This window comes from Emydura macquarii, unplaced genomic scaffold (genome assembly GCF_026122565.2).
Source record: "Emydura macquarii macquarii isolate MOO-44397 ecotype Brisbane River unplaced genomic scaffold, CSIRO-AGI_Emac_v2 contig_554, whole genome shotgun sequence".
Lineage (NCBI taxonomy): Eukaryota > Metazoa > Chordata > Testudines > Chelidae > Emydura > Emydura macquarii.
In genome coordinates, this window is record NW_027130691.1 from 16,044,455 (window position 1) to 16,288,247 (window position 243,793).

Here is a 243,793-nt window from a genome sequence, read left to right on the forward strand (position 1 = left end):
TAATTATTAGCAACAGCATTTATAGCATCATCTGTGGATTTCAAAGCACTTTACAAAGGTGGGTAAATATCATTATCCCCCATTTAAGGTTGGCTAACTGAGATGTAGAGTGGTTAAATGACTTGCCAAGATCTCACATATTGAGTCAGTGGCACAACTGGGAATAGAAACCACAACTCTTGATTTCCATTCCTATCTCCAATACGTTCCATCTAGCTGTAGGCCTCTGTAAAAGGGTATTATGCAATCACTCAACAGCCTAACACTCTTGCTTTTTCTGTTGAAGCTTTGACTTTCACTGATCTATTTATGGAAAGCTGAAGGCATTACTTTAAACTATAGATTAGTGTCAGCATCTTTTTTCCATAAAGATTTTAATTACAGTTCTTAAACAATACATTATCTGGGGTTTTTTTTGAACTATAGAAACTCCCTTTGAGAGATCAGAGCTTACACAAAGGCAAAAAATAATTTAAATAAAAAGACAAGTTATAGAAAATGCAAAAGAAAAAAAAAAAGTCAGTAACTTTACTAGCGGAGTCACTTACAACCTCAAAGAACATAAATTCAGACTTAAAAGCTGCCATTCTATTCTAAATCCACTCTGTTGAGCCTTGGTATTACAGTGTACATTGACTGCCCACTGATTTTAAAGGTCCTGTAATATATAGGGACAAGAAGAGTATTTCATCTTTAGCTCTGACCTTGCTTGCCATTATGAGTTTAAGTCAATTTTCAACATTAATATACAGAAAACTACATTACATTTATCTATTGTTCCTCATACTTCTATTTCAGCTTTTCAAGAGTTCTGGTGCAGTCACTAACTTTACTGGGTTTTTTGTTGTTGTTTATATACAAGAACAGGGTCAGTGACTCCATTTTTTCTGAAAATACCACTTGGGGTTTCCAAACAGGCTCCAACACCTCAAGTACCCAACCCTCTCACAAGCTGCTGTTTTTTTATGGTAAGAATTGTGTGTACCTAATTCTGCTTCTGTTGCAGCTCTCATTGGAGTAATTGGAGGATGGTCCCCTGCATCATGGCCTTTTCTTGGACGATTAATACCTTCTGACAGCAATGCCTTTACCTACACGAAATGGAAAGGAGAAAGCAGAAACAAGCTAGTAACGCATCAAGTCTCTCTACAGACTAATCTGTTATTCAGATCAAATCCATAAGAACACAAACCACAGAAAACGAATACAGTTACAAATCTGTATATGGATTACATAGGTCTATTGACCATTAAGAGATGCTTGTGCTATTTGAGAGCATGGATTTCTTGATACCGTTTTTCCCAGAACACTGGTCAAGAAAGAACTTCTAGAGCATTTCAAATTTTGCTTCATATACTTACTGTTTCTGCCCAATAAGGGTTATTAGTCTGCTGTCTCAAAGATCCTTTCAAGTCAAAGTTTTCTGGATAGTGGGTTGTTTCTGTTCGAGGGTAGCTAATATAACCCTGAGTATAAAGTCGTTCCGCTATTTGCATAGTATGCTGTGGACCCATTCCTGTGGGGGGGAAGATAAATCAGAGCTATGCAGATTTAATCTCTGCCATAGCAAACATTTCCCCATGACAGGTCTTAAATGCACTACTACAGTGTGTTTATTTTCATGACCAGAATCTGCTACTTACCGACATTTCACTTTTGACATATTCTCTAAATGGTATAATTTCTGCTCTGCTACCTCAATGATCTTATATTACACTGCAACCAGTAGTCAGCTACCTGCAATGCTAATAACACTTTTTCTAAATGTTCATTTATTTCTTTAAATGAGTCAAAATCCAACACATTTTGTCTTGAGAACAATTTGAAAACAAACATTTATGTCTCCACATTATCAACATACCCAAAGCAGCGCTGGCAACTCGTAACATTTCTACCGTGTTCAGTGCCAATGGTCTCTGCTTTGCTTTCTCCTTCTTACTCACAGATTCTACCTTAAAAAACAGAACAGCATTTCCCCAGTAAGTTCTGATGATGCTTAAGTTCATGATACCAGCATGAGTTTCATAATTCATCTAAAAGCACTACACAGGCTTATATTATCTATTTTGTTTTATTCTCTGGGATAGTGCCCTCAGTCCCATAATATATTTTATTTCAAGGACATCTGATTTGGGGAAGTTTTAGTAAAGGTTGAAAACCTGGCCATAAGGCCTCTTTGTGCCACAGGCCAGTTTAGCCATAAGGTTGGGGGATGGGGAGAAGTAGTTTAGTGCCGTCTTTACCTCCCACCCCATCAGCTTCATGTCACTTCAATGTAGTTGACAATTCAGTCCTTAATCCAAGTATCAGTTCTAACTATAATAATCCACATTTTTAAAAGGCTTCATCCACATTCTTGGAACCCTGCTGGGTTTAAAGTACGTAAATGCAAATGTACTGTCAAACAAATATGGTATAAAACGGAACCGGCAGTTAATTGGCTATACTGACTATACCATACATAGAGCTTCTGATTTTAGGTTTTAACCAATAAACACCCATCATACAACACCCCCCCTCCAAACCTCCCACAGGTGTTGATCCAATAAATACTGGAAAAACACCAGAAATTACTTGTATTGAAGGACTTGTCTACACAGTAATGCGGATTACTGGGGTGCGATTTCTTAAACGCTTTAACATACTGGACATTAATAATTAGTCCACATAGATTCTGCTGGTACACATGAAAGGTTCCTGTGCACTTTAACATAGTGCTGTTTGAAGCAATGCTACGTTAAAAATTGCACTAGGACACATTTACAAAGTATATACAAACAAAGCCTTGAAAACCCCTGATTTTTGGACACTTACATAAAATGAAAAAATTGCTAAAAATCAAACCCTAAAAAATAGAATCCCTAACCATACATACAGCCAAGCATTTAACTGCAGGAACACTGCTACATAAGTCATAAATCAGAATTTAATTACATGTCCCCTGGGAAATAAGAAATCTATTCAGCAAGGACTAAGCAGTATTTCTCAGTGGGTTTAGTAATACAGACTTCTTTAGCAATACTCAGACCATGAGTGATGTCAGCTCCCAAAGTCAATGTTATTTTTATTTGTATTATCAGAGCCCCTAGGAGTCCCACCCTGGACAAGGAATTGTGCTAGGCACCATTGGAAAGGGGCTTCCATTGAGAAGACTACATGCCTGTAACACTAACATAATGTGAATCACAATCATAGATCTCTCTTATTCTGCATGTATGCTAAACAGAACTAAAACCAAGACAAAAATGACATTTTATTGACTACCTTTTTTCTATTTCAGAATTAAAAGTGCTAATATAGCAAAAAAATATTACTTAATACTCAAGCTGACTTTACTTGTACTTAATACTGTTCTTACCTTTGCTTCTCTTGCAGTCTTTGTTATGTTTAAGAACATTTGAGCAATCTCCCGATCGAACATTCTCACTCTATCCCACTCCAAAGTAAGAGAACTTTCTTTTTCATGGTTCACCTACAAAGAAAAAATAAATCTAACTTTTTTGTATTTAAGTCCAGGCTAATACACTCAAGCATTATTAACTTCCAAGTATGGTCTAAAGCCCCTGTTTCCATGGACTTCTGAGAAAGTTGTGGATTCTTAGGGCTAGGGTTGCAGATGGGCTAATTGGAGATTTGGGATCTGGTTGATAAGTTTCATTATTCTTGCAGAGTAGTCAAATAACTGAAATATTGAACTGCAGATTTAAAGTTCCTTAGTGATTGATGAATGTTTTAAATGACATGGGATAGGCAACAGATAAATCAAAATAGTTTGTAAATATAGATAACTATTCCATTTGTAATTATCTTAGACAGGGATAAAATCCTGGTCATAAGAATAAGCAACAACCATCATCTCAGTAAAGATGCTAATAAACTTAGGCTCTTGGAAAACAGCGATCAACATTTGATACGGACATTCAGGAGAAGCGTATAATGCTGGACTGGTAAAGGAAACAAGAACTGACACACACTAGTTTTCATCTTTTCATTTTAAAATATAGCCGTCTATTAGCTTTTTATCATGCTGTTCCTATTTGTTTAAAGAAGTCAATGCACACACAAAAATAACTGCCATTTTGGTTAGTTCTCAGAGGTTCCACACCAGTAAGGCTAGTGAAACTGGTGTGTGCTGCCAAAGTATTCAGAGGACCCATCTGACAATCAGCACACTGAGTGTTACACTGATTCTAAACTCCCAGACTTAGTACTGGCTGTGTTTGGCAGGCTAATTAAATCATGTATTGCATATAACTAGAGAATTAGTGCAGTTACTAACTTTTCTGAAGCACCCATTCAGAGTAATCATTCTGGCTGAAACTAAAGTTAGACTGCTAAAATTCAAGAAGGCTGATAAAGTGCTTCTATACCCAGTTCAATTTAAAGCTGACATCTTTGAATCTGTTCCATAAAGAGTGATTACATGCATATAAAATGAATGAAAATCCATCAGTTCTTTAGACTGTAAATTATAGGCAATCTGAATTCTAGAGAACTGTTACAAGTTTATGAGTAAATGCATGGAGACAAAATAAAAATTAATTGTACTGATAAAATGTACACTAAATTTCACATACAGAAACAAATCAGACATCTATGAATGACATACCTTGGCTTGCAGTACCCAGTAAGTTTCAGGTTTGAAAGACTGAATTTTATCATGCCTTTCTACACAGAATCCAAGCGTCGGGGTCTGACAAGGCCCAAAGGAGATGAGTGAGCTGTCTAAATTGCCATATTTCCCCTGAAAATATTTAGTCTGAAATCTAAGAGAAAATATTGACAAAAATTGTTTAATAACATTTGCATGTTAATAAATTCTATTCTCTTCAAAGCAGAAAGTTCCATAAACTTTCCTGAATACATATCTATGATCTAATTAATCATTCAGACCTTAGATTATTTTTTCAAGAGTCGCCAAAATCTTAATCGTCAATATAATGAATAATAATAATCTTTCCACATAGGATCCTGCTACCTCTTGAAGAAATTGGGAAGAGGGATCTAGATAGAAGTCGGGATGTACAACATTTTTAGAGCCTGGTTCAGGAAGACTCCTTAGCTAGTGAACATATCTATCAGAATTGCAATGGACAATCAGTGGCTCTCTTTCATAACTGAATTAACGAATTTCACAAAAAAGTGAAAATGATAAAGAAAATTCAGATTTAAGTATTAATTAAAAAAAACTATTTGTATGTAAAAACTAGGTAAATAACTATCAGCACAAGAACAATCCACACTGTTACCTTGTAAATGCACAGCCAATTCGCAGATCCAGCTCCTGGCGGGCATCCACTGACAGAGCCTCATTGCGATTGGGTTCTCCCAGGCAATTCATGGCATTGCAGATGTCTGTGTCAGTAATGGAACTGAACTTTGCTCTGTAAACTGTCCTTTCAGTGCCACGAGGTTTATTCATAACAGGAAGAACAGCATCAAGAACCTAAGGGAAACAGAAGCATGTGTTAACAGTCATATAAGGGCAAAAAAGTTTTAGAATCTATGCATCTCTATAACAAAGATTAGACAGAATAGCAGCCACTTTCTTCCCACCAATGAGATTTCATGATTATCCATTAATGCGCTGGCAAGAGCTGTATTGCCCATATACACTTTAGAAGCACATTAAGGAATAAGCACATCATGAGCACCTGTTTACTAGACAATGGCAGCTGGTGAAAGTGAAGCAATATTACTAGACAAGTGCAAAAACTCCATGGGATTTTGCTTGGCAGAGTTCACAGCATCACCTTGCAAAAGTTTACTAGCTTCAACCTGAATTAACTTTTTAAGGCCTCAAAGACAATTCAGTCTTTATGACAGAGCTAAATAAAGCTTCAGGTGAACAATTAATTTTAATTAAACCATTGAATAAAACATAGTAAAATCCACTAATGTAGTGTTAATCACAGATGTGGGATGGGTACAGGAGTAAGGCTGTACAAAGCGACACATTATATCCTTTTGTGGAAAAATTGTTAATTTTAATTCTATACCTGTTGTGCACAGAATCCAAAACTCTCGTGCACTTCAAGGTGGCCTCTACAAGCTAAAATTTCTACCTTCCCAAATAATAGAGCACTGTGGTGGCAGAGTTTTTATAAAGACAATAAAACAACTATTCCAGCTCTGAGATGTAGAAGGACCTTCATCACAGATAAACAAAAGTTAAAAGATATATGATTTTCAATTAGAGCCCTAGAGGTTGAAAATCCATGAGTAATTATTCACCAAGTTATTCCATACCTTAAAAATCTATTAAGTCTAATTTGTGAAGCCTTTAGTACATATCTACAAACTAGTAAAATGCCTGATAACACCATGTATAGTAAACCTGTTATACTTATAAAATAAACAGCAGGATCTTATTCAGGGGGTAAGGCAGTATGCTGTGTTATTATGAATATAGGAAGTATTTGAAAAAGCAATTGCCTAAAACACTGTTCTACACACACACACTTCTACACTCACACTTCTGCAGGAGGGATATAATTACCAGGCTTTGTGTTGCTCGAGCTAAATCACTGGACAGGTGACTCAGACACGAGGATGGAGCCAGGCTCTGTCGGTCGCGACACGATGCTCCTTGGGGTTTGCAGAACGAGCCCAAAGTCCAGGTTTCTTCACCCCATTTTTATACTTATTTTCATTTGGGTCTATGGATTTTGTCATGTTAGATTGTCTCCTTGTTTGATGTAATTGTTAATTACATTTGATATAGCAAGTGTGACAACTTTTTCTTTTTTTTTTTTTTGTTCTTGGGTGTTAACCCCGGAAAACAGGGGAGTTATCTTATGGTTTTATAATAAAGTAGGAATGGAAATCTTACCTCAAAACAGATATTTTCCCCCTCCTTATCACAATCCAACCACAAAACAATGTAGTCACAACCTCTTCCTTCCACCTATAAAAGAAATTAAAGCTTTCCAACAATCGAAAAGCAACTATCTTCTATTTCTAACTCTTTCAATGTTAATATAGTTCCAGAGGGGTAGCTGTATTAGTCTGCTTTCAGCAAAACAACAAGAGTTCTGTGACTCCTTAAAGACTAACAAATTTATTTGGGCATAAACTTTCATGGGCACAAACTCACTTCGACAGAAGCAACCACTCCACCACTGCACACCTAATCAGAAGATAGGTGTGTTAAGACTGCATTTGTGGGGAGGGATAAATAAAGAACATAACTAGTTTTAATAAACAGCTCACTTTCCAGTGTTTGGGTATGCTATGAATAAAGTGAATTGTGTGCTTGGTTTTCTTAGTGTCAGAAGTAACACATCAAGGGTCAAATTCTGAAGGAAATGGTAAAATTGAATTCAATGGGGCAAGGGTTTAGCACTAACCAAATAGCCATTCATAACACTAAAAGAGAGCAGGACTGGTGGACTAACAAAGAGCTGCCTCTTGTAGGGGGAGATTGAGGCTGGGGCTACACCATAGCTTGCATCGGTATATGTTATGTTGCTCAGGAGTGTGAATAAGCCCCCCGGTTGAGCGACATATGTTACACTAACCTAAGCGCTAGTGTGGTCAGCGCTATGTCAGCGGGAGAGCTTCTCCTGCTGACATAGCTACTGCCACTCACGGGGGCTGGAGCAATTAAGTCTTATTAATTAAGTCCGAGTAATTAAGAAACTATGGGGCAGCATCTAAGCAGGGTGCTGTCTGTGAAGTAATGGATCCCCTCTAGGACAGAAGGCACGCCAAGAAACTGTTCAGAGGAAACACCTAACTTGGATTAGGAAAGGGAATTTAGCTAATACACGCGGGTAAAGCCTGACATTGCATCTTTGTATTTATTTTCTGTGTAACTTATACATGTTTGCTTTTCCTTACTATTTCTCATCTTTGAATCTATGATTTTTCTATTCAATAAACTTTTTGTTTATTTCTACCTCAAGCAGGTCTCTGTTGTGCAAATTACATGGAGAGTATGTGGCAAAGTGAACTGACAATTGGGGCAGGTTTTACGCCTTCGGAGGTGACAAACCAGAAGGGAAAAGTCCAAGTGTCTAGTAGTTAAGAACCTGAGTAGAAAGATTTTGGGGGACTCAGGAATAGATGGGATTGTTGAGGTCACCCTGCACAAAGTAACTAATCTGGTGGAAGCCAGGGTGGGAAAACGCTTGTAGGCTGGCTACTAGTGTCAGAGCGCTGAACCATAATAGCATAGCATTAAGACATCCAAAGTTACAAGGCAGGTTGTAAAAAGCCACCTGAATTTCTGGGGGCAAAGCTGGAGGACACAGAATCATAGAAGATTAGAGATGGAAGGGACCTCAGTAGGTCATCTAGTCCAACCCCCTGCTCAAAGCAGGACTAACCTCAGCTAAACCATCCCAGCCAGGGCTTTGTCAAGCTGCAGCTTAAAAACCTCCAAAGATGGAGATTCCACCACCTCCCTAGGTAACCTATTCCAGTGCTTCACCACCCTCCTAGTGAAATTTTTTTTCCTAATATCCAATCTAGACCTTTCCCACTGAAACTTGAGATCATTTTTCCTTGTTCTGTCATCTACTACCATGGAGAACAGCCTAGCTCCATCCTCCCCGGAACCTCCTTTCAAGTAGCTAAAGGCTGCTATCAAATCCCCCCTCATTCTTCTCTTTTGCAGACTAAACAAGCCTAGTTCCCTCAGCCTCTCCTAAGTCTTGTGCTCCAGCCCCCTAATCATTTTTGTTGCCCTCCACTGGACTCTCTCCAACTTGCCCACATCCTTTTTGTAGTGGGGGGCCCAAAACTGGACACAATACTCCAAATGCAGCCTCACCGATGCCGAATAGAGGGGAATAATCACTTCCCTCGATCAGCTGGCAATACTCCTACTAATGCAGCCCAATATGCTATTAGCCTTCTTGGCAACCAGGGCACACTGCTGACTCATATCCAGCTTCTTATCCACTGTAACCCCCAAGTCCTTTTCTGCAGAACTGCTGCCTAGTCTGTCAGTCCCCAGTCTGTAGCTGTGCATGGGATTCTTCCATCCTAAGTGCAGGACTCTGCACTTGTCCTTATTGAACCTCATCAGATTTCTTTTGGCCCAATCCTCCAATTTGTCTAGGTACTTCTGTATCCTATCTACCACTCCCCCTAGCTTAGTGTCATCTGCAAACTTCCTGAGGGTGCAATCTACCCCATCCTCAAGATCATTAATGAAGATGTTGAGCAAAACTGGTCCAAAGACCGACGCCTGGGGCACTCCGCTTGTTACCAGCTGCCAACTAGACATCGAGCCATTGATCACTACCCGTTGAGTCCGATTATCTAGCTAGCCCTCTATCCGTTTACAGTCCATTTATCCAATCCATACTACTTTAACCTGCTGATAAGAATACTGTGAGAGACTGTATCAAAAGTTTGCTAAAGTCAAGGTATATCACGTCCACCGCTACATGTTATAGTGCTGTAAAGGACATGGTACCCCTTCCAAAATCATCCTCAAAAGGAGAAGGAAATCAAGTGGGTGGGGAAGAGATTAAGTTCCCACTATTAAAATAAAGCACCATAGAACCTCACTAATTTACACTAACGGACGAGAGACAAACACTCTGCTAGATATGGAATTTTGTTAATTAACTGGCAGTGAACAGCCGAAAAAACTAGTGTAATGTATCACAAAATGTTGTTTTAATTTTTTATTCTTCACAATATACTAGTAAATCTTTTGTAGAACATTTGGAAAAAAGAAATTTTAGTCATATGAGACCACATAGAACTCTCTGCTATCAAATCTTTACTGATACCGAGGACAAACTGTGACTTAGTGCTAACTCTAGGGTGTAAGGGTTAGCAAATTTCTATTCCAATTGGTTTAATAAACAAGGGGAGGAAACAAATGTGAAAGAAAAAAGTGGATTGCGTGTTAAAATATTTACAGTTCAAGCCTCAACCCTGCTACACCTTAAGATAATTAGTGGTGGGAAGAACACATCTTTCATTCCCAAAGGACGAAAACTATGCTAATGGGCCTCTAGAAATGAGGATGAGGAGAAATGTGAAAGATGATACTGGTAGTCTCTGGAATAAAAGTGTAAGGGAACGAACAGCAGTGGCCTTGGACTCATAGATTCCAGGGCAAGAAGCCATTGTGACCATCAGGTTTGACCTCATGTATAACATAGGCCATAAAACTTCCCAAAACAATTTCTTACAGCATATCTTAAAAAACAAAACAAAACATCCGATTTTGATTTAAAAATTGTCACAGTGATGGAGAATTCACCATGACACTTGGTAAACTGTTCCAATGGTTAAATTACCCTCACTGTTAAAAATGTACATCTTATTTCCAATCTGAATTTGTCTAGGTTCAACTTCCAGCCAATGGATCACGTTATACCTTTTTCCATAAATATTTGTTCCCCATGTAGGTACTCACAGATGGTAATCGAGTCACCCCTTAACCTTCTCTTTGTTAAGATAAATAGCCTGAGCTCCCTGACTCTATCCTATAAGGCCTGTTTTCTAATCCCTTAATCATTCTTGTGGCTCTCCCCTGAACCCTCTCCCATTTACCAATATCCTTCTTGAACTGTGGACACCACAACTGGATACTCCAGCAGCAATCGCACTAGTGCCAAGTAAAAAACTAAGATAATCTTTCTACTTCTGCTTGTTATGGCGTCCAAAGATTGCATTAGCCCTTTGGCCACACCATCTCACTGGGAGCTCATGTTGAGCTGATTATGCACAATGATCCCCAAATCCTTTTCAGATTTACTGTTTCCCAGGACAGAATCCCCACATCGTGTATCTAAGGCCTACATTCTTTGTTCCTAGATGCACATATTTACATTTAGCCATGCTTGGAGAGAATACACTAACCATTTTAAAAAACGTTTAAAATATCCCCAAACAGCTTTAATATATATCTCATAACAAAGAGTACCTGTAAAAATTTCACCATGGTCAATTTGGGATTAGCTTCTTTCTTTTCTGTAGGGGCTTTGCTAAAAAGTTCTGCTGGATCCACTTTGTCCCAATTGTTATATTTTCCTGAAATGGGAAAGAAGATTAACTGGAGTTCTAAATACAATAAATAAAACATGTATTGTACAAAACATATGACTTCCAAAGACCATCATGGCATGCTGTCTACAGAAATGGCGTTCTTTAGGGAAGTTCAGGCTTTTGTACTCCTCCACTAGATATCATAATGGCCTCTAACTGTGATTTGTACTGAGATCAGTCATATTTTAAAGGGACATCAACTAAAAACACAAAACAAATTTCCCTCAGAGATGTAACACATTACTAGAACTGAAAAATTAGAGGAGAAAAAAAGCTACTTTTCTCTATTTCTGCAATTGACTCACTTTGAACATTTGACAGTCCTTCATGCACTGTGAATTTCATTGTTTCTCCAGTATAGTCAGTTGGGCCTCATTACGCTTGTTTCATTTGTTTTCCATATCTCAGTCATTGTTGGCTGTAATTTTTAGCACTTACATAGTACTGTACATCTTCAAAGCACTATGAAAACTATTTAATCCTCATATCATCTGTGAGGTAGTTAAGTATTTGTAACCCATCCGTGCCTACGGTAGCCCACCTGAAAATGCTGAGGTCAGGGAAGGCTGCAAAAAAGAGAGCAGATTCTCCCAAACTGGTGGCTAACACTGCAGCTAGATTCACCAAACAGTGCTCCTAATTTCCCACACTGGTTATCAAGAAGCTACAACAAGAAATACACAGCCCCCTTTATTGCATTTCAGTCTCTGCCTCCCAATGAGCAACTGGGTCCAGTAAAGAGATAAGTTATTTAAACGCTATTCCCTTTACCAAAATGTTCTCCTGATCCCCAAAGGGTAAGCCACATTGCCAAATCAATATAAATTTGGATCTTACACAAATTACCATGCTGCCAGCCAATCTTTTAGTAACTAAACTAAAGGTTTATTATAAAAGGAAAGAAACAGATGAGAAGATGTATAATGATTTTAAAAAATCAGTTATATATAAATGACTTCAAAGTCCATATATATTAGATTCTTAGCAGAATTGTGGAGTTTGCAGGCTTTTACAGTTCCTCTGGTGTACATCCAGTACCTGGATGGATCTCAGTCCTTTGTTTCACAGCTTCAGTTGTAGATGAATTGATCCCGAGGTAGGAAGCAGGAATGAAGACAAGAGGGAGATGGTGCAGCTGCCTTTTATGCCCCTTTGTCATGCGGCTTTTCCCAAACACAGCCATACAGCAGAGGGCATGGAAAAAAACTCAGAATCCCCTGTCCACAGGTATGTTCCATGTACTGGTGACAAACTGCAGCCCTGGCTTCTCCCCCTGGGTTCATTGTATAAGTGAGGACCCTCGATGAGTCATCAGTGCTGACACTAATCTGCCTGGGGAGGGAGGGGGTGTAACCCAGTAGCACAACACAGGTTTTTGAATACAGATATATCACACATATCCTTAATTTACAATGCAAATATGACACATACACAAATAATATTATCATACTTAGCAAATTATAACATTTCCAATGGTACCTAACATGGCATGATAAGAATCATTGCAATTTTGTCATATTGGTATTAAATAATATTATAAATGGTCACCCCTAATCCAGACAGTGTCACAGTATTATCTTCATTTTACAGCTGGAGAAACAGTAACAAAGTTATGGCTCAGTTAACTTTGCATGAGTGTTTTGGGTTGTTGTTATTTTTAAACAGTTGCACAAACTGCTCAAATTCAAAACAAACAGATAGACAATACCTATGAAATCCAGAGTCATCACATGACCACACACAGATGTCATCTTGAAGTGGACACTCTGTCCTACAAATGATCCAGTGTACTCATGCACAGAGCATGCTCCATTCAGCCCTTTATGAGAAGACATGTTTCCTGTTACAATAAAAATAATAAATATTAACAGGCACTAAAATACTGAAAATAAGCTTGTTTCTTGCCTCATTAAATTCTCTCCTTCTTCTGTATCTCAACTCAGATTTCCCTGAAAACCTTTTCCACTCTCTGAACAAGTTTCTCTCCCGCCAACTCCCACCTCTGGATCTTTATTAACGTATCACTTTATATTTGGAACAGCCTTCCATTTAACATACCACAACCTTCCTTCCTCTCCTCTTTCAAATAAATCCTTCTGAAAGCTCAACTTGTCCTGTGAATCAATACAAGTATAATGAACACACTCTGTGTATGATCTCTGCTGCTCATGCCTTGAAGCCAGAAAAACCTCAGAGCAAGAGACCTGCTATTTATTTGGTATCTCTCAACAAATGTACACCTCAATGAACAGTAAAAACACTATGTTAAATAACAGAAACAGACTTATCACAGAAGCTGCTACTTAATTTTTCAGTTTTATGAGTGTCAGAGGGTATGAGCAAATGGAATGATTTAGGTGAGCTCTATGACAACCTTTTAAATACTGAGTGCTACCCTGTGTTCTCAAGATCAGTTGCCTGCAGCCAACAGCCCAGATTAATATTGGGGGGGAAAGCTGCCAAAAAGCATCCAAATTAGCTGTCCAGGGTTTTTTTAGCTCTCAATTTCCCTGCAGCCTGTAGTCTTTGTAACATTTAGCACAATTAGTAAACTGGTTCACTTCCAACCAAAGCCTTACAGTTATATGTTCTAATGGAGTTAGTGTCTACAATACAAACATACTGTGTGTAAGAAAGAGGAAAAAAAAGTCTGAAGAGATCAGCAAATTTTCTGCTTTACCTCTTGAGAGGATCTTGGCTATAGACTGAGCCAGAGAAGGCTTCTCTGCAACCATAAACACTGTCTTCATTTTCAGTTGAGGCGTTCAAAGGGCTTCAGGCCTTAATCATGGAATTTTGGCCTATCAGAGCATAAACTGTGTTATCCTTCGGACTAAAAAGAGAAAAAAATAGCTCAAAATTAAATGAAATCATTTATGGAAAAAATGGTTTACAAAAGTGTGCCAACCACACACATTTTTTCCTGTTCCTAATCATCATTTTCAAATAGCTATTCCTTTCCTCTAGCATAGTAAAGTCTTTAAGTGCTGTGGTGTCAGCATTTCCATGGCAAAGTATTACATGCAGAGGTTTACAGCTTAGCTGTAAGAATTCACTCCAGAATGAAAGCTGCCACCGTTTTACAACCAACTCCTCTGGGGGCTTCAGACACTTTTAAGCAACTGGAAAAAATAGAAATTTCCACTTTCAGAAGCATAACTTAAAATCCCTGTGGTTCTTTTCCCCCACCCATCAAATGCAGCTCTCCAGGATGGATGATCCATAATGGGAACTAGTGTCCTTAGACAATGTTGTTTTTCCAGATACAAAAAAAACCTCAAGTAGATCTCTCATTCCCCATCCTCCTCTCTCACCGTCCCACCTTACCTAAGACACAGTCCGACTCCCACAGCTGGGGGTTGATCTAATCTGAAACTCCTGAGTGATGCCAGATTTTTCCCTGTGCTAATTTCACAGGAAACCGATTTAACTTCATTGTAAAGCGGCTGTCGCAGTCCCTGGAGGGCAGCGGAGGCGGCGATCCCACCCCTGCGGTGACACCGGGGCCCTCCCAGCCGCTGTCACTGGGGACCTGTGCCCGCCCAGGGCCCGATCCCGCCTACGGGATCCCGTCCAGGGACCGCTGTGCCCAGCCCCATCTCACCGCAGGAGCGGGGCCCTACCACGGCCTGCGCCGCGCGGAGGGCAGCCCCCACTCGGGGCACCGGCTGCCGGACCCCCTCCTTGCTGGGCCCAGCAGCGCCCGGCCGCTCCGGCGGGAACACGACCCGAAGGCGGCGTGTTCCTCTGCCCCCTCCAGGCACGGGGCCCTCGGTGCTCGACGGGCCGAGTCCCGCCGGGGAAGTACCCAGGTGTCCCCCCCCAGGGGCGCGGTACGCTCACCGGCACCACGGCCTCCAGTCCGTACGTCGCCATTGACACCGCTTCCACTGCCGGGTCACGGCAGGCAGCGCCGGAACAACAAGGCGCGGGGGACGCGCGCATCTTCCGACCCGCGGGAGACGGACTCCGCCGCTCGAGGAGGGAGAGGCGCGCGCGCGCCGCCTTGCCCTCAGGGAGGTGCGCTGCCCCCCTTGGCCCCGCCCTGAGATGCTTTCCCGCCATTGGCCTCATCCCCCTCAAGTGGGGGAGTTGCTCTGTCCTCCTCCAGATGCTCTCTGCCCATTGGCCCCGCCCCCTCCAATAGGGAGAGATCGGCTCCTCTCTGCCCACTCCCCCCTTCCCCTCCGACGGGGACACCCGGTACTACCCCTCTCAGAGAGATGCGCTTCTGCCCCACTGAGAGCCTTAACCACTCTCCTCCCTCTGGCCCTCAGTGGCTGGGGCTATTTCTGCTCAGGCTGGCTCAGCTCCACTGGGGTGAGCAACGCTGGGTACCCCCGTGCTGCTGTGGTTCCTCATAGACTCATAAAATATTAGAGGCGGAAGGGACCTCAGGAGGTCATCAAGTCCAACCCCCTGCTCAGAGCAGGACTAATCTCAGCCAAATCATCCCAGCCAGGGCTTTGTCAAGCCGCAGCTTAAAAACCTCCAAAAATGGAGATTCCACCACCTCCCTAGGTAACCCATTCCAGTGCTTCATCACCCTCCTAATGAAAAACTTTTTCCTAATATCCAACCTAGACCTCTCCCACTGCAACTCGAATTTAAGTTAAACCAGTGCAACTTCTGTGTTTAGACAAGTTTTTCATCCTTCATTCACTTACTTCATGGTTCCTTGGCTTAGGCATTACAGTCTCTCACTGTTTCTGACTTTGGAAATGTAAAGGAACAAAGATGGAGTATTAAGAACTACTTTATTTCCTCCCACATAATGAATTAGATTGAAATGGCTTTTATCTCGGAAAGTCAAGCTATTGGCAAGATCACTAAGGCTTGAATAAATATTTAAATATTAATCAAATTTTGATTGCTCACTTGCAGCTTATTTACAAATGAGGCCTGACTTAGAAATGCACTTTTCCAACTGCACTACTCTCTGCTGAGAGGAGACAGTGAATTCTGGGCCAGATCCTGGAACTGGTTAGGTTAGATTTCTTGTTGGAGGTAGGAATGGAATACTTTCCCCACACCACAGAGAGGCAGCAGAGCCATTCCACCTCTGCTGTGGAGTTGGAAGGCTCTGCTCTCCCACTGAGGGTGACAGAGGGTTGGCGGGGGTTGGTTAATGGATCGTGTATTACATATCAACTTCCACACTCCAAGGTGCCCATGTGCGCCGCAGTGGAGGAAACTCCTAGAAAGTACAGCCCAAAGAATAAGTTTTGCAAATCCTTTGTGCAGTATCCCAGTAGGCCCCTACCCCTATCCCTGCACAATGGAATTACATACTTTCCACTGCTTATTGGACCTTCTGTGCCAGGAGGTGCTCAGATATCACAATGATGAGTGCAGCACACAAACTTAAACAGAATAGAGTGGGAAGCAGCGGGGACAGAATACCTTTCTATACACATTCTCTGTGTAGAAATAGAGTAAATAGGAATGAATCACTTTGTTTGACTGATATGGAAGTAAGTTTTGTTGACTGACGAATGAAGTTACCTGTAAAAGAAAAATCAAAATGAACAAAAAGTTCTTAATTCTTTGGCTGCTCTGAAGTTGGGACATGTTAAAGCCAATGCATTCTGCTGTTTCAAACTGTATATCCTCAGACATCTGGAGAACATCTGGAATAATCAGGATGCAAGTTAAAACAGTCTTCAGATATGTCAAATACATATTTTTCAATTTCCTGTGGTAAAAAAACAACAATTTTAATGACCAATTTTACACAAAATTGTGACACATCCTTAGCTATAAAAGTACAGTTGCATTTCTCCAATTTGTGGCTGAAAGACCCTGGGTCTGATCCTTGGCCCAGCTCTGGTCACTCTGTGTGTGCAGCTCTGATGGTGCCAGGGGTTGTACAGCTGGCTTATCTGGCCTCATGAGGCCTGGAGGAATCCCATTTTAGCACAGAGTTGACGTAGCCTACTGCATGCCAACCTTTCTATCCCAGCATGTGGGGTGTGTCAGAGGTGCTGGCAATTCTCCTTTGGATTGTTTATAGCTGGGTACAAATTAAACCAGCTTTGAGGCTGCTCTAATTTGCAGAGGGGTCAAAATACTAGATTTGGGGAGCCACAAAAATGGCAGACAGCCACCTTTCCCCCTTCCTCAGGTACTAAACTATGCTCAGCTAGATCTGAGAATTGGGCCCCTTACACTAAAGAACACTTACTAGTGCTTTAAATATATATTGTTTACTCAAGAACAGCATCTCTTCTTCTGCCAGCTCAAAGTTGTGGTAAAACAGTCTTACACAGCATACGGAGGATTTCTCCCAGCATAGGGGGATCCTTGGCAAATGCCAAGCTAGCATAGTGATGTGGAGGGAGGCAGGTGGAGTCAGGCATTCCTACTTCCCTGTTATCCTAGCTGCTGGGATACCCTGTACGAGCCTTAGGTAACCCTGGGGCTGCTCTAAGTTGCACTTGAACTGGAGGAACCCACATACACACATCCTGAATTGTGTTGAGTGCCCTTCCAGCAGCAGCTTAGGCTCTGGGGAGCAGTGTTCTAAATTTTAAATAGCATTGACATGTCAGTTAAAGACTTGAGTAGCACTGGCTAAGTTAGTTTGTAATGGCCCAAGCACAATTCTGTCTCATTTCAAGCACACGTTGACAAGACACACACATTGACTATGCATCTAAGTCATACATGTGCCTGGAGGAATCCCAGTTTAGCACAGAGTTGATGTAGCTCATAGACATAATCTGTGGACCCCCAGGGGTCCGCGGATCACAGGTTGGAAACCACTGCACTAGACAAACAGCTCCAGATATTTAGCTGTACTGGAGTAGGTCTAACATATTCCACCCACTAGAGGGCAGTGACACTGTAACATATTTGTTGTCCAGCTCAACCAGTTCTGGATTCTGGTAGCAGGAGGCAGTGGATTACAACTTGGAATGGGAATCTTGGAAACTCCTTTTAGGTCAACAGCAGGAGCGGGCAAACTGGGAATAATACTTCACAGAGACACACATTTTACAGCATTGTTCTTACTTTCTTCAGTGTGACACTAGGTAACAGTGGGCCTGGCTCCTGGACATTGCAAATTCACATTGTTCCCAGTTACATCACCTCTCACATGGAAAGCCAAACTGCGGCCCATGCACTCTTTATGACAGGCAGAACTCTCCGCTGCCAAATGCCTGACAGACCCTCAGAGTGAGCTGTGGGGAAAGGGTTGGAGTTCCAGAGCCCTAGCCCTTTTACAAAGGTTACTTCTTGTTGCGTCACAGGATTCTTACCGTGTCAGACATACTAGCCAGTATGTGATAAATTCTGTTGAATGAGATTGGTGCAGGAGGAAAGGGGCTCTGTCCATCTTTGTTCTGATGCTGAGCCCCACCACAATTCTGGGGGAGTGTTCAGACCATGAGGAAAAGGGGCTCACTCCTCCTCACAAGTTAAAAGCCAGTCAGCAGATGAAGTCATGATGAAGTGGGACTACAACTCTCATCTCAGTTACCCAGCTCCCATAAGTAACCTTTGTACTGGGTGCAATTTTTAGCCCAAAACTAACTTGATCTTTTCCCCCTCAACCCTTTCAACTGGTTCTTGTCTCTTCAGTCTCTCTCTGGGGCAGCTGAAAGCCATAAAAAATGCCACTATATAGCAGTCTGATTGGGGTGCTATAAAAAAAGGAAGCAGTCCCTTCCCACTCTTCGTGTCAGAGGGAGACAAGTTTCATTCCTAGTTTAAATATTTAGCATATTTTTTTCCACACAGAATTGCACAAGACACTCATCTGCCTTACTCCTAATTATTTAATCTGTAGTGCTAGAACTTTGGATAAGTACTTAAACTGAATTAAATCATCAGCTCATTGATGCTGATTGTCTTTATTATCAGTTTTTAGCTACACCAAGCTTCCTATTCTTGGTTATTTCAAAGACTAAAACCCTCCTGGTAGGTGAAACATCTGTCTCATCTTTCTAACTGTTATTGAGAGGCAGATTATCTAGTGGTTAAAGCATTACTGTGTGGACTCCTGTGTTCTAGTCCCAGTGGTACCAACAAGTCACTGTGTATCTTTGGTCACTCAACCTTTTTGTGCATCCTATGCTCTCATCTGTAAGATGGGGTATTATTGCTTCTCTACCTCACAGGAATGTTTAGAGGATTAATGTTTGTAAAGCACATTGAGATTGTCAGATGGAAGAAGATATAGAAGGATGATGATGATTGATAACTTTGCTCCCTGTGCCAGAAACACTGGACTCATTCTTGACTTCAAATTTACTTTTCCCTGTTTGTTTCCAAACACAGTTGAAAAGATGGCCATGAAATTAACACATATTGACCGCAGGGGCAGGCAGGCAGAAACACATCTGGAAGGAAGCTACAGAAATTTAAAAGAAGGAAAATGCAGGTCAAATTGTTAACATAAAACTTTATAAAACTAAGTAAGAACTGTGCAGCCACAAAAAAGTGCTTGGAACTCTGAGTATGAAATCTGTATACTTGCATTTGTTTCTTCAGAATGAGTGGGCAGAATCCCATTGTATAGATACAAACAAGATCCACTGAAATGGATTTTGCTGGAGGGCCATGGGTATGATAAAAATTATAGTCAGGTTTCATTCTACAAAATAAAAAAAACTTTGAATAGTGATTGTCATGCTCAGACAAGGACAAGGACAGCATATTATTAGTTGTTAGGAACCTCCCCCTCCAAAGCTAACAGGATATTAAACTTGATGGATCTTGATTGTACTTTTCTCTCACGTTTTTAGCCCCTTATCCAGGGGAAGAGAAAAAGTTAATAAACTTCTATGCCAGACGCTGACCCAGTGTTTCTTCTGAAGAATAAAAAAAACCTACACACAAGTTTTGCCTCCCATCCCTCCCTTGGCTTTAAGCTTGTCTCTCATTCTAGGACCTGGCTAGATGTCATCCTTAAAATGACTGTGCTTCTCCTGTGCTCCTCAGCCATACTTCTATTAGCTCTTCCCTTGATTATTGCAAACCCTTTCTTTTATGGTATTTCTATATCCAGCTCTAAGTTTCAGGGGATCCAATGTACTGCAGCTAAACTGCTCCCTCATCCCATCAAGGGCCATATCACCTCCATCTTCCACCACATCTGCTGGGATCATCCAGGTGGAAGGGATGGCTCAGTGGCCAAAGCATCAGACTTGAAATTCTTAGACTGCTTACAATCACAGTATCAAATTTGAGCAGGATTTTCTCATCCTTTCATCTTTCTTAGGAAGGTACTGTGAGATCTATGTAGTTTATGCTGAGTGGCTGTTTTGAATGAAACCTTAAAAACTGAGGTCCTATCAGTTCTGCATAAACATTACATATTCCATGGTACTTTTCATAAGAGTAAGGTGTTTTGTTGCCTCTTTAGTCAAAATCCACCTCCAGCCATGTTATGCTAGCTATTGCACTCCACCCCAGTGCTGGCTATATTTCAGTGGTGCTGTGTATAGCTTATCAAGTGCTCAGAAATCATTCGGAAAGGAAGGTACTCCACTATCTAGCAAAGTATAACTATCTCAGAATTCAATTCACAATTATCCTCCTGATTTTCCAAACTCTCCCTGGATCAGACGCACCCTTCTTTTATGACTTCGTATACCGATACTTCCTCTGCTCCTCAGTCCTTACCCTATGACTCAACCTGGTCCAAGAGTTGTAATTTCACTTAGGTGGCCTCTCCCTTTGAGCCACTTTCTTCAAATATTATTAAACTTCTTTGCTGTAAGCCACAGTAGACATTCATCTCCAACCCTCACCCCTCTCCCCACCTTTAGAGCGTCCTTCTATTCCAAGTGTAACTAGTGTGCAACAATTTACTTCTTTACTGCTTTGACAATGTAGTTTTCTACATGTGGCTCCAGTGGTTCTCAAGCAGTGGTCTATGCAGCTGCTTGTGTCACAAGAGGGCAACACCCATCAAGCTGCAGGCAGTGATCTTCTTGCTAATAGTAGCCCAATCCATTTCTACCACTGCCAGATACATTTTTGACCCAATGAACCAAGATACAAGCCTCTCTCTCTTGCCTGTGCAGCTGCTTTAAATGTTATTTCTTTGCCAGGTGTTTTTATAGGTGTAAACTGAATTGTGATCCTATTTGTGGTCAACACAAAAATGGTGTTGGAGGTTGGACTGTATCTGTCAAGTGGCAATGGTGACGAATCACAGAAAGGATTGCTTTCTTCCAACACTGAAGAAAAAACTTTCTTAGAATAAGGAAAAGCAATATTATCCCAATAGTTACTGGCCCTGATCCTTCTTGGCCTTGCATCCTATGTAATCATTGGCTAGTGCACAGTGGATGTAAAATCCTGCCAGATGAGAGTGGCAGTGTTTCACACCCTCCTTGCACAAGTATAAATGACTACACAGGATGCCGGGCAATAGATGGAGAATCAGACCCACCATCTTTCTCAGAGTCTCTTTTACTGCAAAGCTCTTGCTAGAACCTTTGCCAGCCACTCCTAACTGGTTTCTTGGTAGAGTTTTAAAGCAACAGTACATACCATCATAGTAAACGTCCAACTGCGACCAAAACACTGGAACAAATTAATTTTACAAATTGCCTGATTCCTTCTCTCTCAATATTACATTTGCATGACAATCATTTTTGTCCCTTTTTCAAAAAATGAAATCCATCTCCGACGTAGCCCTGTAAAGCACCCAGCCACATGGATATATCCTGCATAAACAATCATGGGCCTGATTTTGGGAGGTGCTGAGCACCTGCACCTTTGCTGGACTTCACAGGGAGTTGTAGCCATTCAGCACCTCTGAAAACCAGGCTCTGTTATAACTATTTCATTAGAAGAATAATGAAAATTTTCATTTGGTCTGACTTCAATGCAAAACAGTAATTACTGAACTTCATCTGGTTGGCATGGACAGTACAACCTACATAGATATTATCTTCAATGAATTTGTTAGCACAGCAATAACATCAATCAGTGATTATTTTTAGGTAGGGAAGCAGCTTGACAGATTCTTTCAAAGGAGAATTAGGTTCCTAATTATCTGCAACTTTGTATTTTTCAAAATCATTATAGCCATTATGGGATATTGCTTGTCTTCGAGATGGCTTTTCTCTGCTCCATTTGTGTTTTCCCACATTCTTTGACATTTCTTTTGACAGAAACTTTTTGGTAAACCAAGCTGTGGTCCTAAACTGAGCAAGAGATGAACTTTTTTACCCTCTAGAGGGTCATAAACACAATGTAATTTGAAGCGTTGTATGTTCTGAGACTGAAAACTGTTGAAAAATATATTAAATTATGGGACAGACCAGAGAGACCTGTAGGAATTTTTTTAAATGGCCTGAAAGATGAGATTATGGGTTGGAAAAGCGGGAATTGTGGGAATTTCACCCCACACTCCCATAATCCCTTGGGAGGAGCACTGTTATTCCACTATACACTGCAAAAAGTCTCACAAGACTGTGCACTGGACATGCACGGAGATGCCTATCTACAGTGCAATGTGTCTTTTGCCAGTACAACCACTCACTGTGAATACACGCTGTACCAGGAAAGGCAACCAAGCCTGAATGAGCTCTAGTGAAATTGCAATGTCAGCTGCTGTAATAGCACATATGCTACCTGTAAAACTTTCTAACATACATGTGGCCTGAAATTAGTTAAAATCTAACACTTGACGAGAAAGCCATGGCATCTGCTAGCCTTTGGTAAGTGTGTCTATGTCATACAGAAGCAAATATCACTTACATGCAACTGTGATTTTCTGGTCTTACCAATCATTCCTAGCTCATTTATGGGTTGTTGTTTATTACAGTCACTTAGCAAGAGTAGCTACGACAATGAAATGGTTAACAAAACAGAGAGCTTTGTTTGTTGGCAGAGCTGTGTGACTGCTCCTGTCAGGTATTTTGAAATTTCATTCCAATTTGCAATTTGATAGGTTAAGGTATTTAAATGCATGGGCTGCTGCCATCATTTTGCCATCTGAGATATGTGCTGGGGTATGTAAGGGGAGGGACATGGAGAGTGTGAGCAGGAGGTTTGATGAGCCGGAGGGTAAATGCAGTATTTAACATGTTTATTAGTTCTTCAAACTGTTGCATGAACATGGGTCTGAAATAAAAAAAACAATTAGCAACCTGAATCACTTTCAAGGTGATGATCTTAGGTCATTTTTCCATACCTTTCAAAATAGCCTTTCATACTTGTACAGAATGCTGTTGAAAATATGATTTGAAAGAAGGTTTCTTTCTTTCTTTTTTGCATTTTCAGCAGCAGTTGGTAAGGTGAGAGAAGGGTTAACTGAACAAGAGAAGTACGAATTCTGAAGACACTTTCAGATACCTGGGGTACCTTCGACTTCACAATTTTGACCTCTGACTCCTGAAGTTTATCAGCAAGTTCACTAATCAGGGGTGTTTAATGGAACAGCCACATGGATTCTTGGAATTCTTGAAACGTTATGACCCTGTCAGTTGTATGAAGACTAAAAGTCTCTTGCTTTTGAACTCACTATAGTTTGCACTGCTTTAGAAGCCTTTGATAAATACTTGCTGGTTCCTTACCTAGCTGTTCTCATGTGCCTTTGGTCATCATTCCAGCAAAAGGGTTTTATTTTGTGGGCATGCATCACCTAACATGAATCAAATCAATATTTTCTCAACTACAGAAGGGGAAACGTGTGTCACATTTATGAAATCTAGTAGATTCCAGATTTATTTTTCTGTTATGTGGGGCCCCTTTATGCTCACTGTCAATCTCTAAAGACCAGTAAAACACAAATGCCAAATATGTTTTCCACAAAAAACAACACTGCTTAAGAACTTTTAATGCAAATATGCAAGGTTATCACTGGATACACTACACGGCTCGTGCTCAGAGAGAGCTCTTTCCAGTTGGCTCATGCTGAAGAGTTTCAAACAAAAAATTCAGGGTATAGTTACGATTAGGGAGCCACAAACTAGACTGGATGAAACAAGTGACCTGAACTTTGCCCAGGACTCAGGTGGATTCTCAGCTAAACTTGCTGAAGTTTGAAGAAGTGGAGCTAACTTGGTTTTAAATTTATTAGATAAATAAATAGATAAATAAATCCCCAAATCACAGAAGCTAGAGATGGAAAAAGACCTCATCTTGTCCATCAGGACTAAGAACATGCTGAACTTTAGGTACATTCTTAAGTCCAGTTGCAGTCAATGGGAGTTAAGCATGTGCTAATGTGCTTTGCTGAATAGGGATGGACTGCTGATTTGGGGCCTCAGACAGTGCAGAGTGTTACTCCTGATTCTTAGAAGTGGGTAAAAACTGAAGAAAAAAAAATAGACTATTCACCTGAATTCTGAATGTCAGCCTGTGTTCATTCTCCTTGTTTTTACCTCCTGCAAAAATCCAAACAAATGAATTCACTGGCAAGGGTGTTCACTGCAACAATCAATTTCATTATTATTTGCTATTCACTAAGTGGTGACTATGCAAAAATATTGTATGGGTCTTTGCACCAGTATGAGTCATGAGTCTTTGCCCTAGTACAGTGACTCTAAGAGTTACACTCACCTAGGGTAGATGTTTCAAAAGTGCTTAACTAACTAACTAACCAACCCCTTTTCTCAAAAGCAACTTTGGCAGGTATGAGCATAATGGGACAGAGGCTCCTCAGTCACTTAGGCACTATCGAAACATTTACTCCCAGTTCAGGACAGTAACATGTGACCAAATTGTTTAATTCAAACAGCTTGACTTTTGAGTACCAAATATTTGTAATAAATTGTGACCAACCTACAGCCCAAGCCTTATTAACAGAGATCATTCGGGGAATGAATTTGAGAAAAATGTGATCAGTTTGACGACAACATATAAACAAGAAAAAGAGGCTAAATAAAGAGCCTAATAAATTGCATGTTATAAATGACTCTCCCAGCTCCACCTGCTGAATTTTCATGAATGTTGTGACTGATTAAGTTTTAAATTGCATAGTGGACTTCCACTTTATCCCCTGAGAGTCTTATTCCTCAGTGTAACAATCCTCACTATAAGGAGAGGTTTCCTGAAGTTCACCCCAATTTTCCTTTACCAAATTTCATTTAATTACTCAGAGTTATAGTCCCTTGTGCCAGCTTATAGAACTGCTCTTTCTCTTTGAAGTTTATATGCTTCAGATACCGGGAGGTAACTATTAGATTCCACTGCTTAGCCATGCTATAACATATTTAGTTCAAGATGGATGACAATAAGAGCCTGATGACCCTGTGTCAGTGTCTTTTTTTCACACTTTCAGACAGATACCCTTTCCTCCTTCAGTAAATTTACCTCCCGCTCCACCCTCACACTAACAACAAACAGAAATATCCTAAAAATCAAGGGACATGAAATGAAATACATGCTGACACCAAACATGCTGTTTTTGAGAAGAAAAAAAAAGAGAGAGAGAGCAAGCGAGAGAGAAGTAACAGGACTTTATGAAATGAACGGTTTCTGAGCAGACAGCAGCAGCGGCAACTCTGTGACTGAAGCTCAGCTCTGCCTTGCAGAGCCCTGACCCCCCTCATTGCAAGACGCAGGCAGGCCAAACCATAGGCGTCATATCCACAGCTCAACCAACACAGCCCAGAAAAACACTGTCTGGCATTTTGGAAGCCTCCATCTCTTTCATTCCTACCCAGTCATTATTTTCAGGCACGTTGGTGCCTAATCCCATATCCTGCCTTAAGGACGCCCTTTGCCCTGTATTTCACTACTACAAATAAAACAGTTTAAGGGTCCCATACAAATAAGCTTTGTCCTGAATTTATTATACCATTGTCTTTTATTTCCTTGAAACATAGGTGGTCAGTTTAAGAGTGAAACGTAGCTGAAGAGACTATGTTGCTCTCGAAAGAAATTCCTCAAGACAAACCCCTTCCCCCCTCCCAATTCTCTCCCCACATACCACTAAGGACAAAACCCTGAGAGAATAGATAGGCCTTGCAGTGAACCCTGAAGGTTCACAAACTTAACCAATGGGGGAAGTGAATTCCAGAGATGAAGGCCACCTACAGAGAATGCAGCCCACCAGCATTTCAAGTCTGAGAACTGCTAGCAAGTGCATCTCAGGTAATCTCTCTTAAGGCGGCGACCTACCATATCCTGGTTTTACACTGATGTAACTCTATTGACTTCAGTGGAGTTACTGCTTATAACTGATTCTAGGCCCTTGCATTGGAACGTAGGGCTCTTCCACTCCAGGGTGACTAGATGTCCTGATTTTATAGGGACAGTCCCAATATTCAGGGCTTTTTCTTATATAGGCGCCAATCCCCCCCGGCCCTTTGTCCCGATTTTTCACACTTGCTATCCGGTCATCCTATTCCACTTTGTCAGGGGCTTGATCACGGGATAGACATCCCAAGTCACTCTGAGCTTGGATCAGGTGTGTTCAATTAGCTACAGCCTAAGCATATAAGGCCTTGTCTACTCCAGTATCTAAAACTCTTCCACTGTTTCCCTACCACTGGTGCAGCTCCACCAATGGCAGTACTGGCGAGTGCTAATATAGCCAGGGCATAGATGGATGCTGGTGTTTTAATTGTTGTGTTGCAGTGAAGCAGTAGTCACTGGAGTTACTAAGGCTGAGGCCTGTGTTTTGTGGTTGTCATATGAGCTAACCTTAAAGGCAAAGCCCACCGTCAAATTCGGACCATAGCCAGTGTGTGCAGAGCAGGGAGAATGCCTCCTGCTTAGAGCTCTGCTCTTCAATCAAGACTATGGTTGCTAATAAAGTCATGGCCCAAACTCCACAGGGCTTTGTAGAGTGAAATACGGTCACTGATATAACTTGTATCAAAGTAAAACAGGAAGAAACCGTTACATCACAGGAAATGCATAGAAATGGCAACCACAAACTGCAGGTGAGACAGCACCACTGAAAATTTTAAAGACTGGCTTCTGTCTCACATCACACAGCAGTGAGTCAACACAACACCCTGCTATTCCAAACTCTCCCTCTGCCCATTTACCAATAAAAACAACCCATGCCAGCTTAGTCCTGCCCACCAGCCAATCAGCACAGCCTGACAACAATGAATACATTTATATAACCAGATGGTTAAAAATAAAACTTTACAAATGAAATACCAAATAAATCACATAAGCCATGGAGCTGGGAGCGGGCAGTGTGATGTGAAATGTTAACACAGGCTAATAATGACCTACCAAGCCACACTTGAGAGTTTTTAAAGGTAATGGCTAACTTGTGAAATGATTGCTCCTATCACAGTTTTCTTTCAGCTAATGCACACTGGCTGCTCGTAGGAAGTGCTGGATCCAGCTTTGTGACCTTAGCTCCATTTTCTTCCTTTGAGCATTTCAGGGTTACATGACCCCATCCTTGTAGTATTTGAGCCCCTTGCAATTGTTAATGTGGTTACCTTCACAACATCCCCAGGGCTGAGCCACAGAGAAACTAAGGCCCAGATCTTCAATGCTATTTAGGTACTGAAATCAATGGAAGTTAGGCATCTAAACACTTTGAGGATCTGGGCCACAGAAACTAAGTGACTTGCCAGGGGTCACACATGGGAAGTCCACTGCAGTGCAGGGAACTGAACTTGGGTTTCCCGACCCACCAGCTGGCACCCTAGCTGCTAGACCATCCTTTTTCTCAATCTTTCTTCTCATTAAAAGTGAACTCTATTCACAAAATTTGAGCCATACATTGAAAGTTCAGTCATGTTAGGAAAGTTGGAGGGGTTTTATTCTCCCCTCCCCTGCTCTTTTTTATTTTTTGTCATGGGAGGGATGATGACGGGAGTTATTTAAGACTGGAAAACACTTGAAGTCTACCAGCCACTCTGAGACTGGAACCTGTTCAGTTCCCAAGAATGTTAATGGTTTAAGACTATAGGGCAAATTGCTCATTAAAGGTGAAGCCAGTGAAACGTTAATGGGTTCATATCCCTGTTAAGGCGGCAGGATACTTCAGCTGCTGGTGAAAGTTTAATCATCCGAGCTTAAGTGAACAGTTTAGCTAAAGTGAACAGTTGGTTTCATGCTTCACTTACTGAAACATTCTAAGCAGCAAGACTCCCATTTGGCTCTGTGTGTTGGAAACAGCTAATTCTTTATGCATTTGTCATTTGTATCTGCTGGCCGGATTCTGATGTGCACTATTGAATGTAAGATGTTCTTGTAGGAACTTTACCTTGCATTGGATTACATCAGTGAACTTTAGCCACAGAATGAGGTGTTCAATAAACAGCACAGGCTTATTGGGAGTGCAAAGTTCTCTGGGAGTTCCCAAAATGGAGTGGAGTCCAGACACTGCCCAAAGACTACTTGCTAGGAGATTCAGAGCACTTCAATACATAGTCTGCTTGCCAGAGATCTTGTGGTACATCACAGAAGTGTCTCTTGCTGTTCTCCTGGGCCAAGAACGTATTTTTCACTGTGTTGTGGTATATTTAATATTAGCGTTAGGCTTTCCTTTATGTATGTATGTAGTGCTTGTTCTGCATGGGTTTTATACATTGTTCTTTTGACATTATTCCCATTGTATATAAATAAATTGAGCTTTTGATGCATATTACTCTAAAGGGCCAATACATATTGCTAGAGGGTGTAAAGAAGGGGATTAAATGAGCCTAAGTTGTTCTGCCCCTGTATCATATTACATTTCAACAGATGCCTAAGAGAGATCAGGGAGTTCTGTTGGCTCTGGATAGTTACAATCATAACAGAATGGTGGGGTCATTATAATTATTATGAAAGCCCTCTTAAGAGCCCCTTGATGTACACAGATTTTGCATCTGTGGGAAAAATGTAATGACAGCAGAGTTGTCGTGTAGGATATCATAAGATGTTCATCAGATATCATTTTAGGATCCCCTGTGTTGATTTGAATGAAGTTATGATAAAGCTGGAAGTTGATGATTTGAGGCAGAAAGTGGTGGGGGAAAACAAAGTAGTGAAGTGTATATAAACTTGGACTTCATAGATTGCTAATGAATATGGAACGCAGAAAGGTTGTGGCACCAAAAAGGGAGTTGAAGGACTGAATCTGAGTGATAGCATGGACAGTGTGGTTGAGGAGTAGTGTATTATGGTAGAAGAGTTCAGTCCACCCAACTAAGGAGTAGTTGGCCAGCAAGGAGCAAAGCCATAACAGTGAGATTAAGAAAGATGAGATGAAAGGAGGTACCAATGTCAGATGAGAGTTCCCTAAACAGTTTCACTACAACGAAAGGGTAATAAAAGATTCTGGAAGGTTTTTTGGAGAGGGGGGGTTGATATGAAAAAAAATTGACCTTCCCCTCCTCCATGATATTCCTAAGAAATGGAGCAGGAGAGCCAGAAGCACTGGGTTGGGTATTCCACACCAGAGCAGATTCTCCTTTTGCCTCACAAACTTACCACTGTCTTTACTAACGTCATTCTGACCTTGTTACAGTCTGAGGACCTGGCACCCTATTCAAACGGCGACACTGTGAATGAGTTCCACTTTAGCAGACTGAAACATTTCCAGACCTCACATCCACCCAACTTCTGCAGCAGGTCTAATAGTGAGTATGGTGGTTACTGAGCTACCAGAGAAAGAGATTTACATATGAGCATCCACAGCTCTGTTGAAGTGGATAGGAATGGTAGCTGTTAATCACCTCTGAAAACCAGGCCATTTTTATTTAGGTGCCTAATTAGAGATTTAGGTTCATAACTTGAAACTCATACGTTTGAACATTTGGGCCAATTAATATAATAATTGCTAGTTTATTTCCTGCTGAAACAGGCAGTAAATCAGCAAATTTTAGAGAGTAGCCCGAATACATTGGAAGGATTATTGCTGTACCCAGAGGATGATGGGATGCCTAATACAGTTACAATACCATTAAGGGCTTTTAGTGGACCAATATGGTTGTCCTATTAATTATTTATTATTATTATTATTATTTGGGTTAGGTAGCACCCGTGATGTGCCAGGCACTTTTCAAACATAAAAAGAAGTAGGCCCCTTGCCCTGAGAATCTGCAGTGAACAATAGAAAACTGGTCTTGACTGGCTTTTTGTGTTGTGGTTAAATCCTTACCACCACTCATAGGAAAAGATCTATGTGTTTGAGTCTCAAACGGTGACTCTTGGGTTATGATTCCTGCTTGAGGCCCTGTCAAATGTATCTTAATTTGTTAACAGTTTTGCTCCATTAGGCTGACTCTGCTAAAAGGCTATAAAAAGTAATAGTCCATTTGTGAGTTGACTGCTATTAGCTACAAGTGTTAATTCATGCGCAAAAACTATAGGGCTATATACATTCAGCTAGTAATGAAGTGGAGGAGATTACATAGCTGGTAAGGAAATTATTCCCATTGTAGATTCGATGGGTATTCATCTGTAAACTGTTGCCCTCCCTGCTTTAAGAAAAAAAAGTGATAACTTCTTGTTTTTAATCACACTCTGTCAGTTCTTCTAATTGCTTCACAAACAACATCACAGGAGTGGTTAATTGGGCCCTTCAGCTTTTCCATCATAACGGTGTTACGGCTTTGCAAAAGAGAACAAATTTCAATCCCCGGCAAAAGCTAAAATTAAAAAAAGAATAAAAATCCTATGTGTGTGTGTGTGCATGTGTGTGTGTGCATGTGAGGAACAAAAGAAGGTTTCTGAGATGTGTTCATGGAAAGGTTGCATTCCTTTTTCTTATGTGAATCTGTGTCTGTGTGGGAGAGGCATCATTAAAAAGACAACATTTATGTTTTGACACAATTTAATAATTAAGGGAGGGCTCTGCATGAACACTCCACGTGATGGAAGTGTAGGGGAGACATGATTGCACTTGTAAAACATCAAACTAGCATGTACAGAATGCTGCCACTGGCCTTTTCACACACACTTAGGAAAAAGGTGTAACCCATCAGGGACCTTTCCTCAGTCTACTCCACTGGCTGGACACAATTTCTTCTTCTAGACAAAAAGATGATGAAGAATACTTAGCCGTTCTAGAGTGGCTCTCAGAGGGTTTGTTTTTAAATGGCTGTGCTGCTCTGTGTTTATGTTAGAGAAGGTAAGGTCAAAGAAGTGTGCCTTGCACATGAAGCTTCCCAAAGCAGTGCCCTGCACATACAATTATCTCTCTGGAGGGGAGAAGGGAGGACAAGAGAGAGAACAAACCCCAGGGGGCAGATGTTAGCCACTTTGGTTAATGCACATCTGGGTGGTACTCCGGTACCACGTGATGAAGGCACTGTAGGAGCTTAGTTACAACAGAATAGAATAATGTATGCGATCATGAATAAACAGTGCATTTTAGTGGTGATAAGGCTTGTGATGGCCCTTAGTTCCTGTGGGAGCTTGTTCCACGGGCTCAGACCAGCCCCAGAGAAAGCTCTGTTTCCTACCCAGAGGAGTTTTATCCTTACGGTGGAACAAGCCCACGTGACATTATTACTGACAAACAACAAGGAAATCAACAAGGCAGAACCATGTTGGTTTATACTCCCGAAGAAACAATGAAAATAAATCAGTACCAGCCAGTGAGAAAGGGATAAAACCAGTGGGGAAAGAAATATTTTCATCCCTTCTGGGTATTGTAAACACTGGAAAGTAAAAACTAAACAACAAAAATTCCAGTATATTCTAAAAAGGAACTTGATTTTTTTTAAAAGCTAATGGAATTTCAAGAGATCACATCTGCTAAAATGGCCATTATTGCTATTAATTATTTTTATTGTGGTAGCACCTAGGAGCCCTAATGACATACCAGGTCCCTGTGGTGCTAGGCACTGTACAAACATAGAAGACAAAAATTGTCCTTACCCCAAAGAGCTTACAATTTACCTTCCAGCATTCTATGTCACTACATGCAGTCTATCCCCAAATTCTCAGTAGAAGAATTTACGTAAGATGTTGATCAAGATTAAAGAGTCATGATGACAGGTTTCAACTATCCGACTGCTTGGTGGAAAGAATACATCGAGCCATATGCAGGGGTGATGGAACAATTTTTATGGTGGGGGTGCTGAAAGCCATGAAACCAAACTATAAACCCTGTATATAATGGAAACCACTTCAAGCACCCTCTACATGGCAGCACCCTCCACACCCCTAGTTCCAGCACCTATGGCCATATGTCTGTGGCTATTTAACTATTGTCAAATATCAGGAGTTAAAAAAGGGAATCTGAAAAGAGAGCAATTTAAAAATAGATATTACATTTTGGAAACATCCTGACAAACTGCAACCTGAAAAAGTCACCACATTTTGCACTAGGTTTTTTTCTAGGAACTACACGGAGCTAAATTAGGATTCCCTGGAATTGGGGATAGGGCACAAAGAGCTCTATCTCTGCAATACACTTTCTCAGGCACAGGTATAATCTGCCTCTCTGCACTGGAGAGTGCAAGTGCGGTTGCCTAGAATTACCAGCATGTTGGCATGACCCCACCCCTCCCATTCACCAGGATGGTTACATGGAGAAGGGTTCTTTACCCATATTTGGGAGGTGCCTTTTCCCGTATTTGCACAGGGTTTACAAAGGTATGACTTTCAATATTACCTCCAGGCACATTTTCTTCATTGTGTATTTCTTTCCTCTACCCTGCTCAATTCTGACTCATAAATGAGTCTTTGATGTTATGGATATTTATTATTGGAGAGGACGTATTTCCAGGAAACTGATGAGACTGTAATACTTGCGTGAATGAATGCAAGGCAAACACAACAACTGGTCTTAGTGCCTCCTCTTCTTGTGACGAAAAGAAACTTAGACTCCTCATTTTTTTTAATATACATGACTTTGCAGGAGTGAACAAAATATGAGCAGTTGGACCTCGGTGTCTCATCATTGCTTCAACATAAACCTCTTGAAGCAGTTTCTTAAATATACTGAATAACTGCAAAAAGATTAAGGCCCCAATCCAGCCAAGCACTTGGCAATGTGCATAACTTTAAACACACAAGTAAGCCCATTGACTTCATTCCCCAAGACTCTTGAGAAACGTTTTCAGCTTTAATGAGAAATGTGGCTGTAGAGTTGTAGCACTGAGAGCAATTTTTACTTGTGTTTAAGTCACAGAACAGACACAGCTGGAGACTTAGAGGTGAACAATGGGAAAGCAAGAGAGACTACAAATGAGTTAGTGAAAACAGGATTGAAGTGAGAGTAAATGGAGTAAAGTATGGTGAGTATAAGAAGGGAAAATATTACAATACTTCGGGTCATTCTGGGTGAAACCAAATAGCAAAAGGCACTGGAAAAACGCAGCTGATAAAGGGGAACTATTAAAAAAAATTAAATATTTTCCCAAGGGATGTGTAGGCCATGTAACTACAAACAAATAAAAGGCCCTGACAGGAATAAAGACTAATGTGGGTGAACAAGATGTGCAAAAAGGTACTGACATCCAGGTTAAGGAAGAGGCATCTCTGAGGGCTGGAAAGGTTTCAGAAGCAAAAAGGAATGTAAAAGCAGGACAAAGGCAGAGGACGGAAAGGAGAATGTAGATGTTTCAATGAAGATGTTAACAAATCATGAGACTCAAGAGGCCAGTGAAAATCACTCTGGTGTATCTTGGAGATAGCGCGGGGGAATAGCTTACTGTAGCAGTTCTTGCACTAAGACCACTGGCCACTTCTGGCCCACAGAAGGCTGGAGCTTCATGTGGTGCTGTAGGTTTTCTTTGCTGCTGGCGACTTCTGCTGCCCAGGCTCTTCTTGGAAACGTATAAAAATTGCTGGAGAAAAAGGAGAAGGAGTAAGCCTAGCTGCTTCCACTGGCAGCTCCTGCTATGTAAGAGAAGGAGAGGAAAGAGGTCCACCAGTGAGACTGGAGCTGCCAAGGGAGAATGAACAAAGTCACCGGGCAGCATTGCTGGGTGGGGGAACAGAAGACCAAGTCATTCCCTCAGTAAGGTCTTCACACACACTGAGCTATTTCTTCTCCAGACTGTGAAGGAAGAGTGAGAGAAGTTACTCAATGGAGCAAGTGAGCAGGGAAGTACATGCAAGGGGAGAGGAAGCCCAGTCAAGATGAAAACATATGCAGGGGTAAAGGAAGGAAGAAGGGTACCAGGTGGCAGAGAAGTATGTGCATTGAAGTCAAGGGAGCTATACTCATTTACACCAGGGGCGGCTCTACCCCACAAATCTTCCCTAGGATCACTTTTCCATCTAAGCAATTGCAGTAGTTGCCACAGGGATGTAACAGGATTTTGAATGGGAGGGAGTTTGGGTCCATGCCATCACACCCGGGAGGGGCATGTGTTCCAAGAACAATCTCTCTGTTCAGATGTGGTTCAGACTATGATTTTTAAAAGTGAATCAGATATTGGTATAGGATGACCAGATGTTCCAATAATATGGGGACCGTCCTGATATTCGGGACTTTGTCTTATATAGGCAACTATACATCACCTCCTCTTCCCCTCCCCCCCTCCGAAAACAAAAGTGTCCCAATTTTTCATACTTTCTATCTGATCACCCTATAACTGATGAATCCCCGTAGTACAGTAGATGCAGGTTAGGATGGAAAGAGATTGCTGGAAGAGAGTTATGGGACAAATTATGGGACTTGTTCATAATGGGACAAGTTTGATTCACTCTGTATATTAGTGACCTAAAAGGAAGAAGAAACGTAGCAAGGTGATAAAATCTGTTGAGGATAAAAGTTTTGAGTGTAGGGAAAAGAGAAGAAGTCAATGCTGATTAATCTTTGGAGATGTACAACTGAGGTCCCACTCGCTTGTGGCCATTAGAGAGTCCCTGACATTTTTCCTTAGGAGAAGGGGTATTCAATCCACTGTCTCAGCCCAATTCCAATCCATATTGGAAGCACCTTCTGCTTACTTAATGAAATCTGCATGGCAGTATCAGTTGAGTATGGTATTCTACACTTCCTGTCCTGAATTGTTGAGTAGTGAAGCTGTGTACAGTTAGGTAGTTTCTGCATTCTGCTCCAGAGGCAGCTGCATTTCCATATCAGGAGGGAGAAGCAATGCTTATAAGATTCTGAGATGTTTGTGAAGCATGTTGCGTTCTTCTGGTGACAAGGATGACAATAAAACTTCAGAATTACTTAAGAAGATGGGGCATGCAGGCAGCCATTTGTGCAGTGGAATGTAAAGAAAGCAAAACTAGGTAATGGCCTTAGGGAGAAAAAATAGATAAATAAGAGAAGGAATCATACACTCAAGAATCATAAGCTACATTACTTGGCATAGGACAAAAATCTAATGGGAGCTTAAAGCTTCAAAACCTGCCAATGCTTAGAAGCAGAAGATAGCATGTACAATTTTAGATTGTATAAGGAGAAATGTTTATAAACCCAATGGATGTTATTTTGACACCACCTAGGGGAATACCGAAACCGTCTTGCAAATACTGTATGCAGTTTTTCTTGATCTCCCAACAAGGGCACCTGACTGGTCAACTCCCTGGTTTGTTGTCATTTTCCTGAACTTTAAGAGGGTGTTATTTAATTATGTTTTAATCTTATTTTAAAGTGTATCTACTATATCATGTGGATTGCCTCTTCAGGAAGGTGCTTCATAATGTAATTATGTTATTGGTAGCAATGGAAGAAATGGCAATATTAGAGTATCAACAGAAATGACTATGCTGTTTTAGAAAAGAGATGGGAAATGAAAGAAAGGAGGGGGGCAATCAGCTGATGTGTCAAACCTACATATACAGATAATGAATTAGAGAGAGGCTGCAAGGGCACCAGTGCTATTGAGACACTACAGATAAAAGTAAGGAAGACAAAATCAAGCTCATTTTAGTCTGAGTGTGTTATAGAGCTAATCAAGATGAGAAGGACAGTTCATTGCTTGGAGGAGGGGAACACATGGTAAAAAATCCCAAATGAGTCAGTGCTCCTGGTTTCAGTCATCCATGGATTTGATGGGAATAATTTGCAGGGCAGCATAAAGTCTTCAGAAATGTTTTCAAAACGTGCAGAATGCCATTTATTGACTCAAAAAGTAAAAATAGAGTGAGCAGAGGGGATGCAGTCCTAGATCTGATGCTCACAGATAAGGAAGGAATAAACCTAATGGGAACAGGAGGCTCAATAATAGAAGGCTAGGCAAACAACCATGTCTACTGAGGTGGTCATTGTTTCAGCAATAGTTCTGTTGGCTAAACCTTTGTTTTATTGTTCCATGTGAGTGTGTGCATGCATCTCTTAATAGCTCGCGGCTTGTCATTTATAAATTTCAGATCTACAACTCTTTCATGATCCTGCTTCCCCTGCACCATGAGGTGCACTTGATGTGTTACAAATGGCACTCCAAGCTCTCTCACACAGAAACAGCCAGCCATGCCAACAAAAGAGGCAAACATCCAACAGCAAGCAGACTGAAAGACCATTCAACCAGGAGTTAGATCTGGACAGTAGAAATGAAAGTGCATCAAATTCACTATGCCACTTAGGGCCAGACTTTCAAAAGAGCTCAGCTCCCATTCAGGCACAAAAATAAGTAGCCAGATTTCCAAAAGCGTTCAGTGCGCCAGGTGTACATTGGCTGCTGAGAGCTTATGAGAGGCTGGCCAAAAATGTCACAACGGGAGTTGTTGGGTGCAGAGTACTTTCAACAGCCCGGCCCTTATTTAGGTGCCTAAATGGGAACTGAGCTCTTTTGAAAATCTGGCCCAAATTGTGAGTGCTGAGCGCTTGGAAATCTGGCACTTAGATACTTCACTTTGTAAGCTCGCAGAAGCTCATGGAATATTTTGCGCGTTATGTAGTGAATGGTCAGAAAGTGCATCCTATCCAGACACAGAGAATATCAAAGTACTAACGAGCACAATAAGCAGTGGAAGATCCTGGACATATTTCCATAAAACATATAGCCCTTTTGTAGGAAATGATATAATGTCCATGTAACTGATTAATCCTCTAGCACATTTAGGAAAAATTAATGGTCCACTGCTAGTCTTTTGTAGACAATGTGTTATCTTAACCTGCATGGCTTGTCATAATATATTCAAGGCGATACATGATGATGGTGGAATCTGTTATCCATTCAAAAGGTGTTGAGCACCAGCTTGTGTAATGTCTGAGGCCTGATTCTTTGGCTAAGCAACAGCAGCAGCCATATTAGGAGAGACAGCAGCCATGAGCTAAGTTGCAGATAGTCACATTCTACATTCCAGACAGTGGCGTACCGAGTGGGGGAAGGGTGGGCCAGGGCCCCGGGCACTGGTCTGGGCAGAGGCACGAGGCCGGGCCCTTCACGATGCGCAGGGGGCAGGGTCGGGCGCACAGGAGGCTGAGGGGCAGCTGGACAAAGCCCAGGGGCAGGTGGCAGGGTGGGGAGCTGTAGGTGACCAGGAGGAGCTCCATCCCTTCGCTACCCCGTAGGCTGGGGGATGAGGTTGCCCTGCCCGGTAGGGGGAGCCAGTGCCAGGTTGCAGGGCTGGAGCTGGAGAGGTGGGCGCTGCGCAGTGGGTAAGTGCAGGAGGATATAAGCAGCATGTTTCCCCCCCCACAGCTACAAACCCCCCCCTCCGAGGCAGCTGGGGGGCAGCGCTGTCTTGTGGGAGCCGGGGACCCCTTCTGCCCTGTGCAAGGAGTGCGTGAGGCTGGGGGGGGGCCGTGTGAGGCCTAGGGAGGTGGGGTGCAAATGCAGGCTTGGCCCCCGGGCACTGGAGACCCTCGGTACACCACTGATTCCAGATAAATTACATCAAACAATGTTATATGGGGTTATTAAGAAGGCATTCTTGTCCTTAATAGTTCCTACCACCACCAGATAAAGAAGCAGATCTTAAGACGTTTAATGAAAACTTTGTTTGATAGCATTCTCTCTGGCAAGGAATCAGTTGTAGTTGTAGTTGTAAAATCTACAGCTCCTTATTGGTTTTGTCTTTATGGTTCTCACCTCCCTACTGTTTATCTGAATGATTTCTGTCTGGTTCTTTGATTGCTTCTGTCTGTTGCATAACTAATTGTGCAATATTTAAATCAACTCAGGTGGTCAGGTCTGACTGGTTAAAGAACTGTTTCACAATGGTCTAGGATTGGTGTTTTGTAATACTTTAGTTTAAAAAGATTGGTTAAGGCAGTTAAGCAGGACCCAAGTTTTAACTATATAAACTGAGGTCCAAAAGAAGTTTGGAACCTAACTCCAGAACAAAGTCCAACATCAAAGCTCCCAGACCTCCATATCCTGTCCACCACCTTGTGCGGCTGGAGCTCCCAGATGATCTAATCCTGATTGGCCACCAGGAGAAGTTTGTCTGCCTTATTGAAAATGGTGAGCATTGTAAGCTTAACATGTGCATTCTGTTTTGGTAATTCTTAATAAATAGTTAATAAGGATATTACTGCGTAAGGTTCCTTCATTGGTAAAAGACCTCACAAACCCGCAGCAGTTTACACCTGGAACCCTACGAATTGGGAAAGGGTGGATACTTAAATTCCAGGTTATGCCCCGAGCCCTATAGACTGTGATTGGGTGACCCTGAGTCCTGTGAATTGGGCAAGGTAGGTGCCTTTCCCCCGGAGCCCTACAGATTGGGAAAGGGTGGGGGTGCCTTAACTGAGTTATGCATTGAGCCCTGCGGATTGGAGTAAAGGTGGGGTGCCCTAGTGTGCAGGTAACATTTGTCAGAAGATTTTTTTTTCTTCAGTTTTGCTCCTTCTTAGTTTTTGAAGCCTGGAAGTTATAGAACAAAGTTCATGTTAAAGGCTACCACTAATATTATCATGCTGCTTTAGTGCTGAAGCAATCAAATATGTGAAAAACTATATTCCCTGATCCATTGCACCACATTTTTATTCTAAACATTGGGAAAGCACTCACATCCTGGAGAGAAAAATGTTTGCAGCTGACCAATATTTAACTGAAAAGTGTGATTTCCTCAAAAGCAGCTTGATGCGGCTTCCAGTCTTGAGGTTCCCTAATGCAATGATGTCTGATTCTGAACTCATTTACTCTGTAAATTAACACCTTATACCAAGGTAATTTCATTAGCTTTAACTGAGTTACTCCAGATTTACATTAGTGTGAGTGAGATCAGAATCAAGCTCCCCACTTCTGATTCTGCAATTTAATTCTCATTTCATGGGAATGGGAGTTTTTTGTAATAAAAACAGAGACAGGTAGAATTACTTTGATTCTCTAAGCAAATTCAAGATGGTGCATTTTTGTAGAAAAGGATCTGGTTTGCATTCAGTCCTTAGGCATTGTCCTCTTGTTGAAATAAACCTGATACTTTCTAATACTGCCTTTGCATGCAAAATGCAAAATCTAGGGACATTAGGTGCTGCAACATTCCTCTTTCCATTAGCTAAAGAGATTCCTATAACTATTCCACTTAATTTTTTTGTAAAGAGTTCAAGCTGCAGTGCAAAAGATTCTATGCTCTCATCTGCTGGATACTAACTTTGCCAAAGAAAACTTTTCCCGTTTTCATGGCACATTTTCCCTATGCACTGATACTTTCAGGAATATGATTAAAAGTCAATGATAAATCTTAGCACAAGCTGTTGTGACAAAAAAGTTGTTCTCAGTACCGTTTATCAGATTCTAGGATTGTTGAATCAGATTATTAGATGTCTGAAGAAAGTAGTGTAGACAGAATATGATCTTGTTGCCATTGAAACCAATGGGGAAAACTCACTGGACCTTAATGGTACAGAATTAAGCTCTCACTGAAGTAAAACAACTGATTGCTAAAATGTTCCCCAGATCTAGACAACCTTGAACTTTGAGGTGTTCCTGGATCCAGATCTGTATTTTGTGCCTTGATCTCATTGCTATGGTTTAATTAATGAAAGGAATTCAGGGTTGCATTCTGAATACAGGGATATAGCACATGGAGATGAGCATATCCTCCTCAGAACCATAAGGTCAGAGACAGTTAGCCATATATGGGTCAGATTCTGCCACACATGATCATTGACATTATTTTTCAGGTAAGTTACTACTACAGTGTAAGAGTGACAGAACAGGACCAAAGTGTTTGGCTTTTTTGTTCTTGCTGGTCACTGAAGGTGAGCTTTTCAAAGTCACCTAGGAAACTTGTACACCGATTGCCCATTAACTTTCATATTTTGGAATCAAGAATTTTAATACTTTGGAAATATTAATTTTTAATTTTGAAATAAAACAGCCAATTCCCTTAGGCAGATTTGACAATGTCTTTCCCTTGCTTTTAAGTCCTCTTCTCTGGATGAAATCTCCCTTCATAGACACAAGCCCTATCGATTTTCGATTTTAAACAGGTAAGTTTAAAAATAGAAGTGTAATGCAAAACACTTGATTTGCTTTTTCTTTCACGGAATTCAGCATGGCAACGCAGCAGTTCTGAGGTGTGTCTGAGATATACAGCTGGGGGAACAGCAGAGAAAGGGACTGGTGATATTTTTTAGAGTGAACACAGTAAGGTTGATCTGCGTTTACTGGTGGGAACACATTATTAATCATTTGTGAATATTTACCCAACCACTAGGCTATTCCTGAAAATGTTCATGAGTCCTGCCATACGAATTTTGGCACTAATGATGATTTATCTGGAAATCTGTTCTGGAAAGGTGTTATTCGATAGTCATCATTCATCATGCTTCTCTTTAAAAATTTTCATCCAATCAGAAGCCAGAACACTACCATGTAACACCAATAGGGCTCTACATGGATCTGACTGAACGATCACCTGGATAATTGCGACAATGAACCCAACTCTCCTGATCCTATAAACTTTTTGATATAACCAAACTGCCCAACACGCAAAACCTCTCGTTGGTAAAACAATAGAGTGCATCAAGGGACAGTTCTAATAAGGGACCCTTTTTCTGAAGCCACCACCTTATAGTGTCTTCAGAATTTCCAGTATACATTTTGTTTGGCCTTTAGTTACAGATACACTTTTACCAGGCAAGTGATTCTTGCTGGTCCCTTGGAGTCCTGCCTTGTAAGGTTCACTGCATTTTTTTTTAAGGCTTTAAAGGAAATTTACTATAGAGAGAAAAGGAAAATTCAGTGACAGAAAGGTAAAGAACAAGGCTTAGGGTGAAGATTTTAAACTGCCATACTCTCAGACTTTTCTTCAACCTCTCTCTCCAATAAAGTGGATGAGATCTTAGGGCTGGTCTACAGTACAGAGTTTTGTCGACAAAAGTCAGCTTTTCTCGATGAAACAGTGGAGGTGTACACACTGAAATGCTCCTCCCAGAGATATAACTCCCCTGCTATGCTGACATAATAAAACCTCCTGAACGAAAGATGTAGGGCTTATGTCGGTGTAATTAGGGTGATGCAATGTCGGTGTAGACACTGTGTTCCTTACATCAACTGTTGGCTGTCATTCTTGTCAATTTCACAGTTCCGTCGGACCTGTGCCCCGCTGAGAACTGGGGGAGAAGCCCGGGGTGGCTGGAACATAACATATACCAAAGTGCTTCTCTTATTGATTGGCCATATGAATGCCTAGCCCCAGGTAGATATTGTGCTGATTCCAGAGCCAGCATCAGTCTTTTCAAACCTCAGCTCCTGCATGGAAAACACAAGTCAAAATGGTGCAGCCCTGAAGCCACAGATATCTGGAGCTCTTCTCCTTAAAGTGGGAGGAGTTGCAGTTTCATGGAACTTTCCCCCCAACCATGCAAAGCCTCAGTATCAACAATGAGCTAGAATGCAAATGTCGGGGCTTCTGCACAGAGGGTCGGCCTGCCTCTTTGTATTGGTCTTGCGGGACCTCCTCCCATGTGGAGCCATTCAATGCCATCCCCGATGGTTGCACAGGGGAGGAGTCTCTGGGGCAGCCAATGCTGCGATTGTTGTTTAATTACTTTTTTCCACTTATAAAATAGGTTTTTAGGTGCAATGATGATAAACAATGATATCTAACAAACATCATTCTTCACGTCCAGATGGAGGGACTCTCAGATCGAGCATTCCACATAATCTCTGCTTCTGGGGTAGGATACGAGGAGCGAGGAAATGAGCAGGAACCAAACAAACAGGCTTTATACATAAAAACAACACGCATTGCACCTACCAGAAATGAAACGACAGCCAATGCAGTCTATGGAACACAGCTGTAACAAGTTCTGTTCACTAGCCGCTGTTGCATAGACTAGCCACGGTAGCTTCACCTATTTAAGTCCATCCCTATTCAGGACAGCCTTAAGCACATGCCTAACTTTAAGCACGTGCATAAGTGCTCTCCTGAATAAACAGACTTTCCTGAATCAGGGCCTAGCTGAAGTTTGGTCTTCCGGGCTAGTCCCAAGTTGAGCACCTTGCACTGATCCTATCTGGAGGTGACAAAGCCATCGATGACTATGGTGAGATCACCACATCCACAAGGGAAGAGTCAAATCTACAGGCCAAACAAATGTAGAAATAAAGAATCCTTGGCCACAGCTGCTGTGTGAACATGCAGAGGCAACTGAGTGTTCAATAAATCCTCAAGGTTGCAAACTAGAGTAACAGGAAGGGGTGGGCATTGCCCCTGAGCCAGTAACATCTCCACTGTTTCTTCTGGTTACTTCTTCCTAATCAGCCAGAATCACCTGGCTTTTCTGTGTTGAGTTTCAGCTGTGTAGCTCTCATCCAAGCCGCAATCCATGCACTCTTTGGGTATCTTAGCACAGACAAAGTTGAGTGTCATCAGCATACTGCATCACAACACCTCCCTCATCAGCCCCACATACGCCCTGAACAGGAGAGGTGATAATATAACTCCATGTTCTCGTCTGTGAATGAGTCCTAGGGAAAGATGAGCAATCACCCAAAGCCCCCTGGTTCCTCAAAGAGAAAAGAACACAGCTGCTAAAGCACAATTTTGGCTATCCCAGACAGGGCACACAGCTGTGTCAACACCTTGTGGTCAATGGTATCAAAGGCAACTTATTTGCTCTAACAAAATCAGCATGGGTACTTGATCGTCATCCATCTCCAAAAGGAGATCAGCGACCGATATGACCAGTGCAGTCCCCTGGGCCTAAAATCAAACTAAAACAGGTCAAGAAAATCTGAGATGCTAGGTATTGCCAGAGTTGCCTCAACATATTCATAATCTTCCTCCACAGTAGGAAGCAGAACCTGTGCAAGGATTTCCACTCAGAAATCCTCAGAGGTCTGAAAGGAGCATGTCATGGAGGTGGAATGCTGCTGATTCCCAGATCCAGGCACTCCCCCATAATTTGCCCATCACAACCCAAGACCAAGAAGCTCATGTAAAAGGGATTCTTCATTCTTGCAAAGAAATAGTTCTCTACATGTTCATGGCCTTTTCTGACCCATTTTGTTCTTTCCTGCAAAGTATGTAGCCCATGGTCTCTGGGATGGAAAATGCCCCACTGTCTCAGTCATTTGGAGACGTCTAGTTTATTACCCAGAATAGAGATGCTAAAATATTGCACAGCCTGGGCCTCACAGCATCACAAATTCTGAATGTCAGGGGAAGGAAGACACAAAGAGCTCCAAGACCCCCCAGTCTGGCTTTCTATAGACCTCAACATAGCAAATTTAAATGGGCCTCTTTTAGCCCGTGGCTGTTCCTATAATTTAAATGCTTTAACCTTAAAAGGCAGCATTCAGGAGTCATGGTACTCAAGTGTTAAAGCTAATTTGGGGGATGTTTTTGCAAAGGGGTAGGAGGCTTAAGGGACACTCACCTTCGGGAACTGATATTTTGTTTCAGCACAAGTCATATGTGATGCTAGTACCTACAGCAGAACCTTCCCAGGCCACCTCAGAACACCAATTTCCTCATTCGTGTGCTGAAGGGATCCACAGATTAAAAGCAAAGGGGATTTGAGGCTTGTTTTTCAGTGGGGCTGAGTGCCTGTTAATCCCATGACTTTTGATAGGAAAGGTGGGTGCTCAGTGTCCCTGGAGAAGGTGATTGCTTGTCTTTACCAGCTATCTTCTTTGCATTTGTTTCTAAAAGTGAATTCAGGCTTGTGAAAGGTACTGACCAGGCAACACTGCGGTGGGTGAGTGAAATCCTGGCACACAGGAGACACAGGACAGCCAGGAGGTCTTTTCCCCTCCCCTCCTGCTATCCTCTTCAACCACTAGTTCAATCTTTCCTCCTCCAGCCCAGAGGCTCCCCTTCTGCTCTACACTTCTGCCCTGTAACCCCAGCCTTATTTCTTATCTCCATTCCCTTATGCCCTCCCCTTTCACCTGACCTCCGTTTCCTTTATCATTGACCATTTTCACTCCTGTCCCTGTGCCGACAGACGTGCTCTTGTATCTCCCATTTTGGAAAAAGCGTTCCCCTGATTCTGCCTGCCTCTCATCTCCCTTCTCCCCCCATCTCCAAACTCACAGGCCATGTTGTCCTCTCACCCTGGGCATCTCTGCTGGCAATGTCAACAATAGGGCCAATTGTAATGATGGCTTGTGCTGAACAGATGCCTGTCCACTAGGAACTGGATGAAGACCACTAGTTCTTTGCATACAATTGCCGTTAAAACGGTTACAGTGGGAGTATGCAAGTAATTACCATTATGCTGGGGGATGCACTGTATTCCTCACTTAACACTAATGAGGTAAAATCAGTTTAACAGCAATCACTGTAGAACAGAATAGCCACCAGATAAGGAAGGACTCACTCAGCCTGCTCTAGATTTGACCTAGGGGCACACAAGTGAGTGGCTCTATACGCCATTAATTCCCCTGAGCCATGTTATGGAGTAAAAGTAACTACTTAAATCAGGGGTGGGGAACCTCTTTTCTGTCAAGGGCCTGATGGTGGCCCTGGCGGCGGGGGAGAATTCGGCGGCGGGGGGGGGAATTCGGCGGCAGCGCGGTTTCACGGCGGCGGCGGGGTTCCGTGGGGGGCGTGGGGCAGTGCCCGCCGCCGAAGTCCCCCGCCGCCGAAAAGGGGCAAACGGCGGCAGGGTTTCGGTGGCGGGCCACTGTGAAACCGCGCCGCCGCCGAATTCCCCACCGCCGCAGGGCCAGACCAAATGATCTCGCGGGCCTTATACATTCCCACCCCTGACTTAAATCAAATGGCTTTTCAGTGATTTTGTGACCATCTATCACTGGGCGTGTAACTCAGAGTATGAAACTACAGCACAATGTGTTCATCCCCATGCTGTACCACAGGGCTTCAATGAGCCAGCCAATACGCTCATTCCAAGATTTTGGCTGGACTCTTTTCTAAGAATTAGACAAGAGTAGTGTAGGCTATACACACATACATTTATACCTGTACAAAACTACTGTAACTAACCAATCAGCAAAGTTGCCTACCATCTCTCATTTTGCGTATGATATTTTTGCATTTTGCATCTCACTGTCTTCATTATCAACTATAATTATCAAGCCAATGTCTCTGGGGACAGGAGGGTCAAGACAGCAGATTAATTTAACTGGACGACAACACCTGTGTTAGTTCACAGATTCAGTTATAGGTGGGCAGAGCCTCCAGCCATGTCCCTAAAGAAATATACCGCCATGCACTCCTTGTTAGTTGGCATAGGAGAGTAGGACCTCCAGGCCCACCATTGGCTCTCAGCTGACATACAGTCCACTAGCCAGACAAGCAAAATACATGAGGTTTGACATCTATGAACAACTTCTGCAAGGAAATAAAAGGTAGATGAAATGCATTTAAAAAGAACAGCTTTGGATCTTGAGTTCCAGATTAGCTGGGACCAGTATTTATGTGCATCTCAAAGTCGCTGTCAAACACCAGTGTCATCCCTGACTGTCATTCACAAGAGCGGACTCTATACTGAATAGACAAAATGTTCGAGATGACAGCAAACGTTATAGTTTTCAGGTCCCAGCAAGACCCATGGTGAGAAGCAAATGGGATAAAGAAACAAGTCTCCAGATAGCAGTGTAACCACCTTCACAAGTTCATTTACTGCTTGTAGTTCTGCACTGGGAGGTTATCAACTAGTTTGGATGTATTTTCAAATGGAAATCTTTTGAGTGTTTTTACATAGCTTATTGTTAAACAGGCTTCATCATCCCTAAATTGCTGTTTCCTTCTCTCTCTCTTGCTGGTTAAATCTAGGCTGAGATTTGATTGCAGTAGGATAGAGGTATGTTAGGAAATTTGATGCAGAGGACAAGAAAACAAAAATCAGAGGTATTCAGCCTGAAAAGAGGCTTTGTCCAAGGTATAATTCTTGTGTGTTTAAGGACAGAGTAATAGATTTGGAAGGATAAGTCATATATCTTAGGATTTTCTTCCCTGCCCCCTTTGATTGATTAATTCCAGTCTCTTCAGATCTTTGCCTGTTCCCACAAACCTGGAATCTCAGGATTGTTTGATTAAGTCATGGTTACCATGACAATAAAACTGCCTCTGGCCAGTTTGACCTTTGACTGGATTCAATTCACTGAAGGATGGACAGAGACTATAGAAAAAGCTTTATCTTCAGGTCCACTACTGCTTAAAACTGGCTATTTCATATCTGCAATAAATGATTTTGTCTACCCTTTTAAAATATAAATAAGGCTGGAACTCTATATGGAACCTTGATGAGATTTTGATAGTCAATTTCTCAGTTAATACCACATCATATAAAATAAATGCAATCAGAAGGCAGGTTGTTTTGGGTTTTGGTTACAAAAATTATGTTTTTAGCACATTTTAAACAAAAGCCAAACTCATGCTGCACATATGAAAGAGCCTCTCACAATTGTGACTTTATAGATATATTTTAAATCGCTTCAGATTTAAAGGACTCCTTTCTTCTAATCCTGCTCCACCCCCCGAGCTTCATTCTGTGTTGCTGATGCTCATGTAGATAATTGTTCTTTTTCAAATACTTTCATTGTAAATCCATTTTGGGAGAGGGGGAGGGGGAGAAAGGTGGAAGGGGCAGTGATTTCAAAATTAAACCTGCTATGTGATTTGTAATGGGACTGACAGAATGACAGCAGAGTGGCCGTTGCAAGGCAACTCATGCATGCAGGATTTCCAAGATCCCTGGTGAGTGAGTATGCTGCTCTTGTGTGTGGTATACACCATGTGTACTGTTCTTCTGGCTGCTTTGCTCACTGCACTGCAACCCTATGCAGAGGACAGAAACAGTTTTACTAGTCCACACTAGAACCAAAGCCAGTTAGAAAGGGACTTCGCTCCTCAATGTTGTCATCCTGTGCAATCTGGCTTGATGGTGGAGGTGGTCTGCTTCCCAAAATGGAGTGGATCAACAACATGGCAGTGGAAGGATGAGTGAATCAAGAGATTAAACCATTTGGAAAATGTGGATGTAAATGTACACAACCGCACAGCTCACCACCACTGATATGGAAACCAGAATCCCATCATAAGTTTGTTCAGTCAGGGTAATTAACAAACCAAGAACATAATATAAAGCCAAATAAATGGGAGAAAAATAAATGCCAACCACTCTAAAGCAAAATGGAAAAGTGGGTCAGGTTGAGGTAATATTTAGGTTGGTTTTACTTGGGTAAAAAATGTATGTAGTTTAAACGATGCAGCAAAATTGAGATCTGGAGATAAACTTCTCCAATGTTCAGACCCAGGGTTTTGGTTTGGACTCATCTCCCTTTTATTTTCAAGGATTTTTTCTTCTTCTACTTGCTTAGGCCTCTGTTGAATTCTGAAGTCATGTGCAGTATTTCAGCCTGAACGTTTGTTTGCCCATAAATGGCCCATTGGACCTATAAGGGTTTTGCTTTCCATCCCACCCTCTTGGGAATGAGTGGTGCCATGTGCCAGCATTCGGCAGAATACTGACATTGTTACATCATTTTGGTTCCCAAGGCACCTAAAGCTAGCAAGTTGGATGGGGTTTTTGGTTTGTTTTTGTTTTTTAAGGCAGCTGAGATTTTAATGGGCAAAATGACAAGAAGACTGTAAAAGGAAATGAAAATGTAGAAGAAAGCCTCCCTCTTCTAGTGCAAGCGGTCACACTTTTAAGAGAAGATAAACAGTAACATTTTCAAAAGCACCTAGATGGTTAGGAGCCTAAATCACATTGACTTTCAATGTGATTTGGGCTCCTAAGGTCCTACATCACTTGAAAATGGCTTACGGCTTTTGAAAACTGTACCTGAAGTCATCTGTGTCTATAGATAAAACCTTACAGAAGTGTGGGTGGTGATTTTGCCATTTGACTAGATATCCTCAGTGTAGCCGTTCACTAGCCCCATTTACCATCTAGAGCAGCAAGACTGGAAAGCATTATTAATGTAGAATTAGACTGTTTCATCTCCGTCTTCTCCCTCCCCTCATTCTTTTGATGCTGAGTGCTTCCAGTTGTGCCCCTACAATCTGTAAACTCTTGACAGTATTTTGCATTTCCCCGCAGTCTCTTTCTTTCTTTCTCTGTGAGACTTCACCAGCCTATTAGTGTTAGAATGTGAGTGTTTATTAAATCCAGATATCTATTTATCTATTGGTCTATCTTTATGCAGTTCATATACGGGTATGTCTGCAGAAGCAAAGTCCTGAGTATAATGTTCCATTAGAGTGAAATGTTTACATAAAGGAAACTGAGGAGTTTAGCTATTATAAACCTGGAGACTGTCAGTTTAGTTACAAGAATGTCATATACAGTCTGTGGTAAGCCTTAAATTGAGACCCTCTCCTTTTATATCTTTCCTTTCCGTCTTCACTTGTAGCCAGCCAGAGTTGTATCATAGGCTGGTTCAAATGTGATGGGAATAGTTAGTGAACATTGTGGTTATTGACAAGACACTGACTTTGGTATTTGTGTGTGGGTGTCTATAAGCCAAGTAGTATGTTGACTAAGCTGGCATCTATCCTTTAACTTTGTAAAAAAACAAACAAACCATCAAGACCCCAACTCCAATTATGCCCAGCTCCAAAATAAATCCATACACAGCCACAGAATTTTTGTTTTTCATATTGGAACTGAAATCTATACAAAGGTGAATGTCCCCTGGTCTCAGGCCATCCAATGGTCATCCAGGACTTAAGATACTGTCCTGACAAATGTACAGTACTTGCCTATCTATTTATATCAGCCTCTTTAGTGCAGTTACCCTCCCAACCCCCAGAGAATTGGGACTTGCCCAGAATCACACAGGAAGTCTATGGAGGGACAGGAAATTAACTTGTTCTCATAAATCCCAGGCTAGTGCTCTAACTACTGGATAATCCTTCCTCTCTAACCTCAGCCTACCTTTATCCAGTGTCTCCACTGACTCCTGCTGACAGCATCCAAACAGCCATTTTGGCAGAGGGGGAGATTAAATTCCTTGGATGGGTCTAGGGGATACCATCCCTTGGAAAAGCGATTTGAATATTATACTTCCATTTGGTGCTGTCTGGTGCATTCTAAAGGGATAAAAATGTTTTTCAGAAGAATCTTTATGACTTGTGGGTAAAAGTAATTGCTGGCTGGGATGGTTACAGCAGACTTCAGAGAAGAGACGAATTGTTCTAAAGTCAGGTGATTCCTACCCTCTCCTGCTCAATGCCAACCCTGCCTACTGAAATCCACTAGGAACAATCAAGGGGCATGTGAGAGAGACACAATTCATGACAACATTTCTGGAGAATTTCTGCAGCAAACTTGTGGATGCTGCATTCCATTGCCTGCCCAGAGCTTTCCTCCTCTTGGAAAATGGATGTTGTAATATTGCATGGTAATGATCGTAACATTAAGCACTCAGTGTGGACGAGCTGTGGTTATCCCTAGGGTAGCTCTTGGCTTAATCACAGGCAACTGACATGATTTTAAACACGAATGCTACGTCATGTTTAGCAGTTACGTTAGTTAATGTGTGTAATAAAGAGATACCTTTTCCCAAGTCTCCCATTGGCAAGGCTAGCGGATCACATGAAGGCTGTCAGCCCTCTGAGACTGATAGCGATGTTTGTACATGTGCATACTGGGCGCCCAATCCTCTTCTCACTTACACTGGTGGAAAATTGATGTAGCGCTAATGAGTTCAGTTAGGTTATTCCTAATTTATATCCCTGAAAAAACAGAATCAGACCGCATGCATCTAAGACCATTTTAAATCTCTGGAGAAAAAGCCTCTAATTACACCTTGTCTCTCCATCTCTGAGCCCCAACTGTAACAGTCTCACAAATTTTTCCCTGTATCCCTTCTAGCCCCTTCCAATAGCAAGCAAAACTTAGGACCCAAAGCAAAAAAACCCCCCAAGGAATACGGTTTGGAGGTTATATAGGCTCCGCTCTATTTCGGGTAGGGATAACTGCGATCAGGGAGGGCTGATCCCACAGGGTGGAGTGAATGAAGGCAGGACTGAAACCCTTCTCCATTGCTCTTCTCCTTGCTCACTGCTTTCAAATTGCTTGGACTGGGATGTTATTCCCTTTTGAAACAGAACAACAAAGGAAGGACTCCTCCATCTGCTCCTTCACCTCCAGATTTACATCAAAGATGCACCCACTCCTCTTCCCCACCCACATGTTTCTATCTCCCTCAGATATTAATGAAAAGGTAGCTATACCCAAACAAAAGGAAAGAATATCTGAAGCTTTATTCTCTTTGGTATTTTTTCCTGAATCCTCTTCTTCCCCCCTTTATTAATGTGTTAATCTCATCCCGCTGGACTCATGGGTTATATTCCAGCACTTGTACCAACTGCCTTGGAACAAGTCATTTGAAGCCAAATTCACCAGAGCATGTACGTCTTTCCCATGTGCAATGTCCCCTAAATGCACACTAGCAAGGAATATTGCACATTTTTCCATATTTGAACATTAAGCTTCATGTGCCTCCTCTGTAAAGTATACTTCTTTTCTGTGGCATAAATCCCTAGGACACTAGCAATAATAAAAGAAGGGACATGAGCACCTTTGTTTCTGAAGTGTCCATGCTCTTTGCACAGTATTGTATTCTCTGCCCGATCTCTTTTTTTCGGATGGGGAAAAAGCTGTAACATTTTACTCAACATTTTTATTTAAAACATTATCTGAATTTTTCATTTACCATAAACTTGGTTTTTTTTTTTCAGTAAACCAAACACACTGATAACCGTTGCAACCATGTTTTTGATAAAAATGTTGATTAAAAAATTGAAAAACCCATAAAAATTGTTCTGTTTCAGAATTAAACAACTTCAACATTTCAGTTTTTTATGTGAAAGTGCTTTTTCATTTTCTGACTTACTGTAATTCTCTGGCACCTCTTCGCTTTGCAAATGGAGACCCCCAAAAGGACATTTTGGTTCTGGCTATGTTCCTCTACTACAGCACGTGACAAATAAAGGAGAAGTAGGAACCAGCAAGAATGGTTGTTACTTATTCCCCAACTCAGGCAACAGACTTGGGTTCTTTCCATTCAACATTCCATGCACTCAGATGGGCTCATCCAGTTTTTGGTAAATGATTTTCCTTCCAAAAATGAACAGCTGAGTTATGTGCTGTGCCTTGGGGCTTGAATATCTTTCACTGATATTTTTCCCTGTGCTTGTACGTCCATGTTGCCCATGCCTTACCACCATCCAGCCATTGCATCTCCTATTCCTCTTCAGAGACTGGATAAAACCAGAGCCTCTTTACCCAAAAGCAATCAAACAAAACAAACACCCTTCCCTAAACTCTAGTGGTTCAGATAAACTGAATGTGGGATTAAACTTCCTCTAGTTTTTCTCTGAAAAACATAACTGATGAGATTTTGCAAAACCAGAGCACAGCCGCCTCAGCCCTTTTCAACTTCTTTTCCAATATATTCCCCCCTCTGCAGATCTTAACCTTATTACTAGTTTTTGAAGCATGAAGATCACCATTCAGAAATGTTTTAAATTACTTTTGTGTCCAGGCCAAGGAAAGTGCCAGCGGTGCTGGGTACAGAGTGGTCAGTTTAATTCACTTGTTTTTGAACTGGTTCCTCACTAATCTAAATTGCCTCCTAATCGCCTGCATCCCTGTGGAAAAGTCAAGATTGGAGATTCATATTGCCAAAACTTGTTCTTTCTCCTACCCCTTGCACAGGAAGTCTTGTGGAAATCTTATTGTGATCAATAATTTTTGAAAGGCTCCTGTAGAAAATTTTGCACATCTTCCGATCCTAACCCCATTCCCAGGAATTGTGCTTTGAGAGCTGCACAGGAAAGGTGATATACATGTGCAAAGTATTATTGTCCTTATTCACTCACGTTGTCAATTAAGCCTTCAGTGCAAGTGAGCAAAGGAACATGGTTTCACTTGGACTGGTTTCCTTCATTTTCCTCGACAGCAGAGTCCAGACTCAGATTGCCTTTGTCTTTTGTTTGACTAGAAATCATGGTTCCTTCAAAGCTTTATTTCCTGTATTCCAGGAAACTTCTTTTTAAGGAAGGAAGAACGCTTTATTATTAAGTACTGCAGCATCTGAACTAATCTTCTATTCTCCTATAGTGTGAGTGATGTCATTGGAAGCTGAAACTTCTGAGGCACATATTACTAAATCCCATTACAACTTTCAGGTAATACCCTGTCAAGGTTAGTCAAAGAGCAATCCACTAACAACCTTTTAAATGTATCAGAGTCATACTCTGTACTGCTGCAACATCTTCCATCCAAGTCTCCTATTCTCTTCTAACCAGGTGCTTCTCTCATGACCATCACTGTGGTATCTGATACCTGCCCGAAGTACACTAAGCATCAGTATCTGTATCTCACAGCACCTTAATTTCAAAAGTGGAAGGGGCTGAGGTGACTTGATCTCATGGATTTGTAGTGTTCTCCCTGATGGCTGACATGCTTAACATGAACCTGGCTTCCCTAACCCTCGTGCTACACTGTTATTAACCAACCACAGTTCAGCATTTTTCTTTAATTTCCCCTAAGATTACAACCAGGACAAGTTTGCTGTTGCTTCAGAACAATGTTTCTCCGATTACAACCTATGCTGACAATTATAGTGATTTAAAACCAAACTAATTGTGAAGTACTTTGATCATGCTTAGCACAACTTGTGGTTTGTAGACTGAAAATAGTTGAAAGGAACCTTTAGAATCACAATTTCCCTTTAATATAAATTTTATGTTGATATATAATGTATGATTTTAATGTTAAAATTAACCTGGTGATTCCTCCACTCCACTCCCTCCAATTCTGCTTCTTATTTGAATATTGCTGCTAGGCTGATTTTTTTTCCTTTTAGATTAAGATTTCATATTCCATTTGTTTTAGCTTAAACCCTGCTTTCCTTATGTATTTGCTTTTAGTGAGAAGAACATTCTAAAATTATTTAGTCATTGATTTTAGCTCCAAACTGGAACATTATTCTTTTTTGTTAAATGTAAACAGAGCTGTTGACAGTACAAGTTATTTTCTTACAGAAGCAGTATTAAAGATGGCATTTGACCTGCCACAGGAGAGATTACAGCAGAGTTGAAGCAGTAGAAATGACATGCTACCGTGAGTATTTGTTCAAATATCATAAAAGACCTAGCAATTTTACTGAATCATTCATCCCATTGGCTCAATTTTTGTTAAAAACAGACAAATAGTCTTGCCATTACTCATATTATTTTTTATATTCATATGACAATTTCTGTTGTGGCCATTTGTTTTTGCAAATAACAACAAAAGACATGGGCTGGTTGCAGTAAAATATTCTCTGAATAACTGATTCTAATAAAGTGTTGCACTTTTGTATACATTCTGAGTGTGCATTGATTTGTTTAGAATGCTCCTAAAGTCAAACTGGCAGGGAAACATGTCTTGGGACTTTGAGTGAACTTATTTTTAATTTCTCCCTTTTATATTCCCCAATTTCTGTCCTTTCCTAGAACAATCCTGCATCCAGAGCTACTCAGGGCTTTTACCGTCTCTGATCCAATGTGCTTATTTTAAGTTTTATTTCAGGTATGAGTGGCTGGTTCAAAGGGAGGTGCACATGTTGGCCCCATCCAAGATCTGGCGCCTCTCTGCCTGGGAAACCTGAGAGTTTCTGTCCTTGCTTATGAACCGTGACATCTGTGCATTCCATGGGTGCTGACCCTTTGGGTCAGAGGTCACTCCAAGGTCAAGCAGTTTCCTCTTTCACCACCAATAGAGACCTTGACTAGAGGTAAATTATGTTGCAGTTTAAGGAAATAATTTGAAACACTCTTGTAATTATAATAAATTTTGCTGTTTACATTTTAATCTTCAACCCTTTCACCCTCTGGTCTCTTGTTTAAAAAAAAAAGAGGGGGAATTATATATTTAACAGAAAAACTCCTGCCATGATGGACATTGGAATAAATAGCTTGAGTTCCAGTACACAACTATTCCTGTGTCTGCATCTCTCTTCAGGATGAGTATGCATTTTTGTAAGTGTAAGGTCTACTTAATCTTCAGATAAGTATGTTCATGCACTATGTTGGAGGTATAATATAGTGTAAGGAATGCTGCATGATTCCTAGAACTCCATGTTGATCAACTGTAACGTTACATGGGCAAAATCCTGGGAATTTTATTCATCTATAATTCCAGTTGACAGTGGGAGTTTGTAGTCAAATAGGACTTCAGGGTTTGGCCTGTGCTTTGCAAAAGGCAGCAGTTACACTGAACTTATTGTCTAACTAATCATTGTCTCCTTCTGCTCGTGAACCTGAAGGAGATGAGAAGAACTTTCATACAGAAGAAGAGGCTCCAGTACATTGGATTGGAAAACAAAAATCCTGTTAACTGACAGCTACATTTCCTTACTCTATTTGCAAATTAAGCAATTTGTTTTTGCACAAGGGTTGCTCTCCTACAGCCCAATTTCTCCTTTTATCTGTTGCACAATGCCATCATAAAGCTGAATTTGTGGCAACATGCTAATTACTATGGCAGAAGGCTGTGATTACATAAATAAATACAGGATCAATCACTGCAGGATCAAAGCAGAAGAAGGAAAAGGATGTTCTTATAAATAAAGCACAGGACTGGCAGCTAGAAAATCTGGGTTCTGTTCTTAACTCTGCTACAGATATGCTGGGTGAACTCGAACAGTCTTGCTGGGCATCAGTTCCTCCATCTTTAAAGTGGGAATTAAATGACCTAGAACCCCTATTAGGGGTGTTAGGAGGCTGCTACACTTGAAGGATTGTGCTTGTATGCAACACAAGCTAGTCAATAGAGGCGATACAACCAAGGGGATAGACATGGAAGTGTTCCATTACTGGCTCTCTTACTGACTTGCTAGTGCAAGTAACTTAACCTCTCTGTGCCTTAATTTTGCCATCTGTAAAACGGGGATAACACTTACCTGCCTTTGTCAAGTGCTTTGAGATTTATAGCTGGACGTTGCTCTTTTTGTTCTAATGAGGATTATTGTATTAGTGCAAATGTGCTCGCGGAAACTTGGATCAGGGCTACTGAGGAAGGGCCATCTCTTCAGGAACAGGAATGGGGAAAACTGAACATGAGCCAAGGGTACCCACCAGCAGGTAGGAAGGAAAATCCAGCAAGACACTGTAAGGCTGCAGCTTGGCTCTGCCAAAACTTAAAGGACCATGCCTTCCCCAGCCCAGAAAGGCATGCTGGGGAAAAATGTCCTATAAGAAGGCATTTCTGTAGTGGGGAGGTTAATAGGAAGAGGCAGTTACTAAGGAAGGTTCTCTTGGGGAAATGGATTGTGGCTACATGGACTCTCACCTAGTGTCAAGTGTTATTGAAGTGTAAAGTATTACCAGGATGAGCCATGATGCTAGTTCCTTATTAAAACACAACCATGGGAGTAACAGCAAAGGGAATGTAGAAAAATACAGGCTAGGTCTAATTTTCTGGTCTAAATCTGCTTGTTTCCAAGTCTGCTTCATTGTGAAAATCCTTCTTTGAGGGGAAATCCAACCCTCTGTCATCGGTGCAACCATGTGTAGGTTGCCTGGGAGAATGAAAGGGAGGCCTCAGCATCTGCCTCTCCTGAGGATGGTTGGCTCAGTGCAGCTGTATGGCCAGAGTCATCTCCCTTCTGGTCCTACTCAACCTTCGTTCCAAAAAAAAAAAAAAAAAGAGGTGCCCCATTGTCCTCTGCTGAAACCCTGCCCTGCACTGAGGTGAATGAGGAAGAGGGTGGGAGTGAGCATCTTCTGCCCCAGAAGAAGTTGTGGAGGGAGGTGGGGAATGGCCAGAAGATTTCTCTTTAGTATTTAATGCTAGGAGAGAGCAGACCAGATGAGGGCTACAGGATCAGGTCAGGCATTCTCCCCATTCTCACCTTCTGGCTTCATGCCCCTCCTCCAAACCTGCATCTCAAGGTTTTACAAAAATAATCCCATCACCAGCAAACATTGGTGGTGGTGTCAGGCAGCAACCAACCTAAGGGCCAGAGTCTTCCACTGGATGCACCCTGGAACTTTCATTTAAGTCAATGGGAGAAACACACTTATATCAACAGGTCAAAGTTGGCCCTTTAGGGTCTCAGCCAATGTTTAGTACTTGAAATCTCTGTCCTACTCCAAAGCAGAGACTTGAAATGGACTGAAGTTGCAGAGGCTGGATAGGAATTGGAAGTTTGCCAAAGTTCAAATCTGGGCTTTGATTAGAGGTCGTCTCTTGTAGAGATGTGCCCTCTTATTGTGTCCCAGGGAGCTAACACAATTTAATGGCTTAAGCCTATATCCATTTGAAGTCATCTGCAGAACTCCCATTGAGTCCAAATGGGATCAAGCTATAAATCTGTGATGAAACAGGCAAATGAGAAATTAACCAGCGACTTCCATGTTCAAATGTTGGAAAACATTGGTCCTCCTTGGCTTCCTAAAACTATTACAAATAAACTGTGCCTGGAGTAGTTCATTAATGTTGTTGAAGCAGATCCTTTAAGAGTATTACACTGGAAAGTGGATGATACACTGGGAACTTCTTAACTTTTTTTTTTTTTTGGTCTTAGTTGATGGTTAACTGCGACTGCCCATCTGTTCAAATACCAGATTTGATTTAATTTACAACTGTTATAAATGAGTGTGAAACAATCTACATCTTTCATTTTCATCCCCTGCTCTATTGCTGAGAGACATGTAAAAATAATCACTGTGTCTTACTACAAGGGGCACCACAGGATGGGCTAGAGATGGATTAGATGAACTTTTGGGATTCCCCATCTCTAGTCTCTATGGTTAGATTGGTACCGTGTTTCAAACAGCAGAGCAGACTGGCCACTCCGATGATCTGGTATGGCCATTCCTGCATGCCTGGTATGGTGGGAGAGCTCAAAACTCATTTAGTTAGTGGGCTCCCTTGGGTGTTCTCGAGCAGCAGCAAGTAACGATAATTAGGACCAAATTCTCCTGTCGGAGAACGCACATCAGCACTAATCCAGAGTGGCTGCCCAATGGAGTTACACTGGGTGGATGAACGCCAGTGTAAATGAGGGTAGAATCTGGCTGTTAGATTGCAATACAATATTTTATTTTCTAACTTTCAAGAGGGGGTGGAAAAAATGGAAAGCCAGGAAAAGGGAAATGAAAAACTATCACTAAAAAGACTGATCCTGCCCTTGTCCAATCCAAAGATGCCCCTGAATCCTTTTTCGCCCTCTTCCCTGAAGAACTCCTGTGTCACAGTGGGCCATGGTTACAATTCTAAGGCCACGTTTCCCTGGGAACTTAACCACAGTGTCATGCCTACCCCTATTAGCACATGATACTGCAGGACTGTGCTGCTCTTAGTAGACTATTCTCGCTTTAAAGCCCCTCCGCCCTTTCTCTCTGGGGCTAGATACTGTGCATATTATAGTGATGTTTTTCCTGTAACGAGAGGGAAGGTATAAAACAAAGCCATGAAGTCTGGGCTCAGGAGACAATGGCATAAAAGAGTGTGTTAAGCATTAGGCCTATTATCAGTCTCACTGTCAAATACTTAGACAGTAAAGTATTTTTAAGAGGCTACACAAACTGCCAGTCCTCTTGCTTCTCTTCCACACATGGCCCCCATGGTTTAACCAGGACAGAGGACAGTTGATGTGACTCAGGTGTGCAGGGCTGGTTCCCATACAGAAATGCATAGCAGACTGTAAGCTGGGTCGCCCTGCCCCTCTCTGGTTGGAAAGGCTGAGTGTAAAGTGTAAAGACCACACAAACATGGCCAAAAAGCAGAAGCAGAGCCCTGGTGGTGTCACCGCCCTGCCCCTGAGCCTGGAGATGCTCCACCCCATTAATATACGTCACACAATGGAGCTCAGCAGGTGAGAGTGGCAGGCTGGAGTGAGGGGCAGAACCAAAGGGCAGCTATTCTGGGCAGCAGCATCTTTAAGAAATGAGCAAATGTTCCACTGGAAAATCCATGGGAGCTAATAGTGCTTGGAGAAACGTTAATTCTCACTCCATGGTTCCCACCCATCTCTGAGCAGGGCAGTGTGTAAGCGCAGCTAATCAGTTCCCAGGCTAGCTGTTGCACCAGGGGAAAGACAAGCCAAAAGAATGCTTAGAGAAGCTTGCCTATGCTGATCTCCCATTATCCAGGAGGCTGGATCCTGGCTTCCGACGGACACATGAGCTCTGCACAGATAGGAAGAGGCAAGCCAAGGCCCTCTTCACATGGCCACTGTCTCCTTGCTCCCTGACAGGAGAATGCCTTGGGAATTCTTTCCTTTTCCCCCCTAAGGGGTGATTCAGACCCTTATCCTCAACTGAATTCCTTGAAGGTGATCAAACTGGTCTGGCTAAATCCATTCTTCCCATTCATCTCCTCTTGCCCTCTTTAATTTTGATCCTATTCCCACAATTTATCTATATGCCTTTGTCTGACACTGTATGTGGTTATTCTTTACAGAGCATTTTGTCACTGTGAGAATACAGATTTGATCTAATTTATTCCAGATACCTCCCACTTCTTCAAATTGCAACATTAGCTGTTGGAATATTTGGATGGAAATTCAAGCCTTGATAGTTAATATAAAGCTCAGCTGGTGCTCTGGTAAGTTCATACACGGCAGAGGATGATTCTCTGCGGACGAGGAAATGGAGCAGCAAACCAGCAAGTCTTTCTCAGCTCTGATTTCTAAAATTCTATCCTGCTCACATGACAAGTGAAACATGCCCTGTGCTGCTGGTGTGTAGCATTGACCCTGGTTGCCAATAAAAAAAGAAATGGATGAGTTGCGATGAACACCCGGTGGCCTGAGCTTCAAAGTAGACTCAGCAATAACCACGGCAGACTGGTGACAACTCAGGAGAAGGAAAGAGGCAGCCCAGGCTGAAGTCTTGTCTTGAGGCCCAAAGGAGCCTAGCTGGACATCTTATGTTCTATTCTGCCTTATAGAATTATACACGAAGCCATGCTGATTCCAAATGGCCAGCGGAGCGTTTAGTTAAGGACACTAGCAAATATTAAAAGAAGGTGCATGAGCAACTCTGGTTCTGAAGTGTCCATACTCTTTGTACAATATTGTATTTCTCTGCCTGATCTCTTATTTTGCCAGACTAGTACTCTTCTTCTGCACAAACACAGATTATTTTGACAGATTATTCTTTCCCCACCTCTCTGCAGGACATCGCAGTTCAGAATGATCCGTTTACTTCATCCACTCAGATTATCCATTTCTCTGCTTCTGACCTGCAGTCTGAGCCTGCCCTTTTTTCATTCTAGATTCACATCAAATTACTGTTGAATACTGCGGTGGAGAGAGTTGTCTTTCTTTCTCTCATGGCATTATCAGGAACTGAGTTTCATTGTGCTTGATAGTCAGGAAAGAGGGGACTTGCACATTTTGATAGGGACCAGAGAAATTGGGGGCAAACTATTGAAGGCTGGTGGAGAAAAAGGGTTTTAAATTTAGATCACATGCTCTTCAGGGCATGGACTGTCTCTTACTGCGTATATGTACAGTACCTAACACAAAAGGGCTCCTGATCACAGCAGATGCCTGTGGACTCTACTTTAATGTGAATAATAGAATGCTCAACAGGGCAGATTTTTATACAAATGCCCTGTTTAGTCAATGGAATAATTCCGAATGCTAGGAGAGCTTTCTGCACAGAGAAGAAATAGTTATATATTCTCCCCAGCTCACTATTTATTTTATAAGTGTCCTGCATGCAGTGAAAGGAACAATCTTTCATACCCTCTGCCCTACTGAAAGGCAAATTGTGTGTGTCGAACAGTTTCAGAAAGTTAATGGCAAAGTGCACATTACTAGCCCAGCAGTGAAAGCATTTGTAAACATCATCATCATCATCATCATCAAAGAGAACTCAAGCTGCAGAGGCTGTTTTTCGCCTTGTGAGTTCGTGTCTGTAAATGACTAATTGGTAAAGTTTTATCTGCAGAAGGTGGTTGGCAGTGGAAGATATTTACAAGAAAGAAAAGCAGGAAATAATTCATCTTCAGAAGCAAATCTAGTCTGAGGTGGTTGTAAATTGGAATGGGATTTAAAGATGGCTTCATTTCCTTTACAAAATAATGTTATGGGTCTGATCCTTGTTTATATTATGGTCCTTTTACACACCCAGAACAGTGTAATTGTACAAATGAGAATCAGGCCCTATCTCTCTGGTATAAAGAATCGCAAATAGGACATAGACATCTTTTTGGACACTATCTTTGAGTCCATTTGTTACAATTATTATTGATTTGTCCAAACCAGATAAGTTACAGTACATTGAAACAAACAACTGTACAATGCAAAGCAACATGTGTTTTATTATTTCACAAGTAACACAGCGTTTCCCCCACTCCAAAAAAAATTAATTTTAGTTAAAAAAAAACAAGCAACAACTTGGTGTTCTAGGCTGGGTGTAAAGTTTTCCTTTAGGCTATGAAATTGTTAAAAACATTTCAAATGAGCCTGACATTTGGTCTTCACTGCAGGAAACATTGCTCTACCTATCTGGAATAGCTTTTATCAAGAAAATAGTGCTCACTACCTCTGCTGAAAAACCAAGAGGTGACTCTTTTAAATAGTTATATAACCTTTAAAAAGTACACAAAACAAAAGAAAAACAAGGATGTTGGAATCCCCGTTAGTTAAATGACCTCCTAGGCTTTCATAGGGCTATGGATGTATTTAACTAATAGGAAACATCACCCAGTCTGATGCCTGTCTTGGAAGCAAAATAGGGATAATTTAGTATCAGGAGTGATTAATGTCATTTACTTACCCATTTTGTTATAGCTGTTACTGAATTTAAAATGCTACTCACAAATTAAACATTTTACAACCGTTTTGCTCCTAATTGGTTGCAGATCACAGATTTCCTTTAAACGTAAAGGCTGTTTAGGTGGTGGGGCTTGAAATACACATTGTTTTTTTACAATCACTTTTGAAGTTTTGAGAATTTGTTTAATCCTGATGCATTTCAGTTAAATGAGACCAAGGTATAAAATCTCTTTATATGATTCTGTTGTTTCAAACTGTGGTTTTAATGCATGATATTCTTTATTATTCTGATTCAGACTTGGCCATATATGATACATGTTGTCCAGGTCATTATTTAGACCAGAATGGATAATTATGAGCTGAGTGAAAACGCATTTCCATTCACACACTGAGTCTGAGGATTTGGGGGCTTGGGGTGTTTTTCCCCCCCAATACACCTTAACAATAGATTTAATTCAAATACAGATAATAGAGTACAAGAGCGTATATCCTTGTGTGGTTGTGAACAATATGAATGGCTGTGGACAAGCAGAGAAAAGTTAACATTCTATTTTCTAGTCTGTTCCACCAGGGTGAAAACCAATAAAATTTCACTAGAGACCAGTAAGGTGTGAAAGTGAGACTAGTGAGTAGTGAAACTGACACAAGGTGTGCTCAGAGTCAGTTAACAGCAGTAGGTAAAGATTATATTGTATCTGACTCAAATCAGATTAGACAAAGCTAACCTGTCTATTCAGATGAAATCCTAATAGTTTGTTTTAATGACTTGCAAGATGATTTATAAACAAAACAACTAATGTACAAATATGTCCCATCCTTTCACCTAAATCTTTACATGTGACTAGGTAAGACAGACTCAGATGTAGCAAAGTAACTTCCAAAGCTTCCAGCATCACTTCTGATTCCTGAAATTTTTAATTATTGACTGGGATTCTTGATTTTTCTTGAAGATTTTTGTTATTGTTCATAAATAAACCATTGCTTCCACTGAAGCTTAGGTCAAAAGCACATTGATTAAACCAGCTGCCTTCTAACAAGAAGTGCAAGTTGTCCTTTTTATTAGTAATATTAAGTCAGTCAAACATTCAGAAGACAGAGTACAATTAAGGGTTTTTTTCCTACAAAAACTTACCAGTTAGTATTATCAAAAAACAGCAGTCTGGTTGGTCATATCACTTACCAGAAGATACTTACCTGTCTAATGAACTTTTTCATTACCTAAATCCATTGAACATCTACCATCAATTCTGAGAAGGAACCTTTGGTGGTTCTGTCACTTACTGCACTTTACTGCCTTCATTTCCACTTGAGATTCATTATTGTCTTCTTACAGAAAACTTTGCCATCTCTCTGATAATGTTCAGTCATTTTCTTGGAGTGTGTGTTACCTTAAAGCCTTTTGAGAATATATTATCTTCGTTTATTTCAAAATTAGAATATTTGTTCTGTGAGCATCCAGATATTGTTTACTTAAAAGGTTCTTTTAAGGTTAGCTTGGGAGATACATTTGGATATTTTATGATGGACTAAACTCAGCTCATTACTCGGAGTCAACCTAGACTCTTGCTATTCTCTGACTAGCTAATCAACACTAATTATGATAGTTACTAAATTCACCTGGTAAAATAGACGAAATTTTTGAGAAATAATATTTTTGAAAATATCTTGAAAGGAAATTGTAATCTGATCAATTTTAACAGATTGCAACTACTAGCTAATCCCATCTCCACCGATAGAAAATGCTACTGTCCTACAAAGAGATTATTTATAATAAACTTTATGTATATTTGCTTTGGGTCTAGCTAAAGCCAAAATCCTAATAGTTTAGAGCTCTCGGTGAAGAATTAGTTCTATCTCTGTGTGTGTTTCAGATAAAGGTTTAACAATTAACATAAAGACGCTCTAGGTCTTAGATAAATGTTTCTAACTACAGATTGGTACCTTCAAATAGGACTTTGCTGTCTTTAGGTGTATACAACACCAATATGTAATTGCTATTTATTTCTCATTGACATGAAATGAATAAATATATTGCCCAAGCATGATAAAGGTCTAAAAGTGTTGCTTGAAATATTTAATATCTTTTGAACCTTTAGCACATGCTACTTCCTTGTGGTTAAATACACAATGTATTTGAAGTCTTGACCAAGGGAATTCGGTAATTAAGAAAATTATTACTCAGAGTTTGTTAATACATTTGTTTCTATTCTACAATAGAACCAACATCAGATTGTTTAAGTAGTCTGGCATCTTTCATTGTAAATGATGAGAAATACTAGATCATAATGAAATGTAGGTGCTCTGCTATGTTAACCAGAGGGATCCGAAGACTGGATATTGACTAAAAAGTGGTATTTGAAATATAATTGCCCCACTGGTCTAAGGTTGACTTGAACAATTAGCATCCAGCTTCAGAGTAAATAATTAAACAAAATATCAATAGCAATTTGTTTAGATTTGTAAGAAGAACAAACCACACAAGAACTAAAGGTGATGGGAAATTAATTCTGAAACAAACTTTTGAGTAAACAGTGCTTGTAAGAAAATATCATTGTTACAACTGAGCAATATTGGGGTTAAAGTTAAGCTAGAAAATATTTATTGAAGCTACAGGTTAAAAACAATGTCATATTGGTTAACAAATGAAACCAATTTTCAGTTCATTCCTAGAACTTAATTCTGTAGTGTTGTTGAATAAATTTGTGTTAAGTAATGTTAAGTAAATTGTGAACACATCTTTCCACTGTTTCCAATTTTTGAAATTATAATCCATAAAATTGTAGAAATAAAAGAGTATAGTGCAACACACTCACCCATTTTATCCCAATGAATTATTAATTTGGACTACACAAGTCTTGTGTATTAAGCCATTTGTTCAATAATCAACTCAAACCATAAGTTATATAGTGCGTTTTATTAGGTCAGCTATTTTTATGCATGTAAAATTCATTTGCATATCATGATTTTTTTTTAAATCAGTATTATAAAAAAAGGGGAAAGATTATATTTAATTTTTAGTACAGTAACAAAAATCTGTGTTATTAGACACAGAGACATTATATAGCACTTAAGTTATATACACAAACATAAAAACAGTCTGTCTGTTTAGCACATAGTTATTTTATAGATAACTTAAGAAGGGGAAACCTTTACAATTACTTATTTTGATATTAAATTCTTAACTCAGAAGGGAGGTGTGTCCCTTAGATACATTCCACACAATACCCTGCTGATTTTTCCCATTTGGTTAGGACTAAAAGAATTATATTATTTGTCAACTGTGCTATGTGAGTAAAGAGATATTTTTTCCAGTGAGTTTTCTTGAATGTCAAACAGATCAGTGTATTAAAATGACTGTGAGATAAGCATATTAAAACTTGCAAACGACTGAAGTTAGAAAATTGTTTGTTAATCTCAGTTCTGGAATCCAATGAACTAGGATTTCTTTTTCCACACTGTCTGGACTGTTGATCCTAAAAATCTGTTTTTGAAAAATTACAGAGGAAAGATTTCATGGGGAAGGAGGAAATAATTAAATCCTACATTTTGTTGTGATCAAATTTTGTAGATTGTGTTTATTTAATAAAATAACCTGAATGTTTCCCATTGACACTAAAACAAAGAATGAGATCCGGAAGCACTTTGAAGTGTGTGTTTTGTTGCTGTAGTACTCTCCTAAAAATGCTTGAATCTTTTAGAACAAACTGTGTTCTCTCCCTGGCCATCTGAAAGTTCATTTTTACTGTTTGCTATGGCAAAATGACCCTTTTAGCTTTGTTTCAGAAACAGTTCAAAGTTTAAATTCACACCAATATGAAAAAACATCTCCTTGTCATTTTAGGTAGGGGGCTTATTTGTAAATCTTCTGTGTGAAAAAGTTATAAATCTATAATAGCAAAAGAATAAAATTATTTTAAATATACTTCCTTAGAAAAGTTATTTGTGTTTAAAACGTTTATTACTACTAAAAAAAAGTGGACTTTCTAAATGCAAAGTATTGGAAATCTTTTTACTATGTAGTCTGACTAGCTTAAAAGTAACTTCTGTATTAACATTAATTAATCAGAAGTGTTAGGATTATTCTGCTTTAAATAAAAAACATTAAGTAAAATTATGGAACATTTTAAAATACGATTTAAAATAAAATATCCAAAAATTAAAGAGAATCTATTATTTTCTTTTAATTTAAATAGTGAATGTTATATATAAAAGAAATGCATTTAAAAATTATTATATGAAGTAACTTCTTTATTTACAGTACCTACTTAAATTATCTCATTCAGAATAGATTGCTCTTGAAAAAAAACCCACCTATTCCTGATACACAATTAAACTGTTAAACTAATTCCAAACAAATATAACTCACTGACAACACAGATTTTAGACAAGAAGTGCAATTACACCAGTAAATATCAAACTATTTTATTGTTCAAGCCAATGTGAAATTTGAGAAATCTACTAGATTTCTCGACCAGTTATTGCATTAACATGGGGATATTTTTAGATAGTTGACATAAAGTATTGCTGATGAAACGGTTTCTGAACTTCTTCAGGCTTTGTGTTGGTTTTTTTTTTTTTTTTTTTTTTTAATTCCAGATTGAAATGAAGCTTCAACATATGGCTGTAAAGTATTTGTTCCTCAAAGTGGCCACTAAGAAATGCTTGCATTCTAATGAGAGAACGTGGCTAATTCACTTTTATGCCCCCATACCAAACCTCTGCAGTATTTCTGTAAGCTAACCTTTATCCCCTTTCTGGATTTGTATTGGTCTCTGCTAGAAAGCAAGTCAGCTGTAATTACTTACAGGTGAGTTATTCCATACTAATGAAATAGCTCTATGAAAACGATGTTATTGAATTGAAATGTAGATGGCAGAAACACATTGATTTATTTTGCGTGTTTTTAAATGCTTAACAATCACTTCTACTTCCTCCAATAGGAAAGAAATTAGCAACTAGCAGAGAAAAAAGTTATCATGAAGTCCATGAACACTATTTTAGGATTTTTTTAAATAAATAGATTTGGAAGAATAAAAAATAAACTCATGTTAAGAGTTTCCTTGTAAAAGCTTATCCCTTCTCCTTTGCAAAACAGTTGACTGTTTGACACAAAAACGCCAAGCCTCACAACAACTAGCTTACCTTTTAAACTAGTTGAGAAATGAATTTGTTTACTTTGTTGTGCTTTTTTTAAAGTGTGGGTAACTCCACCCATAATTCTGCAACTCCCCCCCACCAGCAATTTCTTTTTAACCTTTTAAGCACTGCTAATGATTCCAGGGTCTCTCTGACAAGAGATGTCCCAGCCACATACATTTTTATTGACCACAACCAAAATAAAACACATACAACCACTGGCTTCCTCCAACCTGAGCCCATTGAAAATATGACCCCAACAGCTGTCAAAATAGATGTTGTTTCAAACCCTGTCCAAAGCTGCATTGACCATGTGTTTGGTAAACACCAACATACAGCACCCAGAGATTGTGTGTGTTTGTTTTTGGAGGAGGGGGTACAGATTTTGTTTTGTTTTTTATAACACCCATACAGAGTTTTGGCTATTGATTTTCGGGCACATGAAAGGGCTTTTTTACAGGCCTTCCCTGTGGAAGAGAGAAGCAGTAAAAGGTGATGCATTGCCACCCACTCCGAAGGAATGCTATGCATGCAATTAGGAGCAAACTCCCAGCTAGGGGGTTAGAATTCAAAGCAAGGCAAAGGCTCCCCACCTCCCACAAACAACAAATCCATTAAAACTACCAAAGCCATCAATACTAATCAATGTGTGCAGGGGCCATTAACCATTTCACTACTCAGGACCTTTTTCCTTCCAAGTGACAGCCCCTTCGCCTCCACACACAAATGGCTGCGTTTCCCCGAATAAGTAGATATTTGTTCACTGTTTTTACACATGCACACAAGCACACACACACACCGGATGTGCACTCAGAGCGTTGCAGTCAGTCTCATGAAATGCCATTAAGTGAAACTAACTTCAAAAGGGCTGGCAAGGATGGCCAGCAGAGAAAAGACATCCTTTCAAAACACTGGGTTCATGCTGATGGCTGTTCAGAGTGCAGCCTGCTCACAGCGTTTTGCCTCGCACCAGGCAGACAACCTAAAGCTGGACTTTAAAGGAGAAGAATCTGAAAGAGCAAACGAATCTGTAGCAGTGAAGTGGTTAATCAATACCAGGGCTGCAGGCAGAAGGAGGGGCAGGGTGGGAGGAGGATTTTAAAAAAATGCAGAAAGGAAGGAAATGGAGGGAGTGAGAATTAGACTCACTATAAAACCTCCTCATTCTGATTTACTAAAAAAAAAAAAAAAAAAAAAGGAGGGGGGATTTGAGCCAGCAAGCCCAATAACCCCCTTTCCTGGGGAGTGGGTGTTTATTAGGGATTGTCCTGTGCATGTGGGTAACTATTAGTTCCATGGATCCTTGGGGATCTGGGGGGGAAAGCCACTTGCATGTAAAATACATGGAATTAAACTGATTTTTGTATTAGTTTTGCCTCTGCTCGTTTCCCCACTTTCTTCATTTTCCCCTTCCACTCCCTCATTCATAACTTGCATTTAATAACTGTTTCTCTCATTCATCACACACCCCCTTCTCCAACCTTTCCCTAGACACTGTCAAAAACTGAACACAAGAGCCTGCTTTATAGAGGTTTGATCAGAAAAGATTTGGGATCTTTAGGGTAATTGCATTTGGTTACATGCAATACATTTTTAACCTATTGATTGGCTGCATTAATGGAAACATGAATGGTGTTTTTGGCCTTCTTTTAGATTTGAGATGGTCTTTGTAGTTAATTTTTTATTTCATTTTATTATTTTTTGAAGAAAGAGACTAGGTGATTTCTCTGATTTGCCTATTTTTGTTCTGCAGATGGAAGAAGATTGTACATTTTTATCATATTATAATAATTTCTCCATCTAAATAAACATATCTGTGTGGGGGTGAGTTGGAGCATATTTTAAATTTTTAAAAATAGTTTCTGACAGCTTTTAAATTGCTGAAACATTTCAGTCATTTTTGTCATGAATAGTTCTTTTGTTTTTTACTTTTCTAAAACTCCCTTTAACCAGCTGCATTTTCAAATGTATATATATATATTGGAATTGAAAAAATAATAATTAAAGGGCACCTTGAATTTGCAGTGATACACACAGTGTGATTTTAAGTTATTTTATCCTATCACATCTGAATAAGAGACCATTCAAACAACACCTTTTGTAAACTCCTTGGTTTTGTATTTTTTTTAAATGGGGATGAAGAAGAGTTATACATTTTAATGGTAGACAGTCAGGATAATTCAAATTAATAGTTAAATAAGGGGTTGACTTGAAGAAAGATCACATTAGTGTAGAAAAATCTGTGTCAGTGTGTTAAAAGTGAGGAATGTGAAGGTTTAGAGAGAATACCAGCAATGCTTTGGTTTCACTCTCCAAAGGCTATGTCAAATAGTGACAATTATTTTTTTAAAACTGAGGCAAACCAAACCTCAAATCTGTTTGAGTTTAAACATTATTACTCAATGCTGCTCTGTGAACATTTTATGGATCTATTTGTTCCTGTCCCCCACTAAGTTTTATCAATTCCTTTTGAATCTAACTTCACATTTGTGTTCACAGGAGTGTTTGTAGCTAGTGAGCTGGGAATAAAAGCAAAACACAAAATCAGATCTAGTTTTCCTAATTTATTAATCTTCCACCAGGAGGGATTTTAAAGTTAATTCATAACAGTCTTTGTAAATACTTTGGAAACTTTCTTAAATAATTGCTGCCTCCAAGTTTTCTCTTTGTGGCTCAAACACACACACACACACACTCACAAAACACATGTATGATCTAGGTCTAATTAGGAAGGGTTTATATGATTTTGTACATGTGTTTTCACACACATGCTAACTCTGAAATGTGTTACTGTGCAGTTTGTGTGGGGCTATTTTAACACTGCAGATGGGAGAATATTACTAAGAAAATGGTAAATGAGGGTGTTAAGAAGCTGATTCAAATTAAAAAAGCATTATTGCAGCAGGGGTCTGGTTAGAAAATAGCCATGCCTGTCTGCCACAGATTTAAAAACTTTCACCACACAAGGCCTTGAACCGAGCCAGATATAGTTTAAGCAAATTCATTGGAGACTCCACCCACCCCTAGTGACATCAGATAGAGTTACACCGAAAAAAACCACCCCACCATCTGAGGGCAAAAATCAGCTTTGTTTCCCTCCCCTTGACGTTAAAAATATATATATATATATTTAATTTTTTCCCCAGGTTTAAAATTTTTTCAAAGAATCCTGGTTTAAAACAAAACAAAACAACAAAAACTCCCTGGTTAAGCCTCTGTGTCCAAAGAGGAGAGGCAAAACAACATTGCCTTTAGCGTGTAAAAAACATCCCAAAAACAAAACAAAAGCCACACAATCCTGAAACAGAGAAATCCTGTAGTGTACTAGAGCAAGTCTTTTTAGCAGATCAGGGAAGAGCACAGTTGTAATAGCTTTGGCAGACAATTACATACCAAGGACTGGAAGGGAAGGGTGGGTAGTGGACATTTTTATGAACTTTATTTACAATTTGGTCAAAATTAAATTGATAAACATGTTCTGGATTTGCTGTAAAGTTACACATTTTTAATGTAAACACCCAAGGCAGTTACCTTTCTTCATGATCTGTCATTTCCTGTATAGTCATAATAATATATTAGTTAAATGTATGGCAGTGGATTTTACATATGAGAAAGACTCTATACTATGTATACGAAGTATACTATGCATATATAGTAAATTGGTACAAAGCATTTTGTTTAAAAGCTTGGGAAATTACCATGCTAAAAGAAAAAAACATACTTCAAGACAAAGCTGGCAAGGCAATACAAGTTGAAAGGTTTGCGGATGACTCAATGTGGGGCAGAAAGCTTCCATGTTTAACAGATTTGAGGTGGAGGTTGGGAGGGAATGTAATAATGGAGACCCAGGTCACCAAAAGATCTACAAAAATAATCTTACTCTTACCTGCTTATGATCTTTATTTAACTTTGGTTAGTGCAATTGAAAACATTTATCAATGTAGTCTAAGGAGAACTTCCGGGGAGTTCCAAATTAAAGCTGTATTCAGAAAGGAATGATCTGTATGGTATATAGGGGTGCTCACCTTTCCTCCAGGAAGCTCATCTTTCTTTTGCTGCAAGATATGTACTTTTGTCCAACAGCAAAGTGCCAGCCCCACAAAAAAGTGATATAATTAGTGCTGGTACCTACTGCAAACTCAGATCTCTAAGAGAAACCATTGCAGCTTTTCAAATATCTACCATTTTGAAGACAGAAAAACATTTTCTAACAGACAGAAGAATCCCTCTTGAATCCCCCCTGGCCCTTTTGAATTCACGCCCTGCCTTACATCAAACGGTTTTTTGCTGATTAACTGCACAATCAGGTCCCTGCAGATCAGGGGAAGAATGGAGAAGAGAAAAGCAACCTCTTTTCCAGAGAACAATACCATTATTTCAGCTCCATTGGACAGGAATGTGTGATTTCACAGCCCACTGCCTCTCTCTCACATCTCCAAAAACACTGCCAGAGATCCACTGCTCAAAAGTCCCCACCCAATTTAATCAAAATCTAGCATTTATAACTATGTCAATACTGGAGGGGGGGAGGGGGTCATAGTTTATTTTTTTAAAATCAGTTCAAGAAAACATACAATTAAAGTTTAGTTCTAAAAAGCCTAGTTAGTATTCACAGTTTTGGGTAGATTTCTAGTTGACACACAAAAGATAGATTTTGGATGAAGTTTGGGTTAGGGCAATTAACAAATAAAAAAATATTTTTGTATAAAACTGTTCAACTTTCTGGGCAGTACTATAATTTTTGCAAACACAATGTGCCCCTCATTCATTTAATACAATCTGAACAAATAAGAATAACTTTTAAAGACCAGCTTTTAAAAAAAATAAAAGAAAAAAGAAAAGGCTGCATCGATTCCTCAAGATTTACCTTACTATTCTTTTGCAGCTAAATTGTCTCCTTTGTGTGTGAAACAAAATATTTTCATTGCACAAACATATAGTGAAATGAATTGTTGAATTACAGTTTGCACAAGGTCACTATTTATTTTAAAGACTAAAATAATTGAACAAACATGTTTTTATTCGTTAATAATATTCCAGTAAACTTTAAAAAAAATTACCAAGACATTTCTGTATCAGGGTTCTGTATTAGGAAACATCCCACCACTTTTGTTTATACATTTTTAAAAAGATTCACGTGGTGCACGATTTGCAGTGTAAGAAAAATATTAGAATACTTTCCCTTCTCAAACTTTGGTATAACTTGTTCTCAGATATGTTGCATTATATATAGTTTACAAAAGCAAAAGCTCTTGTCATGAAACTGTACTGAAGTGACCTGATGTGTTTTAGTCACTAACAGTTAAATCCCTTGTTTTGTTCGGTCCCATGTTAAGTGTGTATCCCGTACTGAGTGTGTGAAAAAAACATGGCAATCGACTTTGTTACTTACTAGTTTGATACAGGGGGAGAAAGAGAGAGCGAGAGAATCTTACGGGAGGCATATACAAAGTTCTCTCCCCCCCGCCAGAAATAAGTAAGTAATATAATAATAATAATAAAAGTTTAGCGATTTGTTTAAATAAGTAGAGGTTAGTTTTCTGCTTCTAGGAAAGAGGTCAAAATTTAAAAACAAAAATGTAGAAAATAGTTACAATGTTTTGGGCAAAGCAGAAAAACACTGACCACACCTCTCAGATAGGAGCCAAGTGGGGATCAGTTTGTCTCCCCAACACCACCACCACTACCAAACAAAGGAGAGCGGGGGAAATAATATTTGTTCAGGTTTCCCCTCTATTCGCCTTTGATTTATCTGTTTACAACCAGGACCCCCTCAGTTGAAAAAAAAAATCAATGAAAATGTAGTTGGAGAAAAGGCGGGCAAAGTACAGAAAAAAAATTTGTGAATGGAAGAATGTGTTTGTGCATTCATTGTTAAAATAAAGAGTATACCGTGACGTGAGCTCCCGGATGCCAATGGGAGAGAGGATAATATTTTTAAATATCCTCCCCAGGAGCCAATGGGAGAGGCGGTGGCAAAGACTAGCGCAGGGATGGGCCAATGGGGAGGGAGGTATGCTAATGAGGAATTGGTCAGGCAGGAGCTGAATGTCAACTAGTCAAAGATGGAGGCTGGAGCTGGAAGGCCATGAGGTTTGTACTGGAGGATTTTCCCAATTTTTTATTGATTAGGAACTGAAGCTGAGATGCAGCCAGCTCTGCCCCGGCCCGTGGAGCCCAGCCCCCAGGAGCTGGGGGGGCAGAGCCGGACAATCCCTGCTGCCTCTTTGGCTCTTCTTTTGACAACTTTTTCCCTTCTTGGTGAGAGGATCTGTCCCTCCCTTGGCCAGGTACCATTCATGGGACCGGGGGGTCCTCGCGCCCTCTCCCCCTCTCCCCTCTGGCTGCTAGTGAGTAGCATCCGGGTGATTGGGCGGAAATGGCGGGAGCTCAGGGCTAAAAGGGGGAGGTGCAGGGGGGGACGCGGAGGGATTTAAACCAGGCTGAACGGGGGGCGAGCGGGATGGGTCGTTCGTAGGGGCCGGGAGGCTGCCGCCGCCGCGGGAGGGGAGCCGGGGAGACGCGGGGCGCTGAGCGCGTGTGCCAGGCAGCAGCGGGGAGGCCCGGGGAGCTCCCACGCAGAGCGGCTGGCAGGGAGAAGCCAGCCCCGGGCTTCGCTTCTCCTCCTCCGAGCGGAATTGTTGGGGAGGGAAGCCGGGCTGCCGGGGGGTCGGGGGCGACGGCAGGAGCGGGGAAAGGCGCTGGAGGGGGGGCGGGTCAGTGGGGGGGGGTTAGCCAAGTCCGGCTTTCTTCTCCTGCCCTGCGAGAGCTGGACGCGCTGCCCTCGGGGCGAGACCCGTTTTCGGACTCGCTGCCTCGGCTTGGCGAGGGGCCGCGGGGCCCGAGCGCTCCCGCGGGGGGCGATGCTGGGGGCCGGGGTCGGGGCCGAAGGAGGTCGCGGCATTTTCACACCCTGTGGCCATGGGCAGGACACGGGGGGGTGTGCGCGCGCACTGCTGCGCTGGGCTCGGTCCGGCTTTGTGTGGGGGTGTGTGTGTGTGTGGGTGGGTGTGTGTGGAGGGGAGAAGTGAAGTGAAGTGAAGTTGTTGCTCGCTGGTGGTGTGGTTCGTTTGGTCTTTTGATGGTGCAGGCGCTGGAAGGGATTAAAATGGATTAAACCGTTTAAAACACGCAGGAGCAGGCCCCAGACAGGCCAGGGAACTAGCCCTAAAACTTCCGCTCGGCAGGAGTAAAGCATAAAGTAGCTCCTTTTATCCACTCGAAGTGAAGGAGAGGTGGGGGCGCGCTGGCTGGTTAACGTGCAGCAGTGCGGGATAAGTTTTGTGCGAGACGCTTTCTGGAAAGCTAGTCTGAAAAGTCACTAGTGAGTGAGGAGCTGATTTGCCCCCCCCAGCATTTCACCCATGCAAACGCTGCTGAGAAATGGAGTGTGATCCCACGGATCAAATCCTTTTTGCCGGAGTAGACTCCGTTCCCTCGCCTCCCTCTCTGCCCAGCGCCACAGTTAATCGCTGAGGATTGTGCTCGGTTCTCTCTGGCTGTTGCTAGCTGGTGTGGTGCTGTGAAGCTTTGAGCTAGCTTGGAGAAAACGATTCCGACTTTTAACTTTGGGGAGGGGAAAAATTTCTGCTGAGGAATCCTCTCTTGGAAATTCATCTCTTCCTCCCCCCACCTTAAAAAAACAAAATAAGCCACATACTATCTCCAACCAGGATTTAGATTTAAATCTCGTAAAACTAATGCCTTGCTTAAATAGTCCAGAGTTTTTGCAATAAACCAGGGTGTGCAGCCCAAAGTATTTCTTTGACATTCTTGCACTTTGCCCCAATTCCATTCAGCTTCCCTCCAGTGTGTGGTCTTCGAGCTGTGTAAGGAAACCTCGTCCCCTAGAATACAAACCCAGGTCTATGGAATTTAAAAACCTTCCTAAAGTTCAAGCATATTCTTTCTTCTTACCTCCCCTTTTTTCTTTTAAACATCTCCAGACTGATCCACAGATTGGGTTAAGCAATAAACTTTGTGCAAAAACATTAATGATAATGCAAAATAAAATAATTCAGTAACGATTCGGATTGAAATGGCTTTTTGGCAGTTCACATCCAGTTGGCTTTCTGCTAACTACTCTTACAAAGTAAACCTCACTCAGAGCACTTTTAACTCAGGAAAACTCTCCATGACTTTAATCAGTTTCTGTTTTGTCTTAATCTTGATTGCACTGTGTCTGAAAAGTTGTTTAGATTTTTTTGGTATTGTTTAAAATTTTAAACCTAAGTATTAGTTTTATAATTTTGCCAATCAATGATCATTATTTAACAAGCAGTTAGTTTGATTTTTTTTTTTAAATGGAAGTAGTTTAAGGAAACAAAAAGATAAACAAACAGTTTTAAACCAAAAGACTAACAAGTTGATTTTTAAATGTTATCTAAAATTTGGAATGTCTGATTTGTAATGATTAATTGCTATTTTCTCCTTACTATCAATATGTTTTTGAAAAGAAAAAAGTTTCAGTACTTTTGTTTTATTATGTAAGTGCATGATTTTGCAAAGTTCTCACTTTTTGATGGCAGTTATTATAATGCTTATTTAGTAAAATGTTTGTTTAAAACAGCAAAACCTTACTTGGCATTTAAAAAATAAATTAATCCAATACATGTTTGCTACTATTTCAAAGTATTTAACAAGTATCAAACATTTCAGCTAGTGATTCAGAAAAAAATGGTAAAAGCGATTCATTTTCTCCTACATCTTGTATTTAATATAAAGCTTCATATAATTTACTATACATATTTTTGTAATATGTTGACGCCAAAATATAAGGGGGGGTAGGGACCCTGGTCTTTCCCTTCCTACAATATAATACGGCACCTTTCTCATTAAAAAATATAAAATAAAATAAAATAACCTAAGAAGTTGAGTTAAATTCTGGAACTTTTGCTGAAGTTAATGCAAGGTAAAATTGTGAAATATCAAAAAATTAATTTAGAAGAATGATGTTGAATCATTGTGCTGTTGAAGATACTCCTGTTGAATGTAACATATCTGTTTTAGAGTAAATTGTGCACAGAAGGCAATCTCTTCGAGAAGTTACTGATTTATCATTTGTATTGGAAAGCCTCTGAAATATACTGTTGTCCAGAGCCCTTTTTCTGTTGTACTACTGGCAATTATGATGAGCAGTGCAATATTAAAAGGGCATTGGCTGGCAGAAACATGACCCCCTTTAACAGCCCACCCTCTTCAGAGTGGGCAGACAACCCTAAAATAGATGCCTCCTCCAGTATATTTATGCACGTGTGTGAGATGAGATTTTATGTATGTGAGTGTGTTATTAAATAAGGGGAGAGATTGTGGATTGTAAATTCTTACATGTTTCTATATATACGATACATAAGGATTTAAATGTCATGTTTACAACACAAACTCCAAAAATTTGTGAGTTTTCAAGGCATCACACTACCTGTTTTGTTTACTAGTATCTTGAGTGATTCATTGTTCCACCTAGCGTATACCTTGGAATTTTATAACCATTTGGGGGATTTTTTTCTTTGTATTATATTTTTCCCATATGTTTAAGGTAGTCACCAACCTTCTAAGTCTAATGTAATGCTGTTATTTTGCATGTGTGATTCTGTGATGTTTATATTGGGATTATTTTGTATGGTGGAAAACACAGAAAAATATACATGTGAGATTGTAACACCCACAAATACACACTTTGTATATGTCTTATCAGACTGATGTTTAGGAATTCTGTAACATTTTCTATAAACACATTAAAAATCTCTGTATTTATACCATTATATACACACCTCAGCCCTTCACCCCCCATGTTTTATAGTCTGTGTTGTTCAGCCATCATGAAAAGTACAGCACAATCTGGCGAACTTTTAAAATTCATTATGGACGAGTAGCACCTATTGAACATTTATTTTAAACTGTGTATGTGAGATTAATTTACTGTGCAATTTGCCTTTTATGGAGACAAATACGCTGTTGGGGATGTTGAATGTTATGCCTATCCTTTTATTTCCCCTGTTTTAAACAAATCTCTTTAAAGTGCACTGGAAATGGCTATAGTGGGTATATAGCGAAAGACATGAGTGGATTAAGGAGCCATGTTTAACACTGGTCTGTTTGTTTTTGGTTTTAATTAACTTTGTTGTTGTTGTTTTACCTTGTCTAATTACGATCTCAAATAAACTTAAGCCGTGCAGAGTTTTATTGGGGCTAACATAAAAACCTTATTGTGATCAACAATCTAATGTAAAGTCCCTTACAAAAGGATGCAGGGACAGCTGTGCACAATGTGACAGTGGCTGCTGGTATCGCTGGCTCTGACAATGTTGCACTACTGTCTGCACAAATAAAGCAGTGCAATAATATTGTCAAAGCATTTGGTTCCAGTCTTAATACATCCTTATGATCAGTTACTATTGCACACCCAGTCTCTTTTGTGGAACTTTGTGTAGTTATTTAAACGTGTCTTAATAGGCAACTATCCTTCTGCTATGAATTTTTTTCCTATGGTTGTCTGAGCCTTAAGATGCCAAGATCGTTTAAAACCAGACCCAAAAAATATACATAGCTTTTTTTCTTAGTTTATATGGAAATTCCTTGATTTTGTGACTGCTTCAGTGTGCCAAATGGATTTCTTCTCCTCCCACTGGTGTGTGTTTGTGTGTTCAAGTTGTACAATAAAAAGATGGCCTACTCAAATTTAAAAGCCCTCTTGTCCTCCTTTAGAACAATCACCTTTATTAAAAATCCCCATCAGGTTTTGATCCTTTCTTTGCTTCTGGTTTCAAATCAAAGTTATATGAAGCTAAGAATGTTGTTGTTTGTGGAATTCAGTGGCTTTTGTATCTAGTCACAGGCTATTTAATTTCTTGCTTCCTCCTTCATATATTTTTCAAGTTGCATTGTTTTTCTTTGGTTTTAGAGGAATTACTATTTAGATTAAAATAATAATGGTATGTTCATTTACTCTCCGCCCCCCCCCCCAAAAAAAAAAAAGGGGGGCATGAAACAATAGAGTTCTGAAAGGCATGATCCTGAATTCCTGAATAGCAAAAGTGGAATGAATCCGGGTGACGCATTGGTGAGGCATACTTGGTAACAGTAAATTGCGTTAAGAATTGATCTTTAAATAACAATATGTTGTCTACCGTCACTCACTCGAACTGTTGGAGGCAGATGTGGAATTTTCACTTGCAGCTGCTGAGAAAGCAGCGTTTTGGGGGAGGGGCAGTAGAGTGGACCTTTTTGCTGGGGCCAAGGGCTGTTACCTGGGGAGACGGGGAAGAGAAGAAGGAAAGCTGTAATGCTAGAACCAAATCTATGGAAAGGAGCATTTGGGATTGGAATGCACATCCAAACCCAGCCCAGGGTGTGCGCGTGAGCGAAGCATGGGAGGCAGAAAATGGAGTACCACTTCCTCAGGGCTGAATCCCGTTTCAGAGGGAGCAGAGGAAGCAGTGTCCACATTAATGCACTCCACTTCTTTAATAATACACCTTGCAGTGCCAATATTTAGGGTGAGGGGTTAGGAAAGCTTCTTCCCCCTCCACATCCAGAGGAGGGTGGGAGTAGGGGTGGGAGGGGGAGAGGGCCTAAGCCTTCCAGTTTGAACCAGAAGGCAAAGGGATGGCTGAAAAGAAATCAGGCAGCTGATGCAGTATGTTTCACATACCTAAGAGGAGGTAACATGAGCCTTTTTGGCTCCCTTTCGCCTAGGTTTTTTTTTTTTTAAATGCATCTCTGTGCCCTATGGCACGTTTGCCATTTTTGTGTGTGAAGAAACAGGAGGGGCTGTTTGGTTTGGGGTCCCCCCCCCCGTATTTGATTAATCAGAGCTGGGAGAGATTAAAACCTGAAAAGGCTGCGTTTGTTGGCATGACCATACTCCAGATTACATAACTGGGAGCACAGGAGTAACAGCTCCTTGACCTCAGTGTAATAATAAAGAGGAATCCCTTTCCTGTTGGGGGTGGAGAGGGGAGGGGAGGATGAAAATCATCCCATTGCAGGGAAGCACCTCGATGCTGGGTGGAGGCACAGCCCCATGGAGGAGCCCAACAGTAAATGAAAATAAGCTTTGGTGAAGGCCGTGAGGGGCTGGGGTGCAGAGACATAAGATGGCCTCGCCCTCATGGCAGCCTGGCTTGTTATCCAGCCTGCCCGTCCTTTCATTATTTTTTTTAAATTAATTAGACAAGTTGTAAAATATAGCAAATGTGCTTGAAGATGTCCCCTGGGGGGCTTTTGGGTTTGGGTGTGAAACTTGCTGGAGGAGGCAGGGGGAGGAGGATTTGCTTTTTAAAGATACCTAGGGCAATAACTTTGTTACACCCTACGCTCCAGCCCTGTTTCCTCCAAGAGGCTGTCGTGAAGGCGCAGGCAGCGTAAACCTAGTCATGCTGTAGAATCAGTGAGACGATTAATTCCGGCCATGGGATAGTGGTTGATCTATAAAGTTACTCCTAAGCCAGCTAAAGGCAGAACTCAAAAGGGGGCAGGGGGCCTTTCTTAGGAAGGAGGGGGCCTCTCTGCAGCTTTTGAGCTGGAGATAGAGATTATACATTCCAAACCCTCCCTTACAAGTTTTTTGTTTTGTTTTTTTTAAAACCCTGCCTGGCTCAGGAATTTAACAGTAAAAGGGGAGGGAGAAGAAAATGGAAGAAAGAAAAAGGAGGATTCAGAAGTAAAGGCCCCTGCAGGAGTCCCTATTTGTGCAAGGGAAACCATTTGCACGTGTCTGTGTGTGCGTCTGTCTGTGTGTGGAGACTCCAGGGCTTGTCTCCAGTTAGGCAGTGGAGGGGGAGGGGGTATTTTGTGGAATGCAGGGAATCAGGTCGGGTTGAGGGGGGAGGGAAGAGGCTTTGGGAGAGCTTCCATCCTGTTGTTGCATAAACTTGTTAAAAGAACCCCTCCTCGATGAAGGCAGCCTACAGCGGGTATTAGTGTGCTGCAAGAGGCCAGACCTGTGCCCTGGCTACACAACACAACCAATTGGAACAGAAAGTGAAATCAGATGGTTTAGGTTTTCAGAGGGATTTTTTTTTTTTTTTTTCCAGAGGGACTTTTGAGTCATTGCATTTAGTACCAGATTCATGTTAAGGTCACTCATTCTCTCGCTTTTACTTGGGTGGTTTGGGTGAGAGACATAGCCAGCCAGGGACAGAAGGCCCAGATTATCTGCATAAACAGTTCCTGGCGTGCATGGGGCAGCGCAGGGGGAACGAGCCCCCCTCTCAGGGCAAACACATTTTGCTAGTTGCTCAGATCACTGCTCAGAGCATGGAGGAGTGAAGTCTGCAAGGGGACCTACCCCATTTGGGGGGGAGGGAATGCACTGTCTGATGTGTGCCCAGGGTAGTGGAATTTTACAATGGCTTGAGTACCCCACAGCCACTCCCCCCGTTTCATCAGACCTCCGGGTACTTTTAAGGCATTTTGTTTGCTTTGCTATATTTACTGGCTCAGCACTTTGCAGTAGCTAGGACTTAGACCTATTTTGCTCCTGCATTTAGTACCATGGTGCCATTTTTTCCCCCCCATCAGACCGCGGAGTGCTGGTAAACACCCTACAGAAAAGCCATACTGTGGGGTTACAAAGTCTAGGCTGTTTAAGAAGCGCTGTCATTCCTTTTAATGGAGCTCACTGACGCAGCTCTGGCTTCTGCCAGCCAAGGAAATGCGACTGCTGAGAAAAGGGTTATTGAAACCCACAAACTAAATATTTTAAGCAAGAATCAAATAGCAGGACGTTCTGGAGTGTAATCCCCTCCGATTTCAGGAGAAAGGGAAGGTATTGATAAGTGGCTGTGGGTGACAGAATTCCCCTGAGCTCCATTGAAATCTATGTGGGCAGCTAGTGTTTTCAGAGAGGATTTACAAGTTCTTATTTTCCGGAGTCCCTTGCACACCTAGACAGGTTGACTCTTGTATGGAGGCAAGAAACCCCTTTTTATCTGGAAGGATTTGTACTAACTTGTTCCTTAGGCTTAAGAAGCCAGGGATGGAATGCTAAGAATTTTCTCTTTCAAAAAGAAAAAAGAATTAAAAAGGCAAAAACACTTCCCCGTCTTAAAACAATGATTTTAAAAAAAAAAAAATAGGAAAACTCTTAAATCAAGTCTCAACATCCAGCTGTTGCCACAGCATTTGGCTTGACCTTTGGTAATAATGTCAATTCCTTTTCAGAAAACATACTGTAGAATTTCATGCATGCATAGATATTGCACGATGGCTTTTTGAAACTGTCTAGCTCCCACAGTTCTTGTAATACCTATAAGTAGGGAAGCATGAGGAGTTGGTTACCTGGCCATAGTTTGCGAGGTAGCAGCTGGTTTGAAAACAAAAATCTGCCTCTGAAGTGGCACCTTAATCAGCAAGAAAGGAAAAGAGGAAGACAGAAAAGCTAGTGAAGGGGGGTTGAAATAGCTTCCTAAACTAAACCAGAGTGTCCAAGGTATGAGCTAATAAGTAATCAGGAGGCCTCTGGGAGCCAGTTCACTACTTTATTTAGTCCTGAGCTTCATAATAGGGTCAGTTTAGTCTATTCTGTCGGTTAATATCAGGAATGGGTGGCTGAGTTAAAAATATTGCAGTGACTCCAGCACAACCATGCATGTTAAAACCCCAAACAAGTCTCCTTTATTAAGCAGCATTTAAAGCGTTATTTCCATACTAGTCCTGGTGACATTTCCATTTAGTTTCTATAAATGTGATTAAAGGCGAAAGAGTTTTCTAAACATATCCACAGAGACACTCAGCCTCGTGGTGTATAAATAGAATGCATTTCATAATCTCATGTTTAAACATTTATTTTAAAATAACCCCCATATACATTCCAGGGCAGCATTCCTGCAAAGGGGAAGGGATCAACACAGGGTTTGCATATTGTTTGCAAACGGCACGATTATAGGATGTTGATTCAATCTTATTTTTCTCTCCTGTAAGACAGGGTGGGTGGGGAGGTCCAACACAAAACACACCCCCAGCGACCCTGGAGTTCACTTGCAGTGTTGGACATAAGAAAATTCTTGACACATAAGTGCAAACCTAGCGGCATAAACACAGTGACATAACTGTGCATTTTCCTAGAACTTAAGCTATGGTTGAAATTCATAACTGTCCCTCTCTCCCCTGCCAGCTGCAGCTTTTATAATATCACAGATCAAAGATTATAGAGATTGTCAAATGGTGTTTTTATTTCCTGGATTGCTGTGGCAATAGTAACGTCACCTGAAGTGTGTTAACTGTAACTTTAAGCTATAAACTCACCAGTGGGAACAGTTCTTTGGGCCATTAGAGAGGTTAAAAGGATGTGGGTTGTTTTAGTTCTATTTGAAATAACATCCAGACAGAAGGAGGAGAAAAGTTTGGTCAATGTGAATGAAATAGAGAACAAAATGAAGTTATTGGACTAGAATAGATGGAAAAGGTAAGGCTGAGCATAGCTGTCTCTTTTTAAATGTCAATCTAACTAAAGATCTGGTTATCCGAGATTGTTGAAAAGCAGGATTAACAGAAAATAATTTACCAGGATAAGGAAAAATACCTAAGTTTGGTAAAACCATTCTGATCATTTTACAACAACTTTCTGTGACCATGGCGTTTTAATTACTGTGAGCAAAGGTTAATACAATAAATAATGAAGAAAAAGATTCCCATCTGCCTCCAACTAACACCTGAGAGAGGGTGTGTGGGAAGGGAAGTAAAAACAACTCAATCTGCCCTATCAGTCCATTTTCAAACAAATAAACAATGTAGCCTCTGCGCTGGTCCCACTTTTGGGATAGTGTCCTTGGTTTTCAGTTTCTCTTAGCCAGCGAGCCATCATAAAAAGGGATAGAGGGCTGTCTCACACCAGAGTGCCAAACACCCGGAGTCTCTAATGGCCAAGACCAGATCAATGTGGAATGCATAAATTAGCCAGGAATCCATGAATTAGGGGATTGTCTCTTCATTCCCCTCTTATTTAATCCGCTGGAAAGCAGACTGAGGAAAGAGAAGCTTAAAGTGTCAAAATCGTGAATTGGTTTGGGATGGCCTGAGAATAAGGTTTCCTTCCTCTTCACCCTAGATTCTCAAGTGTTACTAGATGACTAGTATAGTGGGGCAGGTTTATTTAATAGCTCAGCTCTAGTAAAGCAGGTTGACTTAGCAGAGCAGCTCTGAATTTGGAGAAGATGGAGAGGTGTCCTGGCTCTTTGATGAGATTTATTCATGCGGTCACCACCGTGTTGAACACACACAACGCGTTGAGAACACCAATGTGTTGAGAACAGCCACTGCTGTCTACAGAACCTTCCTGCCCTTTCAGTTACGCATGGAACATGCTGAAACATTCTCAGGGAAACCTCAGCTCGGATATTACAATGTTATTTGTGTATATTATTCTAAGGACTGAGCTATAGAGCCACCTATGCAGACCTTGTTTTGCTTTCTAATTTCTGTTGTGTGTTTAATGCTGTTGTTCCCAATGCAGGATTCAGGCCAGCATTTTAAAATTTCTCCATGTAGGCAGTAAAACCTTAGAAAGGAAGTTCTACAAGGACCTGAAGCATGTTACTATAGTTATATTTTGAACCTATCTCGTAATAAAATTAATAGTAGACCTTCCCAACTACATCTGAGACAGCTAATTGATCTGGTGTTTTAAACAAGGAGAGAAAATCTGGATTTAGAAAGATTATGCCCCTCCCTGGAGGGGGAAGGGGGGGGGGAGGAAATCTGGGTAAAATCCACCCTAGAACTAAATATTTATTATTTGGGGACAGGGAAAAAAGAAGTGAGCAGCTATTCATAATTCTGTTTTCTCAAACAGTCAAAGAAGTTTGTCTCACACTCACCTTTCTTATTCTCCCTTTTAGGGTGAATGATTGTTTATAGGGATGCTCTATTTTCTAACTTTTTACCCCTTCCACATTTACAGACCTGTAATGGAGATCCAGTCACCTGCTGCAGGAAGCACAATCCAGCTTCCTAACCCTAAGGAAGAGACCCTATCAATATTGCCTCTGCTTTTGTGATCAGGGTAGTAGTGCAATATTGCTTATAGGGTCTTTTCTTTGGAGGGTATTCTTCACAGGAGAGAGGAAAGCAGCATGCTGGTCAAGCTGAGGCAAAAGTTTATGTAAATTATTAACATTGTGCAGAGAAGCTATTGTGAACGTAAATGCGCCTGTGACAAATAATTGTGCATAGATGCTAATGCAGTGACTCAAGTTGTGAGTAATTGGTATATTTTTGATATAGGCGGGGTACTGAAACAGCCTGGTATTACAAGCACGAACAGTTGTACTTGATTGAAACTGGAGTAACCCAGCCTGTCTAGATTTTAAAATAGTATGGGATAGGAGCGGTTTGAAGGGTGCAGATTTTACATACTGACATAAAGACCAGTTGAGAAATGGAAGGATATACTTAACCACGTTTGCTGTTTGTATTCCTGCCCTCAGTCTGAAAACCAGGATTTTATATTGCACCTGAAGCTATAATCCCCGTAACCTTCAAAACAAATCTAATTGAACTGATTAGCAAATTAAGTTTGATCCAATAGCGCCTGGTCACATAAGCAGCAGTTTATGGGGCTGTGATTTATATTATACTACGGGTAAATAACTGACTGTGTGGTTCATGTAGATTGCCCCAGCCCCTCTGTCTAATTGTTGTTTGAAGGCTGGGTCCTCAGAACACGTGGGCAATGGCTTTGTACTGTTATCTGATTAATAAAAAGGTCCTTTCTGCGAGCTGTATGCTAAGATATGTGGGAAAGTGGTGGGAGAGAGGGGTGTTAAGTCTCTTATTCCTCTTTGTAAATTATCAGCTGAAGGAGGAGGGGTTGACAGAAGCCTGAAATGACTGAGTGGGTGGCCTGTAGCAGTATTTTCAGGTGGTCCCCTCACTCTCTTGTGGGACCTTTGAGGCCCAGGAAAAGGGTGTAGGGGGAGGGGACTTCAGACTGGATTAGAAAACAGCAAAGCAGCCCTTGGCCAGAGGGATTTCTAATCAATTCCCTCCAGCAGCAGGACAGGAGCCGCCTTGGAAACGCGGTACCACTCCTTACAACCGCAGCTCATGGCTGAGCCTTCTCTGCAATGTGATAACAGTAACTCTGATGCACTCCTCAGGGCTGTGCGTCAGTGACCTGGAGAAGCCAGGCTGGGTTTAGGAGTGGGGAGTTTTTAAAATGGGGGGGAAGGGGGTTACCCACTATAGATGAGCCACTCACTTGTTTCACGGTTGATTCTATTTGCTGCCCTTTCTTTAAATCCCATGCTCCCATTTTCCAGGGTGGAAAGCATCTTGTGTCATTACAAAAACAAAGAAATCGCCCCCTTCTTGTTCCAAGCCTGAGCCACGGCCTGCACTGGGAACCACCAGGCAGGCTGCCACTCTTTCCCTGTTGCACTACTGTCAGACTTGTAGCTAGCAGTGCAATAATGAAAGGGCGTCAGTCTACTGGGGACCAGCCTTCCTTCAGTGACAGCCTGCAGGGGAGGGGTCTGGATCAACAGGCCTGAGGCCCCTCTGCTAAGAATTAGGTCGCTCTCGCCTCCTCCACAACCTTAAAAAGAGGCCTTTTATTGTGTAACTTTGTTTTCAGCCATAAAGCAGCTGAGATCTGGGAAAATGAATCTGTTTCTGCTCATTCTCCCTGGCTGGCTGGAGGGGAAAGGTGAGCTGAGCAGAGAGCTAGGCAGGCACTGAAATCGTACATGCCTGGAGAGTGAACAGAAAAGAAGACACCTCAGCACACTCGGTATCAATGGTGAGAGGAAGCGCAGGCTTTTGAGAGAAACCCAGAATCCTAGATGTCTGAACTACAGGGGGAGGAGGACAGGGAGTGGTTAATGTACAGATCCAAAAATAAAGTCATTTCACCCATTTCTTTTTCCGCCTTTTTTTTGTGGTCAGTTTTATTTCATCTTGCCGGAAATTTACCAATATTCAGCAGCATGAGGTGGATTTAAAAAAAAACAAAACAAAACAAAAAAGCGCCACAAAACAAAACAAAAAAAGCCGCCCAACTTTTCTTTCTTCAACGCTTCTCGGGTTGTTATGGTTCAAGTTGTCAGAGGGATGAGGAGAGATACTGGAGTCAACAGAAAAACAAAAATCTTCCTTCCTGTGAAGCATGGAAACACAGAGTTGATCCTACCACATGCCACCTTCCATCAATCGAGTGGAGGGGCTAAGGGATCAGGACAGGCAGAAGTAGTGAAGGGGGAGGCAGTGAGAGGAAAGAGGTAGGGGGAACAGGGTAGTGGGTATAAGTGAGAAAGGGGGTGCTGGGGGGAAGTTACCAACTGAACTAGATCAGCACAGCCCTAGCTACATCTGTGAGCTGGGCTGGGCAGTGCAGGAAATAGCCCTGTGATGATTGGTGGCTATGGTGAAATGAATGCTTTGGGAGGGGGTGAGGGGAGTGGGGAAAAGAGCTGAAAAGGGTATTTCTGTTAGTGAAGGACCTTTCCATGCTGGCCTATTGAACCTGCACTTCTCTCGGGAATGATTTCTGCTCCAGCAGGACTTTTTGCAGAGGAAAAATTAGCGCAGAAGCAGGCTGGCTGTGCAGGAGGGATGCAATCTAATCCTAATGAAAAGGCTTTTACAGTCCCTGATCCATTTCCTATTTCTTTGGGATACTCTGTGTCTCTCTCATGCGCACACACACAGGGATCCTTCCCTGCAGTCTCTCCCTCCCTAGCTTCACCTTCAGGCTTTGCACACATACAAAATGGCTGCAGGCAGCATGTGGGTGGGCATGGATCGGGCAGGAAGCTGCTTTTTTTTTTTTCTTCTTTCCCACCCTGCCTGCCCAGGAAGGCCCTTCTGCTTCTCCTTGCCGGGGTATTGCGCTCTGCATAACTGGGTGGAATCGAGGGTCTCCCAAGTGTCAGCTATGTGCAGAATGGGGGCTGGGGAGGGGAAGGACCAGTTTGCATGAGAAGGGGACCTGCTGGGCCCCAGTGTTTATTTTTTTGCTGACCTTCTGGGGATATGGTCAGTGAGAGCTGTGACAGCTGCTGGAAGCGGCAGGGGCTTTGAAGATTGCAGGGGTTGTGACCTGGAGGCCCCTTTCCTCTCTCAGTCCCAGGAGCTGCGGAGTCAATCAGGGAGAAGGGGAGGTGAAGCAGGGGCTGCTCTTTAGCCATTTTTCAATCCGTGAATGAAACAGGAAAGGACAAATGCAAGAAGAAAGAGGAGCAATTACTTCCACTATGGTGAATTGCTGAGAAGGGGAATTTCTCTCCAGCCAAGGCTTAAAACAGTGATTAAAAAACACCCGCTCCCAGCCCCCAGCACTGTGGCCTGCTCTGAATTAAGGGCTATTGCAAGTTGATATTGGTAAATAAGAACAGACTTTTGATTTTCCCCTTACAAACTGTTCTCGACCACAGAGATACAGCTGCCTGCCATTTCCACCCTGACCCCAAGCTCTGGTCCTTGTAGGGGAGCCTCGCCCATCCCCCACCTACCCCTTCCAGTTCAACTTCTCCACGGCCCCTTTCCCAAGGGGGTTCACGCCGAAACTTCTTTCCCTTTGCAAAATGGCGCTGCACTGCGTGGACTGGTCCACGACAAAGTGTCATAAATAGCGACAGCAGCACTACCCTTGCCAAAATAAATGAACAAAGAACATTTGGTGATGCTGGATCCTTGATTTTTTTTAAATGGTGTTTGTTCACTGGGGAATTTGCACCATTTGGCAGTCTGCCACGGGGCTCCCACCCCTTACCTTGAATTGGGGAGGCTCCTCTAGGCCTGGCAAGCCATATTTCATTTTTTTAAATTATTTTTTATTTCGAGATGACATGGGCTATGCGTCTTTCCTTTTAGGCTAGTAATCAGAACAGCAAACAGGGTGACTGCTTTCAGCTGACCACGACACAACAGAGGCAAGGAAAGCAAACAGCAGGCTTTTCAGTTAAGTGACCTCTGTGTAAACTAAGTCCTGTGTTGGTTACATAATGCCATTTGGGGTTTGGGTTTTTACACATTCTTTTCTGCTAAATATTTCTATGAGATGTGTTTTAAAGTGATCAACATAAATCCAGCCACAGCTTTAAAGGAAGACTCCCGTGATTAGGTCTCATACCCCTACATAGCTCATAGGCCATTTACTAAAACCCATGCACAATAAAAATGTCCTTCTAGGAATATCTGTCAGTGTTATCAACTGTGGTGGATCTCAGTGAAGGCTGCCATTTTTCCTGCTACTTCCCAGCAGGAAGGCCCGGCTGCTGCCTTTCAGGGCCGCTCCTGCCATTGATCCACATGCAGAACTCCCATGGATTTGACCCAGTGTGGAACGAAGGCAGGATATGAGCTAGCAATTGGTGACAAGAAGTGCTAATGAAGCAGATGAGTGCATGAGGGGCTGCAGCCCATCCCAGCTGCAAGTTACATTTGATTACTTACTAGAAAACAAGGTTGAAGAAATACAAAGCATTGTTCATATTAACGAGACCCTCCTGTTCCTTTTGCATCTCCCCCTACCCCTCCACTTGAAACCCATCCCTCGGTCACTTCCATTCTGTCTTCAGTCACATCCCTCCTTAAAACGCACGCTCCACTTCCAACTGGAGTCCCCCCAGAGGAAGCAGCATGGTTAGCAAAACTGCAGACTGCTCTGAGATTTGACCCCTACTCTCAATCCACCCCCACCCATATGTCATCAGGAGCCCAATTCAGAAAGTGCACATCTCCCAGGGACTTCAATAGAGTCCTCCTTTGTGTGGAAAGCTTATGCAACTAAGGCTTGCCTCTATCTTCCATATCCTTGTATCAAATCCATTGCTGTAGTATGTGTGCGGGTGACCAGCTGAAGGTAAAAAGCTCAAAGCAGCACACCTTTTAAATAGAGGCTCCTTTCTATGCTGGGCTAACAGGGAAGGCTGCAGAGAACAAGGATCTGCCCTTTGAAACCCCAGCAGAACTAGGGCTGGGTAGGTGTTGTGTCAACAGATTTGTTGAATTAAGAATTTAAGTTCCTTGGGGCATAGATTTCTTCCATGTTCTGCAGAGCACCAAGTAGGCTGCACTCAAACCACATCATCACAAACCAAACTAGTAAAAGCCTACTTGCTCACTAACCTCGGGGTGAGCATTTTTTAAATTAAATTAGTAAAGTATCAATAGATTTTTTTTCCTTTAGAATCATAGGACATAGCTAGATCTGTAAGGTATAAATTGGCCTACACCACAGCTAGTAAGACAAGCCCACTGTCACAGATCATAGCGCAAGACAAAAACTGACAATTTCTTGTTCTTTTAGTACTTACTACTTTCATTATATTAAGAATTTTAAAATACTGGTGATCAGGTCCTCTCTCATCCTCTGTGCAAGCTATCGTGATAAAACTTGGCGGGAGTTTTCCATTAAAAACACCTCCCAAACTTTTCAGAAAAGAAGTCTAACTAAAGGGACCATCCTTGGGAGCTTTTACTGATGGAAGGGGCTAAGAGGTGGCAGAAAAATAAAAAGGAACAGGGATCCCTCAGTAGCTGGGTCTAGAAGTTATACTGGAGGCCACCTTTGTACAACAAGTGTTATGGAGTTCTACGTAAGAGTGGTTAACAAAATTCCCTGGAAGTCTTTTACTTAAAAGTGTGAACTCTATTAAAGGGGGAAGAGATTCTCACCTTCAGAGCCCCAAATACACTTAATCTGAATAGTTTATATTTAGAATTAGGAATAAACAAGCTGTCAGTGCTAGTGTCTCCCAGTTATTTCAGGCTCTCTGGTCAACCTTTTCTCAGAAACAATCCAAATCAAACATGCCATTAGAGAAGGGGAATGGTTAAGAAAGAAGTGGGAGAATCAGACTTTGGGCTGAAAGGGGGAACCTACACAGTTTCTCACTCATGCCCAGATCCAGTTATGGGAACATCCTTAAGAGTCAGGACCAGCTGAGCAACTAATCCACCAAAGGAGGAAGGTAATTTGCACATGGCAAAGCGATTCTCCTGACTGATAGGCACCCCATGGCCATGATAAGATCCTGCCAAGCAGCAGCAGCAGCAGAATAATTTAGGACAGGACAGCTGGGCTGGCTGCAGGTCTCCAGCCAGGCCATGGAAATCACTTCCCTACTCCCTTGGCAAGAAGATGGTGCTTTATTGGGGGTAGCTTGAATGAAGAGATGCACTTTCCTGGAGGACTGGGCAATGGCGTTCACACTTAAACCTACATGTCAGAGGAAGTTTCTTGCGTTCTTTCCCTAATGTGGTCTTGAGTTTCTGAATCACCAAGCTGCAAGTCACCTGAACAGATTATGAGCAGAATGTAATCCAGAAGTCACAAATCTGCATCTGATCCTTTGCCAGGATCTTTTGAAGTGCTGTTAGTGTCAGCGTCTCATCATTGTGGATATGCAACGAATGGGTCACAGCAGTCACTGCTTCGGACGGTTGTTAGTAAAGCCACCATTGATTTCTGTGGATCTTCAGAGTAGTGGCCCTTGGTGTCTGATCTGAAACATCTTTTGTTTCAAATTGTGGGGAGGGGTCCTTTCACATTGACTGCCTCGGGTTCACGCCCCTTCCCCAGAGCAGTAGAAACAGTACAGACACAATACTGTCAGAATAGTTATCAAGAGGCGAGTCCCTTCAACCAATTCCACCGAGTTTATCCCTTTTTAGTGTTGATACAGCATATCCTGACAGTGGAAGGGTAGGAGGTTAGAAGAGGTGGAACAGCATCAGAAGTTTTATTCAAAAAAGACACCCATTTTTAGGCTAAGGAAATACTCTTTTGATAAGTCCCGGTGTGCAATATAAAATAGAGGGGAAGTGGTACCCAACAGGAGAAAATATTTTGTCCAGTGAATATTGCTCAACCTATTTTCATGCCCTCTGTTTCCCATACTTTGGTTTAAAATTAACCCGAAACCCATAAATACATAGATTTTTCCTTGATCTGCGGAAACAAATTTAAAAAAATAATCTATTGATGCTTGACAGTCTAGAAATAACTCAGAATTATTCCTTACAGAATCTACTGTTTCTCTCATGTTCTTTCCAGGAACTCTCTTGATGGTAAAGTACTGGGTACTAGACAGGTAACTGTGAGAGGGCAGCAGGTTCAGACGTCAGCAGCTCTTTTCCTACCATTTTAGGTTTCACCACACACATTCCACAAACAAATCAGTGCAATAGACAGATGTTAATGTGCAAGAGAAATGCTCTTTTGGATCTCTTCACATGAACCAAAGCAATCCTACTATTGTTCTTCTCCCAATAGAGGGGGTGGGTAGGACAATGAATAAAATACATGGCCTAGAATCCTGGTCCCATTAAACTGAATGGAAAAAATGCAGGCGGGCCAGGATTTACACTTTGTGAATAAACTCATTATCCGCATGTGTACATTTTCTTGATCATTTCATCCCTGCTGTATGTTGAGCTATGTAGATTTATCCTCCGTTTAGAGTCCAGAGAGTGGGGTTGGGAAGGGAGGGGGCTGGTGAAGGGAGACACAAAACACAAACCAACCAACCTAGTGATGCTAAATCCTTAGTCTTGAGATTCCAATTAGAGATCAGAGCTCAGTTGTGCAAGGTGCTGTACACACACACACACACACACACACACACACAGGTCCTTGCCCTGGAGACTTTAAGGCTGTGTCCACATTAGAAAATGGAACTGTTGCTAACTGAGCCAATAGGATAGCTTCAGTGTTAAATACTAATCATTCAGATACTTTGGTATGTGACCAGGTGTCCAAATAGCTATGTGAGATGGGCATCACTTAGGAGTGACAAGCAGCACACAAAAAAGATCCAAGGGGCCAATGTTACAAGACTGAAGAGCATCAGCACTGTGCTAGGCAGAATCCACAGAACCCAGCCTTGCTAATAGCCAAGAGTGCTACTGGAATGCATGGAGGCCACATGCACGGCTAACGCATGTTACATGCATGCTAGGGAGACAACATAGTTTTTAGCACACCCAGTTTCTCTAGTGTAGGCAAAGCCTAGTAGTTTTTTAAATGGACAGGCAGCCTATGAGAGATGGGACCCTCTCCTGTCTCCATATGCATCTTTTGTGATTCCAGAACTCCTGTCCAGTCTCCCCTCTTGCCATGAGAAAGGCTTCTTCCTTTACAGCAACTCCCATCTGTGGTCTTGTCTACATTAGGCACCCCTCAAATTTCCCATCTTTGCTACCACCAGTGTGAGTTCTGGTATAGAGAGGGCATGGGTGCCTGCCAACATTTTAACCACAATATCTACCAGTTCTAAGTAGACTTAGATGATATGGAGGTCAAACAGCCAGCCACTGATCTACACTAGAGCTTCCACTCTCACTATCACCTGGGGAGCAGCACAGGTAGGAAATAAAAGCTAGTGTAAGCAGCTGGAGTGTGTTTTCCTGGCCTTCCTTGAACACATTTCTTTTTGTACCATTTTTTAATTCCCAATAGTTAGATTGTGTCCCAGACATCATAAAAACAGAGCCTGCTTCTTAAACAAGACTGTTCGGGTCAAGGATTTTCTGCTTCCTCAAAACTCACACAAGTAGTTACAGGTAAGAAACATAAGATACTAAAGCAAAACAGTCCAGAGACAGAAAGCAGCCCCCTCCCACCCTGCCTCGATCCCCTAGTGCCCTGGGTGGGATCCTGTTATTGTCTTGCTCAGCTATTGCTGTACCCTGAGGGGAAAGGACTTTTTTGCAGGGTACTGACACCCAGGTTGAGAATGCATAATCTAAGGATTCCTCACTGACAGGTAATAAAAGTTATAAGCCATGGAGACATCACTTCTGAGCATGCTCAGTAAGACCTGGTAAGATTTTTTTTTTTTTTTTTTAAGCCTAATGAAGCAATGTTCCCTTGTGATATTATAATGCACATTTTCCCTGAGCAAAGGCTGAGTAGGCCCAGAGGCTGCTGCTCTCAAGTTGCTGCTGGGACTTTCTGCACAAAGGAGACTGTTTCAGCACGTCGTTAACATTAAAAAAAAAATTCTGCCACAATTCAATGCCCTCGCACCAGGAACTGGAGAAAATAGTGGGCATTAAAATATTATCTGTCTATATCTTTCTCCCCTGGGATTTTAGGGCCTGTGTTACCTTTCCCTGCAGTGTACAATGGTTTAGAAAGATTTTTAAAATGAAAGTTTAGAAATTTCATTGCTAAAAAGGTACAAGGCAGCAGTGCATCTATTAATGGCTGCAATACAGCTTTACAAAAAAATGGTCGCCAGCTAAACAATAGCTTCCTTTCCGTCCGCATTCCATTGGTGGTGCACATTTGATAGCAAAAGAGTAACATATGAAAGGTACCACTTTAGCGAGACAGGAAGAGACGTTGCTATGAATGTGCAGCTTCTCTGAGTTAATGCTGCCGTACCCTCCTTAGCTTCCACAGTTCCTTGTTTTTATTTTAGTGCAACATTAAGATTGCCCAGCTAAACCCCCCCAATATTCACTCACATAGGGAAGACATGATTGTGTAGTATTCACGAGTTTGGATTTTGCACATCCACAAGTGAAGCCACAACGTAATTATAGGGATCATCCCAAAACAAGTGCTGATAAACCTTTGTACTACATTACACCTGCATAAATTTAGTATATGCTACATTAAAGAACTATTTCACAAATGTTTTAAAGTTTTAAAAAAAATTGTATTGGGACTATTTCTTGTACACTTCCTCAAGTGATGCCAGGTGCATTACTTAGCATGAGGCCAACTGTACAGGCTATAGAAGAACACCCCCACCCCCTCCAAAGTTTTCTAAAATGGCTTTTCTACACGATTTAACTCAGGACATTCTGGGACTAGAAGTGATCTCTGTTGGGGTGGATCCGGGAGAGCTGCAAGTTCCTCAGTAATATAAATGTCTCAATTCTCTTGTAGTTCCTGAATCTGTTTATCGTATAAGATGAGAGATCATAGGTGGATACGCTGTATGCTCTTTGGTGCAGGGACCAACTTTTTGCTATAAGTTTGTGTAGCACCTAGCACAAGAGGGCTCAGAGCTCTAGGTGCTACCATAACATTAATGATAATAAAGCTCCTTTTCTAGCCCTGTATGATCATGAGACATGAAACTATTATTTATTTGTAATACCATAGTGCCTAGAAACTCCATTGATGGCCTAGGAACCCCATGTGGTAGGCACTGAATAAACAGTGCAAGAAGACTGTTCCTGCCCCAGGGCGTTTACAATTTCAGAATAAGATAAAAGACAAAAGATGGATACAGACAAATAGATGGAGGAGTCCAAGGAACCCATGAGACAATACAATACTGGTCAGCAGGATAGCTTTAAAGTTGTTATTGGTCATCCCACTGTTTAAGGACAGAATACTTAAATTTGGGGAAAAAATCCACATTTAGAAGGAAGGGATGAAACATTGTGGTGGCAAACTGGTGTACAGATAAATGATGGTTGTTTGAAACATTCCAAATCTCTGAACAGTTATCAGTAGCCCCAGAGTAGCTGGATTAGTTGGCAGGCGAGGTGGTCAAAGGTGCTGTGTTCCATAGCTGTGTAATTCATACAAGGTAGTGTAGCTTTTATTGGTTATGGTATTGAATAATATTGATAACCCCTTTTAAACTTTAGTATCAGAGAAGAGTCCAATCTCCATGGCTACTCCAGTATTTAAAGCATTAGGGCTAACACCACCATGTGTGCTAGCATCATTGCTGGAGACTTGGAATATGTGAGGAACAAGCACATTTGATCATATGTACTTTTATTAGGTGTCTTTTCACCTATTAGTTGGTGTTTTCCTATAACTGTCACATAAATCGCAATGGTTAGAAAAAAAATTAAAATCTGTCCAGCACTAGTATTTCCATATGAAACCCTGAAGAAGAGTGCAGGTGGCCGGCTCCTATTGAGGGTCAGGAAATGATGACCTCCAGGAAGCGGTGACCTCCAGCCATCTGCCAGGCCTTATTTATAATAAGGTACACATATGCCCAAAGTTCATTAATATGCATGAGGGGTTCAACCCTCTGATGTCCATCTTTGGGAGTGTCACTCATATTATTAGAAACGCTTCATCTGATAGGCTGCTTGGCTAGATTTTAAAAAAGTTAACATTTACACCATCACATTATCACCATAGTAACACCACCTTACAGAAGTCTCTAATATTTCACCCCAGCTACCAACACTCATCTTGTGGTGTTTACTGATCTCAGAGTATCCTCCAAACTCAGCAGTTATTTTTCAAGACATCAGCATACAGACAGACATAAGCTCAACAGCTTTAACAAATTTACTTGTGCTGGCTTAGCTTTATAATATTAAAAAACAACGAGAGTCCTGGAGCACCTTAAAGACTAACATATTTCTGCAGGCATAAGCTTTCGTGGGCTGCAGCCCATTTTGTCAGATGCATGATGATGAAGCTACAGGACTCTTGTTTTTGCTGCATACAGACTAACACGGCTACCCCTCTGGAACTTTATAATATTGCTAACAATCTAACTTCTAAAGCCTCATAGCGGCTAAACTAGTATCTTTCAGGCATCAGCCTCTAGGTTTCTTGCATTTCAGCTTTAAACCTTACGCTCTTATTTTCCTGTTACCTATCAGGTGCTAGTGTCTTATATCCAGCTCTTATAATGAATAATAGATTAATTTATTAGTTGCAAGCTACAGTGGAATGGTACAAAGTTCTCATTGATACTTGCTTGGAATGCCCTGCCTAACTCACATCACTTACAGGCCATGGGACTGATGCACAGAAACGCCTGCTCACTGTGTAGCCCACAAAGAACACTTAAACCTCTTGACTAGCAGTAACTGCCTGGTCTACACTACAGGGTTACGTTGACACCAGCTGCCTTGTGTGGACCTAGCTGTGGAAGTATCTCCACGTTATTTGTCTCCATCTGAGGTAAGTGCCTCTCTCTGCTGTTAGTAACCTGCCTCCCTGAGCGACAGGTCAATGGAATTAGGTCTCTGCTGGGTCAGTGTAGACACTGCCTTGCTTATACATCAACTGCTAGTGGCTTTCAGGAGCCATCCCGCAACGCCCTGCCTGGCAGTAGGATCCATACACCCGGACACAAGGAGCCAATTGTGCAGGCGCAGGCCATATCATAACTGTGGTGACTGTCCGCCCACCTAAGTTCAGTCCGCACGGTTTTGCCATGTGGGCATAGCCTAGAGACTTCCAGTTTCCTGTCCCAGCACCTCCCAGCAGCTGGGAGCCCTCTGGTCAGCCCAGCCTTCTGGGAAGGCCTCCGAAGACTCAGCTGGCTGCCTAGGGGGAAGAGGAGCAAGGCTGGGTTTCCTCCCCAGAGGTAACCAGCCTAGTGGTGAGCGAAGCCGGAGCAGCTCAGCCTCCAGATCCTCCAGCATCTGCCTCCCGGAGTGGGGGCTTCTCTGCCCAGCGGGGAACCCTCGGCTCCCCACCGATCAGTGCTGGGCGCTCATGAGAAGGGGGCGGGGGTATTTCGCCGTCTGAAGAGCAGTTAAGGCCCCTGATTGCTGTCGAGGCACGAAAGGCTCCCCCCGGCCCAGGGAGCGGTGCAAGGACGGACAGATGCCCCTCGCACACGCCTGCACGTGCCCAGCCACGAGACGGGGATCGGGACCCTTTTACTCTCTCCATCCCCCACCCCCCATCCCGGTATTTGGACGGGGCCGCAGGCGGAGGCAGCCCGGCGTGTGCCTCAAGCCGCGAGGGTGAACGCTCGGGGAGGAGCGGACTGAGCAGGAGGGAGGGGGGCGGCCGGGCCGGGCCGGGTGCAGCAGATGCAAATGGAGCAGATCGTGGGAGCCGCCGCCGCCGCCAGACGCGGCCGCCGAGCGAGGCGAAGGAGGATATCGCGGGAGGGTGGGTCCCGTGCAAGCCCTCTCCCCAGCAGGCCGGGGGCAGGCGGAAGCACAGGGCTGATGCCGAGGGAGGGAGCCGGGAGGCAGGTCCCCCCGCACTGGAGGGACCGGCGGCTTTGCAGAAGGCGAGCAACACTCCCTTCCCCCGCTGCCTGCAGCCTCGCCGCTCGCTCGGACCTGTCCGGTCCAGTCCCGAGCCGGGCGCTCCCCGTCCCCACGCGGCGCGGCTGGCGGGGCCCGAGGCTGAGCGGGGCAGCGGCGCAGACACACAACCCGCCGTGCGATGCCCTAGCGCAGCGGCCGCCCGGCTGGAGGCGGACGGACTGCTTTGCACGCAGCTTCCCAGGGCTGGAGAACGTGCCCGGTGGATGGTGCCCGCCCGCCCCCGGAGAGGGGAGAGCGACACTGCCGGGGCTGGAGCTGTCGGGCAGCAGGGCCCAGTGCAGCTAGGGAAGAGGAGCGTGCCTGTAAGTATGACCGCGCTCGCTGGCCCGGATCCTGCCTTGGCCGGAGCCAGGCTGCAGAGTTCAGCTCGTGTTTCGGTGAAACCCCACGTGCAGGCGAGGTGCAGGAGGTGACCAGGGAGCTGCTTTCATCTCTCATTAAGCCTGGGCCTGCAGCATTTTTCCGGTAACCCCTTTGTGTATTCCGCCCACCCCCCAATACAATTAGAACCCAGCTTGCATGTTAATACAGGGGGAATGGCTGTACGTCAGTCCGCTTTAAGCAGATCGACTCCAGTTGGGGCTGGGTCCTGTGGAAAGCCAGTAAACAGAAAGCAACGCATTAGGCGGTTGCCGTCTGCACCAGTGTTTTAAACCTTCCTTTTAAATAGCGGAGTAGTGGATCATTTGGCAGGGTCTGTCCACCCACCCACCCAGACACGGCCCTGCTAGAGGTGTTCCAGTGGCCGATCGCCTTGGCAGTTGTAGGACAAGGGAAAAGCGTGTTAGTCGTTTCCCCGCCGAATCTGTGTTGCCAGATCTGCACCATTCCCCTGCAGTTCTGCACACAAGCAGCTTTTCATTGCCCGGAGGCGTGACAACCGCTCCACGCGGAAAGGAAGAAGAGCAGCGCTAGCTAGTGGCCGTGATAGAAATTGCCACGCGTTCCTGTCTCCAGTACCCTGGAGTGCGGCTTATTCTCCCCGCTAAACATCTACCGCAACACCTTAAAAACACCAAACAAAACCCCACAGTTGCAACAGTTTAGGGCTTTAGTGCCCACTTAATACGAAGCTTGCTCCCCTCCATCTTCTTGCGAACCTAGGACAGAAGTTGGAGTTCAATCCTGGCTCCTCCCTCTAAGCCGGGAGGATTTGTCTATGAGAGGAGGCACAGGTGGGGGTCAGGGCAGAGGTTTGGGGCGTGCATGTTATTACAAAATATGGTGACTGCCTGGGCATCAAAATGTTGGCCATAAAAACATAGTTAAGGTGTATAAAATGGTACAGGTCGTGTTCCCCGCAATGGGCCGCAAAGAAGACAACTGCCAGTGCTGCATCCTTCATATTTGCCAGGAATGGAGGCAAATCAAAACAAAACTGGAGCAGGCACTGAACCGAATAAACACATCCTATGCCCTGCTCTAGGGGAGCTGCCAGACAGGAAGTTCCAAAAGGGTAAGCCCTCCACTACAGAGCTGTGCTGTCAGTTCTGCAGCATACAATTCCAGGAACCAAAACCAGGAGGATTCCTGTTCATCTCCATTTACCATGACAGGGTGCAAAGCAAGAGGGGATCCCATGCCCAGCAATATTTGCACTAACTGCAGAAATTAACTGTCAGGTGTTGAGTGGCAGGGAGTTGTTTGCTGCTGCACAGAACATGGGTGCTCATTCATTCTGGGCCCATTTTAGAGGGTCACTTCCACAATGAGCCTGAATTGCATTGTATTGACAGATACTCATGATGCTTTGTTTGCAACAATATTTTATATCTATAAGATATACTTATTAATCTCTAGGCATATTAGAGACCATCATTCCCTTTATGAACAAAGGCACACTTATTAATCAACCCCCTTCAGAAAAAAGGAGGCTAGATAAACATATGCCTTGGAAGGTGTCCTGCAGGTCAAACTTGGGCCCCACTTAGGTAAGCTTGAGGATCCTCCGCCACTGCCAACGCTCTGTTCCAAGGCATACAAATTTGACACCTGCATGTTGGTTGAAATACAACAGAATCATACCTCAACCATTGAGCAAACTTTAAACTGGCATCGGCTATTGATAAATTTGGAGCGTGTTACATTAGCCTGAAAGTGCCAGATGGCTCTCCACACCTCCATGGCATTCTGCTATGCCAAGATCTTATGTGAATGAATATTTTTTGTAAAGGTTTAGAAGGATCTGAAACCTCAGAAAACAGGAGTTTAAATTAACAGTAAGCAAGGATGGCATGAAGACGCAAAATGCTACTTTCTATCTAACTTTTATTTTGGAAGTTTCCATGAGTAGCATTTAGATGGGAGGCTCGAGAGAACCATTGCCAGAAACAAAATTCTGGAGAGTGTAGGTCTAATTAGTATTTTCCTTTCCATCTTCTGCTTCGCCATTGCTGTCTCTGTTATTTCCCCTTGCTATTTAGACACAAAGATTTTAAGGTCCGCAGGGACCATCACAATAATCTAGTCTGACCTCTTGCACATTGAGATTCTGTGGTCAACCACCCCCTTCTGTAATAGACCCCTAACCTCTGGCTGAGTTACTGAAGTCATAAAATATTAGGGTTGGAAGGGACCTCAGGAGGTCATCTAGTCCAACCCCCTGATCAAAGCAGGACTGGCCCCAACTAAATCATCCCAGTCAGGGACTTGTTAAGCCGCACCTTAAAAACCTCTAAGGATGGAGATTCCATCACTTTCACTAGGAGGGTGGTGAAGCACTTGAATGGGTTCCCTAGGGAAGAGTTTTTCCTAATATCCAACCTAGACCTCCTCCATTGCAACTTGAAACCATTGCTCCTAGTTGTCATCTACTATCACTGAGAATAGCCTAGCTCCATCCTCCCTGGAACCCCCTTTCAGGTAATTAAAGGCTACTATCAAATTCCCGCCCCCCCCCCCCATTCTTCTCAAATCATGATTTAAAGACTTCAAGTTACAGAGAATCCACGATTTACACTAGCTGAAACCTGCAAGTGACCCATGCTTCATGCCACAGAAGAAGGCAAAACCCCCTCAGGGTCTCTGCCAATCTGACCCCAGGGGAAAATTCCTTCCGGACCCCAAATATGATGATCAGTTAGACCTGGAACATGTGGGTCTAACATTTGGAAGAGAGTTCTCCATAGTAACTCACTCCTCCCCATCTGGCATCCCATCACCGGCCAGTGGAGATATTTGCTGCTGGCAGTTGCAGATCACCTACATGCCATCGTAGGCAGTCCCATCATACCATCCCCTCCATAAAACTAATCAAGCGGAGTCGAAGTCAGTTAGGTTTTTTGCCCTCACTGCTCCCCTTGGAAGGCTCTTCCAGAACTTCACTCCTCTGATGGTTAGAAACCATCTAATTTCAAAACAAACTTGTTGACGAACAAGAACAAATGTATATAAATTGGCCATTTACAGTTTTATGCTTAGTATATATTTAAATTACTACTATGTCCCTACAAAAAACGGTGAACCACATCTTCTTGCCCTTACAAAACCGCACTGAAATCATGTTAGGATGTGGCTTCTGGAGGTGTTATCCTTTCTGCAGGATAAAAGGGTGTTAGCTATAAATTATCAGGGTCTCTCTAAAGAATTGTTGTAAATATGGGAACAATAGAATGTGCTTGGGAATGTATTAATTTATCAGACTGTCATTTCCCCAGATCGGTGTATTTGTTATATTGATTTTTACTGCACTTTAAGACCTAAAGTCTGTCTTTCATAATGACAAAGATATGTGCACAGTAAATGCTATACACCTTTAGGGATGCTCACATTGCCCTATGGCCCCAGAGCAGCCCCAAGTTGGTAGGTTGGACCTTCTGTTCCTTCCCCAGGGAGGCAAACTCCATCTCTGCTTTCCTCTCTATGGAAGAATTCAAGGGAAACTGCATGAAGGGAACCTTGTAGGCAGGGTGGATAAAAATCAATTTTTTTTTTTTTTTATTAAACTAAAAAGGTTTTTATTTAGATCGGATTTTTGATTAAAATCAATAAAATACTACATTTTTCTCTTGTTTAAAAAATTTAACCGTTATAATTAAATCTCATCACAAACATGCTAAACCTACACTTACAGCCCAGGGGAAATTTGCCAGTTTAAGCCTTAATGGGTGGAGCAATGTACACAATGATCCAGTAATATGTGCCTGTGTGACAACAGAAGATGGGGCTGCATCTCTTTCAGAAACAATAGATTCATGGGGATATGCCCACACAACAGAATATTTAAAAGAGGCGGCAGTGAAAGCTGTAATAAGCTGTGAACAAAAATTCAACTCTCACACGCACAGTTTTGTCACAGACAATGCTGCAAACGTGGCAAAGATGAGGAGGTACTTAGAAGAAGAAATGGAAGGATGCTCCTTAACAACCTATGGCTGCCGTGCCCATTTAAATGTATTTTTTAGCCAAAGACTTAAGTATGTCTTCTCCAGGAATAAAAAGAAAATGTTGTTGAAGTCGCAAAATGGTTGTAACAGAAGTATTTTTGCATCAGCTTCACTGAAGAGAGCAGGAGGATCCAAACTAATTCTCCCTCAAGATGGAATTCTGTGGTTGATGGTTTTGAACAATTTATTAAGAACTGGTCTATTATCATAAAACTTTGTGAAGAAAACCGTGATAAAATAGATGGAAGTATCTCATCCAAAGTAGCTAATATTGGATTAAAGAGGAATGTAGAGGATATGGTCAGTATACTGAAGCCTATATCCATAGCCTTAAACAAACTTCAAAGAAATTGTTAGTGCATTGCTGATGCTGTCAAAATTTGGAAGGCCTTTCAAGAGACATTGAAGAAAGAAATACCTCACCAGAAAGTTAAATTGTAAGCAATAAAGAAGCAAATGAATCAAGCACTAACTCCATCTCATTTTCTTGTGAACATTCTTGATCCCAGATATAAAGGTAGATGCCTAGCTTCTGAAGATGATGATGCTGCCATGGCCTGGGCATCTCAAGAATCACTCCTCAATTATGCCAATCATAATAAATTTCAGGCTGGAGCGGAACCATTTAAACAGTACATGTTTACTGATGATGTTTTGAACAAAGTCACTCCCTTGAATTGGTGGAAATCATTAGCCAGGCACCTTGAAACAGAGTTCAGTCAGTTGCTAAGCCAACTTTTCACAGCAGTAGCTTCCTCTGCAGGCACAGAGAGAATATTTTCATTGTTTGGTTTTATTCACTCAAAGCTAAGAAATCAACTGGGAGTTGAAAAAGCAGGAAAACTAGTATTTCTGTTTGTCTATGAATAAAAATGACAGTGGGAGTGGAGAAGGGGAGAGCTCGTTGTAGAAGTTTTAAGGACAGTGTACATTTAGTGTTGTGATGACTTGTCTGTTAGTGTTAATACAATTTGAAAAATTAAAAAAAAAAGGGGGGGGGGGAGTTTATGAACAGCTGTCAACCGGCAACTCAGGAGACTGCTGCAATTGTAAATGTGAAACATTTATGTAACATTTAAGATTTAGTTTAATACAATACAAGTGTTATTGTGTTGATGTGTGTGATTTAGTTCTTATTCCTAATGTACTGCTGCTGTATCTGCAGCTTGACACAGGTAATGAGTATTATGTACGATTTCTAAATTAATAAAAATCAAGTTTCTAAAAAAAAGTTACACAATATACTCGCCTAGATGTTGTAAAATGCTGTATTGAGTTGTAAATTAACATGTTTTAGGGTCAGATTTGCACCATTGTTTAAGAAATATGTGAAGTAGTAGTGGAAAACGTGATGATTTAAATCAACAATTTTCTCTTGGTGATTTAAATTGCCTTGATTTAAAGCAATCCATCCTGTTTGTAGGTGAATATTTCCTTGGAGGAGCATGATTTCATCCTAAGCTTTTATCATTGAGTTTTATCACAGTACAGATTGTAAAAATTGAGTAAAGCATCTTATGTTGTAGCTCCAAGCATGTGGGGTCCTGAGAGCACCATGATGCAAAAGTTACACGTTGAATCATTTTTATTAACACAAACATTTTTGAACAGTGATCCAGAGATAGGTTAGAGTTATAGAGTAGGAAGTTATGCTTGAACAGAAGACAAATTCAAAAGGTAAGAAATAGAAAGCAAGAACCAGAAGAGAAAAAATAATCAGGGAACCCTGCATTCCTTAACCCCTGACAGGCTCATGGCTAATTCCCCAGCTGCCAGTAGGGAACCCAGCCAAAAAACACCGAAAAACCACACCAACAAAAAAAAAAACCCAAAAAAACAAAAATCCAACAAATGTGCCAGTCAAGGAATCAGACACCTAACAAGATGCTGTTGCTGTTGGAAAAAGATATTCTACAGCTTGGCTTCTGTTCAGGACAGCTGTCCAACATGGTCCATCTGCGGTTACAGCTGTTGATTCCATTGCTGAAGGAGAGGAGCAGGCAGAAGACAGACTAGGGGGTTTCCACAGTACTAATAGTGTCAGAAATACTGCCAAGTCAGCATTGCAATTACAGGTTTGTACTTTTTTTAGATTGCTCATTTAAAATGAGCTTCCCTCTCCTAGTCAGTAAATGGTTAAATATAGTGGGTGAAAAAAAGCAATGGTTCAGGAATGATACCTCTGCTCTGACATCCAGAATAGAGATTCAAGGACTGATAGCATCTGATGTTTTAAAGAAGCCAACATGTACTGAAAGGGGACCAATAAGGTGGTCAGTCACGAATGATGAGAGCGCTATAGCTCCTGATGTGGCAAACCTACACACATTGATCAGTTACACAGCATTGTAAAGTTGAAAGGGAAAGAAAAAGATTGCATTTCCATACACGTTTACACCTAAAAAATTAAAACCAGGACATCAACTATTTGATATAGGATGTATTTCAGACTGAACTACACGTGTATGGAATTATTTCAGTTTTAAGCAGAGACTGAGTTTGACTGTAAAACAATCAGTTGAAATTATAAACAAGTGGTTGTCAGTAGGAACAGTTGAAGTATTTAATAAAAAGTTCTCCCAAATTCTGTTTCCCAAAAGTTTTTTCAATCCAATATTCTGAACAGAATTAAAATGCCACTATTTCTCATCCAAAGCTTCCCTATTTACAGTAGTGCAGTTCTCAATGTTCTTTATGCACCTTTCCCAGTTATTTATACTAAAGTCACAGGCCCTAATAGTTTATGATATAAGCTTACATGCAGAGATTAGTTCTCTTCAGTGACAAGTATTATAAAACATTTTGGTGCTCTAAGAAAACAAATAGGAACCAACTAAAGAGTATTCTCAACTCTCACAATTTTCATCACATCCTGGAGTCAGGCAAGTACATGAGAATCTCAGCTCCCCTCTCCCCTAAATTGCCAGTCTTCATGGGTATGGAGAAAAATGTGAATGTTAAAGGCTGCAAAGGTGAATAAAAAGTGCCCCAAATTAATTTTCTAAAAATCTCATTATTTTAAAGCCAATCTCATGATTTTTTAAAAAATACTTGGCATTGAGGGTAGTGAAGAATAATTCTGTAAATATCTACTTTCTCCAAGGGATTCCACATATACAGGAAAGCATGCCATCACTCTTACAAGCTATCAGCTTCTACAACTGCAGCACCTGGTATCTCATATGCATTCAAGGCTTTTGAAACTGGTCTTTAGTAAATGGATTTGGGCCTGTGCTAGACCTTGATAATCCAAGTCTGGGTGTATTTTACAGGTAGGTCAATCTACAAGACTTTCAGCAGTATGGCTGCAGGTATGAGAAGAAATGAAGGATAAATCCATTATGACAACTATTCCTGTTTGGATGAAAAGATTATTGAAGCATTTAAATGACTTCATCAACTCATTTTGAATCAGAATAAAAACCCCAATGAATCTCATGTTTCCAGATGTCTTGACAAATGAAGAAATTAGACATCGGGGGGGGGTCAAAAGATTTGTTCATGAGTGTTACACTTGTTATATGGAGCCTTTAGAAAATTTCAGTATTGCATCAGAGAAAGAAGTGTGCCTACTACAAGAATGATGGAGAAGGGCTTTAGAATGAGGGAAGTAAGTGTCTGAATTCACATTTATTAAATCACAGATTTTTTTTTTTAAATCCGTTTAAATTTGTATTATCTTCAAAAACAAATAATGGAATACAAGGGAGGATAATAGACCCCTTGTTTTACTAGGTTTTTGCCTGGAAATCAATTTCTCTTACATATAAGAAATAGCTCTCAGTGTGGATTTTTGAGTCTCATCCAAATGCAGAAAGACTACTATACACACACACAGAACAATTGTTTATAAAAATAATTACATAAGGATTTTTGTTAAACCCACAAACTGGAAATGAATAGTTACATGATATGCCACAGTTTCACGATCAAGGAAATGATGAGTGTATTTAAGGTGTTCTAAACATGGAAGTCATAAAGATAGAAAATAGGTGCAACAGGGAGACTGACTAGACAATCTAATAAGTGTTTTCTCACTCTATTGTTACTGATTCTCTGAACGTCCAAGGCAAACTGGTATTGTATATGGCTCCAATCCTACAGACCCATGCCAGTAGTTTTACACATCTGAATAGCCTCATTTAACTGACCGCAAAGTTGCAGGATTGGGGCTCTGAAGTGTTTTAAAGCCAATTCAAATCTTAGTTAACACGAGAAGGAAAAATAAGTCTACAGAAGGCATCATGACTTGCATCCTCCCTAACCAAATAACCTCTTTCTAGAAACAGCAATTTCAACAACAGGGAAGGATACGCTTGTTGTGGAAGTCAAGCTTTCCCGCAAAACAGAAGATCAACTTTCTGAGGGACAAGCACTTCATACATTGACTCTGTTAAAGACTCAAGTGTTGCAGGGAACAAGGAGTCATAGGGTAGGTCTCCTGGGTACTTTTGTAGGCTTTTAGCCTACATACACAGAAACAAAAGTACTTGAATATATATAACCCTACTCTCAATTTTCCTTTCTCATCCGTGCTTCCAGTCTAGCTTGGACTCATTGTACCACTAGAGGCATAAGGGCAAGGAAAGAGGGCCAAGTCCAGTAAGCTCCTACTCAGTTATGGTAACAATACGGCTAAATGCCCAGGCCCAGCACATGGAAGAGAGATGACAGAAATATGAACAGTTAGGGGGATTAATCCACTAGGGAACCAGGCCGTTTGTGTCTAAAGGCAGCATGTTCTGCCCCTCTTCTCCAGCCAACTCAAAATCTTCCACAGGACAGTGAATGTGTGTCTCTAACTCTCCCCCCCCACCTCCGGGTTTGTACCTAAAGATCCTTGGCTCCTGGCAACAGTACAGATAGTTAGCATTACATCTTATCTAGCATGTGCTGCCACTCCTGTTGGAAGTTATTTATAATGCTGGCTTCAGGGGAACGGTCTTTCATAGAACAGAGAAAGAGAGAAGCAGCTTATATTGCAGCATTTAGAAGAAACATTTTTGTAGTGATAAGTTCACATCTATCATTTATTGATCTTCATTTTAACAAACTGAGCATTAGCAAAATGAGTTCAGCTGAGCTATAATACAAACACTAATTCCTGGGTCTGATCCAATTCATGGAACTCAGTGGAAAGACTCATTTTAGTAGCAGCTAGCACCTAGTTCTTGTACATTTGCTAAAACATTTGGCTACTAGTTAACTGATTACTTCAAAAATAAAAAGCCAGTAAGAGTCTGTGTATGCACCCAGTCTCCAGGTTAAGCATTTACAACTTCTGAATAGCAATATTTAGTGAATTTCTACAACAACAGAAAACTGTCTCACTCACCTTTTCGTAAGCAGGAAAGGCAAATAAGTGCTGCAAAACAGTTTAGCTACAGAAGAATTCTTGCACAGGTTATACTAATAGCAAACAACTCTCACTCGTTTAATTAAAAAAAAAAAAAAAAAAAAGCCTGAAGCCACTCAGTGGGGCTCGATAGCATAACTGATCACAGGATATTAAGTACTCATCACCACGTTTAACTGCAATTGGCTGTGTTTGAGCATGCTTCAAATTTGTAACAGTTGTGACAGTAGCAGTATAGGGAGCAAACATAATAGCCCACATCAGTTTCCTGTTTCAGTAATTGATAGTTCAGTGATTCCAATTGTAATTAAACCATCTATTCATGGGGTCAAATGCTCCTAATTTTGTTACCTTTCACCCACTCTGCTGTGCTGAGCAAAATGGGGGCAATTTTTGTTTAAAGCAAATAGAGCAAGCACCTTATATAACAATTTGCATCTTAAAATATTGTACTTTACAAACATTACTTAACCCTCACCGCATCCCATTGTGAGAGGTGAGATCTTTTTCAGCAGTACTACCATCTAGTCAGTTATTTCCTATTTTGTAGTTGTGCATTTGATTTTTCCTTCCTATGTGACGTAGTTTGCACTTATTTTTATTGAATTTCATCTTGTTGAATTCAGACCAATTCTTCATTTTGTCATGGTTGTTTTGAATTCTAATCCTGTTCTCCAAAGTGCTTGCAACCTCTTCCAGGTTGGTGTCATCTACAGATTTTTAAGCATACTCTCCACTCCATTATAGAAATAATCAGTGAAAATATTGAATAGTACCAGACCCAGGACTGACCCTGCAGGACGCCACTAGATACATCCCCCCGGTCTGACAGCAAACCATTGATAACTACTCTTTGAGTACAGTCTTTCAATCAGTTGTGCACACACCTTATAGTGATTTTATTTAGACTGCATTTCCCTAGTCTGCTTCTTTTTCAAAAGTACAGTAGCTGAGGTTTGCTCTCTGTTCTGAATCTGAGCAAACACAAACACATAGCCCTATTCTTAATTCATCTGGTTTCTCATATTGATCTTTCCAAGTGAGTACAAAAACTAAATAAATACAATTAAAAAATTAAAGTTCAAACACAATTACTCCTTCAGACTATATAAAGAAATTTGTTTAATGAATAGTAGAATTCTATAAATAGTAACTTCTGTAACAATTCTCAGAAACAATCTTACCACTTTAGTAATAGCAGTACCACTATCAAAATGTAAATTCTTTAGGAAAAAAAAAAAAAAAATCACATGTAGAGTGAAAATTAACTGTCTCCTTACCCCAACATACACAATATTTACATTTTCCAATGGGGTGTTTCTAAATGCAGATACAGCACACATTGAAACCTGTTACAAACATTAGAAGCAATTTTCAAGTGAACTGCAAATATTTTTCCAGAAGATTGGATTGTTGATTCCATCCCAGCTACATGATGCCATGTTTGAGAAATATTTTCCACATTCTAGATCTATTTCATCTTGTTATTTAGTAATGTTCTTTTACTAAACAGTAGAGACTAGTTTCCAAAATTTTAATTATAATTGCAAAAGGAATACAAAATATACATTTGCATTATATTTGGGATTGATCAGAGAGGCTTTATTTCAAATCTGTCACCTCCTTTTGGATTGGATAGAAGGGAGGAAAGTAATAAGCAAAGGGAATTACAGTGAAAACTAATGGAAACACAAGCCTTTTCCACCAATTAAACTAGAAAATTCAAACAGTACTTTGCCAAACAAATTTTACTATGTGATCCAGGAAACTGCAGTTCCCCACAGAAGTGTTGCATTTTTAGAACATCCTTATCTCTTCAGTTGTACAGAGAGTCAGTGACAGACAAGACAGTATTTACAAGAGACCAAGGATCTGCAGCTCCTACTGATGGATTAACAGATATATTAAAGTCCTTTAACCATTCATAGCTCATCGTGTTTTGCAGGGTCCAGGCTGGGTTTAATGAAAACTCCTTCCATTGCCATCCAGTAGTTATGATGATTAGGAGAAGGCATACCATGAACTTCCCGTTGTCCTCTAATTGGGTGGCCATACTGTTCTCCCGTTATTGAAAGGAATACATCAGTTCCTATGTGCTTGAAACGCACTGCATCCTCCCGCTCCCAGTGTGTCCCACTGCACTGCACGGTCCATATATCCAGGTCATCTCCTTCACCATCATCACCAAAGGCACTTACTTCCTGAATTAGAAATAAGAGAACAACAATGATACTTTCACAAAGACACCAATCACTCAGCCAGCAGAGAGCTTGTAAAGACAAGGGTGGGTGGGAAACAAAAAATGATGTTGTATTGCCTATGTGGCAATGGATATAACCCAGATGGGATAATTTTCCCCCTCTATAGTCTAGAGGTAAAATGACAAAAATGAAAGATATTATGAACAAAAATAAAACAAGGGAAATTGTAAGCATGGGCCAATCCTTTGGAGAAAAAATGTTTAAGAACAAAATACTTCTCAGACTCAGAGCTCCCCTTCCTTCCACCCAGCAAGATCTAGTGTCATGAAAATTTAATTTTGCAGTATGGTATCCATCAGGTCTTTAAGTCTTATGAAACATTTCCTCTCAGTCATTTATTTTATTACTATTTTTATGGCAGTAGCAACTAGAGATCCCAACCAAGATCAGGACCCCATTGTGTGAGGTACTATACAAACACACAATAACGAGACAGACTCTTCTCAAAGAGCTTAGAATCTAAGTAGACAAGACAAAGGGTGAGAGGCCATGTGACTTGACAAGGTCACACAGTAGGTCTGTGACCAAGTCAAAATAGAATCCAGATCTCATGTATCCCAATCTAACGCCCTATCCACCATACCATGCTGCCTCTCAGGAAGGGAGACTCCAGTGATTACTTATGAAAATTCCCAACGGCTAAAAAAGAATACTTTAAGAACTATTTTCAAGTTTTGTAGAAGTACTTGCTGAATGATAAGGGAGGAAGCTGGTAGGGCTAAGAAGGGGAAACATTGATCTTTAGAGAAGTACAAAGATGAAGAGTGTAAGTGTGACTGTGGATGCAAAGGGTTCCTTTGATAGGGATGGGGCAGAGAGTAAAATGAGGATAGAGTGAGACTTATCTACACAACAGCTGAGAGGCTGCTTCCTAGCATGGATAGACAGACATGCGGTAGCTTTACTCAACCTAGTGCACTAAAAATAGCAGCATGGCCACAGAGCAGCGTAGGTCATGCTTGGACTATCTGTCTGAATACAATTCTGCCTGACCCCTGTGTACATACTTGGACAGGTAGCCCAAGCCACTGCAGCCACAGTGCTATTTTTAATGTACTAGCTTGAGTTGCAGAAAGGGACCTGGGGGTAACGGTGGATAAAAAGCTGGATATGAGTCAGCGGTGTGCCCTGGTTGTCAAGAAGGCTAATGGCATATTGGGCTGCATTAGGAGGGGCATTGCCAGCAGGTCACAGGAAGTGATTATTCCCCTCTATTCAGCATTGGTGAGGCCACATTTGGAGTATTGTGTCTAGTTTTGGGCCCCCCACTACAAAAAGGATGTAGACAAGTTGGAGAGAGTGCAGCGGAGGGCAACAAAAATGATTAGGGGGCTGGAGCACAGGACTTATGAGGAGAGGCTGAGGGAACTGGGCTTGTTTAGTCTGCAAAAGAGAGAGTGAGGGGGGATTTGATAGCGGCCTTTAACTACCTGAAAGGGGGTTCCAGGGAGGATGGGGCTAGGCTGTTCTCGGTGGTGGCAGATGACAGAACAAGGAGCAACGGTCTCAAGTTGCAGGGCGGGAGGTCTAGGTTGGACATTAGGAAAAAGTTTTTTACTAGGAGGGTGGTGAAGCACTGGAATAGGTTACCTAGGGAGGTGGTGGAATCTCCATCCTTAGAGGTTTTTAAGCTGAGGCTTGACCAAGCCCTGGTTGGGATGATATAGCTGAGGTTAGTCCTGCTTTGAGCAGGGGGTTGGACTAGATGACCTCCTGAGGTCCCTTCCAACTCTAATATTCTATGATTCTATGAACTAGTGTGTCTGTCTACCCACACTGGGAAGCACCCTTCCAGCTACTGTGTAGAGTACCCCAGGTAACTTGCCCAAGCTCACACACAAAGGGCTTGTCTACACTTACCTCCGAGATTCGGCAGCAGTCGACTGGAGTTACGCAAGCTATGCATAAAACTTGTGTAACTGCTGTCGACTTCTGTGGTTGTGTTCTGCGCGCTGTCTTCACTGCACTGCGCCACTTGAGAAGGTGGTCTTAATAGATTGATTTCTGGATCGACTGAGCAGGTCTTCACTGACCGCTCAGTTGATCCAGAGAAATCGATCTAATGGCAGTGAATTTGCCACCATCAGTGAAGACGTAGCCAAAGTCTGAGATAGAACAGGTCTCATGTATCTCAGGCTAGCATCCAAATCCCTGGACCATGCTTAGTCTCATGCTGGTCTCTAGCTTCACAAAAGCTTTTACTTTACTAAATGACTGCTCCAAATTAGGATGAAGACTATTTTAGGCATCTTTTCCACATACAAGAGAAATGAATAAAGCACATGCTTTGAAGGCACAAGTCACCATCTTACCTGATTGTTGGACAACGGTGATGGGAAGTGATGAGTGTGTAAGTTTTTTCCGGTGTTAACATGGGTAAGTCGTATTGCTTGCCCACACTTCACTGGTGTTCCTCGTTGGCAAGTGTCATCATTTTTCCCTCGAATCCGCCAGTAACTGTTAGCATCATCTGAAGCTTCAACTCCAGTGACTGACTGTTGCTGACTTCCTGTTTCAAAATAATTTAAATGGTATTGGACCTAAGCAACCATTCACCAGTTCAAGAAATCAATTGTTATTATTAAAGAGCATTAATCTATTCAGACTAATAATTGGAGAGGAACAGCAAAGGAGGGTTGCAAGACTAATTTCCCTACTCACCCTATTTTTACACCACTCCTTTCATTAGTACAGCTTCTAGATCAACTTCCTCAGCTGTGATCCAAAGCCACAAAAAATATACTGAGCTGTTGAGGGGCAGAAGAGTCACTACCACACTAATATTACCGGAGATATGTGTCTTAATGTTCCCAAGCCGTGATTTTCATAGGTGTCCTACTCTCACAGCCCCCTATTGACTTCAGTGGGAGTTGCAGATGCTCAACACCTTAGAATATCAGGCTCTGAAGATGTAGAAACAGAAGACTGCTCATTAAATTAAGCATTTTAAAATGTGTGTGTCTGTTGCCCATAGACCCCCTTTTGGATGCCCCCTGTACTGTTTTGAGTGGCTCAGTCTTGGATATTTGCTCACTCCTGCTAAGGAAGGAGTGTAAATGACGTGCTGCTCAGTGGGAAGTGTGCAGTACGTGAGAACCTCGCTGGTGACTTGCCCTGCATATGACAAATGAAACACGTAGGATTCTAACAGGACACTTTTGCACCCCCACCCCCAGGGCTGTCTGTCTTCCTTTGTGCGAGACGAATGTAACCCCAGGAGCTGCCCTTCCTTTCCCCCTCTTGCGAGCCCATTCTGCAGCACTTGCCTATCAGCAGACTTCCTGAGGAGCCACCCTGTGGCCGCTCTCCCCCGCCGCAGCCAGGCGCGCTCACTCGCTCAGCGCTGCTCCAGCCAGGAAGGGCAGCTCCTGCTCCTCAACATCCGCGCCCCTCAGCAGCTGCCCCCTCGTCGCCCCCAGTGCGGGGAGCTCCGCGGGCCGGGCTCTCCCCTCTCACCCAGAGCTGCAGGAGGCCGAGTTCAGGCCCCTGGCCTGCACCTCGACCCCCGTTAGAGCGCCGCGCTCGCGGCAGCCTCGCGCCCCCTGCTCCAACCGCCCTCCTCCCCCGCGCTCCCCACCCCCCACCTTCCTCAGCCCGGCCCGCCGAGCGCCTCCACAGCGCTGGACAAGCCTGACCCCGCTCCTGGCCAGCCCAGCCCTCCTCACCGCCCGCCCACCGCCAGCTCCAGCCGCAGTCGCCCCGTTCAGCCGCCCGGCCCGGCCCGGCCCGGCCCCGCTCCTCACCCGATCCGTACTTGACCTCATGCGAGTGCAGCCGCACGTTGTGGCGGGTGTTGAGCAGCTTCAGCACCGACCCGCAGGTAACAGCGCCCGGCGCGGAGTCCCTGCCGCGGCCCGGCTCGCACAGCAGCGCCAGGAGCAGCAGGAGGCAGCGGCGCCGCATCTCCCCTCAGGCCGGCGCTCGGCTCCCCCAGCCCCAACCGGCCCGAGCTGAGACCAACCAACCCGCCCGCTTCCGCAACCGACCGGCACCGCGCTTCCGCATCCCGGCCAATCACACCATGCCAGCACCGCAGCCTGCCAATCCCCGCCCGTCTCTCTGCCAACATCGCCTCCCCATTGGGCCGCCACCGGGCTGACCGCACACAGAGCACACGAAAGAGGAGCCCATTGGGCCGCGGGAGGGAACCAATCAGAAGAGGCGGCGTGGCGCCCCCTCAGAGAAGGGACCCAAAGGGAAACTAAGAGTTGAGGGTCCAAGGGAAAGAAGTCAGTGGGGCTTACATGGGCAGGTGGGAGCCAGGGGTGCTGGAGCTAGGGGTGCTGAGGGTGGTGGTGCAGGAGCAGCACCACCTGGCTTGAAGGGGGTTTCCATCATATGCAGGGTTTACAGTTTTGTTCAATGGCTTTTAGCCCCCTCGCTATACAAATTGTTCCATGCCACTGGTGGGCTCTGGCAGGTGGGGTGGTCATTCGATACCCTGGGGCTGCCTCATGGACAGTCACTGTTCTAGGGATCGGCAGCAATAAGGCACTTAGTTGTCACCCCCGTGCAGTGCCACGCGGCCAACCCACCCCAAAACGTCAGCATTTTAACCTTGTGCACAGCCACCCTCCCATGGCACCCACACATCAAGCAAAGCGCTAATATGCCTCAAAGAGAGGCAGTGACACTGGGTCAGCATCACTCCCATTGTGTTGGAAGATCAGAATACTGTGATGTAACACCATGACTAGAGCTGATCTGATTTTTTTTTTTTTTAATCCACTGAAAATTCCTGCCTTTCTTCAAAAAACGAAAACCCCAACACTTGACATTTTTCCGTTTTCAAACAAACAAACAAAAAAAAAAAACCCAACACAAAGCAAAATAGGTTTTGGTTTTTGGGCCAGCAGGCCTGTTCCTCTAAAATTTTTGTTTAGACGAAAACCCCAATTTTAATTTAAAAAAAAAAATGTCAATGGAACATTTTTGACCAGCCTTAATGAGAAAGTGAAAACAGGACCCTCAAATGCCCTGCATTTGGCCTATTAAATAACATGGCATCCTTGAAATAATAGTTCCAAGAAGTTCAGTGAGCCTCTCCACCAGATGGCTCTCATCTTTCACAATGCTGCATTTTAACAAAGGGCTGCCAAGCATAAATTGGCTAGTATGTGTGTGTACCACTGCCTGTGTACTGGATAAAATCAGCTTCTCAGGCATGGCATGGCATCAGCAGTATATTGCTAACAGTTAATAATGATTTTCATTCAGCTCAAATGATTGTGTGCCTGTGTTTTTGGAGCAGAAAGGTCACTTTTTTATCCCAAATGCTACTATTAAGTTATTGTAACATAAAGAAATTATTAAATTATATTTAACAACTGTAACAGAAAAATACTCTGTAAAGAAAGTATCTGAGACAATGAATGGATCCTTTTTTCCTCCTAGTGCAGTTCTGCAGACTGCAGCAGCTAATTCTCTTTCCTTATATGGTCCTGGAAAGTAAAAGAATGTATTTCTCATCAATTTATCACAGATACAGCCAAGGGCAAGAGATGACACAGGGAACTATTATGTAGGCTGTCTTAGGTATGCATCTGACAGTGGATGCAGGACCTGTCCAACATACCGTATTCATTGTTGGAAACATGGTGTCAGGATGCCATGAAGGCAACATAATTTTCTCGGGACAAAGCAAAAAGCCTCCAACCCTCCCAGCAGGTAAGTAGGAAGGAGTTGAATCTCAGGAGTTAAATTGTCAAGCCAATGGAATTGGATGTGTGCAACAGCACAGAATGGGGGTACTGCTCTGACTTGTCCTGGATGGTTTGGGCAGCACATTACCACTGTGGGGAAGTGAGAGTATCATGAATGCTCAGCGGACTTCATTTTCCACCAGTGCTGAATCTGTCCAGCCCTTTGCTCCCCACATGATGTCACTCACTCATTCACTCAGAGGTTTGTTATTTGACTTGTTGGTATTAACCTATTACATATGTAGGGAAGTGTCCCTGACTTTTGGTTCATGCCTGGTCAAATGGCTTGTATTAAATCAAGCTTCAATCCTAAATGTCTCTCAACTACAACTGTACTGCCCACACAGACCATATCCTTGTCTGTTAATCAAAAAATCATTTTCTGTTGCTTGATGTTTAAGTGTCTGATCCAAAAGAAAGCACTGCTTGACACTTGAATACCATATTTATATTTCTTCTAAGAGGCTTTCCTCTTCTTCTAAGACAACAGCTCACTCTTGTTGCTGTTTTTTAAACAGATGTCTGTGGTTGCCATTTTAGCCATGGAAAATCAATCATATGGAGCTTTAGGTGGCACCTGTTTGCCTTTCTGGGAGGTCACTAACTCCCAGTGCATTTAGTACAGTTTACATGGTGCTTCCTACAATGCTTTTCAGTTGTACTTTAGAAACATAATTGGGTTAGAATGGTTACCAACAAAGAACTTCTTCAGTGCCAAACAACTATGGCAATTAACAGCCACATTATTGCTATAGGGGCTGCTATTGTTTTTAGTAGGTTGCGTTGAGCTGCAGGTAAACTCTCCCCTGAAATTAAATGATGGGAGTGGGATGGAGATATCTGCTTCTTGGAGGGGAACATTATAATTCCTTTTTATGCCCATGAAACAAACAAAAAAAATCAATGGAGATGTACCAGTCTAACAGACCAAAATTTAGCAAACAGCTAGAATGCTGTAGGCCCTTAGTCACTTAATGTTACAGTCCTTAGGTTGTTGTCGTGATTTTCAGAGATATTGAGCACCCACAACTTCCATTTCACTGTACTTGTGGCTACTCAGCACCCCTGAAAATCAGGCCCTAATTGACTTGGCAGTAGGAATTAGTCGTGCATTAGAAGTGCAGGACTGGGACCCATAAAGTACAAGCGTGTACCTTGAGAGGAGTATTCTGGCACAAAGCATCATATTTTACAAGAGGATTTTTCCTTTCTATTATATTGGTCTTTGTGAAACAAACTGAGCTTTCTGTTTAGTGTGCATGATGAAGGCACTAATTGACAATGAGATCAACATGGCAAGCAGCTCTCAGGCTATGTTTAGACTGACGGTGGCAAATTCACCACTGTCAGATCGATTTATCTGGATCAATTGAGCGGAAGTGGAGACCTGCTCAATCAACCCGGAAATCAATGCTATTCATCCACCTCCACCAGATGGAGTAATGGCATTTCCCATTGGCGCAGCAAACTGAAGACACCGTGGTAAGGAGAAGTTAGGAAGTTGACAGGAGATACACAAGCTATTCTACGTAGTTTGCGTATCTCTCGTCAACTACTACCGAATTTGGCGGCAAGAGTATTCATAGTCTCAGTCTTGATCTACACATCATATTATACCGATTTAGCTAAACTGGTGCAACTTTGTAGACAAGTGCTTAGGTATAGAGAACGTGATAGTCAGAACTCCTGGTTCTAGTCCTCAGATTGCCGGTAATCTGAGGCAAGACATTAAAGGCCTGATTCTGACCCTGAGCCAAAGCCTGATGAGGTCAATGAGTGTAAATTAGGAGTAACTCTACAGAAATCGATGAAATTATAAGGGGGAGAGGAAAATTACATTCCTAACTGATCCATGACTCACTACACCAATTTTCCTTTGCCACCTTCTTTTCCCCCACATTGAAAAACTGGTTGTAATGATGCTTCTCCAGATTAATTTAATTATTTCACTGCATTTAGCACAACTGGGACCTAATCTCAGCTGGGGCTCTAGGGGCTGCAGCACTACAAATAATAAATCATCATCAGCGTCATCAAAATAAGAGTAAATCACCCAAGGATAGCTAGAAGTAGTGAAAAGAAAGGGTAGGCTGCAAAGAATTTTTGGAAATGTATAGCTCCCTGTCACCTAACAGACATGTCATTTGTGGATTGGGGGCCTATAATAGGTATCAGATGTGTTAGCAATACAAATAAATAAATAGAAGAAATTTGACATTAAAATACAAATCTATTTGTTTTATTTTAAACTGGTAAGAGTTTCAAATTTTGGGGAGAACAGTTGATGATTTTCGGCTGCTCTCCCCTGTGACGCTAGTCCTTTGAGAAAATGAGGATTGTCTTACAGATTCTACAGAATTCTGGCCTTCAGTGTCCGGTAAAATAGTTGATGATTTTCTGTTGCTCTCCTCCATGATGCTAGTCCTTCGAGAAGATGAGGCTTGCCATAGAAGTTCTACAGAATTCTGGCTTTCAGTGTCAGGTAAAACAGTTGGTGATTTTCTGTTGCTCTCACTGGTGATGCTAGCCCTTCGAGAAGACAAGGATTGCCTAGGAGATTCTATAGAATTCTGGCCCTCAGTGTCCAGTAAAACAGCAGATAATTTTCTCTGGCTATCAGTGACAGTGTTTCTAGAAGATGACATTTGTCTTAAGGATACAACAGAATCCTGACCTTGAGAATCCTCTCCACTTTGTGGTATATCATCAGGGAATTTTAGAGGTACTATTTCAGTTATCTCTGGCAGAGAAGTGATATTTTGTTCAGTGGGTTTTTCAGTTAATTTTACTTTGCCCATGATCAATTTTGGTTTAGAATGCGCAGTTTTTTTGTCACCACTCTTTGTACGAAGCTTTTGGGGTTTAGGGGGTCTTTTTGCATGTACTTGCTGATATACCTCTGCCCAGTCAATTTGTGATGATAACCTTATGCCACTGCCCTTTAATTTCTTAAAACCAAACATTATCTCAAGGAGTACCTTTGTTACAGGGACTGATATAAACCCAAGTTTCTCTGACAGTGACTTTTCATAGTTATATTTGTACAATACATGTCTGGCTGCATTTTCAACAAGGAAGTCGACAATCTCCTCTTGTCTTCTGTAAAGTTTGCCTTTCAAGCGTCCATCTGATTGATCTTTTTGAAAAATCTGTCTGTGAAACAGATGTCTTGGAAGAAAATGAGCAGTAGACTATCCGTATTTTCAGTGAGCAAAACAGAAAAAAAGGTTATTAATTAAAACGTCTATTTAATACCAACATTTTAAATGTAAAATTTAGTAAGTTAACAGTGTTTTAAACATATAGGGCCCAACTCTGCAACCGCTCACTAGTATAGTTCCATTGAGTTCCATGGAATTAGTCTTGATTTATACCAGTTTGAGAGCAGAATCAAGCCCTTTGGGCCAAATTCTGCTCTCTGTTAGGTGTAAATTGAAATCAGGGAGTTAGGCTGGATTTACATTAGCCTAACTGCAAATAGCATGTGGCCTATCAACTGTGCATGTTTTGTAGCAGATCCAATGTGAAGGAAATCATCCAAATTTTGGTTTTGATTTATTTGATTTCCTTTTCATTATTTGAAAGTGGGAGTGCAATATCTGCTAAACATTTGGGCCAGATTTTTAAAGGTATTTAGGCCCTTAAAGATGCTGATGGGTCCTAGTGGGATTTTCACAAGTGCCTAGGCACCTATTTCCCATTGATTTCAATGTGGGTTAGGCACCTTTAAAAATCTGGCTTGTTGTGATCTCCACGAATGTGATATTCTACATATTTTCTTAGAACACTTTTCTTTATATATTTGTATCAGAAAATGACTAAGAATTTGTTTTCAGACATTGTTATTTCGTCTAGTAATGCTGCAGATGTGAAGTAGTTTTGCTACAATGCACCAATCACTTGGATTTGAGCTGAAACCATTATTTCTACCATTTAGTCAAAGTGTTCATATGTTTGGACACATTTTTATTTGTTAGGGTTTTTAGTTATTAGTTTGTTTTGTGAGGGATTTCCTTTCTCCTCCCAATCTCTTTTGACATTACAAATCCTTTTATATTTACTAATTCTTCTAAGAATGTGGCACAAAAGCCTTTTGCAGTAGGGACAGATAAACAAATATGACCTAATTTAAAAAAATCATGAACTCCAAGTTCAGCTCAAACTAAAATATGAATGGGTTTGCATTGTATGTAGGAAAGAGTATGAGGAAGAGGAGGTGGAATGAAGTAAAATCAGCTGTAAATGACCATTAACGTTACTAAACTTAACTATAGAAAGGTTTGGACATTCTGACTTAAGGGTGGTGTATGAATGTTGATTCTAATTAATGGCCAAATCTTGGTCCAGTTGAAATCTAATGCAATGGTGCCCAAATTTTATTGGTATGTGTACACTTTTTTAAAAACCCTAATGTTTGAAGTACTACATGTACATTTTTTTTGTTTATTTATTTTAGCCTTAATAGACTTAAGTATTTATGGATTCATACTAAAATAAGTTTTGAATTTGAATGGTGGAGATCTGCCTGGGACAAATCAGAAGAGAAGAGAGTTTGCCTGAGGTATTCTGGGTGGAAGGGTTAGAGGCCATGAGATTTATTGCTGGTTGAGAATTTTCTGACAACCATTTTTCATAAGAAAATGCCAGTTTGTCAAAATTGAAACTTTTCATGAGAACATACCAGTTTCAATAAAACTTTTTCTGGGAAAGATTTTGCAAATCCAGGATGGAATTTCTGGTCAAAACCAGACTGAGAGAGAGACCAACCCCAAAATAACCCGATAGTCAGGACACTTCCTTGAAATGTAGGAGACCAAAGTTAAGTCCCTGCTCCAGTGCATATTTGATTTATACTACATGGAACAATTCCACCTGAAAGTATTGAGAAAGACCCACCAACTGAATAGCCGGTGGCCTGGGGACTCACCTTGGGTGTGGAAGACACAGGTACAAATCCTTGGTCGGGCTGATTCAGACCAGGACTTGAACCTGGGTCGCCCACCACACAGGTGAATGCCAGTTCACAGGCTATTGGCTAAACTGAGATGAGGCAGGGGTTTGTCATTTTGTTGTTTTGGGACAGTTTTATGTGAGTGTTTGCGTGAGAGACAGAGGATGAGAGAGAAGGTTTGAAAGATCTCAGTTTTGTCCTGATGTGGAATAGGAACATTTTTGAAATAACGAAAAATTTCATGAGATGTGAAAAACATTTCTTGCCCAGCTCTAATGAGGTTAGACTTATGTTAGTGGTTCCAGCTGGAGTGCAGGTGAGCTCTGGTGCCATGTGTGTATGTACTGTCCCTGGCCTCTCTGGATTGCCTTTCACATTCATTTCTTCCCTTTGAGGTAGGCCCCCACAGCCCTCCTCTGTGAGGCTGTGGTGTGATTCAGGCAGGCTGCCCTAGCTTGCCAAGCTCCCTTGTGGTTCTAGGTCACATGATCCCAGGGAACCTCTCTCCTGATTTGATGCTTCCTGTAATTTTCCTCTCCAAGTGGCCTACCCTCTCTCTCCTCCTGGGAGTCACCTAACATCTAGGTTTTATCATGTTAAGGAGGTAGGTACCTGATTAACACGTGATCCTACTGCCCAGCTAATCTGCTACTCCCTTGAAAACCTGTTTCTTTAAAGGGGTCATATGATGGAACAGAGATTGTCTGGCATCAGGCTTAGTCCCCACCACTCCTTAGAGGGGACAGACCACCCTGTTACAGTGTACCACTTCCAACACGCTCACACACCACAGTTTGGGAATCCCTGATATAGGGTAAACCTCCAGTTGGGAGTAGGATTTAGCCTTAAATGCAAACTTAGGCTAATATCCTGCAAGTTACTCAACCGACTCCACTGAAGTCATTGGGGCACTACAAAAACTCAGCAGTCTGCCCACATGCAGATCCTTGCAAAAGCAGGGCCTTTGTTTAAAAATTTCATACGGAAAAACTAGCCATTTAATATTAAACCCAATATGACACTAAAAGTCGCCACCATCACCACCAAAAGCCAGCTCCTCCCTTCATTTACACTGGAGCTGCCCCCCACCCTTCCCCTTTACCTGGACCAGGTTCTGCTCTCATTTACCAAAGTCCCTGCTCCAGAGTGGGGATTAGAAACTGAGTCTCCCACATCCCAAGTAAGTGCTCTAGGCACTGGGATATGAAGTTTAAGGGGGAAAGGTGCCACCAACACACCATTTCCTCAATTTTGTAAATGGTTCCAAAGTCCCCTTGTGAATTCTGCCCTTAGTTTCCAAATTTCCCTTGCTTTTATTAAAAAAAAAAGTTTAAAATGTCCAAAATCTAAATGAAATGTTTAACTTTGGGTTGAACAAAGAGTTTCATTCAATTCAAAATTAAAATGTTTCTGACTTTTTGATTCGCTGTATATTCCAACAAATTTTGGTTAGGGTTGACACAAAATAGTTTTTGTTCAATTTTTCAGAACTGCCAGCAAACCAAAAAATCAGTTGTTCACACAGTTCTAGTCCTGAGAGGTTGCAGTATAGGACCTGCTTAGTGACCACAGTGAACTCTCCTAAATTGAACACAGTTCTATAATGATTGAATCTGAGTTTTAAGTCCACACTGTTCAAGTGGGTATGAAATTAGGCAAAATGAGTTAATTCATCCCTGATTCTTAAATAGACCTTATACACCATGAAGTAGGGAGAAATAGCACCAAGCACAATAAAATAATAATAATACTCAAGCATTTCACAGACATATGATCATAAATAATTTTGCTTGAGCTAAAAAAGAAAAGGTACCTGGGAAAATGGAAGTTCCTCTTCTACCATTGCAGGTTTCTTTGGCTTAGGTTTAGGAAGTGGGGGTGGCACATATTTTGGTTTGGGTGGAGGTTTCTCAACTGGCGGCCTAGGTTTGGATTTAGGAAGTGGGGGCGGCACATATTTTGGTTTGGGAAGAGGTGCCTCAGCTGCTGCCCTAGGCTTCGATTTAGGGAGTGGGGGTGGTACATATTTTGGTTTGGGTGGAGGTTTCTCAAGTGGTGATTTTGGCTTGGATTTATGACGTGAGCGTTGCCCATGTTTTGATTTTTGTGAAGATTCTTTTAATATCTTTCCTTCTTCTGTTTCTTCCTCCTCCATCTTTCCCTCCTCTGCATTTTCTAAAGCTGTTTGAGTCGACTCATCTATATTTCCAGAACTTTTTTCATAAAGGCTTGTTACATTCAAATCATCACCAGGTGGTTGGGATTTGCCAGTAATGCCAGAATCATCGGCCATGTTAAATAAAGGGGATCCATCTTTCTTTGTTGCATTCAATAATTCTAGAATGGCTTGATTTATAATATCTTGAAGGGAAGAGAATAATTTATTTTCTTCTGAAACATCAAGGGTTTGAAATGGTTGCTGACCGGGATAATAGAGAGGAATATCAGATGGAGTGGGTCGTTTCAGGACATTTGTGATTTCTTTTTCTATGTGTTTAATATCAAAAGACGACTCTCTCTCAAGCTGAAACTTATCTTTCTTCTTGATCTTAGAGAAAAAATCTGATGTAGCTTGTTCATGGAGGCCAACAGAAGACTCTGCCAGTTGTGCCCAAATGTGAAAGTGTTCTTGACGGAAATAATATTCAGCTGATTTTTCTGTAACACTCTGTAACAGAACAAAAAGAATGTGAAGATCTGAAAAGAGTAATAATGTAATGGATGAAAGCAAAAGGAAGCATTAGGATATTGTAGCAAAGGAAGGAAATGAGGTAAGATTTAAATAGACAAATCCCATTTTAGATTTGGGCCTTTGAATCTGAACCCCTTTGTATCTGAACCTGTCCTTTTCAAATATTGCAAAAGGAAGCATTAGGATATTGTAGCAAAGGAAGGAAATGAGGTAAGATTTAAATAGACAAATCCCATTTTAGATTTGGGCCTTTGAATCTGAACCCCTTTGTATCTGAACCTGTCCTTTTCAAATATTGGTTCTGGGATGGATCCAAAACCAGAGAGGCCTATTTTCTGGTTTGGATGCAACACAACTCTTCTGAGAACATTCCCGTGAAATGGCTGCATTTAGGGTGGAATTAAACACATAGTCAAAGTGTGTACTGTGCAGTCCAAGCCAGGACTAGGGAGCCTTCCATGGTGACATGAGACAGTACACACTGTGCTTAGTGAGGCTGGGAGCTGGAGAGCCAAAGAAACCTACAGTCATGTCTATCTCCAGTGGGTAAGATTGCCCCAACCTTTTCTATTATAAGACCTTGTTTTCAGTGGTTTACAATTTTGCCAAACTTTAACCACTCAGGCTGAAATTTTCCATGCTAGGTGTCTGTCTCAGGCTGAATTGTTTTTAGAAAGTTTCAACAAAAAAGGTTCATTTCTCAGAACCAGATTAGGAAAAACGTGCTGTTTTGCCCATATTAAACAATTCATACAGCTGTTTCACTGACAAGATCTAGCACCTTCATGCTTTGGAGAAGGAACTTGAAGTTTGTCCAGCAAGGGATGAGTCACCTTGGTGTCAGGGACATGCCTTTTGCTATCCCCATTAAAATGCATCCAAATTTGGCCAAGTTATGAGCCTCTGAAAATCCCAGTTTGTGTAAGTGAAGCAGAGACTTGTTAAGAGTCTGGCAGCTAAATTCTCCAAACAGTCCTTTTGCAGTGGGCATGCTCCAACACAGGAATGCAGGAGCTGAAAAGGACTCTCCCATCAATCGCTCCTTGTGGGAGCCAGGGGCTGCTGTAATGCTGGGCATATGAACTGATAGCAGGGAGACTCTCTCTTCTCATGTGGTCACAGTGGTCCCCCTTCTGTCACCCAGACAGCAAGGAGAAGGAGGAGGAAATAGCCTAATTGGAATACAGAGGGGTGAGGAGCCAGGCCTGGTGATGAGGAAGACTGGATTGACGAGCTATGGAGAAGTGGACTGGAACTGAGACATGGTGCTTTGGCACGGAGGGGGAAGACTAGCATGAAGAGTCAAGGATGGGTGGGGGAGACTGGGACAAGAACAGGCTGCAAGGTCAAAAGTGGTCAGTTTTTGGTGGGATGGGCAGATCGGTCTGTAACGACTGGAATACATTTCCCTCAAAACCTGGAACAGAACCCAGAATTCATCCACCCCGAATAACCCCGCTCTCTGAGCAATAACTATAAGATATTTCTAGCACAATTCTGTACCTTAATTTGTTAGCTCTCTAGTCTGCAATGATTTTTTATGGTTCCTTGGCTGATGGCATAAACCAGGTTTCACTGTATCTTCAATACACAGCTTTGGTGCGGAGGAGTCATGGCTCTTTTAATAGCTAGATTCTTTTATATTGTGTTTCATTTCAGAGGTGGCTATGCCATTCTGAATTCACCATATTATGCCTAGATAATGCAATGTCCTTCAAACAGGGGGAACACATATGCCCTGAATTCCTTTATTGTAGATTAATACAAAGCCCAAAGGAGAAAGTTCAGGATGAAATTTCAGCTGGAATTTGGACTTGGCTTGCTTTTATGGCAGGTATTCACAACTGCATGTATACACGAAAATGTGTGCGCATTTGAACCCAGATTTTGAATGTGCACTTACTGCAGTTGCATATATGTTCATGGCCCTGGTGCATGCAGAAGGCTAATTAGATACACAAAGGATTATAAATGCATATGGATTAGGTATGTGGTACATTATGGGCCAAATCCAGTGCTGTGCTACTGAGTAACCTAGCTGAGGGATGGACAAACAGGACATAAGGAACTTCTTACCTCCCACTTCTACACAGCAGCTAGCACACCATAGAGCACTAGGGTGGGGCAGTTGTCTGCACAGCAAGCACAGCACAGACCTCATAGAACATGGTCTGCTGACTAATGGCATGGCCAAATCCCCAGCTGGCGAGCATGCATGTTCTTTGGCATGTGTTACCCAGGCAGGGCCCCCACATGGGGGAGAGGAAAAGGATACACTTTACTGGGGCCCAGAGGCCCTTGGGGGCCCAGCCCAGGCTGCAACCCCCATGGGTATGTGTGTGGGGGGCCCCTGTTACAAGTTTATACTGGGCCCGAAAAAATTATGCTTGGGCCCTGTACCCAGGTGAGTATGAAAAGGAGTAACAGTATGTGCTCGACAGCTGCCTGTCCTGAGCCATTTCGCCACGCTTTTGCAGAATGGCTCTTGTGCTGGGGAAACAGCAGGCCCTGATCCTTATCTCTTTCCCTGCCAGTGTGGCACTCACTGGTAAGGGCAGGATTTTGCTGCTTGTGTAAGTCTTTGATGCTATAAAAGTTATGTCAAATAAAAACGGGCAGTACTTTCTTTCCTACTTTGATCTTAGGGAAAAGAGTCCTAGTGCCCAGAGAATTAGAAGAGAAGAGCAGAAATACCTTTGTGTGGAATATCCTAGCCACTTCCTCCATCCTCCTCGTCTCTTCCTTTGGGGCTCGGGCTACAAACTTATCCAGCATGCATTGATTCTGGAGTTTGGTTTTACTGCCCAGCTTATCCCTGACCTTGCTTTTCAGACATTCTTTGCAGTCTTCCTCTGAGCTGGATGTGGAGGGATAATGACTGGAGCTGAAACAATCACACTGCTTTCGACGGGAGAAGGTCCAAGACTCACTTTCTGGACTAGAACTGACATCCTCTTTGAAATCAAGTAAACCTTCCTCATCCTCCATTATTACTTCACTTATTTTCCGGATTGCCTCTTCCATGATTTCCTGGAGGCTGTCTAATGCATCCATGTCGACCAAGAAGTCCACAAAGTTGGAGAACTCCTGTGCAGCCCCGTGGGAATTAGAGAAGGGATCATCCTGTTTCCCTTTTTTCTCCCCTTGATTGTCACTCTCAAATGCGCTAAAAGCTGAAACATCTGTAAAGTAAGACGATATAGTTGGATTCTGGCATCTGCAGAGAGAAGGCGGTTTCAGCAGGGCTTTCCAGTCATATGTATTTCTCACTTGGGTGACAGTTGGCTTGTCTGAGGAATTGTCTCTCTGTAACCAAGCAAAGCAAGGAGTGTCATTAATGAGGAGCCTAGAAAGATCTGAAGCCCCATTGCTTGAGACAGTGAAAAAGTAGATTGGTTTTTGCAGTCTTAACTGTAGAGTCACTATTGTAACTCCATAGTAAAGCCTGAGAAATTACACTGCATGGTATAATCCTGCGTGTGCAGTAGGAAGGACTAGATTATTTAGTAAATCTTTGATTAATAATAGAATAATCATTTAAGAATACTTTAAACTTTCCTGGTGCTTTCCATCCACGATCTCTAGATTTCACAAGAATTAGTGAATGTAACCTCACAATACCCCTTAAGAGAAAGGAATATTTCAAATGAGGAAACTGAGGCACAGAGTGGTTAAATGACTTACCTCAGCTCACACAGTGAGTCAGTGGCGAGCTGGGAACAGAGAACCCAGATCTCCTGTCTCTGAGCTTGACACTTTCCTTTGCTAGCTCTAACTTTTGTGATTCTAATATTCACTTTCAAGGAAAGAAGTTTAAACGTTATTTCTGGTGAACCGCTTTGAATGTGATCCTTAAACTGGTTGCAGAAATAGAAGGGCCAAGTGTCCAGCCTGATACATTCACGGGGTTTGTTGAAAGTTTATATAAGTCCAGAAGAGGAAGCCATATAACTCAGCTGAGGAAGCGTTAATATAGACATTCCAAGGAGCTGTAATAACCAGCCTGTTCTTTGAAAGCTACTTGTTGTCTCTCTCCTCCCACATTGAGGCCCCACCCCAAACATATGAGTTACCTACAGCAAGGAGGACAGAATATCATGGGCAAAATATAGCAGGCCAGATTTTCCTCCCTTTACACCTTTTTCACACCACAGCAACTTCACTTCTTTCTCATAGGATTAGAAATAAAAGGTTATTGGGATGACTCCTGGTAGGAAAATGTTGCAGGCCTTAGGGGAGTTTCACAGCCCAGAGTCACTGCTCTCTGTGGTGGTGTTAGTTTAAATAATGAAATCCTTATCCCAGTGCGCCCCACAACCCCCACTGAGTAAACAGATGGCAGGATGTGTCCCTAGAAATGCAAGCCAAGAGGATGTTTTCTCTTCCTGTGGTTCTTACCTGGGCTCCTTGAAGATCTTCATCATCTGCCAAATAGCCTGAGTAGCAGCGGCCCACCATGGTGCTGAAAGGACAGCGACTACCCGCCTCCTCCTGCCTGCAGCTCCTTCTTCCTCCTCCTGCTCCTGCTGCAGCTGCACAGGACTCTGGAAAGAGTTTCCCACACAGAAGGGCTCTCCAGAGATAAGAGATACACAGCACTGGTGAAATCCTGACCCTGTTGAAGTCAGCAGCAGTTTTGCCATTGTCTACAGTCGGGCCAGGATTTCACACCAGCTGTCAAATAACCCAACCATCTCCCTCCACACACTCATCCCATGTGGGGAAAGTCTAGAAGAAAATATAAGCAGATTTCTAGATCAGATGAATCTGTCACAAGGGCAGTAAAACCGTGTCAGAGTAAATTGGAGCCATTCTGGATTTACCCCAGTGTAACTGACAGCAGAATTTAGCCCCTTGTAGCAAATTTAAAACATCAAAATGTTATCAAATATCTTAGGACATTTCTTACCACATGATTTACTCCTTCCAGCTGTGTTTAATACTTACAGCTACTTTCGTAAAAGCTGAACTATCTGGGCAATTAGAGAGTGTGGAATCCAGGACTTTGGTTTCTTATGGTATCTTTCAGTGCCATAAGATTTGAATATGGAAACTGCCTAATTCTAAAGTCAGCAGAGTTTCAGTGGACAAGACCTTGCAGTCATGAGGGAGAAACGTGACTTGAAAGGTTCAGATAAAAGCCAGCGAGCTAAGCACATCACAACCCCACCCTCTCTTCCAAGCAGTCTTCCTCACTGATTGTTATGTAGGAGATTCTATTTGTTTGTACAAAAGATTCCATATATTTGCATAGAGGATTCCATTAATTTACATAGCATGACCTGGCTGGTGAAAAAGCAATTCCAAGCTCTCATTGCATTGATCCTAACAATCATCTCTCTTTAATAGTCTCCAGAAATAATAACAAATATTCTGCATAAAATAAAAGGCTTCATAGTCGTGCATTAAAGGTTTGTAAATATATCCAAAGACAAATGTATATAGGGTTTGATCCTGCTCCAGTTGAAATCAGTGGAGCCCCACCATGTGAATCTAGGAAGTGAGGCTGAGGAAAATGGATGGCTGAAGGAAAATGCAGCCTTTCACCTCCCAGACACCGTTTCAAATTAGGTTTGATCTGTTAGGGACCAAAAGTCATGACCAGATAATGACCCACATGAGAACTTGAAGACATATTCGTTATGGAGGCCTATGTGAAAAGACTTTCTGGTTGCAATCCAGTTCTTTGTAGACAACTATCTTTATCATAAAAACACTGTGACAACTGGCCTCCTTTTGAGCAGTTCCACCAAAGAGCAAGGATTGGGTGGGCCTGGGAAACGCATTGGTGGCCTCTAGTTACCATGCCATCATTCATCCATGAGCTGTTCCAGGTTGTGACTTCCTTCTGATGTGACAATTCTGGTGAAAGGAAGAGAGAGAGAAACAACGAGGAGGGAGAAAAGAAATGGAGAAGGAAAGGAACAGGGCAGAACTGCCTCTGATGTCACAATCCTATCACAAGATAGGATATTCCCAGCATGGAAGGAGAGGGAGAAGGTGAAGAAAAGGCGGAGAAAGGAGTAGGATAGGTAAAGGCTGAAAAGAAAAGAAGATCAAGATGGGAGATGCTGGGAGGATCAGAAGAGGGGACAGAAGGAAGAAGTCTTGGCTGTGACCTCCCTCTTATGTAAGTACCCCTCAGCCAAAACAAGTGAAACAGTGAGAAATGGAGGAACAGGCAGGGGAAAGAGGAAAGCTGTTTAAGGTGCAACTTGCCTCTGGAGTTGCATTATCACTACTCATCAGTGATCTGCGGAAAGGCTTAAGCACAGCACTGAATTAGGGCCTCAATGCAAGAGCAGCAGAGGAAGGAAAGATGAGGAAAGGCAAAGAAGAAAGGCGTGTGTATGGGCTACCTCTACTGTCAAAATTCCACTAACCCACCCAATGTGGATGAGCTACCAGCTGGCTTATATACCACAGTTGCTTCAAAGCTCATTACTTTTATGTGTGGTGAGCACAAAATCATCAGCTTGGTACTGTAAAAACACTCTAACCTGCTTTCATTAAAGTTAATAGTGGCTTTGCCATTTACTCCAATGGTAGAGGGACTAGATCCAGAACCCTTTGCTTTCTATGCCCTTTAAGAGGCATCTGAATGTATAATAGCACCCATTTAAAAACAACCATCATATACAGCATGGGACACACAGGACTTTCAGCATGTGAAGCTCAGACTGATATATACTAGTGCAGCAAAAGCTGTATCAATATAGGCAAAACTCAGGCCCAGTCACCATATCATGCAGACTGGTGTTGTTGGGCTGCCATACTTCTTTTTTCTATCTGATGTGATTAATTTATTAATTTGTTTCAAAAAGCACTCCCTAGGAATAGGGAAACATGCTCTCCTTTCTCACTTAAAAACTGGAATTCACCTTTCCTGTCAAATTGTATGAAACATGGTCACAACAGACCAGGCTCTCAGTTCCTGGAGAAATGATGTTTCTTTGATAATTCTACTCCTAATTTTATTTAGATTCCATCACAGCGCTAGATAATGACAGATGATTTGGCACTGCCAAATGGTCTCTGCATCCAGAGCTACTGGAATTAAAAATAAGAGAAATGAAGAGGTTTAAAATTCTTATAGAAGCCATTAAACTATCATGCAATATTTTGTAAACTGTGAGACTGGATAAGAAAAGAAAATTATATTTGCTATCATTTTAAAAACAGGTCTCACATCATTTCATTAAAATATCTTTCGTATTTTATGAGACATACTAATTTCAAACAAATTTTATCCTAGGGAAAAGTAAACCATGTCCCACTTAGCAACCACCATGATCTCAAGTGAACAATTAACTCACAGCAGCTGAGGAAACAGAAAAACAAAATATATTTTAATGTCAACATGTACAGACAAATAGATTTCCCACCTTGCTGGCAGCATTAATAGTTTGCAAATGACCTTCCAAAATGCAGGAAACCCTTAACAATGCTATTATGTAATCAGGAGTTTAACTGAACTTTGGGGAAAGTGAGGTAGCCTCTGAGCCAGGAAAACATTTAAGCTCATAAGCAACTTTAGATATGCAAGTAATCCTACTGAGTTCAGTGACTTCAGCTTAATTCCATGAGCTCAATAGGACTTGCTTAAAGTTACACACCTGGTTAAGAACCTGATCTAAAGACCTTTCAAGTCAATGGGAGTCTTTCTGTTGACTTCAATAGTCTTTGGCTCACACCCTAAAGACCAGATCCTGAAAGGTATTGAGGTGCCTAACTACCATTGAACTCATCCTCTTATTCCACAGGTCTGCTGCTTCTGTGTATTTGGTGTTAAATCAGCTGACTTTAGTGACTAGAATAAGATGTGACTGCTCTTTGTTCCTGTTATCCCTGCAGAGCCAACCCAGCTCTAGAACTGTGAGCTGAATTCTCTTCTGACTCATGCAGCTCCAACAGAAGTGTTAGCTAACATTCCAGTTGTAGGGTCTTTATTAAAGATGACACACTGGGGACTTCTGGGAGCTAGCAGGGAAAAATGGCTGCCTAGATCTGGAGCTCCTGCTTGGCCCCATTAAAAACCACCAACATCTGCTATAGTAAAACCACAAAAGCCAAAACCAGTTTTTGTTTCTGGGTGGTTCATCCTGCTCTTTAACATCATAGTAGCAAGCAGATCAATTTTTGAACCCTTCATACTCCCTGGACTTCCCACAAATTGCAAAGAATCAGAGGCTCTCTGACAGCTCTGTGCCAATAGGCCTGGATCAAATCTACAAAATGCCAAAGCAGCTATCCAAAGAACAGATCCTGCTAAGGAAAATATGAGAGGATCTCTCTGAAATTAAAGCCATAACTGCAGCACACCAAGTCAGTTGGCAGGGGCTATCCTCCAAAACTGAAGAGGCAGACACTAGAAACTCTACCTTAGAAAATTATATGGACTGTTAAGATCACTACAGACCAACAACGTCTGATCTGAAAGCTACAAGTTAAAATCAATGACCTAGAAGGCCAGTCCAGAAAAAATAATTTGAGGGTTGTTGGGTTCTTTGAGGATGTGGAAAAGAGGAGGCCAGTGGAATTTTTGTGTAAGATCCTCTTGAGATCCTTTCTTAACACCTGGATACAGAAGCAGACTTAGAAAAAGCCCACTGCTCCTTAGCTCCTAAACACTCAGTCAATAACAAGTCCAGGTAGGGTTACCAACCCTCCAGGATTGTCCTGAGTCCCCAGGAATTCTTGTTCCAGAGGGCTATGGACCAGATCTTGAGTGGCTTGCCAGGAGACCAGTGCTATCTTGACGACATCCTGGTCACTGGAAAGAATGAGGAGGATCATCTTAAGAACTTGGAGGCTGCCCTACAAAGACTGAAAGAGTATGGCCTGCAAGTCTGCAAAGACAAATGTGAATTCTTCCAGCTCTCTGTTGAATATTTGGGACATATCATAAATGCTACTGGCCTTCGTAAGGCTCCTGCAAAAGTCAAGGCTATTTTGGAAGCTCCACCTCCTCAAAACGTAAGCCAACTTCACTCTTTTTTAGTTATTGAACTATTATGGAAAGTTTATTCCATAGTTAGCAACACTACTAAAACCACTACATGAACTCCTTGGCCAGAACAAGGTCTGGAAGTGGACTGAACCTGTGATACTGCATTTAACAAGGCTAAACGCGCATTGTTAAATTCAGAGGTTCTGACTCATTTTGATCCGTCCTTACCTCTACAGTTGGCCTGTGATGCCTCCCCTTATGGAGTGGGAGTGGTTGTGTCACACATTACGCCTTTGGAAGAGACGAGATCCATTGCTTTTGCCTCACGCACCTTAAGCAAAGCAGAAACTAACTATGCCCAAATCGAACGTGAAGCACTGGGAATTGTTTTCAGAATTTGGAAATTTCACCAGTACCTGTTTGGATGGAAGTTCACACTTCTCACGGCTGCCTTTACCAGTAAAACATCAAGATATTGGCCAGAAAGAAATCTACTTTGAACAGGTAGAGAACACACCCATCACTGCTACTCAAGTAAAGAAGGCAACTCGTATTGACCCAATACTGTCCCAAGTTATGGACCTAGTGATGCATGGAACAGCTTTACGGGACTCTCAGGTCTCATCTGACCTTCTTTCCTACATGTCCAAGAGGATGGAGTTATCAATCCATTCTGGTTGCTTGTTGTGGGTGATGCACGTCATTATTCCACCACTACTGAGATCACAGATGTTAGAACAGCTACATTCAGGTCACTGTGGAATAGTGTGCGTGAAAGAAATTGCACAAAGCTACTTTTGGTGGCCCGGCCTAGACAGTGCCATTGAAGAGAAGGCAAGAGCTGGTACTTCATGTCAGTGCCTCAGTTGGTGCCCCTACACCCATGGGACGGGCCTGAAAACCCATGACAGTGTATGCATGTTGATTTTGCTGGCCCATTTGAAGGAAGCATGCCCACTCTAAATGGCCAGAAGTCTCTGTAATGCCATCCACTACTGCTGAAAGTACTATCCAGAAACTGCATGAAATCTTTAGTCATTTCAGTCTGCCAGAACAACTTGTGAGTGACAATGGACCACACTTCATCTCTCAGGAGTTTGAAAATTTTATGAAAGCAAACGGGATACATCACATCACTTCAGCACTGTATCATCCATCCACCAATGGATTAGCTGAAAGGTTTGTGCAGACCATGAAACAAGCTTTAAGATCTGCCAGGGGACATTCGTCCATTCAAAAGCATCTGGACACCTTCTTACTATCCTACAGAAACACACCTCATGCTACGACCAAAGCACCCCGGACTTTCTAATGATGGGACGACAGCTGCGCACTTGCTTTGATCTGCTGAAACTTGCCAAAACATGACAAGTTGTGCAACGTCAACTGCAAAACCAAGTCATCAGACGTGCACACAGAGCAAACGACTGAGTCTTTAGTCCTGGACAGCCTGTCCTAGCTCGGAACTATGCTTCTGGAGCTAAATGGGTCCCTGCTACAGTCAGTGCCCAAATAGGACCTGTTTCCTACACTGTCCAGACTGCAGATGATCTCACCTGGTGGCAGCATGTAGATCAGTGATTGCCAGGTCATACATGACCCAAGGACACATCTCGCGTTGAACTGCCTGACCTCAGCATTACAGGTGAGATATTGAGTCAAGAGTCACCTGTTCCTGACTCTCCTTCTCTTTCAACCTCTGCAGCAGCTACAGCCCCCTCCCCTGCTCGAGCAGCTACAACATCCTCACCTGTTCGAGCTATAGGTCCTGAGCCCATTGTTAGACCTGCACCAATAACACCTTCCGGTGCAAGAACACCAGAAGTCCACCGTAATCCACCTAGAGAGAAAAGACCTCCTCAACGGCTGGATTGTTAGCTAGGGTAAACCCACCTTATGGGATAGAATAATCCCCCGGGTTTAGCAGGGCAATGAGGAAGTCTACCCTCATTCCCTAGTTTAGTGATTGTTCCATTAAATGGGCGTTTTCATTAAGAGGGAGGAATATGTTGTGTATTTTGTGTCTTGCCTTATTGCCTAGGTTGCCATAGCAACAGAGCTCAGCTTGTTGCCATTGCAATGGAGTTAGACTATTAGGGGATAGCTCAGCCAGTCCTGGCTGGTTGTAGTGTAGTTCAATAGAGACTTTTCAGGGGGTTGCATCTCTCTGTGTTCCCTGCTGATTTCTCTCTGAATACAGGTACTTTCCAAGGATTTAACATAACAGTGGCATGCAGGGAGCCCTCCTAGTACCCAGGGCTGTGCCCAGGGTTTGGACAAAGTGTTTATTGTTGAATGTAAAACTGTTATGGGTGAGGATGAAACAGGTGGCGGTGTTAATGGACCATGCTACCTTGCATGGGCCCTACACAGTCTGTCCCACCTGGCATTTTGCTGACGGATGGCACTGAAGAAGCTCCCAGCGGAAGTTGGGCCAATAAAAGCTGGTCTCACCTCCCCTATCTGGTCTCTAATATCCTGGGAGGGACGCTCAGCTTCAACAGCCCTGCATACAGCCACGCCATAGCTGACACCCGCGTGCCCCGGCCCTGCCAAGTTCTTCCAGTCAGCGCCGGGCGCATCGCTCCCCAGGGAGCCGTTAGCGCCCGCTGATCTGCCAGCGCCCCCCGCTCCAGCCGGCCCTGGAAACCCGCGCTGCTGCCGCCCCCTTTCACCACTGCGGGGCGCATCCGCCCCAGACACAGCCCGGCTGCCGCGGAGCCCGAGCCGCGGCCCTTCGCGGCGCATCACTGCAGAGGCGCCTGGCTCGAGACTGGCGTGTCATGGACGCCGCAGCAGCGGCTGCCAGCGGCGGGGCGGGCGCTTCATGATGGGTGAGTGCAGGGACCTTGCTCGGCTCCGCCCGGGGGCACGTGCACGTGCCGGGGACTCTGCCTGCCTGACTCAGCCGCAGCGGCCGGGCCGCGCTCGCGCGCGCGCTTCCTTCCCGCCCTTCGGCCGGGCGCGGGACAAGGCGGCGACGGTCCCTTCCCTTGCGGCCATGGCCGCGCGCGGGCAGCTCCCCGGCCCGCCAGCAGGCGGCGTGCGAGGGCAGGAGGGCGGCTGCAGGCAGCCCGGGCCAGGCCCGGGAGCCCAGGTCGTCCACCCCGCCGCCCCGGCCCCTCAGCCCGCCCCGCAGGTGCCCGACCCCGCGCGGCTGGGCCGGCCGCGGTGCCTGCAGCAGCAGACCGGGCCCTAGCTCGCCGGCGGTAAGTGCCTGGGCCGGGGGCAGCGCTCCGCAGCCCCGGCGGGGGGGGAGGTCCCCTTGGCGCAGGGAGGGCGACTGCGGGCCCGGAGGAGCCGAGCCGAGCCGTGCGCGCAGGGACCGTGGGACGGGGCTGCGGGCGCTGCAGGCGGGGTGCGGAGCGGGGGTGAGGAGCTCTCGGAGCACGGCTCGGTGCGCCGCGGGGTTGTGCTGCTGTCTGATCTGATGTAGCAGCGGGGCCCTGTGAACGAGCAGGTTGATTGCACTGAAAAACCACTTACAAAACGGGACACCTCGCCTAGCTCTATCGCCTCCATCGGCCCTGCCGGTCGTGGGCAGCCCTTATGAATGTGAGCTTCTGAACACACCAGCTGCCGCTCGCCACCTCCTCCCCACCCCCGTCAGCAGCGCGCACTGCGCGGACTGGCTGGTTCGCTCCCTGCTCCGCTGCTCGGTTCAGGGCTCCACACTTCCTGCTTGTTCCCAGCACAGCGCTGCAGCCCCCTTCCTGCTGCTGGAGCCCCAGCTCCGGAACAGAGGCACAGAGATGATGAGCTGCTGCTAAACGGAGACTAGAGAAGAAAGGAAGAACAAAAGAGGGGGTGAAAAAAAGGGTGGGGGAAGAGGGTCTGATTGACTCCTAAGATATGCTCTGCTCTCACAGCTTCCTGTATGTCAAATGCTGAACAAACACCATCTGTTCAATCATCAGTTAAACAAGACTCAGCTCTGTGACAGAAAAGCACAAATACCACTATGAAGGAACCTCCCTTGCTTACTCTTCATCAGAGGAGGCATGCAAATTGGAAGGAGAGAGGCAGTGTGAGGAAATTAAGACTGTAACCCCTTCCCCTTGTCCAGTTTTGTTTTGGGTTTCTGTTTTTGTTTTTTATTACTTTTTGAAACCCTGATGTAGGAGAGGATTCAAGTTGCTTCTTTGGAATAACTGCAGAATTCAACCAGTGTACACAGAGCCTGGAACCAGCATGTACCATTCTTTGGACTGGACTTTCATTGAGATTTTTTTTATTGGAAGAAGTCAGTCATTTAACATAAACTAACAGTTTAATTTCTTCTATGATTGTCTGAGATCTACATTCCTGATGTTTTGCCTCTTCAGATACTGTAAACTAGCTGCTCAATACAATGGAGTCCAGAAATAAAAGGATTTTGACCCAGATAATTTAAATCTCCATGTAAACCAGTGACCTTTTAAACTGGAAAAACTACTCTTAATCCAGTTGGGTAATACAGCATTAGGACACTCCTTCCTTCCCTGAATAAAAAAGTGAACAAGGCTGATCTTGGCACAGAGGGAGGGGCAGAGTACTGGGTGTGTGTGTGTGTCACAATTACAGTAAAGGTGAAACTAGCGTGCAAGTATATGAGTCATTATTGTAAACAACTGAGTCATGGCAGGAAGCAGGCTTACTTTTTGATTCATTCTGTACGTGAGTCTGCCTTTTCCTGTAGCCCTTTAATGTGCTACTATGTTCATTGCTTTGGTCTTGTCTCCTTTGATTTCCTGTCAGGGCTGACCCCTAAAGATGCTTCAGCCCAGAGTGAAGTTGATTGTAACTGGAGATGACTTTGGCTACTGCCCAAGGAGAAACCAAGGAATTGTGGAGTGTTTCCTGGCTGGAGCAGTTTCCAATGTTTCCCTTTTGGTCAATGGCAGCACTGCACCAGAAGCAGCACAGCTGGCAAGAAGGTGAGCTACTTACTTCAGCGAATCCATACCACTTCTCATAGTCAAATGGAAAAACTCAGCTTTCCCAGGCTTGTTCAGGAAAAATAGATCTAATGCACCTTTAGTGCATAGAGAGATAAGGTGGGTGAGGTCATATTTATTGGGCCAACTTCTGTTGATGGAGAGAAGTTTTCAAGCTTCCATAGAGCTCTTCTTCATGTCCTGGGAAAGGTATTCAGAGTGTCACAACTAAACACAAGGTGTAACATTGTTTCTCATAAGGAGGTAACATGTTGCAAGAGTCCATTGAAGGTCAAGTGAGCAGTTAACTTCACTGTTGTCATAGGACAAAGGAGGGTTGGTTAGTGGGTTACAGATTGTCATAATGAGCTATAAATCCAGTCTATGGTTTTAGTGTCTTTAAGAGACACTGTTACACTTGGCTCTGTATCACATCACATGGTATGTACAGGGTTCCTTGGCTAACCCAGCAAATCCTTTAATATGAAGTATTATTTGTAACTCATTTAGAAGGTAAATCCCAGCTTATACCTCAGCTCCAGACTGGGCTAGCACTTCAAAAGAGAAGTACTTTCTGAAAAATAGAGCAACTCAGTGAGCTGAACCTAGAAAGCACTGAGTAAATTAAAAAGCACTTTTTTAAAAAGAGGGTTCTGCTGGGATTCTGAAACCTTGTCTCCCATTTCCAAACGCCAGTTGCTCACAAGGGACAGCTTTATACTAGCAGTTTCATGCTATTTCTCTAGGCGCATCCAGAACCATCTTTGGAAGAGGTTTGGGTATGCTTGGAGGGTGGCGTGTGTCTGGCATGGGGGGGTATAACTGTAGTTGTATTTTAAAGACAAGAATGTCTTCAGTGTATTTGACAATCAGGGAAGGGCCCAGTTGGCAGCCCTAGAGACTTTGGTCTTCCAGCTACTGATCTGACATAGCATAGGTGGCACCAGCGCAGCTTTCCTATCTCTCAACCCTGAGCCAGGGACCTTCTCTAATGCCAATATGGGAGTTCAGCCTCCAAGTCTCTTCAGTCCATGCTGCTTTTGCCTAGGCGGGACGAATTATTAGTGGCAAGTTTGTCTGTTGTTAGAAATGACACGCAACAGTTGACAAGAGAGCAGATCAGGCAGAAGGAAGTGTTAGGGGAAATGTAATCTAGAAAAAAATCAAGTGTAAAACAGTGAGGTTTGGCTAACATTTTACCAAGATACAGACATACCATGAAAAGCTTTAAACCCTGGAGCTCTGGTGATAGTCTGGTATTATAGCCCTTTAGAGCCCTACTTACTGGCAGGTTTTTAAATATAGACTTTACCTGGCCTAGTTTCTGGTTACATACCCATCTGTATTCAAAAAGTAGGTCATGTGACTGCAGCTTAAAAAGGCATAATTGAATCCAGGTCATAGCATGTATACGGTCATCTGAATGCGTGTTCTAGAGCAGGGTTGGAGGGACATTTGACAGTACAAACTACAGCCCTCCTTTTCCCTCCCTTTTTTATTAGAACAGACAGGGATTGTTTTGGATTCTAAATGTGTGAAATTGATTTAAATCATTTCTGGGAAAACAAGCTGGGTGGCCTTGGAAACCTTTTAATACTGAATAGCTGTAGCCCAGGTCCTGCAAACACTTATGCAGGTGAGTAACTTTAAGCATCTTTCGTAGTCCCATCTAATTCAATAATATTCATGTGCATAAATGTTAGTAGTATCAGGGCCTTAGTGTTTATAATGTTCCAAAGTGTTAACTCCCACAGGAGAGCCAAATTCAGGTAGTGTTCATGCTTGTTGCCACAATAAATGTAGCTTCTGATTATGTAAATTACCCCTTTTATTTCTCTCCTCTGAATGAGATGCTAGCTGCTCGGAGATAAAGGCTCAAGCCAGATTTCTGTCAGAAACCTGATTTTTAACAACCCTGACTCTGTGAATGTCTTAAAGTCCTTAGTGAATCCTGCACCAAAATATTGTCATCTCACAGCAGGTGTGTGGAGTAGGAAAAGGGGGACAGGGACAGAATCCGCATTGTTTGTGTAACTTTATCTGTATAATTCCAGACTCTTGTGTTTAGAGATTTTGAAGTTTAAGCTTTACTGTCAATTTTGAGGCTTTTCAATGCTCTGTGGCTTTTGGGAGAAAACAACATCATTCTTTCATGGGTTTGCCATCCCAGCCCATAAAGTAACTGGCAAATATTTGCAATCTTAATTCCATTGTGAAGTTTTCAGCCTGATAATCGACAACAATCTCGGTGAAGCCTATACATTTTGAACTTAGCTTTGGGTTTAGAGAAGGGGCCTTAAAGTAACTGGCCTCAAATTTATCAGATGATGGCAAAGCTTAGCTAATTGAGCACAAATAAATGAGGGCTCTTCTGAAAAGAGTGATATCTGAGTGAAGGAATGATGTCTCTTATTAAGCATCCCATCCTGCACTGAAATAGTAGGAGTAAAATCCCTTTTGATGGGAATTTGTTTCTTTTTGTGTAACACTACGGGTTTGTCTAAACGAATACTTAGTTTCTCACTAGCTGGGGTGTGAATCTACTCTGCTGAAGACTAAGTGTCAATGTGGACCCTGCTGCCATGCAATCAAAGGTCCCTATTGCACTTTGATCTATTCCCGTGTGAAAGCGCGATAGAGCAAAGTGCACTAGGGAACCGTTAGTGCACGTCAGCAGGGTCCACATGAAATTTAGCCCGCAGCATGCTATTCGCAATGGACATGGATGGCTCCTGTATTCCCCCAAACATCTGCAGTCTTTGGAGGCCAAACAGCCAGCACATAATGATTCCTGTGCACAAGGCAGGGCTGCCCTGGCTAATACTAACTTGAAGTGCCTTTGCAGTCAGAAATTGGGCAGTTTTGAGAAAGACAACTTGGCAAATATCAGGTTTCCCACCCCTCACAGCACTGCTTTGCAGATCCCACCTTCACTTTCACTGATCCTAGTCATAGATTCCAAGGCCACAAGGGACTCTTGTGATCATCTAGTCTGACCTCCTGTATGACACAGGCCATAGAACTTCCCAAAAATAATTCCTGGATCAGATCTTTTAGAAAAACATCCAACCTTGATTTAAAAATGGTCAGTGATGGAGAATCCACCACAACTCTTGGTAAGTTGTTCCAATGGTAATTATCGTCACTGTTAAAAATGTACACCTTATTTCCGATCTGAATTTGTGTAGCTTCAACTTCCAGCCATCAGATCATGTTATATCTATATGTTAGACTGAAAAACACATTATTAAATATTTATTCCCCATCTAGGTACTTACAAAGTGTAATCACGTCACCCCTTAACTCCTCTTTGTTAAGCTAAATAGATTGAACTCCTTGGGTCTGTCACTATAAGGCATGTTTTCTAATCCTTTAAATCATTCTCACGGCTCTTCTCTATAATTTTTCAACATTGTCCTTGAACTGTGGACATCAGAACTGGAAACAGTATTCCAGCAACAGTCGCCCAGTGCCAAATACAGAGGTAAAGTAACCTTTCTACTCCTACACAAGATTCTCCTGTTTATGCATCCTATGATATACTAGTAGAATGGAAAGAGTGTTATCAAATGATATGACATCATCCATTTTTTCCCCGAACACAGAGCAAAAATATTTAACTTTTCTGTCTTTTAAGCATTATTATTGATAATTCTATCATTTCCATCTAGTAATGGACCAATATCATTGTCAGGATTCTTTTTGTTCCTACTATACTTAAATTCCTTCTTACTGTCCTTAGCTCTGTTGGCCATAATCTCTCGTGTCCCTTTGCTTTCCTTATCAATTTTCTAAAATTCCTAGCTTCTGATTTATATTCATTACTGTCAACTTACCCTTTCTTCCATTTGTTGCATATTATTTTTTTTGTACTGTTGCCCTCACATCTCCTCTAAGCTGGGTTGTTTTTTTAAACCAATACAGCCATCTTCCTCAATTGTGGGTTTTGGGGCATCTAGTAAAGTGTTCTTAAACAATTCCCAATTTTCATTCACATTTTTCTGATTAAAGTCTTACTCTCAGCTGGTTGCATGGGAGGAGGTTTGCATAGAGAAAGTCCCTTTGCAGAGGTGGGGTTTTGTACCATTGTTAGGGTTGTATTCTGGTTTTGTCTCACAACACATAGCTTGCCAGTTTTCAGTATTGTTTGGCTTACTATTTACTGCTGTTCTTTGTTCCATAGTTCACCAGACACTAGTCCATAGCCATGTTTGCAGGTTTTAAGAAACTGAATAAATATGTCCTCAAAGAAATAAGATGCTGGTCTACTAGTCTGAAAAGAAATATACAACCTGAATGCCCCTAGGAGTCAACACATTCAAAGTTTGAAACATCTTTTTTCCTGTTAGGCCCCTCATCATGTCCTGCTCTGAATATTGGCTCCCAGTCTGGTGTGGCAATTCCTATCATGCCCCAACTGGGGACATCTCCAGAGTCACAGGAGGATATTGGGTGTTTTGGCAAAGTTATATAAAAAAGCACAATGAAGCCTGGCTTCAGACAGCCACCCAGTGGGCCAACAAAACTTGGTTGCCTGATGTAGACAGGACTTTCACTGAAGGTCAAATTAATTCACACTGGAAAGCTTAGGGATATTTTAGAGATATCACTGAAACTAAGGCTTGCCTATTGGACGTGGCCCTTAGTGCAGGTTTCACTGTATTAATCACCAATGGGACACAAAAATATCTAAGAAACTGAAGCGTACTTAAGGGGAATCCCTGCCCTCTCCACTGGTTGGTCCGGCTGTGTGCTGCAGCAGGCTTGTGGGCCAACTGTGTTCATCAGAGCAGGAACTGGTGATCAGAACAAGGCCTGGATGTTGCAGAACTTGTCAAAGAAAAACAACTTAAATGTCTTGTCTCTCTTTGCCTGTTAAGCGGCTGTTCAGCACAGAAGGCCAAAGTTGTGAGACTTGTAAAAAGATTTATCAATCACCTTTAATTGTAACTCCACTGATATCAGTGGCATTACAGAGGTGTGGAGACTCAGGCCTGCTATTCTTAAGTTATTTTATTGCATTACATAGATCAATTCCAACATCTTATCCTTACTGGAAATATACAAGTCTTTTAAACATTTTCCAAAGTATTTTCTACATTGTTTAGTTAGACAGCTCAATTGTGATTGAACATCAATGTCCCTTGTCTGTTATGTGCTGCTGAAACCAAAATATTAGATGAAAAATTAAACACTGTGAAATGGAAATTGCTGGTCTTTCATAATCTCATTTGTTTTTGTAGCTCAGATGCAGAATGTTAATTGCACAAACTCTAAAGCCCCTACTACATCTGGGGACACACAGAAGAAAAATTCTAACCAAACACATTGAATTACCCTCTGTGTTTTCATTTCCTTCCTCATCAGTGCTAATTGCAAAACATGTAAACAGTGATATCATGCTGATCTTCCTGCATGACATTGACCTAATTTGGAAAGATTTCTGCTGCTCCTGACACACACTCATCTGACTGTTAACCACACCACCTCAGTGAGCTGTGATGACTCAAGCTTTAAATGAAGGGGGTAGCACGGAATAAGGTCTTGTCTGCCTGCAAGGTAGTGTACTCAGTCTTCATAGCACCCTCTTGTATCAGGGTGCAATGTCTCCAGGGCCTCCTAGAAGCTATCCACTTCTCTTCAGTTCTTTTGTGGCTCAGGCCTCTGGATGAGTCACACAGTTCAGTCCCCTTCTGGGGTAGCAAACATCCAACTGCAAGTCCAAGCTAAATGTCCAAATAATAATTCTTCCACCCTCTCAGACTCCACTGCAGTGTTTTTGTGGACTCTTCCTCAGGAGCTTAACCTGCTCCTGCACAGTTCTCCCTTTGTTGCTTCTTGTCTTAGCAGGTTTTCTCTCATTGCCTTCCTAGCAGATTCCCCTAGACATCTCCCTGCTCCTTGTCATCCCTAGCTCATCTTCCCCCACAGGAGCCTAACCTATTCCCTGGGGGCCCTTCTACCTGACTTTGTTCCTGTTGATGCCCTAGCTCAGAGCTCCCACCCCCACAAGTGCCTGACCCTGCTCTGTAATCTTTCTCCTTCAGACTGACCTCCTAGCACTATGTAAGTAGTAGTTCATGATTTCCTGCAGCTGGGGTCACTAATGATCATTAAATTGCCATGTCACTATCAGCTGGGGCTAGTTAGTGTGTGATAGAAAAGGCTGAGGTTGGCTTGTCTTAAAGGCAAACCACTGACATTACCCTAGGAGGGTTTGCTGGTATAGCTGTATTGGTATAGCTATTCCAGCAAAACCTCCTACTGTAGGTGCAGCTTTTACCAGCAAAAGTGTGCTTTTGCTGCTATAGTTAATTTCAATCAGACTACTTCAGCAAAATAGTGCTTTTACTGGTATATCTTATACAAGTTCCCCAAATGGCAAAAGAGACTATTTTGCTGGTATGAATTGAGTCTACATGAGGGCTTTTGCCGATATAGAAGGGTTATAAAAAAAAACTACACCCCAACAAACATTACTATACTAGCAAAACTTTCTAATGTAGATCAGGCCTAAGAAGCCTTGTCTCTGTAGAAGAAGCATTGTCATAAAAAATAATAGGAAGAGAAACAAGGACAAGATGCATGACAATTAGATGTGTTCTTTGACCAGATCTTAAAGTTTGCCAGAGGGAGGCAGTGACTAACTCTTATGCAACAACCTCATTTGTGTAAATGTATTTGTATTTACCAAGCAGAAATCAAGAGGTGCTCTGCTGGCATAAGTTCTTCTAACCATTGCATTGCTTTCCCTTACGTCAGACGCTAGGATATTTACTGATGTGACATCTGCATGCAGGTATTTTTGTCTCTCATGTCACCACTTGTAATAAAAGCTGACAAGCCCAGCCAGCTGGTGGTTTCCAAGATAGGGATACAAACAGGATGTCAACGGGGAGTCAGTTTACTCATAAAGGAAGAGAATAGAATTCACACAGCACTGCTATTCGGTGACATGCAACTTAGAGCAACTTAGAGCTTGTTTGCATTTATCAGGGGGGTGCCTTCTCTTCTATCACTGCTTTGGATGATGCATAAAGACTTTTGAGAACACAACCATACTCCTGTACTCCACTGACCTGGAGAACACATGCCTGGGATCATGAACAGAACCTTGTCTTCCTCATGACAGTGCAGATCACTGCCAAAAAGTTATTACTTTTGGTTGCATTTTCCATCCAGTTTAGTTAACATGGGGGAGTATCTGTTAGATCCGAGAGTCAGTCCTTTTGCCAGGGCAGAATACAGTTCCTCGATAGAGGACTTATCAGATAGTCAACTGATCTTAGCCAAAGTTTTGGAACATGCTATGAAGTTTCCTCAAAGCCTCCTTTTACAATGAAAACAAGCCCAGCTCTCTCAACCTTTCCTCATATTTGACATTCCTGAGTCCTTGTGCTAGGTTAGCTGGCTTTGGAGCTAGTTCTTCTCCTGGGTTTATCTTACACAGTGCAATTGTCAGACTCCATGCACCTGATAGTGTATTTCAGTGGTTTGCCTCTTTCTTGAAATACCTTCTATAGTACTATTTGGGAGCATTGTGCAATTGGTAGCTAACTCACTTGATGTCCCTGTGAACTAAGTCTCAGTGCCTTAACTGTTCTATTTTTGCCCCAATAATAAACAGGAAAACGTGTTCACAATCAAATATTTCTGTCGCTGATCCGTGATGATAAACGAATCCCTTTCTCTCAGACCTCAGCAACCCTGGTGCAAACAGTGACGACAGCTCATATGGTCAGTGCAGCCCAGTGGCTTGATAAAAATCAGTTTGCTTTGAGTGCTTGCAAAATAATAGCTGATCTGTTTGGATCATACCTAGAAACTCAAAGAAAGTCACAGAACTATCGCTGATGAGGCTGCCTGTCTGAAAAATTAGCAGCATACCTTAGAAACACCTTGATCTGAGCATTTTAAAGATATGGTTCATAAGCGAGGTTGCTGGGCTCAGAGGTGAGGCATCTTTGAATAACTCAAGCTCCTTTGGTGAAAAACAAACAGGAAAGGTACTGAGTGAATAATGCAGTCTGACCATACTGCAGTGAAATAATTAAACCAACTAAACAAAAGCTTGATAAGTTTATGACTGGGATAAGTTCTATGATGGGGTCGCCTGTGATAGCCTAGGGCAATAGGATCATGGTCCATGACTAGGGCTCCTTGATGCTATGACAATACAAATAAATAATAGCAGGAGCCTAGACTGGATGCCCCAGGAGGCCTCTTCCAGTCCTATGTTTCTAAAAAGGCAGGGACTGGAGTTAAAAAAACAAGCAGCTGTTTAAACCCACTTTTCACAAGCTGTTTTGCTAAATTTAGCAAATGTCCAAAAATTCATAATCACAGATTGGACCAAAGTGACTCTGACTGGGTTCAGAAAGAATTAGCTAAGCCAAGATGGTCAGGGAAGCAACCCTATGCTCCAGGTGTCCCTAAACCTCTGACGGCCAGAAGCTTGGACTGGACGACATGGAATGGGTCACTTGATAATTGCCTTGTTCTGTTCTGTCAGAAGACAGGATACTGGGCTAGATGGGCCATTGGTCTGACCCAGTATGGCCATTCCCATGACTGACCTATATCATGCAATGATCAATGCCACTGGATCCAGAACATTTATTTCCTTCAATGCCGGGTAGCTCCTGAGTCTGAACCCCACCATCCACTCCTCTGCATGGTGCACGAGGAATGAAAAGAGTCTTTCTGATGGCCTGGCCTAAAGATATTGGAGTCAAGGGAGCAGAATGAATGTCATGTCATGTCCCCCACACTTCCTTTTGTGCAACCGCCATATAATCAGGGCTTCGCGCCTGGCTTTGAGGGAAGAGGCCAAGAAGGGAAGAGCAGTGTCCCCTGCCACAGCTGTAGATGTCTCCATACCGTCTGCCTGTCTCTGCGGTTAGGGACAGCAGCACGGTGACTTCAGCAGGGGGTAGGGAAGCCAAGAAGCTACACAGTTGGGAGCAGGCTGTGCCCATGGATTCCACAAGATCCAGGGGACTGGCCATACCAGTCCCTATGGATCCAGCAGCCTCTAAAGCCTTTCTTCAGGCTTTCATATCCCTCCCTCACAAGTAGAAGATTCCCATATGGCAAACCATACAGAATATCCATTCTAAGTATTCCAGCCCTTTCAAGTGCCCTGTCATGGGGAGAGATCAAACCCCACAGGCCTAGCCACACCAGGGAACGTGAACATACATTCCCATGTGGGTTCAGCTGCATTGGTATTAACTGCATGGGGGGCCCTTGTGTAGGAGGTTCTCTAGCTCCAGCAGCTCTTCTCAGCACCTGTCAGGTAAATATGCTCAGAGCATGTGGCTGGAAACAGGTGCTGGAGCCAGAGCCCCCTCCACCCTAGAACGCGCAGCATAGCTGGCACTAGTACAGCTGCCCCACATAGTCTAACAGTGGGGCTTACGGAAGTCAGGGCACATTGGGGAACCCGGATGTGGAGTTGGCTAGGCATGTGGACATTTGCAATAAGTTCACTTTTGCTGGCTTTGTTGTGGAATCTGTCACAACAGAGAGTTCCCGCGGCCCTTTGGAGCAGCTCCGTGTAAAAGTTGCACAAAAGCCTGGATTTAAACTGTTACAAATCAGACAGTTTAAAGTTATGAAGACACAATGGCAAAGTCCCTCAAAGTGACCGCTCAGAGACGCATTTGAGAGTTGGGAGAGCTTTGATCTAACACAGTAGTCTTGTGGCAGCAGAGCAAGAGAGAGAGAGGCACTATATTATTCCCTGATTTCTCCAGGGTCTCTCTCTGGGAGAAGTTTCAAAGCAGCATTTCAGCCAACATAGAAGCATTTTCAGAAGCAACAGAGAAACTAACAACATACCTAAGCATTTGCAGTTCCTGCATTCATTGTAGGGGAAACCATAATAAACACTAAGCAAGGAAATGTAATTGCTATGCAAAGCATTTTAGTAAATTGCGTTTTAAGAGATCTGCTGGCTTTTGTTAATTTTTAATCCACAGTTGCTATTAAGTCAGACCCTTGCTGTTATTTAAGTATAGGCTTTGCATTTATCCTCTGCCAACTCTCTGCTGTAGCCCTCCTTCTCTAATAGAGAGAGGTGCTAATTTGTACAACACCATCCCTGTTTATCAGTCAGCAATCATCCTTGTACATAAATAGACGACCAAGGCACTGTTTGTGATCACAAACTCAGCCTGTTGAACTGAGTTGCCCTTAAACTCTGGGGTTACTTATCATACACTTGTTGCTTGTGCTGTTACCATAATATCTGTATGTCTTATATACTGTCTATAACTGGATTTTTCCAAAGAGCATCTTAAAAATAAGCTGTAAGGCAAACCTGGCATATCCAGTACACAACATATTTTAATGTACTAAACGCCAGCTCTGGGTAGATTGTCTATGGAAATACCAATGAACTGCCATCATAAGCAGAGTTATAAGGGCCAAATTCACCTGACTACAGTGGAGTTACAGTTGGGCTGAGTTTGGCCCAAGATGTTTCATTACTACTGTTCCTGCTATTCTATCTCATGGAACCAAAGACATTTGAGGTGGAAGGGACCTATGAGGTTGACTCCCAGAAGACAGTTTAGGATTGTTCCCTACAGAGGATCAACTCCTCTTTAGCATCTTGCTCTGCCTCTCTTTCCAGAGGAGCAGCGATGCTGTGAATTCCATGATGAAAAGAGACAATGAAAGCCCTCCACATCAATCCAGCACCTTAACTAGCATCTTGCATGCTGGCTACAGGGAAGTCAAAACTTAATCAGCCTTTTATTCTTGTTCTAGGTATAACATCCCAATAGGATTGCATGCTAACCTGTCCGAGGGCTCTCCTGTCTGCGAGGCACTCAAGAAGAACTCCTCCCTGCTCAATAAAGATGGATTCTTCCACGGAAAGATGGGATTCAGGATGGCTCTAGCAAAAGGTCTCCTGAAAATGTCAGAGGTGGGAGAAAAAGCAACCCAAACACTTTCCGTAGACAACTTTCCCTAGAACCATTTTGCTTTACTGCTCATCCACAGACCATGTGGAAAGTTTCTCCAGGTCAGAGCTCAGGGTGAGCTCCAGGATTAACAGGGCCTGTGCTGTGTTGGAGCTGGAGCTGGAGAGGCAGGCGTTCTGGGTGCTACTTCTACATCTGCCCTGCGACTATGGGCAAGTCACCTCCCTTCTCTGTGCCTCAGCTTCCCCACATGTGGATGTGTTATAACCACTTACCTAAGCAGATGGGGTTTTACGAGAATTACTGTTTATAAGGTGTCCTGAGATCATTGCATGGGAAATGCAATAGAAGGGCTTCTCAGGATTAATTTGCCTGCTGAGAAATTGAAAGTTGTCAACTTGAATCTTCGGAGTATGTTAAACACATTGACTGGGTGGGTTGGTGCATGAGGTTTTCACCTGAGTTCAAACAGGCTTTTGGTAGCAAGTGAGAGAAGATTAGATTGAAGCCGCCAATCCTGAGTGACTATTTTAGAACACAAGCCACCGCACAATGTAACAAATCTGGGTGTAGCTTCGAGAGGGGCCCACAAGCGGGTCAGGATGGGGTGGGAGGAAGGGATCATCTGCATGAGGGCTGGCGAGAGCTAAGAGCCTTCATTTCCCTGTTGTTTGTGAAGAGCCACCGCGTTCAGTCAGATAACCACATTTGAGGAGCGGCTTCACAGTGAGTCTGGCAATGATGTTCCAAGGCCCCAGTCAGAACCAGAGCTCCATTGCACAGACAGAAAGGTTGGCAGTGCCTGCCTTACAGAGTATACAGGGATGCTGGGCTGAGACGGTCAAAACTGCCTTGGGTATCTGGACACACATTTCCCATTCACTTTAATGGGAACTGGAAATCTGGATCCCTAAGGAGGCTTTGACAAACTCACCCTCCATTTATAGTGCCATGTACAGAGACAGTGTTATACAAGGGTCTGACCCTAGAAAGCTAATGGGAGCTGAGAGCCCTCGGCAAATTACAGGACAGAGTTCAGGGTTGGCTTCCCTGCCAGGTAAGGGTGCTTATACCACCCAGGAGCAGGGCTTACCTGAGTAATAAAGGACAGTGTGGTGTCTGCCAGTGAATACCTTGTACCAGGCATCTCCTATTCTGTCTGTACTAGTAACAACTCTCTCTCTCCCCCCACCCTTCTGCCACCATCATCATCATTTAGGTGAAACAGGAGCTAATGGCACAAGTTGACCTTTTCCGTGAATTAACAGGTCACATCCCTCATCACATGGACGGACATCAGCATGTTCACGTTCTCCCAGGTAGGGTGGTGGTGGTATTCCTCCCAGCTCCCCAGAATTAAGGATAATTCTGCTCCCAGTTTGCTGAAGGATCCTTTACATAAAGGTATTTGGTCAAGAACTAGAGCATGAAATGGCCCCCTCCAGCACAACAGATTATCTTTCCTGCGCCTGAATCAGCTGCCTTGTAACCTAAGTTTTGCTGCATCTAACACTCTGAGGGTCTTCACAGTTTGGGTGTCCCTCCCCCATTTTATTGGCATCAGATATGTGAGATTATTGTGCTTAAAGGCATCAAATCATGAGAAGAGTAAACCCTTCAATCCTCTCAGGGGACAGGGTGATGGGATATACAGAAGCACGAATGGCAGTTAGATGACTGACTACATTTTGTGCTTTTGAACATCTTCCGTTTTTCCCCAGGATATTTTACTGGGCTTGCCTTAGGTGGCAAGGTTCTCCGGCCTGTGCTAAGCAGGAGGTCAGGCTAGATGATCATAAAGTGTCCCTTCTGGCCTTAAATGCTCTGAATCTATGAATCATTCAGACTCCATGCCCAAACCAAGGGTTGTTTTGCTGCCATTCACTGCAGCTTTATGATCCCAGCAGCATGTTTTTTATAATTAAGTAGCAGGAATTTTACACAATACGTTAGATCTCATATTTTCCTCTCTCTTCACTGGGCACAGAAGGAAGCAAGTGGGTGGAGAAGGAACAGGAAGAGACTTGTGGGTGGGAGAAAGGGACCTATGTTATGCTATACCATCCCAAGCCCCTTCCTGTTACATACGTGCAGTGCAGAGGTCTGTGTTTAGAGAGGCAGGCAGGCAGGCAGTCCAGTTGGGGAGGAGTTGGGAAGACATTTTAGGCAGTATATTTCCTGGACATGTCAGGGTAATAGATGCTGAAAACAGCCAAGGAAGTTAATGCTGCTCAGAGCAGGGTGGAGATTTCTCTGGCTTCCCTTCCTACAAAACAACTCAAATGCTGTCTGTTAGAACTTCATTATAATAACAAAGAGCATAAATATTAGATTTACTTGTAAGAGGAAGAACGGATCAAATTACACTTGGAAGGGACATACCTCTGGGGCCAGGCTTGGTGAGAGAAGTTATTGTACTGACCATCCTGTCCTAGGAGGATTTTTGTGCAGCAAATAGGAGGTGCCAAACCTGCAGTGCTAACACCAGATCTTTGGATGCAGACAGCAGGAAGTATAGCATGCACTTTTGAAGGTTTCAGCCGAGCTGTTTATCCACCATGGTGTTGGCTTCAGGGAGCAATAAATGGAAGACAGCTGCTGACAAGACCAGAGAGGTTTCCATTTCTGCCAATCTCCCATGACAACAGTAATTGATCAGCTGAGTCTAACTCAAAGGCATACATTGGGAGACTTGGCAACGGGCCACAGAGCTGCTATTTCTAGGGTGATGAATTTGGAGCCCCAGCTTCAGAGCACTTTAGGCCCCACTCTTCTAGCAAGTCACTGAGAATCAGCTTTCACCCCGTCAGCAGAGATTCAGACAGAGAAAATGTCTCATTCTAGGCTAATCAGCTCATTGCAGCAATGGAAAATTTAGGTGCACTCAGAGCCAGCTTGCATCAGCAGGGTCATGATGTGTGAGTAACAAAAGCTCAGGATGTGTCCAGCCTGAAGTGCCTCCACGTAAAATTCCAGTTTAGCAGATCATATAAAAGCTAATAATGTCTTCAGGTACAAACATCCCCTCATGACAGTAATGCTTTGCATTTATGGAGCACTTTCAATTCAGAGGTCTCACTGTGCTTTACAAAGGTAGGAGAGCATCTTACTCCCATTTTACAAATAGGATCATTGGGGCACAGCGGTGAAGTGACTTAGCTAAGGTGACAGTCGGTCTGTCTGGAACAGAACCCAAGTCTACTGCCACCTGGGCCTGGACTCACCTCACTAGACCACAATTGCCTCTTGATAAAACTGCTTTTGGTTTTCCTCTTTCCCAAAAGAGTAAGGGATGTACCGGCTAAGTGGAATAGTATAAATACACTGCCCTGTTGTGAGTACCCACGGCTCAGTGGGACTCTGGCCGCTGTGCTTTGGGGGTGGGAAGGAGGTAAAAGGAGAGGGTTTGGGGACTCCCCCACAGATGAACTGGAAGGAAAAACCCCCTGCATATAGTTTGTTCCCAGGGGAGCCAATTTCCTACTTATCTAATTTCTAACTAAATTCTCTCTGGCTTTTCTTGTAGAGGTTAGACATGTGTTTGCACAGGTGTTAGAGGAATATGGGATCAAGTATACACGTGTGCCAATAGAACCAGGCCTTCACAGCTGTGCATGGATAGAGCCTCCTCTAATGGACTTTTATCTGGGAGTAGAAAAAGATTCCCTTGACACAGTAGATGTGTTTACAAGGCATGGAATAAGGTAAGACAGACGCACCAATCACATACATACATTAAAGAATTCAAATCTTACCAGTTCTTGATGTTCTTCATTTTCCCACCAGAACAGAACTATAGCGCAGGCATTCTCCTACCTCAAAGGGACGGTTTCTCTTGTGTTCTGTGTCTCCTTTAGACTCAAGGGCCCAAGCACTAGGTTACTTATAGGAAACACCATCTTGAATCAGGCAATTGGCTTGCAACTGCGGCTGATTTATAGCTTCCCACAGCACCACATAGCGGTAGACATGCAGCACTGCAATCTCCCACTGAGTATCAGGAAAGTGTAAATACCAACTTCTAGCCATGTCCGTCCCAGGAAATTAGAGAGACAAGGTGGGGAGGTAATATCTTTTATTGGATTAGCTTCTGTTGGTGAGAGAGATACGTTTTCAGCTTCAGGATGTGAAGAAGAGTTTGGTGTGGCTTAAAAGCTTGTCTCTCTCATCAACTGAAGTTGATCCAATAAAAGTTATCTCCTCCACCTTGTCTCGCTAACGTCTGTTTGTTTGTGTTTATTTTATTGCTACTTCTCCATCTTTTCTCCTGTTGGTCAGAGGAGGCTGAAAAGGGCAAACACCTGCAACAAAAAACAATCACAGAGAGATGGAGGGAGGCTAAATGGCTGAAGCGAAAGGGAAGCAGAGCCAGACACCCATGAAACTAATCTCTACCATCTATGTAGGCTGTTCAAACCAGAGTGCTCCGGATATGACTCCATATGATTGATATGACCCTATGTGTATTGTGTGGTAATGATGCTATGGCAAATTTAATCAGTTTCCAATTAAAAAGACTGTCTTGCTGTCAGTCCTGCAAACTCAGTCTGGAATCTGAATGTCAAGTTGAGGTCTTGCCTGCTTATGCACTGTTAGCAACAATATAGATGCTGCAGGCCAAGTTAAGGTGGCCACTCATATGTTCCCGGAATAGCAGGCATTCTGGTTCTTCCGAGAATAGCATGGGTCCTCCCCTGCTGGCATGACCTCACATGCATGGCACGTGTGAGCTCATGCCTCACAGAGGAGGCTCCATCTTTAAGAGCTTGCCGCCCTGCCCCTGCTGGCATGCTTTTGTACATATGGTGCGTGCAAGGTCAGAGTGCCATTTTTTTAAGAGCTGGAGGGGGCAGAGTGGCATTCCCCAGCCAATATCAGATGAGATCAAATCTGGTTTTGCCCCAGTACCGCACACGGACCAAACCTCTCAAAAAGAGGACCATCCGGTTTAACACCAGACAAGTGGCTTTCCTATGCCAAGTTTGGTTCTGAGTCATACCTGGGAACCTTATTGTGTTCTAATTCTGCCTTCCCTTACAGCAGTCGAACCCATTTGGGATTGCACAGGTGAAATATAAAGAGTTTGGAACCACAGCTGGAATTTAGCTAATAATTCTGTTGATAATGCATAAGAAGGAATAGCCTCTAGCTCCCTCCTAGTTTTGTTGGCTCTTCAGTACTAACCCTAGTAAAACCCTGTAATTTTGTCCCTAAAGTAAGCAAGCATGGCTCTGGAGATACACATGGGGGCAGAGCTGTTAGCAAGGTTTCCCGTTTTACAGAGTCAAATTAAGCTATTAGAGGTAACTATTACCTGGAATTATGAGTTATCCATTTTTTTAAATGAAACTTTCAATAAAAACACACCAATTTAATATTCAGCAGTAATTAGTATCCTGAATGGTCTCCATCCTTTCTCCCACATTACTAAAGTTGGGCTACAACCACAGGTCCCTGGCAACAGCTGTACCATGACACATTTAAACGTGCTCAAAGCAAAGCAGTGGGATGAGATTTGACTTCACGGGGGCTCACTGTGGGAGCAGGGTCCCCCCGTGCTCCCCCGAACAGCCTGCAGGAATGGGGCTTTTGTAACATGATAGCGCTCTGTATTGGTGTGTTAATAATGAAAGGATAAGTTACCCTGTTTATTTGCAGTTGTGTTTGGTTTTATATTTTATTTAAATATTTACACTAACAAAAGAATTTGAAATTAACTTTTTTTGGGAAAGTTTAACACTATAGCTAATTTTCATGTCTTTTTTTCCATATTAATTTTTGTATCCCCTCCCACCCCTAATAGGTGGGCGGATATTTATATAGGTTTGAGTACCATGGGCAAAAACATGTCTGTCAGCAACATTCAGAACGCCATTGATACTGCCGTGGCAGCTTTCACTATCAAGGAAAGCGCTCACATGACTCAATTGTCACCTCAGGATCAGAAAAGCAGAACATTCACAATTGAACTGATGGTACATCCCGGGTACCCTACTATTCCACCTATTGGAGGCTGTGGAGAAGGACCGGATGATTTTTCACAGTCATGGGAACGCTTGCATGAACTCCAGACGTTAATGACTCCAGCGTTACAAAGCCATTACAAAACAAGGAACATTCAACTTTGTGCATTTAAAGATCTTTAAGCAAAAGAAGATAGTTTGTACTGGAGAGATCTGTGGCTGATTGTAGTCTAAGGAACTAGACCAATTTTGTGTCTACCTCCCCTTAAAGCTGATGGGAACTGGAAATGGACTGGGAGCAGCCTATAGTCTAAGCAATTAGAAATACGTGGACTCTCCAAACCACCTAGCAGCAATATCCCAGTATATATCTCGCTCTTTGTCATCAGATTCATAAACCACCTCAGCTGATTTGAAAATGATGGATTTTCTTTGTGTAAGGTATTCACACTCCATTCCAAAATTTAACTTGAAAGCCAAGGCCCAACTGTCAGACTAACACTACATCAGGTGCTGCAATAGCAGATGACGGGTCCATACACAGCTGAGTCATGCCTCAACTTTTGGAAAGATTTTTGTAAGGTGGCAGGATTAGTTGCAAAAAGGCACACAGCCTAGGAAGTAAGACACTCAGACACAACCGCCCCAAGGCTGATTGTTGTAGTTCTAGTAACCTTGAGCAGTCCCTTTTCTAATGTAGTTAAATATTCAAATTACAGTATTTTCTTTTGTCTTTTACTTGAACTGTTGCATCTTTACTCGTGCCTACAGAAAAGGAAAGGTCATTGCAGATGTTTTTTTCTTCACTAAAAGTAATCACATCATGGTGTTCGCCTGCTGCTGCCTTCAACCATACTCCATGTAAGTAGCTGGATGCAGCATTACTGTTCTTTCTGTTTAAGTGGGCTCTAGGCATTTTGCAGTCAGAAGCAAGACATTTTAATGACAGCAGTTGCAGCCAGGCTTTTTAGATGACTTTGCAAGCACAGCAACTGTTGACCCATTTGATACATCAGACGACTGTTAACTGTAAAAGTCCTACCAGCAATCGTCAATGCACCACACTCTGTCCTTTCATGAGATAGCAAGTGGCCATCACTGCAACTATAAACGTAAAGATGTTCTAAGGTCTAGAGGCAGAAGGGAAAGAAAAACAAAACTCTGATCATCATAAAAGCTTTCTACAGTCAGTTACCATTTTCTGCAGTTGTGATTTCCACGAACGGCCGGTTTTCACTCATCTGTATGAGATTTTTTGAGCTTAGTTTCTGCCCAAATCTTAGTTTAATGTGAGTCAGTTTTGTTCAGCCACCTTAGATATATTAAGAGATGGAAAAAACGCACTTTTCCCAAGCCTGACCAGTATTTTCCTCCATTTTGATAACGCAAACCTCATCTAGCACAATGCCTTTATTTTTAAAGTCTTAACTATTTGAAGAGTAAGCTGTAGAAAAATCAAAGTCTATAAGTGCCTGTTTAGACCAGGGCATGATTTTTTCCCTGATTAATAGGAGCTATTTTGCCTCCACTCCCTAGCCCATTGGGAATTTTATTTATGTATGAAAAACAATCAAATAACATTAATGCACTATTAAGTTTGCTATATCAAGAACCTTTCACGCAATTCCATAAATTTATATTATGCCACACTAATTCCATAGATTTTCAATCTCTACCATAATATGTACAGGCTGTACAATGTAGCTGACTCAAAGTTACATAAAAACCAACTTTTGGAATTGCTTGGTATGTCAAACAACTTTGTTAACCCTAGTCTTTACATTTAGTGGTAAAGTTTCCAGGTTACTAATTGTGATAAAGTATAATTAAAGAACAAGGGATTTAAGAGTTAGTCTCTCTTTCACTGTTAATTACAAGAATGCTGTTAGAAGGATGAGTGCCACCTAGTGTTTGATTATGTTGGTCACATGCAGTAATATGCCTGGAGGCAATATGTATCTTACATTTTTACATAAAAGGACCTTGCTTTATTACATGATTTTTAACCCTTGATTTAGTCTTGTAAATGAGTACTTACTATTAATTTACTTTGATCGCACAATCATCAGAACGTCCCCCATCTTTTCATGTATTGTACTCTTATTTGTGCTCATTTTCTGCTTCCTTCACACTAACTGAACACTGAAATCAGTGTGACGGGGCCTTAACTGAGTCCGTTCTGTCTTAGACTATTTTGTAAATGTTCGTTTTTAAATAAATAGGACAAAAACAGGATTCTAATATTCAAAGGAACTGAAAGCACTCGAAGGTAGAGGTGTGAGTAAAGAACTCCTAATTTTAAGTACATGGGCTTTTAGCTGAACTATTTTTATGTAGAGAAATAAACAATATACTGAGAAAATCTTGAGAGATGACGTTCATAATAAGAACACATTCAACAATCCAACTACAAGCTTCACCTGTATAAAGATACTTTCAAAATTCAGTCTGTCTAAAAATAAACCATGCCACAAAGCCTTTGAGAGCATTTTTATTACAGGTAGCAGAATGGAATTGCAGAAAGCCTATACCAATACTCTTGGGTGTATAGTTTCACCAGTATACTGTAGTTTTGGGTCTTAAACTGCATGTTTAGAATTGAGCATGGCTTAGGGAACCAGATAGAACAAGAGCTTAAATTCCTGAGTTAACACAGGACTGGCGCTTAGTACTTTTCATTTGTCTACTCCCACTTCAACCATACAGTACACAAAATGATTTGGTCTGTATCTTTTGTAAAGAGAGTCATCTATAAGTAAAAGCTACTACTTGTGTCACATATTGTGGTTTGAGGACTGGACTATAAAGAAAGCAAGAAGAGAATTGAGATTAATGTTTTCCTCCACCTGACCTCTAGTTACAAGATTAGATAACAGGCATAGCATTGCTATAGGCTGATGTGAATTTGAACTGCAGTTCCTGGAATTATCTAACCTCTTCAGTTCCCTTTCAGTGGTATCTAATGGCACCGATTCACATATATGCAGCATTTAACCTGAGAGGTTTACAATCAGAAGGTATATTCACTATTATATAGTAACAAGAGTGACAAACAGGTGCTACAGTTTTTATAAATATGAAAGGATAATTTGGGCAATAGCAACTTTCCATGCTAACAGATGTGATCAAGAGGAGAGAATAACAGTGGCTCATTTAGGTATCTGATGCAGAAGTTACACACACTTCAGTTTGACAGATAATTTGGCATTTTTTTTTATTATGAATCAGTGAGCGTGAATGAAACAAAATCAGTACCAACTTTCTGCAATGAAGACACAAAGATGTGAAAATTTGGTAATAGACAGTGCTCTCACCAAGCCTGAAAATACTTAGGAAATGCAAGTTTCCTTAAATAAGGTGAACATGGTTTAACTTTATTTACCTGCCAAAGAATCTGTCTAAGAACACTTAAACATAAAATTTCTTAAGCTCCCTCACTTATAAAATGTTTCACTTCTCAACAGAGGTACTGGGCTGTCATTCTTTTTGCTAAATCCTAAATCAAAGCTGGATCTAGATGAAAAAGGCTGGACAGAAAAGACAGGAAATCTACAAGACATTAAAACCAAAAGGGTCTCTCTAGTGCTCCCTAGATACACACAATTCCTGAAACATTGCAAAGAAAGAGGCTGTATAATGCTGATTGTAGGAGTACGAATAATCATCTGGGTGTGAATTTACTAATACAGCTTCCTACACATCAAAATGATATGTACTCCTAATCTAGGATTTCTGGAAATAAACCTGCTTGTTCAAGAACATATAAAAAATTCTAATGGTTGGAAAGAGAAGGCAGTTTGACTGTGTGGCTATGACCTCACTTTAGACTTAGGGAGAAAAAACAGGAAGCTAAAAAATATGAAAAACAATTAGACAAACTGTAAAGGGTACAGAATCCTGAACAGGAAGAGCTTCCTTTTATCTGAGGAAGAGTGCCTTTGATTGAAGGAAAAATACCTTATTTTTACCTGAATAAGTTAGGAGGGAGTGTTACTTTAAATACTCATTAAATCATCTAACTCAAGCATAGTATATTATTTCTTACAGATATTTATGAACAGTACTAGTGAAATGTATTCTATTTATTAGTTTATTGCTTAATGCTATTCTCATACCATTTTCAAAAAAGAATCATACAATAATTGAGGGAGGTCTGCCATCCCAAAAAATACAGATGGTTTCATAATACATTTTGATGGAAAAATGTACTCAAATGACTAGCTATGGTGTCAAATTTAGCTTTAAATTTCAAAATTAACATTTCAAAAAAGTCTTGATTTTTAACTCAAACAGTTTGTTACTTTGGTACCTATTGGTCCCTAATTTCTGAAACTCTTCTAAAGTGGTTGCAATGCTGTTCTGTGCAATTTTTTCCTAGCTAGTCTGCATAGATATTAAGAATAAAAGTGAAAGAACTTCATAATCACATTCCACTATTCATTTGCTACAGAAATTTTCTTTGTTCAGTTTTCTGAAATCAGGACATAAGCCATATTTTAATTCAATCACGCACACAAAACTTGGGTTTCCCCATTTAATAAACATTATTGTGGTAACATCAGCCAGATTTACATAAGACCTAGGCTTTGTTTCTGATTGTTTTGTGGGGTTTTGTTTTTGTTTATTATGTTACAAACTGAAGTTAAGGGGAACTTGCAACCCAAGTTCCACAAAGCACAGTGCAACATTTAAAGAGAAAAGTAAACAGAACTGCCAAACATTCAACCATTTTCTGTCAGGACAGGAACATATTTTCTAAGACATCAGTTTGGGGGAAGAAAATTAAATGAAAAATTAAATGAACACAAGATAGTGGGAACTGCAAGGGAAAATAAGAAATAACAGCCACAACCTTTTGAATTTTAAGGGCAGAATATAAGTCTAAGATATTTTTGATAAATTCTGACAAGAAAAAGAAACAGCATCCTTTAAAGTATACTGAAGCAGTGATTTTTAAACAAAGAAAGCAGAACTAGAACATCTTAAATTTTTAATCCTTTCTTTACAGGTTACCTAGACCACTTTTGATTAAGAAAACTGTAGAAAGTTAGTAACAGCCACAAGATAACACCAAAAGGTGGCACTTGTCAATTTTCCATAGAGTCCTGCTTTGTGGTGTGTCTGAAATGCACTGCTCCGGATCTTCTATCACACGTTGCTGACATCAATTGTGTCAGATTTTAGTCCACTGGTCGCTTTTCACCATATTTCTTTGTAAACTCTTCAGCGTTCTTACAGAATTTTTTACGGTCCTTAGAGTATTCTTCAGCTAGGTCAGCCCGAAGGGGGTGCTCGGGCTGTGGGTCATTCACCAGTGCTATGAGGGACTGGATTACTGTCAAAAGAAGTACAAGTTCTGTCAGTGACTAGAACATTTTGGATATTTAAAAATTAAATGTAAGAGCGATGCACTAAGAATAAGAGTTTAAATGGTGTTAAACAATGCCCCTATAAATGTGTATGCTTTCCAAAGACAGACCAATACATTGTATAAACAAGTACATAGCAACTGCACATAGTTCAAAATTTGAGTTCAGTAGTGATTCTGGAATTAATGATTCATCTCAAGAAGGAGAAATTGGAAGTTCACACTAGAAAACTAATAGACAAATTCCACGGTGTGCAGTCATCAAAAAGGAATATGCACAAATGGAAGGTAGGTAATCTGTGATAAGTATCTTAGATCTACAGAAAATAGGTGTGTGGAAATAAAAGGAGATCACTTGTCTGATGTTCATTCATTATACCCCAGTCTAGTCCGGTTTGGGAGTCTCAAACCATATACAACATTGCTCCCATGCTTTTCAGGCAGCCATGCCAAAACTTCATTAACTTAATATTTTCCACACTGGAAACCAGCTGCCATATGGAATGGAAAGCAGCTCTCTGGAATGTTTGGTTATAAAAATCATTTAAAGGAAGTTTCCTTCCCTCAACACCACAGTTGCCTGATAAATATAGTACTTGTATAACAGAGGGACGACAGAAGTCCCTACTGTAGTAAGTAGAATGCTAACGCTGCTTCACTTTATATCAGTGATTTTCAACCTGGGGTCCACAGACTATGCCTAAGGAGTCTGCGAAAGGTTGTCGCTACCAGAGAACAGTGGTTTTCCATCTGTGGTCCACAGGTCTAAGATTTCCAAATGTCTAAGATTTCCAAAGTGTGCCGCATTTCCATTAGAAATTTTTAGGAGTCCACAAATGAAAACACTTTGCTCTATATTTAATGGACAGGAAGTAATTTTACAGCAACAGAATTTTGAAATGGATGCCAGAACACTCTGGCTAAAAGCACACTGCAGAGATAGACAAAAATTACTTTTTGCTATGGGATTATCAGACTCTTGCTACAACCATTCTGAACTGCAAATTTAAAAGACCCAAAAAACTACTAGACTTCCCGGGAGAAAAAACAAAACACCAAAAAATGAAACCAAGGGAAATAAGTGTAATGTGATTAAAACAATAATTGGTTTTGCAAAGTTTTATAAGAGATTACATATTAAAAAGTGCATAAATTAGTAACATCTGAACATTTTAATTCACATTTATATAGTGTCACAAGTGAGCAGGAACTTGGTAAATGGGACCAAAATATATTGCACATAAGGTTGATGATTAAGAGGCAGGTGATCTGACACTGTTTCAGGCAGCACATTCTTAGATATCAGATACATGCAATGGAATATAATAGATAGGGACAAAGGCAGCCTAAGAATTTGGGTTTCATTGTTTTTGTTTAACTGCTATGAAATAAGATAGTGTCAATTGCAAGTTTCTTGGGGTAGGGACAAGCACATTAGTGGTGCTGACTGACAGTGCAGGATAGCTCATTTCAATGAATAATGGAGAATAAGCCTATAGAGAGAACACTTAAGGTAAACTGACCACTACATTGCTGTATTGATAGTCAAGTCCCTTCCACACAATGTATGATAAACATCAATTTTAAACAAGACTGTTATAGAAATAACACCAGTTAAATGAGAATTTCTGACCTCTATTTCTATGAATTAATGTTGGCTGTATGATGGTGCATGAGAAACTATCATGAACATATATTATTATAAACAGAGTTTTACGAAAGTGGTCTTGATAAATTATATTCTCCATAATTAAAAGTAGTTTAAAGTAATTTAAAGAGGTAATTCAAGACATTTCACTCCCATGTCAAATTTGTTGACACTTCAGTCTCAACTACACTGTACAACAACCTTCACAATACAACCTATTATGGTTATAACACAATATCCTGAAATGTGCTACTAACCCTTGTAACATTTTGCAAAGGGTGTAGCAAAGTTCAAGGGGTATTGTTAAACACTGTTCCATCTCATCAATGTTACAAGGATGAATCATATTATAATGTTGTGGGAAGATAATTGTGTTCCCTGACATGTTTTCAAGAGTTTGGCATGGCCTCAAATCAGATTATAAATTACTGGTCTCCTGAAAGCACTTCATCACACTTCTCCCTTCTCCATGCTTCCCAGCTTTAAATGCACACATATTTCCCCATGCTCCCCTATTCCCTCAACTCTACGTCTCAGCAGATGAGGATTGAACGCTGTTCATCACTCCAGCATCCATCATGTCGTTTCAGAGTTCACCGAAGTGGTTATCGGAATACTACCTAGGATGCTTCTGCCAGAGGGCACAACACATTGTGGTCACATCATTCTCCACCCCTTGCAATCTGGGAGCAAGGAACATAGTTCAAGACCAAATCTTGGATCCCAGTAGGATAACCCATTCCTCTACTGCTAAGGCAGGGTGCTGGCTTACATTTGCTTATCTTAAACTAGAATTGTTTAAATAAAGTATGAGAAATGTAGTGTTGATAATGGCTGACTTCACAATTGACACGTGAGACTGCTGTATCTGAGAGTTGTCATCATATTAATGCTTGCATACCCAGCCAATATTAACGCTACAGAACGCTACAGCCCTTTTCACACACATTATATAATTAAATTAAAAAATATTACTACAATATTAAGGTTATTTAGCACACACAGATCAGGCCCTAAAAGTGTTGAGTCTTAACATTAATTCAGTCAATGCATGTGTATTTTTTTTTTTTAAATATTAAGCTGTTGTAACCTTAGTAAGTAGTACAGCATTAATATGTGCATTAGTATATGAAAGGTATGTTGAGTTGAGTTCTGAGATCTCTACCTTTTCCACTGCCTGACATTTGTGTGTTTAAAGCGGTCATCTTAATATTGCATTGAGCATTGTTGCATTTTTTCCTTTGGTTCATGCAGACTTTGAAATTCACAGAATCATAGAATATTGGGGTTGGAAGGGACCTCAGGAGGTCATCTAGTCTAGTGTTTCTCAACCTTTTTGATACCAGGGACCAGCGTCCTATACTGTATCAGGGAGATCTGAGGGACCGGTCGTTGAGAAACACTGATTCTAGTCCAATCCCGTGCTCAAAGCAGAATCAACCCCAACTAAATCATCCCAGCCAGGGCTTTGTCAAGCTGGGCCTTAAAATCTCTAAGGCTGTGGATTCCACCACCTCCCTTGGGAACCCATTCCAGTCCTTCACCACCCTCCTAGTGAAAAAGATTTTCCTAATATCCAACCTAGACCTCCCCCACCGCAACGTGAGAGCATTGCTCCTTGTTCTGCCATCTGCCATCACTGAGAACAGTCTATCTCCATCCTCTCTGAAACTCCCCTTCAGGTAGTCGAAGGCTGCTATCAAATCCCCCCCTCACTCTTCTCTTCTGCAGACTAAATAAACCCAATTCCCTCAGCCTCTCCTCATAAGTCATGTGCCCCAGCCCCCTAATCATATTTGTTGCCCTCCACTGAACTCTCTCCAGTTTGTCCATATCCTTTCTGTAGTCGGGGGCCCAAAACTGGACACTATATTCCAGATGTGGCCTAACTATTGGCCCTCACAGAGGAGAATAATCACTTCCCTCAACCTGCTGGCAATGCTCCTACTAATGCAGCCCAATATGCCATTAGCCTTCTTGGCAATAAAAGCACACTGTTGACTTATATCCAGCTTCTTGTCCACTGTAACTTCCCAGATCATTTTCTGCAGAACTGCTGCTTAGCCAGTTGGTCCCAGTCTGTAGCAGTTCATGGGATTTTTCCATCCTAAGTGCAGGACTCTGCACTTGTACCTGTTGAACCTCATCAGATTTATTTTGGCCCAATCCTCCAATTTGTCTAGGTCACACTGAATCCTATCCCTATCCTGCAGCGTCTCTACCATTCCCCCCCAGCTTAGTGTCATCCGTGAACTTGCTGAGGGTGCAATCCACCCCATTATCCAGATCATTAATGAATAAGTTGAACAAAACCAACCCCAGGACTGACTTGATACCATCTGCCAACTAGACATTGAGCTGTTGATCGCTATCTGTTATATCTCACAGCACAGTGATGAGGAAGAGGAATGCGCACCTCCGCTAGGCTGTCAGTATTTGGCTGTACACAGTTTTATGCAAGGCTAGGGTAACAACCAGAACACTCTGAAGACTCTTTGGCATTGAAAGAAAGAGAAATTAATTTCTTTTAAATATGGCTTAAAACTTGCAAAATGTGGCAAAAATGGTGGAATTGGCAACGTTTTTGCACTCGGGATTTTCTCCAATTCCTGATTTTAAACCAGTTTTAATCCCCTCCCCACCCCTTTATTTTATTTTATTTTATTTTTTTTAAAAGAGGATGTTGCAGTTTTTCCATGATTGCCTCAGCAGTCCCAACTGATACTGAAGTTCGGGCATAAAGTGAATGTAAAGTTCTCCTTTTACTCTTCTGTGGCAGAAAGACTGCTGAAGCGCCACCATAAGTTCTTGGCAGATGCACACTTCTAACTTAATTTCTTCCCCAACTTTGGTCAGGAGGCTATTCCTCCTGGAGGACTCACCACATGATAGACTTGGTGGTTTCTGTTCAGCTATTCAAGTTACTGGTGGGCAAAAAACCCACATTTATTTATTGATTAAGTTGGCTGAGAATGGCAGTAAACAGCTGAAGGAATTTTCCTAAATCCTTCTCCGGGCTGAGATCAAGCATAGTATTAGGAAGCTATGAACATGTGGAAGTGGAAAGGGGAGGTCAGAGATGCAAGGGTTATCATGGAAATCCTATGTAAAACTATAGTATTTGGTACTGTCAATACACAGTTCATGGCAAGAAACTGACAGATGGGGGCTGGGAGAAGGGAAGTTTTTGGTCAAGGATACCTGCATACACCCCATCTCAATGATGCAGCGCCACAGCAACAGACACTAAGTCACTGCCACTGGCTTTCTAATGTATAACTGAAGATCAACTATCACTGATTCACTACATTCTCAGATGAAGTAATCCATGGCACGAACCCACAGACAACAGATACCCTGGGAGAGCAGCTATCACATAATAAAGCCAAGCATCCGTAGGCTTTAACCAGCACAGTTATTTGAGATTAAGTTCACCATACACACACACACAGAGTCTTACCTTGGTCAGTTTTGGTTGCTGGCTTCCAGTTTTCAGCACTAATTACCGGCAGACAAACCTGCCCCTTTTCATCGATGTTAGGGTGATAGATCTTTGTTTTAAATGTAATCTTCGGAGGCTTGAATGGATACTCTGCTGGAAAGTTGATTTCGATTCTGAAGGCTCCCTTATCATATGGAGGATTGTCCTGCAATGAGAAGACAGAATATTAAGGATTTCAGACATCAGAACAGATACACTTTAAGGGACTGTGCGCTATAGAACAGTGTTTCTCAGGCTTGGTCTACACTTACCTCCGCGATTTGGCGGCAGTCGACAGGAGTTATGCAAAGTACTCAAAGAACTTGCATAACTCCCGTCGACTTCTGTGCTTCTCTTCTGCACACCGTCTTCACCGCACTGCGCCACTTGTGGGGTGGATTAATAACGTCGACTTTTGGATCATCTGAGCAGGTCTTCACTGACCACTCAGTTGATCAAGATAAGTCGATCTGACAGCGGCGACTTTGCCGCTGTCAGTTTAGACATAGCTTCAGTGACCAGTCTGTGGACCAGCGCTGGTCCGTGAGCTGTCCCTGACACAGCTTAGGAAGGCAGCAAGCTGGTCCCTAGTATCAAAAAGGTTGAGAAACACTGCTATAGACCTCAGTTTTTTGAACGGTACATGTTTAAGACACACCTACTTTCGGTATAGGCCTTTAAGTCCATTTAATATTCTTTTGCAGAGGGGGGTAATAGTGTTTTGTCAGAACTTGTATTTACCTTGAAAGAAAAAAAACAAACCCTGCATGTGTTACGGCAGCACTAAGTTGACATTTCTACTTGGGGAAACTAGGACTTTGTGACAGTGGTGAAGAAGCCTCTAATCTCAATTTTTTTATTCACAATTTCTTAAAGGTTTTCAAGCCCTTTCTTAGATATCCATTTTCTTCCTCAAGTTTTCTGTTTCTATCTCTAAACCTAGTTATTTCATTCGCATCCCAGTATGGGGGCACAAACAACAGCAATTTGACTTGTCAGGCTTCCCTATGTGTTCTGAGAGAACCTTTTCGCTTTAGCTGACTGCGTAAAATCTGTCAACCATTCATTCTTACTAGAGAGAGATATCCACTCATCTGTCGATGAGAACACGGAATTCGTATGCAGTTTTGGATGCCTCTTATTAGATCACCTTGGGAGAAGTATGGTGAGAGGACTACAAAGTAAGCAAAGTGATTCTTCATACTGAAACTGAACAAGACAATGCTCAGAAACAGACAGCAACTGCTGCTAGATACTGGTCTTACTTTCAGAAATGTTATTCAATTATTTTATGAGAAACCCAGAAGAAAAAAAACCCAAAAAACTATTGATACTTTGAGTTCATCAAAAACTAACATTTTATACTGCAAACGATAATTCCAGCGTGATAAATCTACTCAGGATGCTGGGGAAAGGGAGGTTCAGAACGGCTGGAAGTGAATTTTCAATCATGTACAGTTTAACTCCCCCCACCTATCAGCAAGTCAGTCCACTCCCTTTAATAAAAACCATTTTAGAAGTTAAAAAACGAGCTCTCCAGTATTAGCATCCTTAGGGAAAGAACAACATTCTACAGGAACAGAAAAATGGTATTAAACCTATGGGAAGGGATTCTGTGTTGTCCTCGAAGACAGAACAGAACTCGCAGCCTAAGGGGTGGGGTGGCAAAGGTGGCTTTAAACCACTTTTCATCCACCCAGTCTTCTCAAGTGACCCTTGGCATAATTTAGACAACCTTGGAGGCCTGTTTAACTTACAGCAGCCTGCGCTGGCTGCCCTCTGAGCTGTATGGCTGCCTGGAATCCCTGCAACACTGCACTCTGAGGCTTCACCCTGGCCCAGGGCCTGCAAGTCTTCCACATTTCCTGCAGTGGCTAGATCCAGGTCTTTTAAAGTCACTTTATATGACTATAGCCCTTATTTCCAGCCTCAAGAGGTCAGAGAAGAGGTAAGGATCTGACTCATAAAATTGAATTAAACGACTGCATGCAAAAGGATTGTTCACCACTTACACTTGAACATGAATGAATGTAATGCTCACTTTGAATGTTTATGTCTCCAAAAGGTCATCCATTGTGACCAGTATTTAAAAAAAGGTTTAGTTTATGATACATCAATAATGGTCTTTTACAAGGGCACTTGGAACCTGAGATAGGTGATCTTTTATGTTTTATATGTCAAAATTGAAACAAACATAGCATAGAAATTCAACAACATGCATACATTTGTTTCAATGTATAGAATATGAAGCCATCTTACCCTGCATGTTTTAAAAAAATTAATGTAATGTCAAAAAAATTATAAATCATGACAAACAAGCAATATATGAAAAAATCTGACAAATCTGTAGGGGAAAAACCCAAGATAACAAGATGTCTGACTTGTTTCATAACTGAGTAACTGCTTATTTCTTTAACAATGTTCTAGGGTCAAATACAGCAGGCTGAGCTACTTTTAGAACTGTATCTTCCACAACAACTTTAACTGAGCATTATACAAAATATCACTCAATAAGCCTGCCTACCGCATACGGCAGATAAATTCTCAATTGTATATTAAGCATCACATCTACAAAAGCTGTGAGGAGAGGTTGGCCAGAAGAGAGATTACAAATGTAGTACTGGACAATCAATAACTAGCCAAAGCTAGCTGAAAGAGTGATAATTTGTTGTTAAAAATGCTGACAAGGATTTAAAGAAATATGTATACCTGGTACTTCAATCAAATTTAACATAAAAAAGCTTTCATTGGTACCCAGATGATGTCTGCTGATTAAAAAAAATAATTGACTCACAGTGAGATAGCTGAATTTCAAACAATTCTAGACCAGTTAAGCAAAGAAAGGAGAGGACTATTATTTGTATTGATTGGGTCCTCCTTTAAATAGTGACCGAAGATGCTTTTTATATATGTACAAAAACTTTAGATCCTTAATCCTTCAAATATGTAAATTCAGTGACAAAACGTTATTTTAAAATAATTTTCTCTGAATCATGCCAAAATGTGATCTCAAAGCTGTTTATCCTGCAAAAGCACATAACAAAAACGTAAAGCAGTCTTTGGGATGCAGCTCCCTGCAATGCTGTTTCTGGTGTCTATGATGTCATGAACCTTTGCAGAGGAAAGTATTCTAAATTCAAGTCATAATGAACAGAAACCTTCGTTTTTTTAAAAAAACCTCATTTTTTAAAGCTACATATTTTCTGTTAATTTGTTTAGGATCAAACATTTTGGGATTTCTTTTTTTAAATTTTATTTGTTTTTAAGGAATAGATCACCATAAAATGTTTTTTTTCTTTAAAAGAAAAGCACACTCTGCGCTTCAGACTGGTTAGGAAGAATGCCAAAGCAGTAAAATGGTGTACAAGAACCATAAACAGTGTTTTATTAAAGATATATTTGTTACTTAATATAAATCTCTTTCCCTAAAGGTCAAATCCTGCTCACTTTATTCACAAAAAAGGCACCAAAGACTCAAAGGATTACTTGTATGAGCAAGGGGAGCCAGATTTAACTGTAAATCAGTTGTTCCACAATGTTTCAAAACCAAAGAATCAGCAAGAATCTTGATGTAGCATGCACGATCCATGTTCAGGATTGGCTTTCAATTAACAAAGCCAGAAGCACTGCAGAGCTGATGTTGAAAGTCTTTAAGATCACATGCAGATTATTTCTCCCCTCAGCTTCCTAGGGCAGCCAACAAAAATGCAGGATTGATGTTCAAGTAGCCCACCCCTCCTTTCCACAAACTCAGACGCAGCTGTTCATTCAGGAAAACGAGCATGGAACTTGGCAGTGGAAAATGCCCTAAATAAAGAAGGTGAAAATCCATATGCCTTCAATCAGATAATCTAATACACTGGATTGCTCCCTCTTTCCAATAAATCCCTCTCTATTTGACTAGTATAGTATATTTACTTTTAGGGCTTGTCTAAACGGTGGGGTAATGCAGTCTCTGGGGGTGTGATTTCTAAAGCACCCTAACATATTGTGCATTAATTCACCCCTGTAGATCCTGCTGGTGCGCACTAAAGGTTCCTAAGTGTGCTTGCACATAATATAAACAGCCTGCTGGTAAAGCACCCCAGCATGTTCTTCACAGACCAATTAAGGCACAGCACCTTAGTGCGGTTTAGAAATCACACCCCCATACAGTGCATTACTCCCATCATGTAGGTATCTAAATCTTTGCATAGGTGCACAAATAAGTGGCCTATTTTTCTAGAGGTGCTGAGATTTTTAAAACCTTGCACTGAAAGCCTAATTTAAAACACCCAATCCTGAAAATCCAGGCCAAATTCTTTTGCATCAAGCATTTGAAAGTAGCAAAACCAGATTTTTTTTAAAAAAGGCTATCAAATATAGTTAATTGTGCATATTTTCCCACAAATATTCCATATATTTCCATCCTCCTTTTCTCCATTATCTTCAGTCAACAGTTTTAAATTGTGTGGGTAGTTTGCTGTGGCATCATAGCTGACCTTATTACGGACTCCTCCAGTTATTTTTGTACTGCCTGCACCAGTTTAGGCCCATCTACTCTGGCAAAAAAAGTGTACTATATTTACACCAAATTAGCAGGAATCATTTTAAAAATGGATTCAACAACATGATCCAAGTGCCAGCATACACAAAGTCTTACAGCTTTTGTATTTGCTTAGTCTAGCTGTTTCAAAACATAAGACTCCTTACATGTTACTGCCTGACCTGTGAATTATGGGCTACCACCACATAAACAGATACCTGGAATATAGCGTGCCTCCATCTCTCTCTCTAAGTTGACAATGAGTGATTGTTAAGCAACTTAAATGCTGACGTCACCCTACAGTACTGTTGGTTTTATAGTCTACACAGCTTTTTTAAAATCTCATTTAAAATGCATTATGCCTTTGATAGCAAGTAAAGTTCTTTGGTAAAATTTTCAAAAATGCCTAAGTGACTTAGAAGCCTGAGTTTCACAGAAAAGTCAATGGGACTTCCAGTGATTTTGAAAACATTACTCCTTATACATACTGAACTCTAACCCTTCCACCCTGACTAAATTTTATGAAAAATCCTGGTTGCTAAATTTGTACACAGAAATCTTAATACCTCTGCATTTAAAGCCTCTTCTAGTTTAAAAGATGTTGAAACAATGTTAAATAGGAATGCCGTGACAGGTTAATTTTTTTTTAAATTGCAGGATAACTTATTTGTTATAAATGTGAAATCTTTTTCAGAGAAAATTCTGGTATCAATACTATGATTATAACACTGGGACTATAAAACCATGCTATTGGGGACTATGACATTTCAGTTAAACATGCTTTGTTTACAAACTAACCTGATACAAGTTATTTTCGCATTTTAAGATTAAAAGTGTCTGTACACTAAAAAAGCAGGGCAACAACATAACAATATGACTAAGGCCCCAATCCTGCTCACATGGAGCCAGTTGCAAGATCAGGCCTAAAGCTTTCAAGCATCTACCTAGGTACTAATATGACACCCATCACAACAGTATCAGAGCCTCTCCCAAGTAGCTATGGATTTATCCTCACAACACCTATGTGAGATGGTGATAAAAATCTTACCCGCTTAAAAAAAAAAAATACACCTCTTCTCCCCCCAAACTGTCTAAGGAGATAGGACAAGTAACTTGGCCATGGTCTTACAGGAAGTCTGTGGTAGAGCTGAAAACTGAATCCAGATCTCCCAAATCCCACTTTAGCATCTTAATCTCAAATCTATCCTTATTCCCTAGAGGCTTTTCAAAATTCCATAATGCATCACGTACAAACCTAGGTTATATTTCTGGCTGCCAGAATTCAATTTTTATTTTTTCTAATTTTTATTGTTGAAAATAAAAATAGATAAAAAGTAAGTTTCCCCCATATTTTTAACTATTCTGATTTTTACTGTTGTGGGTGGTAGGGCTGGGGTTAGGGCAGAGCTGCAGGGGAATCCCTGTGCGGCTGAGGGGCCCAAGATACCAGGTGCAAGGGAGAATGCGGTCGTTCTGGCCCAATGGAGGAGATCTCCTTCAGTCCATGCCAGGGGGTAAGGACAAGCCTCTGGTCACAAGGGAGGCCACACCACTGCTGAACTGTTGTTGCTTGTGGATGGCTCCCATGATCCAGGCTGAAGAGTGAACAAGTGCAGCCGTGACAGTGAAGCTGCAGAGGGCTCCCTGCACTGTCGCAAGGCTGGTGACACTGGATCCCTGCAGGCACAAGATGTGGGGAAGGCAGTGGTCCTGGCGGAGCAGAGCAGAGACCCCCAGCCAGGACTTCAAGGACGATGATGAATCCCTGGCTGTGGGGGAGTTCACCCCACTTCTAAATAGCTTCTGTCCAGCGATGGAGCCACTCAGCAGTGGGGTGCCTCCTCCACAGCATGGGGACAATGACTCCTCCTCGCAGTCCTGGCCAGAGGTTTCTGCTCTGATGGGCCAGAATAATCACAAGTTTCCATGCACCTAATGCCTGCAGGGAATCAGGTGTCATTGGCACTGCAGCTGTGTAGGGAGCCCTCTGTAACTCCACTGTCACAAGACAGAGGGAGTGGGGCTGTGACAATGAAGCTGCAGTGGGCTCCCCGCATGGCCACAGCGCTGGGGATACCCAATCCCTGCAGGTACAAGATGCAGAAAAGACTGCAGTCCTGGCAGGGCAAGGCAGAAACCCTTGGCACTCCCAGCTGCTGAGTGAGAAAGCAGGTCCTTGAGAGTGGGGCTGCAGAGGGCTCCCTGAACTGTTGCAAGAGCCATTCAGCAGTGGGTTGGCCTCCCCTCGGCTACAGGCTCATCCTCCTCTCACTTGCAGTCCCAGTCAGGAGGCTCTGCTCTGCCCCCACTGTGAGGATCAGGTATCACTCACACAGAGCATCTGCAGCTGGGCTCACTCACTCAGTCCCCTGACAGAAGGGCTGCAGAGGGCACCCTGAATGGCCAGAGGACCAGTGACACTTGATTGCTGCAGGCAGGGTGACTGTTACTGATTGATATTTTTTGTTGTCAATTTCAGTGTGTCATCTGAAATTGACATTTACCAACAGTTAGAGAATAAAACTGAATCCTGCTAAGCCTAGTTATTTTATGGCCAGTAAACAGGCATATTGTCAGTGCAACCATTTGCTGGATCTTATTTTCTTCTTCAAACATAACAAAAGTAACCATACTATGAAAGTAATGTTTAATAACAGCAAATCACCCATTTGTCAGGTTGCAACAATTATGTAATGGCCAACTACAATATTAATAGACTGTGGATTTGTGAGGGATATTTTCCCCCAACACAAGTCACCACCAGCTACAAATGGTCTGCGGATAGCTTTAAAGAACAATGTAAGTGTTCTATACTCACAGGAACAATAAGGCCTTGCCAAGTCAATAAATTAGCTTCATCAACCTGGATATTACGGAAGTTTTTCATTCCACATTTGCGGATTTCTTCAAGTTCCTGAAAAGCAAGCACAGCATAAGTGTACATTAATAACAGTAATATGCAGCATGTTCATTTATTTTTCAAGAAACTTAGAGGTGAACATGGGTTCCTTTGTTTTATATTTAATGAGTTTGTGGTTTCAGAAGTGGCAAAACCCATAATTAATAAATCAAATAGAATTCCTGCACCTATAAAGAATCAAGATTATCTAAGGCCAGGAATCAAAATATTTATTTGTTAAAATAAGGGATATGCTACAAAGCTACAACAGAAGCATAGTTAATAATACCGCATCATAGCTATACGTTTTATTTATACTTTTGTTACACTCATTTGCATGTCAGATATTCATTTGTTTAAGCAGCTTGTTCTCATACAAAGAATTTGTGGATTTAGACTACTGTGTCAACTTCTGAGCTTCAAATAGAAGCAATGGATGTGTTGGGACTTGTTTACATGAGAAAGTTACACTGGTTTAATTAAAAGTATAATTTTAAACCAATCTAATTGAACTGGTACAAATCTCTGTGTGGACACTTGTTCCAGTTTAGCTTAAATCTGAAACCAAAATATGTCTCTACACAGAGGTTTGTACCAGTCTAATTAGATTGGTTTAAAAACCAAGCCAGTGCACCTCCATCATGTAGACAAAGCCCTAAGTTAAGGCTGAAAACAAAATATAATGTTAACAATACTTACTACCTTCAGGATCTGCGATATGGTTAACTAACTGCATGAGCTAAGAAACTATATTTTCACTTTCTTCAGAAATTATTGATGAGGGAATGAAGGGCCTTATAAGCCAAAACGTTAATTAGTTTTCAGTGAAAAACAAGCCAATTACACACAAGTGTACACATTTTAAGAGAGTTTAGGTCAACGAAAAGCAAACACTAAGTTTATTTCCTGTATTAATAAATACATCAGTAGTTTACAAAGGGCACTCCCAGTGAAACAAAAAAACTATTTTTATTCTTTCAAAACTAGAGCATTACTATGTCATCATGATTAAAGGTAAGTTCAACAAGAAGACCAAAGTCCAAACTCACATATAACACACACACTAGAAAACAAACCTTTAAGTTCCTTCCTACCCTGCCTCCGTCCTTTGTCTCTCTGTCTTTAAGACAGTGTCTTACCTATCTCCTCCACCTTGCTTAGCCCAACTCCACCACCACATAAGCACAGAACAACAATCTTATCCAGCCTGTCTTTTTCTTTGCACATGTGACTGAGAAACAGAAACTGAAAGCCCAGAACTTTCAAGAAGCAAGAGCTGGTAGTTAGGCTGGACAGACTAGAGCCATTAATTCATTTTTATGAGACTGTTTAGGTTTAGCATGTTTGTGATGAGATTTAATTGTAACTTATTTTTTAAATGAGAGAAATTTAGTATTTTGATTATTTAAAAAAAAATCCAATTTTTAAAAATCTGGGGTTTTTTTTAAATCAGATTTTTATCCACCCTGCTTTATACTCAAAAGTGAATGTCTGAAAGTAGCACTGAGGTTCTATACTTACTGCAAATCAGTAACTTCCATAATAAACTTATTCAGTTTAGAAGAGGCTTTTTGCTTACTGTCTACCCTGAAAATTCAACCTGGAAGCTGCAAATCAAGGTGTGTTCTTTCCAACTGGTGCATCGCCAGGAATAAAGATTTTGTAACTGGAATTTAGTTACTTTTGTTGGTGATGCACAATTCATAATAAAATACTAGCACAGCAAAGGCAAAACAGCTAACGAATAAAAACACACTTGTGTCAAAGAAGTAAGAAAACATGATTCTGAATGTTCAAAGCCAGCAGGCTGGTAAAAGGTAGAACCATGTTCAGAGTCAGAAAAATGACTATTTCATCTTAAAATCATTGACTCTGAAAGGACAAAAATGACTTTTGGAAGTGAGAGAATGAGACCAAACATGCATTTTTTTTCTAAAAGAAACCTTACGTTAGAAATGTAGTAAATAGCTGAATTCCTATTCTCTCCCTCCCACCTTTAATTTTGTTGTTTTAAGTAATGTAAATTACTATGAGAGAGTACACAAATGGCTGGAACATGGAAGTGGGAACACACAGTCCTAATTCTATTTCCAGTTCTGCCACTGACTCTGCTGCATCAGTTTTCCCTTTTATAACATGGAGATATTTACTTATTTCATAGCGATGTGTTGGGACTTCATGTTTGTAAAGTGTTTTGATACGTTCAGATAAAAAACATAGTACAGTATATAAAATGGAGAATATACTGTTCGATATGCGATGTTTAATCTTCATGTACAGCACTGAAGGAACGTGATCACATAAAGCATTTTATATTTTTCCTTATGTATGTTACATGACTGAAAATAGAAAGTGTACTTTTCACCATTTATGCTGCTTGAAAGCATAAATTAAAAATTAAAAAGCAAGCAAAAGTAAAAGAAATGCCATCAACTTGAAATCTAGTCAATTAAGAAAAAAAGCAAGTACTACACTTGCACTTGAGTTTCTCTGACAGTGTCTTATTTTATAAACAGGTTTTAAAAAAATGCCTCTGTTGCCACACAAACAAGGAAAAACAACTTTGTTCCCAATCTTGCAAACTCTTATGCATATGAAACATCCCAGGATTGGGGCCAGCCTTAATGATTTTCTACACAGGAGAAAAGAGGGAAACTGACTAAACATAAAAGGGTTTATACCCAGAGACCCCCATTGACTCCAGTAGGCTTTGTATCAGGCACAAAGTGCAGTTAAATGCACAAAGTAAGCAAACTGAATAGAGAAAAGATATTCTGTAATCTGTTATTTATAAACAAGTAAACAATTTCTAAACATAAGTGTTTTTATGTTCAATATGTATGTCCCTTAGAACGGAGCAGTTATCAAACTTCTTAAATGGAGCCTACCTGTGGATTTTTGTGTAACAATTGTACCCCCCTTTCCACGAATCCCCTTCCCCCCACTTTCAGAAAAAAAAGGGCCTACATATCATAGGCAGAGTTTGACTACTTATTTTTTTTTTTTTTTGGGGGGGGGGGGGGGGGAAGAGGGCAGGGGGTAGCAGCAGCTCTCCCATAGCTCCAGAGCCCAATGTGACCCGCCAGAGAAAATGGTGGCAGGGAATCACACCTCATCAGCGGGATTATCCTTGGGCAGCAGCGCAGACACAGCTGCTGCCTCCACGAGGCTGCCGCGGGAGGCAGCTGCTGGAAGCAGCACTTCGACTGGAGACGGAAGCAGCTGTGCAAAGTGTGGAGCATGGAGCTGGACCAGCTCTGTCCCCTGCTCTGCCAGCAGTGCTGGGCCCACCACCCGCAGCAGCCTCCCCCTGCCTCCGCTCCCCTCCTAAGGGTCCCCCACCCTCAAAACCTGCCCTGGGCTGCCTGTATGAGGTACTGGGGTCCCTACCGTCTCCCAGCCTCGCTCTCAGCCCGGCACCCCTCACCCAGCAGGGGAGATGGCTCCATCATCATAAATTTGGGGGGCACTGCCCTCCCCATACTCCTCAAACTCCACCCATACCCCCCCCCCCCGATCCATCTCACGCCCTCTTAGTGGTAAGACAGTGGTCAATTTCTGGTTTTCTGAAACTGCAAGGTAGTGTTTTTTCTTTAAATTTGAAATGTTTTTTAATAAAAATCATGAGAACTTTTAGTTAAGGTTCCATTGACACATTATAATTTTATGTTTTCACGAATTCTTTATTTTCTGAATAATTCTCCTTTCTGGAAGGAAGTCTCTAAGTTTGATCTCTGCTCAAAAGTGAATTTTGAGTAAAATATCTTCACTCCTAAATCCATACTGTTCTCACTTCTACTGTAAAAAAAAACAAACCAAAGTTTATGTTTCTCTCCTGACTTGTTGATCCTGAGGAGTAAGGAGCAGAACAATTAAAAAACCATACATCCACAAATTATCAAAGCTATTAACCGAAAAAAAATCTGATTAGAAGTATAAAATTCTCAATAAATTTGGCATTGTTATACTGTTTACAACACTAACATGATGTAAATACATGCCATCAACATTAATTACTTGGGTGTGGTTCTGAGATTTATTCCACCGTGGAGTTCATTGCTTGATAAATGTTTGACTACACAACTGTATCTCTTCATAAATGTTTAACGAAAACAAAGATTAAAATAATCCTCCTTCTGCCCTTCCTCAGTTCCTTAAAAAAATATAAAAACAAAGGCTTACATTAATAGAATGTTAATATTTTCAACACTCCCCCGGCCCCCAAATCAGGAAATGGAAATATTACAGATCTAACAGAACCCTTAATTTGGCCATATTATACTTGGGACTTCAACAGGAGCTCTACCTGAGAAAGAAGTATCAGATACGGTTTAAGAGTCTTCTGGACTACTAGTTATGTTTTTAAGTCTCTCTCTCTCAATATACAGTATTCCCAACACAATTTAATAAAAGAAAAGTATAAGTTCCATACATGGTATTTTATATTAACTATGTATACATGCAAAAACAAATAACTTCACTACCTTTGCCATACAAGCCTCCCTTCCATCTTCAACTCTACCAGTTGATGTCATCTCTCCACCCATCTATTTTAGGGTTTTATGCTGTTGCCCATCGCTGTGGTATCCAAATGATTTCCACATAAAATCAACAGCAACAGCAAAACCTTTATTATGGATATAATGGGGTCTCTGGCACTCCTCCCTCTCTGAGGTCAAAACTCTGCTTGGGGTAGGGGTTTTTTTTGTGTTAGTGGGAAGGGGCTAGTAAAAGTTTGGAAATAAAAAGTGTTTGAATTGTGAGCATCAGGCATGGTGTAATGGCTCTCTCAAAAGAGGAGGCCTTACAATGTTTCCTAAAATACACAGACTCTACATTTACCTCATCTCCCCTGGAAGACTGTTCCATAGCTGGATCCCTTGAGAGACAATGCTTTGTCCCCAGCTCTCACATGCTTTGCCTTGGGCTTTGAGATCTGCACTATCCTAGGGGCCTGCAGCTGTCACAGTGGTTCGTAGATTAAAATTGGGACTTTGATGTACTCGGGTCTTAATCCGCTAATTATGTTTGTTGTGACAAACCTAGGGCCTGATCCTGTAAATCAGGAGTAGTCTATTTTTTGTCACGGTCCAAATTTCTTGGTCAATGTATAGCCAAGATCCAGATTCCAGAGAAAATAATTTTAAAAACAACAAGTAAATAAAAAGATTTCGAGGTCCAGATTTGTACAAATCCACAGATCAATTTTTTGCGGGTGGTGGATCAGATGTGGATCTCAATGGCAGGGAAGCAGCTGCCTGCAGCTCACAGACTTTGAGATGGGAGTGGGGGCCCTGCCAATCAGCTGTTCCACAGGGCTTCTCTGTGTGCCCCCAATCAGCTGTCCGGCTGGGCTCCCCCACTAGCCCGCAGGGGAGCTCCACGGAACAGCTGATTGATGCGTGGCTGGCAGGGGAGCCCCAGGCTTCCTTGCAGGCCACCGATCAATCAGCTGTTCCACAGGGCTCCCCTGCCAGCCACCACCTGGAGGGGCTGGCCCTCGAACAGCTGATTGGGGGCCCCGGAGCTTCAGGTGCATGTGGGTGCAGATGACCTAGACTGCGGATGGTGGTTGCAGGTAAGTTGATTGGGGCAGATGAAGATCCACATTGTGTATCCATGTAGGGCTCTACAGATTTGGCCCACAGTCTGCCTATTGACTACCCCTGCTGTAAATGCTCATGCAAGTAGCTCCCAGTGACTTCAATTAGACTATTCAGGTGAATAACAGTTTGTGACAAAAGGCCCCTATCTATTTACTCTTTGTACAGAGTCTACCACAATGGGGCTCAGGCCTCTAGACACTAACACAACAGCCCCATCTTAAAAGTTTGTGATTGTAACCATACAATCGCATGTGTGTAAATGTTGATATTTATGTCAGATTAAGATTTTTAATTATTAATATAAATAGTCTGAGAAAGATTTGATTTTTATTGGTAAATATCAATTTCACTGTCACAAAATAAATACTTCAATCTATAACAATCAAAATTTACAGATAGACAGAATAAGAAAAATGCTGCTTGCGAACAAAGTCTAAAACCAGTGATTTAGACTTTTCAATTAGATTTGTTACAAATGGACTAGTAAAAACAGCTATGATTTGTTGACTTAAGTATATTTACTTTATATATTTTGACAATTTGCAATTTAACAGATATAAAGCTTTAATTTTTTGACTCTCAAAGTCTACTGTCATTAAATAATCTTCTGAACCCCCATAACTTTCTGCAACTGAACATTTAAAATGATAAAAATAGAGAAAAGTGCTTAAGACTCATAATTTCACACAAATGTAAAAAATTAAACTGATAAAAATCTAAAAAATGCTTAAAAATAAATATTGGTATTATCCATCAAAATTATAAAAGATAAAAATTGAATTCCACCAAGACTAAATATAAATTCTGGCTCTCTCAATTTAAAGAGAGAACAGTTTCACCTGTAAAGTGGGGATGATAGTCCAATCTCCCACGATTTGTCTTGAGCTTACAGTATAAATAGACTTTTCAGCAAGCACTATCACCTACTACAACAGGACCCTGATCTAAAGTGGAGCCTCTTGGTGTTGATGTAATACAAATAAATAACCATGATCCATATCAATGGTTCCAAACAACTCCAGTACTTTAAAATAAAGCATAATTTCCACTCACTTACACTCCTGTTCACATGAACATTATATTTTGAACCATCCGCAGGAGGTTCCAAATCTATTTTCAGTTTTAAAACAAACTGGAGTAACTTTATATTAGCTCAAATATCTGTAAGAAAGTTAAATGAGATTTTAAAATAATTATTATAAGGAAGTGTGAAAATACAGAGCTAAAACAGTGTTTCCTTTGAGATTTCAAGAATTCATTACATTTTATCACCCTAAGCTTAGTTTAAAAAATGTAATTTAAATAATTGGGAAAATGTCCAATTATTATTTTAAAAAATTCAGAAAATACGTTCAGCAATGGAACACTTATGGGTGCAGTTTGTGGTTCTCTGGAATTGTACTGTAGGCCAAAGCCTTGAAACTGGATCCCCACTGGAAGGCCTGCACAGATCCCATTGTAGGATTTGGATCTTTGTTTTTAATCTAGCTCTCATGTAGTTCCATGACAAAACTCAATGGGAGCAGGACTGAGCTTTTACTACTGAAACAATGACCAGAGCATTTGGAAGGTGTGTGTGTGTTGGGGGCGGGGGGAGGGGAGGTGTTAATAACATCTATTAATCATGGTGTAGAAGAAGGTAATTTCTGAATTGTTAAGAGCATTATGGAGCTGCTGAACTCATGGGGAAAAGTTTCTGATTACCATGATTCATAAACACAAAACAAAAATGAAAGTAAAATCTACAAGTAAAGTCTTGTTGGAAATGGAGGGAGACAATAATACAGCACTCTCCTCAATCAGGCAACAAACTGACCACAAATTTATTCTAGAAGAGATATGTCTAAGTGCACAGAGAAGAATCAAATACTTCAAAAAATTAACATCTAGATACTCTCTGTAAACAAAATGCAGCAATACCATTAACACCACAATATGAAGCAGAACGATAACCAGCTTTGGGAGACAATCAGCAATATTAACAATGGTCTCTGCAGCCCTCCAGATTTTTAAGATTATATTTTTTTTGCTCCTGTTTAGAAATGTACTAGATATATTTATGTAATTTTTTTTTTAAACTTTACAGCATTTTTAAAAGGTATATGTGGCTCTGAATACGAAATTCACTTTCAAAGAAAAGAGAAAAGTTAAGCTTATTAAAACGTAACAACTACTCTTGTGAAAGAGTGGAGTCTCATTTTGACACATTTGCCACAATAGCTTCATAGGTGGCAGCAATAAAGATACATTATTAAAACGATAGAAAAAACAAACAAAATCCCAAATGAGTTCAGTCTCACGAAGATCCTGAGGGGAAGTTTATGTTCACTCCTGATGTTATGGGTATTATTGTGTGCATCCAAGGTGATCTACTGTTTAAATTATGATCTACACACCAAACAAATTTAAAATAGCAAAGCTAATCTAAATGAAACCAATACTGAACTGTCACAATTTCTCTTTACCATTATAATCCTCAGGCACTTTTGATTTATAAACTATGCATCTGAATAACTAAATTTTCAGATGCCAATCCAAGCAATTTGCTTGACAAGGATAGAATCCTATGTCTGGGTGGATGGGGCTCTAAGCAGGATTCCACCTGCCTGAAGCCCGTTTCAGGACCTACACTTAAAAGAACAAAACTAAGTTAAATGGCACCAACACTGAACCATCTATAGAAGGCTTGAATCCTGGTGCACTGTTTAAACTTCTCTCACATCAAGTACAGGATATGTAAAAAATTAAGAACATTGCACAACACTGTTTGGTCCTTGCATCCATGTATCATGTGGCTACCCTATATAATCTATCTGACGCAGGTTATGAACACCTAGGTGTAAGTACAGTACCAGGTGTACAGATAATTAGACTTGATGCAGTCTCAGTAGGTGCTATACAAGAAGTGTGACAGATCCCTAACCCGACTAGCATGCAATCTGAATCGATGTCATCTAGTGTATAAAATGATAAACTTCTGGGGGCAGTGACTGTCTTCCTATGTGTCTGAAAAGCATCTTATACATTGTCAGAGCTATTACAAGAGAAGGAATAAGAAAGATATACCACTGAACAACAGAACAGACTACAACTATTAAACAAAACCATTCTTAAGTAAAAATCAACGTCCATAGGCTAGGGCCACTCTTTAATTATTATATATAGGTCAGAAAGAATAAAGGTTTGGAAACAAATGCATTTGTGTTTAAGGCAAACAGAGCGAAGTAACTTCTGAACCCCGGTCCATATTTCAACTTGATAAACCAACCACATCTCCCTCACACGCCGGGCAGATTAACTTTATTTTAAAAAAGCACAAAAATAAGCGAGAGGAAAAGGGGGGCTCAGTCCGTCCCACCCCATCCGCATGATCCCGGCGGGTCGCGACTCTTGGCCGCCAGGGGCTGCGGGGCGCTCGGGCAGCAGGTTCGGGCTAATCGCCCCCATCCCAGCGAGCCAGGGGAAGGAGAAAGCCCCAGCGGCCGGCAGGAGCCCAGGCAGCATTTCCTCCCCCACCAGCCCTTCCTCTTTGCTTAGTCACTGCAGGAGCCCCCTCAGGGAGGGGCAAGGCCCGGCCTGGGGCACCCCTAGCGTCCTTCGCTGGCTCCCGCCCGGTGCCAAGCAGCCACAGGGGCTCGGGGACCCCCTGGAGGCCGGCTCCGGGCCGAGCGGGCGGAGGGAGGCCCCTGCGAGCCGCGGCCTAGATGCCGGCAGCTCCTGTTCCGGTCCCCTCGTCCCGCGGGCTGCCGCTGGGGGAAGGGAGGGATCCGCGCCCGGCCCGAGTCGGAGGGTCGCTGCCCCCCGCTCGGAGAGGGCCCGGGGCGGAAGCGCTCCCTCCCCCAGGTCACCCGCCCGGCCCTCCCCCGGCGCGGCGCTGGATGTTACCTTCATCAGCCTCCTGCTGGCCGCCATCTTGGATCTGCTACTGCTGCCCCACAATGCATGGCGGCTGCGGGCAGGGCGGCTAAAGCCGCTGCGCTTCCTGGAACCGAGGGGGGGGGGAAGTGTCTCCCGTGCCTGTCCCCCCCCCTCCTTCTGGCGGGGCAGCAGGAGAGGACAGGAGACCCGACCCAACCCCTCCCGGGGGGAAAGGGGAAGCTAGAGGTTCCCCCCTCCATCTCCCCCGGACAGCCTGCAGCTCGGGGCAAGGGGAGAGTAAACTCCCCTTCCCCTCCTAGGGGGCTTGAACCCTGGGGAGGGCTAGAGCCACCCCCCCCCCCGCCTGGAGGCCTGTATGGAAAATAAACTCTCTCCCCCCCCCCACTGCGAGTGAGGGCTGCACATGCAACCCTCCTGAGAGGGAGACCCCATGGGCCCCCGTGGGGGGCTCCTGCCAGCCGTGTGCAGGGTGTGTGTGTGTGTGAGAGCAGAGAGTTGAACACACAATCCTGGCTCTTGGGGCACGGGGGGGGGGGAGAAGGGAAGAGACCCTGCTCTCTGCCCTCCATCTCTCAGACAGCCCCGCTGTGGGGCAGAGGAAGAACCCAGCTGGGAGGGGAGACTAGAGACAACACGCCTTCCATTGGCCTCTTCCTTCATGCTGTTTGGGTTGGGCTGTTTGGTATTTTCCATTTTTACTATCTATTACTGTTTTAACTGCTGTTGCTGTGTTGTATTTTATTTACTGTACATCATGGAAACATCTGTGGAAAGAGAAAGTTACTGAATAAATCTATCTGATTCTCTGAGCCACAAATACTGCCTCTTTGGCATATTCTTACAGAAGTGGAGGGCTGCAGTTCCAGCATACACTGGGGACTCACTTGAAACTAGCATATGCCCCATTGATCTCAGACAAGAGGTGCTGACTAGCCCCACCACTAACTACACTAGTAGCACAGCTAATTTAGGTGCCATCAGGCTTCCCCTGTGTAGCTGGGCACTCCTACTTCCTCCAGGAAAAATGAAATATGTTGAATAGTATAGCTAATACTAACCACCACAACAATTTGATGTACTTTGTAGTCCTTTCCCAGGGCTTCAAGCATAGCTGCTCCCCAATTTCATCTCTCCAGCTGGCTCCTCAATTTTCAATAGACTGCCTGGGAGTACAGTACTATTCAACTCCATCCTGTTTGTATTTGTATCCCTTAGTTCCTTCTGCATTGGATAGATCCCCAACTGACTTTGCAAATCTGACTCTTTAGGAAATGTTGTTCCTTTTCCCTGAAAGACTTTAAGTCTTTCAACAAACTTACAGAGCCCTGTCAAACTCAGGCAGTTTGAAAGGGTGAAATGTCATTAAAAATCTCATTAAAACATACAGAATAAATTCCTTGAGAGGCATAGAAAAAACTATCTTAAAATGAATCCTTCAAATATTGCTTAATCAAATATTTTGCCTTTCTGTAGTGCTTTTCGTTGCAAGAACTCAAAGAACTTTACTAACATTAGGTAATGAGTTAAATCATGCTACACCCTAATTTAATATCTACCTCATCCGGGTGTTCTAAGAAATAATTAGTTTGTAAAATGCTTTGAAGGTTAAAAGTGCTATATAAATGTTAAGTGTTATGATTATTTTATTCTAATATTAGGCATTTAGGGATTATTAAATCCATGTTGCTGATGGGGAAAATGAAGCACAGAGAGGTTAAGCAAAAGGAACAGGCTCTGAGAGAAGTAGCTGGTATGTATAGAGCAATTGCAGCTGTGCCTAGCAGGTACACAGTGGGAGAAAGCTGAATATTGCTCAGGAGAGAAAGAAAACTGGCAGACGAGATGGAAAAGCTGCAGAAACTCTCTGATAAGACTTCTTGATGTGCTACTGCAGTTGGATGTTGGAGCTAAAGGTTAAGAACATTGACATTTGATCAAATAGGGCTAGTTGAGGTCTTACTGTACTGAAACCTGAAATATTCAAATCTGATACCATACTGACTGGGGAGAAGAGCACTTATTACATGTCTTCCAGACCTGTAACTATGTGAAACATCAACTGTTTCAAACATTATCTTCATTTCTTCTCTGCCAAAACTCTTAATCACACCTTGGCTATATAGTCCTTCAAAGACACCATAAATCCCTATTCTTTAAACTTCAGTTTTTCCCAAATACAACTGCTCAGGTCCCCGCCTGTTCCTGGAAAAAGAAATGCACTATCTCCTTCATCAACAGGAAGTCCTAAAAGCACTACAGGAAAACCAAGTCATCATCTGCAATTCTGATCCAAGCCCTTCATGGCTGTTAAAACAGTAAAAAAAAAAAAAAAAGTATCTGGGTCCCTTACTAACAGAGACAGTCAGCGCTTCCTTAGTAGAGGAAAAGCTATCATCCACACTATAGTAAGCTATAATCCATGCCGTCTTAAAAAAACATTGTTCAAATGCAGCTGACTTCACAAATTATCCCGATATCTAAATCCTGTTTCTAGCCGGGTGATTGAGAAGCTTGCAAAGAGCTTGGTACATTCCACCTACGTATGGCCAATATCCTGCATACCCCTCAGATCAGGTCTCAGACTGAACATAGAACAGAACAAAGGTGATCACACTGGTGGGTAATATCTTGTTCATAGAGAAGGGCTGTGCTGCTGGATCTCTCTATGTCAATCATGAAATGCTGTTGTATCACCTCAGAGAAGTGGCAGGCGTTTTCTCCCTGATGGAACTGCTCCTTTGCTTCCAGTGCCTGCACCACCATTCTCTCACATATAGTGAGACCAGGGCCCTCAACAGTATTGAATTTTGCAGCATGTTCTGCATTTGGCTAACATTTGACTAACAAGACCTTCAGGCTTGACTACTGCAATACACTATAACCAGGAATTAAACTTATGACAAACAAAAACAAGAGAAAAACACCTCCAAGAAATTCAAAATGCATGATTGTATTTGCTTGACAATGAAGACTATCCAGAACACAGGTTTCTGTCTTTATCTTCCAAATCCTCCAAGGGCCTGGCCCAAATTACCCTGAAGACCTCTTCATTCTCAAAGATCCTGATCTCCCATGGCATATTCAGGGAACATAACTGTCATCCATGAGAGGAAATAGAGCTTTCTCAGCAACTAGCGCACAACAGCAACTCAGTCCCAGAGGATACGATATTAGACATATCTTACAGTCTCATTAGACAAATGTAAAACCCATATCTTTGATTTAACCTTCTCATAAAACAAAACAAACACAAAAACCCATGCTGACCCAGGCGTGGGAGTGGAGAGAAAGACAGAAATCCTTTATTATACTTACTTGTAGAAATTTGTCTATGCTTAGATAGAAACTCAGCTAAGGGCTTTATCTCTAATCTAGTACCATGACGCTCACTTCTAAGAACTTCTAATAATAGAATAAAACATTTACAAAAATCCATTCTTCATGTCCCAAACCATTTTATATGCCTCTCAATTGCAACTGTTAAAAGAATAAAATGGATAAAAGAATGAAGACATACTTTAACGGTTGTTCAGTTGAAATTCTCCACCCTACATTCCTATACATTTGCTGACAAATGCTGTTTTTGTGTTGTCTTATGTCTTCGGTTGTTTGAATCTCTAATAGTAAGCATTTTTAAGCAATGAATTATGTATTGAGGTGGTTATTGTGACTTTTACTCTCTCATCTGAGGATTTAAGACAGATTTATAAACTTGTTTCTTCTCCCTCTCTCTTTCCTTCTGTGATTTGCATGGAATGTACATTGTCATATTAATTCTGTCTTATGCACATGCTTTCTATGTTATGGAACATTTCTTAAAGATTAATGAGAAAAGTAAATAGTCCCCAAGCTCCTCTCCCTCTCCCCCCCCGGAAAAAAGTCCATAAACCTTTCCATCCTGAGAAAAAAGCTGGATGTGTTGACTTAATTGATATTATTTGTGTGTATAACAGTAGCATGAACAGATGCACAAAACCCTAATACAGAGGTTTCTCAAGCTTTTTGATAGTATGGGCCATGTCTTAATAGAGAGATTGACTTACAGACCATTATTACTCCCATTCACAGCTTCCTGTATTGCCTCCCGTTGCATTCATGATCACAGAACACCCTTGTCACAACTGTAGTAATTGCTGACCTGGAAAAACAATATTTGAAAATATTTTATATATGTTTAACTTCCTTTTAATGTGATTTAGCCGCTGGAAACAAGGAAAGCCAGCACCACGTGACCAGCCAGTTCTGCACAGACCACCAGTCAAAGATCGAGAACTGCTGCTATAAGAGCTAGCAAGATTACACAGCTAACACATTACTTGGAACACACAAATACACCATTTCCCCAAAGGTAGGAAACAAGTTATAACTTCTTTTCTTCAAATACAGTTATGTGGATATTTTGTTGAAAACATATTTGAAAAATGTTCTCAAAACCCAGTCTTGTGAATTGTTTCTTAAATAGTTTTAACATTTAAATAGTTCAAGCCAATTTGCACTGGCTGGCATTAAATTTTTTTTGCAGAAACCATGTTTAAAAATGGTTGGCTAACACAGGAAACTAGCATACAGAAGACAAAGCTTTGGAGATGTAAACTTGTACAAAGTATTAAAACCAATGTACTATCAAACTTTACTTTACTAAAAATCTCAATTTCATCCATTTTGTATTTGTATTGCATCAGTGTCTAGATACCCCAATCAGGACTGGGGTCATATTGTGCTAGGCACTTTATACATATATAACAAAAAGATAGGCTCTACCCCTAAGAATTGAACAGAGGCCAATATACATTCATATCAGAATAACTTATGGGGTTTGATGGGTCTAAAATGTGGCATGAAATTCCTTGCAAACTATTTAATTATATCTTTTAAAATAGATAACTTTATGGATGTTATTCTCTACATGTTGTGCATGTTATTTCCTGTTTCTCTCTGATGCAAGTTTGATTGTATTGTAACTAGTTCTAATCATATGAATACAGTATGCCATAACAGGAGTACACAATCTTAATTCTGGTAATTGCTTCATATTCTGGAGATGAGGTCTCATTTGAGCACATGCTACTGATGCCATCTATTTTGTGAGCTACTAGTTTGTGACTATGTGTTCCACTGCCCTCTCCTGGAAATTTTATGATTGTCTTTTGATTTTTAATATTTTTATTCCCAAAACAAGTTTTATACACAAGAGAATCTATTCCAAAATCAGCAAGTTGTGCCAAATCTGAATTTGGTCCACCATCAATCATAAAATAATAATATAAATAAATCAAAGTAAACTCTTAAAATGTGTAAGATAATAACATTACAAAGCAGATAAACAAGGAATATTAATCATAAATTACCAAAAAAAATGGGGGGAAAAAGAAAACCTAACCAACAGAACTCCCATAAATTCTTCATTTTTATCAGTCAACTGAAAGGAACCCCACTGGCTAGACCCATATCAGTCTCCATCAGTTCCTTCTGTTCTTAGAATCATAGAAGATTAAGGTTGGAAGGAACCTCAGGAGGTCATCTAGTCCAACCCCATGCTCAAAGCAGGACCAATCCCAACTAAATCAGGATTCTCTGAACCTTTAATTCATCAGGATGGATATGAAGTTGGCATCAGTTTGGCCCCATCTACAGTGAGCTTTTACAGTTGATATGAAATCATGTTTAAACTTCATTTAAAGTAAACAAGCAAAATATTATAACTTGGTTTAGCCAATCAGCCTGGGAAGGGACAAACTATTTAAAAGCTATATTTGAAAACAGGATCTAGCATAGCATAGACTGTATTCTAGAGAGCTAGGCTCAGATTTTCCCCTGGTTTCAGGCTGCTTTGGAAAGCTGACTCCAGGAGAATCATCTCAATGTAGGGATATACTCTGGTGGCACACAGTTGGTATAAGCACTTCTTCACTTCCTCTGTAGCTGGGGCTTCACTGAATTAGTTGCTGGGATGACCCTTTGGAGCCATTTGCATCCAGCATAAATTTACAACAGGAGACTGGACTGGTGCACAGACATCCTAAGAATGAAAGTGTGGCTTAACGTCACCTTAGTACTCCTCTTTCCTGAGTTGTGCTGTGCATTCCTCACTTGTAGCCAAGGAACTGAGCCCTGAATTCTGTTTTAAAAAATGTCTTGGCCCCATCCATAGTAGCTCAGACAAATTGTATTTCAACTGAGTTCGTCTGAATCAGGCCAAACTGTTCAGGCAACATGATTCCTCACTCAGATGGAGCCTAAAGAGTGGCTACAGTCAGAAACATGGATCTCCACTCTTCCCTTCCTTGGGTTCTGGTGGGAATGAGAAGGGTCACTCACCTTATTGTGTCTCTTCTATCGCTACACCTTACTTTAAAAGTTTATCTGCACTAGGAAAGCAACCCATTACTAAGAATCTAAGGCCCTGATCATCCAGAGACTTACCCACATGCTTAACTTTAAACTTGTGAGTATTCCTATTGAGCTCAGTGGAACCACTCATGCTTAAACCCATGCACAATTCTTCACAAGATCAGGGTCACAGTCAATAATGGGTCCTCCTGAACCAATGTTGCAAATAGTTTGACTGCTAATATAGATAGGGAAAATCTGTTTTCAGCATCATTACAGAAAGTACGATTGAGACTTTCAGAACCAAGTGTCCCTTCTATATGAGCACTTAAACCATTTTCAATACTAGTTCAGAGTGACCTATTGATAAATGTTGTCAGCAGTGATCAATTTCCTAACGCAGAGGGAGTTCTAGGAACTGTTACCTTGTCTTGAACAATGATGACGTGTGTGAATGACTTTCTCAAAAGCAATACATCCAGATTCATGAGGGGACAGGGCATTCTTAAAAGCAGTTTCCAAAATGTGGTCCTCTGACCACTGTTGCTCTGAGGAGCTTTCATTGGCTGGTAACATAGTCAAAGATGCCATCTGTTAAAACTCCAGAGGACTTGCAATCACATTGAGAGCAGAGGTTGTCAAACCTTTTAAATGGCATTGGCCACTTTGTAATACAAGCAGTATCTCATTGTCAGCCTTCCCATTCCTGATTGTAGGAATCACCTTTTCTCCCATTTACCATCACTTCAATTCCCAGTGGAAAATGCAACAATTTTGTTGGAAAAGCATTTGTGTATTTTCTTTGCTGTGTTTATGCCAGGCATCTGGAAGTATTACAGGTTTCCACTCTTTCGCACTGAAGGGCCTGTACAGGCGGTTGGAAACAAAGACAAGCAAATTCCTTGCTCAGTTTTCACTGTCTCTAGGGGTTGTTGTATTACTGGGGAGAGTAGCATCCTCTCATTTTTGGAAGACAATCTTGATTTGGTAAAGAATGTTTTAGGGTTAATTGTGCATGCAGGCTAGTTCAGCATTATGCTGCCGCCTGCCTTAACTGTGCAAGAGGCCCACACCTAGCAGAAGTCCATGCCTGGTGTAACAGCACTGCGGATGGGGAGGAGGATTAACCAGCACACAACAACTCTGAGGATTGCCAATATGCTAAATGTTAGTACCAGCTCCAGGGCTGAAGCTGCAGCCGGGCACACTGAAGGAGAGCGGGGGAAGGCCGGGACGCTGGGGTGGGAGCAAAGGAGGGTAGAAGGGAGACGCAAAGCGGCGGCTGCCCCGCAGGGAAGCGGTTAGTTAGCGCCCTGCTCGAGGGGCCTGAGGCCCGCGCTGAGTGGGCCGCGCGCCCGAGCGGCGGTTGGCGGCCGTTCCCCGAGGCCTGCGCTCCTCCCCTCGGCCGGCCCTGCCTCGAGCGCCACCGCGGTTCCCCTGCGCCATGACCCGAGACAGCCCGGGCGGGGGTCCGCCTCCGGGGGGCCGACTCTCGCCTCGCAAGGCCCCGGCGCAACCCGCCGGCAGCGCGGCCCAGCAAGACGAGCACAAGCGGGAGCTGGAGGCGCTGAGGGCCGAGCTGGACGGGGAGCGGCTGCGCTCGCAGGAAAGCCGGCGCCGCTTCGCCGCCGAGGCCCGCGAGCTGCGGGAGGCGGCGGAGCGCGACCGCCAGCTGCTGGCCGACCAGCTCCGCTCCAAGTGGGAGCAGCAGCGGGCCCGGGAGCTGCACCAGCTGCGGGAGCTGAGCCTGCGGGAGCGGGAAGCCGAGATCCGCCAGCTCATCCGCTGGAAGGACGCCGAGCTGCGCCAAGCCCAGGAGCTGCTCCAGCGGGAGCGGGACGCCGCCGTCCGGCAGGCCCGGGACCTGCAGCGGCAGCTGGCCGAGGAGCTGGTGAGCCGGGGCTACGGCGGCGCTCGGGGCGGCTCCCCGGGGCTGAGCAGCGAGTGCCGCGGCAAGCTGCAGGAGGTGCTGGGCAAGCTGCGCTGGCAGACCGATGGCGACCAGGCCGCCCGCATCCGCCACCTCAGGGCCGAGCTGGAGCTGGAGAGGAGCCTCTTCCTCAAGTACATCCTGGAGCGGTTCGAGGGCGAGCAGCCGCCCGCCGGCTCCCCGCACAGGCCCAGGCATAGCCCGCAGCCCCGCCTCAGCAGGAGCCTCCTGGAAGGGTCGAGGCCCCGCTCCTTGGAAAGCCTGATCGCCGCCGCCTCCCCGGATGGCGGAGCCTCCAGGTCCCGCTCGCTGGACAGCAGCCTGGCCAAGCCCGAATCTTCGCAGGCAGCGCATCAGGCCCCGCCGGAGGGGATCCCCCCGCAGAGTCCCTGCCTGGGGCAGCAGCCAGCCCAAAAGGCCTTAGAAGAAGACGTCCACCCGGAAGATGGGGCGGCCAAGGAGTTCCCTCTGCAGCCCACCAGTAAGGAAGTGACCCTGGAGTGCTTGGACTCTCCTCCTGAAGGGAAGATGGGCAGCTGGGGGTCTGCAGGAGAGGGGGAAACTCAGGTAGTAGGACAGCAGCAGGAGTGGCTCTCTGGCAACAGCTACAGCCAGCTGGTGAAGCAGAACACGGACCTGCTGAAAGCCTTGGAGGATCTAGAGCGGCGATGCACTGCCCTTAAGGAGGAGAACGGTCTTCTGAGGAGGAGCCGCTTCCCCGAGATGCAGGAGAAGGTGAAGCGTCTCAAGAGGAAAAATGCAGAGCTGGCCGTCATTGCCAAGCGATTGGAAGAGAGAGCCAGGAAACTCCAGGAGTCCAACCTCAAGGTGGTCAGTGCTCCAATACCACTATCCATCAAAGGCTCCAATGTGGAGCTGTGCAAGAAAGCGTTTGCCCGGCAGAGAGCTAAAGACCTGAGCGAACAAGCCAGCATCCTTCTGGCCAAAGATAAACAGATAGAAGCCTTGCAGAGGGAGTGTTGGGAGCTGCAGACCAAACTGGCCACAGGCAAGGAGGGCTTATGTTGGCTCAATTTAAGTGACTTTGATCGCTTATTGCGGGAGTCTCAGAAAGAAGTGTTACGGTTACAGAGACAGATCACACTGAAAAACCTGAAAGAATCTCTACAGGCCTCCAAAATTGGTCCAGACAGTTCTTCTCCAGCTGCTACCATGTGCCTCATACAAGAAACACCTGCACCAAACATGGATGCAAGCTTAGATGGCTCATCTTGGCAAAAAGAGACATCACCAGGATCAATCACTTTGGCAAAGGATAGTAAGCCAGTAGTACTACCTTTGGAAAATGTGTCTGAGGAATATGAAAACATCCCTTTAAAAACGGACTCAGACAGCAAAAATCAAATACAGCATTTGGAAGTAGAGCTTAGTAAGAAACTTAAGCACTGTGAAAACCTTGAACAAGAAGTAGAGAGAAAGCAGAAAAAATGTGAAGAGTTGGAAACGCAGCATAAAGAGGTGCTGATTGAAAATGCCAGAATGGCAGAGGAAAATGCTCAACTTAGTGGGAAAACTAAATGGGCAGAAAAGGTTGAATCTGAAAATGCAGACCTGAAGATGAAACTTATGGAAGTGACAGAGGAGTGGAATTCTGCTGTCCAGTTGACCAAAGGACTTCAAACTAAGGTGGAGGATCTAGAACATGTACTGAAGGACATGAGAGAAATGGCAGAGAGAAGGCAACAACTGGAGATTGACCATGAGGAAACACAGTTAGCATTGCAGAAGAAAGAAGAGGAAGTCAAATATTTGCAGCAGGCCCAAATAGAAGCAAAAAGGGAACATGAAGAAGTAGTTCAGCTATTAGAAGCCCAGGTGAGAGAATTGGAGAATCAGTATCATAGTCAGACAGAACATTTTAATCTTTTATCTCAGGAACTCGAACAATCACAAGTAAAAAATTCTGACCTTGTGACTTCAAAGTTGCCAAACACTATGTGCTGTTCCTCAGAAGATTGCCATGCTCTTCAGTGCAGTCAGAATATTAATGATGTAGACTTTGTATCCAGGACTTCTGCTGCTTCTAAGAAGCAAACCAAGAAACTGGAGTTCCAGTCAACCTCTTCAAAATCAGAATCCACACACAACAGTCCCAAGTCCTGCCCCACTCCAGAGGGGGATACTGCAAGTGAGATGGAAGAATTGGAGACAGACAAATTTTCCCTAATCTTGGAGCCTGAGAGACAAGGTCCTGCAAAACTTCAAGTCTTTTTAGCTCGATACAGCTATGATCCTTTCGATGGTCCTAATAAGAACCCTGAGGCAGAGCTTCCACTGACAGCTGGAGAATACATTTACATCTATGGAGAGATGGATGAGGATGGCTTCTTCGAAGGAGAGCTGATGGATGGCAGAAGAGGGCTGGTTCCCTCTAATTTGATAGAAGAAGTTTCAGATGATGACCTCATGACATTTGTGCCTCTAAAGACAAGTGACCTCTCCCATACTTCAGATCATGAAATGAGTTTCCCCAGCAGAAGTGCTAGCAGTGGAGAAAAGAGTGATTGCCACGATGAAGAAATTGGTTTCAGTGTACTGCCTAATAAACTAGAGGGAGACATGGCGATGCCTGATGATCATGCAGCAGTGCCTTATCCAAGAAATTTGACTCTAATCAAACAGTTTGCAAGAAGCGTTGTTATAGGTTGGGAGCCACCACTCATGCCAGCTGGCTGGGAGGATGTGCAGAGCTATAACATTTATGTAGATACAGAACTATGCCAAAATGTGAGATCTGATTGTCAGACTCAAGCAGCAATTGAGAATCTGGATTTAAAGATTAAGGCATATCGGATCTCAGTTCAAAGTGTGACAGAGAAGGGAAATTCAGATAAGATGCAGTGTACCTTCCTTGTAGGGCAAGGTTTTCATATAGCACCAGCACTTCTGAAACTTAGGAGCATCACTTCCACTTCAGCAGAGGTCACCTGGTTACCAAGCAGTAGCAACTACACTCATGCAGTGTACCTTAATGAGAAAGAGTGTGATGTGACAAAGGCAGGGATCTACTGGTACACTTTCCATAACCTGCAACCCAACACTCAATACAATGCCAGAGTGAAAACGCAGTCTCATACGATGGTGTGGGATTTGCCCCAAGAGAAATGGGAACAGAAATCAGCAATGATTAAGTTCATTACTCCATCAACAGGCCCACCTGATGCTCCACTTGATGTTCAAGTGCAGCCTGGCCCCTCAGTGAACAGTCTAGTTATCAGCTGGCTACCAGTGACAATTGATGCAGCAGGATCATCCAATGGGGTACGAGTTACTGGTTATGCTGTGTATGTCAGTGGACGAAGAATAACAGAAGTTATATCTCCAACAGCTGGGAGTGCCTTAGTAGAACTGTCCCAGTTAGAAAGGCTTCAAGGGTCTCAGGAGGTTTCTGTGAGAACTGTCTCTCCCAGTGGAGAGTCAGTTGATTCTGTACCAGCTCTGATTCCCTCAGCTGTGTTGAATGTTCCCAGTTGTTCCTTATTGTCAAAGTCTATGTCTATCAGCGAGACCTCTGGACTGCCCTATGGGGAATTCATAGACTCTCAGCATGTGAAAATCCCTTTGACGCATTGCACATCTTCACCCTCTTCAGAGATGTGCATGGCCAGTCAAGATAACAAATTCACCATTCACTTCACCTCCAGCTGTAGAAACTCAGTAGCTTCTCTGCCAACAAGCGTTCCCCCACACCAGTTGTTCTCCTCTCAGAGTTCTTCCTTGATACATGAGCTTGCAATGTGTAACATTGGTGATAATGTGGCAAGAGAGAAAGATGATAAATGTTTAAAGTCTTATCAGCAGACAGCAGTCAGTGTGCAACCTGCAGACCTTGTCTTTCCTACCAGATGGTGTGAAGAATCAGTCAATTCAGGCATGTCAGCATTTAAAGAACTTGCTGAAGACAGCCAGAGACAAAGGATAAAAAAGCTCTTTGTTACTAAAAAGGCTAAGCTTGAAAATCAAATGGACACCAGCAACATGAAAATGTCTATGATCACCCACTGTGTGCATTCTGATGACAAGTCTGTGAAAGATTCAACCACTGAAAGAGATATTGAGGGATCTGATGAGAGTTGCTTGAGTTCTGTGCCTCAGCTTTGTTCTAGTCAGCTTGAATTGGAGGAGGACAGTTACAGAGATATAGGCATACATGATATCTGTAATCAGGAAATCTCAAATGTTTCCACTGAGAAGAAACAAGTGAAAGAATTATCCAAAGCTGTCCTCAGCCTAAGGATATCAAGAGGTGAAATAGAGGAAGACCAAACATCAAGAACAGAAAACTGGCAATTGAATCCTGTTGGTGACCACAGCCACAGTTCTGATCTTTCAGATATTTTGGAAGAGGAAGAAGAGGACCTGGATTTAGACATGCATATAAATAATAGAATAAAGATGGCTAGTAATAATTCCAGGCTACCAGAGCTTCCAGAATTTCCCCTGCAGTCGGCTCAAAACAGAAAAATGAGCAAGGCTTTAAGAGTGGGCCAAGCAGTGACATCTTCATTTTCCAGAGCAGGTCCCCAGAGAAGCTTTGTCTCAGAGGAAATGGTTAATGATGATTCAGTAAGGATATTTGTGGCCCTTTTTGACTATGATCCCATATCTATGTCACCTAATCTTGATGCAGCTGAAGAGGAGCTCCCATTTAAAAAGGGGCAGATTCTAAAGGTGGTTGGTGATAAAGATGCTGATGGCTTTTACAGAGGTGAATATGCAGGAAGGGTAGGGTATATACCCTATAATATGGTATCTGAAGTGCAGGTGAAGAGTAACGAAATGAAACACCACCTGTTAAAACAAGGCTCCATTACTGATGAAAAATCTGTGATTAATTTAGTGGAGGTGGGTGGATACACTGAACAAATCTTGCACAGAACATAGCTGGCAGGATAGTAAGGCTGAACAGCTTATTTCTAATACAATGGTGGCTGTCTTTTACTTCAACCCCAGGGAGAACTTATTAAATGTAGATGTGGAAAGGGAGCTGACATTTAGTGCTGGAGATGTGATCACAGTATTTGGATCCATGGATGATGATGGATTCTACTATGGAGAGTTAAATTGACAGAGAGGCCTTGTCCCTTTGGACTTCCTAAAAGCTATCGGGATGAAGAGTAAAAGAGGATTCGTTTGAAAGACACCTTTGCAGAGAGTTATAGAAGAAGGAAAGAAGAATCTAATATATATCAACAAAGAGAAAGCACAAAATGTAGATGAAAAATTTAATCTTTAGAGAGGTGTAGCATTAAAAGCTATACATGAAAATGCCTTCTACAAAATATATATTTTTTTAAGAACTGAACAACTAGACAATTCATATTTACTTGAATCTCTGCTCATATGAGAACAATAGTTTGAACTATTTTCAAAAGGCTCCAAATAGATTTTTAGTTGTAAAACAAACTGGGTAAATGTATATTGTTTTAAAGACCAGTAAGAAAGTTAGATGACATTGCCAAGATAAAAGTGAATTTCAGCTAAAGTTTAAAATGTATGATCCTAATCATTTTTTCTTTTTAATGGAGGAAATGTACATAGAGAAAATATGTTGGTACTTGATGGAACAACTTCTCCCACTTTATCAGGTACATACAGTAATGTTGTGGAATGGCTGTTAAAAGCATGCCAGATAGTATTTTTCATAAGGGGAAGGTGAACTTCGACTACTTTTTCACAGGTCTTTCTCTAAAAAAATAACTGATTCATGAGCACACTTCTCTTCTTCATTGAGAGCTGCAGTTCAAGGAGAGGAAAATGTTCCAAATGTGTAGAATACTATGACGACTGTGGGCAGACTGTTCCAATAGCTGACAGAACAAAAGAAAAATACTTCAAGGTAGACACCTTCTTAGTACAGTGTCCACATGGTTTCCAGCTCTCAACTGCATATATTTTAGGTTTTGGTTTTAAGGAGGACACTGGTTTCTCTTTAGCCAGTTGCTTCCATTAAATTATTTTATTTATATTATATTATTTATAATGTATTTGTATTATATATTATATTTATTTATTGTATTATCTAGGAGAAAATTAACAGCTGCATATGCTTTAATACTATAGTTTCTTTCTGTGATTTACATTAGATTTTTTTTCCCCATTTCAGAGTGGGAGGTCTGTAATACCTCAACATTTATTGAAAAGAAGTCATTGAAGTCAATAGGAGTTTTTCAGTTGACTTCAAGGAGATTGTGTCCACTGATTGCATTTCACTGTCTCATATCTCAGGGGTTACTAACATAGGCATTTGTACTATAAGTATGCATTTGTGCCTAGCATCATATAAGATATGCTCCACATAGAAGTCAATACCAAAAGCGTTCTTGCACTAAGGGCTATGCTAAATAGCTTTGCACACTGTAAGGCTTACATTTGCTGTGGGATAGTTATCCCAATGACAGGCTTTAATAGGAAGGATTCTGTTGGGTTAATATAGGTCCCCAATCTGGAGGTAACTCCATTCATAGGAGTCCACTTGCACAAATTTACTTGCAGGATCAGGGCGACTTTTTTTGCAGTTTGTACTGAAAATGGAGGGGGTAGGTTTCGGTCTTTAACTTATTTAAATATTTTACGTGTTCACTTATTTACTAAGAAATTAAACTGTTTTACTTGTTTACTTATTTAAATATTTAATTGTTTACATATCTAAATATTTGTTTGATTGTATGATTCAGACTCTGACTATAGAAGCTGTGAAGAATAACCAAGCTCTTGAAGTAGGATCAAAGCTGTACATGTAAATGAGTTTGAAAACAGGAGAGTATGCAGATGTTTTCTTATGAGATGTATTCTTTGTCTTATGATGTTACTTTTTAGATGTATGGGAAGTTTACTTTACTTTTATACCAGTGTTAATTTCCTTGCATATTTCACTTTAATTGTCTTAAGAAAGCATTTTATTTCATTTTCAAATTTGAATATTAAAAGTGATATCCATGGGTGCTGGTGATAAAATTTGTTTTTAAATAAAAATGTATTATAATAAAGCCTATTTTTTATTTTCTGAGTATTTGCCTCTGTTCTTCATCGATACTTGAAGTGGTGTTATGAGCTTGCAAAATTTTGATTAAAAGTTTTTTACTTCTCTTGTTTTGGTTTTCCCATTTCCTTCTCTGTCTAAACAATGGAACAATTTCTTTGAAGCCTAATGAATTTTCAGATTTAAGGCCCTAATTTTGGGTTGTGCGGGAACTGAGCTTGGTTTATCCCTAAGGCTTGCCAGAGAACGTATCTTTATGCCACATTTGCACTTCCTGGATTCTGGGACAGCTGGGGGCTGGTTTTGTCTCAGAGACTGCTCTAACTTATGCTCACAAGTAATTGCCCAGTAGCCTAGAATAAACAAAGCACAGATTGTTTCAGCCATGCCTCTTTCCATTGTGCCCCATTCTATGGTTCAGATAGCATTTCTTTCTAACATTCATTTTCTAGATTTAAATGAACATGCATGGTGACAACAAATACTTGTTATTAGAGAATTGTTACCCATGCAGAAAACAGCTGTTTGTGCTAATTATTCATGTATATAAATAATTATGATACCACTAGATGGCAGCAGAGCCCAAGGCACCAGACTATAGTGTATGGCCCTGTCAGCTAAAGGACATGGTCAGATTAAACATCACTTATTTTTTCCTAAGATGTTATTGGTAACACCTTTAGATTATTTTTTAAAAGAACTGTTAACTCTGAATTTATTTTTAACTATTTATGCTGTTTATTTTTTGCATTCCTCTTGGCTCAGACAATTAAAATAGTAGAGTAGTCAGATTTGCTTTGGTTATGGACACTGCAAGTGAAGGTTTTGTTCTGTTTCTTTTTTAATTAATGGAAGCATTCCTATTAGTCTTAAGTTTTTGAAAAGCTTGTTTAAAAAATTAAATTGAGGACAAAATTTGACCTGACAGCATCCCTTCAAATTGTGAATGTCTGAGGCTCCAATCGTGCAAACATATGAATTTGCTTAACTCTGTGTAAACTCAAAAGCTCGTCTCTCTCTCATCAACAGAAGTTGGTCCAATAAAAGATATTACCTCCCCCCCGGTTGCTCTACACACTATGTTAACACACGTGCAGGTGCTGGTAAAGGATAGAGAGGTTAGTTTGGAGCCTGGGTCAATCTGGGCCCTATTTAAACTTACTGATTGCATCAGTAAGGCATCTGATTGTGAGAACTTTTTTCCACTCCCCTCTGCAAAACCTTTACCTTATGTTGAGATAGTTATACGAGAGGATGCTAGGAGTTTATCATGTATTGTAGATCGTCACAATATTGTCTCTTCCTCTCTTTGATTTTCAAGCATCTGTGTCTTTAGAAGGTATTTACCCAAGTCCTGCCTCCCTAGAATTTTAGGTCATTCTTGTTTGTGATTCTATTTTCATTAAATTTTGTTACATCTTGGCTTCAGATCACACTGCTAAATTAGTTCATGAAATTCTAACACATCATGGTTTTTGATAAGTGTGTGAAGTGAAAACCAGAAAGTTTTGTCCTCAACTTCCTGAACTGTGATCTGCATCCCATGACACAGAGGCAAGAAAAAAGATTTTAATGATTGCTGATAATTAAATCGTAAAGCAGAAACCCATTCTATTGACCATATCACACATTGTTATTCTTCTATCAAGCTACAGTCAGGTGTTATAACAAGTACATATATTTGTGCTTTTAGCAGCACCTCAATACATTTGTGATAGCAAAAATAGCCTTCAAAACTCTACCAGAAAATTTTATTACTTAACTTATCCTAATGAAGAAAGACAAAGAGAAATATTCCAGGGAGAATAATGCTTCCATGGCTTGTAACGTTTCAAAATTACCTGCCGAGGATATAATTTTAAAGTGATTGTCTTCCATTAGGGCTACAATAAACAGCACTGTGGAAAATTCAATCTGATTAGCTTTTCTAATGAGCTGTAGGAGGTCGTGAAGGCCAGAGCTGAAGAAAACTAAACATTTAATCATTCTGACTACAAACCTGCCTTTGACTTAAAGAGATAATGAAGTCCATGGTTTTAATGAACCCACTGCCTATCAACAAATTATCAATGAGCCCCATGGATTTTTGCTGTGCTAAAACTCATTCTTTCCAGGATTTCCTAAAATAGTGAGGCTGCAAACAGTATACATATTTATAAATAACTAATAATTATAAAGGTCACTGGAAGTCAACCTCATAGTTAAGGTTGCAGAATGATTTCCATTATAACCCTGTTTCCATTTACTCATAAGTTGATGAAACTTTCCTATTTGGTCTTCAGGCTGATGGTTGTTATCCAAGATTCAATTTGGCTAGGTCACCAAGATTTAACACCATGAGCTAAATTGCACTCTCTATTCTACTGCTACAACCCTACTGACTACAACTTCATTGAAAGCAATGGGTTTCATTCAGTGCAAGAGAGAGCAGAATTTGTATCATGTATGGCATGCTGGGTAATAACAGAAGACTCCATGTTTTAAAACTAATTTGGCACTTAAGAGAACTATAGAGAGAGATGGTGCAACTGTAACTAGCATTCCAGCCTCATATGCTCACAGACTGATTTACTGGTGCCACCTCCCATTTCTTCCCTCTTGCAACCTGTGCTCCTCCTCCCAACTTCCATGCAGGTTACTACAGAATTTAGCTTGATATTTGCATTTTACACCAGAAAAACTTATCCAGACACCTGAATGTTGTTTTTTCTAGCTAGGTAGGAGGATATACCAAGGGAAAAATAAACAGCATTGATGTATAATACTGTGTTTATGGTTTTAGCAACATCAGCATTTCCCAGTGAGGATTAACTCCTTGGCTGCACCTAAGCAGACTCTCATAAATTCTTGTGAGACAGGGAACTAGAATTCAGTTTGAAGCATAAAGAGAAACAGCCTCACTCACGGTTACTTCTGTGTTTTGGAACATTCTGCTCTTGGGATCTCTGTTCAATTCCTGCTTAGTCACCACCTTAGTCCTTCGCTGCTTTCTGCGTAACAACCGTATATCCTCCACTTAGAATACAAATTAAGAAACTAAAATGCTATAGACAAATACTTCAGTTAAATGATCACATTGATTCAAAAAGTACGCTTCACTTGCACATTTAACAGGGTACTGTGCAAAATCATATGTTGCAGTTTGATAGCACCTTTCGTCCAAAGATTTCAAAGGGCTTCATAAACATTACTGAATCAAGCCTTGTAACACACCCCTATCAGCTAGGTAATGGTATTGCCTGTTTACAGTTCATAAACAAGTAGACCCTTTCCTGGACACAATTGAACCCCTGAACCGTGCATGTGTGCCAACTATCTTCACTTATTTGTCTACAGAGTTAATCAAATAGAGTCATTACTAGAGATCCTTGTGCTATATCCTTCCACCTATTGTTCTTGTATGTTTTTAGCTGAGAGCTGACTTCGTGCTTACTGTAAGGCTATTCCTTCCATAGTACTACAGCTCACACTCTTCTGCTGCCAGTTTCCTTGCATTTCTTCCAGGTTCTGTGGATTGGTGTTTCAGATACAAGAGCTAATCTATTGGGAAACCCTGCTGGTTTTCTGTAACAGACGGAGACTAAAGCACATTTCTGGTGACCTAAATGACCAAACTACTGGGAACATGAAAATTCATGAGGCCTATTTTACATTTGTTTTTTTCAATTCACTCAGGAGCAGGATTGATAGCACTTCACTAGAGAAAGTGAAAATGTAGAATAATTAGGATGAATTGACTTATATTTTATATTATGCCAAAATTTTCTCCTTAATTTCAGAAGCTTGATTACATTGAAACAATAAAAAGTAATTAAAGGAAAAATTGTATTTTAATTTTTTAAAATAAAAATCCATTAGAGCTTGGCTTCCTTTTGTCTTTTCTTGTATGAGGACGAATCCCCAGACCCCAACCAAAAACTTTCAGTTTGGTTTCCTAGACTTTGAGTTATCGCACTTACATGTAACTCTGAGGGAGGTACTTCATTTAATTATTTTTGTGAATGTGCCCATATTATGGGCTACTGGCTTCCAATACGTAACTTTTTTGCCTGAGCCCTGAGTCTGCAATGAGACCCATGCAGATGGACCCCTCTCTATGCCAGAGCCCTACTGAAGTTCTAGGAGCTTCTCATGGGCATAGAGCTTTGCCTGGACGGGGCTCATTGCAGGATCTGAACATAATAATTAAATTCTAATATACAAGCTTTTTTTGTTCTTCTCCCTTTGTGGACTTCAATTGTCTGAACCAGTTGACCAAAGAACTCAAGTCACTTATGTCTTTCACTGGATGGAAAAATATTTAAATAGATGAATAATGACCCTTCTTCAGTGGAACTTTGGACCTTTACGTTCCTGCCCTATAGTGATGTCACAAGGGGAATAAAAAAATGTAAAGTCTTTAAAAATCAGTTTAATCCAATCTGGGACCACAATATAGAAATGCCTTAATCATAAGGGTATATTGCATGATGTCTCTACAGGGCAGAGTTAAAATTGCTTGGGCACCTTGACTACATTACTTATCTTTAAAATCTTTGGGTTTCTTTTAAATGTAACTTTAATTCTGAATTATTTGGTTTTATAATATTTGGTTTGGAGGTAATCACAATATCATCGTAATGCTTTTTACCCTTACGTTACTGATAGATACTCTCATCTTAGCTCCATCTCAACATAATTTTTTTGTCTGGAATAGATATAGCCTATCGGAAACATGAGTCCTCTTAAATCCAACAACTTCTTATTGAAAGTCAAGGTGATTGGCTCATGGGCCAATAGCATTGCTTCAGCCCCAGTTCAGCAAAGCACGTTCTTAAGTGATTTACTGATCTAGCGATTCAAGTACAGGCTTAAGAGCATTGCTGAATCAGGGGACCTTAGTGAACTGTGTTCCCTCAGCGAGGTAGGATCAGGCATTTAAGTCAATGGGAGCTGCCCCATTTTTTTCAATTGGTGCCAGATCAAACCTGTTAATTAAATCACAGGCAATTGCTTTACCACCTTCACAGTTCATTCTCCAAAATGCTTGAGCGACCAAATAATCAAGCTTAGTCAAATTTAATTGTGAAAAGGAAAAGCAGTACAGTACAGAAAGGAAATTGTTACTACTTTACCAATCCTCTTGGTAAGCAATTCTTGCAGCGTTCAGTTCACCTTACACCAAAGATATGCTCCAAATACATGCATCTAAATAAAACTAGTTATACGTATTGTACAGTTCTTTACAAGTTAGAGAGCATCTTATATGTCATCCAGGACTTAACCCACCAATCAGCTTTTGTCTTGTATTCCCCCTACTGTTCTGTACCTTCCTTATCTCTTTTTTGAACACTGCATATCAAATATCAGTAGGCTATGGAGGTACCAGGACAAACTACTCAGGTATCTCGTCTCTGAGCTGAATACAGTTTTGTAAAGTGTTGTGGGACACTTAGCACATGTGAACAGGAGTAAATAGCATTGTGGGAAAAGCATAATACAATTCACAGTGGTACAACTTAATATAATGACTGAACATTCATATATGATATAAAGTTTACAATACTAATATAGTGTGTGTAACACATTACTGTGGTGTGCCTATATCTATATCTATATCTAAATCTATATATTGGCTAACAGTCCCCCACTTGTTGCCTGGATTATTATTATATCAGGGCACCACCTTTGCTAAATGGATATATGAAGCACATATATAAAAACACATACAATTTTTTCTTTCTATCCCGCATGCTTGTTTTGGTTTAAAAGGGAGGAGGTAGTAACAGCAATAGAGGCATTCGCAGTCAATCACCTGGACTAAATCATTATCTCATTGAAGTCAATGGGAGTTTTGCCCTCAAGTGCAGTCAGACCAGGGTTTGGCCTAGCTGCTTGGAAAGTGGCTACTCTGTTTTAATTCCAATGTATTGCTTATATGTCCCTGACATGATTTATCCTGCAATGAATGTTTTGTCTGCACTGCTTTTAAGTACAGATAACTCTGGAAATCAAAGATGTTTCAAATGGAAATACCAAGGTTTCTTTATAAAGCAAGATTAGTGAGCAATTTCATTTTTATCTCAACTACTGATTTACAGAGGCTCAGAGTCACTGTGGGGTTGAAGTTGGCAGATTATTTTTGAAAGTAGCTTCTGTTAACCATTTTTATTGAAGAGTGGGAACTTTTGCTGCTATAGACATTTTGCAGGTTATTGCTATAATCAGTGGACCACTGAATGCTGGTAAGTCTTTAAATGGCAATATGAACATGTTCTCAGTATTATACTTTTGTGATTCTGAAAGGATATAAACACAAGACATCAACCAAACCAATAGACGTGTAATTGAATCTAGAAATGGACTGGGCTAACCGTGAAACTCTTAGAAAATAATCTGTTTTTCCTTTCAATTGCAGATAACACATTGCTCCCTGATGTATTGCAAGTGACAGATGACTCTTAAAAATGTCCTTTTCTAGGGACTGTTTTATAAGAAGTTTATGTAATCTGCTTCATTGATGCTGAGTTTTGATGAGATGCTTCATTTATAAGGGGCAGAAAAGAGAAAGTTGGGGCTTCAGCAAACTCTAGCAGGAACACATTTTAATGGCCCTTATGAGAATAGCAAGTATTGTATTAGACACCTTTGAAAGTGAAATGGAAACACAGCAGCAGAACGGGGAATATTTTCTGAGCAAACTTTTTTAAAAGCGAGTACCTGCTATTCTGCGGTGCTGAGCAGCCACAGATCTCATTGACTCCAGCTAGAGCTATGGGTGCTCAGCACGTCTGGATATCAGGCCCTAAGTAATTGTAATAGCAGGCAATCAAGATAACCAATAAACAATACCTACATTTTACAAACTGATAGCCAACAGGTAAAGAAGTTTGCCTCTACAATGATGCTAACTCCACATTTGCACAGATGTAGCTGAGCTCAGGATCAGAATTTGGCATATGGTATATTTATAGGATGAACAGAAATCAAAATAATTTGCACACATTTCTCCATGTGTGCACATTTGAGTTCAGCTGTCTGGGGAGAAGTTTCTTGATACACTGGCTTGATTTGACCCTTTTGCTTTTTTTCTCCCCTGCTGTCTCTTTGCAGGAAATCTCTAATGTGTTTAAAACAGCTTGCAAATATAAAATAGTTATATTGTTTTTTGTTTCTTAATTGACCAGCACCCATCACTTTTATTAAAGTTAGCTTTTTATATAAAACAACTTTCCTAGAAAATTGAGAAACATAATGCGTAACCTAAAATCACCAGAAACAGCATGTCATGGATATTATACAGATGTTCATGCTGTCATATGGTATCAGCCTGTTAAACAGAGAGATCTATCTTATTATTGTATGTTTCTCTAAACAAAAACTCACTGTTGTAATGATTGTTTTGTCTCTGATATTTCCAGGGCAAGGATACGTGAACCTATTAAAACTTCCTAAATAAACACTGTGACAAGATATACCTGTGTTCACACCCTATACACTATTATAATAACTTTTGTATAAAGTATGTCTTGTATGGTATCATCTGAAAATTCCTAATTTGCCAATCAGTATTGGCCTGATAAAATACATGTGGCAATATTGTAACTGAAGTTATAAGGTTTCCTGTATGATGTAAACAACACATGTTCCAAACTCCACAGCCCTGCTCACTGGCAAACATCCATCCTAAACAAAGGAATGGGTGCTCTGCTTAATTTTCATTTAAGCAGTAAACAGAGTCATCAAGCAGGAATGGAAACAAAGACAGCTCAAACTGGTGAGAAAAAGCCAGCAAGGAACATCCTTCCACATGGACTCTTTGTCTCCTAGTGCCCAGTTGGAATTGTTTGTCAAGAGAGGGACTGAGCTATAAAAAGAGAGACAAACACCCCAAGGCACCCTCTCTCTCCCTGCCCATCATGTTCACTGCACCTGAAGCAATAAAGGAAGCATTCATTGGACTCTGAACGAAGTGTCCTGATCAACAGGGTTTGATCAGTAATGGTGCTGAAAGCATGTGGTGAGAAACTTTGCTTGAATCTGATATAGTTAAAGTTAAGGATGTTTTATCTTTATTTTTCTTGTAACCCTTTCTGACTTATGTCTCATTACTTGTCCGCACTTAAAATCTCTCTTTGTAGTTGTTAAACTTGTTTGACTGTTTTATCTATTCCATTGTGTTTAAATTGAAGTGTTTGAATAATCATTTGAGATAAGAAGCTGGCATATTATTCCCTTTAAGGAATAACAGATTTAAAATATTTTGTACTGTCCAGCAGAGGGCTGGGCAGTACAGGACACACATTCCTGGGGGGAATCTGGGACTGGGGGCACATTGAGGTCACCCTGCAGTATAACCAAGGCTGGGAAGAGCCAGAGCATAACAACCCTAGTATGGCTGGCAGGCTGCAGTTACACACAGACACGCAGGTTGTAGCTTGCATGATGGAAGGCTGTGAGCAGCCCAGCTGGGTGCTTCTTCAGCTAGGCATTGCAAGGCACCTGGGGTTGCACTGCAGGGGTGACACAGCTGCTCATTAGTCTGGCTTGTACCCAGGAATGTCACAAATACATTGTGCAAAAATTACATAAACAACATTTGATTTCTCTCAAGGTAAATATATATAAAGGTTTCTTTTCGGTTGTCAAAATCTCCTCCCAATACCTTTCAGCTTCTCAAGCTTTGTAAAGGGACTGCGCAGTGCAAGAAATGTAAGTGTACATACAGGACTGCAGGCTGGGAAACCTGCTGCTTAATTTAACCACCCCACAAAGGAGCCTGGGGGACTCCCACTGACTAAAACAGGAAGGAAAGGAGGGGTGGAGTATGGTTTCATCCCATGATACTCTGGATAACCCAGTTAACCCTGTCATGACCACCTTACTAACTAGGTTGCCAACCCTCCAGGTCTGTCCTGGAGTATCCAGGAATTAAAGATTAATCTTTAATGAAAGATTATGTCATGTGGTGTAACCTCCAGGAATATGTGCAACCAAAATTGGCAACCCTAACTACACCAAGTACTTTGAATTTTGAAACTATGACTTCAGTTCACACCTGCCAGATCACATCATAAAACGGTCATGATTAGAGCTCCCTTTTGGTTATTTAAAATCCAGATCTGAATTTTGCAGTTTGACCCATCTCTAGATATTTCTGGTGCACCCTGCTGCCTCGAAACATCACAAGAACAGCATCTTTTCATGGTAATCTGGAACTTTGGTTTCTAGACTTCATCAGAACCAAGAAGTAGGATATGCACCAATTTGAAATAAGGAGTTAACTTTTTGAAGTGTCCACAAATAAATATTCACTTCAAATTCACTTCAGGTTGAAGGAGATAGTTTGGGTTTTGTATTTTTTATAGAACCTCTTACCCCTGAAGGGAAAAATAATTGCAGCATCTCATTGCAGTTGTAACTGGGAGTTATAGTCTCATTTGCAACCCTATCCTAGCCCTCCTGAATTTTCCCATTGACTTCAAAGTGGTCAGGATTTAGTCCTTGATCTTCAGTCTTTCTTCCCATTATTGCTAGCATTTAAAATACTTATTCAGGGCTAAGCAACTAGTAACCTTTCTGCAGTTCCTTTTGGAGCTATTCCACAAAATAGTTCTCTCCCCATTCCAGCCTTGTACATCAGAAGGTGTCCCCACACTGAGAATTTATCTTGGAGAGAGCTGGAACGTGGCTGTCCAGATCACTGAGAACAAATTCATTCTTGATTTTAAAACTAATTTAAATTATCCTAAAACAAGAATAAAAAAGCTTCACCAAGGATTGGTTGATAAATATGTACAGGATAGTAATGACTTTATCCCTTTGTAATACTTGCCTCTGTGCTTTACAATGCTTGCATAAAAACAGGACTGCAATCCTTACTTTTAGTGGACAGAGAAAGAAAAATCATTTATGAGCTTAATTACAGTGGCCACTACACCAGTATAATTATATAGGTATAACTCAACACATTTCCTCTGTTAAAAACTCTTCAGGGCGGGGACCACATCTTTTTCTTTGGGTTGTAAAGTGCATGATGTGACTTTGGACATTGTGAGTATAAGTAATATTACTGAGCAGCCAGCCAAGAATTCAGGGTCTTGCAGCTGGTTCCAGTTAGGAGAAACTGATTGTAGCATACCCCATGGCCAGGCTCCACTAGGCCTTAGGGTTCTCCCCTTGTACAAAGGATTCACAGCCACCTACAGCTCAGTCACCCATGTTCATTTATCTATAGTGCACAGAATCAGTTCCCCACTTCCTGCCCCAGGCACTCAGGGGGCTGAGTTACATGCCCTGGCTAGTTAGCCAAGTGGCGTGACTCCTTTTTCTCCCACACCCACCCTGTTTGACCACCCCTCTCCCCTTTGCTGGTTTCCTGAGCTGGCCTATATATACTCCCTGGCAAGGTAGCCAGCTGTTCCCCCTTTCCCTCATTAGTCAGGGCTCTGGCTTAGCCTAATCAGTGCTGTCAGGTGTTGCCTGCTCCTTTTTCAGTTCTTGGCTTCTCTGACACTGCACTGACTGCCTCAGCCCAGCCCAGCCCAGCGGGTTAGGGGCAACAGAGGCAGCTGAGGCACTCTATCACACTGATGATGAGGCCAGATACTTTTGATGCAAGCTTGTTTTTTGATGAGAAATATATGAAGCCTGCTTTCCTCCAAACACAGGAAGAACTAAACAACAGGAGGTGTTTCTTTGCTTGCTTACAGTCTCAAGCCTCTTTTAATCAGCTTGTCCAGGTTCTGTACGTAACTTTCTTCTCTCTGCATTTTTGTGTGCTTCCTCTTGTCTTGTCTCTTATCCCTTCACACAGCCTTGCCCAAAACAATACGGAGTGAAGCCTTCCACTCACATATTCTAATTCCTGGGTAGACTTTTGCATGCCTTTGTTTTAGGTTTGGACTGCTATAAAGGAGCTTAATTGTTTCTTTAGCTATCTTAAATAAAGGGCTTCACTTACACCCACCAGCTCCAATGATATTTCATCCACCGCACAACTAGAACAATAATCCAGAAGCTGCCAAGGCCAAATTCACTGCTGTTGTACTCAGGCATAACTACATTGGTTTGAATGGCATTGGGTCCTTTTACCCAGTGGTTTCTCAATCTACTTGTCCAAATACTTTCCAAAACTCCCAGAATGTCTGGTCACATGACAAGCACCTACTTGCTAGATTAACTGCTCACACAAATTTGTACAACATGCCTGACACACTGTCACTAATCACTTCAGGTCTGTTGGAACCTTGGGACATGGGGCTGTTTTTTCAGTCATGCAGAACTGTGAAGGTTGCCTGTCAAACACTCAAGCTGAATAAAATGACTCACATGCCACTTTTTAAATATATAGCTCTATAAATCTCTGTATGGCCTTTTGAACTGCATATTATGATATCACTGTGGGAAAACCCCTTTTGGGAGAGAAATGACACAGTTGATATTTATCACACCAAAGTCTGTTGCAACACACTGTCTCTTTCCATTGAAAAAAATGCTTTTGAATTACAGACGATCAAACATATTCATACCCCAAGCGAAACCAGTCTACTTCTGGCTTTTTGCCAGTATCAGCGTATGGGAGCAATTCTTGATCTTTTGCATTAGGTGGTTTTTTTGTTTGTTTCACACAGTAACAAAAGTACTTCTCCCCAACAGAAAACTTCTTTGTCACCTGACACATGCCACTGGGCTAGTGTATACAGAGCAGAATGACTCTGTAGGCCCCATGTCTGGAAAGAATAGTAGTACATGGTTTTGTACCACTCCATCTTGGGTACACTACCAATTAATAGAAGCCACCATGGAACAATCCTCTCCCTCACCTGGGACTTTTTAACACCCTGGAAATTTGGTGACTTTTTTCTTTAAAACAATAAGGATACTAAAAGAAAGATCTGTGTTAATACAGACAGCAAAGTTAAAATAAAGAGTCAGGAAACACCAGTGTTCACATTCTAACAGCAAAGTAAATTGAGCCACATTGCACATCCTCAGTATTTTGAGGTATGTATTTAGAGAGAGACATGTAACCAGTAAAACAAGAATAGGCAGTACTGCTGGTAGGCATAGGTGTAGGAGTTAGCACTGACATAGAACCGTACCTCTGTATTTCCCAAATCTCTAATTGTGCAACCTTAATGTTGCATTCAATCTCTTTCAGTGTTTATTGGTAATGTAATAGAACATTTGCTTCCTTTGAGGAAGGAGCCACTTCAACGAACTGAAAGAGAGGGCAGTAGTCTTAGAACAGAGTTCAGAGCCTTATAACGAGCAAGTCCTAAATTCAGCTGTAATACTGTCACTTCAATATTTCTGGTAACAGGCATATTCATTCCAATAGTACAGATCTTTATTCTGCCTAGGAAGAGAAAGGATTCCTCTGTCACAAGAAACCAAGAGTAAAATCCCCATAAAATGGGACCTCTAGCACAATGAAGACTGAAAATGTTGGACAAATCTGTGAGGAACAGTAGATAACAGCTTTCAGATTGTCCCCATACCTACAGTGGGATTCCTAAACCCTACTATGGCACTGCTTGGGGGGAAGATCACAGCCTTCTCGCTGCCTGTGACTTTGTACCATTAACTGCTTCTTCTTCCTCTTTCTTTTGAGAACCCAGAATCTCTTCATGTGCTCCAGTAAGTAACTGGCCCCTCTGTCTTCCCAGGCTCCAAAGCCTCTTTATGTTCACCCTTCTTTCAGGGCTAGGACTCACAAAGCTGTCCCCTGAAATGCCCCAAACAAAAATCCCTATAAAGAACCTCTAATATATTAATGAACTTGTATTGGCATCTCTTAGGTCTATCAGGGCTTGCTTCCAGGCTTATCAGAATAGAATCTCTTTTCCTATTCACTGTACATGGTAACACTCATGGCCAAGAGACAATGAGGCTTGTCCACCTGTGGTATGCAAGTGGGTGGGAAATGTGGCAAAATGAGTTTGCTTATTCCTAGTTCACATAGGCACAAGAAAGAAAATGAAGGTAGGTGAGAGAGAGAGAAACTACACGACATTCCAGCATAATACATACAGCTTTAAATGACTATGACATTTCTACCGACAGCATTTCACATTGACTGAGGATTCCAAGGCAGACTTTTAGGTCAGCATATAACGGACATCACACGTGTAGAAGATACATGTAAATGAAAGGCAGTGTGAAGCATGTATTGACTGCATGCTGCCTGAAATGCCGAAAGCCACTTTGTAGGAGACAATTTACAGAAAAATAAAAAAGTTTACAAACTGATTCATGAGACTGTTTAATGGTTTCGGGAGGGTGTCCTTCTAACTGATTTATAAGAATAAAAAGAATCTGAGGAATAAGCAAAGGTCTTAAGGCCCAATATGCTGGACCTCATTTGCGTTAACTGCACAGCTGATTCTCTCACTATCACCTTCAGCTGGGGCACAATCTGTGCAAATCATTTACACTTTTTGCTTCAGTTGCCTTTGCTAGTGCTTTACGCAATAATTTTATTATACTTTTTTGGAAAATAGCCCTGCCTGAGCACCCAAGTGTTCAGTGTATGCCTCTTAGGTTTTAACCCTTTACTGGCATGAACATGGCTAAGAACTTTATCAATACCTCCCATAAATTTGATAAAATTTCTCTGGTCATCTCCAAGTTGCCTATTTCCATTCAGAATAAACCCACCACCCTTAACATTTCCCCCTCCTAACACCTATCCTATGCTCTCCAAGGCAACAGTATACTTCCTGTGGGGTGGCAACCAGTACTGCATGCATTATTCCAGTTAGGAGAGCTAAGGGTTTGGCTAGATGAACAGTTAACATGCTGCAAGCAGGGCTGTGACTCTACCCTGCACTCGCTTGACACACACTAACTGTCCATGTGGACCTGTTGCTGTGCATTAAACATTCCCTAGTGCACTTTGATCACCTCTGCTTTGAAACAGGAGTAGATCAAAGTGCAAGGGACCAAGGCAGTTAGTGTGCGGCACCACTAGTGCACTGTAGATTTACACCCCAGCTTGCCATGCAGTATTTGTCTAGAAAAGCCCTAAAAACCTAAATATATCCAGGACGGGCCAAATCAGGAGAGGTGGAGAACATCCACGACTCTGCTGACATCAGGTTGGGCCCTAACACTATCATGTCTTTTCCTTAATATTCCATCCTTCTGCTGATGTAATGTAGTGTTTGTCTTTTTATCCGTTGTCATGTACTTCAATGGTTATAGTGATTTTTCTGTGACAATCCTCTTTTCCTCCTTCATGTATGTGACTGTGATTGAATTTTGAAATATCCTCTCACTTAGCTCCTTGCCTTCGGATTAAGTATTTTACATGTCTACATTGAACTGCATTATCCCTCTCCTGACCCAGTCACCAACGCCATCCAAATAATTTTGGATCTGGCTTTCTTTGTTTCCTTATTATTTTCCTTTATTTTTAATATCAAGATTATCTATGAAGTTGTGGTTCATGTTCTTTATGGAAAGACAAATGCTTTGCTCTGTGATTCCTTTGCAGATAGCGCTCAAGTCAATCTGCAGTTCCATTTGCCAACATTTTTGTTCAAGAAATCTGAACGAAATGCTCACAAAGGATATGTGTACACTGCAAAAAAAAACCAAAAAAAACATGTGGTCTTAACCCAAATTAGCCAACTTGGGTCAAAATAGCACTGAACACATGGCAATTCAGCCTCAAATTTAGGTCAGCTGCTCTAGTTCAAACCCAGGCTCTTCTAAAGGCGGCTAGTCTGCATTAAAAGATGAATTGCCAGGTCTTCACTGCTATTTGGACCGGAGTTAGCTAACCTGAGTTAAGAACACACCATCTTTTTTCAGCGTAGACAGACTGAATCTGCCAACACCCCTGTTTGAATCTATTAGTTGGCTGATTTTTTCCTTTTTAGTAGTAAAGCTCTAACACCACTGCAGCACTAGAAGCTCCAGCAACCTAATTACCTTGGATTAATGGGGAAGCCGAAGGGGTGGAAGTAGGCACTGGTCCTGATTCTGCACTGCACTGCTCTTCCCCTTGTGTTGCCGTTCCAATTGTGTAAATGTGACCTAATCAGAATTCTTCACTCACACCAGTTGTACACCCATTTTATACAGGTGTAGTGATCTCCCCAGGTGCAGGACAGAGGAGAACAGCTCAATCTTGCCTTCCTAAGACACAATGTTGCTGAGGTGGCAGGGGAACCTGTTGGGTAGTGGGACTTGTTAGACCTGCCCACTGAGCAGTGGCCTCTTAGTGCAGGCCCAACCAGACAAGCACCCTCTGGGGTTAGTAGTGCAGTCTGCAGCACCAGCAGGCTACTGCCTAGCATTCTTCAGTCAAATGAGAGCAGCCCTTTTGGCTTGAGCTATGGGGTGGAAAGGGCTCCCTGAATCTTCTTCCCTCAGTGCACCTGAGCCAGAATGAAAATAATTTGTCCCATAACAGTCTGTGCACAGGAACTCCTGGGTTGCATTCCCAGCTGTAACACTGTCAGTATTGCCGTGGTCCTCGGTTAAGTGACAACTTTTCTGCCTCAGTTTTCCCATCTGTAAAATGAGGATAACTGTGCTTACCTACCATGTAGGGAGTTTTGGAAGGATTAACTAAAGGTTTGTAAAGTAATTTGAAAAGGAAAACTGCATTGTACAGTAAGTGCTAAGTATTAATTATTAATGAATAAGCTTCAGGAGCTTTATTACAGGGAAAGGTTAAGAGAGTGTAATAACAGAGATGCATGTAATGAAGCACTGCACTGCCCTCTAATAGTGGATGTGAAAAGCTAATAACCCACAGCAACAATTCCATCACTGTGGCCTATGCAGAATATTCTGCTCTGCTGCTATAATGACACTTAGAATTAGACCAGCATAACCTAGAGAGCTCTGGGGACTCATCATCTCCGAGATGGCACTTCATTATTGGCAAACTCTGTCCTTTAGTATCCCGAGCAGGCTGTGCTATGTATAACCAACACATCTAATTTGATTTCATCTTGAATTGCTCCTATGAGTGGACTTGAATGGAACCACATCTGGTATCTTGGCAACGTCTCTTCTTCTCTTGGAGAGAACTGTCCTTGAATCTATAAAATGGATCTCTTAAATGGGAGAAAAATAAACCCCTTCCAAGTGCATGATGGAAGTCTTTGCTCACACGCACATTTGATCTGTTTAGGCTTTTAATGATTTTTTCTAGGTAAATTAAGTCCATGAATGTTTGTGTAAGTGCGTTACACCAGGGCAGCAGACTTAAAGAAGCATCGCGGCTACTTTGTCTTTAATTGGAACTTTGAAGACAGATTTGGTTGGTGCTATGTACAGTATGAAATGTTCCTGATTTCCCCTCTTTGTGATCTACAGTGTATGGTTAAAGGGGGAAAAAAAAAAAAACCTTAAAAACATGTTCAGAAACCGATGGCTCAGTTTCTAAATGGAACCTAATGACGGGCTAGCCTTGAGCACAAGCAAACACTTGGGGTTCTGCAGTTGGGCACTCACTGTCCAGCCTGCTCTCCCCTCCAGCAGAAAGTCTGCAGAGGAAGGAAACTCTCCCAGTCCATATCCTCCTATCTGCCAGACAGAAGGGGGTGGCACTTTACAGCTTAGTTTCTTCCCCCGTGTCTTGGATCCTGATTTTGCTTGGGGACTGATGAAAGGTAACATGAGCCCAGGTGAATTAATGAGGATAGAACAATTTTTTAAAGCAGAAACTTCACCTCTGTGCTCAACTACTCTGGTTCCATATTGTGGGAAATGTGTAACTATAATATACACGAAAGCTGTTTTGGTAACTTCCTGAATTTCTATTTCTCCTTGTTAAAATGCATAATAAGAGCTTCCTCTGCCATACCCAGCTTGCTTGCCCTTCAGCTATGGTAAACATATGAAGTTATTAGATTTTCTTTAGATTCACACCAGTGTCCTAGTTTACAATAAGAATTAATCCTAAAAATCTGAAAACATGGGGATTTATTTATTTATTTAGCATTACTAGCCCTTTACAGGGGTCCTGATCATCTTTATAATGGTGGGATTAGGATTGTGACTATAATTATGGAAAGACTGTTCCCACTCCATAATAAACTGCACATACCTGCAGAGGCAAATTTGGAAGTGGTCTCTCAGCTCCAGAAAGCAGGTCCCTGCTACCCGAGCAGAAGGAAGATCTCTTTGCTGGTATCTATAGAAATAGTCTAATGCAGTGGTTTCCAGTCTTTTTTCATCTGTGGACCCCTAAAAAATTTCAAATGGAGGTGTAGACCCCTTTGGAAATCTTAGACATAGTGGGGGCCACAGATCATAGGTTGAAAATCACTCTTCTGTGATAACGACAACTTTTGCAGACCTCTTAGACATAGTCTGCAGATGCGCAGCAGTCCGTGGACCACAGGTTGAAAACTACTGGTCCAATGTTCCTTCTAAGCTGCAGACAACTGAGAGAAACATCTTTGCACAAATATATAGTGCCCTAATCCTGCTCCTACTAACATAATGGCAAAATACTCCCAGTGACATCAATAGGCGTAGGATCTGGCCCTAAATGAATAACAATTTTGATTAATTTTTTCCTATTTTCTTCAAATATAGCCAAAGCATACATATTCAAGGACATTTAACTAGCTGCAAGTTTGAAGGGGATAGAAACAAACTGTTGTTGAGCTGGAAGGAGAAATAAACTTTAGGGAAAAAAATAAAAAATTGACCTGAGTTGAAATGTTAATGACCTGTAACTCAGAAATCATTTGTTTTGGGTTTTTTCAGACTTCTCTTTTGCCTTCAAAATAAATATAGCAATGTTCAGGCCAAACCAATGTTCCATATTAAAATTCTAATGGGACTAGGATCAGGGAAGAAGGTTGCAATCTTAGCTATGGAGAGGCTCCTGCCTAGTTTGTAAACACATTTTCCTGTAACGTCAGTCCCTTCTTTCCCCAGTGGTGAGCCGCCATTTCTGTACCTAAAGGGAAGCCTGTGCTATCTCTTATAGGAAGGACAGAGGAGCTCCTCCTAAAAGCTAGGATTACACATCATTGTCATAGGCAATATCTACTGACTCTTCCTCCCCCTTCACCACACTCTTCACACCTCTCCTAAGCAGAATGCAATGCCAGTAACACTTGCATTCATTTGAACCGCAATGTTTGAGTGGGCCAAGTGCATTCCCCAATCTCTTATAACGATAATACATAATACTTGCATGCTGGATTTACATCTTCAAAGCCCTGTACAGACATTAATTAGTTAAGATGAGTGAGCTAAGCAGGTACTAGCATTACAAACTCCCCTATGACATTAACACAAGGACTTTGGAGCTGCTGGATGCTGTGAAAGATGACATTAGGATGGTAGTGTGATATACTGTATAGTTCAACAGACTCAGCTATGGAGCGGCATACCCTCACCCAGGCAAATGAGGAATTAATAATCAAACATGGAATCTCCAGTTAGCGTTCTCTTTATGCAATTATACCTCTCACTTAAAGGACATCTTTCTGACTGGTTATCCTGTGTCATTACAGTTTGCTTCTTTCAGGCATGGGATGTTAATTACTATTTATAATTTTTTTTGTCAGTGGTTTGGTACAGTATCTTTGCATGGCCTCTCAGATAATCTTAGGAAATAAAAATGACATGGGCCCGATGGGATTCCTGATCAAGTCCGAAGGGCAGGAATGTCTGAAATGGGACTGGACCGGGTTGTACTGATTAGATAGTTCACATCGAAGTGTAGCCTCGCTGGGGTACGCTTCAGGAAGTCAGTGAAGTTATACTGCAGATGAAAATGGCACTTCCAATTCAAACGTAGACTCTGCAGTTCATTTTAGTGTAGACCTAGACTAACCAATGCTAACATGTTCCAAAAGTCAGGTTGGCCAGTGAAGTTAAGAGAAGTCTGATCAGGGCTAGGGCATTTGTGCTTGTTTTTAGTAACAATAGGTCCGACCCAAAACTTTGGGAAATTTTAGATTCAAATTTGGGTACAAACTGTGTCTAGTTTGGAGCCACCTTTCACTTCAAATCCCAGCTGGAGTACAGTAGCTGATGTATTATATAGTAGTTTCATACTAGGGATGGTACAACAGGCCAGGTTCTCCTTAAGTGCCCACTGCATGGCAGGAAGGTGTCCTGTGAGTGCTCAGCCTCAGTTTCCCCCTTCTTGGGATCCCTCCAAGAACTCCTCCAACACTTTCTTGGGCTGAGAACACCCGTGTCACATCTCAAAGGCATAACCATTTTTCTTTAGAAGAAAATTCCTTCACCCCTTCAGTCCTTCAGCTTGTCCCTCTGTTAGTTCTCCTATCTCCATGTATTAGTGACACCTCGCATACATCTTCCCATTCATCCCTGGGAAGGTCTCTGTTTTTTCTCCATGCCCTATATCACTGTTCACAAGCTTTCATTTAAAAAATCCCTTTTGATTCACTGAAGAAGTTAATGCATTTTTTTGTGAAAAGAATGAAAACATTGGCTGGTTTGCTATGTAGGAAAAGGGAAGTGATTTTGCTGAAGATAGTTTGGTTTCAGTAGGGTGTGGCAGATTTCTGGTAGGCCAGCAGTACTCAAACTAGGGTTTGTGAAAACTTCCTAGCATGCAGGTGTCCAAAAAGTACCCAGATTTTTTCTATAAAACTTGCACATTTACTGAAAATTGTGGTAAACTGGAATGGTGAGAGGCTGTGATTTTTTTTAAAGCATTAGCAGATAAGATTCCTCAGCAGCAGCATCTGAGACACACACACAGAGCTGCATTATAATTTCAGGGCAAATGTCACGGATTTTAGATCAACAGGAACAAAGTAAACCTAACAAACACCAAAAAAAGTGACATATTCCTGGGAGAGCGCAGTGAATGTGTCCTTTGTAACATTCTGAGTTCAGTCTGCCGCTCTAATTCCAGCTGTCCACAAACAGGCAGCCTCCTTCAAAATGGAAAGGTATACTACAGAGAATATAATCTTATCAGTCACGTAGATAAAGTACAGACACTACAGCAAACCCCTGCAGTGCTGCATGCTACCATTTTGTTGCTGACAAATTTTACTTTGAATCACAAGCATCAGCTGGGCGTGTGTGATGGGAAAGTGTCCCCCTTCTTATCTGGTGGCCTTATGCCTCCACTTATTGTGTCATTATGAATTTACTTTATGCGCCCTATGCAAGAGACAGAGACCTGAGGCTAAATATACAAAAAAAAAAAAAAAAAAAAGTTAGAGACCCAGACCTTAGCTTTGCATCCTGGCTAGGAAATATGACTTCATTTTGCAGTGCAGAGGAGTGAGAGTGCATAACTAAACCACAGCTGAATTAACCATTGTATAAAAAGGATGACAATGCCAACACAAAAAAAGCCATGTGAGCCTATATTAACGCAACCTTAATAACAGTTGTGTTGTAGAAGACCAGATTTCAAGACAGGGTCAGTGCACTGATTTGTTTTAGTGGCCTGAGCTACGATACTGCTATATTGTCTTTCATTCTAGCACCAGGAGAGGGTGCTCTTAACAAGCACTATTAGAGACCTCCAGTTAAGCAGAAGCATGGAAGCAAAAGCCAATACCATATTAGTAATCTTGTAGTTGGTATTTGCAATTTAAACACCCTGTTCTTGTTGGTCTGTTGATTTTCCATTCACGTGATGGGCAGTCACTGATCTGGGAAACACCTCGTGAAAATGAACTTTCTGAAGAAGAGCATAAAAGTTCACTCTACCGCTAGCCTCCCTGGCTTACAGTCAGGATGTGTTCAGTTTGCCAGAGAACAAAATGACTTTTTCCCCAAGCTATTGCTTTAACTGAACTATTTTTCCTGGGTTTGCTACTGGTGCATTAGAGCAGTGCTCTGAGTTCATTATTTAGACAAAAATGTGGAGATGTAAAATTCTTGCTTTTATGGAGCAGGGGAGAATTTCAGGGTCTTATTCTGCTTTCCAAATCTCTCTTTTTATGGCTTGTGGCTTGCCTTCCACTACTAACCAGCCATCTCGCCTCACCTCATCATCCTGTCACTTCGCTTATTTTACAATTTAACCTTTAAAAAACAAATTTTAAGAAGCCATTGGAGAACATGTCTGCTCAGTCACTATCCTTTTAGGTTGCATTCTACATTGGCATAAGCTTTGCGCATTCAGATTGTAAGCTCCTTGGGGCAGGGACTGTATCTTCTGACCTGTCTGTGAACCATGTGTCCAGATGGCAACATTGCCACAAGTGGTCTCTGCCTTTGGGTGCTGAACATGAGACACTCGGTACCTGATTTTCAAAGGGTGCTGAGCATCTGCGGCTCCCACTGACTTCATTTGGAGATGCGTGTGCTCAACACTTTTAGATTTTCAGGTGTCTCAAGCTGAGTATCTGAAAATCAAGGCAGCCAAATTCACTTCTGACAATTTGGACCCAGGTAAATAATATTGTTGCTGATGCACACCCAACATTAGGAATTTTCTTTTGAGTGATTAAGGCATTGGTTCCTAGAAAAAGCTGAAAGGAGAATCTGGAGATTACCCAAAATTTTTGCTGTACATTTGAGATCTTGTTTTGAAAAATGCAGTCTGTTTTCAAAGGTGCACGCTCAGCCTGCAGTAAAAACATGGTTGCTTTTCCCCTTAAGTAAGAGATGCACATGCTGTGTAACAGGGTGAATAAGGGGTTCACACTCTAGAATTGAGTCTTCATTTAACTGCACAGCTGTCCCAGGGTTGACGCTTTAATAATGGTTTTGGTTTTGGCTTTCACCTTCAGGGCTGTAGCTCTCTCTCCACCTTCAGAGCCCCATATCCTCACTTCCTCCCAGCCCAGGATAATTACTTCAGGGTTTTGCCAGGGGTTTGGGGTGGGAGGAAGCATGGATTGGGGGAGGAAAGGAAGAGAAGTATGAACCTTTAGTCCCCTGACATTGATTGTGATTCTAAACTGTTCTTGCTCACAACAAATTGTCTTGCTATTTACTAATTAGATCAGAGGTTCCCAGCCTGTGGCCCAGGGGCCAAAAGTGGCCCACAGGGCTTTTAAAGTGGCCTGCAGCTCCCCTCCTGCTGGGCTGCAGAAGGGAACCACTCCCTAAGGACCCAGGAGGAGGGCATTGCCTCAGGGCTAAAAGACCGGTGCAGGCTCCTTGCTGCAGCCCAGGGGATGGAAGAGCAGCACTCCCCACCCCCTGGCTGTAGCAGGGAGCACAGCAAAGCACTCTGCCTGGAGTCATAGGCACTGGGGTCCCTGCTGGAGCCAGAAGGAGGTGAGCACTGATCTCCCATCCCCCTGGCTGCAGAAGGGAGCCACTGCCTAGGGACCCAGGTGGAGCGCATGGGGCTACAGGATGTGTGTGGTTTCAGTGTTGCAGCCCGGGAGACGGGAGATCAGTGAGGAGGCAGCCTGCTTGCTGAACTCTTTCCGTCTGGCTGCAGGAGGGGAGGGGCTGCTGGCGGAGACTGGTGGCCCTTCAGGGTAGTAAAAATTATATCTGTGGCCCTTGAGCCAAAAAGGTTGGGAACCACTGAGTTAGATTATTGCCTCCCACAAGTAATCATAAAGAAGAGGAAGGAGGAGAGAGTCAGTTTCCCCTTTAAACATTTAGGAAATATGGTGCATTTTAGAAGTAAACCCTAAGAAAAAGGGGAGGGCACCATCAGGAGGGCTATGGGCTGACCCTGCCCCACAGAAAGCAATGCAAGTGGGATCAGGCTGGACCTGAGCTACCACTCTGAGGGAGCTTGGCCCACCCCTACATTGATTCCTCCAGGGGGGGAGGACATCACACCAACACCCAATCCTGGAGATTGTTCTCCTGCCAGAGGAACTGAAAACCCTTCCCTTCTGCTGCCAGGGAGCATTGGGAGAAAACTGAAGGAAATAAAAACAAATGTGGGCTGGTTCTGGGGAAATAAAAGTAACAAAACAAAACAAACAAACAAAAGAAAGGCATCATGTGGAGTGGGAAATAGTTCCTCCAGCTATGCATATTGCACCTCTTGTGCAAAAATCCCAGTCTCAGGACTGGTTGTGTTTACCTCTGGGCCACTGACATGTAGATCACAATCTGGTCCCGTGCAGGTGTGCAGAAGGGCATCTCGGTTCCTGACTGGTTTTTTTAAAATCTCAAACTTCTGATTCTTGTGTGTTCCACAAGGAAATAAACCTGACTCACATGTGGAGGGATTTTTTAGTATTATTATTCTTAAGAGACACGGACAGATTGCAAACAAATGTGCCTGCTCCTGCCCCCATTGAGGCAATGAGATTACATACAAGAGTTCATTGCATACTCCTCTGTCAGCTCTCTGATACAAAGAAATAAGTCAGAGCCAACAACAGTAAGTAAGAAGACGAGCACTGACATGCTAGCAGACCCCTGATTGCCTTTGAGGGAAGAAATTCTGGTTTATATATATATATATATATATATATATATATATGGATACATTCCCCTTCCCCTTAATGAAAACGAGAAAATTCCAATGAGTTTCTTCCTCTGCCTGCTTTGCGATCTGCTTCAGCTTCATTTCACATGCTGTCTCACACAATAGCCCCCAGGGATTCTCAGAGGAAAAATTTAGCTGCCTCACCTTCTCTGCCCAACTCTTACCTTACTGCATGAAACTTATTTGTTTCTTTCCCAAGGGACCACCTTTAGTTGTCACTATAGCTAAGGCTATGTCAACACTTGTTATAAGTTCTGCTTGTTGGGAATTTACAAGTTGGCGGTAAAAATTCCCTTTGGGCTGAATTTTGGCATAGCCAGTGAACACTTTGGAGCACATCATTAAAAAAAAATCAAAATGTATTTGTTAGAGTTTAACCTGGTCCAAGAATTGTGAATTTCAGTATTAAGGGCAGACACTGTATCATCAAGCACATAGTTAAAGCAACAGCCCCAGGCACTGTTGTAGTGTGTACCCTCTTCTAAAATAAGTCGTCTGTTAGGCCTCTGTGTTATTGCAAATACAGGAATTTTCATATACTGAGTAGTATAACAGGAAAGAGAACAACCCCCCATGCTGTTTATATTGTAATAAATAAACTGCAAATTATCTTGTTTATTTAGCGCTAACTCCTGTCTCCCATGCTGAGCATCTGAATGGGGGAGTATATGGGAGCTGAGAAAGAATTATTCACATCTCTGTCCATCACCATCCCAGCACCCCTGCACTAATGACTATATCCTCGCAACACCCTTTGTGGCACAGAAGTGCTGTTATCCTCATTTTACAGATGGCTACACAGAGAGATTCAAGCCATGTCTATCCTGCAGTCATGGGGTGTAATTACAGTTTGCATAGACCCACCCAAGCTAGCTTTAATCTAGCTAGCTCAGGTCCTGAGCAGTGAAGACAGGTGGGATGTCCTTCACTTCAGGCTGTAGAGGCCCACCTGGAACCCTGGATAATTATTCGTAGAGCTAATGCTACAACGTGCATGACCACAGCTTCACCGCTAGCAATACCCCAGCAAGCTAGATTAAAACTTGCTCGGATACGTTACTTGAGCTGCACTCACACTCTGTGATTGTTGTATAGACACTCCCAGACCTGCTCAAGGTCACAGAAGAAATCTGTGGCAGAGCAGGGAATTGAACCCAGGTGTTCAGCTAGCACCTTAACAACCAGAGCATCCTTTCTTTCCTTAATGGGGAATTTATGGCCCTTAATATAGCTCTGAGGGTGAGGTCTCTTCTGCCTCTCCTGTGGCCCTGCTTGGCAGTGGCCACCAGCGTCACCCAGTTCCCCCTGTCCACCCTTGCTGCAGGAGGTCATACAGAGACCCCATAGATTTAGGTTTTGCTGCATGGAGAGCCCACATGTGGGATCCCCATATCCTGCCGTCCCCTTGTGCTCTGGAGCCACAACAATGATGGGACCTTTCATGGCAATGGAGGAGGGGGCAGGATTTGCCCAATATAAAATAGCTACTTCCATTACATTTCATCTAGTCACACATACTTTTAACTTAGGGCATCCACTGAACTAAGCTAAATACTGTATGTTAGGAGGAAGCAAATGGGAGAAAAGAATAGGACGTAACAAAAAAAAAAATAGCATTAAAAACAGAGCAGTGCCTCACTGTCAAGTAAGTCTTCCTTCATTTTTCAAATGCTGCAGTACGTGTTTTACTAAAAGTAAACCAAAGTAGAAAACACAGGGCTCCTAATGTTTAAATCCAACACAGCTTCCGATGGGAGCACATTTTTAAAAGCCTGGTCCCATCCCTGCAAACACTTACACTCCTGAGTAACCATTGACTCAGTAGGTACATCTACATTGGAAGAAAAAATCTGTGGCAGAGCCCCGCTGGCCCAAGTCAGCTGACTTGGGCTCATGGGGGCTTGGGTGCCAGGTGAAAAAATGCTGAGAAGATGTTTCGGTTCAGGCTGGAGTCTGGGCTCTGGAACTCTCCCCCCTCGCGTGGTCCCAAAGCTCAGACCCAAGCCCCAAAATCTACACAGCAATTTGACATCCTCGCAGCCAAAGTTTGGAGAGCACAAGTCAGCTGACCCAGGCCAGCTGCTGGTGTTTAATTGCTGTGCAGACTTACCCAGTGATTACAAGTGACTTCAGTGGGATTGCACGTGATCCTCAAACTGTGTAGGCCTGATTCTCATCTCACCACAGTGTAAATCAAGAGTTCAGGCCACTGACGTCTGTACAAAACCAGTGTGAGATCAGAATAGGGCCCAAGAAGAGCAAAATAAATTTACAAAGCAAGCTTTTGAGTAATATGGTCCAATGGCTTTTAATAATAAAAAACACATTGTAAGTTGCCAGGAAATTAATCTTTAAAAAGACTACAGTAGCCCATCTGCATCAACTATTTTTTAAAGACATTTCTTCTGGATTTTTGGTTACCTCCTTTAATGTGTGTTAGCTAGCAGAGCTGTTATGCTCTGTGGAGTAAATATAATATGCATTTTCAAAAAAAATTTATAAATATGTATTCACTCTATGGACCAGAATGGCTTTGTAGTCGCTGGGTTCTGATCTGTCTTGAGAGTAATGCAGTTTTTAAAAATAATTATAAATATACTGAGGTATATGCTCAACACACTGTATGGGGATTTAGCCACATAAATTTCATTAACACTAATGAGAGGTGTTTGGCTAAAGCCCTGCTATCAAGACATCGTGCATAAAGAAAAGCCTGCCTAATGATGTATTTACTTATTAAACCAGAACAGCTCGGAAGGGCATGAATGTTGATCAATCAATTTTTTTTTATTCTTTTATAAAATGAAATGAAACGCATACGCACTGTAGAACTGAAAATACGAACTGAAAATTCAGTTGTGCTCTTTTCATGAGTTTGGAAAAAAATCCGTGAAAACAACTCTCCACAGATTATTTTTTGCAATAGGCAAGTGGCAACCTTCCTCTGAGGAAGCTGCCTTGGAACATACAAACAATTCAGTATAAATACAGGGCCTGTCGCTTTTGTACTATTAAAAACAGACACTGTTGTAAAGAGGGCTCTGGCATATTTTGGTATTGTGGAGGTTATGGCGCACGCCACTCAAAGCTGGGAAATTCACACTTCCGGCTAAGTCACTACCTCAGCTCACACTCTCTTATGCCTTTTAAAAACTTTCTTCTTTCAACAATAGTGTGAGTAAAGTGCAGAGTATCATATTAACTGAATGCCCTGTTTTTAGTTCATGCATTTGGGTCACAGACAAGGGGTTCTGTCACTACAGTTTTGTTAATTTCTGGACATGAAAGAACACATTATTATTTTGGTTATAGTATAAAAAACAATTGCTTATTTTCTTCACTGTATTACAAGTGGTCCCTTTGTTCAATGGCTATCACATGCGATTGCTGCCAAGTTCAGGGTCTTAACATGTTGCTCCAATGTATCATTTGAAGACTTCGGTGCCATCTATTAGATCATTGTGTGATGGGGCCAAGCAAGGGCCAGCAGAGTAAAGGCAATTTATAACCCACATTGTGACATCAATCTAACCTAGCAACCTCCTTAGCAACACTGCCAAAGCATCACAATGTGGCCCCCATAGCTCAGATGATATGAAGATAGCAGCATTGTTAGGGTGGGAGGCTGCCACTTTGGCCTAGCAACAAATAACAGCCTGACCTTGGGATCTATTGAAAGCCGAGAAGCCAAGCAGAACAGAGAGAGCACCACCAAATGAAAATCCACGGGTTCCTGCCTGTTCCTTTTATTTAACCTAAACAAATTCCTCAGTGAAAAAAGATGGCTATATATCCAGACAGTCTGTATGTTATATTCAAGATTGCCTTTCTTTATTGATGGGTAATATGTGTCTTTTTCATTGTGATTCTGAAATCTTAAAATCAGTACAGGCTCACCAGATGAAAAAAAATCATGGAAAAAATTCTAAATGGTGACAAACAAGTTGAAGATTATTATTACAGTGTACTAGATATGCTAGGTCTTACATTTCAGGTGTGGAGCATTGAGCTCTAGCAGCTGCAAAGAGGATGTTGGCCCATTCCAGAAAGCCAGTTGTAGCCAGCTTGTATGTAAGCATTCTGTAACTTAAAATAATTAAATGGACATAAATCACAAGTTTTCCTCTTCTCTTTCCTCTTGTTACTTATTCAAATGAGTGCCCTACACATGCCATTGTGTCAATTCTTCTTCACATGCAGCTGCCGATATAAGGTAACATTTTTCTCTCTCTCTTATACACTTACACATTCAAACGTAGAATCACTTTAATATCTGTTACTGTACATCCTCTACTAGGAGTCCAACTATATTCTGCAGGTGGAAGGAGAAAGATGTGACCTAATTGGTCTTTTCAGTATCTAATTATGATATTCCTAAATCCTGGTTTTGTTTTTTGGGATTTTTGTTGGTGGTGGTGTTTTTAAATTAAATACCACTTCTTAAAATGTGCCACACTTACAATGATTTGACAGGAAATTGTGAGAGAAACAAATAATAATTATAGGGGGGAAAACAAAGACATTTTCTGAGAACCATGTTTTTCTAGACAGGTGGCGCTGAGTCAATATGAGACACTCTGTATCCTCCTGGAGACTGAGCTTCTAGCCTGGTGCAGAGTCCTACTAAGTGAAATTAAGCTAGTAATATCAACACAGCAGTTCCCAGTGAGTAATAAGTCATCTTCTAACAAAGCCACCTTGTACTCTGGCTATTTCAAGGACCAAGTTAGTGAGGACGACTCACCCCCTCCCCCACTTTAGCTGGCCAGTGCAAAGAAGTTCAAATTGCAGCTGCCTTTGCCCTGTTTAGCATCTGAGAGAAACAGATGACTTTAGTTTGCAGTGGCAAAATATGTCATTACAACCATTATATTTTCATAAGTGTGAGTTGTTTGTGTAAAGGAAATTCACATTTGTACAGACTGTGTTAATATATATATATATATATATATATATATGAGAAATCTCTATACATAGTTATGAAAATTTGAAAGGGAATTTCTTTGAGCATTTAATCATGTCTATTTGGTTTACGTTTCTTTTTTTTAAACACTTGGCATCATCTTCAGTTTATAACCTGTTTTAAGAGAGTAGCCACAAGTCACAGTCTGTTGCATATTGGTGGTAGACTTTAAAGAGTTAATATAGTTAAATGTGAAAGCTGATTTTGGTAATATTGTGAAGTGCTTGCACAAGACAGAGGTGACTTACAATAGGCGACCCTTAGCACAGGCTTCACTGTGGTATATGCACGTTTAGTGGATCAAATTCCAGCTCTGAGCTCTAGCAAACCCACAGAACTTAAAAGGGTTGGTTATATGATGTGACAGAGAGCAGAATTTGGTCCATTATGTGCTTCATAAAGCACATACGTTATCTGAATTGAAAATGGGTTCATACGCGAGGCGGGGCTGGGAGAAACCTCTCACATCATTTAGTGTTGTTTCAGTAACCAGCAGTTTTTAAATCTGAAAACTGGATAATTTTGTAATTCTGAGCTCAATTTTGTCCCCCTACAGAAAAGTCCAGAAGGGGCTTCTTGGCTGCTGAGAGTTTCCTCCAAATCCTCCTAGGAAGTGATGGAAGGAGGGTAGGAGCCAAGGAACCAGTGGGTCTAACTCAGTGGTTCCCAATCTTTTTGACTCGAGGGCCACAGATATCATTGTTACAACCCTGAAGGGCCACCAGTCTCCACCAGTAGCCCCCACACCACTGCAGCCAGACAGAAGGAGTTCATACAGGAGGCTGCCTCCCTCCTTTCTAATCTCCCATTCCCTTGGCTGCAGCAGGGAAACCGCACTCATCCTGTAGCCCCGTCCGCTCCACCTGGGTCCCTAGGCAGTGGCTCCCTTCTACAGCCTATGGACCCAGGCAGAGCATTTCGCTGTGTTCCCTGCTACAACCAGGGGGAGGGGAGTGCTGCTCTTCCATCCCCTTGGCTGCAGCAAGGAGCCTGCACCAGTCTTTTAGCCCTGTGGCAACACCCTCCACCTGGGTCCTTAGGCAGCGGCTCCCTTCTGCAGCCAGAGGGAGGGGAGCGACGGGCCACTTTGAAAGCCCCTGCAGGCCATGGGTTGGGAACCACTGGTCTAACTCCTAACCCTGCAAATCAACTGGGATTCACACAATCCTGGGGGAGCTATTGAAGGCCAGAGCCTCTGCATTGCTTCCTAGCCCCTATCAGTTATCCCCCCAGCTCCTCTCTCCCATTGGCTCTGCCTCCCAAGCTTGGGGAAGTGCCAGTGTGAAAGACTTGATGGGAGGGTGGGGGCACAAAAATGTTAATACAACCTATGGCTCTCTTACCTTTCCATGTATTTCTTTCTGGGCTTCACAGGGAACGGTATGCATCCCCTCTGGCCCCAACTCTGACCTTCCCGCTCACAGCCTACTCTCTCTTTGGGTCCCAGAGTGGAGGGGATGACAGTTCCACAGAGGCAACTGCGGCCCCTTCCTCCCCCCATGGGATGGAGTACTCCTCCATGCATGGATTTCAGAAAGATCCTGGGCATAGTGTCATTTAATATATTTTCCCATGTATGGTGATCTGGCGATCTGGAGTAGATAATGTGTGCAACACACTTTGTAAAATATGAGAAGCATCTCATCTCCCCACCTAGTTCTCAACACACAGCACCTCTGCATAATACTCACATCATGGGCAGTCTGAGCTCTCTCTAGTCTCGGTGATGGTATTCCCAGGCTCCAAATCTGGTTAGAGCTGTTGTCTCTGACAGTGCAGTGCCACCCATGAGCTAAAACACCAGGGCAATGAAAAACAAGAGGGAGACTCAGTGGGATCCAGCCACCAAGAAGATGACTTGATATCCGTTCTTGAAATTATTCAGTGTGGTTCATATCTCTCCAACTTCTGAAACAGAGTAATTGGGGCAAAGACCAAAGTCGGGAACAGCTGCTCAGAAGAGGGGATAAAAGATTCCTTTGTGAAGCTATTCAAGAACAAGGTGATCTTTCAGAGGATAGATGTTATGTATACATTACATTTGATTTTTTAGAAAGCTGTACATTTAAGTTATTTGTAACAACTTTGGATCTTTTAACAAAAAGCTAAATTGATCCTTAAAAAAAATGAAATCTTTATCTCATGCTCTTAAAATTCCAGGGGCCTCTGAAGACATGAATGAAGCTGGGCCATTTAAATAAAAAGGAATTACTCATATTCTACACAGGGGAAATAAAGTCCCATGTCTCTACTGAAAGCCAACACCAACCTGAGAAATAAGGAGTTTGTGGGGCAAAGATAGGGAGAGGGAATCTGGGAAAGCTCAGGATGTCTGGATCTAGGGTCTTTGGTTGATTCATTAAAGGCAGGGTGGCAGGCACAGAATTTGGATCTAGTTCAGCTCCAGGATTTAAGTTTGGGGCCATCTCTGGTGTAAATCATGTTAAACCCATATGTAAGCACCTAGGAAGATGCAGTGTCACTCAAACACACACATTCTTTGGGGAGCGGCGGGGGAAGCAACCCAGCATTTGAGAGAGGAATGTGGCTATATATAAGGATCTTCTTTGCCTGTGGTTAATGCCAAGGTCAAGCTTTTCAGCTGACACTTGTGCCTTCAGGCTGTGGGGGGAAGGGTTAGTTGTACTGTACAGTGAAGCCACAAGATGTCAGAAGATCGCTGCTCTGATTCACTAATGTGTTAGCTGGGTACAGAGTGTTTTAAGGTACAGGGACACGCTTAACATTTTATCCTCCTTTTTCAGTCCAACCTGCTTCTTAACTCTGCTATCCTGCATAGCTCATCGCACCCTTCTGTTCCTCAGTACAAAGGAGTGAGCAAGCAAATGAGAAATTCTCCAGTTTGGGATAGCTGTTCTTAGCCCTTTATTTCCACAGCTTGCTGACTCCCGGCCGATATGTCTGTAGGCATGTTACTTCCTTCTCACTGTACTTTGGTTATTAGTGGACACTTCCATTTGTGGTCTTGTCAGTTACAGCATATTACACAATCATTGACTAACCTACACATGATGTTCTCTGTTTTAAGCAACCTGCATCATATTCACTCACAGGTCCCCCATGTGAAACTAAAAACTGGGCTGGTTATGTAAAAGAACAGCAGTTTGCTAGAACAATCACGTTAATAAAAGTTTGAACACAGTCTTACAAACTGGTCATGACACGGTGCCGGGACTTGCATCCAAATTCACCATGTTGTGCCTGAATGGCATTAAAAAATAAAGGAAAGTGAATAATGTGTATTTCACATTGGCAGCATGTGTCCTTCTAGTGAGTCCTCTGATACCAGTTAACACACTGAGTGAAATGTGAAAATACTGCAGGACCCTGCTTGTGGGATAAACCCTTTCCCTGCAGTTAGAGTGCATTTATTTGGGGCTTATTTGCTGTTTGTACCTGAGGTAGACTGCAGTTTCTGCCCATAATTCACAATGCAAAATGCCCCGTTTGCATGGTTCAATCCCTGTGCAGTAGTCAGGGTTCAGGTAATTGCTGTTCCTTGCACAGAACATATGGAGAAAGCATTCCTTTTAATCCAGACTGATCACAGAGCTAACATCTGGAATTTTTGTGGGTCATTATCCCAGGGAGCCCTAATAGCAACCATTTTGTTGCTTTCTATCAGAGCAAGAACAAAATGGTGGCCTGTAAAACCGGCCTCATCTCTTTCTCTGTCATATACATACGTTCAGCCAGGCCCTTGTCTATACATGCAGAGTGAAACCCTCTAATAGAGAAGTAATTTTTTCCCATATAACCACCTTACTGTAAGCAGAGGTTCACTGTAACCAGGACCTGCACAGTGCAGTGTGTGAAACAATCTGGAATGTTCAGGGTGCAGTTCTCCACTGCTTTGCTCCCTTTGTCATTGCTCAGACCTGTGCAAAACTGGCTGTTCTGAACTGGCAACATTTTACACTCATTTTGCACAGGTGTAAATGGTGACAGACAAGGCCGCAGAAAGCCACTCTCATTCTACCACGCTAAAATTAAAGTTCTACTACAGGAAAAGCTGTACAAAAGATCATCCTTCCTAGGCAATCTGCTGCCTTAAGGTACCTTTCCTTACACATTGATTCTGGTTCACCAGGCTGTCACATCAGTTTTATGACAGTGTAACACTTTTGACTTTAATGGAGCTACACTGACTTAAATGGGGTCATACCAGTATAAAACTGGTGTAAAAGAATGGTGAATCAGGCCCATTGAGTGCAACTGAAAGCCACCTTTGAAGACCAACTGTGCTCCCTGAGTCTCTCAAACCCCTTAGTCATCAAAAGTCAGGTTTCGCTGTACATCGAACTTCCTTAAAACCCGCTAGTTCTGTGGCTAAAACTGTGCATGTATGCACCAGTTATTCCTTTCCCATCACCCTACAGCTACCCCTCTCCTGTCACATGAAATTTTTTGTGTTATTTTTTGTGGTTGTTGCAAAAAAGATAATTTAAAATAGGGAAATAATCTGTTAAAATGATCGTTCAAATTTGAAAGTAGTACAGTGTTATGAACCCCTTGACTGCTTTGGGTGTTCACACCAGGTACATTCTTGATTTTGCTACATGCTTTGCTCAGTGGATCCAGCTGACTCACCATGCAGGTCATGGTCTTTGTCTTCTGTCCATAGCTGGTCCTGGAGCTGGCTGGATATTAGATGAATGGAGAGAGGCCTCCTCTCTGAGAACAGGGAGCCATCTGAGCAGTGGCACGCACCCCAGATCATGGCTATCTGTACATGAAACAACTAGACCATGGTCTCTTATGATGCTTCCCAACCAAGACACGACTGACAGGTTTGCAGCTGAGCATGATTCTTTGCTAGTAGTCCCTACTGATCCCTAACACACACCACCACTAAATAATGCTTTACTCTAGTTATTCGGAAGGCATTTGAGACTAGGAGTGAAAAGTTTTTCCTCCTATACCTCCTCCCTCCCATTTTTTAGTCTGAAATGGGAACTCCATAGGTTAAGACAAGGCCTATTACAGCCATTGTGTGGGCTTCACGCAGTTGCAATATTCTTACCATAACGGAGTACTGGGACAGAACAATCTAGTATCTGAGGGTAGGTCTACACCACATCCACTTCAGTGGCACAGCTATGAATGACATTGCAGTTGTGTCAATACACCACCATTGCATGGACACTTCCCACATCAATAGAAAGGATTTATCAGTCAATATAGTTATTCCATCTCTCCCTGAGGCAGTAGCTAGGTTGATGAAGAATTTTTCTGTCAACCTAGCTGTGTCTATACTGGGAGCAGGGTTGACCTAACTACAGAGTTCAGGACGCTACATTTTTCCTGGCCCTGAGCAAGGTAGCTAGGTCAATCTAATTTTTAAGTACTGACCAGGCCTCTGTAAAAAAGTATAAAGAGTACTGGAGGTTTTGGAATCCTGAAGATGAGGGAGAACAACCTCTGGTTTTCCAGAGTTACAGCTGCAATTTTTTACTTATTTTTGACACTGCTGATGGCCTATCAGGAAGTCAAAACATAAGGTGAAGCCAGGACTATTCAGTATAAGTTATTAGTAGGAAATATTTGAGGTTAAGGGGAAGGTGATATGGAAAGAGATAATGTAATACCCAGGGGTCAAGTGAGTCAAAGGGCAGTCCAGATCAGTGGTCAGAGTTCACACAAGCGGTCTGATAGCCAGGAGATCCAATCCAAGAGGAAGATACAACAAGGCAGCTGGCAGAGACCAAATAGCAGCTAGCAGGCAACAGTTTGTTGCTCAGTTAGGCTGATAGAAGCATTCTTCTGTCAATCTAGCTGTGTTTCCAATGGGGGCTAGATTGGCATAGCTACGCCAGTCAGGGATGTGAATAGCTATGTTGACCTAAATTTTAATTACAGACCAGGCCTCAGTTAGAATCAGCCACCTAATGGCATGAAGTGCTTTCTAATGCAGTACCTGACAAATGAATGGATTGTTCAATCCATCATGGGCAGTGGCCATTCAAGTATGTGCCCAGGGTCCTGGGTAGACAGGGCTAGCCTGCGCTTCTGGGATTCACTACTATTGTTACTCAAGCTATCTTTGCTCTATCTTTCTCTAGCGGTGCTGCAGCCACATCTCTCATCTGCAGTGTAGACATACCCTAAAGTGAATGAAAAGTATGCACAGTGTTAAAACGACACCTCGTTTGCCAAAGCAATATGAAGAAATCTGACACATGGGATGGTTTATCTGCATTTGTTTATCTTGTCCCAGTTTCAAGAAGGGTCATTGACAATGAATCTTGGGGTGGGAGGTTTAGATACACAGCTTTAAAGTTTTCATTTTATTGGGGATCGGCTGGCTTGGGCTCAGGTCCTTGCTATTGGGATAGACTTTTGCCCCTTCGACACTGGTTCAGTTTTGGGCCTGGTAGTTAATGGAAATAATCCAATTGTTTGTCAGCAGTTAAGTGAAATGATATGGAGTCCAACAAGTTCTCATGGACATGTGTTCACATCACAAAAACCACAACCACAGCTGGTACCACTTGTCTGACTGATGGGTACCACCAAGGGGAGAGTTCTAATTGCAAGCACATAAGACAGATGAGGTTTATGGGTCTAATCCTGCCCCCGCTTTTGTTAATGTTTCACCGAAGCAATTGGAAATACCCACATGAGTAAAACTTGCTCTGTGTGTAACGATTGCAGGACTGGGCTGAAAAGCTTTATGTATTGACAGAATTCAGAGCTGCCATGCAATGATTCACATCCTGCATTTGGTATTGTAATCAGAGCACTTCAATTAATTAAAATATATGCATATTTTAATGAGGAAGTGGGGCACATAGATTATTTTTACTGTATTGTCTTACACTTGCAAATTCAAGAAATATCAGAGAGGCAAGGATTGAAGCCCTCAAATCTGTTAAATTTTAGAGACTGTATACACTTGCCAAGGTACATCTTCACTGAGTTATGCCACAGCAACCTTATTTGTGTGATCACCCTGTAGACCACACCTTGGTCAACAGAAGAGCACTGTCACAATTAGGATACCTTGAGAAATTATAGCGCTTCCATTTTATCTTAACAGCACATTTCCTAAAACCATATGAAGAAAAAGGACTAGAAACAAAGTGGTATCTCTTCCTAGGTTGATCTTGCTTCTATTTCAAAGAGGCTTGGGGGATAAAAATAATAATAATGAGATATGGAAATTGTTTCACATCTTAGCAGTAATCTTTTTTATGTGCATGTGTCCCAGGCTCTCTCACTGGTAAGGCACTGTTTTAGTAAACCAGAATTAGGATGCGTACCATATAGCATGGTCTGCAAACAGACTGGAGAAGTAGGAGATTGATTTTTACGGAGACCAAATAAAAGTCAGGTGTGCAAATAACTTCATATGGTATCAGTAGGTAACATTCCCAAGTGTTCAAGTGCCTGTACAACTGTGGATTATACTTCCAATTACAAATGAAAGTTCCGTTTCTACAAAGCCTGGCTCCCATTTCTTCTGCTTAGCTTTCTAAGTATTTTGAGATATATTTCTAGTTTCTTGTAACAGAAGCCAGTTGGAGTTTTTTAAATTTACAATTATTAAACCAAGAAAGAACATTAGGTGTTTAGATCCCTGGTAATTAACTAGATTCCTCTACTTCTACTCATTATGTTCCTTCTGTCTCTATTGAGACCTTCCTTCCTCTGAGCCAAGTGCACACCATACTAAGCTGCACGTCTCAAGCGTTGTGTTTGGATCCAGGCAAAACTTTTCTGTCAACAGGTTTTTGGTGAAAAATGCAGATTTGGCAAGATTGAAATGTTTTGCAAATTTATATTGGTTTCAACATTTTAGAAACAAAATTTTGATTTTTTTTTTGGTCACAATAACTTTTCCCCACAATTTCCTTCAATTTAAAAAAAAAAAAAAAAAAAAAAAAAAAAATGCAAAAAAAAAAAAAAAAGTTTGAAAACAGAATAAAATATTTGTTCAAGTCAAAGAAAATTTTCCTTCAACTTTTCAATTTGCTGAAAAAATCATTTTTGGGTCAACCAGAAATTATTTTTATTATTGTTTGTCTTTTCATTAAGAAGAACAGTCAACAAACCAAAAAACCAGTTAGTCACACATCTCTAACTATCACCTTGTCATCAGTGTTGACATTTGCTTGCAGAGAATGTAGAAAATATAGAGATCACATATTTCCTGAGGATGGAAGTCAAGACTGAATCCAACTGTGCAGCTCAGCCTATGCAAGCTGCATTCCTAGAGCCAGCTGAAATTGCTGCAGGCATTCCAAGGTGCAAAGGGATACTTTATAAGAAAGAAAGAACTCAAAGATGAAGTGATGTCCCTAAGTGAACATTAACAATAATTGGATGATGACGTTCTTTTGACTTAACCAAAAGCTCATAAGTGACTATACGTAGGATTTGCACCGTTTTACAATGCAGATGAGTGACAGGTCAAAAAAAAAAAAAAAAGACTTTTTCTGTTCAACAGAGTTTAGATCTGGGCATTACTTTACTGTCTTGTGGAAGACAATAAAAAGAGGCAGATTTTTTGTCAGCTGAATCAGAATTTTCCTTTAAAGAGCTGCAAACTATTTTTTCCAAGAAAAATATTGTCATTGTTATTTGATTATTCAATATTGGTATTGTTTTCAGCATATACATCTCTGAACTTTGTATTAAATGAACTTGTGGGTACAGAATATAGTGATGTAGCAGACTAGCACTTTTATTTTTCACTTTCTGGGAATGTTCTTCTTGCAAAACTAGTTGACTCAAACTGAGTGTTAACGTGATGATAGATGATTTTAAAAATAAATATTAAAAGAACCTGTGTTCCATCCGCTCAACCATTTCACAGAGGAACAAGGGCAGCAATGTGTTTGGACTGCAGCATGGTGTAGTGTGGTTTCATGCTTCACATTAGTGGAAAAAACAAGTAGATGCCAGCACAATTTGTAAACCAATTACAGTTTTCTGGAATTGACAGTCTTTTGCTGCTAACTGGGGTTCTAAGGGAATCAGGTGTTTGGTCATTGTAGCAGTCAAACAGGAGAGACAGTAAATTAAGCGCCATTCAGAACAGCAAAGAGAATATTAAGTTTCTTACTCTAAATTAACAACAAGGCATTAATTTAAACTTTGAAGTTTTATTTTGACTCCAGGGCAGCATGTAGCATTGGGGCCAGTTTGCTGGAAGAAGCAACAACATTAGATAAAAAAAGAAAACTCAAAGTAAAAAAATCCTCTTAAATGTAACCTTGGGGCCTTACATTGAAGAGACCACAAACTCAGTTAACATTTTCCATTGGATCATGTGATGGACCTAAACCTGCCTGAAGACCATGCATTATCACAGACACTACTTGGCTACACACATGACCTCACCAAAAAAATGTACTTCTGCAAAAAAGTATATTTTCCTCGTGCAGAAATGGGAACTAGGAGTTTTACATTCTTCCCAAAAGAGAACTAAACTTTGCTTTTGCACTAGTGATTGGATTAGGTAATGACTAATTAAATGAGGTCACCACATTTGATGTTGGCACATTTGGAGAATATTTATGGAGAATTTGCTCATTCTTATTAAGAAAGCAGAATAGTTTCTTGACAAACTTCATTTTCCTGAAATTAAGAGCCTTGAATTTGTTCTACTTTTGATCTTTCTTCAGTGGCTATGTTTGCTTTACATTAAAATAACTTCTAACATTCCCATTAAGGATAATCCCTTCAGCAGCCACAGTATGACATTTCTATATTAATCTTTTAAGCATTTTAGAAAAGCAAGGTTTCATGTTTTAATAATCATAGTGTTTTTCTCCAAAGAGTTGTAAAAATTTATGGGGCCTTTCTATCCTATTTGACTTCTACATCTTTAGAGTTTGGTGCTAATGGTCCATTCAGCCAGCTTACTCTTTGACTCCTTTATTTCTTTTTCATCTTCTTACAAAAGAAAAATTGCTTCCACGTTGTACACTGTTGCAGATGCTATTCAAGTGGTAAGTAATTTCAACTCAGCTAGGTGAAAAAGAAAAGTTTATCCTCATCTCAAAATCACTTGCAGTGTCTCCACTGTACACATGCATATAGACCCTTTAATTCTTAATTAAAAAGGTAGTCGCTTACTTTAGAAAACAACACTAACATATTCATGCATTTTTATTAGAGTACTGTCAGTTTATTTTTTTAAATATCTTCTCATTTTCCTTAAATTAGTTTATCTTACTCCTTCATTCTGAGCAGCAAAGTAACAGTAATAGATGCCATTTATTTGTGTATTATGATATTTTTAAAAGACTAAAACAAGTGCCTCTGCAATATCCCTAAAAGCTTCCACAGGCATTACCAAATTTTAAAATACAGAAAACCATTCAAGCCAACAGATCCTGCCTTACAGTCACACCTCACCTTTCCAAACATATAGGAAAACAGATTGTCTCAGTAGCATGTCCTGAAGGTCAAGACATTTAAGCCATTTTGGACCAAAAGGGTGCAGTAATTCCAAAATGGAAGGACAATGACTTGCCAGCAACTCCCTGTCATGTAAATTAAGAGGGTTCTGGCTTGATTGCCTCTGGTGGACGTGAGGTGGAAGTGCTGCACAGGAATACAAGCAGTCTGTCATGCAGCCATGTCTCAAAGCTTTCAGGCCTGTAGAGGGCTGAACCAACACCTCGACCCACAGAGAAGCCAAGTAGCCCCACTGCAAGTCACAGGACCCTGGTGTAATCTGCTTCCAGTCAGACACCACTCATTGAGTGGGTAGCCACATCCCATGCTGATTGACGTGTCTGGATGGAGTTAAGATGTGCTCCCATGCAGAGAGCATTACCCTAGTCTAAGTAGCAAAGAGCCACATCTGAAAAAAAAAGTTTGCACCCTTCTGGCCAGATGTAGATGGAAAACAAGCAGCTCAGGTCACAGATAGTAATGATCATCTAAAAAGCAGCAGCTGGTTTAACCAGGTCCCAAGGGGAACAAGAGTCTGATGCACACTCAATATAATCTCTGTCTATAGTTGTTTCCCCCAGCCTGCTGTCCTCACCTCCATCTTATTTTGATTGAGCTTCAACCAGTTATCTTTCATCCATGCTGCAAACTCTACCCAGCAGTGGGTAAGACTCAGCTGCACCAGCACGATTAGTTAGCATGAAGATATAGAAGTGAGTGACATCAACATACTGTTGCCACCACCAGTCATGTCTCCTCTCTAACTCACTTATCTGCCCCACAAGCATGTTGAACAAGTGGGTTGATGAGATGGAACCCTGTAGCATCCTGCATGAGAGAAAGAATGTTTCCTGATAGAATCTTCCAAGACCAACTTCAGACTACAGGTGAGTCAACATCACCTCATGATCAGCAGCACTAAAGGCAGATGAAAGATCTAATACTATCACCATGGACACTTCCGAAGACCATTGACCAGTGTGATAAGTGTAGTTTCTGAAGCATATCCAGTGCTGTAACCATCCTGACATGGGTCTAGAACAGAAGTTCTCAACCTTCCCCCCGAGTACCACTCGGGAAAAAAAAGCAGGGGGGGGGGGGGGGGCGACTTGCGGCGGCAGGATTTCACGGCGGGGAGAGATTTGCGGCGGGGTTTCGCGGTGGCAGACTTGCGGTGGCTTACATGGGGGAAACAACGCCCGCCGCCGAAACCCTTCCGCCGTTTGCCCATTTTCGGCGGCAAGGTTCTGCAAGGGCAGGTAGGAGAGCACTTCCAGCGGCGGATTCGGCGGCGCGGTACGGCTTGCATACCACCCAGCCTTCTCGTAAGTACCACCGGTCTAGAAGATTGAGGCATCTTATATTAATTATTATTGCTATTACCATACAGCCTTGGAGCCCTAGTCATGGACCAAGACCCCATTGGGCCAGGCACTGAACAGACTGAACAAAGAGACAGTCCCCTACCCCAAAAAGCTGATAATCTAAGTATAAGACAAGAGACGAGAGATGGAAACAGACAGAACGCAGAGAACTTCAAGGAAACAATGAGCTAATATTGGTCAGCACGATAGGCATTCATCTCAGCACATCAGCAGCCTAACCACAGCCTGTCAAGGAGTTTTGTAGGCCCTGTGGCAAAGGAGAGTTTTAAGGAGGGATCTGAAGGAAGATAATGAGATAGGTTTGCAGATCTTTCTGGGGAGTGCCACCCAAACATAAGGAGCAGCATGGGAGACAGCATGAAGTTGCTTGTTTGAAAATGTAATAAGTGGGTGACTGTTTCAAAGGAGGCTTATGTGCGCCCTTTGCTTAAGGAACCATCCTCTGACATGTATAATCCAACCAAAAGGGATGCTGACAATCACCACCAACAGACTCAGCATGGCCCCACTGGCCTCCACCAGCCAGGAGGGATACGGCTGTAACTCACAAGAGCCATGATTTACTGCATAAACAGAAAGAACTGAGTCACAATAATATGCCTTGCACGTGTTTTAGAGAGGCATGGGCTAATTATCTGAGCAGAAGACTGGGCATGAGGAACACTTCGGACATTGACTCCTGGGGCCCAAGACATGTTCTGTAGGTTCTGCAAACAAATCCTGTGTATTTTAAAATGTGGTATTGTCATGTTCCTAGAGAATGGGGAGGACTGGCAGACATGGCCTGTTACTCTCCCCCTATTCCTGTGCCCAGGTTTGCCCAAGTGAGAGTGATGCAGAGTCACTCTGTCATGCAAGAAGGTACAGAGCCCTTCTGCATGAGCTGTTGATTGCCTTCTCCCTTTGTGAAGTGCAAATACAGCATCTCTATTGTGCTGGATGGAGATAACAGAGGTGTTGTTATACTGTTCCAGATGTGAAAGGACCTTGTTCATCTGCATATTGGAAGCAAGAATTTGCCTCCATTTGTGGAATAATGAGGGTAATATTTACTGCCCTGTATCTTAGAGGGGTGTGGATTCATTAGTTAGTATCTGATGAAAAGCACTATGTAAATGCTACATTTTATTTATGATACAGATATATATATTCTGCAATTATTGTACACGATATAAATGCGCTCTCTCTCTCAACTTTTATCTCTACTAGGGTTTTAGGATAAACAGAATATCACCTGGCAACATGTTATACGGTTTGCAAACATTACACCAGGGAAATGTTCCAGGGCGGTAGCCGTGTTAGTCTGTATACAGCAAAAAAAACCAAAAACCAAAAAACGAGTCCTGTAGCACCTTAAAGACTAACAAATTTCTGCAGGCGTAAGCTTTCGTGGGCTGCAACCCACTTCGTCAGATGCATGAAATGGAAATCACAGATACCATCCATAAACCAGTCAGAGAGCACTTCAATCTCCCAGGACACTCTGTAGCTGACTTGAAAGTTGCCATACTTCTACAAAAAAACTTCAAAAAACAGACTTCAGCAAGAAACTGCAGAGCTGGAACTCGTATGCAAACTTGATACAATCAGAGTGGGTCTGAATAGGGACTTGGAATGGTTCTCTCACTACAAGTAGTAATTGTCACTGTTCACACATTCTCACCTTCTAATCAACGGTTGTGAATAAGCCTCATCTACTCTAACTGAATTGACTTTGTTAGCACTTGCCCTCCCCATTTCTGTTTCTTACTCTTGGGTGTATATATACCTCCTATCTGTGATTTCCATTTCATGCATCTGATGAAGTGGGTTGCAGCCCATGAAAGCTTATGCCCACAGAAATTTGTTAGTCTTTAAGGTGCTACAGGACTCTCGTTTTTAACCAGGGAAATGGGTTAGCGTAAAGAGTTAATATATTCTAACCCTTCTCCTCCACAGAGACCCAAGTTGAAATATTGCTGAATACCTCCTGCTGCAGTTACTTTACTAACAGCCTGAAACTATGGCAGTGATAAACCAGTATGCAGTGCTCCATCCTCCCCTGCATCTGAACTCCACTTTGCACAGAAAATGGAGAAAGTTAATGCTCTCTGATTCTGCATCAGCATCAGTTACAGCCAGGGTGACTTTGGCGTGGATTCACTGGCACCCACAGAAATCACAAAACTAAGGGTGCCACACTTCAGTGGCACTGTAACCCCAGGTGCCAGGTCGCAATGCCTGGAGTGGTGAGCTGGACTCAGATTTGTGGGACAGGAGGTGCTGCTGTGGGGTGAGTGCAGGGAGGGCTCACTGTCTAGCCCCACCATACCCCAGGGCTTCCCCACCACACCTGGCCAGGATTAGGGTTGCAGTGTCGGGACAGTGGGTGCTGCTGTGGGTGGTCAGTGCCCCCCTTCACTATAACTCAAAATCATGTCCAAAAAGATATTATGAGTTACTGCAATTACACTAGAGTTTAGAACGGTGCACCCTTTGAGTCAGGAGGTTACGTTCTCCCCTGGTTAGAGCAAACTAGGGAATACTCTATCTTACACCACTGGTATACGATCCCTAAGAGATGGTACAGGGACAACACTGCACCAGCATATGCTTTGTGTGTTTTCTTTGGCTGCTTTGTAGTTTACTTTTACTTGAACAGTCCTTTGAGCTAGAACGATGTGAAATCAATGCCATGTTCTTTTGGTCTTAAAGAAAAATAGAATACAAATCTTAAAGGGGGGGGGGGGGGAAACAAACAAACAAACAAAAAACCACCTGGAGTTTTCTGTCCGCACTCTATAAAGCCGGGGCTGGTATCCCGCACCCAAAGCCTGTCGGAAAACCATGCTAATACCACAGTGCCAACACGGACAATAAGGAGACTAACCTTTTCCAGACACTCATAGCCAGTCTTCTGTCTGCAGCTGAAAAAATCCCAACCCCTTTATTCTTTGTCCCCTGAACTATAGTCACCTCACATTACACGGTACGAAATGCCTTGCGAGGCTTTCCATGCTGATCAGCGTTAATCACAGAAGATAACTCACAAAACTGACCAACAGTGTTTATGACCTCATTTAAAGTACATCAAACACTGGGCTGGATTCTCCTCTTACATACAGCAGGGTAACACCATTGATGCCAGTGGAGTTACTCCTGATTTACACCAGTCACAGGGATATCAGAGTCAGACAGGAGGGTGTTTTTCAGAAGGCAAAGGCATCAAAGGCAACAGGAGGAGACGTATCAGTGCAGCTCTTTTCGCTTTTGTCAGGTGCATTCTACTGCCTCAGCCTCTCAAAACAGCAGAGCATCTGGTAGAGTAAGACGGTCTGGCCTCCCTGGCAAACCCACTGCCAGCATAAAGCAACACATATTCCATACCCTTATTCTTTCATTAACATTTTCGGTCATAATAAACATTCTGCTCTGGTGCCAAACAAAATGACTCACTGTTGGTACAGAGGCTTGAATCCTCAGTCAATGCCGTCCTGTTGGCAAAAGGACATATGGATTTTATTAGCATTCAGCAACCTTTGATGCCATTAGCCACTAGCTGTTGCTGTCCTGCCAATGGGCTCTTTCACAGGCAGAGGAGTAGCCACTTTGTAACTGTCACCCACTCCAGTCAGTGTGTTTGGATGTTACATTTTCTAATGCATATGACTATGTAGAAAACAGAATTCATAGCTGGGCATGACATAGCCGCCCTGTCCTCTCTAGTGTTCCCTGCTGGCAATTGCTCTGTTCTTGTCCAGGTCTCTCTTCTACCAACTTGGTCCTCTGGACAGGTAAAAGAAAGTCCAATAGGAAATCCAGTGTCTTTACATCTAGTCCCCAGCCCCACCTCTTGGCCTTGTGGTCTTCATGCTTGTCTCTCAGGGCTTTAAATTGTCCTTGCTCCCTTAGGTCAGGGGGCATCACAGCACCTTCCTGCTGGGTGGAAGAGGAACACAGGCTCACCCATTACACTGAGTTCCAGGCCAGGAACCCAAGGACAAACAGCCATGTTTTGTTCCATCAGACACTTCACCATTCGCCTCCTGGGACTCATTCCTACTATTAGCCATCTTCAGGCCTTTTCCCCACCCCTTCCTGAGCTCTTTGTGACAAGCAGCACCCTACCAAGACTTCTCCCCAGAGGTCTAATTCCTACCCTTCTGTCAGGGTCATCAACAAGACTGTGCTCTAATCCTGCATCTTCCAGGTGTCTTACCCCCTTTCACCTCAGGCTTCTGCTCACCTGCAGGAGCTTTCCTGTCCCGCACAGGTCTCCCCAATCTTTGCTACCAAAAGAGTGACTAGTCACAGCAGGATTCTTCCCTTTTTCCTTACAACTCCCTTCTGCTCCTGACTTCCTCTCTTTATAGCACTACCCACCCAGCTGGACTTCATCCTTCATCAGGCCCGACCCACTCTCAGGTGCAACCAGGTGATTACCTGATCTCTCAAGCCAATATTAGTCTTTGCACCATCTGTGTAGAGTAGACCTCATCAAAAAGAGTAACACAGAGGGTCCAGAAAAAAAAGTTGATGGAAAAGAGTCAGATAAAGATTATGGATGATATCCTGGCTCCATTGAAGTCAATGGCAAAACTCCAGGAGGGCCAGTATTTCACCCTACAGATATACAGTGAGACAGAGAAAGTGATGTTTGCATCTCTATTGATTTTAAAAAGCAGCTTTTGCCATGCAGCTGCAGTGCAACATGTCCGAACATGCCAGGATCCTCTTTGCATGTAATTGAACCTAATAGAATCTTCCTTGTTCATCTCATCTGTATCTGGTTACTATCTTCTTCATCATCTTGATTCAGAAAACTGCTTTGGATTGTTCAAGCCTCGAGCATTTCCTGGATCTTTAACTCTGCTCTGGACAATTTTTCCCACCCTTTTGGGACTTGTTATTGCATGGTTTTATGATGGCTCCTCTCTTTGGCAACATCTTCACTGCAAGATAGGTGTGTTTGTACAATGAGTTAGCTATCTCGATGTAAAATCCTAGAGCAGACCTGGCACAGATAGTTTTTATCTCAGAGTAGCTAGTCAAGGTCAACCCCAAGTATGGGGGGTATAAGGTTGACTTCAACTAGATACATTGAGGTAAAAACTGCCTGTGATGTGTCTCCACTAGGATTTTATACTGCGATAGCTAACCCAATGTAAGAACACATCTCTTTTTGCAGTGAAGACGTATCCTTTCTGTTTCTCTGCTGAAATAAATTCCATTTCTTCCATCACACTTACATTGGCTGATGAGCAATCACAAACCATTTGGCAAGTAGGCAGGTCCCAAAGCATTCAGGCAAAACAAATACTTTAAATTTCACCTAGACACCAACTGGCAACCAGTGTACTATTCTCCAATACATGTTACTTCTTAATGCACTCCTATTGTTGGAATTGCTTCCTTGACCATCTTGTCTACTTTACCTCCATCTGATGATTGGTTAGTCTGTTAGCTTGCTGTCTTAATTACTCATATATGCAATACACACATTCATTCAAACAGACACACACACAAGGAAAGTAAAAAAGCATCTATGTGGTGTTGTATTTGCTTTTCTACTTTTTTAACATTTAGATGGAGAGAGATTTCTAGGCTATAATTTGAAAATCTACTCCACAAGTATTTCAGAAGTACAGCATTTTAACAAGCATCTGCTGGTTCTATGGTTTGTTCTATACAATCTAAAATACAACTTAGTACCCCTATCTTAAATCTAAAAACTCTAATAAAAATGTTTTAAGTACAAAAATAAAAGTAGAACTGAACAAATCAGTCTGAAATGTGTACACACACTTATGATCAGTTGCCTTCCACCTATGACATTGTGCATCTATAATCTAATGGAGATACACCATTGCATAGACCATAATCACTAAAATGGCAGACATAGGTATCTTGCAGTGCATTAATAAAATGGTATAAAACAAAAGAACTCATCTTATAGCAATAAAATATCCCTCCTTCTCCCAAAGAAATTAAAATAGTATATCACTGTGTGTATGATATTGGGAGGCAATTGAACTGATAAGTGGTGGCACTCTACCAGCACAAAACAGAAGACCCCATCTCCTTCTACTGAATGGAAACTTTGGGGGTTTTAAAAATTAAGTTTCTAGCCCTTATGATTGCAAAGAGAATCTTCCAAATGTGAACCAATGCTGGACCATCCCACTGAGTCTGCAGCTAGACCAACAAAAACAATAGCTCTGAGGGGTGAGATATGACCAATTCATCTCAATGCTAGATAGCGCTGGGATTTATATTACATTTTGGTAACATTTTCTTCCAAATCAAACATGAATTTCTTAAAAACTTGCGCTTTGCCTTTCTATTCCACTGGAACAAACCTTCATGAAAAATGAAAGTGGAATTCCAGCACTATCTAGAATATAATTATTAAAGAATATTTTTTAGAGGAGGAGGTTATTATATGCAAGGGTAACAAAGTAATTTTCCCTGCATGCATCCACCGACTCCAATCATAATTCGAGCAGCAATAACACACAAAAAAGGGGTGGGGAAATTGAAATAACCTAACTAATTATGAAGAGGTCTTAGTGAGAATTGTATAATAGTGAATAGATGTATTTACAGCTGAAGAGATAGAAGAGATGAAGAAGCTTTTCAAATATATTGTGGTATAAAATGCAGTCTCTTCCATAGCCATTCTGGAGTGTCTCTTGTTGATTAAGTTAGTGAAGATGTCTTCCAGGGGCTTATGGTCTGATTGTAGAAGGACCTCTTCTTCAAACACACATTGGTGTGACTTCATTGCATATACTATTACCAACAGGCCTTTTTCCACTGGAGCACCATTCGCACAGGTGGCTAGGTCAGAACTTAAGTACTAATACCTGAAAAGGTGCTTCTTTCAGTTGCTCCTCACCATATCATTAAGAAACAATTTTTTTCAGTGGGATTCTTAGTGTTGTCCCATTGGGTATGCAGCAAAGCAGGCAGCAGACCATGCTTAAAAATGTTGTAGCCTCTTCTTGTCCTTGTCAAGCCGGTAGGTTAGCGATTGCCTGTATTTTCCTTTCAGTCATACCCTGGTTTTTTGTCCCCATGCATTTTGCTTCCTTCCTAGAACTGCATTTTATTCCTGAATTAGTTCAACATGTTCTTCCTTTGTACATTTTATATCCTGCTTTCCTTTGCAGTCAGATTACTTTCTGTGTTGTGGCTGCAATAAACACTTTGCAATAAGCAATGAAGTGTCTCTCTTGTAAATCTCTAAAAGTTTCACTGCTGGAAAATTTCCCTTGCTGCCTAACAGCAAAAAGAGATTATTGAAATCTGCACCTGCACTACAAGGTGCAGAAAGCGAACACAGTACTCGCCGCTGCTGAGTTTAACTCACTGGTACCCACCCTTTTCATTCACTATTGTAAACAACTGCTTTGTCTGCTAGGTGGCACTGGACATCCACGGCCGTTGGGAGAAGCGGTGCTGAATGGCTGTCAGGGCACAGGGGCACACCCACTCCTGAGTCCTTTTTTTTTTTTTTCCTGCAGGGACATGTTCTTTTCTGTGATGGCTTCATTGCTGACCCACAGGGTAGGGATTCAACTCTACATATCACATCAATGTCCTCCTGCCTTTTCAGCAGGAGCATAAACCAGCCACTGGCATAGCTTTGAAAGGCGGGAGGTGTTTTAGAGTCCATCGAGGGGTAGTAAGTGACTTTAAACTCACTAAAGCCATGAAAAGCTGCTGAGGTTTCATCTACCAACTCTTCTTTTGAACCTAAATAATTTGTCTTGTGGATAATATTACGATCCACAGATGCTTCTCTGCCCAGAAACAGCATTGATGAAACTTTTGTAGGTTAATGTGAGTATGGGATATAATTCCAGCCAGGCTTACTAGCTCTTCAGGTTCTATTCTGAGCTATTAACACACTACTAGGATGAAATCTGTTTGTTGCACTTGCTTCAGACCCAGTGTCTTCAATATATTCACCATCATCCACAGGAAAAGATCATTGTCTTTGTATGTGTCTGTACACTACCTAGCACAATGGGCCCTGATCCTGACTGGGGCCTCAGATGACTAGTGCAATATATTTATTAACAATAACTGTTATAAGCACCAGTATCTGAGTAGAATTGGAATGGTCGCTCTCCTCAAGATATCACTGGTGTACCAAACATCTCTCAAAAGTTACTTATATGTGCCCCCGTCCCCAGGAACTATGTACTTATGCTGGTGTTGTCTTTCTCATTTGATCTTGGTTCTGATATTGCTACTGTCCATGCCTGAATAGTACTTCTATTTGGCACATGTTGTGCCCAATGCTAGACATGCCCACAGTGGATGTGTTTTGGGGGCAATGTCTGTTTGGATGACAATGTCCATGGCTGTGTGCCTTGCTTGAACACACTATAAATATGTTGGTATTTCTCTTGTATGCCTGTAAGTCTTGTTCAGATGGGTGTGTACTCATAGCCTGTGCCCTATTGCTCCAGCAGATACTCAGATATCCACAGTTTTAGTGGAAAGTCCAAGTCTGGCTTTCTCATTAGTCTCTCCCTTGTAACTGTTATATACATATTAAGCTGAATACAGATTTGTGTCCTATCATACCATTTTCCACTGTGCCAACTTCCTAATTTATAGTTTTTTGGCTCAGCTCCATTAGGTATTTGTCTGTCTGCATTTCCTTAGAGTGGGTGTGTCCAGAATTGATGGTTCCCAAACTATGGAGATTTTGGATGAAAGTAATTTCTAAATCTGGCTAAAACAGATTCCAGATTTGTCTCCTCCCTGCTTAGTTAACATACCACAAGGGTTGGGTATTTGACTCCTCTAGCACAGCATGGCGTGAGATAGCTCCCTGCACCTCTCTACCTTTTGGTCCCTAGCTTTAAAATACAGCTGGAAACCACT

At 41.9% G+C, this 243,793-nt stretch overlaps 6 protein-coding genes and 1 long non-coding RNA gene across 10 annotated transcripts in view; 2 read left to right on the forward strand and 5 right to left on the reverse strand.

Moving 5' to 3' along the window:
• The window catches only part of TOP3B (DNA topoisomerase III beta), a 25,034-nt gene extending 10,012 nt beyond the window's left edge, over window positions 1-15,022 (reverse strand). Inside the window, exons 1-11 of one of the 2 annotated variants that reach the window (XM_067539892.1) lie at window positions 14,860-15,022; window positions 13,697-13,849; window positions 12,725-12,856; window positions 10,895-11,001; window positions 6,833-6,907; window positions 5,250-5,446; window positions 4,610-4,766; window positions 3,359-3,472; window positions 1,862-1,952; window positions 1,362-1,516; window positions 986-1,091 (exon numbers count right to left, since the gene is read on the reverse strand). In XM_067539892.1, the coding sequence (XP_067395993.1) occupies window positions 986-1,091; window positions 1,362-1,516; window positions 1,862-1,952; window positions 3,359-3,472; window positions 4,610-4,766; window positions 5,250-5,446; window positions 6,833-6,907; window positions 10,895-11,001; window positions 12,725-12,856; window positions 13,697-13,766 (1,204 nt within the window). In that variant the 5' untranslated portion in view covers window positions 13,767-13,849; window positions 14,860-15,022. Of the gene's footprint in view, window positions 1-985; window positions 1,092-1,361; window positions 1,517-1,861; window positions 1,953-3,358; window positions 3,473-4,609; window positions 4,767-5,249; window positions 5,447-6,499; window positions 6,760-6,832; window positions 6,908-10,894; window positions 11,002-12,724; window positions 12,857-13,696; window positions 13,850-14,859 lie in introns of those variants that run through there. The other variant, XM_067539893.1, reaches the window with a different exon arrangement.
• A 69,822-nt stretch (window positions 15,023-84,844) lies between these two features.
• Window positions 84,845-86,510, reverse strand: LOC137147577 (uncharacterized). The gene is made up of 3 exons (XR_010918248.1): window positions 86,486-86,510; window positions 85,996-86,106; window positions 84,845-85,131 (listed from the first exon to the last, which is right to left on the reverse strand). It is a non-coding gene; the product is annotated as an uncharacterized lncRNA (long non-coding RNA).
• Window positions 86,511-106,837: 20,327 nt separating this feature from the next.
• On the reverse strand, window positions 106,838-111,956 carry SDF2L1 (stromal cell derived factor 2 like 1). The gene is made up of 3 exons (XM_067539894.1): window positions 111,733-111,956; window positions 110,302-110,498; window positions 106,838-107,929 (listed from the first exon to the last, which is right to left on the reverse strand). Exons 1-3 carry the CDS (start codon window positions 111,890-111,892, stop codon window positions 107,651-107,653), a joined length of 636 nt encoding a protein of 211 aa, XP_067395995.1. The 5' UTR covers window positions 111,893-111,956; the 3' UTR covers window positions 106,838-107,650.
• Window positions 111,957-115,930: 3,974 nt separating this feature from the next.
• Window positions 115,931-133,777, reverse strand: CCDC116 (coiled-coil domain containing 116). The gene is made up of 5 exons (XM_067539895.1): window positions 133,771-133,777; window positions 125,733-125,907; window positions 124,029-124,640; window positions 120,456-121,310; window positions 115,931-116,882 (listed from the first exon to the last, which is right to left on the reverse strand). Exons 2-5 carry the CDS (start codon window positions 125,790-125,792, stop codon window positions 115,953-115,955), a joined length of 2,457 nt encoding a protein of 818 aa, XP_067395996.1. The 5' UTR covers window positions 125,793-125,907; window positions 133,771-133,777; the 3' UTR covers window positions 115,931-115,952.
• Window positions 132,777-154,561, forward strand: YDJC (YdjC chitooligosaccharide deacetylase homolog). Of its 2 annotated transcripts, none has more exons than XM_067539897.1 (6): window positions 132,777-133,118; window positions 135,022-135,200; window positions 145,977-146,136; window positions 147,354-147,453; window positions 149,661-149,838; window positions 151,938-154,561. In XM_067539897.1, the coding sequence occupies exons 2-6, from the start codon at window positions 135,037-135,039 to the stop codon at window positions 152,278-152,280; spliced, it is 945 nt and encodes a 314-aa protein (XP_067395998.1). In that variant the 5' UTR covers window positions 132,777-133,118; window positions 135,022-135,036; the 3' UTR covers window positions 152,281-154,561. The 2 variants fall into 2 exon arrangements, with proteins under 2 accessions (XP_067395998.1, XP_067395997.1); XM_067539896.1 differs by lacking the exon at window positions 132,777-133,118 and adding an exon at window positions 133,238-133,493.
• An 11-nt stretch (window positions 154,562-154,572) lies between these two features.
• UBE2L3 (ubiquitin conjugating enzyme E2 L3) lies at window positions 154,573-239,222 on the reverse strand. 2 transcript variants are annotated; one of them, XM_067539900.1, is made up of 6 exons: window positions 239,139-239,222; window positions 238,349-238,386; window positions 183,551-183,641; window positions 169,938-170,033; window positions 162,574-162,760; window positions 154,573-157,432 (listed from the first exon to the last, which is right to left on the reverse strand). In XM_067539900.1, the coding sequence occupies exons 3-6, from the start codon at window positions 183,563-183,565 to the stop codon at window positions 157,278-157,280; spliced, it is 453 nt and encodes a 150-aa protein (XP_067396001.1). In that variant the 5' UTR covers window positions 183,566-183,641; window positions 238,349-238,386; window positions 239,139-239,222; the 3' UTR covers window positions 154,573-157,277. The 2 variants fall into 2 exon arrangements, with proteins under 2 accessions (XP_067396001.1, XP_067396000.1); XM_067539899.1 differs by lacking the exons at window positions 183,551-183,641; window positions 238,349-238,386; window positions 239,139-239,222 and adding an exon at window positions 179,510-179,556.
• On the forward strand, window positions 187,184-192,921 carry LOC137147605 (peripheral-type benzodiazepine receptor-associated protein 1-like). Its single transcript, XM_067539940.1, is given in 2 exon segments — window positions 187,184-192,629; window positions 192,631-192,921. Coding segments are annotated over 2 exon segments (5,643 nt in total). The 5' UTR covers window positions 187,184-187,277.
• Window positions 239,223-243,793: the final 4,571 nt, after the last annotated feature.

Coding starts and splice junctions, on each gene's coding strand:
- SDF2L1 (XM_067539894.1), bottom strand. CDS start 111,892: ATGCGGCGCCGCTGCCTCCTGCTGCTCCTGGCGCTGCTGTGCGAGCCG. Junction 110,499..111,732: donor TGAGGTCAAGTACGGATCGG/GTGAGGAGCGGG, acceptor ATTTTGAAACAG/GAAGTCAGCAACAGTCAGTC. Junction 107,930..110,301: donor CACCGTTGTCCAACAATCAG/GTAAGATGGTGA, acceptor TTTCTAATTCAG/GAAGTAAGTGCCTTTGGTGA.
- CCDC116 (XM_067539895.1), bottom strand. CDS start 125,792: ATGGTGGGCCGCTGCTACTCAGGCTATTTGGCAGATGATGAAGATCTT. Junction 121,311..124,028: donor CTAGGATATTCCACACAAAG/GTATTTCTGCTC, acceptor GTTCTGTTACAG/AGTGTTACAGAAAAATCAGC. Junction 116,883..120,455: donor AGGAACTTCCATTTTCCCAG/GTACCTTTTCTT, acceptor AAATACGGATAG/TCTACTGCTCATTTTCTTCC.
- YDJC (XM_067539897.1), top strand. CDS start 135,037: ATGCTTCAGCCCAGAGTGAAGTTGATTGTAACTGGAGATGACTTTGGC. Junction 146,137..147,353: donor GTCTCCTGAAAATGTCAGAG/GTGGGAGAAAAA, acceptor ATCATCATTTAG/GTGAAACAGGAGCTAATGGC. Junction 147,454..149,660: donor GCATGTTCACGTTCTCCCAG/GTAGGGTGGTGG, acceptor CTTTTCTTGTAG/AGGTTAGACATGTGTTTGCA.
- UBE2L3 (XM_067539899.1), bottom strand. CDS start 179,536: ATGGCGGCCAGCAGGAGGCTGATGAAG. Junction 170,034..179,509: donor CCAGCAGGAGGCTGATGAAG/GTAACATCCAGC, acceptor CTTGCTTTTCAG/GAACTTGAAGAAATCCGCAA. Junction 157,433..162,573: donor AGCAACCAAAACTGACCAAG/GTAAGACTCTGT, acceptor TTCTTTTGACAG/TAATCCAGTCCCTCATAGCA.